The 241,963-nt window shown below is 41.8% G+C and overlaps 1 protein-coding gene across 1 annotated transcript; it reads right to left on the bottom strand.

Moving 5' to 3' along the window:
- Window positions 1–9,568: 9,568 nt before the first annotated feature.
- Window positions 9,569–184,493, bottom strand: nhsb (Nance-Horan syndrome b (congenital cataracts and dental anomalies)). The gene is made up of 12 exons (XM_060911783.1): window positions 184,214–184,493; window positions 35,839–35,999; window positions 27,969–28,100; window positions 27,748–27,783; window positions 27,521–27,574; window positions 26,277–26,279; window positions 22,812–22,859; window positions 16,290–16,485; window positions 15,232–15,363; window positions 10,605–13,592; window positions 10,346–10,469; window positions 9,569–10,166 (listed from the first exon to the last, which is right to left on the bottom strand). Exons 1-12 carry the CDS (start codon window positions 184,491–184,493, stop codon window positions 9,569–9,571), a joined length of 4,752 nt encoding a protein of 1,583 aa, XP_060767766.1.
- Between the last annotated feature and the right edge of the window lie 57,470 nt (window positions 184,494–241,963).

The following is a 241,963-nucleotide window of genomic DNA, read 5'->3' on the forward strand; positions in this document are numbered from 1 at the left end:
CCAACCAACCAACCACCCACTCAGCCAATCATTCAACCAGCCAACCACCCATCCAGGCAACCATTCAACCAACCAACCACCCATCCAGCCAATTGTTCAACCAACCAACCAACCAACCAACCAACCAACCAACCACCCATCCAGCCAATCATTCAACCAACCAACCAACCAACCAACCAACCAACCAACCATTCAGCCAACCAACTATCCAGCCAATCATTCAACCAACCAACCAACCAACCAACCAACCAACCACCCATTCAGCCAATCATTCAACCAACCACCCATCCAACCAACCACCCAATCATTCACCCAACCAACCACCCATCCAGCCAATCATTCAACTAACCAACCAACCAAACAACCATCCAGCCAATCATTCAACCAGCCAACCAACCAACCAACCAACCAACCAACCAACCATTCAGCCAATCATTCAGCCAACCAACCACCCAACCAGCCAATCATTCAACCAACCACCCATCCAGCCAATCATTCAACCAACCACCCATCCAGCCAATCATTCAACCAACCAACCAACCACCCATTCAGCCAATAATTCAACCAGCCAACCATTCAACCAACCAACCAACCATTCAGCCAATCATTCAACCAACAAACCACCCATCCAGCCAAACATTCAACCAACCAAACATCACCCCATTCAACCAATCATTCAACCAGCCAACCATTCAACCAACCACCCATTCAGCCAATCATTCAACCAACCACCCATTCAGCCAATCATTCAACCAACCATCCAGCCAACCATTCAACCAACCAACCATCCAGCCAACCAACCATTCAGCCAATCATTCAGCCAACCAACCACCCATCCAGCCAATCATTCAACCAACCAACCAAACAGCCATTCAACCAACCAACCAACCAACCAACCAACCAACCAACCAACCAACCACCCATTCAGCCAATCATTCAACCAACCACCCATCCAGCCAATCATTCATTCATCCAACCAACCACCCAATCATTCACCCAACCAACCACCCATCCAGCCAATCATTCAACCAGCCAACCATTCAACCAACCACCCATCCAGCCAATCATTCAACCAACCAACCATCCAGCCAATCATTCAACCAGCCAACCATTCATCCAACCAACCAACCAACCAACCAACCAACCAACCAACCAACCAACCAACCAACCAACCAACCAACCAACCATTCAGCCAATCATTGAGCCAACCAACCACCCATCCAGCCAATCATTCAACCAACCAAACACCCATTCAACCAATCATTCAACCAAACAACCAACCAACCAACCAATCATTCATCCAACCAACCACCCATCCAGCCAATCATTCAACCAACCAAACACCCAACAACCCATCCAGCCAAACATTCACCCAACCACTCAACCACCCACCCATCCAGCCAATCATTCACCCAACCAACCAACCAACCAACCAACCAACCAACCAACCACCCACCCAATCATTCAACCAGCCAACCATTCAACCAACCACCCATCCAGCCAACCAACCAACCATCTAACCAACCAATCATTCACCCAACCAACCACCCATCCAGCCAATCATTCAACCAGCCAACCATTCAACCAACCACCCATCCAGCCAATCATTCAACCAACCAACCACCCATCCAGCCAATCGTTCAACCAACCAACCATTCAGCCAACCATTCAGCCAACCAACTATCCAGCCAATCATTCAACCAACCAACCAACCAACCAACCAACCAACCAACCAACCAACCATCCAGCCAATCATTCAACCAACCAACCAACCAACCAACCAACCAACCAACCAACCAACCAACCAACCAACCAACCACCCACTCAGCCAATCATTCAACCAGCCAACCACCCATCCAGGCAACCATTCAACCAACCAACCACCCATCCAGCCAATCGTTCAACCAACCAACCAACCAACCAACCAACCAACCAACCAACCAACCACCCATCCAGCCAATCATTCAACCAACCAACCAACCAACCAACCAACCAACCAACCATTCAGCCAACCAACTATCCAGCCAATCATTCAACCAACCAACCAACCAACCAACCAACCAACCAACCAACCAACCAACCAACCAACCATTCAGCCAATCATTCAACCAACCACCCATCCAACCAACCACCCAATCATTCACCCAACCAACCACCCATCCAGCCAATCATTCAACTAACCAACCAACCAAACAACCATCCAGCCAATCATTCAACCAGCCAACCATTCAACCAACCAACCAACCAACCAACCAACCAACCAACCAACCAACCAACCATTCAGCCAATCATTCAGCCAACCAACCACCCATCCAGCCAATCATTCAACCAACCACCCATCCAGCCAATCATTCAACCAACCAACCACCCATCCAGCCAATCATTCAACCAACCAACCAACCAACCAACCAACCAACCACCCATTCAGCCAATAATTCAACCAGCCAACCATTCAACCAACCAACCAACCAACCAACCAACCAACCAACCAACCAACCAACCAACCAACCATTCAGCCAATCATTCAACCAACAAACCACCCATCCAGCCAAACATTCAACCAACCAAACATCACCCCATTCAACCAATCATTCAACCAGCCAACCATTCAACCAACCACCCATTCAGCCAATCATTCAACCAACCACCCATTCAGCCAATCATTCAACCAACCATCCAGCCAACCATTCAACCAACCAACCATCCAGCCAACCAACCATTCAGCCAATCATTCAGCCAACCAACCACCCATCCAGCCAATCATTCAACCAACCAACCACCCATCCAGGCAACCATTCAACCAACCAACCAACTATCCAGCCAATCATTCAACCAACCAACCAACCAACCAACCAACCAACCAACCAACCAACCAACCACCCATCCAACCAACCAACCAACCAACCAACCAACCAACCAACCAACCAACCACCCACTCAGCCAATCATTCAACCAGCCAACCACCCATCCAGGCAACCATTCAACCAACCAACCAACCATCCAGCCAATCGTTCAACCAACCAACCAACCAACCAACCACCCATCCAGCCAATCATTCAACCAACCAACCAACCAACCAACCAACCAACCAACCAACCAACCATTCAGCCAACCAACTATCCAGCCAATCATTCAACCAACCAACCAACCAACCAACCAACCAACCAGCCAACCAACCAGCCAACCAACCATTCAGCCAATCATTCAACCAACCACCCATCCAACCAACCACCCAATCATTCACCCAACCAACCACCCATCCAGCCAATCATTCAACTAACCAACCAACCAAACAACCATCCAGCCAATCATTCAACCAGCCAACCATTCATTCAACCAACCAACCAACCAACCAACCAACCAACCAACCAACCATTCAGCCAATCATTCAGCCAACCAACCACCCATCCAGCCAATCATTCAACCAACCACCCATCCAGCCAATCATTCAACCAACCAACCACCCATCCAGCCAATCATTCAACCAACCAACCAACCACCCATTCAGCCAATAATTCAACCAGCCAACCATTCAACCAACCAACCAACCAACCAACCAACCAACCAACCAACCAACCAACCAACCATTCAGCCAATCATTCAACCAACAAACCACCCATCCAGCCAAACATTCAACCAACCAAACATCACCCCATTCAACCAATCATTCAACCAGCCAACCATTCAACCAACCACCCATTCAGCCAATCATTCAACCAACCACCCATTCAGCCAATCATTCAACCAACCATCCAACCAACCAACCAACCATCCAGCCAACCAACCATTCAGCCAATCATTTAGCCAACCAACCACCCATCCAGCCAATCATTCAACCAACCAACCAAACAGCCATTCAACCAACCAACCAACCAACCAACCACCCATTCAGCCAATCATTCAACCAACCACCCATCCAGCCAATCATTCATTCATCCAACCAACCACCCAATCATTCACCCAACCAACCACCCATCCAGCCAATCATTCAACCAGCCAACCATTCAACCAACCACCCATCCAGCCAATCATTCAACCAACCAACCATCCAGCCAATCATTCAACCATTCATCCAACCAACCAACCAACCAACCAACCAACCAACCAACCAACCAACCAACCAACCAACCATTCAGCCAATCATTGAGCCAACCAACCACCCATCCAGCCAATCATTCAACCAACCAAACACCCATTCAACCAATCATTCAACCAAACAACCAACCAACCAACCACCCATCCAGCCAATCATTCAACCAACCACCCATCCAGCCAATCATTCAACCAACCAACCAACCAACCAACCAACCAACCAACCAACCAACCAACCATCCAGCCAATCATTCAACCAACTAACCACCCATCCAGCCAATCATTCAACCAACCAACCAACCAACCAACCAACCAACCAACCAACCAACCAACCAACCAACCATTCAGCCAATCATTCAACCAACCAACCATTCATCCAATCATTCAACCAACCAACCAACCAACCAACCAACCAACCAGCCACCCATGCAGCCAATCATTCAACCAAACAACATACCAACCCAATCAAATCAAATGAAACAAACAAACAAACCACTGAGGTTCATTTTTAATGCAGTCACATTTATTGGCCTTTTCTATGCACAGTTACTAAGCAAGCCAGTTGGGCTGGCAATGGTTTAAATTTACAATGGAAACAGTCACAATGTTTACTAAAAAATAAATACAAGGACAGAGAGAGTTGCACAGCTCAAAAATATACAAAGGTGTCTAATTAATGTAAACTTTGAAAACATTATTACAAAAAAGAAACGACTGTGTAACATTTTTTTGTTTGCTTCTTTAAAAAGATCATATGTACATGTTTATACAAAAATACAAAAACAGATGCAATTTGAAGTGAAGAGATGTTGAGTGACATGCTGTCTAGCACAGAAACTTTTGAAGTTTAACTCATGGTCATTCATCCAGTTAATTTCTACTTTTTTAAATTCACTTTCATACTTGTACAACCCTTTGGCAAAAGCATAATGTGCTTCCCCATTTGTGCAGTGTGATATATAATTTCATTAAAGGAAAACAAGTTACAGTGAGATTCAGTGAGGACGTGAAACAGCAGTATGTGTGGTAATTGGATTTCATTTCCTATGAACACCTTACACGTGTGTTTGGACGCTGAGGTACTGACAGTTCAATGACGCTAAACTTAGAAATAAATATTTCTATAGACTTTGCATTTCATTCCCCGTTTCAAATACAGATGTCAATGTAAAGCCTGAACAATTTTTAGGATTCCAAAATCCTAAAATACAGCTACCGTAATCCGAGTTTTGAAATCGGAAGATAACGCGGGCAATTACATGTGCACTGCTACAAAATCTTAAGAGTTGTGATGTCACTAGTGTTGAAGGTATCATCTTATATAAGCCAGTTGATGGGATTTTAAAAAGATGCTTTGAAATGACAAATGACAAGTTTAAAAACAATGGCAACAATAACAGAATATGACCCGGGTATAAAAATCAGTTTCGAGCACCAAAAACAGCTGAATTAAGTTTCATATCATACAGCACATATGTAAATTATGCAAGTTTACAGCTAATTAGAAAGATTATTATTTTTAAATAAGTACAGTATTTTAAGATTGGCTAATACACCCCTGATATGAAATATGTTCAATTATAACCTTTTTAGTTAAATAAAGCTTCATCGTTACTCTTTTCTATATTCGTTAACAAAATAATTCTCTGGATAAAATATCCCTTAATGAAAAATATTTGATTTTTTTCCTATTAAATGTTGTAATCTAATAGAGGATTTTACAGATTTCGTACTTCTATAGGTATGCATATGACCACACACAGATTAAAAGGTACAGTCCATATGTTTTCAGTGTTCTGATTTTTTAAAAAAAATTAAATAAGTAAAAGGAAAGAAAAAAAAGATGATATTGGACTAAAAAAAATAAGGGAAAGCATATGCAACATTTTTCAGTGAATGTTGTTACTGGAGTAATGTAGATATAAAAAATAATACAAAGTATTGTCAGGACATACATAAAGTATTGTCAGGACATACAGTACATGGTAACTGAACAGTCCAGAAAAAAGGCTGACTTATTTTCATACATTTGTTAGTCACACAACCACATATATACAAATAATGGGCAAAGCACACTCCTAGCATTGCAAATCAGCAATTAAGAGATGCAGCTACATAAACGCAAAACAGTAGATCAAAGTTGATCAACTTTCTTTTCCCCAGAACCACCCAAATACAACCCCGATTCCAAAAAAGTTGGGACAAAGTACAAATTGTAAATAAAAACGGAATGCAATGATGTGGAAGTTTCAAAATTCCATATTTTATTCAGAATAGAATAGAACATAGATGACATATCAAATGTTTAAACTGAGAAAATGTATCATTTAAAGAGAAAAATTAGGTGATTTTAAATTTCATAACACATCTCAAAAAAGTTGGGACAAGGCCATGTTTACCACTGTGAGACATCCCCTTTTCTCTTTACAACAGTCTGTAAACGTCTGGGGACTGAGGAGACAAGTTGCTCAAGTTTAGGGATAGGAATGTTAACCCATTCTTGTCTAATGTAGGATTCTAGTTGCTCAACTGCCTTAGGTCTTTTTTGTCGTATCTTCCGTTTTATGATGCGCCAAATGTTTTCTATGGGTGAAAGATCTGGACTGCAGGCTGGCCAGTTCAGTACCCAGACCCTTCTTCTACGCAGCCATGATGCTGTAATTGATGCAGTATGTGGTTTGGCATTGTCATGTTGGAAAATGCAAGGTCTTCCCTGAAAGAGACGTCGTCTGGATGGGAGCATATGTTGCTCTAGAACCTGGATATACCTTTCAGCATTGATGGTGTCTTTCCAGATGTGTAAGCTGCCCATGCCACACGCACTAATGCAACCCCATACCATCAGAGATGCAGGCTTCTGAACTGAGCGCTGATAACAACTCGGGTCGTCCTTCTCCTCTTTAGTCCGAATGACACGGCGTCCCTGATTTCCATAAGGAACTTCAAATTTTGATTCATCTGACCACAGAACAGTTTTCCACTTTGCCACAGTCCATTTTAAATGAGCCTTGGCCCAGAGAAGACGTCTGCGCTTCTGGATCATGTTTAGATACGGCTTCTTCTTTGAACTATAGAGTTTTAGCTGGCAACGGCGGATGGCACGGTGAATTGTGTTCACAGATAATGTTCTCTGGAAATATTCCTGAGCCCATTTTGTGATTTCCAATACAGAAGCATGCCTGTATGTGATGCAGTGCCGTCTAACGGCCCGAAGATCACGGGCACCCAGTATGGTTTTCCGGCCTTGACCCTTACACACAGAGATTCTTCCAGATTCTCTGAATCTTTTGATGATATTATGCACTGTAGATGATGATATGTTCAAACTCTTTGCAATTTTACACTGTCGAACTGCTTTCTGATATTGCTCCACTATTTGTTGGCGCAGAATTAGGGGGATTGGTGATCCTCTTCCCATCTTTACTTCTGAGAGCCGCTGCCACTCCAAGATGCTCTTTTTATACCCAGTCATGTTAATGACCTATTGCCAATTGACCTAATGAGTTGCAATTTGGTCCTCCAGCTGTTCCTTTTTTGTACCTTTAACTTTTCCAGCCTCTTATTGCCCCTGTCCCAACTTTTTTGAGATGTGTTGCTGTCATGAAATTTCAAATGAGCCAATATTTGGCATGAAATTTCAAAATGTCTCACTTTCGACATTTGATATGTTGTCTATGTTCTATTGTGAATACAATATCAGTTTTTGAGATTTGTAAATTACTGCATTCCGTTTTTATTTATAATTTGTACTTTGTCCCAACTTTTTTGGAATCGGGGTTGTACACACAAAGTCTAAACCTGTCCACAGATCTCTTGATTTTTGTATTTTATATACTGTATATATATATTTTCCTTTTATACCAACAGTGCTTTAACAGATTGTCCAGTCCTTCCATATAAGGGATATAAAGCTGAATCTATACATACAACAATTTAAAAAAAAAAGAAAAAGAAAGAAACCGCAACTGTTATCACTTATTGAACATACAAATACTTAATAAATGATCTGAAAATGGATTTTCCCTTTCAGGTAGGTATGTCCCTATGAATTATAGACCCTTATTGCATGCTGTGCAGAAGACAAAAAAAAAGAAAAAGAAAAAAGAGCACCGTAACGGTACTCAACAGAAAAGAATGATCTGAAATGGACTGATTCACAGCTTGTCCATCTTCTACTTTTCGGCACAGTGTAAGCTTGACAAATCTCTTTAATTTCTAACCTCTCTTACTGCATGGAAAAAAAATCACTGCAAACTGAACAGCAAAGCGAACAGCTTGCGCAATTTTAAGGGTATTCATAGAATACAGTTCACAATTCACTGTTGTATTCCTCTTAGACATTAGCCCCTACATCTTCAATACCTACAAAATGTATATATAACTAACTTAACTAAGTGCATTAAAATGTAAAATTCAGTATAACGTAATCTTTTCTGGTAGTGTAAGCTCAAAGCTGGTGTTAAGAGAACTATAGTTAAAAGTGACATGGAAGCCTGTAACTGAAAATATAATCTCTTAATATCACAGGTGACACCATGTGAGAACTAACGCATGGGCTCATTGCTATCACACAAGCATTGCACCATTCCTTTGTATTCAGGATGTTTAAAAGAATTATCTTTGCCATCTCCAAACAAGTGCAAAATATTTGCAGGCTTTTAAAACCAATTCAATTATGCATCAAGAGTTTTCAGCCGTTAAAAATGCTTATAATCCTGGAGACTTGTTCTGTTCTCCTGAATGTACAGACCTTCTGTTAGGAAAGGCCACAGTGTGATTGTCCTGTGTAAGCTGAACTAAAGTCCCAATTAGGAATCATACCAATGGGAAGGTTGGTACTGGATTTGGTACTGCAAAAACAAGTTATGCAATAATAATGCTACAAACCACATGTGCTAGTAGTATGTACTGTGAGTTCACTATAAATACCAACTGATCTTGGGGAACTTTGATACTTCCTGACTGAGACTTTAGCAGGGTTGTCTTTTAATTTTGCACCCTACACAATACTAATCACTTTGTGAATGAAATCTGAAGATAAAGGAACCTGAAAATAAAGTTCTATGTTTTCTACATCTAAACATTGCTAAAATATACACCCTTTCATTTTATGAGTGGGGGAAAAAAAGAAATGATTGACCATTGGTTTGTTTTTCTAGGATTCAATATTCATCAAGCATCCATATAAAAAAAGTACCACTAGACGTTCCAATAGCTTTTGATGGACATGAAAGTTCATCACTGACCAAAACATAAGTTCACTCAACTCATGAAATGCAAAAAGTTCAAAGTGAAGAAAAGGACCTTTTTTCCAATTAATTTTAAGATATAATAGAATTAAGGGAAATATATGCATATGCCCATATATCACATTTATTTTTCTGTGTTTTATAAATTTTTTTTTTTAATTCTGAGGGATTTGTTGTTTTGTCATTGGTAAGAAAACCAAAAATACAAGAAGCGAAGAAAGATACCACTAGGAGGACCGGTCATCATGTGGACTTCCATCAGAATTTTCAGTTTCTCCTTCAGAGATCGCCTGCATTGGGGCAGTGTATAGCCGGCTGCGAGTACTGTACCTGCTGCTGCTGGCTGCAGGTGGTATCCTAGAACGACCTTGCCTGGAGGCAGCAGACATTGTAAGGGGTTTTGTAGAGAAACCCTCGATATTTGCCTTGGGGAAAGTACTGGGGGGTGGCTCTATGCTGGCTGCAGACTCCTGCATTGGTGAAGAGGGTTCGTCTGGTTGTCTGGAAGCCTCTAGTTCACCTAGGGACTTGGGAGTGATGGGGCTCTTGAGGATTTCTGTTGCAGACATGCGATAACTAGAGTCGGTGCGACTGCCCTTCTTCAGCAGCAGTAGCTTAAACTCCTCATTGGAGGTACTGGATTTTTTGGCACTCCTGTAAATGGGTCCTGGTGCTCTCTGAGAAGCAGATGCAAGAGCTGGGACAGTTGGAGTGATTGGACACATGACAGGATGATTGACTGGACCACTGACAGGAGCAACACCAAGTCGACTCTTCCCATTGAGCTCCCCTGAGTCTTTCCGCCCAAGAACTTTCCTCTTCGATCTGAAATCATTTTGGTAAAGTGGGGTTGAAACATCAGGAGACATATCACATAGGATTAGAAGATGATAGGATTACATATACTTATGAAAAATTATTCTTATGTCCAGTCTTATGAGTTATCATACTTTTAAGTACATCTTATATACAGTATATTAGTTTTTTTTTAGATTTTAGATTACCTGTGTATCATGGCAAACAGATCTTCAGTTGTGCGTAGTTTATTAGGCGAAGGGAATAAACTATCATCATCAAACTTGGAGTCATCAGTCACGGGAGAATTTGAATTGTCACTAGGTGTTGAGTCTGTGAAAAAAATTTTTTTTTACAGTCCTTTGAAATTCCCTTTTTAAGGCAATGCAGAACACTTTTATTCCCCCATATAAAAACAAAACAAATGCATTAATGTATCTTCTATTCACATATTTCAATCTCTGTTACCTTTGCTGAAGTAGTCTTCTGTGTCTGGTGTTGACTCTTCCTCATGTCCATCATGTGAGGCACTTCTGGTAGTGACACATGTCTCGTATGCCTCCTCTTTGCATTTGATATCACCGATTATGTAAGTGTGTGATGAGGCTTCTAAAATTCTGGCAGGCACTTTTTCTGGGCTGCTGCACAGTACAAAGTCACTCTTGCATACTTCGCTGTAAGCAGGAGGAGACTGTGTGCTGCTTAAATTCAAGGACGGTTCTGCCAGAGGTTGTGGCTTGGGTGCTTGACTGTGTTCACATTTAACACTTTCTGCAGACAATGCTTCCTCCTCATCTGTACACCTGCTGCACTCTGCTTCTTGCTGAGCATCACGGGCCTCACAAGCCTGGGCTGCTGGGGTTGAGACGTCTTCTTGTTCACTGGTTGGTTGCACAGGTGTTCTGAATGCAGTCATGGCCCAGTATGTTCCTGGGCCATGCCTTTCCTGCCTGATTTTAATCCCCTCATGTTGTATAATAATGGCTTCTAGAGGTGGGCACTGAGATTCACAGTGCTGCACAGCAGGTGGTTTGTAGGCTGGTGGCTTCCTGTTATGCCTGCTATCAGCAGGCACATGCTCAACTGTTACTGTGGGACACCTGGGTCGAGTTGATTGATCAGCAATAGAGTGCTCAGAACCATGGTTGCCCTCTGCTGGTTTATCCATGGATCGCAGATGAATTGACCTCGGAACAGTTGAAGTGATTGCTGTGTGGGTTGAGCTAGATGCCTCTGCACTTGCAGCAGCACGTGCCTCTGCTAATGCAGCAGCTGCTGCAGCTGCTTTCTGTTTATTCTGGTGAAGGAGGTGTATCTGGTTCCTGTGGGCAAAGGGCTTGGTGTGAAGAGCACTTAGGTCAAGGTGACTAGGAGGTGCCTGGGAATCAGCATCTCTCCTGCAGGAAGAGCCTGCATCTCTAAATGCCAGCTGGTGCTGCTGCTGTTGGAGAGAGGAGAGTGATGATTTTCTTTCTGGCACTTTGGGTTTCCTCTTGCCGCTGGTTGGGGACAGTGGAGCTGGGAAGAATGCAGATGGAAAGGAAGATGTGGGTGTCTCTGACTGACTGGAATATCCACTTGATGGGGATGCCAATGCTGCAAGTTTCTCAGGAGAGCCCAGTTTGAAGTCACCTTCTTGTGGTGGAAGTGTTGGTGAGGTGGGTCTGGACCTGGGGCAACAGGCCTGAGTTTCCAGATTCTCTGGTGACTTGACACATTCAATAACTGTTGTACCCGTAGCAGTGCTGGAGTTGGACAGTGACCTGTAAGGATCACTGGATTTCAAGTCATTATGGAGCCAAAGGTCTGCATAGTCTGACTGCACAGCACCCTCATCCTTAAAGGAATGTGTGTCAGAAGAACTAAATGGTGAGGAGCAGTCTAACATTTCTCTGATATTCTCTACACCCCAGGTGCCAAGCTGCTTGTCACAGAGACCTACAGTGTCAATGTGCCTGTCAGAACCAGCCAACTCCAACTGCAACTTCATGTCCCTGGAAGACAAAGGCAGGGGCAACTCACTAGTAATCTTTGGTTCATTCTGCTCTTGAACATCTGCACCACTGCTTGTTTCCTTTAAAGAAGAACCACGTTTTGGTGGGGGTGGTTTAGCCTTTGGTTTTCTTAAAGAAAAACACCCTCTTCCAAGTGTACTCATTCCCTTGTAGTCTGGTTGAGGGTATTCACCCATTCCGGGTGCAATGCTCCCATTTGGGCCACAGTCGGGGTCGATGGCTGCATAGTTGCAATAGCTTCTGCTACCTTTAAGACCGCAGTCCAAGTGCACAGAGGTGTAGAAGCCTTCAGTGTCAACAGTGTAATGTGTGGAGCTCTCTAATATTTCACCCGATGGTTGTCCACTAAAGCACTCATAAGTTTCGCCACTAGAATAACTGGGACAACTTATGCCACTCTCATCTTCCCTTGAGTGCTTTGGGCTGAAATCTGGAGGACAAGGTTGATCCTGCTGGTCCTGGTTGCAGTTCCACTCCCCATCACTAGCAGTACTAACACCTGCATCATCCATCTGATCTGTAGCTGAAGAAGTGAATGAACTAGACCTGGGTCCCTGACCTTGTGACCTTTCCATGTGATAGGGGTCAATGATGAAGCCAGTAGTATCGTCAATGATATGAGACCCTGTATTGAGAGACAGTTCTGAATCACAGTGTGAAGAACCAGTCAAGGGAGGTGAGGCAGCTGGTGGTAGTGTTTCTGAGGTCTGTGAAGGGCATGTTGAGCTGCTTCCACTCCAGTTCCCACTTGAAGACTGATGGTCTTCTTTGTGGTCAATTTGGCTGCCAAGCACACCTGTGGTTGAGACAGAGTGGATGGGGCTGCTGAAGGTGTCTGAACTGGAGGAGATTTCACAACTTCCCATGTCAGGGTTACGTGGGAGCCGGGACCTACCCCTCTCAATCCAAGCATTTTCAGGACTATCTCCATGCTGTATCCTCTTTAAACTATCCAGCTGGAGCTCTGGCATGGCTTGGTCATCAGTACTCTCCTCCTCATCTTTAAGCATCCTCCGTCCTGGACCTGGCAGGAAGTCCTCGGCCTCATAAGGAGAGAGCTCTTCATCATCTTCCTCATCATCATCATCATCATCATCACTGTCATCTTGATCATTGTCCCGGAGTCGACTTCCTTCTCGGGGCAAACTTCTTGAACGCAGGCGAGTGCCCAAAGCAGTGGTATAGGTTGCATCAGAGCGATCTGGTAATGAAGTGATATTACCAGTGGAGTGGGAGAGGGAAGCTGGAATTCCTTGGCCCCTCTGTGCACGAATACGCCTACGGGATGGAGCAGCAATCAAGAAATCATCGGTCTGGCAGCCGGAGTCCTTGGTGTTTAATGTTCGGCCACTAAGTGACAGCTCTTCCTGGTACAGAGACATGTGTGGGTTGCCATGAGCTACCACAGATCGTTCTCTGGCCACAGGAGATTCATCTGAGTCTGGTGAAAATTAAGAGCATCTTACAAATAGCATTCAAGATTCGATTGAGTAAATTAGATACAAAAAGTAACTATTAAAAAAAATCTAATGATTTGTAACTGATTGTTAAATAATATTGCACGTAAAATCAGTCAGTTTTTGAAGTGTGACGTTTAACAATTCAATGAAGAGTGATTTTTAAATAGTCCTCTAGCCACCAAACAGCTAACAACTTAAGGTGAAAAAGGAAACTTTACTGCATTGCTCTTCTAAATTACAGAAGAAGGAAATTTCAGGTAAACCAACCTTCCTGTTCATGAGCTACTCACAGTTTCAACTTTCAAGGCACCTTTAACAAAATCACTGAAACCTACCATATCTTATCATTAAGTCATGATATTATATTTAAGTCATTAGCATCAGTGTTAATGAAAAGATAATGGGAAGTATTTGCTAAATCATGAAAAATACTGCTTTCTCATCTCATCTCATTATCTCTAGCCGCTTTATCCTGTTCTACAGGGTTGCAGGCAAGCTGGAGCCTATCCCAGCTGACTACGGGCGAGAGGCGGGGTAGACCCTGGGCAAGTCGTCAGGTCATCACAGGGCTGACACATAGACACAGACAACCATTCACACTCAAATTCACACCTACGGTCAATTTAGAGTCACCAGTTAACCTAACCTGCATGTCTTTGGACTGTGGGGGAAACCGGAGCACCCGGAGGAAACCCATGTGGACACGGGGAGAACATGCAATCTCCGCACAGAAAGGCCCTCGTCGGCCACGGGGCTCGAACCCGGACCTTCTTGCTGTGAGGTGACAGCACTAACCACTACACCACCATGCCGCCCCAGTTCAATTATTTATCATAAAATAAAAATACAATGTAATTACTGGAGGCTCTGATAAAACCACGACACTGCGCATGACTGTGTTTAACCCTTTAAATGGTACGTCAAGCAAGATATAATGTACATGTTTCTCCATGTATTTTATGCTAGTTTTTGAGCTAGTAGCTATGGGAAACATTGAACAGGCTTAAAGTTAGCAATTTCTACATGGTGACTATAACAAGAGTGGTCTGAGAGCACAATATCCCCCGCTGGCAACTATGCCATAACTCTGGTAAAATGCGATTGAATTGAACAAAATTACAATATGCGTATTACTGACATATAGCAAAGAATCCTGTCAAGTTTCATGAAATTCCTCCAAAAATTCTGAGAGGAATTGATTTCAGAAGGTGAGTACCCTTCCCGGGACAGACGGACAGATGGACGAACAGAAATCGCCATGACATATCGCCTTCAGGCCTTTCAGCCAGTGGGGGATAAAAATCTGCAGATTCATAATTTATAGATTAGTTTTGTTGTTTGAATTTCGCATTCGCACTGGGTTAAGACCTATTCCATAAAATGATTTTCAATCTCATTTGCAAATTAACAATTCATAGTTAAGTTGATTAATCAACATAATACTCACCTTAAAATCAAATCTAAAGTATTAGTTGGTTGGAGCACTATATGGGATAGTGTGTCAACATAGACGACATTTCAAATGTAAAATCAAAAATGTAATTCTAAAAAAACCCCAACCCCCCAAAAAAAAGCCCACAATAAGACACTGAACGAGCATAGTGCATTGAGTAGTCATACCCATGTCTTGTTGCACTCGTCTGGGAATGCCTGTGATAGTTTTCCGCCTCCTTAGTTTCCTTCGTCGTTGCAATACAGACTGGGAATGAACCAATGAGCAGCGAGCACTAGCTTCTCGGTCAAATCCTGCACCTGCAATCCAAGACACAGCTTCAGAAACAGGTCAAGGTATCCTTAATACAATCATATTTATTTTTATTACAACAGAATCTACTTGAATCACTGAGAAAAAAAAAATGCAGAAGTTTATATGTACAGTGGTGCTTGAAAGTTTGTGAACCCTTTAGAATTTTCTATATTTCTGTATAAATATGACCTAAAACATCATCAGATTTTCACACAAGTTTTAAAAGTAGATAAAGAGAACCCATTTAAACAAATGAGACAATAATATGATACTTGGTCATTTATTTATTGAGGAAAATGATCCAATATTACATATCTGTGAGTGGCAAAAGTATGTGAACCTTTGCTTTCAGTATCTGGTGTGACCCCCTTGTGCAGCAATAACTGCAACTAAACGTTTCCGGTAACTGTTGATCAGTCCTGCACACCGGCTTGGAGGAATTTTAGCCCATTCCTCCGTACAAAACAGCTTCAACTCTGGGATATTGGTGGGTTTCCTCACATGAACTGCTCGCTTCAGGTCCTTCCACAACATATGGGCTAGCCTTTGTGCCCCATGCGAATCATGAACCTTTGACACCCATGACCCTGTCGCCAGTTCACCGGTTGTCCTTCCTCGGACCACTTTTAGTATGTACTAACCACTGCATACCGGGAACACCCCACAAAATGTGCCATTTTGGAGATGCTCAGACCCAGTTGTCTCGCCATCACAATTTGGCCCTTGTCAAATTCACTCAGATCCTTGCACTTGTGCATTTTTCCTGCTTCCAAAACATCAACTTCAAGAACTGACTATTCTCTGGCTGCCTAATATATCCCACCCCTTGACAGGTGCCATTGTAATGAGATCATCAATGTTATTCACTTCACCTGTCAGTGATAATAACAAAATAATATTATGGCTGATTGGTGTATGTATGGAGCTTTACCAGTAACGTTGATAGGGATGATGCAAGATGAGATGACTTGAGACTCATTCTTCATCCTTTCATCTGGCGTGGGGAGTGGCAGGGCTTTTGACCAGTTGGTCTGCTTGTCCAGTGTTGTAGGAACGTTGGGAACGGGACACTTAGGTCTATGTCCCAGAGCCACCGACTCCCCATCAGTATTTGTATTAGTTCCAACCTGAGTCGCAATAATTTTCAAAGAGTTATATGAAATGACCTTGTAAAACTGAAAGCACACACATTCATGGTCTTAAACTGACAAGAAGCAAATTTTCTGCACATAAAGGTTACATATTTTCTTCATCAAGGAAGCAGTAGTAACCATGGGGATAAAAAGGAAAAGACAGAGGGAAATGGAGATAAAAGAAAGACAAAAATAGCTGGAATGGAGAGCTGTCAGGAAAATATCCAGAGTCAGGAATTTGGTCCTTAATTCCATTCATACAAAAGAACACAGGAAAAGATGCCAAAGAATTCAGCAAGGTTGCGCTCTGCCATAGAAGCTTTAAATAAGTTACTAACCTCCTGCCAGATCAACAATAGCTTTAACGAGACATTGTTCCAAATCAAGGACTTTAGACAAATAATATTTCCTCTTACTGTGTTTCATTCTGAGTCTACTGAAATGCTTCTATTGGTAATCCTGGCCCTGATTTACTAAAATAATGAGTTTAGTAGAAGGAGGAAACATGGTGCAAAATGATTTTGATAGGCATTGGGAGCTTGGATACAAAAAATATTCATAATTTAAACTGACATTTAATAGAAGCAGAGTGTGTGTTTTGTTCCATAAGGTTAAATGTAAAGAAAGCCTTTTCACACACTCTCCGAATGCTGTTGGAATCAGTGGTTCAAACACCGAACTGATTCAGTTGAAATTCATAATTTTAGGTCGGAACATCCGAAATTGCATATTTATTAAGGCAAACAAAAAAAATGGACAAGACATGCTTATTGACTCATTTAAAAGACACGCTCCTCCCTGTTAGTGCATTTTTATATGTGAAAAACTAGAGTAAATCAAGGCCTGTAAATAAAAGTTAGTATGAGTGGCCATATGTCGACCATGACAGCATTTCAAGATGAAAGATTTTTTAATATTTGCATAATCATAGGAAAAACAGAACCATGCTCAGTGTTAAAAGCAGTGTCACAAGTCCACTTCAACCCCCCTTAAACGAACTCTTTCATAAAACAAAGGCTTAACTAGCCTAGCTTATTAATCACGAACAATTATCGAGAACGGCAATCATTGACTTAAAAAATCCCTTAAAAGGACTTTATTTTACAAGCTAAAAGCAGTTTTACTCAAGTCTTTACTCTGTAAGTACCGTTGTCATGGCTACTCATAAATACAAGATACTGTCCGTTTGTCAGAAAATGCAGGCAATAGATAACTTGCAACCACGTGATCAAAATGTGCTATGTCATGAGCATCTGCCATGAAGGTGGATATACAAAGCAACTAGGATGGCAGCCACTGAAAGCGTGTCTGTAAACAATGCTGAATTTTCTCAGTATTACCACGATTTGAACGATCGAGCGAAGATTCGATACAAAGAGAAGATAGATATGTGTGGTTTTGACCCATATTATTTTAAAAAGTCAGACTTTTCTGAAGATAAGGCACTTCTACCAACCATCGAGTATGAATACAGGTAATTTCATCCAAAGCCTTTTTCATACGCACTATCAATTATTTTATATTTCAGGTATTTGTTCGAAAAAAGGAGGAATTCTCAATGGAATTTGACCGAAGCAGCTTCAACACTAAAGAGTGTACTAAGGGGGGTAACCATGTAGCCCCGTGCCACTTGCTGACACTAGGATGAGTTAACTCAGGCTGCTCACTTGCATGTCTATGTTTCCAGCTGGATCATATTAAATCTTTAGGCGCGGAGCAGCGTTCTTGCGGGGGCTTCGTTTGCGAATCCTGGGCCGAGGTGTGGTCCTACCAACCTGAGACTGTGCTCTTTCGAAGGGGGAGGCTTAGAGGGAGGTGCCTGTAAAATTTGGCTTCGCTGTGTGTTCTGTGGGCCGAGTTATTTATTTTTAAAGCCGGCTGGATCATATTAAATCTTTAGGCGCGAAGCAGCGCTCTCACAGGGCTTTCATTCACAAATACCAGAATACCTGAAATATAAAATAATTGATAGTGTGTATGAAAAAGGCTTTGAACAAACACTTTGCCATTGGACAAAGTGTCCTGATCCCCTCGTCTCCTCTCCATACTAAGCCTCAGAGTTTCCTCGCCCTCTTTCCAAATCACGGATGGAATTCTAAAAAATCTGAACGTGCCATGGTCACGAGTACTGTTGTGACCACAACCATATACAGCACAAAGATATGGCATAGCTAAAAGAACGCTTACAGCAGTGGAAAAACAAAGAGTTGCACACGCGTGACTATGTTTTATATGGAATGTTGCTTGACCCCGCATTTGTATATCCACCAATATGGCTGACATCCGGGTTTCTATTTTGCTTTGACATCACTTGCAAGTCAAGGATAGATTGATGTAATTGGTGGAAGAGTTTTATTTAAAAACACACTGGCAAACAGATCCAAATCAGTGATAAAATATCAGAGTCGAAAACCAGGCAATAATCACATGAGGCACAGAGAGGATATCAAAAGGCAAAATACAAAATACAAAACAGAGTCGGAAACCAGAATATCAACACAGTGCTACAAAAGGCTTAGTAAAACGAGACACAAGGTACAGCGCATATACTTTGCAAAGTTTGTGTTTAGTGAGAGTTTTTATAAGCGCATGCTGTAATTGCGCTTGAATCTGGAACAGGTGCTGGTAACTAGTCCAAATGGAGCTGTGCACGTGCACTTGAATAGCAGTTTGAGGTGCGTCAGTGCGCATGTGCAGACGTAACACCATTGAAGACAAACTTGGACCGTCTAAAGCATGGTGAACAAGCAACGAATTTGTTTAAAGAATATGGTATCCTGAAAAATTCTATGTCAACCTTTTAAAGCAAAAGAGAAAGAGCTCGGAGACTTCATCCATAAGTGCAATCAACATGAACGGTTGTAAAGAAAGAAGATGAGGCAAGCAAACGACGATGAATGTGACTTATTTCCTTTACTTCATAAATATTTAAGTGAATTCAGCGTAAATATAAATTAAACACAGTTGGTTTGTTTTACGTGAGAGTAAGTGTCTGGTGTGACAAGTGGCTCCATTTCAGTATTATAAACTTTTTGGTACAACAAACTATTTGGACGTCCCCCAAGGAGTTCGTTATAGCGGGGTTGCAGTGTGTTAATGAAATGACACATGGTCAGGCATGACAGCATGAAGCACATCAGACATTTAGAACAGAAGATCTACCAGGGTAGCTGTGCTAAAAGAAGCATCGGAGAAAAGAAAAGGAAGTAAGCCGTTAGAGAAGGTTTCCAGCATGATACAGTGTAAAACTTATTCTAACAATTTGATTTAGTCAGTTTGCATACTTTTAATACACAGAATATAATCTGTCTACTAACTCTAACCCTAAGCCCTTACCCTTAACCCTCTGGGGTCTGAGGGTATTTTCTGGCACTCTAATAATTTTGGAATGCTCTGATTTTGTTGTCAATTCCAACAAATCTAAGCAGTATTTTCAACATCATATGACTTTTGTATTCAGCATAATTTCAGCTACAATAATATCTATGTAATATGTATGTCATGATTGTACTTAAAAAAATAACAGATCAATGAAGATGTTGTAAAAAAGCAGCTTTAGAACTGTGTTTGAATGTGTGAAAAAACATGACCTTACCCATTGTGATGAATTGTTTTGGTCACTTGAGGTGATTCTGTTCAGTCTTAGGAATGTATCAAGCACACAAAATTAAATCTGCTACACTGATTTGGACAATTAACTGGCCATCAAAAATTTATGTCCTATTGTTTGAGGATAAAGGGTTGGCAGTGGGAGGGGTATTCAATGATAAGAGTAAAAAATTCCATTCCATTCAATGAGAAGAGTGAAAACCCCTCCCACTGCCAACTCTTAATCCCATCAGGTCAAGTCAACTCTTGTACTATTTTACTCAGTTCAGAGCCACAACCAACTCTGTTACTCTGTTCCAGATTTACTCTGTAATTTTGCTCCCACTCCCACTCCAACTCCAAATTTTACTTTCTAAACTCAAAATAGAGCAAAATTAGCTATTTTGAGGAAAATACTTTTAACTCTGGAAAAAAATTACTCAGTCATTTTTCCTGTGTATGCACTACAGCGTACGCATATCAACCAATCTGCTCCTAATACACAGAAGAAATATTTACACTTACTCGAGCTGATCTTTGGCTAGATCAAGTCAAAGAAAAAGAAAAAAAAGGCACGACTCATCATCAGTGTCGCAGTTCTTTTTTTTTTTTTAAAGATTTTTTTTGGGCTTTTTGCACCTTTATTGGATAGGACACTGTAGAGACAGGAAATGAGCGGGAGAGAGAGACGGGGAGGGATCGGGAAATGACCTCGGGCCGGAATCGAACCCAGGTCCCCGGATTTATGGTATGCGCCTTATCCACCTGAGCCACGACGCCCCCAGTGTCGCAGTTCTTAGGACTGCACTGAATCGCTGTCCTCATCTCATCTCATTATCTCTAGCCGCTTTATCCTGTTCTACAGGGTCGCAGGCAAGCTGAAGCCTATCTCAGCTGACTACGGGCGAAAGGCGGGGTACACCCTGGACAAGTCGCCAGGTCATCACAGGGCTAACACATAGACACAGACAACCATTCACACTCATACCTACGGTCAATTTAGAGTCACCAGTTAACCTAACCTGCATGTCTTTGGACTGTGGGGGAAACTGGAGCACCCGGAGGAAACCCACACGGACACAGGGAGAACGTGCAAACTCCGCACAGAAAGGCCCTCGTCGGCCACGGGGCTCGAACCTGGACCTTCTTGCTGTGAGGCGACAGCGCTAACCACTACACCACCGTGCCGCCCTGAATTGCTGTCCTATATCATGAAATGAATCATGAATTGAATCACTGTCCTGAATCATCCGACGCGCATAAAATCCGAGTGCCATCTTGCAACAAGTTTTACCTCCAAATAGCCTAAACTATGTCTGACAGAGTTTATCCTGTTTATGGTGGGTGTTCCCACCGCGAAAGAGAAACTAATCAAAACTGAAAGAGTGAAAGTGATAATGATACCGTTACCATGTGAAATGTCTGTTATGAATGTGTAAGTACATGCTCAGCACTCTGACTCTGGTGTGACTGAGGAAGGTGACAAGTTTTAAGTTTCATCTAATTTAGGTCATTAAAAAACTATAATATTTGTCAGTGAGCACATAGGAAAGTGTAAAGTATAAAGTTTCTGTTGATATGTTTATCATGCTTGTATGATAAAAAAAAAAAAAAACTCATGAAGATATTTATCTAAATACATGACCTACTCATTCTAAACCTGCCGAACCTCGCTGGCGAAGCTCTTGACCCCAGAGGGTTAATGTTACCCATTTGAAACTTTTCATACAAATTGGCTCATATGATTTAAAATAAATTTGCATTCGAAGTCAGCTCAGAAACGTCAGCTAAGTACAGTCTGCACGGGGAATACCTTTCGTATCCAGGGGATGAACACGCAACACGTCGTAGGGGAGGTGGGGCGAGAGCGCTCATGCTAAAAAAATAAAAATAAAAATAAAAGGCAAACACATGGCTCAACACTGATGGCTCAAAAGAACAGATATACAGTATGAGTGTACAAAATGCAAACAAAATATCTGGTTAGGAAAGGAAGGTAAAAACAGCTCATATTTTCCGCAGCTATATTGAAAAAAAAAACAGTTAGAATGAGTTACATGGTGAATACGGTTCTGGAACAAAATGATGAAGTTAATGGGACATAAAATGGTTATGTTGTACTTCAGAGTATTCCAGAGCTGAAACCATGAAAGATGGGATAAAGGCTACATTCCTGTACTGGATTTAAACCCTCCTGTTCTTTCTCTTGTCATCTCCTCATGGACTCCTTGTCATGAATTTAAGGGACATTAAAATCGACTCCAGTAACACTGGAAATGGCATGACCCGGTGTAGGCACACGGGACTGAATTAACATACAGTATGTATGGAATAAAACATTGAGGGAGCATGCTGTCATAGAAAAATAATCAACAACGGGGTTCTGTAATGATGCCTGATATGAAGCATAGTATCGTAACATCTCGTCTCAAAACTGATTCTTTTTCTATAACAGCTTATTGCAAATCCTCTTATACCACAGAAATGTGCCTATATTTAATTTACGGATGACGCAGTGCTTGCATGATTTGATGCTGAAAACTGCTTCAGCTGTACACTTTAATGTTATGAAGGGAAGTCCACATGAGCGAGTTATAAACAGTCCTGGAACAAAGAGACACAGGGAAAATACTGGGCTGATATCGGACGTGGTTCATGTCAGCATCCAGCCCATGGCCTGGTTAACACATGAAAACACTTCATATCTTTAAAAAAAAAAAATCATCATTTACCTTTTTCTGTGCTGGCTGAAGCTCCACCTCCCTCGAAGGTCTGTCCTGCTGCATTATTGGAAATAATAACCGTATCAAGAAACCAGACGAGTCTGGTTAGAGACAGCAGTTCCATCATACATCATAATGCTTTGCAAATGAGATAGCAATGTAACGTTTTTTTAGGCATAAAGAAATAAAAACAAAGGTGCTCCACTATAAAAATGTATGTTTGATGATTACGAAGCATGCAGGACAGTTTTACAAACCACATCCAACAAAATAATCAGATCAAAATAACTGAGTGACCAGGTGACCCCCGGGAAAAAAAAAATCAGGACAACCGAAAATGAAAAACTGATTATCTGGGTCATTCCATGCCAAATCAACAAATATCTGACAAATTTATGCTCGACCATCTCAGATTTCAATTAAATTTGCAGGGCTCAGAGATACTATTAAAAGAAGTTAACCCCCAAAACTTGAGCTTCCTATCTCCAGTGGTTTCAGAGATACAGGCATTTTAATTTTTCGATTTTTTTGCATTTTGCTCAAAACATACATATTTCAAAGTGTAATATAATCTTTATTATGCAAAATAGAAACCTAAAATTTTGCACAGAGAGACTCAATGTCTTGTACTACAAGCTTCAACTTAGAATTTCAATGGTCATTGTATATTAGATGATTTTAACAAGGAAATTAAAAAGACAAATTTGCATTTTTAACTCATTCTGGAAGCTTACCTGTGGCAGTAATGCTTAAACTAAGAATGTTATTCAAATCTACACAGAAATATCTACCAATTTCAGTTTTACCAAGTCTCCACTATTCCTAGTTTGTCTGTAATAGGGTTTTGAAATTCGCCAATTTCTAAAACATGCCATTTTCAGTAGCAAGAAATCCAATGTGGGATAGCAGTTAGGAACTTGTAAATTTTTTTTCAGTAATCCCCAAGACCCATATTTTATATTTCCAAATTTTTGTTCTGTGTCTCTCAAGTATTTTTAAACTACAGGGGTTTAAAAAATCCATTTTCACCAAATTCAAATTTTTGATATATTTTCATATAACTGATATTTGAGGGTTAATAAATGCTTCAATAAGGCTCAAGTAGGTTAGGAGACATGTTTCTTCCTCAATTTTAAATAAAATTTCAATTAATGCTCAGTATTAATTATTTGTAAATTGATTTTAATCTAAGACTGTGTAACATTAGCAATCAATGACCAGCTATTGTGTACCAGTCAACAGCCAGCCTTATCAATATCAACACAGCACAATAGGTGACCTTTGATACCAGAACAGGTGGCTCATATCTTATAGTTTTAAAGTCTGTAAACTGCATACTTGTTCAGATAACATTATATTGCTTGGATTATATTAAATACATTGTAATACAGAGCACTGAGAAAATTTACCAATGTTATTAACTGGATGTGTTTTTTTGCAAGGATTGGATATTTTGAATAGTTGACTAGGGAATTTAATTGTAGTTGCTTTCAATTTGAGATCAGTATAAATGAGTTTGTTCTTAGACATCTAGAAATGGCTGAACTTCTTCCCTGTTCTGTAGGAATTGGACTAAAGAAAGATTCTGACTGCCATAAACTAACATACAACAGAAATTGTAAGTTAAATACACTCTCTCAGTATAGTTTGGAGCAAATTTCATTAATTAATAAAATTTCATTTTAGAACAAAGTTTCTTCTACTCGTTGCAGCTTTGGTTTGCCATATGCAGCTTTCTGTTTGTGGCTATACTTGGCAATTTTCAGTGGAGAGCAACCAGTTGACACAAGGCTTTTGTCAAGTGATTCAGCTACCTCACCAGTGTATGTTGGATCCACATCTACACACATGCTCTCTTGTTCTGATTCTGTTGAACCTGCTGAATCTGCTTGGCTTAAATGTTCTTTCACTCTCTGTGAACATTTAGAACACAATTTTTGTCCAGGTTTAATATTTTTATTTATCAGTTTTGAAAGTGAATCTGCTGTTTCAGGAAGAATTGAACGTAATTCTGTTTTAACTTTTTTCTTGTGCCTTTCATATGGATCACAACAACTCTTCTGTAGCTCTTCATATTTCATCAGAAACAGTTTCTCATGATGCAGACATACTGTGTCTGTGCTTGAAATGTTCTCAAGTTCAGTTCTCTGTTTAATTAATGAAATTTGCTCCAAACTATACTGAGAGAGTGTATTTAACTTACAATTTCTGTTGTATGTTAGTTTATGGCAGTCAGAATCTTTCTTTAGTCCAATTCCTATAGAACAGGGAGGAAGTTCAGCCATTTCTAGATGTCTAAGAACAAACTCATTTATACTGATCTCAAATTGAAAGCAACTACAATTAAATTCCCTAGTCAACTATTCAAAATATCCAATCCTTGCAAAGAAACACATCCAGTTAATAACATTGGTAAATTTTCCCAGTGCTCTGTATTACAATGTATTTAATATAATCCAAGCAATATGATGTTATCTGAACAAGTATGCAGTTTACAGACCCTAAAACTATAAGATATGAGCCACCTGTTCTGGTATCAAAGGTCACCTATTGTGCTGTGTTGCTATTGATAAGGCTGGCTGTTGACTGGTACACAATAGCTGGTCATTGATTGCTAATGTTACACAGTCTTAGATTAAAATCAATTTACAAATAATTAATACTGAGCATTAATTGAAATTTTATTTAAAATTGAGGAAGAAACATGCCTCCTAACCTACTTGAGCCTTACTGAAGCATTTATTAACCCTCAAATATCAGTTATATGAAAATATATCAAAAATTTGGATTTGGTGAAAATGGATTTTTTAAACCCCTGTAGTTTAAAAATACTTGAGAAACACAGAACAAAATTTGGAAATATAAAATATGGGTCTTGGGGATTACTGAAAAAAATTTACAAGTTCCTAACTGCTATCCCACATTGGATTTCTTGCTACTGAAAATGGCATGTTTTAGAAATCGGCGAATTTCAAAACCCTATTACAGACAAACTAGGAATAGTGGAGACTTGGTAAAACAAATTGGTAGATATTTCTGTGTAGATTTGAATAACATTCTTAGTTTAAGCATTACTGCCACAGGCAAGCTTCCAGAATGAGTTAAAAAAAATGCAAATAATGCAAATTTGTCTTTTTAATTTCCTTGTTAAAATCACCATCTAATATACAATGACCATTGAATACCAAGTTGTAGCTTGTAGTACAAGACATTGAGTCTCTCTGTGCAAAATTTTAGGTTTCTATCTTGCATAATAAAGATTATATTGCACTTTGAAATATGTATGTTTTGAGCAAAAAACAAAAAAATCGAAAAATTCAAATGCCTGTATCTCTGAAACTATTGGTGATAGGAAGCTCAAGTTTTGGGGATTAACTTCTTTTAATAGTATCTCTGAGCACTCCAAATTTCATTGAAATCTGAGATGGTCGAGCATAACCTCTTGTTGATTTGGCATGGAATGACCCATCTGACTTGCTTTATTATCTTGCCCGCGACGGAGGAGGCGGGGCGAAGTATTGTAATCAGTGCAGTTTGTTTGTCTGTTAACAATATAGCGTCTAGATGGTTGCACCAATTGACTTCAAATTTTCAGGGTAGGTGGGCAATGGTCTGTAGATTACCTGATTAAATTTTGGGGGTAATCACGTGAAGGTCAAGGTGAAGGTCACCGGAAAGGTCAACCTTTCGGTCAAAATAACATATTTTCCATTATAACTCAAAAACGGTTGCTGATAGACAGATGTTTACTATTATGAGCGTATAGGGACTCCCATATTGCCTTTCATTTGGCACCATGATCTTTGACCTTGAAAGTTCAAATAAGGTCACAGATTTTCAGAGGATTGTAACTTGAAAACAGTTGATGGTAGACAGATATTTACCATTATCAACTTATAGGAAGTGCCATGTGGGCTTTCATTTGGCACCATGATCTTTGACCTGGAGTGACCATAAAAGGTCAAACTCAGGGTCATGGATCTTCAGAGGGCTGTAACTTGAAAATGGTTGATGGTAGACAGATATTTACCATTATCAACTTATAGGAAATGCCATGTGGGCTTTCATTTGGCACCATGATTTTTGACCTTGAGTGACCTTGAAAGGTCAAACTGAAGGTCATGGGTTTTCAAAGGGTTATAACTTTAAAATGGTTCATGATAGCCAGATGTTTACCATTATCACCGTATAAGAAGTCCCATATGGGCTTTCAGTTGCTGCCGTGACCTTTGACCTTGAATGACTTTGAAATGTCAAACTCAAGGCCATGGATTTTCATAGGACTATAACCTGACAGCTGATGATTGAGAAATATTACCGTTATCAACATATAGGTATAAAGTAAGTGCTGCCGGGTAAGCTTTTCTTTTTGCCTGGCAACACTTGTTTCACAATTTTCTTGATTAAAAATGTTATATCATTAAATGTTTTCACACATTTAAATAAAAAAAGATGTTTGTTCAAAGTGTTTCTCTGCATCAAACAAAGCCTTTAAGTCAAATTACTGAGACCAAGTGGCATAGTGTGTAAAACTGGGACTGTCCTGATTTAATTTGGGAATGTGGTCTGTTTAGTGATGTTGGAAATTATATAATAAAAAGGAAAAATGCTGGTAAAAATGGAAATTAGTCATTTTTATCACCGTGGATCTAAACAAAAAATAAATAAATGCTCCTTTAGAATAAAAATGACAACGTTCAAAGTAGCAAAAGTAGCACCTGGATAACTTTCCTGGGGAGAGTCTGCATGTCTGACTCTCTGGTGCTTCTTTCCTGCTCCAGGTGTTGGTGGAAAGAGGAAAGAAGGAACCAGAGACAAATGTGTTTTCTTAATATAACTCAGTAAGAAGCTAAGCATCACTAATCAAATTGCACTACGGCCAAAAATCATGAATCAAATGTCACATTGGTGGATTGGACTGGGCATGGACAACGATGTGAATTACCTTCCTCTGTACTGTCTGATATTCAGCTCTGTCCAGCTGTGTCATAAAATACAAGGAAAAGACATACACAAAAAAAAACCCCTGCAGTTTTACTGAAAAACCTTGAAGCTGTATACAAGACGAGTGGTTTAATGATTCTGCAAGTTAGCAGTCAAAACATAGGAAATATAGTTAAATTAGTATTCAATCTAGTATTGGACTACAACTAAAATAAGGCTTACCATACGTGAGTTTCGACTTTTCTGGTCTTGTCTCCTGAGGGAGTGAGGGGAGGGGAACGTGGGCATGGGCGGAGCCACTGAGATGGATATGGTGACCCGACTGCGCTCTCTGCTGGTTGAACGCTGACGCTGCTCTGTATGGGGAACAGTTAGAATTAAGGCTTTAATGATTACTCCACTGTACTCAAAGTTCACATTTATCTGTGGTACTATACAGCATCTGGAAGGTTCTGTCAGGTATTTCTGTCCTTATGGTGGATATTTGACCCCAACCAAGATGTAAAAACACACAAACACACAAATTTGAAATTTAGTCACGCCTGGATGAGTCTGTAAGTGATCAACACCTTCTGCTTGTTCTGGAACACAACATCAACATGTCTATCTATTTGTGTTCTCTCCAGGTCAAACCATCTGTGCTGACTGTTGTTACAGTGTTTTTTTCTTTACTTTTATTAATTAAAAGACTTGTCATGTCAAAGTAATGATGGATGTTGTTTCTCTTAGTTGAGCGGCTCTTGACATAAAATGGATTACTACAGTTGTGGAACAGGATTATTTATTATTATTATTATTATTATTATTATTTACTCTTTGACCTCAGACACAGTAAGAAGGCAAGAAACTACAGCGGCGGCTACAATTATCGACACCTTAACGATCTTTTGGCCGTTGCAAAAGTAGAAAAGATTTTCAGTACATAAATTCAGGGATGTGATTTGGGGCTGGTGAAATTATCTGAAAATTTTAGCCGGGGGTCTGGGGGCCATAGGCCCCCAGCTGGTCCAGGGCAGCGCCCTGGTGGGGGGACAAGGGGGGCGAAGCCCCCCAAAGCTCCTGGGTTCTGGGGTTTTCTGACTTAAAAACTGTACTAAAATGGCAAGCAAACACACAAGAAAAACTTGTCATGATTAACAAATTCAAGCCAATTTAATGGTCAACATGCAACTCTGAGCCCCTATAGTAAATTCAATGATTCTTAACTGACAAAAAGCCAAAACATGAAACCTAAAAATGTCATTCTAAATTAAATCTGCATTAGAATAAATAGAAAATTGTATAAGGAAAAACAAAATTTATACTTTCAATTACTGTAGAAGTTGAACATATCTAAATGTGCCTTTTCAAACAAACATGATGCAACATAAGAATTCATCCACAAGTCTTCAGGAACTCTCAAAGAAATAAAGATGCTAGCATCCATGTCCAGTTCCAGCATATCAGTCACTTTTTTTCTGCAGTTTCTACTCTAGCAATGTCAACTTCATATACATAACTATAGTGTTCACTCACCAAAGGATAATCATAACTCCACAGTGTTCATTCACTTAAGGATATTCAGAACCCCAGTGTTCACTCACTTAAGGATATTCAAAACTACTGTGTTCACTCACTTAGGTTTTGTTTCAGCCCGACTTTGCACGCTCGTAGCTCAGGCAGGGGAGGTCCCAGCATCCCCAAACTTGACAGCCAGAGACCTCTGCCCTCTCCCCAAAGAACAAAATCGCTGAACAAATGCCTCACAGTCTTATGTCCAACGTCTGTAGCAACCTCTTTCTCCAACCATTCCCAGCGGAACTTGTTTTTCACTATTCTGTCGATTTCTTTAACTCGATTTGCATCTTTACGCTCGATCACATGCCATCTTTCAACTCTTTGTTTGAAGCGAGCTTACGTACAGCTATCTAACAAGCGCATTCATTGGTTGTTACAGAGCGATGGGCCAATCACGTACCTCGTTTCATCTCAATGACGGAATTACTGAAAGTCGGAACGAATAGGATACGAATGCGGATTTTTGAGCGAAAAATCAGAAAAAATATTTTTTCAAATTTTGAGGTGAAAAAAGCGGAATTCCGTGAATTCGCGGAAAAATCACATCCCTGTAAATTGTGCATGAATAATTACTCAAACTTCCACTGAAAGAAAAAAAAAAGAGTTGATTCCCGATTACTTAGCATATCAGATCATGGTGACACTGTTCCACAATTACCGACATCCAGATGATTATTTCTAAAAAAAATAATCAGTATATGGTATTAAGTTAACAAAACATAGTTTTTATTTAAAATTTGTTTTACACAGACTTGTATTTAGTCCAAAATATCTTTTATATAAATATATCGATGTCGGCGCTTACGTAAAGACATGCAGGTTAGCTTAATATGGGACGGCCTTGGGCTGAGGTGCCCTTGAGCGAGGCACCAAACTTCCAACTGCTCCCCGGGCGCTGTTAACATGTCTGCCCACTGCTCTGGGTATGTGTGTGTGCTCATTGCTCACGTGTGTGTACATGTGTGTGTTCACTGCTTCAGATGGGTTAAATCCAGAGAGGAAATTTCACAAGTGTGTGATGAATAAAGTTGTGCTTTCTTTTCTTTCTAAATGAGGAAGTAATTCTAACGTTTGTAAACAAATGAACTGATAATGTTGAACCTGTGTCAGAAAATCTTTTTGTTCCACTTTCTACCCACTTTCTAAGTATTTTCGTAGATCACATTTCGTTAATCATTCGTTATTGTCTGTATTCATTTCTAGTTTTGTCAATAAGGAGAACATTTGTTGCCAATAAATGTCAACAGGCAATTGACACTGTAACCACATGAAAATCCAGGTCAAAGGTCGATTTTTTAAATTGAGATTTTAAATTTACATCTAAAAATATAAAATGTCTACTGATATTGTAATATGTGGTAGATATTTACAACAAACTGCAAAAAAATATTTTCTGAACGGAACAGAAAAATCTGAATATTTCAAGTGTGTAATTTTTTACATGCTAGGAATTTAATTCTGGTCTAATTCTATTTATTGCAATAAGATTCCAAATACTCTATAAACATTCCATTCTGTTATGAATAAAAAAAATTATTATAAATCAGCACTTTCGTTTTTTTAAAGTACTTCATCTACCTCAACAATGTTACACAAAGATCGATCCATAACAGTTGTAAATGTCACTTAATTCCACAGGGTGTCGATAATGGTGGACACCGGTGAAAGTGATCACTATTATTGACACCTCATGTGACTTCTCAAACACGCGTTTAGATACAAAATGGCGGCTGCCAAATGAAAGAGTAAGAAACAAAGTAGGTTTCGACAAGGATACCATGAAATATCAGTGAATTTGATCAGTAAAAACATGTCCATGATCTTTCCGCCATGCTTACCTGCGATGATAACGTCCGGGTTTTCCAAAAATTGCTGATCGTGCTAAAAAAAATTCCATCTCAGGTAACAAGCTGTGTCATCAGATGACAAGATCAAAGGGGGAGGCGGGTCTTCCAGTTGATTAATTAACTAATAATGACTGTTGGAACTGAAACTCACCTTTGTAAAACTGTTTTTTATTGGTAAATCTACAAAGGTATCGATTATTATGGACTGTCGATCTAGTCCACTAATTAACTTTTGATGAGGTTAACTGAAAAGTATTCCAGGTGACCACCTCATGAAGCTGGTTAAGGTAATGCCAACAGTGTGCAAAACATCATCAAGGTAAATGATGGTTGTTGTTGTTTTTTTAAACACTTTTTTTTAATTTACCACATGATTCCATATATGTTCCAGATGTTATTTCATAGTTTTGATGTCTTCAGTATTGTTGTACAATGTAGAAAATAGTCAAAATACAGAAAAACCTATGAATGAGTAGGGGTGTACAAACTTTTGCCTGCTACTGTACATTATCTTGCACTTTATTACAAGATAGAGTTGTTCCATCTTGTTTGACAAACTGCTCTGTGATTAGTGTTAGTAGCACTCCTCCACTTGGAGGCCATCTTGGCAGCATTCCTGGACTGTTATTTCCAGGTAGACAAAACTGTTTCTTCATAATAATTGGTACAAAGACTTGACAACAAACAGTTTTTACATCTCTCTCTCTCTCTCTCTCTCTGCGGTGTCTTGAGTGTCAGGTTCTCCAGGCATTGGTCCACCATGATTGATGCATGTCCTCCTGCTCACTATGGATTACGGTGTTCCTGTTGCTCATCAGTGTCGGGGTTGCCCAGCGCTCTGTGCTCAGTTTGTGGCTCCATGGCACGCCGTGTTGCCAAGCACTGTTGCCCATTGCCATTGTGTCTGTACAGGCTGTGTGGGACATACAGTGCCTTGCAAAAGTATTCATCCCCTTTGGTGTTTGTCTTGTTTTGTCGCATTACAAGCTGGAATTAAAATGGATTTTGGGGGGGTTCGAATCATTTGATTTACACAACATGCCTACCACTTTAAAGGTGCACGTGGTTGTTTTATTTTGACACAAACAATAATTAAGATGAAAAAAACAAACAAACAGAAATCTGGAGTGTGCATAAGTATTCACCCCCTTTCGTATGAAACCCCTAAATAGGAGCTGGTCCAACCAATTCACTTCATAAGTCACATAATTAGTTGATTAAGATCCCCTGTGTGCAATCAAAGTGTCACATGATCTGTCACATGATGTCTGTATAAATCAACCTGTTCTGGAAGGACCCTGACTCTGCAACACTACTAAGCAAGCAACATGAAAACCAAGGAGCCTCCAAACAGGTCAGAGACAAAGTTGTGGAAAAGTATAGATCAGGGTTGGGTTATAAAAAAATATCCCAAACTTTGAATATCCAAGGGAGCACCATTAAATCCATTATAGCAAAATGGAAACAGTATGGCAGCACTACAAACTTGACAAGAGAAGGCCGCCCACCAAAACTCACAGACCGGGCAAGGAGGGCATTAATCAGAGATGCAACAAAGACACCAAGATCCACAGTGGAGATGGGAGTATCTGTCCATAGGACCGCTTTAAGCCGTACACTCCACAGAGTGGGGCTTTATGGAAGAGTGGCCAGAAAAAGTCATTGCTTAAAAAATGTGGTAGACTCCCCAAACACATGGAAGAAGATTCTCTGGTCAAATGAGACAAAAATTGAACTTTTGAAAAACTGAACTGAAGGAAAGATGGATGACACTAAATACAGGGCAATTCTGGAGGAAAACCTGTTTGAGTCAGCCAGAGGTTTCAGACTGGGACGAAGGTTCACCTTCCAGTCGGACAATGACCCTAAACATACTGCTAAAGTTACACTGGAGTGGTTTAAAGGGAAACATTTACATGTCTTGGAATGGCCTAGTCAAAGCCCAGACCTCAATCCAATTGAGAATCTGTGGCATAACTTGAAGATTGCTGTACACCAAAGCAACTCGTCTAACTTGAAGGAGTTGGAGCAGTTTTGCTTTGAGGAATGGGCAAAAATCCCAGTGGCTAGATGTGCTAAACTAATAGACACATACCTCAAGAGACTTGCAGCTGTAATTGTCACAAAAGGTGGCTCTATAAAGTATTGACTTGGGGGGGGGGGGTTGAATACTTATGCACACTCCAGATTTCTGTTTTTTCATCTTAATTATTGTTTGTATCACAATGAAAAAAACAATTTGCACCTTTAAAGTGGTAGGCATGTTGTGTTAATCAAATGGTGCTAATCCTCCAAAAATCCATTTTAATTCTAGCTCGTAATGCAACAAAACAGGACAAACACCAAGGGGGATGAATACTTTTGCAAGACACTGTACCTGTATGTGCCTTTCAGTGGGACTGTGAGTTACAACCTGACAGCTTTTGGAGGACTCCATGTCACATCAGCCCAGGGCTGCTTGATGTGCCCTCCCGATCACATGGCGAGGGTCCGGAGGTGGCCCCCTCTGGTCTGGTAATCTACGGTTAGGCATCTTTCATATTAGTTTCATCAGCCTACTCTTCCGTGCTGGCTTAGGGCAAATTGGAAGAGGGTGTTTTTGTGACACCATCACTAGGAGATAGCCCTGCAGGGCTAATGGGTTCTCCAACCCAAGTAGTATTTTCACTGTGTCACTAGGGCTAATGGGCCCTCACTACCCAGATGACATAACAATGCCTGGTTGCCAGAACTACTGCCGAGTTGACAAGTAGAACTGCCAGGTGCCAGAGAAGTTGCCATGTTGATGATACAGGTCCTCTGAAGGATGTACAAACCTGGGCTGTTACCCTGGCATGAGGGGGGCAGGGGTGAACTAACACTTGCCCAAGGTGTACACCCAGGTTGGTGGAGGGAAGGAGGTGCCATACTTCTCCATTCTAGACCGGCTGAAGCAAAGTCTAGCCACTGCCCTATTATTATTATTATTATTATTATTATTATTATCATCATCAATGGCCTTAAAGCTATACATAATAGGAAACTTTGAAAGGTGATTTCTCATATTGGTGCACAATTTGCCGCAGGCAGAGACAGTGTTAGATTATTATTATTATTAAATATACATTTTCAAATGTAGGCGGCATGGTGGTGTAGTGGTTAGCGCTGTCGCCTCACAGCAAGAAGGTCCGGGTTCGAGCCCCGTGGCTGGCAAGGGCCTTTCTGTGCGGAGTTTGCATGTTCTCCCCGTGTCCGTGTGGGTTTCCTCCGGGTGCTCCGGTTTCCCCCACAGTCCAAAGACATGCAGGTTAGGTTAACTGGTGACTCTAAATTGACCGTAGGTGTGAATGTGAGTGTGAATGGTTGTCTGTGTCTATTGCCGCTTTTCCACTACCAACGCGGCTGAGTTGGGCTGAGTCGTGCTGAGTGGGGCTGTTGGGGTTGCATTTCGACTACAACCGCGCTGAACCGTGCTGGCTAGAAGTGGGTGGACACATTGGGTGGAGTTAGCGAAAGTGGGTGGACGTCACGTGATGTCGTTAGGCGGCGCAAACAGTGACATCAGTGACCTTTTAAGCGGTAGTCTCACGACCCGGATAGTAAACAATAAACATGGAGGACATGGAGTCGTTAGTGTTGCTGGTCTTGGTGCTGTGGCTTGTTGTCACCAACAATGCCAACAGATACTGGCAAGAGTGTATAGATGAGGCGAGGCACATAAGGCTTCAGAAATTCTCGTAATTCTTCTTCTTCCGGGTTTACGGTGTTTACAGATCCCAGCGTGCTCGCGGGGCGTGTGTGGGCATGTGAGGACACTCCTCACCAATCAGTGCACAGGGGAGTGTCTCCTCACGCCCCTAGCCCCACTCGGCTCGGTTTGGCTCGCTTCAGCCCCACTCCAAAACTGTGTGAGTTTTGGGTGCTGAGTAGGGCTGAAGCGAGCTGAGTCGTGCTGTTCTGAGGTAGTCGAAACGCGAGCCGTGTCGGGCTGAAGTGAGCTGAAAAAGGGTAGTGGAAAAGGGCCATATGTGTCAGCCCTGTGATGACCTGGTGACTTGTCCAGGGTGTACCCCGCCTTTCGCCCGTAGTCAGCTGGGATAGGCTCCAGCTTGCCTGCGACCCTGTAGAACAGGATAAAGCGGCTAGAGATAATGAGATGAGATTTTCAAATGTAAATATTGCACTATTTGTTTTCATCAGATTACAACATGTTCTCTAACTCTCTAACACCAGGGGGCAGCATGAGCCAGATATTACACACAGATGCTTGCTATTTGTGAAGCTTGTGGAGCTGTATATTTGTATACCAAGGTACATGTGTGTTTCAGTTTATACTTGCACTTTGTCTTGCTTGAAATGAATAGGTTTTTATAAATTGAGAACAAATCAGTCTCAAAAATGTTCCAGTTTTTACCCCCTTCTAGTCTTTTTTGAAGGTGGACCAACACTAAAAGTTATAAGACTCTTCCCCACCCATGTTTCGTTGCTGTCATGAACCCTCAGCATGTGAAGGGATTCCGTGTTTGGATTTTCGGAAAGACTGCATTGCCAGTAATTGAGATAAGTGTGATAATGGATCACTGGAGTATTTTTAAATTTATTTATTAGCCCTATCAATCCAAAATCAAAGACAGAGACTTGGGCTAGTGGGATATCCATTGTCAAGCAGTGAACAGGGGTTAAAAACTGCAGCTGTTGAGAAGCTATGCCAGCTCACCTCTGTGTAGTGCCCGTAGACTGAACTGGGCATGGCGGTGCAGCTCTTCCAGACATGGCAGCCGTGTACTGGGGTGAAACATGTTGTGCTGCTGGTGCCATGGGGCCTGATAGTGGGATGTTAACTTGCTCTCAACATCCAGATTCGACACAGCTGCAGAGAGACACAGAACAACAGAAATAAACTTAAAAATTTGGACAGAGCTCAAGGTCTTCTTCAGATACACTACAATGCCAAAGGTTTGTGGACACCTGACCATCACACCTATATGTGAACCTTCCTAACAAATTGTACAGGATGTCTTTGTATCCCTTCACTGGAACAAAGAGGCCCAAATCTGTTCCAGGATGACAATGCCAAAGCGAGCTCCATAAAGACATGGTTTGCCAAAGACAAAGTGTATGAACTGGAGTGTCCTACACAGAGCCCTGACCTTAACCCTACTGAATATCTTTGGGATGAACTGGAACACTGCATTAAAAGTCTCTTAATCCAACATTAATGCCTGACATCGCAAATGCTTTTGGGGCTGAATCCTCACAGCCACAAATCCTCAGAGCCACACCCCAAAATCTAAGCCAGTGGAGGTTATTATAAGAGCAAAAGGCGACTAAATCTGGACTGGGATCTTTAACAAGGACAGGGTCAGATGTCCACAAACTTTTGTCCAAGTGGTATACTCTGCCAATTGCCAGTAATCATTTATAATTTCACTATCCTGTGTCACCGAGGAGCAAATAGGTTCCCTTTTGAGTCTACTTCCTCTCAAGGGTTCATTTCAGGAGGTTTTCCTTCCCATTGTCACCGTCATCTGGATTACGGTACCACTGACCAGATAACACGTAAGTAGTTGAGCATTCTCAGCCAAGCACCGACACTTTACATGGTAATTTGCATGACTAAGGTTTTCTTTTTTAAACACCTTAGTGTCATTTCTGGGTTAAAAATAATCTTTCAACCAAGCACATTTCAGCCACCAGCAATTCTGTCAACTGAAACTAACCTCTGACAATGAGTTACAGGATTATTTACATTCATTTGCATGGAAGAGACAACTGTAGTCTTGATACATATAACGTGACAAAGATTTTCAGTTTAATGCCCAGGTTTGGCCCAGATTTTGTCTCATTTGACAGTCACTTTGGATTTAACTGTACAAATGTTTTTTGAACCATATCATTCATTCAAACTCATTACAACTCACATATTGACATCAAAAGATGTCCAGAAGTAATGTTTCATCATTTTCCATTTCTGAAAGCTTGAGAGAGAGAGCAAGAGAGAGAGAGAGAGAACATCTTCTCTCTAACCCTCTCTCCTCTCTTTCCTCTTGCTCTATAAAGCAGCATCTGCCCATCAGTATGCACCGTGCGGCTGTGCCCGTGAATAGCCCCGAGTCAGCCGTATCTAAGCAACCCTTCATATCTAATTTACAGTGAATTAGCAGATCCTTATCAGACCACAATTTTCAGCAATAACAGGAGATGCTTTTTTGCCCAACAAACAGAGGGAGAGACAGTATGTGTGTGTGAGAGTGAGAGACAGAGCAAGAGAGAATATATTAGTTGGCCCCCTTTTCTCCTTCTAACATAATGCTTCAAGATGTCTTTACAAATAAGCCGTATAAACTTCAGGAAATTGCAGACCAATTTGTTACGTTCTTCTTAATCAAGATCAAAACATTCCAAATGAATAAGTATTCATACCACTGAATGAACTCATAGTGGATCTGGAGTCTATCCAATAAACACTGAGCCCAAAGTTGGAGAACATCCGGATTAATATAGAGTAACTAACCGACCCAATTACACTAACAATAACCAGAGCTGAAGATCTAGCACCATGTTGTACTAAACATAAATCAAATAATATGAGAAAACTGATTGAATTATATCAGTTGTCTTGCTGTAGTATCTGTACACTTATTAATATTTCCCTTTTTGCAATACAAACATCAGAAATTCCATCCATTCATCTTCACTAACTGCTTTATCCTGGTCAGGGTCACAGTGGATCCAGAGTTTATTCCAGGACGCTGCGCAATTCCTACACGCTGGATGGGATGCTGGTCCGTCACATGGCACCATGCACACACATTCAGCAATTTACAGGAAACCCATTGGGACACAGGGAACAGATGGAAACCTCTGCAAAAAGTGCAATCCAAACTCATTGGGGGATCAAACCAGGGACCCCAGGAGCTGAGCGCTGAGAGTGCTGCCTGTTACACCACCACAAGACAGTCTGGCAATTATTCAACTGTATTTCTAGGCTTGTGGTAACCCAAATTAACACTGATTAATCAACTTGTAATTATTCATTTCTAATAAAAATACGTCAGAGATAATGTTTATATAATACGACTTAGCAGCATTACATGAATATGTGTTCATACAAAAAAAAAAAGGGGATGTAAAAGGGTCTGTACGGTCAATTAGGATCACTTTTTCAGCCTCACTGACAACAGCAGGCCTGTTACTCAACAGAACACACACTTTTCACATACCTAATTGAATTCTTATTGGCAAGTTAGTGATGTATCAAGTGCTAAGCAGGGGTTGGAGGAAGTCCAGGCTAGATTAGTACGCTGCTAATCCCATCCAACAGTAAATCCAGGAAGTACATGAAGAGTATTACTGAACATACTTTGAATCTGTCAAGCATAATCCTGTAGCTACCATTTATTTCTGTTCGAAAATATCTTAACTAAAGAAAGAATAAACCATATGGACGTTGGATAAAATCGGGATGTCGATTTAGGTCTTTAAAAAATGAGTCTGAAGCGACAGCGGTCAGGAAAAAATTCCCTGAGACAATATGGAAAAAAAAAATTGAGAGGAACCAGACTGAAATGTTAACCCAATCTCTTTTGAGTCACTTTGTTTACGTCTGTCTCCATGATGGTAACATCAACACTCAGTTGCTTACAGAGGTGGACAAAGTACCCAACTTCATTACTTAAGTCAAAGTACAGATCCCACTGGTCACATGTTACTCCGATACAAGTGAAAGTTGGACAGTCAAATTTTTACTTAAGTTAAAGTACTGAAGTACTTGCTTTTAAAAATACTTAAGTATTAAAAGTACATTTTCTGTCAACGCATTGTTGTATTATTGCCACAACGCTTACAAAACCTAATGCCGTTACCAAAGACAGAAACGTGAATTCACAAAATGAACGCATGCTGTGCCATCAAGGTGGTTTAACGTTAAGCTAGCTAGTCAGTGAAGCTCCACCTGACATGCTAGCAAACTCTTTTCAAACTTGAAATCACATTGGGTAGCTAATGCTCCTCGAAAAGAAAGATTTCTACATTCTGTTTATTTGGCAAGATTATGCTAAAACCTATTTCTGAAAGGACTTCAGATAAGTTAACATTATTCATGTTAGCGTAACTCCATTTTTACATGCTAACTTAGTGTCCAAGTTAACTAGCTATGTGTAAACATTAGCTGTGGACAAGGCGATGGCAACTTGGCGGGCAAATCCATAGAAAGTCATTTGACTAACCAGACTGCATAGCTATTGCAATGTTATCGCTAGCTCTAAAAGCACAGACAACTTCGTTGCGAGCTTTCTCTTGGAATAAAACATTTACATTCCTCAATATGCTTCCACAGGTCAGACAGCAGGGTTTTTGTAGGCCGTGATGTGGTTTGTTTTCGGCAAACAAAGCAAACATTTAAAATTAAACGAATCTTTAATCCTTTCAGAAAACTGAGACATGGGTTTATGGGCCATGGGTGTGTGTGCGCATTCCCCAGAAGAACCGCCTCCTTCCATTCTGCCATCAACTGATCGTGTTCAAATAATGCTGCTGAGAAATCACTGAACTTGATTTTATACAGTCTATGGACGTGACGTGACCCTAGTGATTACTGACAGGCTGTCTCAGTGTCACCTGCAAAAAAACCAATCATGTTTTAGAAAAGAAAAGAAAAAAAACATCCACTTTTAAAGCTGCTTCATAGTAACGAGGACCTTGACAGAAATGTAGTGGAGTGAAAAGTATTTGTCTTTCAAATGTAGTGAAGTTAAAGTCATACGTTTCCAAAGAAAATGATACTCAAGTAAAGTACAGATACTCAAAAAGTGTACTTAAGTACAGTACTCAAGCAAATGTATTTCATTACTGTCCACCTCTGGTTGTTTACAAGTGGTCGTGGCAACTTTGAGTGCCAGTGTGCATGGCTTGAGCTAAGTCATGGACAAAATGTTGAAACCGATGCCTAATAGTCATTCATTCATCTTCAGTCAACATTTATCATGGTTGTATCTGAGCTGGAACTTCTCCTGGATAGGGAAGCCAGGGCACTATGCAGTATTTCCAATACCATGGTCACTTTTCTCGTAATCATTCTTGACTTCCTTCTCTCTCTCTGAAATTCCTCTCTTCCTTTGTAATGTATAAAATGTACGTCTTTTCTAAGGCTACAATTTCTTCAGTTCAACAATCAACACCCTCATCTTTCCTCCTTCCTTGTATACCTTCACATCTCCCTTTACTTCTTGACATTAGCCCTGCCCCCTGACTTGCATTCACCTCCCTCACTGTGTGGCTTAATGAGCAAATCAGATCTGATGCTGCAGTGTTTTTGAGTGCACACTCTATTACTCAGCATCATCCCTAGCGCTCGGTTTCTGCTTTGCGTCATCAGAAAACGAGTGCGGAGCGTTGATGTGACCTCGTCTGAGCACTGCTTTGAATGCGGATGATTCCAAATCAAATCAAATGGGGCTGGTGATGCACAGAATGGGGCAAAATGGGTGTTTCCATCACTGTAGCTTAGCGTACTATATACATGCAAACAGCAATAAAGAACGCTCATTAAACACATTCAATGTGGCAATTGATATCTTTCACACAGTACATGAGGGTGAGGGTAATTCAGGACAGAAATCGCAAGTTAGCTTTATGTCCATTGAGAAAAAATCTCAAAGGTTGAGGCCTTTAGTTTCTACTCAAGCCCATACCGAATGCGTAGTCACCCTACCTGCAGTGTCCTCGCCCCGTCCTGCATGTTTACTCTTCCTCTTTACCCTCCTCTTCCTCTCCTGTAGGCCTAGAATTGGTGTCTTTCTGTGTGAGTTGCCCATTCCTCCGTGGGCTGGTTAATGTCAGAATGCTAGCGCCGTCCAAATGGAGAGAGGAGAGTGCAGCACCTGCTCCTATTGCCTTCTTTCTTTCTCTCCCCCTCCCTCTTTCTCATCTCTTTTACTCTGTCTCTTTCTCCAGCAGGTGCATGGTCAGCACTATGAGTGGGGAACAGATTCTACTGAACCGTCTCTCAAGATATTAGCCGGGGGGGGGGGAATCCAAATAATCCCAAATTCTTTCACCATCATTTTTTAAAACTGTAGAAACCAACCATATGAAGACATTCACCCTAGTTCAACCCTGAACAACCTTGGGTTACTATCTTTGTAGAGTTTCGCATGTTCTCCTCATGTTCCACTTCCTACAAACATGAAGATGCCATTTGGCAGATTTGCGACTCTGAATTACTCCTAGGTGTGAAAAAGTGTGTGAAAGTGCCTTGGTGCCATGGTGCCTTGTGGTGGACTGTTGTCCCATCCAGGGTGAATTCCTGTCTCATGCCCAGGATAGGCTCTGTATCCATCATGAATGACCAGGATAAATCAGTTTCTCAAAATAAATCAACAAATGCATGTTTAAAATGTATACTATTGGACATTTCAAAATTTTTTACCAGGACTATATCAGTAGCATCTTCAGTCAGTCATAGTGGATACGGAGCCAATCTCAATAACTTTGGCACGAGGCAGAACACCTTGGAAGGGACTCTTGTCCACGACAGGCCACCATGCACACTTGCACACACACACACACACAAAATCATTGCATATTTTCCTTTTTTTTTTTTTTTGGACAACTCAAAGGAAACCCACATGGACAAAGGGAGAACATGTTCACTGAGAGTAACCCAAGCTCCAAGCTCAATATTAAACTGCGCACTGTGGAGCTGCATCGCCATGCAAACACTCTATCTATCACACAACAGCAAATACAATCCTGCGTATAGGTTATAAGATATAATATATAATCTGGCTGTCTGCCCTGTTCTTCAATCATCTGCTCTCAACATTAACAGAGAAATGATATTTTTCTCCTTAATTACAGTCCAACAAAAGCCCCATCAAGAAAGTCTTTATTTTCTTTTAAAGATTCTTTTGGGGCTTTTTTCACCTTTATTGGATAGGACAGTGTAGAGACAGGAAATGAGCTGGAGAGAGAGACAGGGAGGGATCGGGAAATGACCTCGGGTCGGAATCGAACCCAGGTCCTCGGATTTATGGTATGGCACCTTAGTTGACTGAGCCACGGCACCTCCAAGAAAGTCTTTATTTTCATGAATGCATTTTTTAAATGTTGCCTTTGTCCAGAAACACATTTTTACTCTCAACTACGTGAAATATTATTTTGTGAAAACCATTGTGAATAACCATGCATTCAGTTTGAGAGGAAGTCACTTAGGTTAGTCAGTAATCTAGTACTAAGTCAAAAATCTAGTACTAGTTAGTTGGCTATGTTATTTAAAAGTAGTAACATTATGAAGCTGAATCCTAAACAACATTCCTACAAAGGTCACTTATTGCTAAGATGCGGCTTAGCTATAACAGGTCATATGAGTGTCTTGCAGAAGTATTCATCCCCCTTGGTGTTTGTCCTGTTTTGCCGCATTGCAAACTGGAATGAAAAATTAAAGGTGAAAATTGTTGTTTTATTATCACACAAACAATAATTAAGATGAAAAAACAGAAATCTGGAGTGTGCATAGGTATTCACGCCCCCATAGTCAATACTTTATAGAGCCACCTTTTGTGACAATTACAGCTGCAAGTCTCTTGGTGTATGTCTCTATTAGCTTAGCACATCTAGCCACTGGGATTTTTGCCCATTCCTCAAGGCAAAACTGCTCCAACTCCTTCAGTTTAGATGGACTGCATTGGTGTACAGCAATCTTCAAGTTATGCCACAGATTCTCAATTGGATTGAGGTCTGGGTTTTGACTAGACCATTTCAAGACATTTAAATGTTTCCCTTTAAACCACTCCAGTGTAGCTTTAGCAGTATGTTTTGGGTCATTGTCCTACTGGAATGTGAACCTTCGTCCCAGTCTCAAACCTCTGGCTGACTCAAGCAGGTTTTCCTCCAGAATTGCCCTGTATTTAGTGCCATCCATCTTTCCTTCAGTCCTGCCCAGCTTTCCCATCACTGTAGATGAAAAACATCCCCACAGCATGATGCTGCCTCCACCATGCTTCACTGTAGGAATAGTGTTCTCAGGGTGTTGGGTTTGCGCCACACATGGCATTTCCCATGATGGCCAAAAAGATCAATTTTAGTCACATTTGACCAGAGAATGCGCTTTCATGTGTTTGACGAGTCTGCCACATGCTGTTGGGCAAACTTCAAACGTGTTTTCTTAAGCAACGACTTTTCTGACCACTCTTCCATACTCCCATCTCTGCTGTGGATCTTTGCAGTTCCTTCAGTGTTATCTTTGGTGTCTTTGTTGCATCTCTGATTAATGCCCTCCTTGCCCAGTCTGTGAGTTTTGGTGGGCAGCCTTCTCTTGTCAGGTTTGTAGTGGTGCCAGATTCTTTCCATTTTGCTATAATGGATTTAATGGTGCTCCCTGGGATATTCAAACTTTAGGATAATTTTTATAACCCAACCCTGATCCATATTTCTCAACAACTTTGGAGTGCTCCTTGGTTTTCATGTTGCTTGCTTGCTTAGTAGTGTTGTAGAGTCAGGACCCTTCCAGGACAGGTTGATTTATACAGACATCATGTGACAGATCATGTGACACTTTGATTGCACACAGGTGGATCTTCATCAACTAATCATGTGATTTATGAAGTGAATTGGTTGGACCAGCGCTTATTTAGGGGTTTCATACGAAAGGGGGTGAATACTTATGCACACTTCAGATTTCTGTTTTTCATCTTAATTATTGTTTGTCACACAATAAAACAACGGTTTACAACTTTAAAGTTGCAGGCATGTTGTGTAAATCAAATGGTGCTAACCCTCCAAAAATCCATTTTAATTCCAGCTTGTAAAGTGACAAAACAGGACAAACATGAAGAGGGATCAATACTTTTGCAAGACACTGTATATAGGCACTGCCTAAAAGTGGAGCTCCTGATGAGCGTATGAGCAAAATAATATTTGCAAGGGCACAAAATCAATCTGAATAGAATAATAATATTACAGCATATGAACCATCAAATTGTGTAGTGTCATGTATTTCACATCAATAAACGGCTGCATTGTCTTGTGATAGTGATACCATTAATAAGATGTGCATCGCAGTTACGAATACATATTTATTCCTTTCTTTATCATGCTCCAGAAACAACACCATGACATTTATTATGGTGTGACTCTGCTGGGTGTCTGGTGGACAGCAGTGAACCAGCGCTTTCACTTTAAGCTAGAGCTGGGTGATATGGCCTAAAAAAAAATCTTTGATTTTTTCACAAAAAAATCAGATTTTAATCGATTTTTCCCCCCTACTAAAAATCAAACTACAGATGATAAAGAAATGGTTCAAAACAAGTTTTACCTTTATTTTGTTTTTACTTAAATTTCCCCTTTGGGGTTAAAGTGCAACCAGAAACCAAAAAGAAGCCAAAAAACAAGCTTGTAGATGAGATTACAGACCATGCCATTGTAAACAGTGAGAACATACAGTAACTTTTAGAAAGCTTTCTCCAACATAGCTTAGCTTCAAACTGGCACTGACACAATACACCCTCAAACTTAAAAAAAAAAAAAGCGCCCTCAAAAAAAAAGTTATTTACCAGCTGGGAGGTCCGTATCGTGAAATACTGTGACCGAGGTCTTGAAAGTACTGAGCAAGGCCCTCTGGGCCGAGGTCAGTATTCAAGACCGAGGTCACGGTATTTTACCATACGGACCGACCTTAAGCTGGTAAATAATATATTTATTTTTTCTTTACCAAATTCTAACAGAAAACGAGAGCGCCCGAAAGGGAAAATTGAGGCGAGCCGCCATTTTGAATCCTCATTCACAGCTGTAATGCAAATTGCTTTCTCCTCAGTATACAAGTGCACTTCCATGGCAGGAAAAAAACTACATTTTGCCGCCTATGTGTAGTCCCCTATTTATACAAATAGGAGGCATTCAGGATTCAGCCATGTTTTTGCTCGGTGTTAGCAAATTACAGTTTTTAGCTTTCTCCTGAAAAGTTTTCTCTTATTTCTTCTTCCTCAGGGTAGTAAAACTCGCTTTCGCTGTGAGCACTGTCGTTATCGCTATCCATGCTGTAAAATTAATGCTATTCTCCTGAGAAATGCTGGCAAAAATTTATAAGATTTTTGATAATCTTATAAATAAATTTTGTAAAAATAAAAGATAAATGTTTGTTGTTGTGAATGAGCGAGTCGCCAGAGGTCCGTAACTGGGGTCCGTACCGTAGGATACAGACCTGCTCGCCAGCCAATCAGAGCGCAGGATTTGGACCGCGAAAAATAAATAAATAAATAAAATTGTGTCCTTTTCGATAAAACTGACAAACTAGGGGAAAAAATTCCTGACTTTTCTACCATATGTATGGGCACCATGTCTTTTGCAATAAACATTGCGATAGCATCTGTGATTGTCTTCCACCGTGCCCCATTCTTATCATAAGGCACACAGTTCGAAAATGTGTCCGGGACGGTTGCTTGCTTTGCTGTGGATGGTGCTCTCGTGCTGCGGCTGTTTTCATTCCGCTGGGAGCAGCACTTCTCCCACTCCGCTGCATGCTTCTGTTTAAGGTGTTAGAATAAATTCGTCGTGCTGCTTCCTTTGGAAGCAACCATTTTCAAACATACCTTACAATGAGGACTTGTTTGGTCTGCGTCCGACGCCGCAAAACCGAACCCATTCCAGATCACGGAGGAAGTTACTCCTTTCTTGGGCATAAGTTGCGGCTTTCCCCCAATCACTACCATGTTGTTTGTGTGTGTCTATGGCAAGCATGCGGGAGGAGGGTGATAGTGTCAGTGCCCGATCTGTCCCTGCTGCCCAATCCGTTCTGCACATGCGCAGAGGGGAGCGTCGGTGGCGGAGGTTAAAACTAAGAAAAAAACAATTTTCATAAAAAACACATCGTCCTTAACTGTAAATTTGAATTAATCGATAAAATCGATTTATCGCCCAGCTCTACTTTACACCATTACCTTGTAGTTATGATTAAATACCAAACCTGATATGTAAAACAGTTGTCTGGTTACATGTCATATCCATGCATGTTTGTGCGTGTGCAGCGCCATTAGGACTAATTACCATGCACCTGTTCCTGATTAGAGCACAATCACAGCACATACATATAAGGACTCTCAGTAAAACACAGACTTTGCAAAATATACACTCTGTATCCTGCATCTGACATTACCAAGTCTTGTATTTTGTATTGCTTTTCTGGTTTTGACCATTTGTGTTTTTGGATTGTGAGTATTGTATTACCTCTGAGATCCTGTTTGTGCCTTGCTCAACCACTGCCTGTTTTTTCACTATGCCTTACTCTACATTTTGGATCTGTTCATTAGAATGCTTTCAATTAGGGATGCATCGATACATCGGTCAGATATTGGTATCAGCCAATATTCCCCTTGTTGACTACCATTAGCCTGAATAAGACTGAATTCGCCGATGTCAGTCGCCGATGTTCTGGTTATCTGCGGTCAGACAGTAGTTCAACAGTAGTGACATACACAGATAGAACTGTCTGTACATGGTACAAGGCAAAAGGTGCCAAGAGCACCTGTGGCTTGTTTTCAAAGTGAGTGAAAAACATCTGCCGTGTGGGAGCATTTCACCGTCTCAGAGACAAATCCGCGATATGCGGTTTGTACGACATGTTCGAGTGACATTTCAAGAGGAGGTGCTACATCTAAGAATTTTAACACATCAAATCTCATCAACCATCTGAAAAACAGACATGGGGAGAATACAACAATTACCTGAAAGCCGATAAAAAAAACGGAGAGATGAACTGGCCAGGAAGCGGGAACAAACCACCACCAGCAGGACTCAATCCTTGATTAACACAGCATTTGAGAAAGGGAAAAAGTTTCCCACAGACAGCGCCAAAGCTAAAGAGATTACTAAAAAGGTGATAGAATTCATCGCACTACGCCTTTCTATGTAGTGGAAGAGACGGGATTTAGAGGCCTGATGGAGTATATGGAGCCCCACTGCCGCCATTTTGCCAATGTCTGTCTCCGTGAAATGTACAACGCTGTGGCCACACACATTCATGAACTACTGGCTGGCAACATCCCTGCCATCAACTGATATTTGGAGTTCGGATGTTAGCCCAGTGAGCACGCTTAGCCTCACGGCACAGTGGATTGACAAGGATTTTAAACTGATAAAAGTGGTGCTACACTCCCAGGAGTTCACGGGCTCCCACTCTGCCCCTGACATCTCAGAGGTATTTGAGAAAATGTCTGAAATGTGGAAAATAGACAAATCTAAAGTACAACCCCGATTCCAAAAAAGTTGGGACAAAGTACAAATTGTAAATAAAAATGGAATGCAATGATGTGGAAGTTTCAAAATTCCATATTTTATTCAGAATAGAACATAGATGACATATCAAATGTTTAAACTGAGAAAATGTATCATTTAAAGAGAAAAATTAGGTGATTTTAAATTTCATGACAACAACACATCTCAAAGTTGGGACAAGGCCATGTTTACCACTGTGAGACATCCCCTTTTCTCTTGACAACAGTCTGTAAACATCTGGGGACTGAGGAGACAAGTTGCTCAAGTTTAGGGATAGGAATGTTAACCCATTCTTGTCTAATGTAGGATTCTAGTTGCTCAACTGTCTTAGGTCTTTTTTGTTGTATCTTCCGTTGTTTCTGTGGGTGAAAGATTTGGACTGCAGGCTGGCCAGTTCAGTACCCGGACCATTCTTTTACGCAGCCATGATGCTGTAATTGATGCAGTATGTGGTTTGGCATTGTCATGTTGGAAAATGCAAGGTCTTCCCTGAAAGAGACGTCGTCTGGATGGGAGCATATGTTGCTCTAGAACCTGGATATACCATTCAGCATTGATGGTGTCTTTCCAGATGTGTAAGCTGCCCATGCCACATGCACTAATGCAACCCCATACCGTCAGAGATGCAGGCTTCTGAACTGAGCGCCGATAACAACTTGGGTCGTCCTTCTCCTCTTTAGTCCGAATGACACGGCGTCCCTGATTTCCATAAAGAACTTCAAATTTTGATTCGTCTGACCACAAAACAGTTTTCCACTTTGCCACAGTCCATTTTAAATGAGCCTTGGCCCAGAGAAGACGTCTGCGCTTCTGGATCATGTTTAGATACGGCTTCTTCTTTGAACTATAGAGTTTTAACTGGCAACGGCGGATGGCACGGTGAATTGTGTTCACAGATAATGTTCTCTGGAAATATTCCTAAGCCCATTTTGTGATTTCCAATACAGAAGCATGCCTGTATGTGATGCAGTGCCGTCTAAGGGCCCGAAGATCACGGGCACCCAGTATGGTTTTCCGGCCTTGACCCTTACGCACAGAGATTCTTCCAGATTCTCTGAATCTTTTGATGATATTATGCACTGTAGATGATGATGTCTTCAAACTCTTTGCAATTTTACACGGTCAAACTCCTTTCTGATATTGCTCCACTATTTGTCGGTGCAGAATTAGGGGGATTGGTGATCCTCTTCCCATCTTTACTTCTGAGAGCCGCTGCCACTCCAAGATGCTCTTTTTATACCCAGTCATGTTAATGACCTATTGCCAATTGACCTAATGAGTTGCAATTTGGTCCTCCAGGTGTTCCTTTTTTGTATCTTTAACTTTTCCAGCCTCTTATTGCCCCGTCCCAACTTTTTTGAGATGTGTTGCTGTCATAAAATTTCAAATGAGCCAATATTTGGCATGACATTTCAAAATGTCTCACTTTCGACATTTGATATGTTGTCTATGTTCTATTGTGAATACAATATCAGTTTTTGAGATTTGTAAATTATTGCATTCCGTTTTTATTTACAATTTGTACTTTGTCCCAACTTTTTTGGAATCGGGGTTGTACATGCTCTTGTGAGAGATAACGCCAGAAATATGGCAAAAGCTATGATGGACAGCGGTCTGGAATGTTTTGGCTGCATGGCTCACACCCTGCAGCTGGCTATCCAGGATAGGTGTTATGAGCCAGTGCAGCATCTCGGATGTTGTGGCAATAAGCCGAAAGATAGTTGATCACTTTAAACACTCACCCCTTGCTTACTCCTGCCTGCAGGCAGTCCAGATCCAGTTGGGGATGAAACCAAAAAGGCTACAGCAAGATGTGGCAACTCAGTGGAATAGTACATTCTACATGATGTAGAGCCTTCTCGAACAAAAGCATGCATTTGCTACATATGCTGCAGATTATGACCTCCCCGCAATCCTTACTGCACACCAGTGGGGATTAGTTGAAAACTTGATCACTCTTCTCTCTCCATTTGAACAACTGACAAGAGAAGTCAGCTCATCGAAAGCATTGGGTGCTAACGTGATCCCCTCGGTGAGAGCCCTGAGACGTCTTTTGAGCAAGGAGACCGGCACAGACCATGGTGTGAAAACAACAAAAATCACATTATTGGAGGCTGTAAACAAGCAATTCGATCAAATAAGAGTTTGATCCAATTTTCTCTATTGCAACCTCAGATACAAAAAACGCTACTTTGATGACGATGTTAAACAAGGTGCACAAGCAATGCTTGACACACAACTTATGGCTCGGCCTGCTACCGCTGTTGGAGATGGTAAAGAGAGAGCAAGAGGGCGTGCACAGATGGGGCACAGTCCACTCTGCATGATATGTTTGAGGAGATTCTGGAGGAAAATGGACCAGAAGTGCCAAGGACGAAGACATTACAGCAGCTTACTTTCCAGAGTGTCCCATTCCCAGAAATGAAAGTGCACTTGGACATTTGAGAAACAATCACCTGCGTTTTCCAGCACTGGCACAAATGGCACACAAATACCCGAGTGCTCCATGCACCAGTAGTGAGCAGCTGTTCAGCTCTGCATCTCACATCTTGGATGAAAAGAGAAACAGACTGAGCTGCAACAAGGCAGAGATGCTTATTTTTGTACAGAAAAACATGTATCTCACTAAGAAATAAACTATGAGGTAACAGTGATTTTCTTTCCTCTTTAATTATGGGACAATTTTTCCCAAGAGGACAACTTTTGTTTTGTGAAGAGCCACATGTTCCAGCCTGCACATGTTCCAATAGACACAAGAACATTTGTATTCTGTATGAAAAACACAAAATGTAAAAGAGCCCGATTTATCGGACTTATTACTATTTTTAAATTATATTTTATTTTTCTTTTCTAGGCACGTTTATATTTATAGCGGAGCTCCATACTTAAGAAAATATGGTAACCCATCAAGTTGATTTTTCATGGACACACAGGTATCCCAGCCGTGTATGTCCGTCTGTCTGTGTCCCTCGCGATTCTGATTGGCTGTTTGATATTGGCCAGAACTAGAAGCGCGAACGTGCCTACATAACTTTTTTTTTGTCGACAGATAATTTCATATTTATCAGGTTTTTCCACCGAGAACAACTCAAACAGCGCAACAAAATAATAATCACTTTTACAAACTTTAATACAAACTTTAAAAAGATATCAGAACAAGTTAACCAAGGAGAGAAAGATGAAGTCAAAACTGGGAAGAGAAAGAGAGTTTTGACAGAGGAAGAAAAGGAAAGAAGCGGTGAAAGGGCGAGAGAAAGGCGAAGAAATCTTTCACAAGAAAAGCAACAAGCTGAAAGAGAAAGAAAACGTGTAAAAAATGAATGAATAGAAATGATGAGTTGTAGGAATTTAATTCTAAATAGTGATGTTGATTTTGAAATCACTGCGAAATCCTTCGGGATCTGACAAGTTGACCTGAATCCACTCAGTGTTTTCATGAATCGTCTATCTTTTGTTTTCAAAACATTTTGCTAAAAATCCCTAAAGCACACTGTAGTTTATAGTAATAAAAAGAATAATATACATGTGAGTTTGGAGAAATTTATCTTCTCGTGATAAAATTGAAATTGAAACGCATCAAAGTATATCATCTGTTGCATGTTTGTTTTCATTTGAATGGAAGCTCCGCTATTAGGTACTACCTAATTTTATATTATTTAATTCATACTTCACCAAGAGGATGTTTTTGTTGGACTGTGTAAGTACAGAAAATTCTTCTGGTTTCGAAGGCAATTGTATAACAGGCTAAAGGGATTTTGAAGCAGTTTTTCAAAATAATTTCTTGCTCAAGAAGGTTATGAAATACAGTGGTGCTTGAAAATTTGTGAACCCTTTAGAATTTTCTGTTTCTGCATAAATATGACCTAAAACATCATCAGATTTTCACAAGTCCTAAAGAGAACCTAGCTAAACAAATGAGACAAAAATATTATACTTGGTCATCTATTTACTGAGGAAAACGATCCAATATTACATATCTGTGAGTGGCAAAAGTATGTGAATCTTTGCTTTCAGTATCTGGTGTGACTAGTCTGGCTAACGCGACTTCAAAGCTCTGCGAGCATTTGGTCTGGCAAAGCTATTAAGCCCAACCGTTTCCCAAAGCGTGTGGTTGACCCGCCTCCCTGAAATGCCTCAGTTTGCTACTGGTCGAAGCCAGAAAAGGCTGTGATGAAGCTTAAACCAATCACATCACTCTTTCCTCTGACGTATGTGACGCGACGGGGCTAACTGGTAGATTAAACCATAGACATCCTATTATTAAACTCTTACCGAAGCCGGTCGGAAGCAAGGCGAAAACGTCCTTCCTTTCAATAAATACCTCCAGGGCTGCTCTTTGCTCCGTTTTCAATGAGAACTTCCCGTTGAATGCTTTCAATACAGCATTCGTGAATGAAGCGCTTCCGGCATAGATTCTGTAAACAATCTATGGCTTCCGGTCGCAGTTCTACTACGTCAGTGCCTTGAACACGCCTCTACCCAGGGCTGTTGGAGATGCTCAAAGTTGATTGGCTCCCGATTTTTCGGGAGCGTGGAAAAGCTGTAGATAGCTTGCCTTGCCAGACTAAGTTCGCAACAGGTCCTCGTGTTGCGTCACACTTAGGATGGGCGGGCCCAGGCTATGGTGTGACCCCCTTGTGCAGCAATAACTGCAACTAAACATTTCCGGTAACTGTTGATCAGTCCTGCACACCGGCTTGGAGGAATTTTAGCCCATTCCTCCGTACAGAACAGCTTCAACTCTGGGATGTTGGTGGGTTTCCTCACATGAACTGCTCGCTTCAGGTCCTTCCACAACATTTCGATTGGATTACGGTCAGGACATTGACTTGGCCATTCCAAAACATTAACTTTATTCTTCTTTAACCATTCTTTGGTAGAACGACTTGTGTACTTAGGGTCGTTGTCTTGCTGCATGAGCCACCTTCTCTTGAAATTTAGTTCATGGACAGATGTCCTGACATTTTCCTTTAGAATTCAGTGGCATAATTCAGAATTCAATGTTCCATCAATGATGGCAAGCCGTCCTGGCCCAGATGCAGCAAAACAGGCCCAAACCATGATACTACCACTACCATGTTTCACAGATTGGATAAGGTTCTTATGCTGGAATGCAGTGTTTTCCTTTCTCCAAACAACGCTTCTCATTTAAACCAAAAAGTTCTATTTTGGTCTCATCCATCCACAAAACATTTTTCCAATAGCCTTCTGGCTTGTCCATGTGATCTTTAGCAAACTGCAGACGAACAGCAATGTTCTTTTTGGAGAGCAGTGGCTTTCTCCTTGCAACCCTGCCATGCACACCATTATTGTTCAGTTTTCTCCTGATGGTGGACTCATGAACATTAGCCAATGTGAGAGAGGCCTTCAGTTGCTCAGAAGTTATCCTGGGGTCCTTTGTGACCTCGCCGATTATTACACGCCTTGCTCTTGGAGTGATCTTTGTTGGTCGACCACTCCTGGGGAGGGTAACAATGGTCTTGAATTTCCTTCATTTGTACACAGTCTGTCTGACTGTGGATTGGTGGAGTCCAAACTCTTTAGAGATGGGTTTGTAACCTTTTCCAGCCTGATGAGCATCAACAACGCTTTTTCTGAGGTCCTCAGAAATCTCCTTTGTTCATGCCATGATACACTTCCACAAACATGTGTTGTGAAGATCAGATATTGATAGATCCCTGTTCTTTAAATAAAATGGTGCCCACTCCTACCTGATTGTCATCCCATTGATTGAAAACACCGGACTCTAATTTCACCTTCAAATTAACTGCTAATCCTAGAGGTTCACATACTTTTGCCACTCACAGATATGTAATATTGGATCATTTTCCTCAATAAATAAACGACCAAGTATAATGTTTTTGTCTCATTTGTTTAACTGGGTTCTCTTTATCTACTTTTGGGACTTGTGTGAAAATCTGATGATGTTTTAGGTCATATTTATACAGAAATATAGAAAATTCTAAAGGGTTCACAAATTTTCAAGCACCACTGTATTATTTTCATGAATTTATACAAATGAGTAAATGCTTATTCTAAGATAGTGTAATGATGGTCTGAATTGCTTTAAAACAATTAAGTTTTTTTTGAATGATTTCTTTGTTTCCCTATGGAATAAATAACAACAAAACATAATATCACCAAAAAAAAAAATACAAGAGTGCTCTGAGAAGACAATATCCCCCCTTGCAACTATGCCATAACTCTGGTAAAATGCGACTGAATTGAACAAAATTACAATACAGTGCTCAGCGTAAATGAGTCCACCCCCTTTGAAAAGTAACATTTTAATATCTCAGTGAACACAAACAATTTCCAAAATGTTGAAAAGACAAAGTTTAATATAACATCTGTTTAACTTATAACGTGAAAGTAAGGTTAATAATATAAACTTAGATTACACATTTTTCAGTTTTACTCAAATTAGGGTGGTGCAAAAATGAGTACACCCCACAACAAAAACTAATACATCTAGTACTTTGTATAGCCTCCATGATTTTTAATGACAGCACCAAGTCTTCTAGGCATGGAATGAACAAGTTGGTGACAATTTGCAACATCAATCTTTTTCCATTCTTCAACAGTGACGTCATTTAGTGACTGGATGCTGGATGGAGAGTGATGCTCAATTTGTCTCTTCAGAATTCCCCATAGGTGTTCGATTGGGTTCAGATCAGGAGACATACTTGGGCACTGAATCACTTTCACCCTGTTCTTCTTCAGAAATCCAACAGTGGCCTTAGATGTGTGTTTAGTCATGTTGGAAAAATGCACAATGACCAAGGGCATGGAGTGATGGTAGCATTTTCTCTTTCAGTATAGAGCAATACATCTGTGAATTCATGATGCCATCAATGAAATGCAGCTCCCCGACACCAGCAGCACTCATGCAGCCCCACATAAGGACACTGCCACCACCATGTTTCACTGTAGATACCATGCATTTTTCTTTATATTTCTCACCTTTGTGACGCCATACAGTTTTGAAGCCATCAGTTCCAAAAACATTTATCCTGGTCTCATCACTCCAGAGTATAGAGTCCCAGTAGTCTTCATCTTTGTCAGCATGGGCCCTGGCAAACTCTAGGCAGGCTTTTTTGTGCCTGGGCTTTAGGAGAGGCTTCTTTCGTGGGTGGCATCCATGCATGCCATTCCTCTGCAGTGTACGCCATATTGTGTCACGGGAAATAGTCACCCCAGTTTGGTTTTCTACTTCTTTAGATAACTGCAGTGAACTTGCATGCCGATTTTCTTCAGCCCTTCTCATCAGAAGACACTCCTGTCGAGGTGTTAACTTCCGTGGATGACCTGGACGGCTCTAAGAGATGGTTGCAGTTCCATCTTTCTTAAATTTTTGTACCACTTTTGCGACAGTATTCTGACTGATAAGTAAAGCTTTGCTGATCTTCTTGTAGCCTTCACCTTTGTGGTGTAAAGAAATTATTTTCTTTGGGGAATTCTGAAGAGACAAGTTGAGCATCACTCTCCATCCAGCATCCAGTCACTAAAAGAGGTCATTGTTGAAGAATGGAAAAAGATTGATGTTGCAAAATGTCGCCAACTTGTTCATTCCATGCCTAGAAGACTTGGTGCTGTCATTAAAAATCATGGAGGCCATACAAAGTACTAGATGTATTAGTTTTTGTTGTGGGGTGTACTCATTTTTGCACCACCCTAATTTGAGTAAAACTGAAAAATGTGTAATCTAAGTTTATATTATTAACCTTACTTTCACATTATAAGTTAAACAGATATTATATTAAACTTTGTCTTTTCAACATTTTGGAAATTATTTGTGTTCATTGAGATATTGTTTAAAATGTTACTTTTCAAAGGGGGTGTACTCATTTACGCTGAGCACTGTATGTGTATTACCAACATATCACAAAGAATCCTGTCAAGTGTCGTGAAATTCCCCCAAAAATTGTGAGAGGAGTTGATTTGCGCATTTGATCATATATTTCATGACAGACGGACGGATGGACATCGCCACAACATAATCCCCCTTCGGGCCTTACGGCCAGTGGGGAATAAAAATTGTGAGGGAAGCTGATTTCAGAACAACGTACACCCTCATGAAATTGTCAAAGTACAAGTTATTTAATCAAGGGCATAACTCTGGTAACATTTTCACAAACGAAATTAAATCGCAATATGCATATTACCGTCATATAACAAGGCCTTCTGCCAAGCTTCGAGAAATTTGTCCAAAAATTGTGAGAGGAGTTGATGTCAGAAGGCAAGTGCACCTTCATGAAATTGTGAAAAGTACAAGGTTGTTAATCAAGGGCTGTAACTCTGGTAAAATGCGACCGAATTGAACAAAATAACAATATGTGTACTAATGGCATATAACAAGGTCTTTTGCCAAGTTTTGTGAAATTCCTCCACAAATTGTAAGATGAGCTGATTTCAGAAGGAAAACACACTCTCATGAAATTGTCAAAGTATAATTTTGTTAATCAAGGGCTGTAACTCTGGTAAAATGTGACCGAATTTAACGAAATTACAATATGCATACTACTGACATATAACAAAGAATCCTACCAAGTTTCATGATATTTCTCCAAATTCTCCAATTGTGAAAGGAGTTGATTTCAGAAGGTGAGCACCCTTTCCTGGGACGGACGAATGGAAATCGCCGCGACATAATCCCCCTTCAGGCCTTTCGGCCAGCGGGGGACAAAAAGCAAATTAAAAATAAGTGCTGGATAAAAACCCCATCTATTTTATGTAAATAAAAATACAAATTTTGTTGTCTGGTGGTCAAGTGTTTATGAGATATGTTGCCTTGCACTTACAGTTGGGTTCCCTGTGGTGGTACACGTTCATTGTTTGTACATATGTATGCACGTATGGACATTGCATAGTCGCAAAAGCCATCAGAAATCAGGTTGACGCATTACCATATTCTCTAAAGTATGGAGCTCTGCTATAACTATTAAAACCACTGTGGGTTTAATATTAATAACAAATTGTGTGCTTTTATAATAACTTTAAAAAAAGAAAAAAAATCATGACACATCATATATAAGGCCTAAGATTTGACCTAAAGCAAACTCTTCAAATAAAGAGGACCCTGGTCCATATTTGACTCATGGCCTCTGACAAATCAGCCCTAGTGTGATCACTGAGGCACGAACACTGACCATGCCAATGAAAGCAACAAACATCTCATCTCATTATCTCTAGCCGCTTCATCCTGTTCTACAGGATCGCAGGCAAGCTGGAGCCTATCCCAGCTGACTACGGGCGAAAGGCGGGGTACACCCTGGACAAATCGCCAGGTCATCACAGGGCTCACACATAGACACAGACAACCATTCACACCTACGGTCAATTTAGAGTCACCAGTTAACCTAACCTGCATGTCTTTGGACTGTGGGGGAAACCGGAGCACCCGGAGGAAACCCACGCGGACACGGGGAGAAAATGCAAACTCTGCACAGAAAAGCCCTCGTCGGCCACGGGGCTTGAACCCGGACCTTCTTGCTGTGAGGCGACAGCGCTAACCACTACACCACCCAGCAACAGACATGAGGACTTTAAAAAAGAAACTGACAAATAGATAAGGAAAAGAAAGGCTGTGAGACACTAAACACCTGTAAACTTCAGGATTCCTACAGGCAATAATTCTTATGTAGTTCAAGCTTGCCATTAAGCATGGACCCTGGAATTCAAAGCCACCATGACCTCTTTGGTAAACAGCCCAGTGTGTCAGGGTCACCAGTGTACTGTAATTTACCGTGTGATGCCACAGTAATTTACAGCACAGTAGCAGGTCACAGAGACGGACGTAAACCGAGATGGACAGTCTGTATAATAGACATGACGAAACATCATCAACACGACAACTTAGAGGAAGCTGTTGCCTGAAAGCTGTCCTCATTATTAGAAACATCATGAATGATTCCATGCGATTTGTCAGTGGTAACACTAACTTTAAATGAGCAATGTTCTGGGCAGACAAGTCAATTTTACCACTATTGTTTTCATCATCATGGTTCACTGAGTTACCATTCAACTTCAACATGTAATGATACACTCTGGTCACAATTCAATGAATTCATGAATTGATTGTGATTCAATTCTCAGAATATTTTGAACAAGAGTGCTCTGAGAGCACAATATCCCCCACTGGCAACAAGGCCATAACTCTGGTAAAATGCGACTGAACTGAATGAAATTACAATAGGCGTATTATTAACATCTATCAAAGAATCCTGTCAAGTTTCATGAAATTCCTCCAAAAGTTGTGAGAGGAGTTGATTTCAGAAGGTGAGTACCTTTCCCGGGACAGACAGATGGACGGACATCACCACGACATAATCCCCCTTCGGGCCTTATGGTCAGCGGGGAATAAAAATTGTGAGGGAAGTTGATTTCAGAAAGCAAGCACACCTTGATGAAATTGCCAAAGTACAAGGTTGTTCATAATCAAGGGCATAACTCTGGTAAAATTTGCCCAAATTAAACGAAATTTCAATATGTGTATAACTGTCATATAACAAAGCCTTTTGCCAAGTTTGGTGAAATTCCTCCACAAATTGTGAGAGGAGTTGATTTCAGAAGAACATACACCCTTATGAAATTGTCAAAGTACGAGTTATTTGTCGGCAGCATGGTGGTGTAGTGGTTAGCACGGTTGCCTCACAGCAAGAAGGTTCTGGGTTTGAACCCGGCGAGGGCCTTTCTGTGTGGAGTTTGAATGTTCTCCCCACAATCCAAAGACTGATAAGTAAAGCTTTGCTGATCTTCTTGTAGCCTTCACCTTTGTGGTGTAAAGAAATTATTTTCTTTGGGGAATTCTGAAGAGACAAGTTGAGCATCACTCTCCATCCAGCATCCAGTCACTAAAAGGGGTCATTGTTGAAGAATGGAAAAAGATTGATGTTGCAAAATGTCGCCAACTTGTTCATTCCATGCCTAGAAGACTTGGTGCTGTCATTAAAAATCATGGAGGCCATACAAAGTACTAGATGTAGTAGTTTTTGTTGTGGGGTGTACTCATTTTTGCACCACCCTAATTTGAGTAAAACTGAAAAAAAAAATGTGTAATCTAAGTTATATTATTAACCTTACTTTCACGTTATAAGTTAAACAGATGTTATATTAAACTTTGAGCACTGTATATATATATATATATATATATATATATATATATATATATATATATATATAAATAATATACTATTCAAAAAAAGTAGGGGATATTTTATTTTGAGATCCAAATTTTCACATATACAAAGGGATACGAAAGCATGTTGTATAGTTCCTTACTGAGGAAGCATTTCCAAAGAAATTCATCACCCAAACACATCAATGACACTCTCATGATCAGCACGGGATGCTACTGATGATCAAGGGGGTCGTGCCACAAATTTGCATGACTCTGAATTGGAAGGTTAGAGCCACTCCAAAGGAAGATTTTGAAGAGAAAGCATCAGATTATCAGTGGTTGAAGTCGTTAATTAAACAGAGACCATGCGCCGTCTAACACAGGATGAGAGGTTACGTGCCCTTGGCATGCTACAGATTGGCACAAGACAGGTCGTTGTGGCAAGAGCATTGAATGTTTCCCAGTCTGTCATCAGCAGATTATGGTCCAGACATCGTGCTACAGGGTCTGTTCAGGATAGACCACGATCCGGTCGACCATGGGCAACAACTCAGGCCCAGGACAGATTCATCCGCACTATTGCCTTGAGAAATCGTATGGTAACAGCAAATCAGATAAGGTCTCAACTTCGAAGGGATACTGGCTTGGTAGTGAGTGGCCAGACCATCAGCAATCGACTGCACAGATTTCACTTACACGCCCGACGTCCTCGTGTCATTCCCTGTTTGAGGGATCGTCACATTAGGGCCAGACTCCAATGGTGTCGTCATCATCAACGCTGGGATAATCGCCGATGGAACCACATAATGTTCTCAGATGAGTCGAGGTTCACTGTGGACTTCCTGGACAGACGCAGGAGGGTTTGGCGCCGACGTAACGAACGTTTCTATGACGTTAACGTCACTAGACATGATCCGTATGGGGGTGGCTCTGTAATGGTGTGGGGAGGCATCACTGCTGCCGGCAGAACAGACTTGCATGTTGTTGCTGGACGTGTCACAGGGCAGTACTACTGGGACAACATCTTGGCACCCCATGTTGTGCCGTTTGCATGTCGTTATGGACGCCGTTTCATTTTCCAAGATGACAATGCCAGATGTCATAGGGCCAGGATCATTACAGATTACCTCCAGCAGCAGAATATCACCAGATTACCATGGCCAGCACTCAGTCCGGACCTTTCCCCCATCGATCATGTCTGGGACATGCTTGGACAGCGGCTACGCCAACGTCAACAACCTCCTGCCAATGTCCAAGAACTTGCTGCAGCATTGCAACAGGAATGGAATAACATTCCCCAAAATGACCTGGGACGTCTCATTAGGAGTATGCCATGCCGAATTCGAGCTTGTCTAGCCAACCAAGGGGGTTCAAAATGGTGGTAAATTTGCTGTGTGACCCTGTGTTTGTGTTGACCCTTATTCTAGAGAATCTGTCCTTTACTGACTGTACACAGGGTTTCGAATAAATTGACAAATGTTTCCTTAATGTTTTTCTGTCATTTGTTTCCTTCCTGACCTCATGATCTGCATTTCATTCTACTTGTAAATCCAATATCCCCTACTTTTTTTGAATAGTATATATATACAGTGAGAGTAAAAAGTATTTGATCCCTTGCTGATTTTGTTGGTTTGCCCACTAATAAAGACATGATCATTCTATACTTTTAATGGTAAATGTATTCTAACATGGAGAGACAGAATATCAAAAAGAAAATCCAGAAAATAACTTTAAAGAATATATATTAATTGATTTGTATTTCATTGAGGGAAATAAGTATTTGATCCCCTAGTATGCATTAGGAGTTCTGGCTTTCACAGACCAGTTAGACACTTCCAATCAACTTGTTACCTGAATTGAAGACACCTGTTCTAACTAATCACCTGTATGAAAGACACCTGTTCACAGAATCAGACAATCAGACAGATTCCAAACTCTCCAACATGGGTAAGACCAAAGAACTCTCTCAGGACCTCAGAGACAGGATTGTTGACCTGCACAAATCTGGAATGGGCTACAAAAACATTAGCAAGATGCTGGGTATTAAAGTAACAACCATTGGTGCAATTGTGAGAACATTTAAGAAGTATAACATGACCATCAATAGACCTCGGTCTGGTGCTCCACAGAAGATTTCACCTCGTGGGGTGGCAATGATCATGAGAACTGTGAGAAATCGGCCTGCAACCACACAGCGGGAGTTAGTGAATGACCTCAAGGCAGCTGGGACCACAGTCACCAGGAAAACAATTGGCAACACTTTGCGCCACAATGGATTAAAATCCTGCAGTGCCCGAAAGGTACCCCTGCTTAAGAAGGCACATGTGGAGGCCCGCCTAAAGTATGCCAATGATCACCTCAAAGATGTACAAAGTGATTGGGAGAAGGTTCTGTGGTCAGACGAGACCAAAATTGAACTATTTGGCCTAAACTCTACTCGTCATGTGTGGAGGAAGAAAAATGCTGCCTATGACCCCAGGAACACTGTGCCCACCGTCAAGCATGGAGGTGGAAGCATTATGTTTTGGGGGTGTTTCTCTGCCAAGGGCACAGGGCTACTTCACTGCATCAGTGGGAAGATGGATGGAGCCATGTACCGTGCAGTCCTGAGGGACAACCTCCTCCCCTCTGCCAGGAAGTTGAAAATGGGCCGTGGTTGGGTCTTCCAACATGACAACGACCCGAAGCATACAGCAAAGGCAACAAAGGAGTGGCTCAAGAAGAACCACATTAAGGTCATGGAGTGGCCCAGCCAGTCTCCGGACCTCAATCCAATCGAAAATCTATGGAGCGAGCTGAAGGTCCGAGTTGCCAAGTGACAGCCCACCAACCTTAATGATTTAGAGAGGATCTGCAAAGAAGAGTGGGCCAAAATTCCCCCTGATATGTGTGCTAACCTTGTGGTTAACTACAACAAACGTCTGTCCGCTGTGCTTGCAAACAAAGGCTTTGCCACCAAGTATTAAGTGCTTTTGGCTAGAGGGATCAAATACTTATTTCCCTCAATGAAATACAAATCAAAATATATTCTTTAAAGTTATTTTCTGGATTTTTGTTTTGATATTCTGTCTCTCCATGTTAGAATACATCTACCATTAAAAGTATAGAATGATCATGTCTTTATTAGTGGGCAAACCAACAAAATCAGCAAGGGATCAAATACTTTTTACTCTCACTGTATATATATCTGTATATATATTTCTTTTTAATGTCTAGGTCTAATATTTAAAAAAAAGTACTACAGGTCCATAATTTATTAAAGGAGAACTGATGGCAATTTTTTTATTATCAAAATCCTATTTCTCATTTTATTAAATATTGGAATGCATTTTTGATTGCTATTTTGTCCCTGTTATAGCAAGTTATGAGTGTTTGCAATATGCTATGTAATATATCACTCCATATGTCAAAGCAATGGCCATAAACGAGATGCGTTGAGACCTGTGCGAGACATTGTAGGATGGAAGTAAAACATACAGCGGAAATCAAAGTGACCAACATCTGCCAACGTTGTCAAAAGACGCGCACGCCCTCTTATGAATGTTGATGTAATCAAGCTGGAAGTTTTGTTTGTTTTGATAGTAATCTGTAAAGTTTGAAAAAAGTAGACAGTAATCGTCATTTAAACTCGTATTTGTGCAATATTTCGTTTGGATAACAGTTTTCAAAATGGCATCACGGACACCTGGCTGACACTTCACATTTTGAAGTCTCGCACAAGTCTTGTGAAGATCGCACAGATAAGCGACGCCTGCCGTGGACCAAATGAACTAAATTCAACATGGCTAAAAACCAAATAGGCCAATAAGTATCATATTTAATTGCAATTAGTTGCCAGTACGAGTCACGATATAAGGTTACTAAAACCGAAAACATAATTGAATAACACGTTAATTAAGAAATAAAACAAGTTTAAAAATGACTTATCGGTAAATTTATAAATTCTCTCAAAATTTTGACTGAAAAAGGGGACTGACTTGGGGACTTGGAAAACAGTTGAGTGAAACATAAGTTTCATAGCATAAATAGAGCACAAAGTTGGCTAAAATGCCCAGTTTCCACAGCAGTTGGTATTGTTTTTAAAGCTATCTAAGAGCTTATTATAACCTGGTTGTATAAACGTAGAACGTATAATGTGTTTTCGTCATTGCAGTCCATAGCTTTTGGGTTATTGGGCTTCATAAGTGTTGGTGATCTCACAGGCTATTCATAAAAGAAGGCGATCATATGACCAGCATGTTGTTGATATAGTTTACCTGTATGGATTGTGCAGATTTGGGACCGCTGGTGTTCAAACAATGTAAATGCATTACTAATAGACATTCATAAACATTTCCACAATGCACATCATTACATTTTTGCATCGTGATGCATCACGTCACAACGTATCATTACATTAAATTTTATGGCATTTAGCAGACGCTTTTATCCAGAGCAACATACAACATACACAGAGTAGGCTGGGGAGCAATTGGGGGTTAGGTACCTTGCTCAAGGGTACTTCAGCCAGTCCTGCTGGTTCAGGGAATCAAACTGGCAACCTTTTGTTCCCAAAGCTGCTTTTCTAACCATTAGGCCATGGTTCCCCATCATTAAACTCTACCAGCTAAATAAATAAAATAAAATGCTCCTCCATAGCAGAACAGGGTCCATGGTTTCAGAATTTCAGGATTGGACACAAATCATTTTCAGATGCTGAAATTTGCTCCTTTGGGTCAGAACAGTGAGAAAAGATGGTGATCTGATTTCCTACTATGTGTTGATTTGCTTCTCAAGTCTATCTAACTTCTACCTGATAATCAAACAAATTGTTTATGGCAACAAAACAGGTCTGTATACGGTATAAGGTACACACGAGCCAAATTCACCATGGTACATAATGCCATAACAAAGAGATGAGGATTACTGTAATAAAGCAGACTAATCACACAGTTAAAACAGCCGCTAACGCGAGTAGAATGAAGGTGTATAGTACCTTGTGATCTAATCGGAACACAGCAGGTCAGAGTATTCATGCTGGAGAAGAGACTTGTCTGAAGTTTCAGTCACACACAGAAGAATAGTATTTTTATGGCCACATCTTCACACAAACTGCTCAAATGCAACATCTGTAGCCTAAAATCGAACCTTTTCTCCTCATATATATATATATATATATATATATATATATATATATATATATATACGCACACATACACACACTCCCTCTGATGAGTATGTGGCAGATGGTACAGCCCATGAGCGCTAGGTTTGCTCTTAATCCCTTCTCAGGACAGTGAATAAGCTGACTGAGAAGAGGTGGGGTGCTAGGGTAATCCACAATGCAGGACTACACCATCGTGAACGTCGCTACAACCCTCTATAATTCCATTCCCTTCTGATATCCTATAGTGAATATTATTTAACTGAACGGTTGTGCTTCAACAAACCGTTCAGATTTGTCTCCCCTTTCTATGCCACTAGTGGAGCTCATTTGAATTATTCCACCTCCTCTTGACTCATGGCTTGAGAACTGCCTTTAGGAATGAAGATTCATGAGGAAAGTGCTAGCTGATTGGTTGGTGGTAGACGGGGTCGGGATGAGCAGTGGCTCATTATCATTTAAAGGAACAGATGCTCAAATCAGCGGTTTTGAACAAGGCTGTTTAGACAGGGTGAGAATGGAGATGTGGCATTTTATCCTTCTAGTATTTTGACCAAAGCATGTCACAGACATTTCATTAAGACCTTAAGGGACTGTGTCAACTTGTGGAAAAGGGGTATAATATGCCACCTTTAAGGCATACATCTACAGTGTGTACCAGTCAGTGAACTGTATGTGTGTGTGTGTGTGTGTGAGAGAGAGAGAGAGAGAGAGAGAGAGAGATATCATCCTTGCTGTCCTCATTCTTAATCCCTGTTAAGCCCTCATGCCTATGACCTTGGCACCAATGGCTTCTGCGGTAGGTGAGTGTTTAACACAGTTAGAAGTGCCAAGTGCAGTCACATTTTTACCCAGACAAATACAGGCCTGACCACTGTGACTGGCAGCTTGAGGCTCTACACGCAGTCCAATACATGCACATGTTCACAGGCTGAGTCCATGGGCCAAAGCCAAAATCACCATCGTGAACCTTTTCCTGGTCAAGAGTTCAGCTGCAGCTCCTGACCATAGATTTTACTGAGCAGGAGATGATCTTAATAACGACATAGCCTCAAAGAAAACTGACTTGCAAGCCTATCACACAATTTCCAGCCCAACTGTATCTCAAAACACCTGAAATTTGAAAAGGGAGATATATTTTTCTTTTCTTGCCCCTTAGACTTTTACATGTAAAACAAGGTCTCCATGGTGCACACACATTTCTAATATACAGATACACTCACCGGCCATTTTAATAGGAACTTGTTCTTGATTCTAAGATTCCTGTTCTTGGCTGCATGAGTGGAACCCAATGTGGTCTTGCATGTGCTGTTGCATGCTGAGATGCTTTTCTGCTCACTACGGTTGTAAAGAGTGATTATAGGAGTTGCTATGTCCTTCCTGGCAGCTTGAACCAATCTGGCCATTTTCCTCTGACCTCTCTTATCAACAAGGTGTTTCCACCCACAGAACTGTCGCTCACTCACTTGATGTTTTTTTCCCCGCACCATTCTCTGTAAACTCTAGAAACTGTTGTGTGTGAAAACCCCAGGAGATCAGCAGTTTCTGAAATACTCAAACCAGTCCATCTGGCTCAAACCAACACCCATGCCACAGTGCAAGTCACAGAGATCACAATTTTTCCCATGTTTGAAGTGAACATGAACTGAAGCTCTTGATTTGTATCTGCATGATTGTATGCATTGTGCTGCTGTCAAGGGATTGGCTGATGACAGAACTGCATAAAACAGCAGGTGGATGGGTGTACCTAATAAAGTGGCCACTCTATAATCTCCCTTTCCCTCTTTCAAAGTTTGTAATGTATCATACAATAGAAATACAGCATAGACACACGTCTTGCACATACTACACACTTTGCCTTTGTTTGCAGAAAGACGGTTGTAATAGGGTTTAATTGTGAGTATTTACTGTTGAATTTTAGCGGTGTAAAAAAGCACAACCCTGGCAACCCAGAATGAACTGTTCGTTTTTCTCTTCCATCCTTCATCACTGTTTCTCTTTACAGAGGGATTTTTTCCCCATTGTCTCCATCTTATGAAGCAATTCTGATCCTGATATTATGGTCATTAAGATTTGAAATTAATTTCCTATATACTCTGAGTAAACTGAGATCATGCCTTTGAGCCACATTCCCTTTTAGACCAACATACTCATTCACAGCTTAATGTCTACACATGCAAAAGTGTGTGTGTGTGTGTTTGGAGGAAGGAAGAGAGAGATGCCTGTTCCATCATGCTTTGACCTGCTTTATATTGTTTCCTGTTTGGTGGAGTTGTAGCGGCTGCTCCCATTATCTCTGCTCTGCTGGAAGAGTGATGGAAAAAAAAATAAGTGTATGCATTTTTCTGTGATTAAAAGGTAAATCCTAACGTTTTCTGCTATTTATTGGTTTATCAAGGCACATAAATGTTTTTTCTACACTAAACTGATTTGAAACACTGCCTCCTTGTGGCAGGAAGTAGACATGATGACGCCAAGTTCACATTAAAGTTGTAGGACTATGTACGTTAATCAGTGTTACAGTGCGTCTCAATCTTCTTACCTTTACAAGGGCATCTATTTGGAATGCATTATAACAGAAAGATACCAAGTCACTTCACTACCAAATCTTTAAGCTCTGTTTGAATATAATAGTCCCACAACATTTGCTGTATGTCTTTCACTCCTATAGTCCTGGGTATGACTTTCAACTGCAACCGGTGGTGAGTCTCAGGTCCAGGAGGACTTGAGTATTGGGAAAAGTGGAGTTACTCCTTAATCACCATTGCTCCCACGTCAGCTCTGACCCAGAGTAGCACCTGTCTGGGTTCCAGCTATGGGTTAAATAGTGCATCACCAATAAGGTGCTGGCAGCAGGGCACTTTTTGGTGCAATGTGGCAGATGAACCCAACAGGGTCAATGGTACACCACCAGATGGCATACGGAAGAGCCACTCAAATGACCAGCGGATGGCATCACTCAGCAAGTCAGTTGTCACTGCAGGGCAACTTCTATACCCATCAGGTCTGTGGTACTTTTGTGCACCACTTGGCATCAGGTCTGGAGGTCCAGAGAGACAACACAATGGGGGCACAACATTGTTTGTCTTACCTTACTGTACGAGGCGTTTCGTTAGAAGAGGAGAATAGTATGCAGGAGCTTACGAGGCCTGACATTCTGTGGCGGCTCGGCTGGGCCGTTTGTGCCACCGCTGCGGGCGACTCTGTCACTCTGGTGTGGGCCTCGCAGCCCATCTGCATTTCTGCACATCCTAATGAAGTAGTCATCATTGGTTGCGATGGACAACTGCCAACGATGATGTCTTTCACTCTATGTATCACTTATATTACATTCCTATTCAACCCCCTCTTCATTTATAACCAAATCTACTTGTTAACAGAATGATTATTAGTCTGCTTCACATCATGAATAGATGTTCTGATAGCCAGTATCTGATAACAAACTGAATTGATTAGTGTTTCACTACAGCAGGTAGCTATGCAACAACCTGATACACTTAATTAGCAAGCAGACTGACTGTGTTTACCGCTGTGTTTGTTAAACTGGCAGTATATTACTGGCAGACAAACCCAATTTTGGTCAAAAGTCTGAGAGTGCTAGGGTTGTGGCAAGGCTTCACAACAAACCATCCACTTTTATGCTAACTTGCATGCATCCAGGTGTGTGACGGAGTGCCCGTCGCTACAGTTGAGTATGTGCTCTGATGACCACATCAACAAGCCTGGCTCCTTAATGTTGTGGTCAGGGTGCAGGTTTGGCACCCTGTAGACCTGGGTTCAAGGCAGGATTAAGTGACTGCAGTGGCGGCTGGTAGTCTTTCAAACAGGGGAGGCTGGTCGGTTACGATATTTCCAGATTTTAAAAGAAAAAACACATCAATTTTGCCCATACTCTTGCCTCTGATCTGGCTGATTGTTGGCAGGGTCACAAACTGTGAAATAACAGGTTCTTTTGGCCCATTAGCCTACTGTCCAATATACATGGTGGTGGTGTTGGGGGGGGGGGGTATATTTTAACATTTTATATTTTAAAATTGTGGCATGTTGTTTAAAAATTGATCATTATTGAAAGCAGCTCTTTGTCAGGAACCTCAGCAGTAACAGCAGAGTGTTCTGGAATAGGCACAAGCACTGACCTTGGGGAGCCAAACATAGAGCTGGGTGCCACACATTTCATTCAATGACACTTTCCCTATATTTTACTTATTTTGACTGAGAAATGTTTTATTGACAATTTTGATAACCCTTCACTTTTAATCCAGGTCTGTAGTGTGAAATGTTCTCGGCTGTGTTTTTGTTTAAAAATGTTTTCCAAATTGTAGCTGTGTTTAATTCATATCCAGAAAAATATATATTCCAATATAATATACTCAGCATAAACATTTTAAATAGATTCTATATTTTTGGTCCATCCATGACATATTACTAAAGTAGCCTATTTACTGTTGTTGATGTGGGTCACTTGCTGTTAGCCAATTCACTTTCTCGTACCAGGAGAGCTGAAAGGAACGAGTATTATTCCCTACCTTTTTCACCAAGTCAATTTGAGGCGTTGGTCTACCCTGCTCTTTAATTTTGATTTTTTCCTCGAAAGGAAGACTGGCAAATGGCTTCGCCAAAATTAAATCAGCAATGCTTGGCATCCGTGCGCAGCTTTCTTGCTAGCTGACTAGCCCCCTCAAGTTCAAGTTCAGTCACTCAAATAAACGAAATTTCTGGAACTAAGATAGCAAACTTGACAACACTATATTTACACTTTATTTACAATGAAAATATATACAAACCAAAAAAGCTGGTAGAAACCATATGTAATGAATGAAATCGAAATGGAAGCTGATCTCTTACAATACACCACACCACTTGCGAATCCGCATGGGACTGAACTGAAATTCACCACTGCCTGTCTATATTTGAAACGAGCTGTCAATCAAAGAAAATATCCGGCTGCTTTCACCTATCACTAGTCTCCTCGCGGAAAGCTTTGCCATGTCCCTCCCACTGTGAGGCTGGGAGTCCGTGGGCGGGCATTTTCGCAGTATTTGTCCAATAACCGTCTTGCATTTTGATATTGAAAAGTGCAGAGCTCCCAAATGCCATTGAAGTCCACTGAGGCTGGGCTGCATCGCGCTGTCACGAGGGGGAAAAACTCACGCATACATTAGGCGAACTGGGGAAAGTTATAACGGAATTATTTCGCACTGTAGTTGGGTTGAGCACATATATTTCTCTGAGTCTGGATCTGAAATAGCAATGTTATAAGGTCGGCTATAACATAAGCCTAGCGCAATTCATCCTACACGATGTTCGTCATTTTTAGAGGAGGCTTAGCCTCCCTCGTTGTCTTAGAGCAATCGCCAGTGGGTGACTGTTCTCTTGCTTTGCTACAGATGGTGTCAGGAGTGGGATGGCTTGCTGTGAGGCCACTGGAGGTGTGCCCTGTATATGAGCCATATGAGGGACCCCCAGGATAGGTGGCCCCTGTGAGAGACCCCAAAGATGGGTGAAGCATGAGTAGGTGGGGCACTCTGGTATGGGAGAAGTGTAGATGTGTGAGAGATGCCTGTGTGTGTGAAGTGCACAGGTGTGCCCCCTCCTAAAGGGGAGGGCAGTGTGATTGAGTGCCTGTCATTACAGTTGAGTATGTGCTCTGATGGCCATACCAACAAGCCTGGCTCTTTGGTGTTATGGTCAGGGTGCAGGTGTGGCATCCTGTAGACCTGGGTTCAAGGCAGGATAAGGTCACTGTTCTCTTGCTTTGCTACAAGATACACAAACTTTTGACACTGTACAATAAAGTGCTCATAGTTTGGACACACCTATTTCAATGGCATTTCTTTGTTTTTATTAATTAAACGTTACTTCTCAGTGGGATGTGATGAAATTTTGATAAGTGAACATTGTGCTGTGTTGATGGAGTCTTTGTTGTCTTGAGCATGTGAAGTTTTCAGAGAGTTTGAAAGGAAAGGGCTGGATAAGAACAAAGACGTTCACATGAGAGCTTTCTTACCTCTTACAAGCCAGTATTAAGGACACATAGTGAGAACACTATCAGTTGTCTTGATCAGCACATTTATGATCCTTTGTAGGTCGTTTAGAACCCATTTGTGGTGCACAGCCTCTCACACACACCTCATAAACCTTTACACACACTCATGTTCAGACATCACCAAGGCTAGGGTGAGCCATCACTCTGCAAGCATAGGTGCAAATTTGACCAAGGCACAACTTAAAACGAGCACACACACACACACACTCTGACCGCTTTTGTCACAGCTGGTCAATTCTATTTGTGGTCAACTACCTAGCACATAACCTTTGACCTACTAATGGACTCGATCATCTTGAGGAACCTTCAGGCATATTATAGACCAGACGCCATTCAAAAAGAACTCCATGAATAAAGCTAATTGAAGGTGATGGATTTACCCTGTCAGAGTAAATGACCACACCCACCCACACACAAGTTTAATGTAATCCTGACACAATATTCATCCATCATACAGATCCCTGAATTAGTTGTTACTATAGAAACAATAAAGTAATAATTAGAACACAAGAGATATTTGTCAGCAGTATACCTAAAACAGATAATTACTTGGTTTCAATCTTCTATGTACTTTCCGAACATTTCAGACTGTTTGCATCAGAGTGACATGTTTGCGGAGGACTCACTGTTCTAATGCTCTGCCTAGAGCCTAAAAAAATTTTTTTTGTATATTTCTCTGGTCACAAGTTTCAGGATCTCAAAAGCCTTTCTGCAGTGCCACATTCCACACTAAGAGATAAACCTTTGAACGCTGTGAAACAATATAGATGAAGATATGGTTACTGTACTAAGGCTACATCCACACGACAACGGCAACGAGATGTTATTTAAAAATATATCGCGTCCAAATGGGCAACTATCAGTAAAATATCAGGTCCATATGGCAACGCAACGCTTGCTGAAAACGATGCAATACACATGCCACACCTCTAGGGGCGCTGTAAGACGGTCCCTTCGGAGACACCAGAACAATAGAAGAAGTAAGGACGCATGCGCATAAACTATTATGCGCAAGACTTCATATTAGCCACAAAGTCAGGAAAATCTGTTTGTAAAATTACATTATAATGACCAAATACAATGAAAAGTATTTTTCCAGTCTCACCTGTGAAAGGTAATCCCATGTGATCTCGTTTGGACAGAAAACCTGTTGGTACAGTTAAACGCAGCTAATCTTTATTCTCCGCTTTGACCTATCCAAAATGGTGGCGAGGATGACGTATGATTCTACTCGGAAGGCGGCGTCTTTAATGGTCCGGAATAAATTGAATGATACACGTTGATGGATTAATTTGTTGTTTCTCACCTGTGAAAGGTAATCCCATATGATCTCGTTTGGACGGTAAACCTGTTGGTACAGTTAAACGCAGCTAATCTTTATTCTCCGCTTTGACCTCTCCAATATGGCGGCGAGGATGACGTATGATTCTATGCGGAAGGCGGCGTCTTTAATGGTCCGGAATAAATTGGATTAATTTGCTCCTCTACGCCCTTTTTGAGGAATGTATTGTCGGACTTAAATCAACATCTGAAGAGGTGAGATCGCTCCTGTTTTCCCCTATTTTTGCTGGCGGGATTGCACCATTACACAATAAATATTCACAGTGAAAATATTTTGTAAGCGCGTTTCATGAACCAAGTTATAGGATTTGTTGACAACTCGCATCGCAATGAGAAGATCATTGGCACTACTGGTGTTAAGAATCAGACCATTTCATAAATGAATATTTTGCTGTAGAGCTGCAGTGTTTGTACAATTGCATGTTTTTGCTTCACTATTACTGTCACTATTCTGCTTCTTGCATTACTACTGTGAACTAACACTGAACATAATAATAATAATAATAATAATATCCAAGCTCGTGTTTCACTCTCACTAGTGCTCTGTAAGGCTTTTTCCTGGTGATATTCATTACACTTCTACCCGGCGTGAAGCACTCACAGTCATGTGGTTGTGACGTCATCGTAAACAAATCCGTTCTACTCATCCAGACGACTTCACAACGGCAACGTTGCCAGATCTTTCCACTCTGGAACCCGTTCTCAAAAAGATTGCGTTTTGGGCACCCAAAACGCCGGTGCCATGTGGACGCCAGGCCTAAACGATAAGCAATTGTATCGGAGTCACCTGAATCTGTTGCCGTGTGGACAGGGCCTAAGTTACAACATTTTTTAAAGTTAATAGATTGAGCTCATAGTGAGCAAACAAGATGATATTGGTTTGTCAATGGGCGATGGGAAAATAAGGCCATTTGTAATGTCATTCAAACACAGGTGGTTCTTTGACACGTTTAGTGATGAAAATGACAAAATTCTACAGAAGCCTTGAACGATGAGGCTGACATTGACTTAAAAGAACACAATGTACATAATCAAGTTCATCCACGAGTTTGAATCATCATGATAACATAGCCAGAACTGGCTACGCTCTCTGGGTGTGAGTGATAGAATAGTTTATTTCCCCTGACAATTACAGCAACAGACACTAGCCAATCATGAGTGTCTATAAGCTCATGTATGCGGAAGAGGACAGACAGCGCTTTCTTCCAGGTGTGTTACGCTGCAATGTGACACAGCAGCCCGGAAAGATGAAGTGGGCTGGCTTTCACGTGTCTCTGATGAAGCACGTGTTAGAAAGTTGTTTACTGAGATACTGTATATAGGTCAACAAAGACACACATACTATAGTGGTGGTTCTAGCCATTCAGTAATTTAGCAAATAAGTTTCTTAGACACAATGAGTCACAATATTATCCATGATGCACTGTGGCAGTGCTTTACACCTTGTCATCACTTGTGCAAAACTTTAAGCTCACTACACAAAATGTAACTATCACTTCTACATGTTTTATAAATGTGATAAAAGCTACAATGTGAGTAAGGCAAAGTGTGTAAGCAGATGATTTTTGAGGTATTATCGAGTAATGCTGCTTTGCACACATCTCAGTAAATCCAAGAAGAGAAGAGAGTGCACACTCTCACAGCTCTGTGTGTGTGTGGGAGCATGCCACTGCAGCAGGGTGGGGTGCAGCCATATCGTGCAGCAGCACTGCGGAACCCATGGGGTGAACTGAAATCTTCCCTCCGTGTACGTGTGAGAAAAACAGGGAGAGAGGGTGTGTGTGTGTGTGTGTGTGTGTGTATAAAGACAGAAAGACACAGATACAATGTGTGTGTGTGTGTGTGTGTGTGTGTGTGTGTGTGTGTGTGTGTGTGTATGAAAAAGAGAAGAGGGAGAGATAAGACTGATGGCTGTGTTTGTGTGATGTAGCGGGGAGAGAGAGAGAGAGAGAGAGAGACTCCTATTCGTCACTATATGAACTGCCCATTATCACAATTTTTAACGTCAGCACTGCCTCACAGGAGAAGCAACTGTGTGTGTGTGTGTGTGTGTGTGTGTGTGTGTGTGTGTGTGTGTGTGTGAGAGACATTTCACGTCAGGCTTGTTGGCTAATGGTACAAGAAAGCCATCGCCCATGTTATTTTTAACTCTCAGTTTCCATGGAAACCAGCACATATGCTGTGAGCAGTGTGTGCTGCTGCTGCGTGTGTGCGTGCGCGGTGTGTGTGTGTGTGCGCGTGCGTGCGTGTCATTTTTTGCATTTTGTTGACATCAGGCTGGAAGTAACACAAATATCACCTAAACATCTCATTGCATTATAGCTTACTGAAATGAATCAAGTCCAGAAACACACAAGAAAGATGATGATGAAAAACATCACACACCAACTCAGCATCTAACATGAGACGTTATGAGGGAGGAGACGTCCAACTTTAAGAATCCTTAATAGAAATCGATGGGAAAAGTTTGTAACGCCAAAGACGGCAGTTCTATGGACATATCCTTATACTAGAAATATATATAATTTTTTTTCAGTGGAGACCATGAAATGTACTGCACACACACACACACACACACACACACACACACACACACACACCATGTACTGCTAGCATGAACTACAGATTTAAGCTGGGTTCGCTAGCATGAGTTCAGTTAGCATAATTGAGGACTTTTGTGTGTCTATATGAAACAGACATAGCAAAGATTTTTACCTCAAAACAACTTAAGTAACTTGTAATATGTGAGATAGTGAGCATTTATTTTGAGTATGAGGAAGTGCAAATGTCTTCGCCAAAAAAAAAAACAACCCAAAAACAAAAACCAGGACAGCCATTCCTCCCCTCTTTTGTTAGCATGAGTTTAAGGTTTAGCTTACATGAGTTTTGTTAGCATAAATGTCATTTAGCTAGTATGAGTTTTGTTAGCATGAATAGGGTTTAGCTAATAAGAGCTTTGTTAGCATGAATGTGGCTTAAGCCTCAGTCACAACCGGCCGTACGTGCTCCTACGGCCGGTCTATGTGCAAAAAACGCAAGAAACGCACAGAGGGCACGCGTGAAACGCACAGAGGGCGCGCGTGTGACGTGCTGATTTTCGAGCCGTAGACTGGCCTCAGACCGGCCGCAGAGGTTCTTTGTCATGTCAAACAAACTCTATGGGCGCTTACGTTTTTTTCAGGTTGCAAGACAAACTTACGGCCAACGTGCGTCTTTCTCCACGAACAAAAAAACCGCAGCGATTTGGGAAACGCCAAAAATTGCACGGCCAAAAAATCGTACGTCCGGTTGTGACCTAGGCTTTAGCTAGCATGAGTTTTGTTACCAGAAATGTGGTAAAGCTAGCATGAGTTTTGTTGGCATGTATAGGGTTTATATAGCACGAGTTTGATTAAAAAAAAAATGGGGTTTAGTTAGCATGAGTTCATTGAACATAACTGGGATTTTAGAGCTGGGTTGTTGGTTTTTTTTGTATTTTTGCAAATGATATTTAGATTAAGCCACTGAAATATTCCCAGGTCTCCTGATAAATGTGACTCTGCCTAAGTCTATGAAGAGCTATATTAAGCTTGTTGCTCTGAGAAATGTGACCTTTATGTTTCCATATGAGAGACGTATCGTAAAGCTTTTTATCCAAAAGCTCAGTGTTGAGGATTTATTAGCTCTGAATCTATCACTGTGCTGTGAGGTATTTGTTTTCTATGTGAGTAATATATGAGTTAGTGAGTATTTATATTGAGTATATGATGAAATGTGCATTCCATGCCAAAAAAAAAAAATAATCACAGACTGCTATTATAATCTCCTCTTGTAATATAAGGTTACTATGGAAACTGCTTAAAGATCAGGGTCTCATGGTGCTTTCGTATTTGCTTTTATTTCTTAAAAAAAAAAGAGTGCTGAAAGACTTTCTGAATGTATGCTGAATTTGGTGTTCCAAATTCATTCAAGTCCATGATGAGCGCACACGCACACACACACACACACACACACACACACTCTCATTCAACAATCCCTAATGGCAAATGCAGCAGAGAGAGTGGGAGGCCACAGCCAATAGCATGGCACTGTGTGTGTGTCTGTCGGTGATGATGTGAGGCAGTTTTACGCCAGCAGCCGGAGCCTCGCTGCTGAAATGAGGTCATGAGGGAAGAGGAAACACCTACCACCATCGACAAAAAGGACGAGCAAACACAAAGATAAAATGCACACTCTGCTACACACCTGACGAAAGCGACAGTTTCACTGCATATATATATATTTTTAAGTCAGTGGAATTCGCCTCAAAAATAAAGGATAAATTAACTGTCAAATAAACATTCGATTTTCTAGCTTTTGTTATATCCTGCATGTGGATATAATCATTAACAAACCAATTTAGTGCTAATAACATGATTAGACATTATATTATACTTAGTGTCAAGTTAATAACTCCAGCTAATTCCACATGCGTCCCAGGATTCAAAAACTTCAGGAAAATTATCCTTATCTGCATTAAATCCACCGTACCCTGTAAGATCCTATATGTGTGTTGTTAGAACCAGAGGTGCCACAAGGATCCATCATCCCGGGGCCCTGGATGTGTCTTAAGGCAGACTGGTGGGATGTGCTGTGGTCTAATTAAGTAACATCACATGAGCTACTTATACTGAAGATCTTAAGCTGTAGCTAATCATAGCTGTGCTAATGATAGAAGAGTTCAACATTAACTCTTTGATATCGAAGAAATGACATGTGACTACCTAGCTCACACTGATTTGTCTATTCCCTTTAAAGGCTGTTGTCGTTGTCACTGCTGAACCCGATCCGGGCTTGAGGCAAACCATGGCCAGAATGACTTGGCCAGAATTGCAGCAGTCGGGTGGCCAGTTCCTTTGTGCACACTCTCACACACATTCACACTTATGGGCAATTTAGAGTAGCCGGTTAATCCAACTACATGTCTTTGGACTGTGGAGGAAACCAGAGTACCCAGAGGAAACCCACACAGACACGGGGAGAACATGCAAACTTCACATAGAAAGGCCCCCATTGGCCACTGAGCTTGAACTCGGAACCTTCTTGCTGTGAGGTGACAGTGCTAACCACTACACCACCGTGCTGCATTCAAAGGTGCCTCCCTTTAAAGGTGCTTGCAGTAAAATCGACGTCCCTAATTCCTTTTCATCTTTTATCAGAAATGGTTTGCGATGTCCACTAATGATGTCGCTAACTCTACTGTAGTAACCGTTTCTAACTCATCGCATCTCATTATCTCTAGCCACTTTATCCTGTTCTACAGGGTCGCAGGCAAGCTGGAGCCTATCCCAGCTGACTATGGGCGAAAGGCGGGGTACACCCTGGACAAGTCGCCAGGCCATCACAGGGCTGACACACAGACACAGACAACCATTCGCATTCACGGTCAATTTAGAGTCACCAGTTAACCTAACCTGCATGTCTTTGGACTGTGGGGGAAACCGGAGCACCCGGAGGAAACCCACGCAGACACGGGGAGAACATGCAAACTCCACACACAAAGGTCCTCGCCAGCCATGGGGCTCGAACCCGGACCTTCTTGCTGTGAGGCGACAGTGCTAACCACTACACCACCGTGCCACCCCCGTTTCTAACTAGGAAGTGGAATTTTATGTCATGAACCCACATGAGCAGAGTAATAGACACACTGAAAAGTCCTAGTGCAGTTACAGTTAATATAAGAAGTCTTGGACTGCTGCTTGACCAATCAAACAAGAGTGCTCTGAGAGCACAATATCCTCTGCTGGCAACTAGACCATAACTTTGGTAAAATGCGACTGAATTGAATGAAATTGCAATATGTGTATTATTGCCATATAACAAAGAATCCTGTCAAGTTTCGTGAAATTTCTCCAAAAATTGTGAGAGGAGTTGATTTCAGAAGGTGAGTAACCTTCCTGGGATGGACGGACGGATGGACAGACATCGCCACAACATAATCCCCCTTCAGGCCTTACGGCCAGTGGGGGATAATAAAAATTGTGAGGGAAGTTGATTTCAGAAAGCAAGGCCACCTTGATGAAATTGCAAAAGTCCAAGTTTGTTAAGGTATATCAAGGGTATAATTCTGGTAAAATTTGCCCAAATTAAACGAAATTTCAATATGCGTGTAAGTGTCATATAACAAAGCATTTTGCCAAGTTTGGTGAAATTCCTCCATAAACTGTGAGAGGAGTTGATTTTAGAAGAACGTACACCCTCATGAAATTGTCAGAGTACAAGTTATTTCATCAAGGATCAAAACTCTGATAAAGTTTTCACAAATGAAATTAAATCACAATATGCATATTACCGTCATATAACAAGGCCTTCCGCTAAGCTTGGAGAAATTCATCCAAAAATTGTGAGAGGAGTTGATGTCAGAAGGCAAGTGCACCTTCATGAAATTGTGAAAGTACAAGGTTGTTAATCAAGGGTTGTAACTCTGGTAAAATGCGACCGAATTGAACAAAATAACAATATGCATACTAATGGTATATAACAAGGTCTTTTGCCAAGTTTCGTGAAATTCCTACACAGATTGTAAGAGGAGTTGATTTCAGAAGGAAAACACACTCTCATGAAATTGTCAAAGTATAATTTTGCTAATCAAGGGCTGTAACTGGTAAAATGTGACCGAATTTAACAAAACTGCAATATGCATATTACCGACATACAGTGCTCAGCGTAAATGAGTCCACCCCCTTTGAAAAGTAACATTTTAAACAATATCTCAGTGAACACAAACAATTTCCAAAATGTTGACAAGACAAAGTTTAATATAACATCTGTTTAACTTATAACGTGAAAGTAAGGTTAATAATATAACTTAGATTACACATTTTTCAGTTTTACTCAAATTAGGGTGGTGCAAAAATGAGTACACCCCACAACAAAAACTACTACATCTAGTACTTTGTATGGCCTCCATGATTTTTAATGACAGCACCAAGTCTTCTAGGCATGGAATGAACAAGTTGGTGACATTTTGCAACGTCAATCTTTTTCCATTCTTCAACAATGACCTCTTTTAGTGACTGGATGCTGGATGGAGAGTGATGCTCAACTTGTCTCTTCAGAATTTCCCATAGGTGTTCGATTGGGTTCAGATCAGGAGACATACTTGGCCACTGAATCACTTTCACCCTGTTCTTCTTCAGAGTGGCCTTAGATGTGTGTTTAGTCATGTTGGAAAAGTGCACAACGACCAAGGACATAGAGTGATGGTAGCATCTTCTCTTTCAGTATAGAGCAATACATCTGTGAATTCATGATGGCAGCAATGAAATGCAGCTCCCCGACACCAGCAGCACTCATGCAGCCCCACATAAGGACACTGCCACCACCATGTTTCACTGTAGGCACCAGGCATTTTTCTTTGTATTCCTCACCTTTGTGACGCCATACAGTTTTGAAGCCATCAGTTCCAAAAACATTTATCTTGGTCTCATCACTCCAGAGTATAGAGTCCCAGTAGTCTTCATCTTTGTCAGCATGGGTCCTGGCAAACTCTAGGCGGGCTTTTTTGTGCCTGGGCTTTAGGAGAGGCTTTTTTCGTGGACGGCATCCATGCATGCCATTCCTCTGCAGTGTATGCTGTATTGTGTCATGGAAAATAGTCACCCCAGTTTGACTTTCTACTTCTTTAGATAACTGCAGTGAACTTGCATGCCGATTTTCTTCAATCCTTCTCATCAGAAGACGCTCCTGTCGAGGTGTTAACTTCCGCAGACGACCTGGACGTCTCTGTGAGATGGTTGCAGTTCCATCTTTCTTAAATTTTGTACCACTTTTGCTACAGTATTCTGCCTGATAAGTAAAGCTTTGCTGATCTTCTTGTAGCCTTCACCTTTGTGGTGTAAAGAAATTATTTTCTTTGAGGAATTCTGAAGAGACAAGTTGAGCATCACTCTCCATCCAGCATCCAGTCACTAAAGGAGGTCTTTGTTGAAGAATGGAAAAAGATTGATGTTGTAAAATGTCGCCAACTTGTTCATTCCATGCCTAGAAGACTTGGTGCTGTCATTAAAAATCATGGAGGCTATACAAAGTACTAGATGTAGTAGTTTTTGTTGTGGGGTGTACTCATTTTTGCACCACCCTAATTTGAGTAAAACTGAAAAAAATGTGTAATCTAAGTTTATATTATTAACCTTACTTTCACGTTATAAGATAAAAAGATGTTATATTAAAATTTGTCTTGTCAACATTTTGGAAATTGCTTGTGTTCATTGAGATATTGTTTAAAATGTTACTTTTCAAAGGGGGTGTACTCATTTATGCTGAGCACTGTATGACAAAGAATCCTGCCAAGTTTGGTGAAATTCCTCCAAAAATTGTGAGAGGAGTTGATTTCAGAAGGTGAGCACCCTTCCCGGGACGGACCGGATGGACGGACGCAAATCGCCACGACAGAATCCTCCTTTGGGCCTTTTGGCCAGTGGGGGATAATTAGTGGATGAGAACGAACTGTTGTATAAATACGGTATGCATAAATAACTATTCTCACATATAACATATAAAAAAATTTAAGATAAGACATCAAGAGTACTTATTCTAGCAATGCCACAACATTTCTGTGTTGTGTCCAGTAAGGCTTACTCAGTGATGGATATTTTTATGATAGATCTGAGGGATGTACTTCCTGCTCAACACAGATTAACAATGGAATGGAATCCCGTACATGGCACACCGAGTGCCATGAGCCAATACAAACACTGTGTGTGCGCGCGTGTGTGTGTGTTTTCCACCATCTCTAACTCCCACTGCAGTGCATCCTGACCTATATATACTCAGTCTGCCACGCTTGGGTGCTTCACTGCCTCTCGTGAGCCTTAATAATGCGCTAATCTCACCAGCAATATTCAGACAATATTTAAAATGCAAAATAAATTCTTTCACTCATGCTCTTGGTGAGCATTAGTTTTAACATGCTTTGTTCAATCAGAGTGAACATATATCCGTTTTTAACAAAGTTCCTTCTCATTGTTTCTCTAATGGTGCTGTTGATCAAACTTTTGGATTAATATTGAGTCTAAATCATCTAACGGAGCATCATTTCCTCATGACGCTAGCACAGAAGGCGGCTGACTAAATCCGAATCACCTATTCCCAAATTAATATTGATAAAAATATACACATCCCCTGCCTTTTTTGTTTTTTCGTGTCTCACGAATCCTCCTCCGCAGTCATTTAGTCATCAGATCCTTCTGTTCATCTTTCTCTGTTTCTCATCATTATCATCTCAGGCTCCATGCAGAAGAGTTAAAGAACAACATATCCTTTTTTATAATTTGTAGAAGTGTTGTAGTCGAGTCACTAAACCTCGAGTCCGAGTCCAGTCTCGAGTCCCCAGTGTTCAAGTCCAAGTCAAGTCCAAGTCAAGTCCAAGTCATTAAAGAAAAGTTTGAGTTGGGTCCGAGTTGAATCCACTATTGATCTGAGTCGAGTCCAACACTCCAACCGCACTATTTGATGGTGGCTGTTTTAGCGCCATTAACGTTAGTTTGTTCCTGAACATGACATATGAACAGGTGAATGTGCATTCTCTTTGTCAGGGAATGTAAAGTATTCTGTCAGAGATGGTTGGGAGACATAAGTGGTAAGTGCAAAAGGTGTGTTTATTAATACAAGTGAAGACGGTAAACAATCCAGAACGGCAGGCAAAATTGTAAAACGGTGAAACAGGCAATAGGTCGAGCGAAGCACAAACAGGCTATCGTAGACTTGGCAGAATCAAAGATGAGAAACAGGAAATCAGGGATCAGGAAACCAAACAAGGAAATAAGGCTCGGTAATGTGTCGGCAACGCAACTCAATACTTCGCAAAGTAAACGCGTTTTCACAGTTTTTATATAGGCACGCTGTTTGCACTTTAATCTTGTGCAGGTGTGAGTCGTTTACGGTACGTCTGCTTGGTGCGTGTGCTGTGTGGAGCGCACCTGAGAGTCTATCTGATGCACACGCCAAGTCACGCAGGTATGACACTCTTGAGTGAAATTAGTACAAAATTAATGTAGATATAAATATCTCATGCCAAATTTTTATGGCATGTTACAAAAAATAAAGAAAAAATCAGCTTCCTCGTCTCCAATTTATGAGTCCAAATGCAGTTAATGCATGAGTCTGAGTCCAAGTCCGAGTCATCAGTGCTCAATGTTAGGGTTTTGCTGGGATTCGAACCTGGTTCGTTGGTGTGATAATCCAGCAAACCCCCACTAGGCCACCAGGGGGATGACTCAAATGCAGAGGCGTGAGGCGGAAGTAGAAAAAGAATCAAAAGGTTTATTTAAACTATATACACTATATACAGGGCAAAACAAAAGACAAAAAAAACCAAAGAGTATAATCTAAAAGAAAAGCAAAGTGCAAAAATACAAAAGCTAAGAAGATCAAAAAACACAGTACAAAGGAAACTGGAGATAAACATAACAGCACAAAGACTCCGTGACAAGAGGACTGAACTCAGGGGTATAAATAGACAAACTAGTTAAGGACACAGGTGAAGATAATTAGGCAATTAACACAAACTCAAAACACAGGAACAGTGGCGGCCTCTAGAGGCCAAAATGAACACGACATGAAAAGGAAATAACAGCGGCTTCTAGAGGCCAAAACAGTCCTAGTCCTAACAGGACCCCCCCCTCTAGGAGCGTCTCCTGACGTTCCCAGGGCGATCCGGATGGGCCGAATGGAAGTCCCGACATAGTTCTTTATCAAGGACATCCCGAGCAGGAACCCAGCAGCGCTCCTCAGGACCATAGCCCTCCCAGTCCACCAGATATTGCAACCCGCCGCGGACCCGGCGGGAGTCAAGCAGGCGATTCACAGTGAACACAGTCTGCCCCTGGAAGATGCGGGGGGGTGGGGGGTTCCTAGGGGCAGGGGCATACGTAGACGTCAGTACGGGCCGTAACAGGGAAACATGGAAAGTGGGGTTGATCCTCAGAGTCCGGGGCAACTGGAGCCGGTAGGAGACAGGGTTCACCCTGCGCACCACCTTGAAGGGGCCAATGTAGCGAGGAGCAAGCTTGCGGTTCTCCACCCGCAGTGGAAGGTCCTTAGTGGACAGCCAAACACGCTGCCCAGGGCGGAAAGCGTGTGCAGGTCTTCTATGGCGGTTGGCCTGAGTCTGGTTGGTTCTGGAGGTCTGTATGAGGGTCTTCCTGACCTTGCTCCAGGTCTTGCGACACCGTCTCACATATTGGTTGACCGAGGGCACCCCCGCGTCCTCCTCCTGGTCCGGGAACAGAGGTGGCTGGAACCCGAATTGGCACTGGAATGGCGACAGCTTGGTGGCCGATGACTGCAGGGTGTTGTGGGCGTACTCCGCCCATGGCAGCCAGGTGCTCCACGATGTCGGGTTATCCATAGCCAGGCCTCGCAGGGTGGTTTCCAGGTCCTGGTTGAGCCTCTCCGTCTGACCATTGGACTGTGGGTGAAACCCAGAGGAGAGGCTGGCAGTGGCTCCGATGACCTTGCAGAACCCGTGCCACACTCGGGAGGAGAACTGGGGCCCTCGGTCTGAGACGATGTCCTGTGGAAGACCAAAGACTCGGAAGACATGATTAAACAAAAGTTTCGCAGTTTCAAGAGCAGAGGGGAGTTTGCACAGTGGTATGAAGCGGCAGGCCTTGGAGAATCTGTCAACTAAGACCAAAATGACCGTGTTACCTTGTGACTCAGGGAGACCCGTGATAAAGTCGACTGCTACGTGGGACCAGGGACGCCGGGGAATGGTCAGAGGATGCAGGAGACCCTGGGGACGCTGTCGTGGGTTCTTGGTTCTGGTGCAAACCTCACAGGACAGGACAAATGACCTTACTTCCTTCTCCATGTTAGGCCACCAGAAGCGTCTTTTCAGGAAGTCCAGGGTCCTCCGAGCTCCCGGGTGGGCGGTGAGAGGGGAAGAGTGACCCCACTGGAGAACCTTGGCCCGGGCTTGATGTGGGACGTACAAGAGGCCTGGTGGCCCCGTCCCAGGACCGGGGTCCTGGCGTTGGGCTCGTCGGACAGCCTCCTCAATACCCCAGCGGACAGGGGCCACAATCCGGGACACAGGGATAATAGGCCCGACTTCATTCTCCCTGTTAGTGGCAGAGAACAGTCTGGACAGTGCGTCAGGTTTGGTGTTCTTGGAGCCGGGGCGGTATGAGAGGGTGAAGTCAAACCGACTGAAAAACAGGGCCCACCTAGCCTGTCGAGGGTTCAGTCTCTTGGCTTGCTGGAGGTACTCCAGGTTCTTGTGGTCAGTCCAAACCAGGAATGGATGTTGTGCTCCCTCCAGCCAGTGCCTCCACTCCTCAAGGGCCAGTTTGACCGCTAGCAGTTCTCGATCCCCCACATCGTACCGGGACTCAGCAGGACTCAGGCGGTGGGAGAAGTAAGCGCAGGGGTGCAGCTTTCCTTCCGAACATTGAGAGAGCACCGCGCCGACACCACTGTCCGAGGCGTCCACCTCCACGATGAATGGTTGGGAGGTGTCCGGGAGAACCAGAATGGGTGCCGTGCAGAAGCGGTCCTTGAGGTCTTTGAACGCCTTTTCTGCCTGAGGAGACCAGCCATAAGATCCACCTGTCCCTTTGGTGAGGTCTGACATGGGTGCTGCCACAGAACTGAAGTTCCTGATGAACTTGCGGTAGAAGTTAGCGAATCCTAAGAACCGCTGAACCTCCTTAACGGACTTGGGAGTAGGCCAATCCCGGACGGCCAGGGTCTTGGCAGGGTCCATTTGGAGTTGGCCTGTCCGTACAATAAATCCCAGAAAGGAGACCTCGGGAACATGAAATTCGCATTTCTGGGCCTTGGCGAACAGATTGTTCTGTAGCAGCCTCTGGAGAACCTGGCGGACATGGTGGCGGTGCTCCTGCACGGTCTTGGAAAAGATAAGGATGTCGTCGAGGTAGACAAAAACGTATAGGTTAATCATGTCCCTTAAGACGTCGTTGATTAGGGCCTGAAAAACAGCTGGTGCGTTGGTTAGTCCGAAGGGCATCACCTGGTATTCGTAGTGCCCAGACGGGGTGTTAAAGGCAGTCTTCCACTCGTCTCCCTGTCGGATACGGATGAGGTGGTATGCGTTCCGTAGGTCCAACTTGGTGAAGACGGTGGCGCCTTGGAGCAGGTCGAAAGCTGTGGACATCAGCGGAAGGGGATATCGGTTGCGCACAGTGATCTTATTCAGGCCCCTGTAATCAATACATGGTCGGAGCCCCCCATCCTTCTTGCCGACAAAGAAGAAGCCGGCTCCAGCAGGTGAAGTGGAGGGTCGAATAAACCCAGAGACCAGGGCATCTTTGAGGTATTCCTCCATGGCCTTGCGTTCTGGCTGAGATAGTGAAAACAGTCTGCCACGAGGAGGGGTAGTCCCAGGGAGCAAGTCGATGGCACAGTCGTAGGCCCGGTGCGGAGGAAGAACGGCGGCCCTGCTCTTGCTGAATACCTCCTTGAGATCCCAGTACTCTGTGGGAACTTGAGATAACTCGGTGAGATCAGGGGGCTCGGCAGGAGACACAGGAGAGCTAGAGAGCAGACAAGAGGCATGGCATGCAGGGCCCCATTCCACAACCTGGCTTGTTACCCAGTCTATGCGAGGGTTGTGGCGAGTAAGCCAAGGAAGGCCTAGAATAACTGGGAACTCAGGTGAAGGAATCAGGTGCAGGGATATTTCTTCCTTGTGACCTTGAGACTGGAGGAAAACTGGAGAAGTAACTTGGGTGACTCTTCCATCACCTAACGCTTGGCCATCGAGGGCAGACACAGACAGTGGGACTTCAAGAGGTGCAGTCGGAATATTGATGCTTTGGGCGAAGTGAATATCCATAAAGTTCCCAGCCGCCCCTGAGTCTATCAAAGCTTGACAAGAGTGGACAGACTCACCCCAGGAGATGGAGACCGGGATGTAGATTCCTTGGCCAGGGAGTCCGGGAGAGAGGGTAGGCCCCGTCACAACCCTCCCTCGGCTGGACGGGGCGGTCCTTTTCCCAAGAGTTCGGGACATGATGCTCGGAAGTGACCAGGCTTGCCACAGTAGATGCAGCACTTGTCCCTCCTTCTGCGCTCCCTCTCAGATGCGGAGAGGCGAGTACGACCCACTTGCATGGGTTCTGGACAGTCACTGAAGGAGGTAGACGGTCTCCAGGTAGAGGTAGGGAGGCTGGGGGGGCTCAAGGCTTGGTGGCGTTCTCTCATCCTGTTGTCCAGACGAATAGCATGTGAGATGAGGGTTTCGAGGTCACTTGGGCATCCAATAGAGGCCAGACCGTCCTTGATGGGGTCAGACAGACCATGGTGGAAGGCTGACACCAGGGCAGTCTCGTTCCATCCACTTACTGCTGCGAGTGTTTGGAACGAGATGGCGTAATCTGCGACGCTTCCTCCTTGCCGGATGGACATGAGCTTTCGGGCTGCGTCGGTACTGATGTCTGCCTGATCGAAGACCCGAAGCATCTCTTCAGAAAACAGCTGGAAATCAAAGCACTCAGGTCCCTGTCTTTGCCAGATAGCAGTAGCCCAGGCTCGCGCCTTACCAGCTAATAAGGTGATCACAAAGGCAATCTTGCGGCGATCCGTAGTGTAGGTGGTAGGCTGAAGCTCAAAGGTGAGTTGACACTGGGTAAGGAACTCTCGGCACTCACTGTGCTTGCCGTCATACCTCTGTGGTGCAGGAAGGCTGGGTTCGCGAGGTGAAGAAGGCAGCATTGCAGGAGGCACTGGAGCAGGAGTGGGAGCTGGATCAGGAGCAGGAACTGGATCAGGGGCAGGAGATGCAGGCAGAGATGTCAGCTGTGCCAGGGTTTTCCCAATTTGCTGAAGCAGTTCCTCGTGGCGAGCGAGGGCCTCACGTTGGCTGGTGAGCGTACGTCCATGAGCGTCCATGGTCGCTCCGAAGCGTGTCAAAGCTGCCATAATTCCCTGAAGGTTGGCCGGGTAGACAGTTGAAGCAGCCTCTGCTGAGTCGGTCATGACGGAGTCTTTCTGTTAGGGTTTTGCTGGGATTCGAACCTGGTTCGTTGGTGTGATAATCCAGCAAACCCCCACTAGGCCACCAGGGGGATGACTCAAATGCAGAGGCGTGAGGCGGAAGTAGAAAAAGAATCAAAAGGTTTATTTAAACTATATACACTATATACAGGGCAAAACAAAAGACAAAAAAAACCAAAGAGTATAATCTAAAAGAAAAGCAAAGTGCAAAAATACAAAAGCTAAGAAGATCAAAAAACACAGTACAAAGGAAACTGGAGATAAACATAACAGCACAAAGACTCCGTGACAAGAGGACTGAACTCAGGGGTATAAATAGACAAACTAGTTAAGGACACAGGTGAAGATAATTAGGCAATTAACACAAACTCAAAACACAGGAACAGTGGCGGCCTCTAGAGGCCAAAATGAACACGACATGAAAAGGAAATAACAGCGGCTTCTAGAGGCCAAAACAGTCCTAGTCCTAACACTCAAGTCCGAGTTGAGTCACGAGTCCTTAAAATTAGGGCATGAGTCGGACTCGGTGCTACAAGCCTGATTTGTACTTATGTTTGTGGTTTATTGTGGAACATCCAAGTTATGTTACGAAAGTCATTTACATTATATGTTTTTTTCCTGTCTCTCAATGTTAATAAGACAACCTCACCCACGCAAGATTCAAGAATTCATTCATTAAAACACTATGTTTTCAGTAGTTACATTAGTTTCTTTATCAGCTTTGGTACTTTTTCTAAACAGATGAACGCTGTTAAGAATGACCAGATATGGCACGAATTAAATGTGGCAAATCTATGGCCTTTTTAAGATGCCAAGTGCCTAACTTATCTGAGCCAAAAGAGGTCCTGCACACGTAAATGTGTTTTTGAGCTGTAAACTAAATGATATAACTATAAAACCCAGCATTTTATGCTTTGAAAATGGTTCAACGCACCATCTACTGGTTACAGTCATCCTGAACCTTACAAGGACGATACTGATGTAGAGTTGACCATTTTGTTCTATTCTACACCATGAAATTTCTATTAAAAAAAAGAACATTAACACCCTCTGTTCAAAAGTAGGCCTCCAATCCTTCTATCAAATTACCTCCACCAGCCACGCCCTTGAGTGCAAGTCGGTGAAACCAAACTCGTTTTCAGTTACATGTTGATTGAGTCTCATCATTCACAGGAGTTTTTGATGTTCCTTTCAGCCCCTTGGTTACTTTTTGGCATTTTTTTAAATTACGCAGTGGGTGGAGTTAGGCCTGGAGCTAAGGGTGAAGTTACACTTTAAGAATTTACTACTACAGGGCGGCATGGTGGTGTAGTGGTTCGAGCCCATGTTCTCCCTGTGTCTGCGTGGGTTTCCTCCGGGTGCTCCAGTTTCTCCCACAATCCAAAGACATGTAGGATAGGTTAATCGGTGGCTCTAAATTGACTGTAGGTGTGAATGGTTGTGTGTCTCAATGTGTTAGCCCTGCAATGATATGACGACTTGTCCAGGGTGTACCCTGCCTCTTGCCCATAGTCAGCTGGGATAGGCTCCAGCTTGCCCACAACCCTGCACAGGATAAGCGGTTACGGATAATGGATGGATGGAATTTACTAGTACAGTGTCTTGCAAAAGTATTCATCGCCCTTAGTGTTTGTCGTGTTTTGTCACATTACAAGCTGGAATTAAAATGGATTTTTGGGGTGTTAGCACCATTTGATTTACACAACATGCCTACCACTTTAAAGGTGCACTTTTTTCATTGTGATACAAACAATAAGATGAAAAAACAGAAATCTGGAGTATGCACAAGTATTCTCCCCCCCCCAAAAAAAAAAAAAAGTCAACACTTTATGGAGCCACCTTTTGCTACAATTACAACTGCAAGTCTCTTGGGGTATGTCTCTATTAGCTTAGCACATCTAGCCACTGGGATTTCTGCCCATTCCTCAAGGCAAAACTGCTCCAACTCCTTCAAGTTAGATGGGTTGTGTTAGTGTACAGCAATCTTCAAGTTATGCCACAGATTCTCAACTGGATTGAGGTCTGGGCTTTGATGAGGCCATTCCAAGACATTTAAATGTTTCCCTTTAAACCACTCCAGTGTAGCTTTAGCAGTATGTTTAGGGTCATTGTCCTGCTGAAATGTGAACCTTCGTCCCAGTCTCAAACCTCTGGCTGACTCAAACAGGTTTTCCTCCAGAATTGCCCTGTATTTAGTGCCATCCTTTATTCCTTCAGTTCTGACCAGCTTTCCTGCCCCTGCAGATGAAAAACATCCCCACAGCATGATGCTGCCACCACCATGCTTCACTGTAGGAATGGTGTTCTCAGGGTGCTGGTTTTGCGCCACACATGGTGTTTCCCATGATGGCCAAAAAGATCAATTTTAGTCTCATTTGACCAGAGAATCTTCTTCCATGTGTTTGGGGAGTCTGCCACATGCTGTTGGGTAAACTCCAAACGTGATTTTTTTTAAGCAATGACTTTTTCTGTCCACTCTTCCATAAAGCCCCACTCTGTGGAGTGTACGGCTTAAAGTGGTCCTATGGACAGATACTCCCATCTTTGCTGTGAATCTTTGCAGCTCCTTCAGTGTTATTGTTCGTATCTTTGTCGCATCTCTGATTAATGCCCTCCTTGCCCGGTCTGCGAGTTTTGGTGGGCGGCCTTCTCTTGTCAGGGTTGTAGTGGTGCCATATTCTTTCCCTTTTGCTATAATGGATTTAATGGTGCTCCCTGGGATATTCAAAGTTTGGGATATTTTTTATGACCCAACCCTGATCTATACTTCTCCACAACTTTGTCTCTGACCTGTTTGGAGGCTCCTTGGTTTTCATGTTGCTTGCTTAGTAGTGTTGCAGAGTCAGGGTCCTTCCAGAACAGGTTGATTTATACAGACATCATGTGACAGATCATGTGACACTTTGATTGCACACAGGTGGATCTTAATCAACTAATTATGTGACTTATGAAGTGAATTGGTTGGACCAGCTCTTATTTAGGGGTTTCATACGAAAGGGGGCGAATACTTATGCACACTCCAGATTTTTGTTTTTTCATCTTATTGTTTGTGTCACAATAAAACAACAATGTGCACCTTTAAAGTGGTAGGCATGTTGTGTAAATGAAATGGTGCTAACCCCCCAAAAATCCATTTTAATTCCAGCTTGTAATGCGACAAAACAGAAGAAACACCAAGGGGGATGAATACTTTTGCAAGGCACTGTATGTCTCTTAAAATAGGGGCCATTAGATAAGTCATTAAAAGGTAGAATGTTTAGCATTCGAAGATGATTCAATCATCCTAAACAAACAAGCAAGCAAGTTAAAAAAAACCAAACAAACCTCACAACAGCTTTTTGTAAGAATTATACTTAATCATCTCGGTGATAAACGGTTCCACCTGGAAATTTTGGAAGGTTTTCCCTTCATGACAATCTGCCAGGCCACCCTGCTGTCCGCCCTCATGACTGAATCATTTCTTTTTTGTTTTTACAACAATACAACTGTACAATTTCTTTTAAAATACCCAAGATTTTCACTGCGAAGCACTGAATGACAGGGACTGAAATCATCGTTTTGTTTCATATTAACAAAGACTAGCGAATCGTGTCCATTTATTTCATCATCTTTGTCTCAAGTCAGAAGTAAGATCCTAGGAGATAAACATGGTGTTGAAAATCATGACAGAAATGTAATGAGGGATGAACAGCATGCATGAATAGACTGTATACCAGTCCAGTCTGGATGGCACTTGGATCCGGGACGTAACTTACATGCAACTCTCCATCATCATGACACACACACACACACACACACACACAATCTGCCTTGGGCAACAAGCCACAGCTCAGAGCCCATGAGGTTTTTCTGGAGTACCACATTAGTGGGATGGGATTGGATGACTGATGTTGGTGAATTGTATTCAAAACAAAAACCTTGAACGATTTTTCATCATTATTGTTAAAAATGCAGAATATTCTTGGTATCTTCCAAAATGTTCACAAATATCATTTCTAGCAGATAGAGTTATGCAAAATCGTCAACCAAAAAAAACAAAAAAAAAGAAAGCATACACTTGTAATTATGTGAATATCGTTGATATGTAAACAAGTAGTTTCAATATTCAAGATTTTTTTCCATTCAAGATTACGCCGGGCGGCACGGTGGTGTAGTGGTTAGCGCTGTCGCCTCATAGCAAGAAGGTCCGGGTTCGAGCCCCGTGGCCGGCGAGGGCCTTTCTGTGCGGAGTTTGCATGTTCTCCCCGTGTCCGCGTGGGTTTCCTCTGGGTGCTCCGGTTTCCCCCACAGTCCAAAGACATGCAGGTTAGGTTAACTGGTGACTCTAAATTGACCGTAGGTGTGAATGTGAGTGTGAATGGTTGTCTGTGTCTATGTGTCAGCCCTGTGATGACCTGGCGACTTGTCCAGGGTGTACCCCGCCTTTCGCCCATAGTCAGCTGGGATAGGCTCCAGCTTGCCTGCGACCCTGTAGAACAGGATAAAGCGGCTACAGATAATGAGATGAGAATGAGATGAGATTACGCCAGGGCGGCACGGTGGTGTAGTGGTTAGCGCTGTCGCCTCATAGCAAGAAGGTCCGGGTTCGAGCCCCGTGGCCGGCGAGGGCCTTTCTGTGCGGAGTTTGCATGTTCTCCCCGTGTCCGCGTGGGTTTCCTCTGGGTGCTCCGGTTTCCCCCACAGTCCAAAGACATGCAGGTTAGGTTAACTGGTGACTCTAAATTGACCGTAGGTGTGAATGTGAGTGTGAATGGTTGTCTGTGTCTATGTGTCAGCCCTGTGATGACCTGGCGACTTGTCCAGGGTGTACCCCGCCTTTCGCCCATAGTCAGCTGGGATAGGCTCCAGCTTGCCTGCGACCCTGTAGAACAGGATAAAGCGGCTACAGATAATGAGATGAGAATGAGATGAGATTACGCCAGGGCGGCACGGTAGTGTAGTGGTTAGCGCTGTCGCCTCACAGCAAGAAGGTCCGGGTTCGAGCCCCGTGGCCGGCGAGGGCCTTTCTGTGCGGAGTTTGCATGTTCTCCCCGTGTCCGCTTGGGTTTCCCCCACAGTCCAAAGACATACAGGTTAGGTTAACTGGTGACTCTAAATTGACCGTAGGTGTGAATGGTTGTCTATGTGTCAGCCCTGTGATGACCTGGCGACTTGTCCAGGGTATACCCTGCCTTTCGCCTGTAGTCAGCTGGGACAGGCTCCAGCTTGCCTGCAACCCTGTAGAAGGATAAAGCGGCTAGAGATGATGAGATGAGATTACGCCAATTTACGAGAACCAGTCCTAAACAACCTTTTTTTTTTTTTTAATTCGGAGGAATCGAATCTAAGATATGGAACATTACCCAATTTTCTGTTTTACCATGATTAATATCTCTTGAATTCTTGAACCTGACTGGTCAGAAAGTGTAAATTTTTGTCATCCGTTCTGTAAAAAAAAAATCGATTCTGTTATTATCTTTCTTTGGTTTGTTTCAACTTGATGTAATTTATTAATATTGCTGATTTTGTGTATTGTGTAATGTGGAGGTGGGGGCGTGCTGAGGCCAGGGGTGTGGCAAAAGCAATCACACCTGAGTTTGTGTTTGAGGCTGACGAGTGGGTGTGTCCGTGTATAAATTTACAAATCATGTTCTTGCGGGAATGCTGCACAGTGGTATGGCTCCTGGGTACTGCACTGCACAATCCACAAGGCCCTTCAGAGTCTGGGGTTTCGGCACCAGTGTGGCAATTTTCTAAGATATGTTGAGACTGGCGGGATACTTTACCTGTCGGTTTTTATTTTCCACTTTTCAGTCTCTTTTATCGGTTTCCCACTGACACACACACACAGCGTTTTGCTCTGTTGAGACTCTGTCTTCGCTTGTCTCTGTTGTCGCTGAAAAAAGGAAATCCTTGACTTGCAAGTGACGTCAAAGCAAAATAGAAACCCAAATGTCGGCCATGTTGGTGGATATACAAATGCGGGGTCAAGCGACATTCCATACAAAACATAATGACACGTGCACAAATCTCTTTGTTTTTTCACTGCTTTAAGTGTTCTTTTAGCTATGCCATATCTTTGTGCTTTATATGGTTGTGGTCAACAGTACTCATGACTGTGGCACGTTCCGATTTTTTAGAATTCCATCCGTGATTTGGAAAGAGGGTAAGGAACAGTGGTGTGCACAGACTTTTTGAAGGGCAGGGGCGGAAAAAAAAAAAGGGTACATATAGCGCGTCCTCACCACTGTAGAGGGCACTTTAGACACGTTTTATATGTTATACAAATGGCATATTATATAGCCTTAAAACAGACTAACTAGACAGACTACTCAGGTTAGTTTGCTGTTAGGATCAGCATCCATGAGAACTGTGTGGATTTCAACGTTGGACTGTGAAGAACACAGGGCACTTGAGGGCAGTTTAGTACGCGTTTTGGCTCCCAAGGGGGCACTTGAGGGCACTCTAGCACGCGTTTTGGCTCCCAAGGGGGCACTTTAGCACGTGTTTTGGCTCCCAAGAGGACACTTGAGGGCAGTTTAGCACACGTTTTGGCTCCCAAGAGGGCACTCTAGCACGCGTTTTGGCTCCCAAGGGGGCACTTTAGCACGTGTTTTGGCTCCCGAGAGGACACCTGAGGGCAGTTTAGCACACGTTTTGGCTCCCAAGAGGGCACTCTAGCACGTGTTTTGGCTCCCAAGGGGGCACTTTAGCACGTGTTTTGGCTCCCGAGAGGACACTTGAGGGCAGTTTAGCACACGTTTCGGCTCCCAAGAGGGCACTTTAACACGTGTTTTGGCTCCTGAGAGGACACTTGAGGGCAGTTTAGCACACGTTTCGGCTCCCAAGAGGACACTTGAGGGCAGTTTAGCACACGTTTTGGCTCCCAAGAGGGCACTCTAGCACGCGTTTTGGCTCCCAAGGGGGCACTTTAGCACGTGTTTTGGCTCCCAAGAGGACACTTGAAGGGAGTTTAGCACACGTTTTGGCTCCCAAGAGGGCACTTTAACATGTGTTTTGGCTCCCGAGAGGACACTTTAGCATGTGTTTTTCAACAATTGGGCCACGGGGGGGGCGACCCCCCCCATGCACGCCACTGGTAAGGAAACTCTGAGGCTTAGTACGGAGAGGAGACGAGGGGATCAGGATGCTTAGTCCAATGACCCTTTCGTCCAATAGTTAAGACATTTAGTCCAAAGCCTTTTTCTTATGCACTAATCAATTATTTTATATTTCAGGTATTCTGGTGTTCGCTGCTCGGTGCCTAAAGATTTAACATGATCCAGCTGGCTTTAAAAATTAATAATTCGGCCAACGAAGCTCACAGCGAAGCCAAATTTTATGGGCACCTCCCACTAAGCCTCCTGCTTTGAAAGAGCATGGTCTCGGGTCGGTAGGACCGTGTCTTGGCATGGGATTCGTGAACAAAGCTTCCATGAGAGCGCTGCTCCGTGCTTGAAGATTTAATATCATCCAGCCGGAAACATAGACATGCAAGCGAGCAGCCTGCAATGACAAGGGATTTAACTCATCCCAGGGTCAGCAAGTGGCTCAGGTCAATGTGGTACCCCCCGCCAAGTGTTGAAGCTGCTTCGGTCAAATTCCATTAAGAATTCCTCCTTTTTTCGAACAAATACCTGAAATATAAAATAATTGATAGCGCGTACGAAAAAGGTTTTGGACAAAATGTCTTAACTATTGGACAAAATGACCTGTATTTGTACTCGATGGTTGGTAGAAGAATCTTATCTTGAGAAAAGTCTGACTTTTTTAAACAATATGGGTCAAAACCACACATACATTTGTGGTGAGAAGTTTACATACAGTGACATGAATGTCATCTTCAATATGAATGTCATGGCAATATTTGGGTTTTCAGTAATTTCTCTGTTCTTTTTCTGTGGCAGAATGATTGTACAGCATACATATTTAATTAAAAAAACACTAGAATTTGGTGCACGTTTTAATTTTCTTTGGGTTTTCTGACATCAACACAGGGTCAAAATTATACATACATGGTCAAAAATTTACATACGCTCACTTAGATTATTAATTCAGAGGTGCTGAAACTTCCAAAATGTCTCTTATCTTGCCAAGGCCGAGGTCTCTTAACTTCCTGTGAGTGATCATGATTGACTACAGCTGGTAGCTTCTCTGTGCTTTCATAAAAAGGGTTTGTTTACAGCACTCATTGGATTGACCAACAAACAGTAAAATGGGAAAGTCCAAGGAGCTCAGTGTAAACCTGAGAAAGAGGATCGCAGATGTACACAACTCCGGAATGTCTCTTGGAGCCATTTCTAACAACTGCAAATTCCAAGATCAGTTCAAACAATAGTATTCAAGTTATTGTGAGGTGTAGTCACTTTGCCAAGTCAGTTTGCTTCAAGAAAACCCAAACTCTCGCCCTCAGCTGAAAGGAAATTGGTTCGGATGGTCAGGAACAACCTGGGAACCACCATGACACAGCTCTGCCATGAACCGGAAGCTGATGGATCACTGTCTACAGTTCAGATCACCATGGACTAAGACAGGGGTCATCAAACTCCGGCCCGCGGGCTGACTGCGGCCCGCCACCCCCCTTTGGCCGGCCCCCCAGCCCCTCTGCCCCCCACCACTTGAACCGGCCCTGTGAGGCAATCCCCAAAAGTGGTCATGGCCTATTTTTTTAAATTGCTTTTTGGCAAAAAAATAACATGTCTGCATCTTGTATTTTGTTGATTTTATCACTTAAAATTGATATTTAGTTATAAAATGAACTATTCATATTTTCCGAATTTTTGTCATATGCTCACGATCAAGCAGTGACAGGCAGCGCACGCGCAGAGAACTGTCAGTGTTCAGGACAGCAAAATGGCTAGCGGTCAGCGAGAAGCTGACAGAGAGTGCAGAGTTTTTAAAGAACAGTGGACCACTGATTATTTTTTTCGTTCGGTGTAAGGACCGTGCAGTTTGTCTTGTATGTAAAGAAAGTGTGTCAGTTTTCAAAGAATATAATCTGCGTCGTCACTACGAAACCTGCCACAAACAGTATGCTAGTTTGCGAGGGCAAACAAGAGAAGACAGGATTCGGAGGATGAAATGTGGACTGGCTGCACAACAGAATGTATTCCTTCGCCAAACCCAGATCAACCAGGCTGCTGTCCGAGCTAGCTATAAGGTAGCTCACCTACTAGCTACCCATGGAAAGCCGTTTACTGATGGGGACTTTGTTAAAGTATGCATGCTTGCTGTGGCCGAGGAGGTGTGTCCCGACAAGAAGGATGCGCTCAACGCGGTGAGTACTATGACCAGGCGAACCGAAGATTTGGGGGACAACGTGTATGACCAGCTGAATGACAAAGCGTCAGAATTCGAGTTTTTTGCTTTGGCCATGGATGAGAGCAATGACGTGCAGGACACAGCACAACTGCTGTGATCTATTGATCTATTGCTCATATATTATAATTTCACTGTTTTTTTTAAATGTATTTATTTTATAGGCCTATTTATTTGACCTTTATTAAGTGCTGCACACAATTATTATTAATATTATTAATAATATCAACAGGCCTACCTACAATTTATAATTTTCCACTCACCTTTGCCAGTGTCAATCACCTCAATTAGGCAGATGTTTCTTACCTTGACAGCTTTGATGTTATTTTTATTAGAAAATAAATCAATGGAATATCTGTGGTATTTCAAATTAAAACAAAGTGTGATGACTTGATTACTACTTTTGCAAACCACTAGTAAAGATAAACAAATATGTGCCAGGAATCAAGTGTTGATATAGTAGTGTGGATATAGTAGCGGGGATATAGTAGTGTGAATATAGTAGTGGGTATGGCTGTGCCAGGCTAGTAATCTCTACTACACAATGAGGCCTGCTGGTGGTCATATTTGTCTGGGTCATACAATTCTATGTTATATAGCTGACCAGACCCCGGCCCCCCATCACAGTCAGGAACGACAATGTGGCCCCCAGAGAAAAAAGTTTGGTGACCCCTGGACTAAGAGGTTGCTATCCAAGAAATAACCCCTGCTCCAAAATTGACACCTTCAAGCTTAACTAAAGTTTGCAATTGACCACATGGACAAAGAAAAAAGCCTCCTAGAGGAAAGCTGTATGGTCAGATGAGACAAAGATTGAGTTGTTTGGCCACAATGACCACCATGTACAGAGGGACACTGTAGCAGCTGATGGTGGTGGTAGGATCATCATGCTCTGGGGCTGTTTTGCTGCCAGTGGAACTGGTTCATTGCACAAAGTGGATGGAATAATGAAGAAGGAGGAGTACCTCAGAATTCTTCAGCATAAACCATCAGAAACTTGAACACGACTTGGGACTTACAACAGGACAATGAAGCCAAACACACATCAGAGCTGGTTGTGGAGGATAAAGCAGGCTAACATTAAGCTTAAAACAAGTCCTGACTTCAACCCTATTGAAAATATGTGGACCGTGCTTATAAGTCAAGTCCACGCTAAGAAAAAAAATTAATTGAACTCTACCAATTCTACCATGAAGAGTCGTGAAATATCCAACCAGAATTCTGCCAGAAGCTTGTTCAGGGTAAACAAAAATGTTTGATCAAGGTGAATCTTGCGAAGAGACATTTTACCCAAATATTAGGTGTACTGTATGTATATTTTTGACTCAGTATGTATAATTTTGACCCTGTGTTGATTTCAGAAAACCCAAAGAAAATTAAAACTTGTGCACCAAATTCTAGTTGTTGTTTTTTTTAATTAAAGATGTATGCTGTCCATTCTGCCACAGAAAAAGAACAGTTCAAAGAAATTACTGAAAGCCCAAATATTGCCATGACATTCATATCCAAGATGACATTCATGTCACTGTATGTAAACTTCTGACCACAACTGTATCCATTTTCGATCGTTCAAATCATGGTAATACTGAGAAAATTCAGCATTATTTACAGACACGCTTTCAGCGGCTGCCATCCTAGTTGCTTTGCATATCCACCATCAAGGTGGACGCTCATGACGTAGCACATTTTGATCACGTGGTTGCAAGTCATCTATAAACACACACACAAACACACACACACACTCATCAGCCTCAAACACAAACTCTGGTGTGATCGCTTTGCCACTCACCTCCCCTGGCCTCGCTCTCCGTTCACAAACAGATGCTCGACCATGCCCCCACCTCCACACGTAATTATTGCGTAAAAGTATTGCGGCATTGTGTAAATTCTTTTTCTCACAGTAGTCATTCAAAATCACTGGTTTATATGACTGCTCTCATACTAATCCCTATATATATATATATATATATATATATATATATATATATATTTTTTTTTTTTACTTGGACTCAAGACGCTCTATAATGACCTAAGATTAATAATAAACAGACTAAAAAATGTCTCGTTGTTTAACAAAGAAACACATTTACACATATAGTAATAAAATATACCAAAATACTACACTCTTGTCATGTAAAGTTGATGATATTAACTTTGCTCGTCTGCCACAAGGAGGAGAAGTGTTTTGTTTTTTTTCTGTGCACACTCAGTGGTTTGGCTTTCTGTTTTGCTTTTGAGACCAAGGCCAAACCAACAGCCATAAATACTGTGGGAAAGAGTGCAGGATCTACAGTGTGGTTAGTTTAAGTGTAGTGCCTGACAGCGTGATGCAGAGGAAATGTGGAGGAGACAAATGAGATTTTTGTACAAGGTGGAAATCTGACTGTTAGTTTCATGTTCTTTCCTGTTCATGTTTCGCATAAACAAGCCCAGGTTGTAATCTTTGTAAGAAACAGGACATTTATCACAAGTGCCAGGCCTAATGAAAGCTACCAGTATTGGTAGTATGTTTCTTGAATGCCATTCATTTATAATAGAGCGGTGGACAGTCCATAATTATCGACACCTTTTCAGATTTACCAATAAAAGCAATTTTACAAAGGTGAGTTTCAGTTACAACAGTTATTATTAGTTAATTAATCAACCAGAAGACCCGCCTCACACTTTGATCTTGTTGTCTGATGACACAGCTCGTTACCTGAGATGGAATTTTTTTGAGCATGATCAGCAATTTGAGGAAAACCCGGACGTTATCATCGCAGGTAATCATGGTGGAAAGATCATGGGCATGTTTTTACTGATCAAATTCACCGATATTTCACGATATCCTTATCGACAACTACTTTGTTTCTTACTCTTTCATTTGACAGTCGCCATTTTGTATCTAAACGCATGTTTGAGAAGTCACATCCTCATGTTATTATGTCAATAATAGTGATCACTTTCACCAGTGACCACCATTATCGACACCCTGTGGAATTAAGTGACATTTACAACCAGGGCCGCTGACAGCTTTGGCTGGGCCCGGGACAAAATGCTCTGAATGGGCCCCCCCGGGCCAACCCACACACACACACACACACACACACACCTCTCTTATCCCAGTCTCTACTCACACGATTGGGGTGCTCTTGAAGGAGCAGCGATGGACGGGGGATTTCGGGCAGGGCTGGGGGTGAACATAGTATACTGTGCGTGCGTACTGTCCAGTGTGAAAAGCAGAGAAGAACACACCGCTCGAGAAACGGCGGGATATGATTGCGGGCTAATGTGAATATTCTTAGCTTCAATCAGATATATGAAACACAATGTTATTAAGCCGCTGTGGTTATGAAATGATTCAATGCCCTGTGCGTTTGATATGGTGTTCAGTGTGACTTGCTCTCCCCTCGTTTGTAACATGAATTGCGTGCCACGCGTGCCTTGGTTGGGGTTACTTTACGGGGCTGGAAAAAGTTGGCTGTGTCTTACCTGGCTCAGCTGCCCCACTGCCTTTGCTAGTACCTGCTGCATCATCCGAATCTTTTTTAAAATATTTATGCAGTGAGCCCCTGAGTCTCTTGGTTTCTTCCTCTCTTTTTCTCTTTTCTTTTCTTTGCTCCTGACTTGTGCATGTTGGCAAATGGCACGCACGCTGATTGTCGAAGGGCTATGATCGAACGATGTCGTTTTTTCCCCTTAAAGGTGGAGTACGAGATTTTGGAATAACGGTTCCCGCAAGCCATATTTTGAAAAGAAACACGCCCGCCCTCGCCATGCTCCCACGCCCCGCGTCTCCACCCCTCCTCCCCCTTATAAAGCCTGAGAAATTCCGGCTTTATAATGGGTGTCTATTGCGTTACACACCAGTGGAGCTCGTTAAGTTAGAGTGTAGACAGCTTGGAAAAATAGCTCAAACTTTCTCATTTAAACTGTGTTTTCAGCCCCAATTTTCACTCCACACACATAATTTTCTCAAAAGTACCGTATTGGCCCGAATATAAGACGACCCTGAATGTAAGACGACCCCCCCTTTTCCAAGTTCATCTTTGGGGAAAAAGTTTTTTGAAGACCAAATGTTCATTCATATAAAGCGTATTTATTTCAAAATTCTGTTTAAAATTAGAGGCTTTTGTTTTTCACATTTAAATAGAGGTCATTTCAGTCTCATTTCCGTGAACACTTTTCATAGAAGTAAAAAAAGAGGCTAAACTGCAGGCTACTAGACAAGCCAAATTAAAACATTTAAATTGCATTAATTCAACAAATTTGTCAGGTTTAGATTGAAAGTTCATAAACTTCAGAATGTCAATGCATTAACTTCCCATAGCCTATGGGTATATGGAATAAATTTGCAGAACAGTGCAAATGCTTTAAACAATGCATTAAACAATACATTAAGGTTTACAATAATAAACAACTGAAACAATGGAAAGGGTAGTTTGCTAAATTACAGCTACTCAGCACAGAGATCCTCAGCCTCACTTTGCTCACTCTCACTGTCCTCACTTTCACTTTCGTTTTTGGGGGCATTTTGTCTAGTCCGCGAATTTAAGACGACCCCCCTTTTTAAGAACTATTTTTTACAACAAAAACACCGTCTTATATTCGAGCCAATACGGTAGTAGCCACACTTGTCCTGATTCACACAATGTGTCTACCTAAACGATAGGATTTACTGTTTTTGAATGAGAAGCCTGAAAGTGAGGAGAGGACAGGCACGCAGCCCCATAGACTGCCATTATAAACTTGGCAGAAAAGTCACTCGTTTTTAACTCGCTCTAGTGACCTCATTTTTTACACGACAGACAAAAAATTTACATCAGTGTGTTCAGGAGACCCTTGTGGCGCTCACTGTGAAAGAATTATGTGAATATCTCCTTCCGTTTTCGTGTAAATCGCTGTTGTTTGGAGGGAGCGCACTGAGAAAATCCTGTGACACTCTGCTCGCAGCGCGCGGGTTGGGGGAGGGGCTGCTCGCTCTCTCACACACACACAGAAGGGACGGGCTGAAAGAGTCAGACCAAACCATTTTTGCATTAGGGGTCGTAGGGGGTTCTTGACGCCTTTTTCAAAGACAATAAAGGCAAAAGATCTAGAAATCATTTATTGAATGCAAATATAGCACATTTCTCCCCCAAATCAACACATTTTGAAATGAAATAAAATAATCGCAACTTCATGAGAGCCCAGTTCTGGCCCCCCCCCCATTCCTGGGCCCGGGACAACATACCCATTTGTCCCCCCCTGTCGGCGGGCCTGTTTACAACTGTTATGGATCGATCTTTGTGTAACATTGTTGAGGTAGATGAAGTACTTTAAAAAAAAAGTGCTGTGATTTATAATATTTTTTTCTGATTCATAACAGAATGGAATGTTTATAGAGTATTTGGAATCCTATTGCAATACATAGACTTAGACCAGAATTAAATTCCTAGCATATAAAAAAATTACATGCTTGAAATTTTCAGATTTTTCTATTCCATTCAGAATTTTTTTTTTAAAGTTTGTTGTAAATATCTACCACACATTACAATATCAGTAGATGTATATTTTGGTTCGAGGAATGACATGCGACCTTTGACCTGGATTTTCATGTGGTCACAATGTCAATTGCCTGTTGACATTTATTGGTAAACGACGAAACTAGAAATTAATACAAACAACAACAACGAATGTTGAACAAAATGCGATCTATGAAAATACTTAAAGTGGGCAGAAAGTGGAACAAAAATATTTTCTGACAGATTAAACATTATCATTTCATTTGTTTACAAACATTAGATATAACTTCCTCATTTACATAAGCACCAATATCGATATATTTATATAAAAGATATTTTGTACTACAACCCTGATTCCAAAAAAGTTGAGACAAAGTACAAATTGTAAATAAAAACGGAATGCAATGATGTGGAAGTTTCAAAATTCCATATTTTATTCAGAATAGAACATAGATTACATATCAAATGTTTAAACTGTGAAAATGTATCATTTAAAGAGAAAAATTAGGTGATTTTAAATTTCATGACAACACCACATTTCAAAAAAGTTGGGACAAGGCCATGTTTACCACTGTGAGACATCCCCTTTTCTCTTTACAACAGTCTGTAAACGTCTGGGGACTGAGGAGACAAGTTGCTCAAGTTTAGGGATAGGAATGTTAACCCATTCTTGTCTAATGTAGGATTCTAGTTGCTCAACTGTCTTAGGCCTTTTTTGTCGTATCTTCCGTTTTATGATACGCCAAATGTTTTCTATGGGCGAAAGATCTGGACTGCAGGCTGGCCAGTTCAGTACCCGGACCCTTCTTCTACGCAGCCATGATGCTGTAATTGATGCGGTATGTGGTTTGGCATTGTCATGTTGGAAAATGCAAGGTCTTCCCTGAAAGAGACGTCGTCTGGATGGGAGTATATGTTGCTCTAGAACCTGGATATACCTTTCAGCATTGATGGTGTCTTTCCAGATGTGTAAGCTGCCCATGCCACATGCACTAATGCAACCCCATACCATCAGAGATGCAGGTTTCTGAACTGAGCACTGATAACAACTCGGGTCGTCCTTCTCCTCTTTAGTCCGAATGACACGGCATCCCTGATTTCCATAAGGAACTTCAAATTTTGATTCGTCTGACCACAGAACAGTTTTCCACTTTGCCACAGTCCATTTTAAATGAGCCTTGACCCAGAGAAGACGTCTGCGCTTCTGGATCATGTTTAGAGATGGCTTCTTCTTTGAACTATAGAGTTTTAGCTGGCAACGGCGGATGGCACGGTGAATTGTGTTCACAGATAATGTTCTCTGGAAATATTCCTGAGCCCATTTTGTGATTTCCAATACAGAAGCATGCCTGTATGTGATGCAGTGCCGTCTAAGGGCCCGAAGATTACGGGCACCCAGTATGGTTTTCCGGCCTTGACCCTTACGCACAGAGATTCTTCCAGATTCTCTGAATCTTTTGATGATATTATGCACTGTAGATGATGATATGTTCAAACTCTTTGCAATTTTACACTGTCGAACTCCTTTCTGATATTGCTCCACTATTTGTCGGCGCAGAATTAGGGGGATTGGTGATCCTCTTCCCATCTTTACTTCTGACAGCCACTGCCACTCCAAGATGCTCTTTTTATACCCAGTCATGTTAATGACCTATTGCCAATTGACCTAATGAGTTGCAATTTGCTCCTCCAGCTGTTCCTTTTTTGTACCTTTAACTTTTCCAGCCTCTTATTGCCCCTGTCCCAACTTTTTTGAGATGTGTTGCTGTCATGAAATTTCAAATGAGCCAATATTTGGCATGACATTTCAAAATGTCTCACTTTCGACATTTGATATGTTGTCTATGTTCTATTGTGAATACAATATCAGTTTTTGAGATTTGTAAATTATTGCATTCTGTTTTTATTTACAATTTGTACTTTGTCCCAACTTTTTTGGAATCGGGGTTGTAAATATAAGTCTATGTAAAACAAATTTTAAAGAAAAACTATATTTTATTCACTTAATACTACATCCGGCACGGTGGTGTAGTGGTTAGCGCTGTCGCCTCACAGCAAGAAGGTCCGGGTTCGAGCCCCGTGGCCGGCGAGGGCCTTTCTGTGCGGAGTTTGCATGTTCTCCCCGTGTCCGTGTGGGTTTCCTCCGGGTGCTCCGGTTTCCCCCACAGTCCAAAGACATGCAGGTTAGGTTAACTGGTGACTCTAAATTGACCGTAGGTGTGAATGTGAGTGTGAATGGTTGTCTGTGTCTATGTGTCAGCCCTGTGATGACCTGGCGACTTGTCCAGGGTGTACCCCGCCTTTCACCCATAGTCAGCTGGGATAGGCTCCAGCTTGCCTGCGACCCTGTAGAAGGATAAAGCGGCTAGAGATAATGAGATGAGATGAATACTACATCCCGATTTTTTTTTTTTATAAATAATCATCTGGATGTCGATAATTGTGGAACGGTGTCGATAACTGTGGACAAAGGCGTCAATAATTGTGGAATGGTGTCACATGATCTGATATGCTAAGTAATCGGGAATCAACTAATTTTTTTCCCCAGTGGAAGTTTGAGTAATTATTCATGCACAATTTACGTACTGAAAGTCTTTTCTTCTTTTGCAACGGCTAAAAGATCATTAAGGTGTCGATAATTGTAGCTGCCGCTCTAGTAGAATATGAGCAAATGCAAGTCCCAGTCAGTATATTTACATGCACAATAATATTCCATTATTATTCCGAATTTGATATGGGTCATGTAAAAAGGATATTCCGTTTGGATATTCCAAATCCCGAATTTAGCATTTTCCGATTCAGACATGTCGGATATGCTGATATTAGTCAGGATTTAGGAGCATTCTTTGGACATGTATACAGTGAATTCGGTTTTTATGGCAGTTTTTTTTTTTAAAACATGACAGTAATATTAATGTAATATTAATTTCATTAGCCATGTAAACAGTTCATAGGAATATTGGGGGAGGGGGTTCGATCAAGGATAAAAACTGGAATATTTTGTGCATGTGAACATAGTGAATGTTTTACATCAGAAGCCTAAAATATAATTGAAGGCAGGACTAAGAGGAGGAAGGTTAGTTGAGAAATTAGCGCTTGGTAGAGTTTGAGTGATGAAGATGTTTAATGATTAAGAGCAGGCTGGATATAAGAACAGATTTGTGCGTAATCCCTTTCAAACTTGGGAAAATTATGACCACTTTTTATTTTTGTTCATTTTCAGACATCTGTATGGTCATTTCCATTTGTGGATGGAAAGTTAACTAGTTAGAACGAACGAACGAACTAACTAACTAACTAGTTCGTTAGAGCTGAGGCTATGCAAAACATCTGTATATCAGCACTGATTGTTTATGTGAAGCACACGCTTTGCCTACTTGAATTTATTGTCATTATTAAAACATACATCATGCAAGAAAGACTTTTCAGGCATACAGTGGTGCTTGAAAGTTTGTGAACCCTTTAGAATTTTCTATATTTCTGCATAAATATGACCTAAAACATCATCAGATTTTCACACAAGTCCTAAAGAGAACCCAGTTAAACAAATGAGACAAAAATATTATACTTGGTCATTTATTTATTGAGGAAAATGATCCAATATTACATATCTGTGAGTGGCAAAAGTATGTGAACCTTTGCTTTCAGTATCTAGTGTGACCCCCTTGTGCAGCAATAACTGCAACAAAACATTTCTGGTAACTGCTGATCAGTCCTGCACACCGGCTTGGAGGAATTTTAGCCCATTCCTCCATACAGAACAGCTTCAGCTCTGGGATGTTGGTGGGTTTCCTCACATGAACTGCTCGCTTCAGGTCCTTCCACAACATTTCGATTGGATTAAGGTCAGGACTTTGACTTGGCCATTCCAAAACATTAACTTTATTCTTCTTTGACCATTCTTTGGTAGAACAACTTGTGAGCTTAGGGTCGTTGTCTCGCAGCATGACCCACCTTCCCTTGAGATTGAGTTCATGGACAGATGTCCTGACATTTTCCTTTAGAATTTGCTGGTATAATTCAGAATTCATTGTTCCATCAATGATGGCAAGCTATCCTGGCCCAGATGCAGCAAAACAGGCCCAAACCATTATACTGCCACCACCATGTTTCACAGATGGGATAAGGTTCTTATGTTGGAATGCAGTGTTTTCCTTTCGCCAAACATAACGCTTCTCATTTAAACCAAAACATTCTATTTTGGTCTCATCTGTCCACAAAACATTTTTTCCAATAGTCTTCTGGCTTGTCCACATGATCTTTAGCAAACTGCAGACGAGCAACAATGTTCTTTTTGGACAGCAGTGGCTTTCTCCTTGAAACCCTGCCATGCACACCATTGTTGTTCAGTGTTCTCCTGATGGTGGACTCATGAACATTAACATTAGCCAATGTGAGAGAGGCCTTCAGTTGCTTAGAAGTTGCCCTGGGGTCCTTTGTGACCTTGCCGACTATTACATGCTTTGCTCTTGGAGTGATCTTTGTTGGTCGACCATTCCTGGGGAGGGGAACAATGGTCTTGAATTTCCTTCATTTGTACACAATCTGGGCGGCACGGTGGTGTAGTGGTTAGCGCTGTCGCCTCACAGCAAGAAGGTCCGGGTTCGAGCCCCGTGGCCGGCGAGGGCCTTTCTGTGCGGAGTTTGCATGTTCTCCCCGTGTCCGTGTGGGTTTCCTCCGGGAGCTCCGGTTTCCCCCACAGTCCAAAGACATGCAGGTTAGGTTAACTGGTGACTCTAAATTGACCGTAGGTGTGAATGTGAGTGTGAATGGTTGTCTGTGTCTATGAGTCAGCCCTGTGATGACCTGGCGACTTGTCCAGGGTGTACCCCGCCTTTCGCCCATAGTCAGCTGGGATAGGCTCCAGCTTGCCTGCGACCCTGTAGAAGGATAAAGCGGCTAGAGATAATGAGATGAGATGAATACTACATCCCGATTTTTTTTTTTATAAATAATCATCTGGATGTCGATAATTGTGGAACGGTGTCGATAACTGTGGACAAAGGCGTCAATAATTGTGGAATGGTGTCACATGATCTGATATGCTAAGTAATCGGGAATCAACTAATTTTTTTCCCCAGTGGAAGTTTGAGTAATTATTCATGCACAATTTACGTACTGAAAGTCTTTTCTTCTTTTGCAACGGCTAAAAGATCATTAAGGTGTCGATAATTGTAGCTGCCGCTCTAGTAGAATATGAGCAAATGCAAGTCCCAGTCAGTATATTTACATGCACAATAATATTCCATTATTATTCCGAATTTGATATGGGTCATGTAAAAAGGATATTCCGTTTGGATATTCCAAATCCCGAATTTAGCATTTTCCGATTCAGACATGTCGGATATGCTGATATTAGTCAGGATTTAGGAGCATTCTTTGGACATGTATACAGTGAATTCGGTTTTTATGGCAGTTTTTTTTTTTAAAACATGACAGTAATATTAATGTAATATTAATTTCATTAGCCATGTAAACAGTTCATAGGAATATTGGGGGAGGGGGTTCGATCAAGGATAAAAACTGGAATATTTTGTGCATGTGAACATAGTGAATGTTTTACATCAGAAGCCTTAAATATAATTGAAGGCAGGACTAAGAGGAGGAAGGGTAGTTGAGAAATTAGCGCTTGGTAGAGTTTGAGTAATGAAGATGTTTAATGATTAAGAGCAGGCTGGATATAAGAACAGATTTGTGCGTAATCCCTTTCAAACTTGGGAAAATTATGACCACTTTTTATTTTTGTTCATTTTCAGACATCTATATGGTCATTTCCATTTGTGGATGGAAAGTTAACTAGTTAGAACGAACGAATGAACGAACGAACTAACTAACTAACTAGTTCGTTAGAGCTGAGGCTATGCAAAACATCTGTATATCAGCACTGATTGTTTATGTGAAGCACACGCTTTGCCTACTTGAATTTATTGTCATTATTAAAACATACATCATGCAAGAAAGACTTTTCAGGCATACAGTGGTGCTTGAAAGTTTGTGAACCCTTTAGAATTTTCTATATTTCTGCATAAATATGACCTAAAACATCATCAGATTTTCACACAAGTCCTAAAGAGAACCCAGTTAAACAAATGAGACAAAAATATTATACTTGGTCATTTATTTATTGAGGAAAATGATCCAATATTACATATCTGTGAGTGGCAAAAGTATGTGAACCTTTGCTTTCAGTATCTAGTGTGACCCCCTTGTGCAGCAATAACTGCAACAAAACATTTCTGGTAACTGTTGATCAGTCCTGCACACCGGCTTGGAGGAATTTTAGCCCATTCCTCCGTACAGAACAGCTTCAGCTCTGGGATGTTGGTGGGTTTCCTCACATGAACTGCTCGCTTCAGGTCCTTCCACAACATTTCGATTGGATTAAGGTCAGGACTTTGACTTGGCCATTCCAAAACATTAACTTTATTCTTCTTTGACCATTCTTTGGTAGAACAACTTGTGAGCTTAGGGTCGTTGTCTCGCAGCATGACCCACCTTCCCTTGAGATTGAGTTCATGGACAGATGTCCTGACATTTTCCTTTAGAATTTGCTGGTATAATTCAGAATTCATTGTTCCATCAATGATGGCAAGCTATCCTGGCCCAGATGCAGCAAAACAGGCCCAAACCATTATACTGCCACCACCATGTTTCACAGATGGAATAAGGTTCTTATGCTGGAATGCAGTGTTTTCCTTTCTCCAAACATAACGCTTCTCATTTAAACCAAAACGTTCTATTTTGGTCTCATCTGTCCACAAAACATTTTTTCCAATAGTCTTCTGGCTTGTCCACATGATCTTTAGGAAACTGCAGACGAGCAACAATGTTCTTTTTGGACAGCAGTGGCTTTCTCCTTGAAACCCTGCCATGCACACCATTGTTGTTCAGTGTTCTCCTGATGGTGGACTCATGAACATTAACATTAGCCAATGTGAGAGAGGCCTTCAGTTGCTTAGAAGTTACCCTGGGGTCCTTTGTGACCTTGCCGACTATTACATGCTTTGCTCTTGGAGTGATCTTTGTTGGTCGACCACTCCTGGGGAGGGGAACAATGGTCTTGAATTTCCTTCATTTGTACACAATCTGGGCGGCACGGTGGTGTAGTGGTTAGCGCTGTCGCCTCACAGCAAGAAGGTCCTGGGTTCGAGCCCCGGGGCCGGCAAGGGCCTTTCTGTGTGGAGTTTGCATGTTCTCCCCGTGTCCGCGTGGGTTTCCTCCGGGTGCTCCGGTTTCCCCCACAGTCCAAAGACATGCAGGTTAGGTTAACTGGTGACTCTAAATTGACCGTAGGTGTGAATGTGAGTGTGAATGGTTGTCTGTGTCTATGTGTCAGCCCTGTGATGACCTGGCGACTTGTCCAGGGTGTACCCCGCCTTTCGCCCGTAGTCAGCTGGGATAGGCTCCAGCTTGCCTGCGACCCTGTAGAAGGATAAAGCGGCTAGAGATAATGAGATGAGATGTACACAATCTGTCTGACTGTGGATTGGTGGAATCCAAACTCTTTAGAGATGGTTTTGTAACCTTTTCCAGCCTGATGAGCATCAACAACATTTTTTCTGAGGTCCTCAGAAATCTCCTCTGTTCGTGCCATGATACACTTCCACAAACATGTGTTGTGAAGATCAGACTTTGATAGATCCCTGTTCTTTAAATAAAACAGGGTGCCCACTCACACCTGATTGTCATCCCATTGATTGAAAACACCTGACTCTAATTTCACCTTCAAATTAACTGCTAATCCTAGAGGTTCACATACTTTTGCCACTCACAGATATGTAATATTGGATTAATTTCCTCAATAAATAAATGACCACGTATAATATTTTTGTCTCATATGCTCCCACTTGGGCAAATTATCAATAAAAATTCAATTTTGTATCACTGCTATGCAGATGACACCCAAATTTATTTTGCTCTATCACCTAAAGATTATGCCCCCCTTGAATGTCTCTACCAGTGTATCGATCAAATCAATAGCTGGATGTCACAAAATTTTCTTCAGCTGAACACAGATAAAACAGAAGTAATTCTATTTGGAAAAAAAGATGAAAGACTCAGGATTACCACTATTCTTGACACAAAAGGGATTAAAACTAAAGAAATGGTTAAAAATCTTGGTGTTTTCATTGACAGCGAGCTAAACTTTGACAGTCACATGAAAGCAATCACTAAAACGGCATTTTATCACCTAAAAAACATTTCCAAACTAAGAGGACTTATGTCAAAAAATGATCTGGAAAAACTAATACATGCCTTCATCTCTAGTAGGGTTGATTACTGCAATGGCCTTTTCACAGGCCTGCCAAAAAAGACCATCAAACGACTTCAGCTGGTTCAAAATGCAGCGGCTAGGGTTCTCACACGAACAAAAAGAACAGAGCACATTACTCCAATTCTAAGGTCCCTTCACTGGCTTCCAGTAAGCTACAGAATTGACTTTAAAGCATTGCTGCTGGTATACAAATCTCTAAATGGTACAGGGCCCAATTACCTCTCTGATATGTTGCAGCGGCCTAACCCAATCAGATCTACCAGATCGAAACAGAAAAATTTACTATTAAAACCAGTTGTTAAAACAAAGTATGGTGAAGCAGCTTTTAGCTACTATGCAGTACAGCTATGGAACCAACTGCCAGAGGACATTAAAAATGCTCCTGCTATTGGCAGCTTCAAATCTAGGTTAAAGACCAAGCTGTTTTCAGATGCTTTCTGTTAAATAATTAATATTGTCTTCTTTACATTTTTTATAATCTTTACTTTCTCTGCATGTTTTAAATTTACTTTAACTTTAACTTTATTCTATTTTATTCTATTCTGCTGGTTTCTTTTTTCTCCTCCTATTTGAACTACTACTTCATTTTATTATTTTATTTCTACTATTGTTTAATTCTTATTATTTTCTTTTAATTCTTTTAATTAATTGTTTTAGAATAAAAATAAAATTATTTTATGTAATTTTATTTCTCTATTGTTTACTGTTTTTGTTTTTACTTCTGTAAAGCACATTAAACTGCCATTGTGTATGAAATCTCATCTCATCTCATTATCTCTAGCCGCTTCATCCTTCTACAGGGTCGCAGGCAAGCTGGAGCCTATCCCAGCTGACTATGGGCGAAAGGCGGGGTACACCCTGGACAAGTCGCCAGGTCATCACAGGGCTCACACATAGACACAGACAACCATTCACACTCACATTCACACCTACGGTCAATTTAGAGTCACCAGTTAACCTAACCTGCATGTCTTTGGACTGTGGGGGAAACCAGAGCACCCGGAGGAAACCCACGCGGACACGGGGAGAACATGCAAACTCCGCACAGAAAGGCCCTCGCCGGCCCCGGGGCTCGAACCCAGGACCTTCTTGCTGTGAGGCGACCGTGCTAACCACTACACCACCATGCCGCCCTTGTGTATGAAATGTGCTATATAAATAAACTTGCCTTGCCTCATTTGTTTAACTGGGTTCTCTTTATCTACTTTTAGGACTTGTGTGAGGATCTGATGATGTTTTAGGTCATATTTGTGCAGAAATATAGAAAATTCTAAAGGGTTCACAAACTTTCAAGCACCACTGTAAAATCCATGAGACCAACACCAAGTGAGACGGGAGTCACTGAAAAACTTTCAAAAGTTAGCATTGCAGACGACTTGCAGGATGGTTTTGACTGATTGCGTCTGATTGGCTTATTAGTGACACTTATTATTATGCTCATTCTGTGAAAAACCAAAAGACCAGATGCTACTCGGGAGCTCCTTTCATTGTGTTGTGTGTGTGTGTAAGTGTGTTCTCTCAGACCTAACAACTGCAGGTTGACATTTCTTCCCTCCTCCCTTTTTTTTTTGGGTCATCACTCATCCCTCAGTATTTGAGGACAGGTTTGCCATGTGTGGGGTCACTTCCTCACAAGTCCCAGAAAACCAAAACAGTTTCACAAAGGGGGCCAACCACAGCACCACTGAATAGCACCCTCTGTGTTCTGAGAAAGAGCGAAACCAGGTGTCGGATGCACAAGAGAAAAAAGGAGGCGTGAATGATAAATTGAGGGGGGGGGGATCACAAATTGTAATTAACATCACAAAAGCTACTGGTGCTGGACAAAAAGATCTTCGCAAGTGTGACTTTTGCACAGAAAAACAAACTTTTACCGAATATATCGTTATACCTCGTGCCATCTTTGTCTTTCAAAGAGTCTGCTTGTGATTTCACCAGTAATAAAGTCACATGATCAGGGAAACGCTTGAAATAAGCTGTGAATAATTAGCTTGAGACAAAGACCGATCCGTTACTGTAAACACTTAGGACATAATCTGAGCGCAATGAAGTCTAATCTGGAGATGAGCATGGTAAGATCATCCCATGCTAACAGGGATAGCATCAGGGCTGAATAAGTGCTAGTTAAGCAGAGTTAGTTAGAGTTAGAAGTTAGTGGTCAAATGGCACATGCTTATTATTGGGTTTCAGTCACGTGACTTTTCTTAGTGGTTTTACCGGAAGTGAAATAGCTGGTGGTCTAAACGGCTGCCGTAGCGTAAACAACTAGCAGTAACTTATCAAAGTATGCTCGTAATCTAGAATCCACTGCTCACTTTAGATATATTCAGAAGATTGCTATGTGCAATGGAATCGACCCCTACAGTCTGGGAAAGAAGGATTTGTCATCCGATCTCAAAAACTACCCTTCAGTCAATTTCCCCGACATCTCGAACTATCTGGTGTTGCAGACGTCCTTCTACACCGCAAAACAGATGAAAGTGTGGAAGAGCATGGAGGCTTACAACTTTTTTTGCATGTGACTGGGTAAAGGACCTCGATATCAAGTCACTGCCGAATGAATCCTGTATTGTTTTTGCCCGTGTATGTATGTTTTTTTTAAACTTTTCTTTCGCGTCTTTACAATGAAGCGCTGCAAGTTGTAGTGTAAACAAACAACAGTTGGCTTGATTCTCACTTGTGTTGGCTCTTATCTCTCAGGTAAATCATTCACAAAGATCATCAGGAACCCCTTTAAAGACCTGGATCTAAGTTAAACAAGACAGAGAAGTGATTACGGCGCATTGTAACTGTACGGCTGGGGAAGAATTTTGTCGCGACCTTAATGCACATGGACTTTGTGAGGAGTGAGGACTAAACAAAGAAACAGCTGGGGACTTTAGCACTTCGTGACTAAAAAAAAGTACCGTAAAATAGCGACACATAGCAAGAAAAGTACTTGGAAAACAGAGGTGGACAAAGTACCTAACTTCATTACTTAAGTCAAAGTACAGATCCCACTGGTGAAATGTTACTCCGATACAAATGAAAGCTGTACAGTCAAATTTTTTACTTAAGTTAAAAGTACTGAAGTACTTGCTTTTAAAGATATGTAAGTATTAAAAGTACATTTGCTGTCAATGCATTACTGCATTATTGCCACAGTGCTTACAAAACCTAATACCTCTGAAGCAACCGACTGGATTTACTGACTAACTTGTAGAACCTGTAGAATAAACACCTGGTAGAATGTTACAAAATGAAACACAACTCAACTGGAAAAGAGCCACTATCATTTTCTTTTTTTTTTTTTAATTGTAATACTCCTGGGCGGCACGGTGGTGTAGTGGTTAGCGCTGTCGCCTCACAGCAAGAAGGTCCTGGGTTCGAGCCCCGGGGCCGGCGAGGGCCTTTCTGTGCGGAGTTTGCATGTTCTCCCCGTGTCCACGTGGGTTTCCTCCGGGTGCTCCGGTTTCCCCCACAGTCCAAAGACATGCAGGTTAGGTTAACTGGTGACTCTAAATTGACCGTAGGTGTGAATGTGAGTGTGAATGGTTGTCTGTGTCTATGTGTCAGCCCTGTGATGACCTGGCGACTTGTCCAGGGTGTACCCCGCCTTTCGCCCGTAGTCAGCTGGGATAGGCTCCAGCTTGCCTGCGACCCTGTAGAAGGATAAAGCGGCTAGAGATAATGTGATGTGATGTGTAATACTCCTCCCCACCCCCACAAAGCAGCATGGTAGTGTTCTGAAACAGCTCTGGCAGTGTGCACATATGTATGTGTATATTAATCAGGAAGACAGTGGAATAGCTGTAAATGCAGCTTGCTCAGAAAATAAAAATGACAATCCAACCTGCTTAAAGCCCAGGTCCACACCTCAAGCTTAATAACTGCCCAACAGCAACACTGCTTTAAACAAGACAAAAAAAAAAAAAAAGACCATCATCTGACACTGAAACAAAAAATTCCAACAATTTGTTGTGACTGACTAGTACAATACTGTCCATCTCACAGGTCTCTTTTGTGTGTGTGTGTGTGTGTGTGTGTGTGTGTATTCATGCACATATGAATCTGCCTGTGGAATCATTGTGGTTTAACGTTAAGCAAGCTCGTCAGTGAAACTCCACCTGACATGCTAGCAAACTATTTTCAAACTCAAAATCATACTGGGTAGCTAATGCTACTATAAAAGAAAGATTTCTACCTTTTGTTTTTTTGGCAAGATTATGCTAAAACATATTTCTGAAAGGTCTGTGTCTGTCAGCCCTGCGATGACCTGGCAACTTGTCCAGGGTGTACCCCGCCTCTCGCCCATAGTCAGCTGGGATAGGCTCCAGCTTGCCTGCGACCCTGTAGGACAGGATAAGCGGCTACAGATAATGGATGGATGGATATTTCTGAAAGCACTTCAGATAAGTTAACGTTATTCATGTTCGTGTAACTCCGTTTTTGCATGCTAACTAACAGTATCCAATTTAACTAACTGTGTGTTAACATTAGCCATGGACAAGGCGATGGCAACTTGGCAGGCAAATCCATAGAACGTCATTTGACGAACCAGGCTGCATAGCTATTGCAACGTTATCGCTAGCTCTAAAAGCACAGGCAACTTCGTTGCAAGCTTTCTCTTGGAATAAAACGTTTATATGCCTCAATATGCTTCTGCAGGTTGGACGGCGAGTTTTTGTAGGCCGTGATGTGGTTTGTTTTCAGCAAACAAAGCAAACATTTAAAACAAAACAAATCTTTAATCCTTTCAGAAAACTGAAACATGGGTTCTAGCTATAGCCATGAGTGTGTGTGCATTCTCCAGAAGAACCGCCTCCTTTCATTCTGCCATCAGCTGATCGTGTTCAAATAATGCTGCAGAAAAATCACTGAACTTGATTTTATACAGTCTATGGACGTGACGTGACCCTAGTGATTACTGATAGGCTGTCTCAGTGTCACCTGCGAAAAAACTAATCACGTTTTAGAAAAGAAAAGAAAAAAACATCCACTTTTAAAGCTGTTTCATAGTAACGAGTAACGAGGACCTTGATAGAAATGTAGTGGAGTGAAAAGTACGATATTTGTCTTTCAAATGTAGTGAAGTTAAAGTCATAAGTTGCCAAAAAAATACTCACGTAAAATACAGATACTCAAAAAGTGTACTTAAGTATAGTACTCAAGTAAATCTATTTCGTTACTGTTCACCTCTGCTGGAAAACACTAAGGGCATAGCTGAGAGGGAAATACAAACCTTTCACCACGTGATCACTGCAAACTCGAGCATGCTTTGACTCGGCTCCCTCCGATTTCAGTGAGAGGTTCAAAAGCCACCTTTCTCGACGTCTTTTTGTGAAATCCTGTGTTCGTTCACCCTTTTTTATTAGTTCATGGGGAACCCTGAAGAAACTTTTATCAGTTTCATGGTTTGATCAATTCGAACAACCTAAAACAAGGCAAGCGTAAGCCATTTTTCATGCGAGCAAAGCACCTTCTCCGGACATACCCTTTGTCAACTGAGCTTTGGTAGACCACCAGCTTTGGTAGACCACCAGTTTTGAATAACTAATGAGGCAGATGTGACGTCATGTGAAACCCAGCAATTGCAAAAAGAGAGGGTCCTAACTTCTCCAAGACTAAGACTTGCAGATTGGAAAGGTTAGAAAAGGCAACATGTCAGAACAAAAACGATCCAAAAAAGGACAGGACATCGTCCACATTTTTTGTTCTTACTAATGATGCAAACACCTGTAATAGCAAACAGCCGACGGTACACCAAGCAGATGTAATTACGTCTTTCGAATCCAGCTGAGAATCGCACACTCAGACATACGCAATTTACCACAGGGTAGGGTGGGTTGGGGTTGGGGGACCCTTTGAAAATTACAAGGCAAGTTAATTGTAGTTCGGCACAGCTGTAATTATTCAACTGAGTAAAAATAGTCGCCTTCAATTACTTGATCACACGGTGGAGGTGGATTTGTTACTGCTGGATGAACAAAGCTGTACATGCTCCAGATTTCAGACGGACTGAAGACGCCTTTAAAACATGCAACAGATAAATTGTCTAATTGTCGAAAAGAATAACTGAGGAAATCTAAGTTTAGTGAAACCTACAGAAAATCTCGGATAAGGAAAATTAATCATCTTCTGACCAATCAGATTCAAGCATTCAACAGTGCTGTGGTATTAGCTTCTAATAATGAGCTTAGAAACTTGTTTGAAAATTTTCTATGTATAGAACGCTTTAAAACATATATACACACACACCAATCAGCCATAACATTATGACCACTGACAGGCGAAGTGAATAACACTGATTATTTCATTACAGTGGCACCTGTCAAGGGGTGGGATATATCAGGCAGCAAGAGAACAGTCAGTTGTTCTTGAAGTTGTTGTGTTGGAAGCAGGAAAAATGGGCAAGTGTCAGGATCTGAGCGACTCTGAGAAGGGCCAAATTGTGATGGCGAGATGACTGGGTTTGAGCATCTCCAAAATGGCACATCTTGTGGGGTGTTCCTGGTAGGTAGGGCTGTGCGATATATCGAATATACTCGATATATCGCCGAAAATTCTGTGTGCGATACATAAAATTATTATATCGTAACTATCGAGTATTTTATGGTCATCTTCCGACTTGTGTTTGTTGTGTTTGTTTAAAACCTTTCCCGGTGGTTTTCTCTCTGTCCCTCAGGCAGTAACGCGAGAGGCTGCCTAAGGGTAAAAAAAACAATAACGTCACGCACTCGCCAACCAATCCCGGGTGACATCTCGGTGCTGAAAGGAACTTCCGGGAAGATTTTCTAGTTTCGGTTGTGTTGCCAGATTGGGTGGTTTCCCGCCCAATTAGGCGGTTTTAAGTGCATTTTGGCGGGTTTTGAACATATTTTGGGCTGGAAAACGTCAGCAGTATCTGGCAACACTGCCGGCGGGAAGATTTTCTAGTTTCGGTTTACAGCGCTGACTCAGTTCGTGCAATCGCTGGTGTTGCATAGGCTACCGTGTAAGCTCTGTCAATTTCAGCGACAAATTAAAAATGGAAGTGGACGAATTGGTTCCTAAAAGAACTAGTAAGGGGTCAGTCATCCGGCATTTTTTTGATATCGCGAGGAGGATGTGGAACAGCAAATGCCAGTTTGTAAAGTGTGCAAAAAAACCTGTCATCACGAAAGGCAGCAGCACGACAAATATGTTCCATCACCTGAAAACTCACCCGGTACAGTATGAAGAGTCTCTTAAACTCCGAACTACTTGCCCATGAGCTAAAACCCCCCACGAGCTAAACAAATGACCATAGCGGCCTCATTCTCCAAAGCCACCCCATATGAGAAAACGAGTCAGAGAGGGAGAGCTATAACGGATGCAATCATTAACGTCATTGCCGAAGACATGATCCCAGTTAGTATAGTGGAAAAACCAGGCTTCCAAAAATTACTAAACACACCAGGCCCGGCGCCAGGAACAGTTTACTAAGGGGGCAATTAGAAATCGCAAGGGGGCAAATATTTTTCATATAGTGTGTAGTAGTGATGGTGGTCTGACAACGTGTTTCAAACAATTAACTGCGCCAACCACAAAACCACGGCCCCGAAGGTTGCTTTAGTACGGGAAAATCATGTGACATATTACCAGGGCAGTTGCGCTTTATCAACACCTGTGCCCACCTGTTAACCCTCCTCTCCAATTTTCTCACAGACACACGTTACAACCGGAAAGATGCCAAACATAAAACAACACACACAAACCTACAGGCAAGTCCTTTAAATTTAAAATACATACAAATAGCTCCGCGGCATGAAAAAAAAACGTCAATGCAAGTCTAAGGTACTTGGCTTGGCGGCCAAAATCATAATTTAAAAAAATCAACAGACCCAGCGGCTGCACCAGTAATAGCCTTCCTGACTCGCATCGAGTCAACGCTAACCACTTAATCCGCGATCCCAGTTTAGGCGTGTAGGGGACAAAACACTCTGAAGTGATGAATTTTCACTCCTGCTGCATGGGGGGTGACGTGAATGACACATATTCTTACGCTATTTGTGCACAAAGCGGACCATATATGAACACATACACCAACATAAACGGAGATAAACTTAGCCTACAAAGAAAGAAAATGGATTCACAATATTGTGATTGAATTCGTTTAATTCAGTGGGGGAAAGACTACTCCCGTAACCTTGACTGCATATTACAGGATATTGCAGAGGCAGTGCACTTGTAAGTGTCATAACAACCAATCAGATTTGTTCTACCGTGCCAGTTTTAGTAGTGATTTATGTGAAATGTATTTTTGTGCAATGCGCAACCACTTAATATTTCGTATTTGAAAATGCAAATGATTAATACGTCTATAATAGATTATATTTTCATAAGAAAACAATTAAGTGATCTGAGTCTCCGTTGAGGGGGCGGGGCTGTAGCCACAAGGGGGCGACGCCCCCTTTCGACCCCCCCCACGGCGCCGGGTCCGAAACACACTTGATCCCAAACACGAGTTGCCTGGTCGCAGACATTTTACAGAGAAGGCAATACCGGAATTCTACACATCTGAGAGGCAGAGCCAGAAAACATTCAGTTCAAAAGTGTGCAAAGAGAAAAATTATGTTTTGCAGATCTCTCTCTTCTCTCCCTCAATCTCTCTCTCTATTGTGAATGTTCCAGTGGTTCTCAGTAGTCAGGTTAATAGCTTGGAGATCTATTTTTTAAAATAATTTAATGAAAGAGCACTTTTCTTATTTAGGCTAAATGTCTTTCTCAGTGTTGAGCTTGCACTTTATTGATTTGAGCTCTGAGCAGCTCTGTATTGTGTTGCCCCTTTGTTGCAATTTTCAAGATTGTTTTTGCAGTTTGTGCCACATCTTTGTTGAATAAAAATAGTCTTATTTCAATTCAATTGTGATTAATCACCAACATGAAAATTTAAAATGTGTTGTTGAAAACCACCTGTAAAGTTAACCAAGAATGTTATTTAATCTGCAGGGATTGTAGTGAAAACAGTAAAGAGTAAAAGTTAGATTTCATGGGGTCCTTTAGAGGAGATTTAAATATATTGAGATATATATCGTATATCGTGAAATGGAGAAAATGTATCGGGATATTCATTTTTTCCCATATCGCACAGCCCTAGTTCCTGGTATGCAGTGGTTAGTACCTACCAAAAGTGGTCCAAGGATCCAAAGGACAACCAGTGAACCGGTGACAGGGTCATGGGTGTCGAAGGCTCACTGATTTGCGGTACAAAGGCTAACCCGCATGGTTCAATCCCACAGAAGATCTCCTATAGTACAAACTGCTGAAAAAGCTAATGCTAACTAAACAGCATATAAAAATCTATAATTATTTTATCATATTTCTGTTCTGTTTTATTATTTAAAGGACTGTAACATGGTGTTTTGTGGTGAGCTTCTTCTCTTTCTCGCTATATTCATGACTGTGTGGTTAGAACACATTTCCTATGATGTCCACTGGAGCAGCTGCACTCGCCTGCAGGCCTGCAGCACATCTCTGCGCTGTCAGAGTGGCGCATGTCAGTGTGGGCATCAAACCACGCAAAAGTGGACCACCAAGCCAACATCAGAGCTTCTGGAATGCACTCTGGGAATGAACACCAAATAATAATATGGCAACACGTTCTAAACTAGATTTCGTTCATCCAAAATGATTATTTCTGTCTCAGCGTGACCTTGAAATACAGACCTAATATACACAAAATAAATATTATAACCACACAGCTGGACGCTGTGGCTGCAATGTGCCAACCTGTTAGAAACCCCACTGACCAAACCATAATATACGCATGTTTGAAAATTATTCCCCTTACTTCTAGTAAAAATGTATTTGTAAGATTATGTAAGTGCCAGGATTTATCCAAATGTACAGAAACTCTAATACAGAGCATCATCGCGGTGATTAGGATTCTCAGATCTCACAAAAAGTATTATTTGCATATTGTATCCATTTGCAACCTGAGGATTGATATGATACGTTAAAAAATACTAACAATGAATCAGCTTTAACCTTGTTCAATGTAAAAAGGGACGCTCTAATGATTTAAGCCACTTTGATGTCTAAATGGCAAGTTGAAGGAACACTGCCAAGACCTGAAGGACACAACAGAGTGAGAGAAGAGAAACAGAGAGCAGGGACACACTGAGGAGAGAAGACAGAAGAAAGATGGAGGCTCAGTCTTGACATGTACGTTTTTAATGTTTTTTCTAGCCTCGAGTCCAGTCTTGAGTGTTCAAGTCATTAAAGTGCTGATGACACGAACATGACTCCATGCAATTTCTTAAATAAACTATACAACATGGCAAACATGTTAGATTTCTGTTATAATTATGTGAAAAGAAGCTGTTGTTACGCGAATATCCAACTTTGAATTGCACAGCGCAAGAAAACTGGGTCCGTGGCTCGCGGCCATGTTGTGACGTCAGCGGAAGAACACGCTGCGGTTCACTGGCTGTTCTACTCAATGGAAATGGCGCATGAAAACGCCGGTGAACTTTCTAGTGCTAGCTCTTCAACAACCAAATACTGGTACTTTAAGCAGTGATCATGATGGCATGATTTTATCTGATTTTAAATAAATGAGATTGATAATAATGTGAATGTTCACAACTAGTACATACAAACTCTGTAGCTTCTGATTCAGCAGCTGCGTCATACTCCGCAAAAACATCAGCAAGAACCTACAATATAAATGGAAATGCAATACACTAAGCTCAAATGACTTTTGGAAAGTATAATTTCTAAATTTTTTCTACATATTCTTGAAGTCGGTCATCGGGGTACTTGCTACCGTTCCCTAACAACGCATGGCAAAGGGTAAAGTGTAGTGTTGCTACGAGTATTTGCTAAAGCCTCCGGTGGAAGATCCTCGATGTGCTGATAAGACATACAGTTCTATATAACACACAAGTGTCACGATAATCACAAAACAGATGCAAATTGTTAAAATACCTAATTTTTAAGCAATCATATATTGATCTCTTCCGAATAGAATCTATGATAGCCTACCCTCTTTACCCTTTGCCTCTCGTTGCTAGGCGGCAGTTACATGAAAGCCGCAAGCTTTCATAAGCAAATACATGACTGATATCACGCCGACTTTATGATTACATTTATGATTATCATGAATGTGTACTCTATGATGTGTACTCTATGAGCGCTCTGGAGCGAGTCACTTTCAAGATGGCCGCGCAGACCGCATGGTTACTATTTTTAGCATCATGTCAGAGCACTCTATAGCTCTACGTACCTTTATCTTATGTTGTTTCTCAACACATGTTCTGACAGGAGGACTGTCTTTGGAGGAGTCGCCCTGTCCCAGGCGACTGCTGGATCCGGCATAGCTACTAGTCGACCCCCTCCGGAATACTGTAGGCACTGCTGATGGTAGTAACACACGTTTGTGCTGAACTGAACACCCAAGAGATTCTTTTAAGCTGGGAAGGGTGTCAAAACAATCCAAATCGAAGTGTTCAGAGCACAGGACGGATGTTGGTGAGGGCTCCCACTTGTCACGAGTGCGCCTAACTTGCCTCACCCACTTCGCATGCAGCTCGGGATCTCTGGGAAACTTGAATAAACTTACCCCATCCTTGTGGGTTTTGGAGCAAAAGCCAGCAACACAACGCGAAGGCATAATAACTATATATATATATATATATATATATATATATATATATATATATATATATATATATATAATGTCTAATAAAAATACTAATAATGATAAACTGAACACCTGCCGCATCAACAACAAACTGGTAAGTTAGTTGGAAGGTTCTTTCGCTGACGTCATATAGCTCCTCCTCCTCTTTCGTCTCCTGGGTGCTGCAGCCGCGTCAAATTTGCCCAAATAGCCGCGTTTTTTTATCATAACTTGTAAAATAGGCGCCTTCGTGAATTAATATATGGATCATTGGGAATTACTTATGTTATAAAACATCGCCAAAGATGTCAAAAACGTGTCATCAGCACTTTAAAGACAATTTCAAGTTGAATCCGAGTTGAATCCACTATTAATCCAAGTCAAGTCCAAGACTCCAACCGCACCATTTGACGGTGGCTGTTTTAGCGCCATTAACATTAGTTTGTTCTTGAACATAACGTATGAACAGGTGAATGTGCTTCTCTTTGCCAGGGAGTGCGAAGTATTCTGTCAGAGATGGTTGGGAGATGGATGTAAGTGCAGAAGGTGTGTTTATTAATACAAGTGAAGATAGGTAAACAATCCAGAATGGCAGGCAAAATCGTAAAATGGTGAAACAGGCAATAGATCGAGCGAGGCACAAACAGGCTATCGTAGACTCGGCAGAATCAAATACAAGAAACAGGAAATCAGGGATCAGGAACCCAAACAAGGAAATAAGGCTCTGTAATGTGTCAGCAACGCAACTCAATACTTCGCAAAGTAAGTGCATTTTCACAGTTTTTATATCGGTGCGCTGTTTGCGCCTTAATCTTGTGCAGGTGCGAGTCGTTTACAACGCGTGTGCGCGAGAGTCCGCTTGGCTGTCTGGAGCGCGCCTGAGTGTCTATCTGATGCACACGCCAAGGCACGCAGGTGTGACACTCTTGCGTGACATTAGTACAAAATTAATGTAGATATAAATATCCCATGCCAAATTATTATGGCATGTTACAAAAAGTAAAGAAAAATCCAAGTCCTCGTCTCCAGTTTACGAGTCTGAATGCAGTTAACGCACAAGTTCGAGTCCAAGTCTGAGTCATCAGTACTCAAGTCCGAGTCGAGCCACGAGTCCTTAAAATTAGGGCATGAGTCGGACTCGAGTACCACAAGCCTGTTAGGAAGAGCGCACTGACAGGCCATATAGTGGAGTTGAGAACTAAATCTGGGTTTTATCTAGTTTGTTTGTTCTATTCATAGCATAATTCATCTTAAGGGGCACTCTTTAATTCAACTGAAGATAGATCTATTCAGCAATGACCTGGCGACTTGTCCAGGGTGTACCCCGCCTCTCACCCATAGTCAGCTGGGATAGGCGCCAGCTTACCCGCGACCCTGTACAGGATAAGCGGCTACAGATAATGGATGGATGGATCTATTCAGATCTGTCGTGGAACGGAACCCATCCTCCTTTAGGGTGCTGAGACATGGACCCTGACATTCAAATGACAACAGCAAATGGGACTTACACCAACCTTCTACGACGTGTGCAAAATATCCACTGGTCCGCTCATGCCACCCTGGAGGAGCTTGATGGTGACTTACTACCAGTCTCTGTACAACTTAGAGAGAGGAGGCTGCTATTCAAAGGAGAACTTGTATCCCGCCTTCTCCTCTGGAGCCCAAGCCACCATCCAGTGAAATCTTGAAAACTCACCTTCCTTGTGATAACCTCTACTAGAGTTATAGTACTCGAGACCGGTCTCAAGACACTTTTTGAATGTCTCAGTCTCATCTCGGAATCCACTGCATTTTTATTCGGTCTTGTCTCAGTCTCGGGATTTTATTTCAAGACTGGTCGAGACCACAACTGTGGACGATGAATTGTCTGATTTATTTGTTAACATCATTACTGTGATTAGATGTAAAATTTCCTACTTTAAACATGACCAATAATGTGACATTGCTAATTTGAAAATATTTTTCCTGTTAATGGCTGCCACTCCTCCCCACCCTCCTTCACACACACTGGTCTGGTCCTGGTCTTGACTTGTTCTCGCTCTGCCTTGGTTTTGGTCTTGACTTGATCTCAACTCCTCAAAATCTTGGTCTTTTCTCGGTCTCAATACACTTTGGTCTTGGTCATGACTTGATTTCGGTTTAGGTGGTCTTGACTACAACACTAAGCTCTAGGGACACTGGGATTGGGGTACAAGATCTCCATGTGGCCACGGTTGACAGGAAGGTGTGGTAAGATATTTTAAGAGGAATCTCGGCCAAGGCTGAGGGATGATGATGATGATAATTCATGGTGCAGCATGGTTTTGTAAATTTAAAGTTCAATCAGAGCTTTTCATGAGATCATTAGATAAGTGAATGAAAACATGGCTTGAATAAGATGTGGCCATGACTGAATATATTAAATGTATTATCCATCCATCCATTATCTATAATGCTTATCGTTCAGGGTTGCAGGTGAGTTGGAGCCAATCACAGCTGATTTCAAAAGGCCCCAGTTGGCCACAGGGTTCAAACCCAGACCTCCGTGCCATGAGGCACTGCACCACTGTGCCACCCTTAATATATTATATTAAATCAAATATACCATGCACTGAGAGGCATCGGTTATTATGGATTCTCTTCGGTGTAACTGGTGTATAGAGGCATCGGTTATTATGGATTCTCTTCGGTGTAACTGGTGTATTTGATTTATATCCCTCATCAAAAAATTCCAAACGAAAAGTGTTAAGACAGAATCTCGGCATAAACTCACTGGAGGCAGCCATGTTTGTTATTCACGTCAGAGCGACCTTCGACCTGCATATGTGCAGTGTACCATGCTATCGCCTGCTTCGCCAGGCGTGATCATGATACATAGATCTACACACACAGAAATGCTCACGGAGCCACAGCTGTGACTCGAGTCGGCCGTATAGCTTGAAATTGTGATGTCAGTTCATGGTATATCCAGGATATACCATGACTGACTCACACCATATCCATTTTTAAAATTTTTGGCATCACAAGATACATTGCTTAATCAATGGTGGAACTCTTATGTCACGTGAGCCATCCTTGGCCAATCCCTGCATGGGAATTTTTTGATGAGGGATATAAAATATAATATAATAATACATTTCTCAAGATCTTTTTGGTGGCTACAAAGTACCTTGTGGTAACTCTTGTACTTTAAAATGATTGAGACAGAGATACCAATAGAACCAGACTATTATGTGCACAGGAAACTTTAATCAGTGGAACGATGCATGAAGACATACATCAGTAGCGCTGCGACGTACATGTGCCCTTGTCACATTAAGCGAATTCTCAAAGCAAACAGACTTTTTTTCACCCATTCTCACAAAATAATTAAATGGAGATCACACATTAAGTGATCTCCATCAAATATTAACTTGTGGATCAAGTTACACAAGTCGTGGCCTCAAGGTACTTACAGTAACTTGTGACCGTGAACTACCAACTTGTGGTCTCAATATAAATAACTCTGGGTCTGCTTTCAGTTACAGTGCATTTTGAGAGAATTACATCAAGAAAGTCCAACATCTTCATATAAAAGGTGTTTCTGGACACGGTCAGGCACTGGGTGAAACTTTCTCACATCAAAACAAACTGTCAGCATAAATCCATTACATAACTGGCCCACTTTATGGCACTCCTTTAAAAAAAAATTCACATCACATGTGTTTGTCATTAAGCATGTCAAATTAGACACGCAGAATTTTCCTAAAAGCAATTTATGTCTCAGGGATTTTTTTTTCAATGCAGGCTTTATTCACCCTGCTTTATTAAAGCGAAGCACGCAGGGGTCCTGCAAGCACGTCATTTAACAAGATGGTAAAAGATCTGATTCCACATAATACACTGAAACATCAAGGGACACTTTGGTTATGAGGTGAAACATGTGAGCATACATACACACTTCCACACAAACATTCTCTTACTGTGTTTTCGATCCAAGCATGTGCACACACACACACACACAAACACACACACACACACACACAATGATTTAATTACGACAATTCCCTCTGTTGCAGCTCATTCAGCCAAGTCTCTCCTCTCTGTTTTTCCTCACTCTCACACTGTGTGACAGAATCCACTCACACATTTCCACAGCCAAACACCCGCACACACACACGCGCACACACACACACACACACACACACACACACAGATCCCGTCTGTTCCTTTTGCAATAGCAGGTTTTCCCTCTGTTTCTGAAACACAGAGAGGATTCCTAGCTCTCTCTCTTTCATACATACATGTTGTTTGTTAAGTTTATCTGTATAGTGCTTTTAACAACAGACACTGTCGAAAGCAGCTTTACAGAAAATTAAAGACTATAAAAACGAGCTAATTTTATCCCTAATTTGTCCCCAATGAGCAAGTCCGTGGTGACAATGGCAAGGAAAAACTCCCTCAATGTATGTATGTAATGTATGTAAGTCTTCTTCACTGTACCACTGTACTATTATATCATAAGTTTCAGCAATTTGCGGTTTACTTTTATTTATTTGCTCGAACTTTTATCCAAAGGGACCGAGAACTGAGCTGAGCAGGTGGAAAGACAGCTCAAGGTGACGACAGTGACAGCTTGACCATATCAGACTTTTCTCACTCAACAGGAACAACGGCAGAAAATTTTCTATGCTTTACAAATTTTATTATATTTATTTCCATCCACACTCACTGGATATGAGCAACTGTGCGCTCTGATTGGCTACTCTACTACTAGGCTATCAGCTCAAACACCATGAGTCGAGAAAAGCAAAATGGTGGAGCGCATCAAGTCAGATACATCAATTATTTAAAAGAAACAGAAATAGTGAAAAGAATAGTCCATGTCCCCCCCCCAGTATCTCCTGTTCCACACTCCAGCCCAGTCGGTGGCGGTAATGCACCTTTAAGTTGGCTTGCCAACTGCCAAAAAACTCTAAAGAAGAACAACAAAATGGCGGCACGTGTTACTGAACCAACTGACGATGAAGTAAAAAAAAAACTCTACTCAAAAACAAATCCCCCCCAAAATACAAAAAAAAAGCAACAAAATATGGAATAAAAATATTTGATGGTATCCTTTTTTATTTTCAAGAATTATTATAGCATTTTTCACAAATTGCTATTGTCATTTTGCTGGTTTGTTTACATTCTAAGTGGGAATTATTTTATCGGACGTTTTGTATAAAAAGTTTTTATTTTTCAGATTAAAAAAAAAAAAAAGCTCAGTTTCTCAAAATCCAGTGAATGTGGATCGAATAAAACAGTTATTCCATTCAATCTGGTCATACATGGTTTATAGGCAGCGACTCAATTTCGTGGAATAATACATTATATTATAGACGAGAATGCTGACATTGCTGCCAAGAAACACCAGCAGGCAGAGCCAGGGCAACAATAAAGCTGATCTCTTTTCACTAAACAAAATAAACAAATATATAAAGAATAGTATAACCACAAGTGAATAAAGTAGACGACATCTTTGTCATGACACATTCAATAGTCAAAACCAGGAAAAATGGCTTCAAGACTGAGATTAGAGTATAATAACTGAGGTCTACAACCATGGCACACAGTACAGTATATAAATAACTGGAAGGGCACTTGGCGCATACCTCCACCAAGCCACATATGATCAACATCAAAATAAAATCACTTGAACCTGGATAATACTAAAACTGTCCACCAAATTTCATCCAAATCCGTTCACTACTTTTTGAGTTATTTTGGGAACAGACAAAAAGCATCCTGGATCCACATACATATCTGGATTTCTTTCAAAATCTAATCAATTGTTCCTTGGTCCATGGCCCACCTTTCCTCCAAACTTCATCAAAATCCGTTCACTACTTTTTTTGAGTTACAAAGAAACAAATGGAGGCGAAAACACAACCCCCTCCAACACAATATACAATTGGTGTAGTTTTAACCTTTAAATAATTCCTTAAAACACAACTGTAATGAGTTAGGTTTTCTACACATAAAATATCATGTAACGTGAAACATGATAAGTCTGTTGCTGTGACGATATGAGATGCCTCTTATAAAAATTAAGACTAAGCCTAGCTGACCAAAAGAACTGAAGCAAAACAAACACAGCATAAAACGACATCAAACGAATGACATACAAGCACACAAACACTTCATCCAAACCACAAGAAAGCACAAGAGTGCTCTGAGAGCACAATATCCCCCGATGGCAACTATGCCATAAATCTGGTAAAATGCGACTGAATTGAATGAAACCACAACATGCGTACTACCTACATATAACAAAGAATCCTGTCAAGTTTCGTGAAATTCCTCCAAAAATTGTGAGAGGAGTTGATTTCAGAAGGTGAGTACCCTTCCTGGGACGGATGGATGGACGGCTGGGCATCGCCATTACACAATCCCCCTTCGGGCCTTTTGGCCAGTGGAAGAGGATAAAAATTGTGAGGGAAGATGATTTCAGAAAGCAAGCACACTTTGATGAAATTGCCAAAGTACAAGTTTGTTAATAATCAAGGGCATAACTCTGGTAAAAAGCGACCGAATTGAACAAAATAACAATATGCATATTAATGACATATAACGAGGCCTTTTGCCAAGTTTCATGAAATTCCTCCACAAATTTTGAGAAGTTGACTTCAGAAGGAAAACACACTCTCATGAAATTGTCAAAGTATAATTTTGTTCACCAAGGGCTGTAACTCTGGTAAAATGTGACCCAATTTAACAAAATTACAATATGTGTATTACCGACATATAAAAAAGAATTTAACGAAATCAACTCCTCTCACATGGAGGAAGTGCAGGCCAAGTTTCGTGAAGGTTTGTAGCCAAGCTAACAGAGTAACATTATGTAACATCTCATCTCATCTCATTATCTGTAGCCGCTTTATCCTGTTCTACAGGGTCGCAGGCAAGCTGGAGCCTATCCCAGCTGACTACGGGCGAAAGGCGGGGGACACCCTGGACAAGTCGCCAGGTCATCACAGGGCTCACACATAGACACAGACAACCATTCACACTCACATTCACACCTACGGTCAATTTAGAGTCACCAGTTAACCTAACCTGCATGTCTTTGGACTGTGGGGGAAACCGGAGCACCCGAAGGAAACCCACGCGGACACGGGGAGAACATGCAAACTCCGCACAAAAAGGCAGGCCCTCGCCGGGCACGGGGCTCGAACCCGGACCTTCTTGCTGTGAGGCAACAGCGCTAACCACTACACCACCGTGCTGCATTATGTAACATAGCATTTTGAATTATGCATCAATCCAAAAATAACCCCATTTTGCTAGCAAACTTGTTTCTGCATCGTCCCGCTATCTCCTCCCTCCCCTTCCACCTGTCCTGTGCATGAGCACAAATGTCCCGCCCCCTGTTGGTGATTGGCTGGAAGAGTGTTGCGTGGCTCGGTCTGGACCACTTTCTTTGTTTCCCATTGAATTAAAGCATACAGTGGTGCTTGAAAGTTTGTGAACCCTTTAGAATTTTCTATATTTCTGCATAAATATGACCTAAAACATCAACAGATTTTCACACAAGTCCTAAAAGTAGATAAAGAGAACCCAGTTAAACAAATGAGACAAAAATATTATACTTGGCCACTTATTTACCGAGGAAAATGATCCAATATTACATATCTGTGAGTGGCAAAAGTATGTGAACCTCTAGGATTAGCAGTTAATTTGAAGGTGAAATTAGAGACAGGTGTTTTCAATCAACGGGATGACAATCAGGTGTGAGTGGGCGCCCTGTTTTATTTAAAGAATAGGGATCTATCAAAGTCTGATCTTCACAACACATGGTTGTGGAAGTGTATCATGGCACGAACAAAGGAGATTTCTGAGGACCTCAGAATGTTAGGACTAGGACTGTTTTGGCCTCTAGAGGCCGCTGTTATTTCCTTTTCATGTCGTGTTCATTTTGGCCTCTAGAGGCCGCCACTGTTCCTGTGTTTTGAGTTTGTGTTAATTGCCTAATTATCTTCACCTGTGTCCTTAATTAGTTTGTCTATTTATACCCCTTAGTTCTGTCCTCTTGTGACGGAGTCTTTGTGCTGTTATGTTTATCTCCAGTTTCCTTTGTACTGTGTTTTTTGATCTTCTTAGCTTTTGTATTTTTGCACTTTGCTTTTCTTTTGGATTATACTCTTTGGTTTTTTTTTTTGTTTTGCCCTGTATATAGTGTATATAGTTTAAATAAACCTTTTGATTCTTTTTCTACTTCCGCCTCACGCCTCTGCATTTGAGTCATCCCCCTGGTGGCCTAGTGGGGGTTTGCTGGATTATCACACCAACGAACCAGGTTCGAATCCCAGCAAAACCCTAACAGAAAGACTCCGTCATGACCGACTCAGCAGAGGCTGCTTCAACTGTCTACCCGGCCAACCTTCAGGGAATTATGGCAGCTTTGACACGCTTCGGAGCGACCATGGACGCTCATGGACGTACGCTCACCAGCCAACGTGAGGCCCTCGCTCGCCACGAGGAACTGCTTCAGCAAATTGGGAAAACCCTGGCACAGCTGACATCTCTGCCTGCATCTCCTGCTCCTGATCCAGTTCCTGCTCCTGATCCAGCTCCCACTCCTGCTCCAGTGCCTCCTGCAATGCTGCCTTCTTCACCTCGCGAACCCAGCCTTCCTGCACCACAGAGGTATGACGGCAAGCACAGTGAGTGCCGAGAGTTCCTTACCCAGTGTCAACTCACCTTTGAGCTTCAGCCTACCACCTACACTACGGATCGCCGCAAGATTGCCTTTGTGATCACCTTATTAGCTGGTAAGGCGCGAGCCTGGGCTACTGCTATCTGGCAAAGACAGGGACCTGAGTGCTTTGATTTCCAGCTGTTTTCTGAAGAGATGCTTCGGGTCTTCGATCAGGCAGACATCAGTACCGACGCAGCCCGAAAGCTCATGTCCATCCGGCAAGGAGGAAGCGTCGCAGATTACGCCATCTCGTTCCGAACACTCGCAGCAGTAAGTGGATGGAACGAGACTGCCCTGGTGTCAGCCTTCCACCATGGTCTGTCTGACCCCATCAAGGACGGTCTGGCCTCTATTGGATGCCCAAGTGACCTCGAAACCCTCATCTCACATGCTATTCGTCTGGACAACAGGATGAGAGAACGCCACCAAGCCTTGAGCCCCCCCAGCCTCCCTACCTCTACCTGGAAACTGTCTACCTCCTTCAGTGACTGTCCAGAACCCATGCAAGTGGGTCGTACTCGCCTCTCCGCATCTGAAAGGGAGCGCAGAAGGAGGGACAAGTGCTGCATCTACTGTGGCAAGCCTGGTCATTTCCGAGCATCATGTCCTGAACTCTTGGGAAAAGGACCGCCCCGTCCAGCCGAGGGAGGGTTGTGACGGGGCCTACCCTCTCTCCCGGACTCCCTGGCCAAGGAATCTACATCCCGGTCTCCATCTCCTGGGGTGAGTCTGTCCACTCTTGTCAAGCTTTGATAGACTCAGGGGCAGCTGGGAACTTTATGGATATTCACTTCGCCCAAAGCATCAATATTCCGACTGCACCTCTTGAAGTCCCATTGTCTGTGTCTGCCCTCGATGGCCAAGCGTTAGGTGATGGAAGAGTCACCCAAGTTACTTCTCCAGTTTTCCTCCAGTCTCAAGGTCACAAGGAAGAAATATCCCTGCACCTGATTCCTTCACCTGAGTTCCCAGTTATTCTAGGCCTTCCTTGGCTTACTCGCCACAACCCTCGCATAGACTGGGTAACAAGCCAGGTTGTGGAATGGGGCCCTGCATGCCATGCCTCTTGTCTGCTCTCTAGCTCTCCTGTGTCTCCTGCCGAGCCCCCTGATCTCACCGAGTTATCTCAAGTTCCCACAGAGTACTGGGATCTCAAGGAGGTATTCAGCAAGAGCAGGGCCGCCGTTCTTCCTCCGCACCGGGCCTACGACTGTGCCATCGACTTGCTCCCTGGGACTACCCCTCCTCGTGGCAGACTGTTTTCACTCTCTCAGCCAGAACGCAAGGCCATGGAGGAATACCTCAAAGATGCCCTGGTCTCTGGGTTTATTCGACCCTCCACTTCACCTGCTGGAGCCGGCTTCTTCTTTGTCGGCAAGAAGGATGGGGGGCTCCGACCATGTATTGATTACAGGGGCCTGAATAAGATCACTGTGCGCAACCGATATCCCCTTCCGCTGATGTCCACAGCTTTCGACCTGCTCCAAGGCGCCACCGTCTTCACCAAGTTGGACCTACGGAACGCATACCACCTCATCCGTATCCGACAGGGAGACGAGTGGAAGACTGCCTTTAACACCCCGTCTGGGCACTACGAATACCAGGTGATGCCCTTCGGACTCACCAACGCACCAGCTGTTTTTCAGGCCCTAATCAACGACGTCTTAAGGGACATGATTAACCTATACGTTTTTGTCTACCTCGACGACATCCTTATCTTTTCCAAGACCGTGCAGGAGCACCGCCACCATGTCCGCCAGGTTCTCCAGAGGCTGCTACAGAACAATCTGTTCGCCAAGGCCCAGAAATGCGAATTTCATGTTCCCGAGGTCTCCTTTCTGGGATTTATTGTACGGACAGGCCAACTCCAAATGGACCCTGCCAAGACCCTGGCCGTCCGGGATTGGCCTACTCCCAAGTCCGTTAAGGAGGTTCAGCGGTTCTTAGGATTCGCTAACTTCTACCGCAAGTTCATCAGGAACTTCAGTTCTGTGGCAGCACCCATGTCAGACCTCACCAAAGGGACAGGTGGATCTTATGGCTGGTCTCCTCAGGCAGAAAAGGCGTTCAAAGACCTCAAGGACCGCTTCTGCACGGCACCCATTCTGGTTCTCCCGGACACCTCCCAACCATTCATCGTGGAGGTGGACGCCTCGGACAGTGGTGTCGGCGCGGTGCTCTCTCAACGTTCGGAAGGAAAGCTGCACCCCTGCGCTTACTTCTCCCACCGCCTGAGTCCTGCTGAGTCCCGGTACGATGTGGGGGATCGAGAACTGCTAGCGGTCAAACTGGCCCTTGAGGAGTGGAGGCACTGGCTGGAGGGAGCACAACATCCATTCCTGGTTTGGACTGACCACAAGAACCTGGAGTACCTCCAGCAAGCCAAGAGACTGAACCCTCGACAGGCTAGGTGGGCCCTGTTTTTCAGTCGGTTTGACTTCACCCTCTCATACCGCCCCGGCTCCAAGAACACCAAACCTGACGCACTGTCCAGACTGTTCTCTGCCACTAACAGGGAGAATGAAGTCGGGCCTATTATCCCTGTGTCCCGGATTGTGGCCCCTGTCCGCTGGGGTATTGAGGAGGCTGTCCGACGAGCCCAACGCCAGGACCCCGGTCCTGGGACGGGGCCACCAGGCCTCTTGTACGTCCCACATCAAGCCCGGGCCAAGGTTCTCCAGTGGGGTCACTCTTCCCCTCTCACCGCCCACCCGGGAGCTCGGAGGACCCTGGACTTCCTGAAAAGACGCTTCTGGTGGCCTAACATGGAGAAGGAAGTAAGGTCATTTGTCCTGTCCTGTGAGGTTTGCACCAGAACCAAGAACCCACGACAGCGTCCCCAGGGTCTCCTGCATCCTCTGACCATTCCCCGGCGTCCCTGGTCCCACGTGGCAGTCGACTTTATCACGGGTCTCCCTGAGTCACAAGGTAACACGGTCATTTTGGTCTTAGTTGACAGATTCTCCAAGGCCTGCCGCTTCATACCACTGTGCAAACTCCCCTCTGCTCTTGAAACTGCGAAACTTTTGTTTAATCATGTCTTCCGAGTCTTTGGTCTTCCACAGGACATCGTCTCAGACCGAGGGCCCCAGTTCTCCTCCCGAGTGTGGCACGGGTTCTGCAAGGTCATCGGAGCCACTGCCAGCCTCTCCTCTGGGTTTCACCCACAGTCCAATGGTCAGACGGAGAGGCTCAACCAGGACCTGGAAACCACCCTGCGAGGCCTGGCTATGGATAACCCGACATCGTGGAGCACCTGGCTGCCATGGGCGGAGTACGCCCACAACACCCTGCAGTCATCGGCCACCAAGCTGTCGCCATTCCAGTGCCAATTCGGGTTCCAGCCACCTCTGTTCCCGGACCAGGAGGAGGACGCGGGGGTGCCCTCGGTCAACCAATATGTGAGACGGTGTCGCAAGACCTGGAGCAAGGTCAGGAAGACCCTCATACAGACCTCCAGAACCAACCAGACTCAGGCCAACCGCCATAGAAGACCTGCACACGCTTTCCGCCCTGGGCAGCGTGTTTGGCTGTCCACTAAGGACCTTCCACTGCGGGTGGAGAACCGCAAGCTTGCTCCTCGCTACATTGGCCCCTTCAAGGTGGTGCGCAGGGTGAACCCTGTCTCCTACCGGCTCCAGTTGCCCCGGACTCTGAGGATCAACCCCACTTTCCATGTTTCCCTGTTACGGCCCGTACTGACGTCTACGTATGCCCCTGCCCCTAGGAACCCCCCACCCCCCCGCATCTTCCAGGGGCAGACTGTGTTCACTGTGAATCGCCTGCTTGACTCCCGCCGGGTCCGCGGCGGGTTGCAATATCTGGTGGACTGGGAGGGCTATGGTCCTGAGGAGCGCTGCTGGGTTCCTGCTCGGGATGTCCTTGATAAAGAACTATGTCGGGACTTCCATTCGGCCCATCCGGATCGCCCTGGGAACGTCAGGAGACGCTCCTAGAGGGGGGGGGTCCTGTTAGGACTAGGACTGTTTTGGCCTCTAGAGGCCGCTGTTATTTCCTTTTCATGTCGTGTTCATTTTGGCCTCTAGAGGCCGCCACTGTTCCTGTGTTTTGAGTTTGTGTTAATTGCCTAATTATCTTCACCTGTGTCCTTAATTAGTTTGTCTATTTATACCCCTTAGTTCTGTCCTCTTGTGACGGAGTCTTTGTGCTGTTATGTTTATCTCCAGTTTCCTTTGTACTGTGTTTTTTGATCTTCTTAGCTTTTGTATTTTTGCACTTTGCTTTTCTTTTGGATTATACTCTTTGGTTTTTTTTTTTGTTTTGCCCTGTATATAGTGTATATAGTTTAAATAAACCTTTTGATTCTTTTTCTACTTCCGCCTCACGCCTCTGCATTTGAGTCATCCCCCTGGTGGCCTAGTGGGGGTTTGCTGGATTATCACACCAACGAACCAGGTTCGAATCCCAGCAAAACCCTAACACAGAAAAAGCATTGTTGATGCTCATCAGGCTGGAAAAGGTGAAAAAAACATCTCTAAAGAGTTTGGACTCCACCAATCCACAGTCAGACAGATTGTGTACAAATGGAGGAAATTCAAGACCATTGTTACCCTCCCCAGGAGTGGTCGACCAACAAAGATCACTCCAAGAGCAAGGTATCTAATAGTCGCCGAGTTCATAAAGGACCCCAGGGTAACTTCTAAGCAACTGAAGGCCTCTCTCACATTGGCTAATGTTAATGTTCATGAGTCCACCATCAGGAGAACACTGAACAACAATGGTGTGCATGGCAGGGTTGCAAGGAGAAAGCCACTGCTCTCCAAAAAGAATATTGCTGCTCGTCTGCAGTTTGCTAAAGATCACATGAACAATCCAGAAGGCTATTGGAAAAATGTTTTGTGGATGGATGAGACAAAAATAGAATATTTGGTTTAAATGAGAAGTGTTATGTTTGGAGAAAGGAAAACACTGCATTCCAGCATAAGAACCTTATCCCATCTGTGAAACGTGGTGGTGGTAGTATCATGGTTTGGACTTGTTTTGCTGCATCTGGTCCAGGACGGCTTGCCATCGTTGATGGAACAATGAATTCTGAATTATACCAGCGAATTCTAAAGGAAAATGTCAGGACATCTGTCCATGAACTGAATCTCAAAAGAAGGTGGTTCATGCAGCAAGACAACAACCCTAAGCACACAAGTCGTTCTACCAAAGAATGGTTAAAGAAGAATAAAGTTAATGTTTTGAAATGGCCAAGTCAAAGCCCTGATCTTAATCCATTCGAAATGTTGTGGAAGGACCTGAAGCAAGCAGTTCATGTGAGGAAACCCACCAAGATCCCAGAGTTGAAGCTGTTCTGTACGGAGGAATGGGCTAAAATTCCTCCAAGCCGGTGTGCAGGACTGATCAACAGTTACCGCAAACGTTTAGTTGCAGTTATTGCTGCACAAGGGGGTCACACCAGATACTGAAAGCAAAGGTTCACATACTTTTGCCACTCACAGATATGCAATATTGGATCATTTTCTTCAATAAATAAATGACCAAGTACAATATTTTTTGTCTCATTTGTTTAACTGGGTTCTCTTTATCTACTTTTAGGACTCATGTGAAAATCTGATGATGTTTTAGGTCATATTTATGCAGAAATATAGAAAATTCTAAAGGGTTCACAAACTTTCAAGCACCAATGTACATACTGAATAAATATCTCATTTTTTCCTAGCATTAACGGAAGTGTTGCCAGGAATTTGTGACTCGACATGTGTAAGCATTAATTTATCTTCACGCAAGAATAAGTGATCTATTTGTGCCCCATGAACAAACGCAACACAAAAGACTTCCTGTTCACTTCTCATGAGCTCAACTTACACAGTACACTACATGTAGTGTGGATCAGGAGATTCAGCCATAGAAATTACAAACAATGTGGAAAAACAGATTAAAATGCAAAACTCGGAGGAAGTGCATCTGTCGCCCTTACAGAAGGATTTAACATAATTAATTTAACTCAATGTGCAAGTTTCTAAAGGTTTTTTTTCCTTCCACACACCTGAATATTTGCATCACAAATGTTGCCACTTGTTGTTTTATATGCATTCGCCTTTTGAACATGACCGATATGACTAGAAATAAATTTGCCTGCTTATACCAGAATTGCCCCATGCAAGTTCTCCTGTAGACAGTAGGGAGAAAATCATTGTTGGGTTGATCACAATCAGAAAAGCCAGAAGTACTAGATTTGCTTTGCATTCAAGCGCCATGCACTCCACCCCTCTTAAGTTTTTCCACAGACCGCTGTGGTTTTGGGTTGTTGGGTGCTTGAGTAGAGAAAGGAAGTGAGAGAGAGGCTTTAAAAGTATCGGCACACACACACCTCTCGCGTGCCTGTGGAACGTGGACGTACTGAGTCTGGGATGTCTGCCAAGCCACACAGCTTTGGGCATCTGTCTATAGGTTAGGAGCCCTTTCAAGCATCCAGAGATGTTTCAAATACAATACATCTTCTCCAGGGTGCCTTTGAAGAAACAGTCTTATCTTTTTAGTCTTTTTTCCCCCCTCAGTTTATGTGTGCGCGTGTGTGTGTGAGAGTTTTTCTCTACTCAAACACATTTGAGCTGACTCATTAACATTCCCTTCAAGTGGTTAAAGTGGATGTGGGTATTAGAGGCATTCTAGAATGTTCTATGAGCTTCCAGAAATGGGCTCAATCAGTGACCGGAAGACTGAGCTTTAAATATCTTACATTCTCTACACACATACAGTAGCAGGTAAAAGTTTGTACACCCCTACTCATTCATAAGTTTTTCTTTTTTTTTTTGTATTTTAACCATTTTCTACCTTGTAGAACAATAGTGAAGACATCAAAACTATGAAATGACACATGGAACATATATGGAATTATGTGGTTAACAAAAGTGTTAAAAAAAATGCTGGCAACTACACCATAACTCTGGTAAAATGTGACTGAACTGAACTAAATTGCAATAAGCGCATTACCGACATATAACAAAGAATCCCGTCAAGTTTCATGAAATTCCTCCAAAAATTGTGAGAGGAGTTGATTTCAGAAGGTGAGCACCCTTTCCAGGATGGACAGACAGACGGCTGGACAGACAAAAATCGCCACAACATAATCTCCTTTCAGGCCTTTCGGCCAGTGGGGGATAAAAACTTTTTGCCAAATTACATGAAATTCCTCCAAAAATTGTGAGGGAAGTTGATTCCAGAAAGCAAGCACACTTTGATGAAATTGCCAAAGTACAAGTTTGTTAAAGCTCAAGGGCCACAACTCTGGTAAAATGCAACCGTATTGAACAAAATTACAATATGCGTACTATTGACATATAAAGTCGTTTTGCCAAGTTTTGTGAAATTCCTCCACAAATTGTAAGAGGAGTTGACTTCAGAAGGAAAACACTCTCATGAAATTGTCAAAGTATAATTTTGTTAATCAAGGGTTGTAACTCTGGTAAAATGTGACCGAATTTAACAAAATTACAATATGCATAGTACCGACATATAACAAAGAATTCTGCCAAGTTCCGTGAAATTCCTCTAAAGATTGTGAGAGGAGTTGATTTCAGAAGGTGAGCACCCTTTCCAGGATGGACAGACAGACGGCTGGACAGACAAAAATCGCCACAACATAATCTCCTTTCAGGCCTTTCGGCCAGTGGGGGATAAAAACTTTTTGCCAAATTACATGAAATTCCTCCAAAAATTGTGAGGGAAGTTGATTCCAGAAAGCAAGCACACTTTGATGAAATTGCCAAAGTACAAGTTTGTTAAAGCTCAAGGGCCACAACTCTGGTAAAATGCAACCGTATTGAACAAAATTACAATATGCGTACTATTGACATATAAAGGCGTTTTGCCAAGTTTTGTGAAATTCCTCCACAAATTGTAAGAGGAGTTGACTTCAGAAGGAAAACACACTCTCATGAAATTGTCAAAGTATAATTTTGTTAATCAAGGGTTGTAACTCTGGTAAAATGTGACCGAATTTAACAAAATTACAATATGCATAGTACCGACATATAACAAAGAATTCTGCCAAGTTCCGTGAAATTCCTCTAAAAATTGTGAGAGGAGTTGATTTCAGAAGGTGAGCACCCTTTCCAGGATGGACAGACAGACGGCTGGACAGACAAAAATTGCCACAACATAATCTCCTTTCAGGCCTTTCGGCCAGCGGGGGATAAAAACTTTTTGCCAAATTACATGAAATTCCTCCAAAAATTGTGAGTGAAGTTGATTTCAGAAAGCAAGCACACCTTGATGAAATTGCCAAAGTACAAGGTTGTTAATAATCAAGGGCATAACTCTGGTAAAATTTGCCCAAATTAAACAAAATTTCAATATGCGTATAACTGTCATATAACAAAGCCTTTTGCCAAGTTTGGTGAAATTCCTCCACAAATTGTGAGAGGAGTTGATTTCAGAAGAATGTACACCCTCATGAAATTGTCAGAGTACAAGTTATTTCATCAAGGGTCAAAACTCTGGTAAATTTTTCACAAGTGAAATTAAATCGCAATATGTGTATTATGGTCATAAGGTCTTTTGCCAAGCTTCGAGAAATTCATCCAAAAATTGTGAGAAGAGTTGATTTCAGAAGGCAAGCACACCTTCATGAAATTGTGAAAGTACAAGCTTGTCAATCAAGGGCCACAACTCTGGTCAAATGCGACCGAATTGAACAAAATAAGAATATGCGTACTAATGACATATAACAATGCCTTTTGCCAAGTTTCGTGAAATTCCTCCACAAATTGTGAGAGGAGTTGACTTCAGAAGGAAAACACACTGTCATGAAATTGTCAAAGTATAATTTTGTTAATCAAGGGCAATCTGGTAAAATGTGACCGAATTTAACGAAATTACAATATGCATAGTAGCAACATATAACAAAGAATTCTGCCAAGTTTCATGAAATTCCTCCAAAAATTATGAGAGGAGTTGATTTCAGAAGGTGAGTGCCCTTCCCGGGACGGACGGACAGACAGAAATCGCCATGACATAATCCCCCTTCGGGCCTTTCGGCCAGCGGGGGATAAAAACAACCAGTGTTCACCTTGATGACGCTTTGCACACTGTTGTCATTATCTTAACCAACTTTGCACAACCGTATAATAGTCTCTATATACTATTTACATGCAGTGTTCAACCACACCAAACTGAAAACTAGCAAAAGTACCAATCTTGCTCTTGGCAAACATAGGTGTGAAAGCATCCTGATTAATACACAATACTGTCTAACAAACCAAGTAGTCCTAATCCTTTAAGATTTACTGTGTAATAGCAAGCTCACCAAAACAGCTTTCAGACTCTGACAGCATCTGTGTAACCTGTTTCGTCTGCCTCGTGTCATGCTAAAGTGCTTATAACAGATTGGGGCAAAGCTGACTGAAAGTTCTGTTATTTTCATATTTTGTTCATTTTCCCCACAGATTTATGGCCTCATCTCATTCGACAGTCTCTATAATACGAAACCATAAGCTCCGTGAGATAACAGGAAGACTGAGACCAGGAATTTTACTCACGTATTTTTATTTTCGAGACAAAAAGTGCCTCAGATGGAGGAAAGCCGTTATCCTTACCCTAGTGCCGAGTCCCTATGCTTAGAAAAAGTGTCTGACAGCACATCAGCCGATGGCTAATCTCTAGAGGCTTATATTATACAGCGGTTGAACTGTGCTCATCTACAGCCGGGGATGACGACATCATCATCATCATCTTAATTGGCCCAAACCCCTAAGACAAGCAGCCAGGGACAACGTGGGATTTTTAAATGAAAACTCAGCATTCTTCCAAGGAAATGTCAAGCTTTATTTTAGTTCATTTTTCCTTTATTGACCCCAATTTCCATGAAACTACCTGCACTGCAGTGGCAGCTGAAGTCCTCCAGGATGGTGCTCTATTCATTATTTAGGCTTTAGTCCTGCTCTATTCTCACTTCATCCTGAGTGAATAAACAGTCAGGCATGTTTGGAAAGAAAGCACTAACACTACTATCACTATCAATATCCTCACCCTCACTAAAACTAATATACATACCGAAGCTGATGATTTAAGATTTGACTTTGTGCTAAAGCACAACACAAAGCTGCACCTTAATTCCGTTAGTAAACCCAGGTTAACCTAAAACGGCCTTTATATTACAACAAAAGATATTTATGGACACACAAGTCAGAGGCGCTTTTCAGGCAAAAAAACACTATCACATTTTCATGATGTCTACCTCCTCATTCCTGCTCTAAAAGAAAACCAGCCCTAAAACACCAAATATAACAAAGCACTGTATGTGATCAAGACCCTAACCAGAAAAAACAAATAAAACAAAACAAACAAACAAAAAAAAAAAAAACACCACCACAAAACTACTGAGGTCCAGACCTCAATGTCCTCATAGGTATTTATAACTGGGGTTGGGATTAGCTGAATAACCCCATGTTTACACGAGCAAGCTCTCTTGTCTTGAATTGCTTAGCACTGTTAGTGTTAAACTGTCAGTGTTAAAGCGAGACACCCTTTCAATTTCATAAAATCTGTGAAATTTAGTTCCCTCTGAAATTTGGTCATTGTGATACATGTTTATTTCTGTAAAATCTCAAAAAACAGGCCATTCTGTGGCTGGAAAGTTATTTAATTTGAGGGGATTCTTGGGTTTCACGTGACATCACATCCACCTCATTAGTTATTCAAAACTTTAGCTGGTGGTCTACCAAAACTCAGTTGACAAAGCGTTTGTACGGAGAAGGTGCATTGCTCGCATGAAAAATGCCTTACGCTTGTGCTGTTTTAGGTTGTTCGAACCGATCAAACTGTTAAACTGATCAAAATTTCTTCAGGGTTCCCCGTGAACTAATAAAAAAGGGTGAACGAACACAGGATTTCACAAAAAGGCGTCAAGAAAGGTGGCTTTTGAACCTCTGACTGAAATCGAAGGGAGCCGAGTCGAAGCATGCTCGAGTTTGCAGTGATCACTTCGTGAAAGGTTTGTATTTCCCTCTCAGCTATGTCCTTAGTGTTTTCCAAGTACTTTTCTTGCTATATGTCATTATTTTACAGTACTTTTTTTAGTCATGAAGCACTAAAGTCCCCAGCTGTTTCTTTGTTTACTCCTCACTCGATGGCCGCTATATTGGAAACAATGCGTGTCTCGCTTTCTTTAACAGAGTGTCCTAGCGGTCTTTTCAACGAGTCTTTCAGCAAGTGCACATGATCAAAACAACCACAAATAATAAAGTCCATATGCATGAAGGTCGCGACAAAATTCTTACCCAGCCATACAGTTACAATGCGCCGTGATCACTTCTCCGTCTTGTTTTAACTAAGATCCAGGTCTTTAAAGGGGTTTCTGATGATTTTTGTGAATGATTTACCTGAGAGATAAGAGCCAACACAAGTGAGAATCAAGTGAACTGTTGTTTGTTTACACTTCAACTTGCAGCACTTCGTTGTAAAGACACAAACAAAAAGCTTTCATTCGGCAGCGACTTGATATCGAGGTCCTTTACCCAGCCACATACAAAAAAGTTGTAAGCCTCCATACTCTTCCATGCTTTCATCTGTTTTGCGGTGTAGAAGGATGTCTGCAACACCAGATAGTTCGAGATGTCAGGGAACTCGACTGAAGGGTAGTTTTTGAGATCGTATGACAAATCCTTCTTTCCCAGACTGTAGGGGTCAATTCCATTGCACAGAGCAATCTTCTGAATATATCGAAAGCGAGCAGTGGCTTCTAGATTACAAGCGTACTCTGACAAGTTATCGCTAGTCGTTTGCACTACGGCAGCCATTTTGGTTTGCTAAACCACCAGCTGTTTTGCCAGAAGTGAAATCACTAAGAAAAGTCAAGTGACTGAAACCCAAGAAATCCCGAGCAAATAACGTGCATGAGATTGTTCGCTTCGCACAGTCAAGCTGAAAGAGGAAGTCTGTGTGCGCATGTGCAGGTTTACCTTCTTCTTCCTCTTCTTTTAGGTTTTGCAGCAGCTGGCATCCAGTGTTGCATTACTGCCATCTACAGGTTTACTTTGACTGTGCACTGACAGTTACATCATTCTATCGCTAAATGAACAGTTGATCACACCGAGGTGCTCGTCGACTGCCGATATGTATTAGTTTGGTCCTGCGTCTCCTTTCCTTCGCAACATAATGTCTTTTCTTCTCGCTTTCTATTACTGTCATCGGTCTTTCACATTTCATTCGTGTCCTCCATTTTTCTCTTCTGTTTCAAATTTGTATCCTACAATGCCTTGTGCGAACGGGGAAAGCCCACCACGTGATTCATGACGTAGTATCTTGAATTGGGTCATGGTGAAGCAAGAAAAAATGGCGGAGAATTTAGGGCCACGTAGCTCTAAATTCATTAATTGTTCTATTTAAAAACCTAATAAAATTGTTAGTTTGTTTAATTGCATTCAATTAAATTGAATTCAGTAGCTTTCGGTCCACTAAACAAAAATAATTGGGTGTCGGGGAAAATTCTTTTTATGACCTAAACTTGAAAAATCTGAAAGGCAGTCTACCTTTAATGCTTGTGGGCCTGCAATGTTCCAGTAATAACCAAAATGTAAATGATTCTCAAGTTAAGTGCACTGCAACCCCGCTTTTACTATGAACTTTTGCATATAATGAACTAAGTTCATGTCCCCACCTTTAACGACAATGAGTCGGAGTCTTCAAAAAAATACGTCACATAAACATGCTCGGAAACTCTGTCACATAAACGCAGAGCACGCGCTACAGATTACAACCTGCTTGCAGTGCCATTAGGACTAATCACTATGCACCTGTTCTGGATTACAGTGTAATCACAGCGCGCTTATAAGAACTCTCTAAACACGCAGATTTGATCAAGTATATAAGCTATACCTAGTGTCTCACATTACCAAGCCTTGTATCTGTGTATTACCTTTCTGGTTTTGACTTGTGTATTTGGACTGTGCCTTCCGTCTTTGCCTCCGCCATTCTGTTTGTGCCTCACGTGACCATTGCCTGTTTTACAGCTTATGTTTTTGAACTGTTTGCCTGCTTATTTGTAAATGAACAGCTTTCCTGCGATTACATCCGTCATTTGCCTGCTTAACCTGACACTGAGCCATTCCTCTTTCCACCAGAGACAAACAATAAGTCATCAAGTCCACAGTTAATGTATTAACGGCATAAAACAAAGGCTTAACGAGCCTAGCTTAGGTGTCAATCACTAACAATTATCGAGATCAAAGGATGGACAAAAGAACAAAATGACTGCTGATCCCACTAAACTTAACACAGAGTTAAAATGTACTGGCAGTGTTTTTATTCCCCACGCTCCACCCTGCCCTGCCCCGCGGTGTGACATAAATGACACCATCGGTGATTTGCAACACGTGAATAAACTGAATGGTGAAGATTTAGAAAATATGGCGAGTCAGTAGGTGGACAATGTAATGACAATGATACACCGGTAACCTCCATCATTTCCATAACAGGCGAAGAAATCATCACCTCCGTTCATTATCCTTTAAAGGATAGACACATTTTTTATGATCAAAATTCTATTTATCTCATTTTATTAAATATAGGAATGCATTTTTGACAGCTATTTTGTCACTGCTATAGCAAGTTATGAGTGTATGAAATATACTATGTAATATATATCAGTCCATATGTCAAAGCAATGGCCATGAACGAGATTCGTCGAGACCTGCACGAGACATTGTAGGACAGAAGTAAAATGTACAGCAGAAATCAAAGTGACCAACTCTGTGTCCGAAATTGTTCACTACTCCCTACTCCCTATATAGGGAATTACTATATAGAGGACTGTATAGTGAGCTTAGTGGTAAAATAATTAAAAAAAAAAAAGCTTTCGGACACTAGCCCGTCGCGCTGGTATTTACGTCATTACTGTCGCACAATTAAAATGTGCCAGATCAGTTGGCTGGTGGGCTTTCAAAATAATAAACACATGCATGTATTTTTGTGATAAACACATATTATACTGACCGTATTTCCCACATTAATAAATACAAAGTACCTGCATCTTTCAGTTCTTTTTAAATCAAGGCTGAATACTTTCTTCTTTGCTGTTGCCTTTTATTAAATCAAATTTGAGACTTTTGATTTGATTTCTTTCAGCGCAACCGCAATGCATGATGGGATATATTGCTTTGGTTAGTGACCATGGTTGTACACTACTTTTCGTGATGCATTGTGGGATACTTTGAGTGCACTATATAGGGTGTAAATAATCCTCACTAAGGATTCGGACAGCACTACAAAATGGCGTCTCCACTATATAGTGCGCTATGTAGTGAGTAGGGAGCGATTTCGGACACAGGGCAACATCTGCCAACATTGTCAAAAGACTTGCGCGCCCTCTTTCGAATTTTGATGTAATCAAACCGGAAGTTTTGTTTGTTTTGATAGCAATCAGGAAAGTTTGAAAAAAGTAGGCAGTAATCGTCATTTAAACTCAAAATGGCAGCACTGACACATGGCTGACACTTCATGTTTTGAAGTCTCGCACAAGTCTCGTGAAGATCGCATGGATAAGCGGCGCCTGCCATGGGCCAAACAAACTAAATTCAACATGACTAAAAACCTAATAGGTGGATAAATATAATATTTAACTGCAATTAGTTGCCAATACAAGTCATGATATAAGGTTACTAAAACCGAAAACGTAATTGAAGAACACGTTAATTCAGAAATAAAGCAAGTTTAAAAATGACTTCATTTCTCCTTTAACACAGCCAGTGAACTGTGATAGTGACCCGGAAGGAGAAATTTGTGATAAGGGGAATGTGCCTAAAATTTTACACATAACGTGAGAGTTTGATGTGACGAGTGGGTCCGTTTCAGTATTACGAACTTTTCGGTATAACTAACTATTTGGACGTCCCCCAAGAAGTTTGTTATAGCAGGGTTGCAGTGGAATTAAAGACAAATGATATAATGCACTAATCAGTTGAGAATTGGTGGTTTGATTTAGATGTGTACATACACTGTACTAGCAAGCTAACTCTACTTGCTACGTACACTCACCAGAGGCACTAACAATACCTTCCAAGCTTTTTTTTCCTCATAATGTCTCATATGGATAAGATTTTCTATGCCACTTTTTGTACATCAGACAATAAATGGGAACTAACCAGGCCTAGACATTAAGCATTTATCACTGGTGGCCCATTGGGCCAGTGGAATTGAAAAGTTACTGGCCCAAATGGAAAATGTGGTGGCCCGAATGCGCGCTGTACCCGAACCACGGCTGCTACAGGCAGCCACTGCAAGCACCGCAGGTGCTTGTACAAAGAGGGGGGTCCGGGGGCCTTCCCCCGGAAAATTTAGATTTTTCAATTCATATTCGTGCATTCTGGTGAATTTTAAGATGAAATTAATGAAAATAAGATTATTCATATTTTGCTAACATTATTATATCTTTATTGTTTGTTCACATTGATATTTTATTGTTTGCATTTCTTGTTCTATCAAATTCTTAGTTACATTTAAAAATTTCCTTTGTTCTTGTTCTCTGTTCATTTAACACATGCTGTTGATTACTGTTTTACATTAATTGTTTGTATAAGTTTTAGAATAAGCTAAGTTTTGCCTCACCATGCAACTAACTTGTTTATAGAATAAGCTTTGCCTATAACCCACCCTGTGTGATGTAGACATATTTTCCTTTTTTGTCATGGTTTCAACTTTGGCTCATATATTCTCAACATTGTAGATATTGAATTCTCACCACTGTGGATATTCTTATAGAAATAGAGGTACAATGAACTTTTTAAATACACCTTTATATAATAGCCACAAGACACACACAGGCCAGTCCCAAGTCTGGTTGAAAGGTGAGGGTGGCATACTAACCCTCATCATGCTGGATTTAAATGGGCATTTTTATTGCCCATGAAGAAGTTTTATTTCTTAATTAATAAAATATCATGAGAATCATTCACAAACCATACATTTCCTGAAAGGGTGGACTTTGGGGAATAATCTAGTGAGATTTTTGCAAAGCCTTACCTGCTCGGGGGTGATTTATAACCCTAATTACCTGTTAATTAGCTAATTAACAGGTATGCTCAGGTGAGCCAAAAAGGGGTGAAATGTTGTATTTTTTTAATAAGACAAAATATAAACACCAAATTTTCAGGATATGTCCTTGGGGGAACTAGGAGTACATTTTTGCAAATTCAACTCATTTGCATAAACCGTTGCCATGGCAACAGCAGATACCCTAGCAACTGGGGGTATACTGGGTTTAGCATGGTCTGGTTGTACCAGAGAGGGTCAGAATAGTTATTTTTGTTGTAATGAACTAATGTAGACCTAGTTTGGCTATTTTGATAGATTTCATCATCTTTGGATATTTGAATAATATAATATATGGGATCAGATCTAATTTACCACATTATTTTATCTGTTCTTCTATTTCAGTCATATCAACCAACATTTATACTTCATTCTTTAATCACTAAAAGTTGATACACGTGTAGCCATATTTCTTGGCAGTGTATCCTGAAATTTTGATATTAATATACAAAGTCTGAATGATTTTACACCATCTGAAGCTAAAGCGCGTGTGCTGACATGCTGTTTTACAATTTGGCGAGTTGTAAACCGAGCGTGACGTTGCACGCTCTGATTGGCTGCCGAGTTCAAAATGAAGCCATTCGTTAACACCCAATAGTTAATTTATGCACAATCGTATTTAAACTGTTTACCTGGCCTTGGCCAGGTTGGGGAGCGTGGAGTTTGAACACATTTCTATTTAAATTTCACCGTTCTGATGGTCTCCTTGCTGCAACCGTCTTCGTCTACAAAATGCTATTTTCCCGCCAAAATGACGCTTCCGAACAGTGCCGAACATCTCTGAAGATGCACAAAGATGACACACTCCTGCCGCGGGGCGGAGCGGAGCGGGACGAAAACAAAGATGGCGGACCTCGTATCGAAAAGGTGCATTTTACGAACAATTTCTTCACAATTCTGGGTAAAATATGAGTAATAAAATTTGTTAATTTGTATCGAAAACGTACTGGCCCGCCCGGGCCACCGTTTGGCCAAATTTAATGGCCCGAACTGGCCCGAAAGACGTAAAAAACACCACCGGGCCATCGGGCAAGTGCTAATGTCGAGCCCTGACTAACTGCAAGTAGGAACTACAGTAGTGAGTGGGGACCTGAAGAAACGATGGACCACACACACACACACACACACACACGCGCACACACAACATGGTTGGTCAAGGAAATCATTCAAACATCAAGATTTGGATCACGGATACTCTTGTTTGCTAGTGTGAAAGTAGTCTTATAAATATAGCTGAGAAAATGGCTCATGACTTAACAGTCTTGATGCGTTTTAAAAAAGTGACTTCACAGACATCTGTTTTTTTCTCTCTCTCTCCATAACAAGTAACATACAAACTGAAAAACTATTCCTAAAGACACGGAGCTGCTTTATTTACTGTAATTATTCTCAGTGAGTTATATACGCTGCTTTATAAACAGAGCTCAGAACCTTTAACTTTGAGAAATAAAACAGACCACCAACTATTTCCTCTACCCTCTAATTCCAAACCAAAATCCCACGTCTCAGTCAACCACGGGAATTCCTACAGGTATCAACATGCCCAGAGGAAGCAGATCCCACATCCCTGACGGCATGGATAACGGAATTCCTCACATCAGTCACAGAAACCTGTGGTGACACGCAGATGAACATCTTATACGAGAATATTTAGTCTGCATACTTAATGTGTTGGTGCTATGATAACTATGTCATCTTCAATGTGTTTGAAGTCTGAAGTACTGTCGTAAAGCAGGATGCTTTTGGGAAACCATCATAGTCTGGGACCATGCAGGAGGTTTATCTGTACCCAGAAATCGAGACAGAATAAACAAGAAGACAGAGTCATCTGTATCCCCCACCCTATATACCAACTATACACCAAGTTTCAAGATATTATTTGTCACATTTTTCAAGTTCCGCTGCAGGAAACCAACCCTACCTCTTTACACTGACCTCAGCAGCCCATGGCATGAGCCCACCGGACCTTTGGTCCAGGTGTGCTAACAATTAAAATTGCTCACATTTCTTAGTATCAAAAGGCACATATACATTACTTAATCAACACATATACCAACTTTCAAGACCATACCACTCATAGTTTTCAAGTTCAAGTTTTCAAGAACTTGATCTCAATTGCTACCAAATCCGAACTGAAACACAAGCGACAGCATGTGTATCGTTGTATCTATCTGCTGCTATAGACACTTTGCACAGTATTTATTAAGGCAGGTTGTATTGTGACAGCTCGCTATTAGCATTCGGCTAGTTCCTACAAGCAGAGTTAGCTAATATTTGAGAGGTTAGGAATAAAGATATGTACATCGCAGCACAAAGATCATCGTCAAATGGTAGAGAGAGCAACACAATGAACACGCTCTCTCTCCTAGCTAAGATGCTCTTAGCATTAAGAGGCTTTTGGGAAACCAACCCTTGATCAGGGTAAAAAAAAAAAAAGTTATCAGCTCAACAGTGGCATAACAAAAGCGTTCGCGCTATGATCCGAGATTGCTAGTTCGATGATGCCATAGCCATCCATGGACAGGGGCTCAAAAGAGCAAAATGGAGCTCATGTGTATGAAAGTGGGCGGTACGGTAGCGCTTTCCTCCGAGTGTGTTGTGCTGCCCTCTGACATTGCCTGAGCAGCAGTTCAAAAAGATGCGGTCAGCTTCTTGGGCTCTGGCAGAAGCACATGATAGCCTTGGCCCTCCCTGGTTGATAGCTGTTATGTGATGGAGAGACCTGTCTGGTTATACGGGAATTGGCCATGACTAAATTAGGAAGACAACTGGGAAAAAAATCAGGAAAAATAAAAATTAGACATCTTTAGGGTAGACCGATCAAAATGCTGGTTTGTTTGACTCCCTGTGGTTGAAGATATATCTTCTTTTTTCTATGGTGTAAATTTTCCTCTCGTCTCGACCTTCTCTTTCTGGGGCATGTATAAAGCCTTTCCATCATACAAGCAAGCGACTCTATGACAAGCCTTGTTGAGAGCCTTGATGTGTCTCCAGTGCAAATCAAAGGGCATTAAACATTAAAAGTACTGTCAAACCCAGAAGCCGTATGAAAGTAGGGCACTGCTAAGAGGCAGAAAAACTGTTGACGTTACTCGTCTCTCTCTCTCTCTCCTCTTTTTTTCAGGGATGTATTAAATATGTAAATTACTGTACACGCTTGTTCAAAGATTCATGGTTTATGTCCACTATGAAAACAAAGAGAATTTTTATTAAATCTGCACCCTGGCTCGCCTGTATTTGTCCAGACATGCTTTAAGATCAAGGTAATGAGAGATCTCTGTTAAAACGCCAGACAAGGTGATACCTTCAGACACCAAAGAGCCATGAGGCTTCATGGTAAAAGATAAGGTAATGGAAAGTCAGCAAAGCTAGTCATATTCCTCGAGGGTGAGGCAACACCTGCCATTAACCCCTAAATCACACATCATGTCACCAAGTGGGCATGCTGGGAAGTTTTATAGGCATGCTTTTAGGATCAGGGCTTTTAGGGCTTTTAGGGCTTCCCTTGAGCTCTCAAACTGCTAAAGTGATGGAAGATGGGACATCACTTTCAGCTGGATCCACACTGTTGAGTGTTCAGGATATACTTGTTTATCTTTGTCTAGACCCAGTCAAAACAGTCCGGGGGAATCGCTGAGCGTAGCTGTCAGTCAAATAATGAAGACTTTATTTTACCAAACAATTAACTGTCTTACTGTGATTCATTTAAAACACTACAACATGATTATTTTTCCCCCAACATGAAGCTTTTTACTCAATTTTCGAATATTATGTGCGTGCGTGTGCGCATATATGGAATCAATTTTGTGCCAAAATCTTCATACAATACTTTTGAAATATCAAACAAAAACGACAAATCAAAATACAAAAAAAAGTCAATTTTTTTAGACTGGCAAACAAATTATTCGTGTAATTGTGCAAAATCAGTCTATTACTCTTCAGAAACCTTTTATTTTTGTTCCGCGTCTTTCTCAGTTTTGTTTGACGTAATTTATTTTGGTTGCGATTCCAGCCTTCTCATTTGCGCTCCCTGACTTTTTGCTTGCAGTTTTGGCACAAACTTCACGTGTGGGTGGGCTGTCCAGGAATGCATTCCCATTGGCTAACTTGTGTTTGACTGACAGCTACGCTCAGCGATTCCCCGGAGGCTGTTGTGGCCATTTCCTACTCGGATTTTGGCGGACTGTTTGACGAGTGACCGATCCATTGACGGTAAACAAGGATCGAGTGGACTTCAGTGGCGACTATAATATTGAATTAATTCAACAAAGTGTAAGTACGGGACAAATGTGTTGTATGTGTTGCAGTAGTACAACATCCGAGTAGGAAATGGCCGCAACAGCTTCCGGGGGAATCGCTGAGCGTAGCTGTCAGTCAAACACAAGTTACCCAATGGGAATGCATTCCTGGACAGCCCACCCACACGTGAAGTTTGTGCCAAAACTGCAAGCAAAAAGTCAGGGAGCGCAAACGAGAAAGCTGGAATCGCAACCAAAATAAATTACGTCAAACAAAACTGAGAAAAACGCGGAACAAAAATAAAAGGTTTCTGAAGAGTAATAGACTGATATTTTGCACGATTACACGAATAATTTGTTTGCCAGTCTAAAAAAATTGACTTTTTTTTTTTTTGTATTTTGATTTGTCGTTTTTGTTTGATATTTCAAAAGTATTGTATGAACATTTTGCCACAAAATTGATTCCATATGCACACACACAGTACCAGTCAAAAGCAAAAGTTTGGACACACCTTCTAATCCAATGGTTTTTATTTATTTTTATTAAAGGAGAACTGAAGTCATTTTTAAACTTGCTTTATTTCTTAATTAATGTGTTAATCAATTATGTTTTCATTTTAGTAACCTTATATCATGACTCGTATTGGCAACTAACTGCAATTAAATATTATACTTATTGGCCTATTCAGTTTTTAATTGGTTTGGTCCACGGCAGGCGTCACCTATCTGTGCGATCGTCACGAGACTAGTGCAAGACTTTGAAACGTGAAGTGTCAGCCAGATGTCAGTGCCGCCATTTTGAAAACTGTTTTCCAAACGAAATATTGCACAAAAACGAGTTTAACTGACAATTAAACTACTTTTTTCAAACTTTCCTGATTGCTATCAAAACGAACAAAACTTCCGGCTTGATTACATCAGCATTCAAAAGATGGCGTGTGCATCTTTTGACGACGTTGGCAGATGTTGGTCACTTTAATTTCCGCTGTACATTTTACTTCCGTCCTACGATGTCTCGCACAGGTCTCGACGAATCTCGTTTACGGCCATTGCTTTGACATACCGGTATGGACTGATGTATTACATAGCATATTTCAAACATTCATAACTTGCTATAGCAGTGACAAAATAGCCATCAAAAATGCATTCCTATATTTAATAAAATAAGATAAATAGAACTTTGATAATAAAAAAAAATTGTCTTCAGTTCTCCTTTAATTAAAAGCCACTTCATGTCTGAAAGTAATGATGGTTATCGTTTCTCTTTACTTACTTGAGCGGTTATTGACATAATATGGATTCCTATAGTTGCTGAACAGGGCTATTTACAGTATTTTTATTATTTACTATTTACTGGTTGATCTCAAAAGCATTAAGAAGGCAAGAAACTCGTCCACTAATTAACTTTTGATGAGGCACACCTGTTAATTACAAAGCATTCCTGGTGATGACCTCACAAAGCTGGTTAAGATAATGCCAATAGTGTGTAAAGCGTCATTAAGGTAAACGCTGGCTACTCCGAAGAATTTAAATTATGAAACATTTTGTTTGATACATTTTTGTTTACCACATAATTTCTTACATGCTCCAGATGTTATTTCATAGTTTTGAAGTCTTCAGTATTATTCTAAAGGGTCAAAAATAGTCAAAGTACAGAAAACAAAAACCTATGAATGAGTAGGGGTGTACAAAATTTTGGCTGGTGATTATATATATATATATATATATACACACACACACACACACACACACACACACACACACTAGTGCATCTCAAAAAATTAGAATATTGTGAAAAAGTTCAATATTTTCCATCAGTTACTTAAGAAAGTGAAAATGTTATATATTATAGACTCATTACACATAAACTAAAATGTTTCAAGCATTTTTCTATTTTAATTTTAATCAGTATGGCATACAGTACAAAAACATAAAAAAAACCATCTCAAAATATTAGAATATTTCATTTCGAGTTTGAGTAAAACAGTATAAACATAGTGTATCTCTCGGTCTAGTTCAGTACACACAACCACAATCATGGGGAAGACTGCTGACTTGACTGTTGTCCAGAAGATGATCACTGATGCCCTCCACAAGGAGGGTAAGCCACAAAAGGTCATTGCTGAAAAGGGTGGCTGGAAAAGGTGCACAAGCAACAGGGATGGCCGCAGTCTTGAGAGGATTGTCAAGAAAAGTTGATTCAAGAACTTGGGAGAGCTTCACAAGGAGTGGACTGAGGCTGGGGTCAGTATATCAAGACCCATCACGAACAGACATCTTCAAGAAAGGGGATACAACTTTCACATTCCTAATATCAAACTACTCCTGAGCCAGAGACAATGTCAGAAGTGTCTTATCTGGGCTAAGGAGAGAAAGAAATGGACTGTTGCTCAGTGGTCCAAAGTCCTCTTTTCAAATGAAAGTACATTTTGCATTTAATTTGGAAATCACGGTTCTAGAGTCTGGAGGAAGAGTGGAGAGGCACAGAATCCAAAGTGTTTGAAACCCAGTGTGAAGTTTCCACAGTCTGTGATGATTTGGGGTGCCATGTCATCTGCTGGTGTTGGTCCACTGTATTTTATCAAGTCCAAAGTCAACACAGCCATCTACCAGGAGATTTTAGAGCACTTCATGCTTCCATCTGCTGACGAGCTTTTTGGAGATGCTGATTTCCTTTTCCAGCAGGACTTACTGTAGCACCTACCCACAGTGCCAAAACTACTACCAAATGGTTTGCTGACCATGATATTACTGTTTGATTGGCCAGCCAACTTGCCTGACCTGAACCCCATAGAGGATCTATGGGGTATTGTCAAGAGGAAGATGAGAAACACCCGACCCAAAAATACAGATACGCTGAAGGCCACTATCAAAGCAACCTGGGCTTCAATAACACCTCAGCAGTGCCACAGACTGATCACCTCCATGCCACACTGCATTGATACAGTAATTCATGGTAAAGGAGCCCCAACCAAGTATTGAGTGTATAAATGAATATACTTTTCAGAAGTTGGACATTTCTGTATTGTAAATCCTTTTTTTGATTGATCTTAGGGAATATTCTAATAATTTGAGATACTGGATTTCTGATTTTCATGAGCTATAAGCCATAATCATCAAAATTAAAACAAAAAAGGCTTTAAATATTTCACTTTACATGTAATGAATATAGAATATATGAAAGTTTACCTTTTTGAATTAAATGATGGAAAAAAAGGAACTTTTTCATGGTATTCTAATTTTTTGAGATGCACTAGTATATATATACACACACATACACACGGCAAAACATTACATTTCGGCTGTTCTAATGAGCAAGTAATAACGTGCATGTCACGTTGGCGCCTGCTTGCACTCAGGACTCCACTTCCCAGAATTCACACTGGCCTTCCAATATGGCGCCACAGACCACAACGGCACTCGTGCACCTCACCATTCACGCCCTGTGCCTGAAATCGCTCACTCGTTCACTACTCCCTCTTCACTATAATAGGGAATTATGAAACAGAGGACTAAATAGTGAGCTCATTAGTAAAATGAAAAAAATGCTTTTGGACACTTGTCCGTTATGCTGGTATTTACGTCATTACTGTCGCACAATTAAAACGTGCCAGATCAGTTACCTGGTGGGTTTTCAAAATAATAAATACATGCGTGTATTTCTGTGATAAATCCATATTATACTGAGCGTATTTCCCCCATTAATAAATACAAAGTATTTTGTGTCTGCTGCATCTTTCAGTTCTTTTAAATCAAGGCTGAATGCGTTCTTCTTTGCCACTGCCTTTTATTAAATCAAATTTGAGATTTTTAATTTGGTTTCTTTCAGCACGGCCGCAATGCATGATGGGATATATTGCTTGGTGAGTGACCATCAGTTGAGCACTACTTTTCGTGATGCATTGTGGGATACTTTTATATAGGGTGTAAATAATCCTCACTAAGGTTTTGGACAGCAGTACAAAATGGCGTCCTCACTACAATGGTGCTTGAAAGTTTGTGAACCCTTTAGAATTTTCTATATTTCTGCATAAATATGACCTAAAACATCATCAGATTTTCACACAAGTCCTAAAAGTAGATAAAGAGTTAAATAAATGAGACAAAAATATTATATTTTTATTTATATTATTATAATATAATATTTTTATAATATTATATTATATTTGATCATTTATTTATTGAAGAAAATGATCCAATATTACATATCTTTGAGTGGCAAAAGTATGTGAACCTCTAGGATTAGCAATTAATTTGAAGGTGAATTTAGAGTCAGGTGTTTTCAATCAATGTGATGACAATCAGGTGTGAGTGGGCACCCTGCTTTATTTAAAGAACAGAGATCTATCAAAGTCTGATCTTCACAACACATGTTTGTGGAAGTGTATCATGGCACGAACAAAGGAAATTTCTGAGGACCTCAGAAAAAGCGTTGTTGATGCTCATCAGGCTGGAAAAGGTGAAAAAACATCTCTAAAGAATTTGGACCCACCAATCCACAGTCAGACAAATTGTGTGCAAATGGAGGAAATTCAAGACCATTGTTACCCTCCCCAGGAGTGGTCAACCAACAAAGATCACTCCAAGAGCAAGGCGTGCAATAGTCGGCGAGATCACAAAGGACCCCAGGGTAACTTCTATGCAACTGAAGGCCTCTCTCACATTGGCTAATGTTAATGTTCATGAGTCCACTATCAGGAGAACACTGAACAACAATGGTTTGCATGGCAGGGTTGCAAGGAGAAAGCCACTGCTCTCCAAAAAGAACATTGCTGCTCGTCTGCAGTTTGCTAAAGATCACGTGGACAACCCAGAAGGCTATTGGAAAAATGTTTTGTGGACAGATGAGACCAAAATAGAACTTTTTGGTTTAAATGAGAAGCGTTATGTTTGGAGAAAGGAAAACACTGCATTCCAGCATAAGAACCTTATCCCATCTGTGAAACATGGTGGTGGTAGTATCATGGTTTGGGCCTGTTTTGCTGCATCTGGGCCAGGACGGCTTGCCATAATTGACAGCAGGTTAAATGACTTAGCCACTTACCTTCCCTGACCCCGCCCTCCATTCACAGACTGCTGCTTGGCCATGCCCCCACTGCTACACATGGTTTGTGCCTGTTTTGCTGCATCTGGGCCAGGATGGCTTGCCATCATTGATGGAACAATGAATTCTGAATTATACCAGCGAATTCTAAAGGAAAATGTCAGGACATCTGTCCATGAACTCAATCTCAAGAGAAGGTGGGTCATGCAGCAAGACAACGACCCTAAGCACACAAGTCGTTCTACCAAAGACTGGTGAAAGAAGAATAAAGTTAATGTTTTGGAATGGCCAAGTCAAAGTCCTGACCTTAATCCAATCGAAATGTTGTGGAAGGACCTGAAGCGAGCAGTTCATGTGAGGAAACCCACCAACATCCCAGAGTTGAAGCTGTTCTGTACGGAGGAATGGGGTAAAATTCCTCCAAGCCAGTGTGCAGGACTGATCAACTGTTACCGGAAATGTTTAGTTGCAGTTATTGCTGCACAAGGGGGTCACACCAGATACTGAAAGCAAAGGTTCACATACTTTTGCCACTCACAGATATGTAATATTGGATCATTTTCCTCAATAAATAGATGACCAAGTATAATATTTTTGTCTCATTTGTTTACCTGGGTTCTCTTTATCTACTTTTAGGACTTGTGTGAAAATCTGATGACGTTTTAGGTCATATTTATGCAGAAATATAGAAAATTCTAAAGGGTTCACAAACTTTCAAGCACCACTGTAGATAGCTATGACAGGCCATTTTTAAATCTAGTTGTGATCAAGGAGTGTGGCATATAAACAGTACAAAGTTCTGAATTCAAAACTGGCTTTATTTTCCCCCGAGGTTAAATAGAACAGAGGTTACAGCTGTTTGAAATTTTAATTTCCCCCCCGTCAGCCTTATTTGGCCGCTTCCAGCAACATACATCCCTCTTGAGAAAGTAAAGTAAAGTACCTTCAGGGGCAATTATTATGCACAAAACATCTATCAATTGCTCAGAGTTTAAAAATAACCTTTTGCTCCAGTATTTTTTTATTTATTTTGAAATTTAATTGCATTATATGCATGGTGAAACAGCATTAACCACTCAAATCGATTTCAACAACTGAACAATGGCGTGACCAGAACTGTTGATTGTAGGTACTTTGCTAGCCATTGTACCGAATTATTCAAACCCAACTAAAGATCATTAAGGATAATAACAATCTACATAATCTGTCCTCTCTGACTGTATTCTCTTCTTTATAACTCGACTAATTGGCAAACAGCTCTAATTGCATGTGATGGCACAACAAGGCAAAAGGTGGCAGCACAGTTCCACACGCTACTTTTCAGAAGGTGGCGCTCAAAAGCACTATGTATTACATGTTTCTCATCAAATGTGACTTCTTCAAAACAATATGACTGACATCCCTGAACCTTCTCTTTTTTTCTCTATCCTCCAGAATCCAATATTGTTATTGTTTTCCGTAGAAGGATTCACATCTATTGACCGTGACTAGAACTTCCGCTGTCTCTGGCTGGCTTCCGGTTTGACCGCAAAAAGGCCCACCAGTGGTCATGATTGTTCCCAACCTCTGGTATGGATTTTGGCTAGTGTCGACCAGTAGAAAGTGAGCTAGAGTCTAACGTCACAGGGGTGGAACATCATATGTAGGCTTTCGACCAAGATCCAACATGGCTGCGCCCAGTGGTACGACAACATTCAGAAAAAGAGCGCCATCTCAAAAGTAATCAGTATCATGCAAATCTGAGTGCATATTCTGAAAACTTAGGTTTTTTTCCTATAAAATACCCAACTCTTGTGAAGCTGAATGTACTTTTTATGTTGGTACACGGCGATCGAAAATTTGCAATTTGCTACGGAAACTGATAGGCGCTTCCCGCACAGCAAGTGCCGTTGGCATTGCTAATATAGAGCTTAAAACATTTTATTTTGTATTTTTATGCTGAAAAGTTTTATATATTTTAAACACAAACTTTCCTAATAACTGAGGTCAAACATATTGAAGTTATGAATACAGTATACTGCATATTCAATTTTACAATAATTCTACTGAACAGAATGTTAGACTTCAACACTCAACAGTGCATTCATGGCTGGATTAAAATGTAACAAAAAGATATTTTTCATGCAAAATAACCGCATTATTGGTGGTTAGTGAAGTTGCTAAGCAGTAAGACGAAGGCCATAGGGATGGTTATCAGCAACCCCCCTCCTTAACTTCAGGTCCAGGAGTCTCCCTTTGTTAATCTCCTCACTTAAGCATCTGGCTGCTAAGAAAACAAAAGAAGGGAATCAGTGACCCTGCTGTCCTCACTAATTATTCATGAGGTTGGACCCTAAACTCTCCATCAGTCAGATGTTTGAGTGACAGTGGGGGCTTCGCCACATTTATTCATCTTATTTCCATGAGACGCATTACTGAAGCTAATATTTGTACAGCGTTTTATTTGTACAGCGCTTTTAACAATAAACATTGTCGCAAAGCAGACAATAATAACTAATATAAACACAAGTGAAGAAAAAGAAAGTACAGAGGTGCATAAAGAGAGACTGTTACTCTTTATATGTAGATATCTGTATTTAATTATTCTTAAGTGGTGTCAAAAGACCCAAAGTGATTTTATTGGATTTCATAACCCCTTTCAAAGCATTTTATATGGAAGTTTAATGGCAATTAATTGGACAGTAGTTTATTGTGACTGGAATGGGATTCATAAAAAAAAGAATTGGGAGGTATTGTGTAAAGATGCTGCCTTACTAAGAAAAAAGTCCCCTTTAGGTGGTTGGTTTGCACAACAGGAGGAGAAGCCTAAAGTCAGGAGTAGGTAATAGGGTGCATCAGTTGGCCTCACTTTCATAAAATCTGATGCATTTTTGTTTGGGTGTTCCTTTTCACCAATAAAGACATCCTGTACATTTTTTTTGACCATATTCAAAAGTCTAATGGTGGCACCATGAGGTTCATTTTTTGCCAAAAAACGCTTATTTTATGTTTTCGCGTAAGGTTTGAATCACAATGTTGGACTCCATTTATTGATTTCTTGTGACCCAGAGATCATGTTATGAACCTTTGCAAGGGATTGAGAAGCATTAATGTGATTCATAATACATTTGTATTGTTTAAAAGTAGTTGAACAATGATTCAATGAACAGCTAAAACTCAAACTGTGCTTGATAATATATTTAGAATATGTACTAAAAATGTGTATCTAAGATATTTGGTATACTCTATAAGGTGCCATAATGTTTCATGAAAAGTGATCGAAATTTTGTCATAAAATAGTGTAATAGTAAAAAAAATTTAAAAAAAAGTGCTGTTAAAAATGCTAAAATGCTTTAAAAACAGTAAGCAAAAGAATGTTTTAATTCATGAAAAGTACATGGTTAAAAACAAAACATCACAAGTAATTATAAAGGTTAAAAAAAGCTGATTAAGGTGAAATTCATTGTGATCTACTGATCGAGTGATCTGTTATCTGCTACTCTAGAGTGAGCTACAAGGGATAATCTGTGTTTAAAACATAATTAATTCCTTATGTTATTTCGGAAAAGCTCTGATTAATGTTTTATATTGTTTCCTAAAGTGCCACTTCTTCTTCTAAGTTATTTCTTGAAAGCTAATCCTCAAATCACCTCTGGTGTTCGGTTTTTGATTGCTTACGTCTGAGCTCAGACGGTAGAGGGGAAAACGGTGTTTTCACTCGTCCGTTACAACACTGGACGTGACTGAAGCAACATCGTGTTTATGTTTCTCATTTATTATTCCCCTTTACAGGTAAGAAAAGTGAACATAAATCAGTTTTGTGATGTGTTTCTATGTTTACTGTGTCTTAAGAGATAAGTAGGAAGCAAGATACTGGAGTTTGCAGTAACTTTGAGAGCTAATAAGTTGTGTTTTACTTGAATGCTACACTCGCCGTAGCTTCCTTGCTAGCTGCGTTGTGTGGCGCGACAACGTTGTTTCAGGGGTGAAGTTGTGCCGTTTGTGTGCAATGTTCGACATTTAATGAGAATACTTGATGATAAATGTTTAGCACTGTTATTCTTTTTATCTGTATGGGTAAAGAGTGATGATGATAATAGCTTCCATTTTGCAAGATACAAGTTCAGTTATGACTACTATACATGACAGATCTCATCTCATCATTATCTCTAGCCGCTTTATCCTTCTACAGGGTCGCAGGCAAGCTGGAGCCTATCCCAGCTGACTACGGGCGAAAGGCGGGGTACACCCTGGACAAGTCGCCAGGTCATCACAGGGCTGACACATAGACACAGACAACCATTCACACTCACATTCACACCTACGGTCAATTTAGAGTCACCAGTTAACCTAACCTGCATGTCTTTGGACTGTGGGGGAAACCAGAGCACCCGGAGGAAACCCACGCGGACACGGGGAGAACATGCAAACTCCGCACAGAAAGGCCCTCGCCGGCCACGGGGCTCGAACCCGGACCTTCTTGCTGTGAGGTGACAGCACTAACCACTACACCACCGTGCCGCCTACATGACAGATGTGGTATATTTTCATTTATATTTCAACTGAAGCAGATGAAAACATGAGTTTATATTACTATACAGTTGCTGTCCATTTAAATGTACAGTTTGACAATTCTGATATAAACCATTGTAAAGATATTTCATGTTTCCAGTACAATACTTTTATTTTTTTCTAACTGAGCAATCTTTTGAGAACAGTTGTTATAACAGTTGCTGATTTGACAGCAATGTAATGTTGAGAAAATTGTGTATTTGTGAAAAAGTACATTACAACACTGGACATGACTGAAGCAACATCATGTCTGTGTTTCTCATTTATTATTCCCCTTTACAGGGGTGTAACATTTTTTTGGAGGCACCGCTGGGATCGAGTGAGTGAGGCTTGACTTCTGCCAGCAACGGACGTCCCCAGTTCTCATTCGGTGCCCTTCAGCTTACCCAGGCAGGCAGCACCCCATGGCTTATACTGTGGTGATTTGAATGTCTACAACAAAGAGCACAAGCAATCTGAGGTGAACTTCAAGTACCAGGAGCGCTATTGCTATTGTTTAGCACACAAACTACGACTGCTACAGAGCACTGAGTTGTTGCCACAAGGACAATGGAGTCAATTGGGATAGAGGCATTGCAGTTGGAAATACTTGAATTTTTGTGTGCACTGCCAGCAGACAATCTGAAAAGGTTATGTGCCTTCCTCACTATTGCTGGAGAAAAATCTGAGCATGTGGCAGGAAAGAACAGGGCATCATTAATCACAATGATAAGTAATCACCTGCAAAGGGATGAGTTACAGGAACTTGAAGATGGGGGAATATCAGAGCTCCTCCTCGTAAAAGACAAGGTAACTGAGCTCCATGCTGAGGTAGCTATGATTGAGCACCCAGCTAAACTTCAGACAACACCAAATGAAGAGAAAAATGGACAAGACAAGGCTCAGGTCACCACAGTCATCCACACAACGCCAGTCTCAGGTCCAGGTCCAGGTCAGACCCCTCCCCTCTGGCACAAAGAATTTAAAATATCAGGACAAATTGGAGAACCAGGACAAAAAGACCGCCTTACATTTTCCAGTTTAGCACGGCAGATTGAGCATGGCCTCCTTAAGGGCTTTCCTGAGACTGAGATTGTTGATGCCATCATAAGAGCCATTGTTCCAGGAATGCAGTTACGCAGTTACTTAGAGGGGAAAGTGGCCTCAAACTACCAACACTCAGAAGGATACTCCGTTGTCATTATCAAGAAAAGAGCGCCACAGAATTATATAAACAACTGTCATCTGAAGTTCAGGGCATAAAGGAGACACCTCAAAACTTCCTCATCCATGCTCTAGATCTAAGGCAGAAGATTCTGTTTGCCTCACAAGAGTCAGACTCAGGCCTAAGATATGATCCAGTGCTAGTACAGAACATGTTTCTTCACTCAGTGATGACTGGCCTGCAGAATGATAATATCAAACAGCCATATCTGGAATAAGCTGGTGTTTCTGATGAACTCCTCATCTCATTCTCATTATCTCTAGCCGCTTTATCCTGTTCTACAGGGTCGCAGGCAAGCTGGAGCCTATCCCAGCTGACTACAGGCGAAAGGCGGGGTACACACTGGACAAGTCGCCAGGTCATCACAGGGCTGACACATAGACACAGACGACCATTCACACTCACATTCACACCTACGGTCAATTTAGAGTCACCAGTTAACCTAACCTGCATGTCTTTGGACTGTGGGGGAAACCGGAGCACCCGGAGGAAACCCACGCGGACACGGGGAGAACATGCAAACTCCGCACAGAAAGGCCCTCACCGGCCACGGGGCTCGAACCCAGGACCTTCTTGCTGTGAGGCGACAGCGTTAACCACTACACCACCGTGCCGCCCGCTGATGAACTCCTGTTTGAAAAATTGAATACAGCATGTGCTTATGAAAATGAGAGGCAAGACAAAAGGAAAATGACAACACCACAGCGACCTGTAGCCATTCACTCTGCTCAGTCTGACCACACTCCTGCTGAAAAGAAGGAGAAAACGAACCAGCCGGGTCACGGTAAAAATCAAACTGATATTCTCTCAGAACTGCAGGAGATGAAAGCTAACATGTCTCTCTTAAAGGACCTTAAAGCTGAAGTGGCTTCCATCAATGAGTTTATGCAGCAGCCCTCTTACCCACCCAGGCAGTACCCAGACCCAGTGTTACCACCAGACTGCACTCCTCACCATCCAGCACCAGTCCACCACAGCGACACTGGTCTGCTCCAGCCCATGCAGCACAACACGGCTATCTTCAATTCAACCAAAGGTTTGCCAACCAATGCCCTTTCCCCACACCTGCACCACGCCGTAGGAGGAGATGTTATGCTTGCGAGCAGGAAAATGTCGAAGACTGCATTCACTGCTTCAGATGCGGCAGTAATGAACACTTCGCAGCCAGTTGCAGAATGGGCAGGTCAAGTCAATCCAGAGGGAGCGCTTTAAACGGGCAAGGGTTACCCCAGCGGGGCAGGGAGTGACCGCTTCATCAACAGCGCCCCAACTTTGTGTACACTGTGGTGCACATGGAAGTAATGTGAGGCTGAGACAATGTGCATCATGTAAAGGTGTGTTATACTGTTCCAAAGCATGTCAACATGAACACTGGGTCGTCCACAGGAATCAATGTTGAACAACCTCATGTAATACAGTCCGAGCCACAGCACGAAAGAGAAAACAAATCAAAGTTGCTCCTCTAGTTGGAAAGAAATATCTTATTGACTGCCATATCCAAGATCATCAGGTTAGAGCCTTATGGGACTCCAGCTCACAAGTGACTGTAGTGAGTGAACACTGGAAAACAGAGCACTTACCACATGTAAAATTGAGGGACATTTCTGAAATCATTGACGCTAATGACACTTTAAACCTCATTGCTGATAATGGGGAAGACATGCCATATGTTGGATGGATAGAGGTGACATTTAGATTAGGTGCAGATGGAGTCCTCACAACAGAGGTCATTGTTCCCACCCTGGTGATCAAAGGTGCCAGTCTTGCACGACCTATTATTGGCTCAAATGTTATTGGACTGATTGTTGATACTGAGCTACAGCAGAACAACGCCACTGATAAACACCAGCTAATTAAAACTGTTCAAGCAGCTTTTCCTGGCTTTGAAATGAATCATGCTAAGGGTTTTGTAGAGCAAGTTACTGCTGAACAGCAATCACATGAATATGTAGTCAAGACGACCAGAGAGCGAGTGCATGTCCCCAAACACACATCTGTAAAAGTAGACTGCTGTGTTCTGACAGCACCTTTACACGATGAGACAACACTGATTTTTGAGCCGAATGTTGCTCCACAGTGGCCAGAGGGCCTTGAATTCACTGATACTCTTGTGACACTGAAAAAAGGGGCAAAACCATTCATAATTGTGGATGTGCAAAATCCAACAGACCATGACATGGTGCTCACTGGCAGGACTGTTGTTGGGACAGTGCAGCAAGTTCATGCAGTTTATCCACCGACAATCTTCGGACGATCCTGCGCCTCTCCTCCAATAACAGTGAGTAATGTGGGAGTAAAGAAAGAACAAACCTCTTGTGGTGGATGGGATCCCCCAGTTGATGTGAGCCATCTCAGCCCATCTGAAATAAAAATGGTTCAACAAATGTTAAGAGAAGAGTCAAGCTCTTTCTCTACTTCTGATGACGACATTGGCTGTATTGAGAATCTGAGGCTCTCCATCTCACTGAAAGACACTGAGCCTGTGGCCAAAACTTACATCTCTGTGCCAAAACCACTCTATCAAGAGATGAAGAACTACTTACATGACCTCATCGCACAAGGTTGGGTGCGCAAATCGAACTCACCCTATGCGTCCCCAGTTGTGTGCGTTCGAAAAAAAGATGGAAGCTTATGTCTGTGTATAGATTACCGTGAGTTAAATCGCAAAACTGTACCAGACCGTCAGCCCATTCCCAGGGTGCAGGACATTATGGATGGCCTGGGTGGCCACTCCTGGTTTTCGCTGTTGGACCAGGGGAAAGCCTACCACCAGGGGTTCATGTCGGAAAAGAGTCAGCCCCTCACTGCTTTCGTAACCCCTGGGGCTTATATGAATGAATCCGAATTCTCTTTGGCCTGATGAATGCACCGGCTGCCTTCCAGTACAATATGGGACCTTTGGCCAGATCCATGTATAGGTTTAAACCTATGCAACAATACAGACCCCATCAACCAGGGACCATGTGGCCAGATTCATTCCAGTACCCCACATACCAACCTGTGCTCCTGCACAGGTAACCACAGACATTGACTGTTACACACATACGCGCACTCTCATGGACTTTTGCAAAAGCTGAGTGCCACCACATACATTCATGGACTGTGCAGAAGCTGAGTGCTGACACGCACACACACCCCATACGCTCATGGACTTTTGAGAAAGCAAAGTGTCAAACACTCATAATGGACTGTTGAAGCAGCTTGGTCTGTCATACACATCACATATTGCACACACTCAAGGACTTCTGGTAGGCCAAGTATCTACATACGAACTATTAGAATATCTTGATTGTATGCTATGCACCTGCCTTAATCATTTTATGTCGAGGACGACGTCTTTGTTGAGGGGGAGTATGTAATAGTAAAAAAAAAGTGCTGTTAAAAATGCTAAAATGCTTTAAAAACAGTAAGCAAAAGAATGTTTTAATTCATGAAAAGTACATGGTTAAAAACAAAACATCACAAGTAATTATAAAGGTTAAAAAAAGCTGATTAAGGTGAAATTCATTGTGATCTACTGATCGAGTGATCTGTTATCTGCTACTCTGGTCTTCTAGACTAACAAGCATAGAGTGAGCTACAAGGGATAATCTGTGTTTAAAACATAATTAATTCCTTATGTTATTTCGGAAAAGCTCTGATTAATGTTTTATATTGTTTCCTAAAGTGCCACTTCTTCTTCTAAGTTATTTCTTGAAAGCTAATCCTCAAATCACCTCTGGTGTTCGGTTTTTGATTGCTTACGTCTGAGCTCAGACGGTAGAGGGGAAAACGGTGTTTTCACTCGTCCGTTACAACACTGGACGTGACTGAAGCAACATCGTGTCTGTGTTTCTCATTTATTATTCCCCTTTACAGGTAAGAAAAGTGAACATAATCGGTTTTGTGATGTGTTTCTATGTTTACTGTGTCTTAAGAGATAAGTAGGAAGCAAGATACTGGAGTTTGCAGTAACTTTGAGAGCTAATAAGTTTTGTTTTACTTGAATGTTACACTCGCCGTAGCTTCCTTGCTAGCTGCGTTGTGTGGCGCAACAACGTTGTTTCAGGGGTGAAGTTGTGCCGTTTGTGTGCAATGTTCGACATTTAATGAGAATACTTGATGATAAATGTTTAGCACTGTTATTCTTTTTATCTGTATGGGTAAAGAGTGATGATGATAATAGCTTCCATTTTGCAAGATACAAGTTTGGTTATGACTACTATACATGACAGATGTGGTATATTTTCATTTATATTTGAACTGAAGCAGATGAAAACGTGAGTTTATATTACCATACAGTTGCTGTCCATTTAAATGTATAGTTTGACAATTCTGATATAAACCATTGTAAAGATATTTTATGTTTCCAGTACAATACTTTTATTTTTTTCTAACTGAGCAATCTTTTGAGAACAGTTGTTATAACAGTTGCTGATTTGACAGCAATGTAATGTTGAGAAAATTGTGTATTTGTGAAAAAGTACATTACAACACTGGATGTGACTGAAGCAACATCGTGTCTGTGTTTCTCATTTATTATTCCCCTTTACAGGGGTGTAACAATGGCAGCTTTTTCCATAACTCTGAGCTCCTGGTGCCACCATTAAACTTTTGAATTTTGTCAAAATATTTCACCCAGTGTGTTTTCTTACCAAAAGGAACATAAAAACAAAAATGCATCATGATCAGAGGAACTTTTCATTTTTAGGGGGCAACTGATGCACCCTAGTAGGTAATGCTTGGAGTGATGTAGCTGTGGATGAAAATAAATTATTCGCCATATTTGTAATATGGCCAAAAGTTTGTGGACGCATCTCGTTCCAGATTTACTGCACACTTTGCTATTATAATACCCTCTACTCTTCTGGGAAGGCTTTCCACTAGATTTTGGAGTGACCCTGTGAGGATTTGTCATTAGTAAGGTCAGGCGCTGAGGAGGTCTAAGGTTAAGTTGGTGTTCTAGTTCATCCCAAAAGGGTTTAGGGATCTGTGCAGGACCCTTGGGTTCTTCCATTCCAACCTTGGCAAACTATGTGTTCATGGAGCTCACTTTGTGCACAGGAGCATTGTCATGCTGGAACAGGTTTAGGCCTCTTGGTTTCAGTGAAAGGAAACTGTAATGCTACAACATGCTAAGACACCTTGTACAATAGACCCCTTCGCATGTTTGTAAACAAACCGACCATTGCCAGGATGCGCGCAGCCTGGACCCAGAAACAATGGCGCTGCCCATAGACCGGCATTATGAGCTGTCAGATTATGCCAAACAATTGTCATTACAAGATTGAGAATGCTACATAAATAAGTTAACTCTAACAAGTGGACATCGCCTACCGGATCCGCATTTAATTAAAGAGTGGACGGACGATGTTAGTAAGTTCCCTGGTATACAATGGCCAGATATACAGTTGAACTCAAAATTATTAGCCCCCCTTAAATTTTGGAACATTTTCCCAAATATCCTCCAAATGTTTAAAGCATTGATAAAAATTGATATACACAAACAATCACCAGTACTATTCAGATGTTTGTGGTGCATTTTGGAATATGAAATTAGTTTTAGGCTGTCTTTATATGAAATATGGTAAAAATGAGTTGGTCAAAAATATTAGCCCCCTTGTGGATTCTTGCTTTTAAAACACAGTTAATTAACCAATCAGCTTTTAAACAACACCTGTGCAATCAATTGGCTTCCTAGCAACACCTGTAGTCAATTGGCTCCATTCAACAGTTTAAAAGGACTCCAAGGAACAGGGCATTTGAATGAATGAGGAGGATTACTATTTGTCACAATGCCGAAGACTAAAGAAATAAGTCTTGAACTCTGACAAAAGATTGTGGAGGCTCATGACAAGGGCCAAGGCTACACTGCCATTTCGAAGAGGTTTACAGTCTCCAGAACTGCAGTTCGGTGCATCATTGCCAAGTACAAGGAGACAAATTCGGTCAAGAACAAACCTGGTCGTGGACGCAAGTGTAAGATCTCAAGAACTCTGGAAAGAAAAATTGTCAGAGATGTCCGTAAAGAGCCCCGTACATCTGCAAAGGAAATTGTTGCTGACCTGGCCTCTTCTGGTGTTTGTGTGTCAAGGCACACTGTTGTGAGGGCTCTTCATCGGAATGGGCTTCGGGGCTATCGTCCCAGAAGAACCCCCTTACTAAAACATCGTCACATCAAAGCCCGACTAAAGTTTGCCCGTGAGTACTTGAAGAAGAAAGATGAGTTTTGGAAGTCTGTGCTTTGGTCAGATGAGACGAAATTGGAGCTGTTTGGGCATATGGACATTGCCTATGTATGGCGAAGAAAGGGAGAGGCCTTCAACCCTGTGAACACAGTTCCCACAGTTAAACATGGTGGTGGCAGCATCATGCTGTGGGGCTGTTTTGCAGCCTCAGGTACAGGCAGTCTGGTTCGGGTGCATGGCACCATGAAAAAGGAAGATTACCTAAAAATACTGAAGGAAAACATGCAGAAGTCTGCTCTCACTTTGCGCTTAGGTCATCGTTGGGTCTTCCAGCAAGATAACGACCCAAAGCATACATCTAAAATAGTCCAGCAATACTTCAAGGATACCAAGACCAACGTCATACAGTGGCCTGCACAGAGCCCAGATCTCAATCCAATAGAAAACCTGTGGCAAGTGCTGAAAAAGAACGTCCATGCACGAAAACCATCCAATTTGGGCCAGTTGGAACAGTTTGCAATGGAGGAATGGGCCAAAATTCCTCAGGAGACCTGTGCCAACCTAGTGAAAAACTATTCCAAGAGGTTGTTGTCAGTTGTGGGTCAAAAAGGGTACACAATTGACTACTAATGGTCAGGGGGCTAATAATTTTGAACATCTCACTTTTGCTGTTTTTGGTTGAAACTCAGTGTGATAATAAGATATCGTAATGAAACTTGTTGGACAATGTCTTCATAGTGCATTTATTTCAAGAATAAAAACATTTGTTGTCAATGGTCATTTTCACGGAGAAATCAAGAATTATGTTCAATTCCACAAGGGGGGCTAATAATTTTGAGTTCAACTGTATACTCGTACCTTATTGACAAGACTTCAGTGTACACCCACGAAAAACTTCGTGCCTACAAGTCTTTAGACGCATAGGATTATGTTATGTGCGGGCATGTACAATTTGATTAACAATGGGACATTCATATTCATTTTGTTTTAATCAAATTATGCCAGTGATGTGATGGCAATGTGGCTTTAGCTACAACAGCAAATACCAACACTAAACAGCAATTTGCAGGAGGTAATGGCATGAAAGGAATGATAGTGTAAAGAGTGCAGCTAAGAGAAATCAGAGCTGAGTAAAAAGCGAGAGGCGGAGAGCAGAAATGAAACCGAACGGGGCGGGAGCTAGGTTAGAGCAGTCAACGTAGGTTGGCATTTAGAGTGAGGGCACACAATTTTACCTTTCCATCCTTGCTTTAAAATTGTGATTTTCGGCATACACAAATAATGATGGCACAAAATCTGGACTGCTTGAGTCAAGCGAGACCTCTCCTACAAACAAAATTGCATGCAAAGCTAAGTTAACATGCTAACAATATTCATTACATTGTGTAACTATGACCCAGCTAATCAGACAAACGTTACCAAAGTATTTTGCTACATCAATAAACGAAGACTAGAAAGAATAAAAAAGAAAGATTTAATAAATAGCCTGATCTTACCTGTGATGGAGTGGGCGCATTTTTGATGGTGCTTTCATCCCAGTCTACACGTTTGATGGCTTGTAGCCATAGACGTTGGCGATTTTTTTTTGGAATGGGTGAGATCCTGCTGGAATTCTGTACATTTTAACCCCATCACTGCTACGATTCTGACACCCGACAACACAACAACTAGGCATTTCTGAGTCTTTTTTGGGTCCAGGCTGCGCGCGCAATTTCCGCTTACGTATGAATGACGTTTACTGCGAAGGGGTCTATTGTCTGGGTCCAGATCTGCGGCAGCAGTTTGGAGAAGAACGAGTGACGGTTGGGGTGCACAAACTTTTAGTCATATAGCGTATGTCACAGGCTGTGTAATGCTCACATTTTATTACAAATGTGCTCACATTATCCTTCAGGTAAAATACTAAAGGATTTTATGGTAGTCAGTGGTGGCCAAGCAAACTATCGAAATCGGTCAACTGCAGTATATTTAACAGTTATTCCATGTAATCGAGTCGTACATGAGCTGATAGCCGACGAGGCGCGTAGCACCGAGCTGGCTATAAGCCATGTACAACAAAATTGAGTGGAGTAACTGTTTTATTATATGCACATTCACTGGATTTTGAGAAACAGAGCATTTTTATTTTTAGCAAATTAGATAAATGAAAACTTTATACAAAATGTCTGACAAAATCATTTCCACTTAGAATGTAAACAAACCAGTGAAATAACAGTACTTACTATCAAATACTTTTATTCTATATTTTGTTGCTTTTCTTGTATTTTTGGGGGGTTTTGTTTTCGAGTAGTTTTTAATTTTGTCCTTGGTTGGTTCAGCAAAACGCTCCACCATTTTGTTTTTCTCTACTCACGGTATACGATCTGATATCCTAGTAGCAGAGTAGCCAATCAGAGCGTGCGATTACTTATATTCAGTGAATGTGGATAGAATAATTACTAATACACGACCATATCGTGATCATGATCAAGATGTAATTAATCGAGCAGCTGTACAAGTTGAAATTTGGAACACTATGAGTTGCCTCTCAGGCCTTCCTGTGATGTCTCATGATGGATGGCTTGAGAGGAAGTTGCTTAACACTCCTTTCCGCTACGCTGTGTTAACCCGGTTGTTAGGGCAAGTACACCTCAGGGCAAACATTGCAGCAAGGATCTCTTCATGACCCCTTGAAATCAATCTATCTGGTGGTATCGGAGACAGGAATTAAAAAGAAAGAAAGAAAAAAAAAGTCTGCCCTAACATCAACAGCATGTCTCAGAGTAGTTCATCACAAGGAGTCTGTAATTACAAGTCTACCAAGCTTTCACGTGAAGCTCAGTCCTGACCATTTCAGCTCTCAACTGTGCTTTTCTGCCATTTTAGTTACTATTTTATTTTGGTAGAATTCCAGGGAAAATGGATTCTAAAAGAGTTCGAAACCGATTAACCAATAAATACAATACAGAACATGACACCACTTCTTACTGGGATATGTAAGGGATAGAACACTGTGTGCTCTTATGCGAAGCAATGCAGACATGAAGCAGAGAAACTGTTCCCGCCCCCAAGGTTGATTATTTTCCAATAACAGTACCTCCTGAAATGTTTTATTCCTCTTACTGTATACCACAGCATTTTACCAACGATTACAATTTCTTTACATTCACATCTTATTTTTTGTTTGTTTAGAGCTAGGTTTAATGTTGCGGAACATCCACAAAACAAGTTCACTTATACACGTTATTCTTGGGTTTCACAGGACGTCACATCCGCCTCATTAGTTATTCAAAACTTTAGCTGGTGGTCTACCAAAGCTCAGTTGACAAAGCGTTTGTACGGAGAAGGTGCATTGCTCGCATGAAAAATGCTTTAGGTTGTTCGAATCGATCAAACCGTGAAACTGATAAAAGTTTCTTCAGGGTTTCCCGTGAACTAATAAAAAAGGGTGAATGAAGACAGGATTTCACAAAAAGACATCAAGAAAGGTGGCTTTTGAACCTCTGACTGAAATCGAAGGGAGTCGAGTCAAAGCATGTTCGAGTTTGCAGTGATCACTTCAGGAAAGGTTTGTATATCCCTCTCAGCTATGTCGTCAGTGTTTTCCAAGTACTTTTCTTGCCATGTGTCGTTATTTTATGGTACTTTTTTTTAGTCATGAAGCGCTAAAGTCCCCAGCTGTTTCTTTGTTTCCTCCTCACAAATCCATATGCATGAAGGTTATGACAAAATTCTTACCCAGCCGTACAGTTACAATGCGCCGTGATCACTTCTCCGTCTTGTTTAACTAAGATCCAGGTCTTTAAAGGGGTTTCTGATTATTTTTGTGAATGATTTACCTGAGAGATAAGAGCCAACACAAGTGAGAATCAAGTGAACTGTTGTTTGTTTACACTTCAACTTGCAGCGCTTCGTTGTAAAGACATGAATGAAAAGCTTAAAAAAAAAAAAACTTACACAGGCAAAAACAATACAGGATTCATTCGGCAGCGACTTGATACAGAGGTCCTTTACCCAGCCACATAAAAAAAGTTGTAAGCCTCTGTATTCTTCCACATGTTCATCTGTTTTGCAGTGTAGAAGGACATCTACAACACCAGATAGTTCGAGATGTCGGGGAACTCGACTGAAGGGTAGTTTTCGAGATCGTATGACAAACCCTTCTTTCCCAGACTATAGGGTTCGAGTCCATTGTACATAGCAATCTTCTGAATATATCTAAAGCGAGCAGTGGCTTCTAGATTACGAGCATCCTCTAATAAGTTATCGCTAGTTGTTTGCACTACGGCAGCCGTTTAGAGCACCAGCTATTTATTTCACTTCTGGTAAAACCGCGAAGTAAAGTCATGTGACTGAAATCCAGCAATTACCAATAAATTTGTGTGGTAGCTCCCTTAAGCAGTGCATTTTGTAGCTTAGATTTTTGGAAAAAAACAAAAAAACAGCAACAACCCAGTAGTCTGTAGAAGATGCCTTCAATCAAAAGTCTGGTCGCTGTTCAAGTCCTAGTGAATGAGTTGCAATCAATCAATCAATCAATCAATCAATCAATCAATCAATCAATCAATCAATCAATCAACACCTGCTGACCAATCAGAATCAGGAATTCTGCAACCGGATGGTATAAATCAGACATGAATTCATCCATCATTCCCAAACACATTTCAGTCCTGCTGATGCTCCTGTACAGAAGGGAGGTAATTGCACAGGTGTGTAAGTGTTCAGGATGTGTGGTTTAGCCTGAGGCTACTGTGTGTTTGAAGCTAAGATGATTATGGTACTTTGGGAATGGATGACGAAGCAGATAGCTAGGCTCGCACCGTCATCAAAGTACCTTTCCGGAGGTACTTTTTCTATCTCGGTATCTTTGACTAGCTACAATTGTTGCTGACGTTGCACTCCAAGGCAAAAGAAAAGGAAAGATTCAGATTTGCCTATTCTAATTATTGGCAAATATTAGACTGGCTATTTACAGAGTTGCTATACTGGACTTGCTAAGACATCGAAAGATACCTCCATTACTGATGGTGTCATGATGACACGGATAATTGTTTTGGATTCTGATGTGCTTGATGGGAAATGGAGTCCATCCTAGTTCAGGTTTCAGTTCCTTTGAATTTAAGCTGAACATTAGGAAAGACAGCTAATTAGTTTGCGTTCACATTTTTGATAATGGTTCATAGTCAGTTTTCACACCGTATCGAAAGAATTACCACTGACTTGTTACACTTAGCACCAATGGAAATGCTTACACCTATTAATGAACTCCTGTTTTGGAAATAAGATTCGAGCCTATTCATTTATTGGAGTAACACTGCAGTAGAAGGCATCCAGGTGCTTCTGAATATTCAGAGATCATGTGTTGGCTGTAAAACTCAAGTATGGATTTGGTACTGTAGATTCAGGATTCCAGCATAAGAGCAGGGATTCCACATTGAGGGATCGGCTCAGGAACCAGCTTGTGTGCTGCTTTTTCCATGTAAAGGCCACGAGGCAGCCATATCCTCAACACTGGGTCTGCTTAGTAACAGAAACCTGAGGGAGATGTGGCCAAACCTTTTACCAGCACTCACTGCTACTGCAAATATCCCCCCCCGAGTGGCCCTGCAGCCAAATTCATTGTCCTTTTGGTTTATTAGGGCAGCGAATATCAAGGCACACGCTAGTGCTTGTGGAAAGACAAACAGCCCTGAATGCACACATCACGCTTCTTATTCGAGTAACAGCTAACAGAAAAGCAGCGTGCCATTCTGATGATGATGATCATCACCACCCCCCACAGGCCTCCAGTGACCTGGAAGTGAAGAAGCTATGGATAAAACATCATCCTTTCTGCTTTGCACAGCATCACAGAGAGCTGAGCTCTGATTGGTCAGCCTCTGGTGTTACAGCAGAAGTACTTTTAGAGTCTCTCTCCCTCACACACACACACACACACACACACACACACACACACAGAGAGCACACAAAAATAGTGTAGCGTAGCACACTTCTCAATTAGTTCCACAACAAGATCCATTGTTGTGGATGTGTGTTGTGCATTGCTGTAGTACATTTAGATGTTGGTCAATAAAAGGGTTTTTTTCTTCTTGTTGTTATCAAGATTGAATCCTTCATAGACCTTTCCAAAGTCTGGACCGAACAAATGTATTAAAGGGGAACTGAAGTCATTTTTAAACTTGCTTTATTTCTGAATTAACGTGTTATTCAATTATATTTTCGGTTTTAGTAACCTTATATAGTGACTCGTATTGGCAACTACAACCCCGATTCCAAAAAAGTTGGGACAAAGTACAAATTGTAAATAAAAACAGAATGCAATAATTTACAAATCTCAAAAACTGATATTGTATTCACAATAGAACATAGACAACATATCATATGTCGAAAGTGAGACATTTTGAAATTTCATGCCAAATATTGGCTCATTTGAAATTTCATGACAGCAACACATCTCAAAAAAGTTGGGACAGGGGCAATAAGAGGCTGGAAAAGTTAAAAGGTACAAAAAAGGAACAGCTGGAGGACCAAATTGCAACTCATTAGGTCAATTGGCAATAGGTCATTAACATGACTGGGTATAAAAAGAGCATCTTGGAGTGGCAGCGGCTCTCAGAAGTAAAGATGGGAAGAGGATCACCAATCCCCCTAATTCTGCGCCGACAAATAGTGGAGCAATATCAGAAAGGAGATCACAGTGTAAAATTGCAAAGAGTTTGAACAGATCATCGTCTACAGTGCATAATATCATCAAAAGATTCAGAGAATCTGGAAGAATCTCTGTGCGTAAGGGTCAAGGCCAGAAAACCATATTGGGTGCCCGTGATCTTCGGGCCCTTAGACGGCACTGCATCACATACAGGCATGCTTCTGTATTGAAAATCACAAAATGGGCTCAGGAATATTTCCAGAGAACATTATCTGTGAACACAATTCATCGTGCCATCTGCCATTGCCAGCTAAAACTCTATAGTTCAAAGAAGAAGCCGTATCTAAACACGATCCAGAAGCGCAGACGTCTTCTCTGGGCCAAGGCTCATTTAAAATGGACTGTGGCAAAGTGGAAAACTGTTCTGTGGTCAGACAAATCAAAATGTGAAGTTCTTTATGGAACTCAGGGACGCCGTGTCATTCGGACTAAAGAGGAGAAGGACGACCCGAGTTGTTATCAGCGATCAGTTCAGAAGCCTGCATCTCTGATGGGATGGGGCTGCATTAGTGCGTGTGGCATGGGCAGCTTACACATCTGGAAAGACACCATCAATGCTGAATGGTATATCCAGGTTCTACAGCAACATATGCTCCCATCCAGACGACGTCTCTTTCAGGGAAGACCTTGCATTTTCCAACATGACAATGCCAAACCACATACTGCATCAATTACAGCATCATGGCTGCGTAGAAGAAGGGTCCAGGTACTGAACTGGCCAGCCTGCAGTCCAGATCTTTCACCCACAGAAAACATTTGGCGCATCATAAAACGGAAGATACCGGTACGACAAAAAAAGACCGAAGACAGGTGAGCAACTAGAATCCTAGATTAGACAAGAATGGGTTAACATTCCTATCCCTAAACTTGAGCAACTTGTCTCCTCAGTCCCCAGACGTTTACAGACTGTTATAAAGAGAAAAGGGGATGTCTCACAGTGGTAAACATGGCCTTGTCCCAACTTTTTTGAGATGTGTTGTTGTCATGAAATTTAAAATCACCTAATTTTTCTCTTTAAATGATACATTTTCTCAGTTTAAACATTTAATATGTCATCTATGTTCTATTCTGAATAAAATATGGAATTTTGAAACTTCCACATCATTGCAATCCGTTTTTATTTACAATTTGTACTTTGTTCCAACTTTTTTGGAATCGGGGTTGTAATTGCAATTAAATATTATACTTATCGGCCTATTCGATTTTTAGCCATGTTGAATTTAGTTCGTTTGGTCCACGGCAGGAGTCACTTATCCGCGCGATCTTCACGAGACTTGTGCGAGACTTTGAAACGAGAAGTGTCAGCCAGGTGTCAGCGCCGCCATTTTGAAAACTGTTTTCCAAATGAAATATTGCACAAAAACAAGTTTAAATGACGATTACTGCCTACTTTTTTTCAAACTTTCCTGATTGCTATCAAAACAAACAAAACTTCCGGCTTGATTACATCAGCATTCGAAAGAGGGCGCACACATCTTTTGACAACATTGGCAGATGTTGGTCACTTTGATTTCCGCTGTACATTTTACTTCCGTCCTATGATGTCTCGCACAGGTCTCGACGAATCTCGTTTACGGCCATTGCTTTGACATATGGACCGATGTATTACATAGCATATTTCAAACACTCATAACTTGCTATAGCAGTGACAAAATAGCTATCAAAAATGCATTCCTATATTTAATAAAATGAGAAAAATAGAATTGTGATAAAAAATTTGCCTTCAGTTCTCCTTTAATAGTAATTTGAACCTTCAAGGTTTCGTCATGCATACAAATAAAGTTACTATAACATGGCAGTTCTTTATAATTAAAATGTACTTAACTTCTACAACAGTGCTGTTGAATTCTCCAGTCTGATTGGCGTTCATTAATTTTCTTTAACACAGTAGTGCCGGTTCTGATACTCTATCATTTCTATAGACCTGAATCTTCATAAATTAATGAAAAACATGTTATGCAGCAAAGAAAGATGTACGTGTTGATGTAGTAAGGATGTATATTTAACATTTGTTAAATAAACGCCCAGTGTCAGCACTTTGTAACAGTTAAGAGGGTTTTCCACCATGGGCAGGGGCGTACGTAGCCATCATTTTAGAAGTGAGGGGGACAAATTGTTCAGAGGTCTATTGAGTGATTTATCATCCTCTCGCATTCAATTGCACCTCTCCTTAGCAGCTAAAGAACCACATAACCACAAACAGCACAGTGCCAGGGAACCGACTTTAGTTCTTTAAAATGATATACTATCAAAATCTAAAGTCAAAGTCTATAAATCTATAAAGTAAAATTTATAAATAGAATTAAGAATAGTAGTAGTGACATAGCTAGTTATATTCTCTTCTCACCTGTGACCCTGCATAATCATCCCTGTTGGCCTCTGGTCCACTGTCTCCTCTCTCACCCTGCTCTTTCTATTGTGGCAATAAAGATTAAAAAATATGTGGAAAGCAACATTTTGAAATAGAATTAGGAATACAGTAATAATAATCAGCAAATTCATGTACTTTAAACTTTAACTACCACAAAAATAAATTAAATCTTTACAAAAATAACAGTCAAAGGAACACAAATACATTTATATTCTTATACCCAGAAGTGAGTAATCTTAGAGTAGCCAAAATAGTAACGTTACTCAAGTAAGAGTATTGTTACTTTAGAATAATATTACTCAAGTACAAGTAAAACGAATTTTGCAACAAAACAACTCTTAAGAGTACAATTTATCCAAAAAGTTACTCAAGTAAATGTAACGGAGTAAATATAACTAGTTACTACGGCCTCTAAGTTAGCTAGCTAGCTTTAACTAAATTGACATCTATTTGTCATCTTTTCGCTAAACATTATCTACATTCAACAGCATTACTCAACTTACACGGTTTGTTTGGAAAAAAACTGTCTAAAGTCTTTAGCCTCTTGGCTACAGACGCACTGATACAGAAGCACTGCCCAGATCTGAATCACACCAAAGATAATCACACAATATTTTCTAAAGCGTCTCTGATCACACACGACAGCGGGGTTTGTTTGCCACCTTAGCTCTGCCTGCTCATGATGCATTTAGAGGTGGCTCGGAAAAACGCATTTCCACATGTTAAACATGAATTGAGTGGTTGTAATGGCTGTAAAAAGTGCAGGGGACAGAGGGCACAAATACGGAAAGTGTGGGGGACATGACCCCCGCGTCCGCTACGCCCATGACCATGTGAAAGTCTTAGAAATGCTTTTCCACCGTGCTGTTTCTGAACAATGGACAAGCTCCATTTTTATGTCTTAACTTCAAAAAAGGAAAAAAAAAAAGAAGGAAGAATGACCATTTATAGCTACTATTCTTGGGTATCAGTCACGTGACTTTAGCGATTTCACTTCAGGTAAAACAGCTGGTGGTTTAGCAAACCAAAATGGCTGCCGTAGCGCAAACAACTAGCGATAACTTATCAGAGTACGCTCATAATCTAGAAGCCACTGCTCACTTTAGATATATTCAGAAGATTGCTCTGTGCAACGGAATCGACCCCTACAGTCTGGGAAAGAAGGATTTGTCATATGATCTCGAAAACTACCCTTCAGTCAATTTCCCCGACATCTCGAACTATCTGGTGTTGCAGACGTCCTTCTACACCGCAAAACAGATGAAAGTGTGGAAGAGTATGGAGGCTTACAACTTCTGTATGTGGCTGGGTAAAGGACCTCGCTATCAGGTTGCTGCTGAATGAATCCTGGATTGCTTTTGCCCATGTAAGTATGTTTTTTTTAAGGTTTTTGTTCGCGTCTTTACAACAAAGCGCTACAAGTTGAAGTGTAAAAAAACAACAGTTCGCTTGATTCTCACTTGTGTTGGCTCTTACCTCTCAGGGAAATCGTTCACAAAAATAATCAGAAACCCCTTTAAAGACCTGGATCTTAGTTAAACAAGACGGAGAAGTGATCACAGTGTACTGTAACTGTACGGCTGGGTAAGAATTTTGTCGCGACCTTCATGCATATGGACTTTGTGAGGAGTGAGGAGGAAACAAAGAAACAGCTGGGGACTTTAGCGCTTTGTGACTAAAAAGAAATACCATAAAATAACGACACATAGCAAGAAAAGTACTTGGAAAAAACACTAAGGCCATAGCTGAGAGGGATATACAAACCTTTCACCAAGTGATCACTGCAAACTCGAGCACGCTTCGACTCGGCTCCCTTCGATTTCAGTCAGGAGTTCAAAAGCCGCCTTTCTTGACGTCTTTTTATGAAAGCCTGTCTTCGTTCAACCTTTTTTATTAGTTCACGGGAAACCCTGAAGAAACTTTTATCAGTTTCACGGTTTGATCGATTCGAACAACCTAAAACAACGCAAGCGTGAGGCATTTTTCATGCGAGCAATGTACCTTCTCCGTACAAACGCTTTGTCAACTGAGCTTTGGTAGACCACCAGCTAAAGTTTTGAATAACTAATGAGGCAGATGTGATATCACGTGAAACCTAGCAATAGGCAGCATCTACTATATGATGCATCAATGCTGCTATCAACTGGGGGCAGTTTGACGGCATCTTAAAAGACAGGAAACAGTCTGCACAGTTCTGAAAGATCCTTGATGCTTAAGTGTCTTGTAAACCTCACTGATGAAGCCATTTCCACTTTGACAAAATCAGTTTCTTATCAGGTGATAAGAAAAAGGGAAAAATAAACCGTGCTGATTACCAGCTTTGTAGGTCGGCAGTTTACTTTGTTTTGTTTAGGCCCAAACTCCATGTAGAGTATTACGCTGTGAGTGTATCAAATTTAAAAACAAACAAACAAATAAATAAATAAATAATTTATGAGAAACACAAACACATTGTTTCAATAGAAATTAGAAGTGTTTGCACCAACAAATACTGATTGTAGCATTAACCTAATTTCCATGTTTAGAATTTGACTGGGAATAATATGTCTGCCAGAGAAATTACAGCCTTCCAAAACCAAGCCTTTTTTAACCTCAGCCTCAGACTGGAGACCATACACTTTACTGTGTTTATTTTGACTGCACAACGCAGCAGGCTCACAAACGCCTAGTCTGTCTCCTCTTATTAGATGTTCACATGGGATATTATCCGCCAACCCACATAAAAACAAACACGCACTTCCTGGGACCACACACTCACTTTTTTTTGTTGCATTTTTGCACAAGATTATGTTGGACTTTCGTTAGCAATTAATCAAACGACTGTCAGATCGACCCCACACCTTGAACATGTCAACACACTCATCATGTCAACACGTAGCTCAATGGTCTCCATTATGGAGATTTCAAATTGGGTTAAGTAAGGAATCAATTACAATGGCGTGGTGTGACAAAGTATATTTTCCAAGAACGGCACAACAGCACATCCAAGTGTTGCATTCATCTTATACCAAAGTAATTTGCCAACTATTTCAATGAAACGTCGATGAAATAAGTTAGCTTCTGTTATCATTTACATCACAGCAGCTCTAAACCATCGTTCTCTTGAACTTAACAATACAAATAAACTTGCACTCTGTTTGATCCTGTGCAAGTTCAGGAAGATAGCATTATTTTTAAATTCATGTCAAGTTTGAAGTCACTTCTTTCACTCAAGCTTCTCAGCTGTGACTTTCAGCAATCTTAATCTTCCTGAGATTAAACTAATGGTGGTTCTGGAAATGTAATTAGAAACTAGGAGGTCGTTGGTGGCTGGTTGGCTACCTAACCCAAGAACAACCTTTAGACCAAAGCTCATGGCTGACATGACCTTTGCCCTTGTGGAGAGACACTCAGACTCTCACCAGCCCAAGGGGGCTTGCTCGGGGAGAGGTGGAACGACAAGGCCACCCAATCTGCTGGTGTTATCTCAGTCCTACCAAAGCTCTCCAGGGAACTTTTGATAAAGAGATCCCATGCTGTGCTCTCTGGTACATAAAAGCAGACACACTCTCTAAATGAAGATGGTAAGCACGGTTAGGATATGCATAACAATCCTGTAAAAAGTACATGGATGGCTCAGAGCGATATTGCTGGGTTTCATGTGACATCACATCCGCCTCATTAGTTATTCAAAACTTTAGCTGGTGATCTACCAAAGCTCAGTTGACAAAACGTTTGTACGGAGAAGGTGCATTGCTCGCATGAAAAATGCCTTGCATTATTTTAGGTTGTTTGAATCGATCAAACCGTCAAACTGAAAAGTTTCTTCAGGGTTCCCTGTGAACTAATAAAAAAAAAGGTGAACAAACAGAGGATTTCACAAAAAGACCACCTTTCAAGAAAGGTGGCTTTTGAACCTCTGACTGAAATTGAAGGGAGCCGAGTCGAAGCATGTTCGAGTTTGCAGTGATCACTTGGTGAAAGGTTTGTATATCCCTCTCAGCTATGGCCTTAGTGTTTTCGAAGTACTTTTCTTGCTATGTGTCATTATTTTACGGTACTTTTTTTAGTCACGAAGTGCTAAAGTCCCCAGCTGTTTCTTTGTTTCCTCCTCACAAAGTCCATATGCATGAAGGTCGCGACAAAATTCTTACCCAGCCATACAGTTACAATGTGCCGTGATCACTTCTCCGTCTTGTTTAACTAAGATCCAGGTCTTTAAAGGGGTTTCTGATGATCTTTGTGAATGATTTACCTGAGAGATAAGAGCCAACACAAGTGAGAATCAAGTGAACTGTTCTTTGTTTTCACTGCAACTTGCAGCACTTTGTTGTAAAGACGTGAATGAAAAGCTATTAAAAAAAAATACATACATACACCGGCAAAAACGATACAGGATTCATTTGGCAGCGACTTGATACCGAGGTCCTTTACCCAGCCACATACAAAAAAAGTTGTAAGCCTCCATACTCTTCCATGTTTTCATCTGTTTTGCGGTGTAGAAGGACGTCTGCAACACCAGATAGTTCGAGATGTCAGAGAACTCGACTGAAGGGTAGTTTTCGAGATCGTATGACAAATCCTTCTTTCCCAGACTGTAGGGGTCGATTCCATTGCGTATAGCAATCTTCTGAACATATCTAAAGCGAGCAGTGTCTTCCAGATTACGAGCATACTCTGCTAAGTTATCACTTGTTGTATGCAGCTGTTTAGACCACCAGCTATTTCACTTCCGGTAAAACCGCTAAGAAAAGTCATGTGACTGAAACCCAGTGATTTAATCTGCAGGGGATGAGGGGTCAGCCTCAGAGAAGGAAAAAAAATAAATAAATTCTCCCTTGGATCAAACCCTACAGTACATAGGAAAGAAAAAGAGATCATTCTCTCGTTTGACCTACATGGCTTAATCTTTTCTTTTCCAAATCAGTTTGCTCATGCCGCTTTGGGAACGTGACATGGGGCTTCTTCCGAACACATGAATGAAAACGAAAAGCCAGGCTCACATCAGCACCTAGTGCATTTGATTTCGCTGCAACTGCACCGCACCTTCTTGCAGAAATACAGCAGTCTTTCAAAGAGATGTTAAGGAAAGAACAGCATGGATTACAATTACAATGATGCGCTTCAACGTCATCATCTTGCATACAGAGCAGATTATTATCTGAAGACCACATCCAATTCGGAAGAGAAAGGAATGAAGCCTTGCATCATGTGCATTAGGGTGCATCAGTTGCCCCCTAAAAATGAAAAGTTCCTCCGATCATGATGCATTTTTGTTTTTATGTTCCTTTTGGTAAGAAAACACACTGGGTGAAATCTCATCTCATCTCATTATCTCTAGCCACTTTATCCTTCTACAGGGTCGCAGGCAAGCTGGAGCCTATCCCAGCTGACTACGGGCGAAAGGCGGGGTACACCCTGGACAAGTCGCCAGGTCATCACAGGGCTGACACATAGACACAGACAACCATTCACACTCACACCTACGGTCAATTTAGAGTCACCAGTTAGCCTAACCTGCATGTCTTTGGACTGTGGGGGAAACCGGAGCACCCGGAGGAAACCCACGCGGACACGGGGAGAACATGCAAACTCCACACAGAAAGGCCCTCGCCGGCCCCGGGGCTCGAACCCAGGACCTTCTTGTTGTGAGGCGACAGCGCTAACCACTACACCACCGTGCCGCCACTGGGTGAAATATTTTGACAAAATTCAAAAGTTTAATGGTGGCACCAGGAGCTCAAAGTTATGGAAAAAGCTGCTATTTTATGACTTTTATGACAAAAATTCGATCACTTTTCATGAAACATTATGGCACCTTATAGAGTATACCAAATATCTTAGATACACATTTTTAGTACATATTCTAAATATATTATCAAGCACAGTTTGAGTTTTAGCTGTTCATTGAATCATTGTTCAACTACTTTTAAACAAAACAAATGTATTATGAATCACATTAATGCTTCTCAATCCCTTGCAAAGGTTCTTAACATGATCTCCGGGTCACAAGAAATCAATAAATGGAGTCCAACATTGTGATTCAAACCTTACGCGAAAACATAAAATAAGCGTTTTTTGGCAAAAAAAAAAAAAAAAAAAGAACCTCATGGTGCCACCATTAGACTTTGAATATGGTCAAAAAATTTTACAGGATGTCTTTATTGGTGAAAAGGAACACCCAAACAAAAATGCATCAGATTTTATGAAAGTGAGGGCAACTGATCCACCCTAATGTGCATGCAGTTTAGAGAGAGAGAGAGAGAGAGGCCATGGTGCACCTTCTTTACACACAGAATGATGAGCACCACAGAGGCAAGGGTGCAGATGGCACTGGGGACAGGGGGGACGTGTCCCCCCCAGATTTATAGTGACCCCTATCTGTCCCCCCCCCGCCCACCGTCCCTACGTAAGGCGCCAAACATAGGTAGAAAAAGTGAGGATTAATGTTCCATTAGTTAGGCTAACTTACATTGCAGCACAAAGTTGAAATGGCAGTAGCCTTGTCTGTGATCAATCCACATTACACCAATTTAAGAAGGGGAAAGGCTGGAGCAGATCCTTGCAGAGTTGGGAAAGCAAGGTGTTCAATTTTCCACATAATTCTCGGTTAATAACACTGCACAGCTGATCCATTTGATAGCAACAGTGTTTCTGCGACGACTAATGGTGCGTTCAGTTGTACTCGTAAGTTGGAAGTTTGAAGTCGGAAAAGCATTGAAATCTAGCATCTTCCAGCATAAACGTTGGGGTTTTCGTTTCATTTCATTAACTGTCCATTTTTTTCGAATTCCATGTTGTCCCAGTTTTTAAACTGGGAAGTGGCGGAGAGATGTTTTGGGACCTATTGAGTCTGCTTCTAGACGGTAAATTTGTTTGGCTGCAGAGGGAATTTTTTTTTTTTCGATCAATTTTGTTTATTGGAAAAAAATACTTTTCATTTTTATTTGTGTGAATCTGTTGTTCAAGTGTTTGTACTTCTGTTTTCATACACATTTTATGTTTCTAATCATTTACATGAAGGCACGAGTGTGAATCATTTCAATTTTATTTTGTTATTAATTTTTAGACATTCCCTTTTTGTTAGAAGTTACAGTTAAAGTTTCTGTGATGAGATTCGTCATCCTGCTGAGATCAGCAAATGTTTAAATAAAACATGCAGAAGACATGGAGTTTTGGAGCGTGATTAACATACCAGACAAATAACAATTTGATCATGTATGGCTAGTGTTGACCAGGTAGGCCTTTGTCTACCAATGTTCATTCAGTTAGAAAACTCACAATTCTAATGTATATTGAAGCTTCAGTACACACACACACACACATGCATCAGTTGCCCCCTAAAAATGAAAAGTTCCTCCGATCATGATGCATTTTTGGTTTTATGTTCCTTTTGGTAAGAAAACACACTGGGTGAAATATTTTGACAAAAGTTTAATTAATGGTGGCACCAGGAGCTCAAAGTTATGGAAAAAGCTGCTATTTTATGACTTTTATGACACAATTTCAATCACTTTTCATGAAACATTATGGCACCTTATAGAGTATACCAAATATCTTAGATACACATTTTTAGTACATATTCTAAATATATTATCAAGCACAGTTTGAGTTTTAGCTGTTCATTGAATCATTGTTCAACTACTTTTAAACAAAACAAATGTATTATGAATCGCATTACTGCTTCTCAATCCCTCGCAAAGGTTCTTAACATGATCTCCGGGTCACAAGAAATCAATAAATGGAGTCCAACATTGTGATTCAAACCTTCACTGTAAACCCGAATAAGTTGAGTTTACTTAAAAAAATTGAGGAAAGTGGTTGCCTTAAAAAAAATAAGTAATTATTAATGATTGAATTGAGTACCTTAAACTTACCAGAAGATTGTAAGTTTAAGGTACTCAATTCAATCATTAATAATTACTTATTTTTTTTTAAGGCAACCACTTTCCTCAATTTTTTTAAGTAAACTCAACTTATTCGGGTTTACAGTGTACGCGAAAACATAAAATAAGCGTTTTTTGGCAAAAAAAAAAAAAAAATGAACCTCATGGTGCCACCATTAGACTTTTGAATATGGTCAAAAAATTTCACAGGATGTCTTTATTGGTGAAAAGGAACACCCGAACAAAAATGCATCAGATTTTATGAAAGTGAGGGCAACTGAGGCACCCTAATATATATATATATATATATATATATATATATATATATATATATATATATATGCATCTACACAAAATGGAATCATTTGCTGACAGCTCAATCCCCCCCAGTTGAAAAATCCTATCTGCGCCCCTGCACAGAGGTGACCACCTCAACAAAGCCATCACAGCCCGGCTGTTTGGATCACTGAGGGGGTTTGAACGCGCATGTGGCGCGCGACGCAGGTGCTGGTTACGCATGCAGGCGTGTGATCCATGATAATGTGGAAGGCTACCGAGGGGGCGCGTGCAGGGAGGGGCGCACCGATACCTCAAGGACGGAAGGAAACGATACCGGCGCGAGCTACTTACGCACAGCTTCCAGTTTGGGGTCGAGCGCAGCTGCGCTCTGCTGCATTTGGCCTATTTTGCCTTGCAGCAGGCGCACGCGCTGGCTCGTAGCAACGACGTCGTCCTCGAGCTCCTGGAAGATGGAGCGCGCGTGCCTGGCCAGGTCCGCGAGCTGACGGAGGCTGCGCGCGAGCGCCACGTTGCTGATGGAGCGCAGGTCCTCGAAGAGCAAACCCTCATCACCGGGCACGGCGTGTCTGCACAGCAGCTGCGGCTCCACCATCCGTTTAGAGAACGGCATTTTTTTTTTTTTGCACTCCTTCTTCCCACCTCCTCCTCCTCCTCCTCCTCCTCCAACAACAGCAGCAGCAGCTGCAAACTAATCCGAGAGGGAAATGTTACAAAACAGAGCTGAACATTTACGCCAAACTCCATGAATCCACCATCCAGGCCTCCATGGCTTCTCCCATCTCACTTCATCACATCAGGATGGAGTGCGCTGGAGGCGGCGGCTTCCCCCTAATGCAAGTCTCCTCTCTCTCCTCCTCCTCCTGATTCCTGCACGCCTGAGCTGCTGCTGCCGCCTTTACCTTTTTTTTCTCATCCAGTGCTTTAGAGGGGTTTTAAAGGAGAGGCTGAAAACCCGGGATGGAGCCTCTAAAGCAGGGCTTCTCAACCTTTTCTGCTTCGAGGCCCTTCATACTTCTACAAGGGTCGGGGCCCATTAAAGCAGAACTGAAGGCAAATTTTTTATTATCAAATATCTCATCTCATTATCTCTAGCCACTGCAAGCTGGAGCCTATCCCAGCTGACTACGGGCGAAAGGCGGGGTACTGTACACCCTGGACTAGTCGCCAGGTCATCACAGGGCTGACACTAATACCCTGTCGACACTAGGGATTTTGTACCGATACGATACTACTTTCGTACCGCAACACCTGTCCACACTAGCAACTATACCGGTACTGTAGCGGTATAACTGTATCGGTACAAAACCCACAAATGTATGGTACCGGTACAGTATCGGTACTGTAGCGCTTCGCTGTAGTGTGGACAGATGAAGCGGTTCTGTATCGATACAAATATAATGCGCAAGCGCAATGAACCATTCCTACTTCTTCCGGGTTATTCATACAATACAATACGCACGGGGCGGCACGGTGGTGTAGTGGTTAGCGCTGTCGCCTCACAGCAAGAAGGTCCGGGTTCGAGCCCCGTGGCCGGCGAGGGCCTTTCTGTGTGGAGTTTGCATGTTCTCCCCGTGTCCACGTGGGTTTCTTCCGGGTGCTCCGGTTTCCCCCACAGTCCAAAGACATGCAGGTTAGGTTAACTGGTGACTCTAAATTGACCGTAGGTGTGAGTGTGAATGGTTGTCTGTGTCTATGTGTCAGCCCTGTGATGACCTGGCGACTTGTCCAGGGTGTACCCCGCCTTTCGCCCGTAGTCAGCTGGGATAGGCTCCAGCTTGCCTGCGACCCTGTAGAAGGATAAAGCGGCTAGAGATAATGAGATGAGATTTATTTATTGAGGAAAATGATCCAATATTATATATCTCTGAGTGGCAAAACTACGTGAACCTCTAGGATTAGCAGTTAATTTGAAGGTGAAATGAGAGTGTTTTCAATCAACGGGGTGACAATCAGGTGTGAGTGGGCACCCTGTTTTATTTAAAGAACAGGGATCTATCAAAGTCTGATCTTCACAACACACGTTCGTGGAAGTCAGTCACCAGTCTGCACACTGTCATCAGCAACCAGAGGAGCCTGTTCAGTGACCGAATGCTCCTTCCCAAGTGCAGGACGAACAGACTTAAAAACTCCTTTGTCCCTCACGCCATCAGACTGTACAACTCCTCTCTGGGGGGGAGGAGGGGTAACAGGAGGACAGAGGATGGGAAGGAGCAGTAGCCTAGCCTAACAATAAGCAATACCGGACAATGTGCAATATAATGTGCAATATGTCTCCTGCCGCCGCCCCCTCCCCCCCTTTCCCATATCTTATTCTTTTTATATTTGTATATGTAAATAAGGGGTGGCACGGTGGTGTAGTGGTTAGCGCTGTCGCCTCACAATAAGAAGGTCCGGGTTCGAGCCCCGTGGCCGGCGAGGGCCTTTCTGTGTGGAGTTTGCATGTTCTCCCCGTGTCCGCATGGGTTTCCTCCGGGTGCTCCGGTTTCCCCCACAGTCCAAAGACATGCAGGTTAGGTTAACTGGTGACTCTAAATTGACCGTAGGTGTGAATGTGAGTGTGAATGGTTGTCTGTGTCTGTGTGTCAGCCCTGTGATGACCTGGCGACTTGTCCAGGGTGTACCCCGCCTTTCGCCCGTAGTCAGCTGGGATAGGCTCCAGCTTGCCTGCGACCCTGTAGAAGGATAAAGCGGCTAGAGATAATGAGATGAGATATGTAAATAATTTATTTTAATTTATCTAGAAGTTTTCTCTATTTTCTCTGTTTATCTGTAATGATGCTGCTGGAATCTTAATTTCCCTGAGGGCACCCGCCCAAAGGGATCAATAAAGTTTTATCTAATCTAATCTAATCTAATCTAATCTAATCTAATCTAATCTAATCTAATCTAATCTAAGTGCATCATGGTACGAACAAAGGAGATTTCTGAGGACCTTAGAAAAAGTGTTGTTGATGCTCATCAGGCTGGAAAAGGTTACAAAACCATCTCGAAAGAGTTTGGACTCCACCAATCCACAGTCAGACAAATTGTGTACACACAGAGGAAATTCAAGGCCATTGTTACCCTCCCCAGGAGTGGTCGACTAACAAAGGTCACTCCAAGAGCGAGGCGTGTAATAGTCGGCGAGATCACAAAGGACCCCAGGGTAACTTCTATGCAACTGAAGGCCTCTCTCACATTGGCTAATGTTAATGTTCATGAGTCCACCGTCAGGAGAACACTGAACAACAATGGTGTGCATGGCAGGGTTGCAAGGAGAAAGCCACTGCTCTCCAAAGAGAACATTGCTGCTCGTCTGCAGTTTGCTAAAGATCATGTGGACAAGCCAGAAGGCTATTGGAAAAATGTTTTATGGATGGATGAGACAAAAATAGAACTTTTTGGTTTCAATGAGAACCATTATGTTTGGAGAAAGGAAAACACTGCATTCCAGCATTAGAACCTTATCCCATCTGTGAAACATGGTGGTGGTAGTATCATGGTTTGGGCCTGTTTTGCTGCATCTGGGCCAGGACGGCTTGCCATCATTGATGGAACAATGCATTCTAAATTATACCAGCGAATTCTAAAGGACAATGTCAGGACATCTGTCCATGAACTGAATCTCAAGAGAAGGTGGGTCATGCAGCAAGACAGCGACCCTAAGCACACAAGTCATTCTACCAAAGAATGGTTAAAAAAGAATAAAGTTAATGTTTTGGAATGGCCAAGTCAAAGTCCTGACCTTCATCCAATTGAAATGTTGTGGAAGGACCTGAAGCGAGCAGTTCATGTGAGGAAACCCATTAACATCCCAGAATTGAAGCTGTTATGTACGGAGGAATGGGCTAAAATTCCTCCAAGCCGGTGTGCAGGACTGATCAACAGTTACCGGAAACGTTTAGTTGCAGTTATTGCTGCACAAGGGGGTCACACCAGATACTGAAAGCAAAGGTTCACATACTTTTGCCACTCATAGATATATAATATTGGATCATTTTCCTCAATAAATAAAAATGAGCAAGTATAATATTTTTGTCTCATTTGTTTAACTGGGTTCTCTTTATCTACTTTTAGGACTTGTGTGAAAATCTGATGATGTTTTAGATCATAGTTATGCAGAAATATAGAAAATTCTAAAGGGTTCGCAAACTTTCAAGTACCACTGTATATCAGTCCATATGTCAAAGCAATGGCCGTAAGCGAGATTCGTCGAGACCTGTGCAAGACATTGTAGAATGGAAGTAAAACGTACAGCGGAAAGCAAAGTGACCAACATCTGCCAACGTTGTCAAAAGACACACGCACCCTCTTTCAATTGCTGATGTAATCAAGCCTGAAGTTTTGTTTGTTTTGATAGCAATCAGGAAAGTTTGAAAAAAGTAGGCAGTAATCGTCATTTAAACTCGTTTTTGTGCAATATTTTTTTTGGAAAACAGTTTTCAAAATGGCGGCACTGACAACTGGCTGACACTTCACATTTCGAAGTCTCACACAAGTCTCGTGAAGATCACGCAGATAAGCGACGCCTGACATGGATCAAACGAACTGAATTCCATCCATCCATTATCCATAACCGCTTTATCCTGTTCTACAGGGTCGCAGGCAAGCTGGAGCCTATCCCAGCTGACTATGGGTGAGAGGCGGGGTACACCCTGGACAAGTTGCCAGGTCATTGCAGGGCTGACACAGAAACAAACAACCATTCACATTCACACCTACGGTCAATTTAGGCCCTGTCCACACGGCAACTGATTCAGGTGAATCTGATAAAATTGTTTATCGTTTCGGCCTGGCGTCCACACGGCACCGGCGTTTTGGGTGCCCCAAAACAAAATCTTTTGAGAACGGGTTCCAGAGTGAAAAAATCTGGCAACGGCGCCGTTGCGAAGTTGTCTGGATGAGTAGAACGGATTTGTTTACGATGACGTCACAACCACATGACTGTCAGTGCTTCACGCTGGGTAGAAGTGTAACGAACTCGATGCGAGTTGTCAACAAATCCTATAACTTGGTTCATAAAACGTGCTTACAAAATATTTTCACTGTGAATATTTATTGTGTAATGGTGCAAAGTGAGAGAGAGAGAGAGAGAGAGAGAGAGAGAGTGAGAGAATAGCCCTTAGGGCAGAGTCTTTAGTCCAAACACTGCGGAAGCAGTACCAAACCGTGCACCGCCCGTGCGCTTTCCAAAAACAAAAACAATCCCGCCAGCAAACATAGGAAAAAAAAATGGAGCGATCTCACCTCTTCAGATGTTGGTTTAAGTCCGACAATACATTCCTCAAAAAGGGCGTAGAAGAACAAAGTAATCCATCAATGTGTAGCATTTAATTTATTCTGGACCATTAAAGAATTCTGGAGGATATCATAATGTTGGCGTACAGGCTTCCATCTACCCCCATTCATTCCTCTTTCCGCGTCTTTCGTTTTACGCTACTGATTAATAATCAAAACTTTGTGTGGCTGATGCTACAGAAGAAGGGGTTTATGCGCATGCGTCTACTTCTTCTATTGTTCTGGTGTCTCCGATGGGACTGTCTTACAGCGCACGTAGAGGTGTGGCATGTGTATTGCATCGTTTTCAGCAAGCGTTGCGTTGCCATATGGACCTGAAATTTTACTGATCCGTTGCCCATGTGAACGCGATATTTAAAAGAAAAAAATCTCGTTGCCGTTGTTGTGTGGATGTCAAGCGTGCAAACGGCGCGCTTTTCGGCGCATTCCGCTTTTTCCCCGGCATTTTGGGTGACTTGTGTAATTCGTGCAGATCCGAAGAAGTTTTTTTGGGGGGGGGGGTTGCTCTCCGGTAATCCACTCTGGTAGTAATGATAGACCCGAGTACTGTGCAGACCATACAACGTTTGGTTCCCCCTGGTGGATATATGGAACCACTGACAGCAGAGATAGTAAGATTGACAGTGTAACTGCTGGCTGCTATTATAATATTCAACAGCGTTCCGTTACAAACTGCTAGCTGCTACACTGTCAGTGGATGGAACCGATGGCTGGGCAATCTGGTTGCTAAGGAACGTGACTCCCGGGCTTTTCCTCAGATAGGTTTGCTCATTTATCAACTTGCTGAATTTCATCTACTAGTGTGTATTTCTTTGGCGCCTCGGTGACTGGGAGTAAACGATCAGTGTTGAAGTGGAAGTCATTTACTCGTCTACAATCAAAGCGTAAGTGTTAAAATAATTGTGCATATATTAACTTTGTCTCTCGTAACCTAGCCTCCTTCATCTAACCATATTAGCCATGACCTATCCTTGGGGTAAAAAACGCCTGAAAAACGTAATGTTATTTGAGGAGTTGCATGATGACTGTATATGTTCTCAACGTAGTGTCTACAAGGGTTAATGACTATTGTTTTTTGTTCCTAGATAATATTTAAGTGCCGTAATACCATTCTATACGTGCAAGAATTGGTCTTATTAAAGCTTGTGGCTGTCTGGCTTAGTTAAAATGCTAACCGTTAGCACCCGACTAGCTGCTATTTTAGAACATCGAGTGATCAAATGGTAATGTCAGCGCCGGCGATTGCTATAGGCGACCTAGGCAATTGCCTAGAGCGCAAAGTGTGCCCAGGGGCGCAAAGGGCGACCAAAACCCCACCAAAAAGGAGGGATGGAGTTATTGAATGGAGATGTTACCAAGTGCATCAGTGGTGTACAGTGTTTTCAACCACTGTGCTGCCGAACTCTAGTACCGCGGAACATTAGTGTGCCGTGAGAGATCACCAAGTGTACCGTGGAAAATTATAGAATGGCTGTATATTGTAAATATTGGCAACAGCGTTTTAGTTTCAGTCAACATTTTCTATTGGTGATGTGCCTTGAGATTTTTTCATTGAAAAAAGTGCGCCCTGGCTCATGAAAGGTTGAAAACCTTTTTTACAACACCTCTGATGCGGCTGGGGATGTAGAAATACGCGCTCCTTACCTCTGCTGTTACACTACCTGTGACAGTAGCTTCTGCTGAAAGAAGCTTTTCAAAATTAAAACTGCTGAAGACATACTTAAGGTCAACAATGAGTCAAGAACGTCTGAATGGGCTTGCTCTGATGAGCATCAACCAAGAGGTCTCAAGAGAAATATCATTTGATGATATTAATTTGCCATTAGGAAGACCAGACGAGTCCCATTGTAATGTTACTTCAATAACAAAGTACCCATAATAGCACTTTTGTTTGAAAATACAGCCCATTGATGTCCTAACAGGGTGCTTAAGTTTGCACAATTTAGAATTGTAGAATTTTTTATTCATTTAATTTGTTAATTCTTCAGAGATGACTTAACTTTTAATAGCAAAAAAGAAACTAAAAATAATTTCTTGTTTATTGTCCATGCACTACACTTTGAACAGGGTGCGGAAGAGTTTTTGGCCATTATATGGAGATATGTATTGAATTTGTGTGGTCATTTTACTTTGTGACACTTTATGTGAATAATGATAACAATACTGACAATAATGAAAAAGATAAAAATGACTTCTTGTTTATTGTCCATGCACCGTACATTGTTTAATAGTAATAGAATAGAGTGATTAGATTAAAGTGTTATTTAGATGTTATTAGAGGGTTTTTTTTTCTTGGGGGGGGGGGGGGGGCGCCAAAACTCAATCTCGCCTAGGGCAGCCAAAGACCTAGAGCCGGCCCTGGGTAATGTGTAACCCATGTGTGTGTTATATGAGTTCGTGGTGCATACATCCATCCGTGGTAGCCACAACATTACAGTCACTTAGGCTGTCTAAATTAAGCAAAAACATTGGCGAATTTCGCCTCCTTTCAAAGTCAATGAGAGCGAAGCGAAATTCGTTTGTGTCGGGATGGACCGTAATGAAGTCTTTATTTAAACATAACGTTCCTTGATAAATGTCATTCCGTTTCATGTGTTTGCCGGGTGGGCCGTGAGTGCGGGCTAATGTTAAACTAATTAAGATTTGGCCACCGACTTGGCTATATTTACAGTGTCAGTGTTGGGTAATTTGGCTTCAGTTACAATCCTGCACCCACTGTGTTGCTATGTTGACAACTAGCTTACTTCTAAACTATTAAAAAGCTTGACATGATTCAGAAGAAAAAGGAGTAAAGATGGACTGACTTTGGGGTGGGGAACTGAAGATGGATTGGGAACTGAATTAATAAATAATAGTAATTAGGGCCCGAGCCCTATGGGCGAAGGCCCTATTGTTCTTGTAAGAGTTCACTATTATTATTCTTCCGTCTTCTTTATTTTTCTCCGCTGTTGGGCCATTTTCGGGGCGCTTGCCATGGGCGAAAACGCACGAAATTTGGCACCAGTTCCGAGAATTGCCACCGCTACTCAGACCCAAAAGCCCAAACTTGGCCGGGGCTCAGGGCCTCTATAGCGCCCCCTAAGTCGTTGTGATTTTGGTCTCCCGCATTAAGGTGCCTGGTTGCCATGTAGTTAGTAGTAGTGGCATGCCATTTGGTACGCATATGTATCTCACTAAACCGGACAAAAATGTATTGCCAATGCATTAGCCACGCCCAACAGGAAGTGAGGTAATTTCACTTTTGTGCGAAATGCATGGCCACGAAGACGGCGCAACTCCTCCTAGACCGTTCATAGGAATGTCACCAAAATTGATACACATCATCTACAGACATGGCTGACAAAAGTTACTAAATACGTTTCACGTAGGATAAACCGTTCAGAAGTTATACGTCAATCAATTTTCACTTCAAATTTTTACATGCTTAAAAATTCATAACTAATCTTCTGATTGCTCAAAACTGCTCATACTTCACACGCAAATCACTCATTGGGCTTCTGACATGTTACCCAATATCTGTGATATTTCGCCACTGGGGGCGCTATTTTTGGGCAAAAAATCCAATCTTTCCTCAAATTTGGTCAAACTTCACGGCCACCCTCTTACTACCTCCCATGTCATGTATACCACATTTTGGGAATTTTCGTCCATGGGGGGCGCTGTTTTTGGCCGACGCAATTGCTCCAAAACGGGTTTTTGGTAAATAATTCCATAATGCTTTTCCTTCACATCACTACCTTGTGATAGTACGTTGCTGTTGTAGACGCTTATTTTTCCAACTCATAATCGCTCATGTACAGCATAGCGCCACCTTCTGACATGGGAAAAACCAAAAAATTTATTCTTCAAAAATCTATATCTCATCTTCTATTTACTCAATTGTCATCAAACTTCATACGCAAACTCTTCATAGCTCACCTGACATGTACGCCAAATTTTGTGCACTTTCGCCCCTGGGGGTGCTGGTTATGGCAGAAATGATATTGCAGCTTCTGATTTGTCAAACTTGGCAAGCAAACTCTTTACAAGACCCTTATTGGGGCGCTTGCCATGGTCGACAACGCACGAAATTTGGCTCCTTTTTCTTAGACTGCCACCGCTACTGAGAACCAGAAGCCCAGATCCAGGCGGGCCTCAGGGCCTCTATAGCGCCCCCTAACTCGTTGTGATTTTGGCCTCCCGCATTAAGGTGCCTGGTTGCCGTGTAGTTTGTAGTAGTGGCATGCCATTTGGTACGCATATGTATCTCACTAAGCCGGACAAAAATGTAATGCCAATGCATTAGCCACGCCCAACAGGAAGTGAGGTAATTTCACTTTTGTGCGAAATGCATGGCCACGAAGACGGCGCAACTTCTCCTAGACCGTTCATAGGAATGTCACCAAAATTGATACACATCATCTACAGACATTGCTGCCAAAAGGTACTTAATACCTTTCACGTAGCATAAACCGTTCAGAAGTTATACGTCAATCAATTTTCAATGCAAAATTTTACATGCTTAACAATTCATAACAAATCTTCTAATTGCTCAAAACTGCTCATACTTCACAAGCAAATCCCTCATTGGGCTTCTGACATGTTACCCAATTTCTGTGATATTTCGCCACTGGGGGCGCTATTTTTGGGCAAAAAATCCAATCTTTCCTCTTTTCCGTCACACCACTACCTTGTGATAGTACGTTGCTGTTGTAGACACTTATTTTTCCAACTCATAATCACTCATGTACAGCGTAGCGCCATCTACTGACATGGGAAAAACCAAAATATTTATTCTTGAAAAATCTATATCTCATCTTCTATTTACTCACTTGTCATCAAACTTCATACGCAAACTCTGCATAGCTCACCTGACATATACGCCAAATTTTGTGCACTTTCGCCCCTGGGGGTGCTGGTTATGGCAAAAATGATATTGCAGCTTCTGATTTGTCAAACTTGGCAAGCAAACTCTTTACAAGACCCTTATTGGGGCGCTTGCCATGGTCGACTACGCACGAGATTTGGCTCCTTTTTCTTAGACTGCCACCGCTACTGAGAACCAGAAGCCCAGATCCAGGCGGGCCTCAGGGCCTCTATAGCGCCCCCTAACGTGTTGTGATTTTTGCCTCTCGCATTAAGGTGCCTGCTTGGCATATACTTTCTAGTTATTACTATTATTATTAGGGCCCGAGCACCGTCCAGTGCAAGACCCTATTGTTTTTGAAGGATTATTATTATTATTTTTATTATTAGGCCCCGAGCACCGTACAGTGCGAGACCCTATTGTTGCCATGTGTCCAATTCTGTGCTTTGTCGCCATTGTGGGAGTAATGTCTCTTGCCGAGGAAGCTGTGGAAGGTCTTTCGCGGGGACGCATGCCCCCGCCCCCCTTGGCCGCTGGCGCGAGGGCCCGTCGAGGCCGCTTGCGGCTTTAATTAATAAATGTTCTGTTTTGTTGAAACTGTTGTCTGACTGATATTTTGTGTGTGTGTGTGTGTGTGTGTGGTGGTAGTGGGGGTCCGCGTCTCCGCGCTACCTCACTCTTTTTTGACCATGGTTGTGTTTGCATCCCTGGGATGTAGCCTTAGAGTCACCAATTACCCTCACCTGCATGTCTTTGGACTGTGGGGGAAACCGGAGCACCCAGAGGAAACCCACGCAGACACGGGGAGAACATGCAAACTCCACACAGAAAGGCCCTCGTCAGGCACTGGACTCAAACCCAGGACCTTCTTGCTGTGAAGCAACAGTGCTAACCACTACACCACCGTACTGCCGATAAGTATAATATTTAATTGTAATTAGTTGCCAATACGAGTCACGATATAAGGTTACTAAAACCGAAAACATAATTGAATAACACGTTAATTCAGAAATAAAGCAAGTTTAAAAATGACTTCATTTCTCTTTTAAAAAAGATCCCCAATTATTGTGGTTCATCTATTCTATTAGAATCTAATAATCAGCTGTAAAGTGTATTAATGAAATGCAATAAAAACAAACTTTTTTTTTTTTATAATTGTAGGTATTGTATTTAAAACTGGACGGATGTCCTAGAACATAAAACCATGCCTGTGGGTCATTCTCAGTCAAAAGGGATTAATGATCCAGAAGTGGAGTCTGATCCATTAACACAAGAACTTTGCCATGTTTGTGTACAGCAAACAAGCAAGTTATTAAAACCAAGAAGTATATTCAAAAGATATAGAGTGGATATAGAAATCACTCAATGGGATAGACCCTTACACGCTAACAAAAAAAGATTTTTCCTATGAGTTGGAAAATTATCCATCCGTTGAGTTCCCCGACATCTCAAACTACCTGCTGCTGCAGACATTCTACACAACAAACAGATGAAAACCTGGAAGAGCATGGAGGAGTACAACTTTTTATAAGTGGCTGGGTTAAAGATCTGGGGATCAGGACACTATAGGATAGATGGTGGTAGACGGAGCTAAGTGCAGGAAGAGTGTTTGATAGCAGGCATGATAGTTACAAAAACAAAACAGAAAGCAAAATATTTAAACAGCGTTATAAACATGGCTAGAAAGAAATGTGATAGTGATAATGCTTCGCAAAGCCTCTGTAAAAATAGCGTCCGTATCTGCTGATTGTGCTCAAATCAGAACCAGGTGCTTCCCATAATGATTGGGTCCCAAGCACACGCACAACACGCTTAGTGAGTGCGTGCAGCCACTCGAGCTGTGCCAGACTCAAACATGCAAAGGCGCGACTGTCAAGTGTTCACCTACTGTGTGACCACAACTTTTAGCTCACGTGTATATCGTCACCAAAATGGCTAATTTTCATCGATAACCCATCGCAAAGCATCGTGAGCTGCAGTGTGACCATAGCTTAATGAGGCGGATGTGACATCGGAGGCAACCCAGCAATTGTACCCAACTATGAGTAAAAGATTTCGCGGCCCACTAGATTAGGGTGACCAGACGTCCCGGTTTTACCGGGACAGTCCCGATTTGGGGTTGTGTGTCCCGAGTCCCGACAAAAGTCTGTTGGGACACGGATATGTCCCGGTTTTCGCCACTCGCGACATTTGCGACTGAGCAGCGTGGGAATCATTAGCGGAGAAATGTCTGCATTTACTATTTTGATGAATTGACAGGAATCGCAAACTTTCCTGGTTACTGCCCCCTGGCCCTGTGGCATGGGTGTTTATTTAGCCACATTATTCCAGACAACAGAACGTGTTGCCATGCAACAATAAAATAAACATTAACTGGCGCGAATGTTCTTTGTCTAGCAGCTAGCAGCAGTAATGCTGCAGCAATTATGCCGAAAAGAAAATGTACCTTTTCCAAAGATTTACAGGGCACCTACCCCTTCCTCCGAGAGGTGCAGAACAATGCGCACGAAGCCTACTGCACACACTGTAAGTGCTTTGTTCCTGTGCTGAGTTGGGTAGCCTGTGCTGCAAATGCTGTGCACTCCTGTGGGGGCTTTCCTCGGGCTGTTGCCCCTCTCCTCCTTTACTGCTGTTTTGTTTGAGTGTATATTTACGGAAGCCGAGAGAGGCCCTTCATATAATCTTTTTTTATTCACCTTGTTATCCCGAGACAACGATTAATTCAGGATCTCGAGAAAACAACACAACTAATTCGAGATCTCGAGAAAACAAAACCATTATTCCGAGATCTCGAGAAAACAAAACAATTATTTCATGATCTCAGCTGGATCACTGTATCTCCGTCGGTAGAGACGAAGCCGGGCCAGTCTTCTGCGGAGGTGCCGCGGACTAATTTTGAAATTATCCCTTATTAAAAGACTTAATGCAATCTCTCCCTGTGTCAACCCCTGATCAAAATATTGCCTTATTAGGTGATCGATTATTCCAGACATTTTAATGACCAAAGTTGCGTCTATACAGAATGAGAAATAGCCCCAAAGTCAGCATATCACAAGACTCTTGGCGTACCTGAATGAACCATTTCTCAGCTGTTTACTCGAGATCACAGAATAATTGTTTTGTTTTCTCGAGATCTCGGAATAACGGTTTTGTTTTCTCGAGATCTCGGAATAACGGTTTTGTTTTCTCGAGATCTCGAATTAATTATGTCGTTATCTCGGGATAACAAGGTGAATAAAAAAAAGGATGATATGAAGGGCCTCTCTCGGCTTCCGTAGTATATATTCTCAAATCACTTGTCTCTTTTTTGTTTCTGTTTAACATACCATTCTGACAGTTTGGCCATATTGCTGTGTTGAACAGCTTGTTGCACCTTCCATTAAAGTGTTCACTTTTGTACACATCATCTTGCTTTATTCATTCAGTTGTGGGGGATGGTTAGTAAGGTTGATTCTGACCTAGGCTATGTTGAGGTCACATATCTACTTTTTAAGTTCATGCTATAGTGCATACAATTTTAGAGATATAGCCTACATGTGCATATGCATTCTTCTTGGTGTTCTCACAAACAGGTGAAATCTCATTCATTCATCTCATCTCATTATCTCTAGCCGCTTTATCCTTCTACAGGGTCGCAGGCAAGCTGGAGCCTATCCCAGCTGACTACGGGCGAAAGGCGGGGTACACCCTGGACAAGTCGCCAGGTCATCACAGGGCTGACACATAGACACAGACAACCATTCACACTCACACCTACGGTCAATTTAGAGTCACCAGTTAACCTAACCTGCATGTCTTTGGACTGTGGGGGAAACCGGAGCACCTGGAGGAAACCCACGCGGACACGGGGAGAACATGCAAACTCCACACAGAAAGGCCCTCGCCGGCCCCGAACCCAGGACCTTCTTGCTGTGAGGCGACAGCGCTAACCACTACACCACCGTGCCGCCCACAGGTGAAATAAATCAGTTTAAATTTGGCCTATGGCCATAGCCTGGCCTATTCTCAGCCATTACAAAATCTGTTGTCTGACCATAATTTAACTGATCTGTATACCACTATGCTACTAGATAACAAAATGCCTGTTTGTTTTATTTCATGTGAGATGTTGATAAATGTGAGCTTCAACAAAATGATAAGAGCACCTCTCTGAGTGTCACGTTTACGTAAAAAAAAGGTGTGCGTGCATGAGCATGGTCATGCACAAAAGTGTCCCGGTTTCAGACTAGGGAAATCTGGTCACCCTACACTAGATGGTGCTTCGCAGCCCACTAATGGGCCACAGCCCAGTGGTTGAGAAACACTGCATTAAAGTACACAAGCAATCACATCAAACTGAAAACTGTTTCCTCTAAGAGGAAATGGTGAAATGATTTCACACTTAAAGTTGTTCCTGAAAGTCATTCTTTTTTTATTCATTTTCTTTTTAAACTTTCATGCACTAGGGTGACATGAACAACAACAACTAGCCAAGCCTAGTTCTGCAGGAACATCATCGCTGCATAACACGTGTCAATGGCGTTTATGTGGGGTCTAAAAGATGTGTCCTTCTTATTAAAAGTCTTTTTGAGTTTTGGCTCATGCCTTGTGTTTCAAAAGAGGTGCTGTGGCACTGGTAGATACAGTGCCTTGCAAAAGTATTCATCCCCTTTGCGTTTCTCCTGTTTTGTCACATTACAAGCTGGAATTAAAATGGATTTTGGAGGGTTAGCACCATTTGATTTACACAACATGCCTACCACTTTAAATGTGCACATTGCTGTTCTATTGTGACACAAACAATAATTAAGATGAAAAACAAAAACAGAAATCTGGAGTGTGCATACGGACTCATCCCCTTTTGTATGAAACCCCTAAATAAGACCTGGTCCAACCACTTCACTTCATAAGTCACATAAATGGTTGATTAAGATCCACTTGTGTGCAATAAAAGTGTCACATGATGTCTGTAGAAATCAACCTGTTCTGGAAGGACCCTGACTCTGCAACACTACTAAGCAAGCAACATGAAAACCAAGGAGCCTCCAAACAGGTCAGAGACAAAGTTGTGAAGAAGTATAGATCAGGGTTGGGTTATAAAAACAAATCCCAAACTTTGAATATCCCAGGGAGCACCATTAAATCCACCCATCCATTATCTGTAGCCGCTTATCCTGTACAGGGTCGCAGGCAAGCTGGAGCCTATCCCAGCTAACTATGGGCGAGAGTTAGGGTACACCCTGGACAAGTCACCAGGTCATCGCAGGATTGACACATAGAGACAAACAACCATTTACATTCACACCTACAGTCAATTTAGAGTCACCGGTTAACCTAACCTGCATGTCTTTGGACTGTGGGGGAAACCGGAGCACCCGGAGGAAACCCACGCAGACACGGGGAGAACATGCAAACTCCGCACAGAAAGGCCCTCGCCGGCTAAGGGGCTTAAACCCGGACCTTCTTGCTGTGAGGCAACAACCACTACACCACCATGCCGCCCCACCATTAGCTTTATCTTTATTCCGAACATGTAAACAAGCAATGAATAAATAAACAGAAAACAAGAAAAGCAAAACAGCATTTGCAACAAGAACATATAAAAAGCCACTAAATTAGAAAATAAAACATAAATAATATAGGTAATAATAATATAATATCAAAATCAAAACAAAAGAAAATAAAACTAAAATACAAACAAGGACGCACTAAGCACTTTTGAGTTTACATGTCCGAAAAGGAGTGGGCTGAGGTCAAAACTTATTTAATCCCACCCCTCTTCAGAAGTCAATATAAAGTGATTATCTAGCTTCCATATATATATATATATATATATATATATATATATATATATATATATATATATATATATATATATGGCCTTACAAAGCAAGTGATAACGTAAATACAGTTGGTAGAGGCGCAGTTGGCCCCACTACTGACAAGGACAAAAGGCCAAAATTCAGGATCTACTTTATGCAGAAAGAGATTGGATCTGGAAACTAAAAACAGTGCACCTTTCAGGTCTGAATGTTAATAACAGTTTCTGTAGTCAGCTAAAGTGCCACTCTCTCCTAACCCTTTTCTGATTGGCCCTTGGCTTGCCGTTCTTTATTGGTCGGTTTCCCATTGTAAACTTTTAGCTATTTTTGATTGGATGAACTCAACTTTCATAATTATTCACTTAATTAATGTCATTCGTGCCACTTTGTTCATGTTTTGACACCAATGGCTTTCCTGTATGTGTATATAAGTGTGTGTATGTATACAGTTTGTGTGTGTGTGTGTGTGTGTGTGTTGAGTTTTTTAAGTGCCTGCAGAACAAAAGCACTGTGTGCAGGTTGACCCTTTCAAACACAAAATCAGCATGAGTAGAACCAGCGGTTTGAAAGTAGTATAAGTTTAAAAATTCTCTCTAAATCCTGAAGCTTTCATCCATCACTCCAGTGTCTTACCATCTGTAACAATCTATTGGTAATTATACTCATGAAAAAAACAAAAACAAACTATATATATAATATATTAATGTGCTGGTGTGTAGTGGTTAGCGCCGTTGCCTCACAGCAAGAGGGTCCGGGTTCGAGCCCCATGGCCGGCGAGGGCCTTTCTGTGTGGAGTTTGCATGTTCTTCCCATGTCCACATGGGTTTCCTCCGGGTGCTCCGGTTTCCCCCACAGTCCAAATACATGCAGGTTAGGTTAACTGGTGACTCTAAATTGACCGTAGGTGTGAATGTGAGTGTGAATGGTTGTCTGTGTCTATGTGTCAGCCGTGTGATGACCTGGCGACTTGTCCAGGGTGTACCCCGCCTTTCACCCATAGTCAGCTGGGATAGGCTCCAGCTTGCCTGCGACCCTGCACGGGATAAACGGCTACAGACAATGGATGGATGGATGGATGGATGGATACAGAACATGATGGCTGTGTTCGAAATCACTCACTCATTCACTACTCCCTACCTAGGGAATTCTATCTCGAGGACTATATTGAGCTCATTGGTAAAATGAAAAACAAATAAACAAAAAACCAAAAAACTACCCAAAAGCCACTTTTGGACACTACTCCACCATGCTGTTATTTACGTCATTACTGTCGCACAATTAAAATGTGCCAGATCAGTTACCCGGTGGATTTTAAAAATAACAAATACATGCATGTATTTTTGTGATAAATCTATATTCTACTGAGAGTATTTCCTGCATTAATAAATACAAAGCACTTTATGTCTGCTGCATCTTTCAATTCTTTTAATATGATTAATATGGGATGGCCTTGGGCTGAGGTGCCCTTGAGCGAGGCATCTAACTCCCAACTGCTCCCTGGGTGCTGTTAGCATGTCTGCCCACTGCTCTGGGTATGTGTGTGTGCTCATTGCTCACGTGTATATGCATGTGTGTGTTCACTGCTTCAGATGGGTTAAATGCAGAGAGGAATTTCACAAGTGTGTGATGAATAAAGTTGTGCTTTCTTTCTTTTCTTAAATCAAGGCTGAATACTTTCTTTGTCGCTGTCTTTTATTAAATCAAATATGAGGCTTTTGATTAATTCCTCGCTCTGCACTTTAACTTTTATTCTTGTATTTTATTTGTTTTATTCTTTTTAGCTTATTTTCTATTATCTTGCTCTTTTGGGGCGGCACGGTGGTGTAGTGGTTAGCTCTGTCGCCTCACAGCAAGAAGGTCTGGGTTCGAGCCCCGTGGCCGGCGAGGGCCTTTCTGTGTGGAGTTTGCATGTTCTCCCCGTGTCCGCGTGGGTTTCCTCCGGGTGCTCCGGTTTCCCCCACAGTCCAAGGACATGCAGGTTAGGTTAACTGGTGACTCTAAATTGACCGTAGGTGTGAATGTGAGTGTGAATGGTTGTGTGTCTATGTGTCAGCCCTGTGATGACCTGGCGACTTGTCCAGGGTGTACCCCGCCTTTCGCCCGTAGTCAGCTGGGATAGGCTCCAGCTTGCCTGCGACCCTGTAGAACAGGATAAAGCGGCTAGAGATAATGAGATGAGATCTTGCTATTTTTAATTGCACTTGAATGTCTGTTTATAATGTGTTTCTTCCTCCATCCATTCATCCCAACACACTTTTTTTTTCTTTCGGCACGACCGCAATGCATGATGGTTAGCGACCATCGGTTGTACACTACTTTTCACGAGCACTTGTGGGATACTCGGGTACAATAATTCTCACTACACATTCAAACAGCACTACAAAATGGCGAACTCACTATATAGTCAACTAGATAGTGAGTAGTGAGTGATTTCGGACACAGAGCATGTCTCTAAAAAGTTTTTAAACAAGGGTCGCTGACGTGTTGGAAATTTCAGTGACAACACCGCCATCTAGTGGTACTGCAATGCAACTGCAATACAGAAAAAATCCACTTATAAAATTTCGCCAGGCGGGGTACACCCTGGACAAGTCGCCAGGTCATCACAGGGCTGACACATAGACACAGACAACCATTCACACTCACATTCACACCTACGCTCAATTTAGAGTCACCAGTTAACCTAACCTGCATGTCTTTGGACTGTGGGGGAAACCGGAGCACTCGGAGGAAACCCACACAGACATGGGGAGAACATGCAAACTCCGCAAAGAAAGGCCCTTGCCGGCTGCTGGGCTCGAACCCAGGACCTTCTTGCTGTGAGGCGACAGTGCTATCCACTACACCACTGTGCCATCCCAAGAAAAAGCCAAGAAGCCTTTATTTGTCACACGTACACTCAAGCACAGACTTAAGCACACAGTGAAATTTCTCATCTCATCTCATTATCTCTAGCCACTTTATCCTGTTCTACAGGGTCGCAGGCAAGCTGGAGCCTATCCCAGCTGACTACGGGCGAAAGGCGGGGTACACCCTGGACAAGTCGCCAGGTCATCACAGGGCTGACACATAGACACAGACAACCATTCACACTCACATTCACACCTACGGTCAATTTAGAGTCACCAGTTAACCTAACCTGCATGTCTTTGGACTGTGGGGGAAACTGGAGCACCCGGAGGAAACCCACGCAGACACGGGGAGAACATGCAAACTCTGCACAGAAAGGCCCTCGCCGGCCACGGGGCTCGAACCTGGACCTTCTTGCTGTGAGGCGACAGCGCTAACCACTACACCACCGTGCCACCCACAGTGAAATTTAACCTCTGCATTTAACCCATCTGAAGCAGTGAACATGCACATGCACACAAAAGTGAGCAATGAGCACACATAGATACCCAGAGCAGTGGGCAGCTATGCTACAGCGCCCAGGGAGCAGTTGGGAGTTACAATTGTGGTCAGAAGTTTGCATACACACATCATGGGCATGAATGTCATGGTAATTATTGGCTGTTAATGATTTCCTTGAACTATTCGTTTTCCAGGGTGGAATGATTGTACAGCATACATCTTTAATGACTTCAAAAAACAAGAATTGAGTGCATAAGTTTGAATTTATTTTGGATTTTCTCTAATCCACACAGGGTCAAAATTATTCTAACAGGCTCAAATATATACATACATTCACTTAAATCTGTTAAAGGGGAACTGAAGTCATTTTTAAACGTGCTTTATTTCTTAATTAACGTGTTATTCAATTACGTTTTCAGTTTTATTAACCTTATATCGTGACTTGTGTTGGCATATTAGGTTACACTTATCAGCCTTTTTGGTTTCAACCATGTTGAATGTAGTTCGTATGGTCCACGGCAGGCATCGCTTATCCGCATGATCTTCATGAGACTTGTGCAAGACTTCAAACGTTAAGTGTCAGCACGGCCATTTTGAAAACTGTTTACAAAGTGGCCAGATCGCCATATCATTCCAATTTAGATTAATTTTGAGATTTGCCAACTTCATCAGTGATGGAGTGTCAGTCCTGCGCGCTGTGGCACGTGCACCTGAAGGTGCGCCTCGGGCTGCGTGCGCGCCGAGTGGACTCCAGCACGCGCACCGTGAACAAGACACATCTGAGCTCAATTAAGGAACTGTGTTTGCCTTTTTAAGGACTGTGCTGATGCATTTGCATCACAAAGTATTATGATATGCATTACCGAGCCTTTCTACCCATTGTCTTGATTTCCTGTTTCAAGATCCTTGTGCCTGTTTCTTGTTCTTGTCCTCGCTTAGCCTTTGACGTACTGTTTGCACGTCAATTGACCCTTTTGCCTGTATTCTTGTTTTTGATCTAGCCTACTGTTTTGTATTGTTTGCCTGTGTATGTATTATCTCACTGTATATATATATTCTGCACTTTTTTAAACTGTATACTTCTGCACATACATCCACCTCCCTCACGTACGTGACATGGAGATTATTCCATATGACTTCAAACCAACTGAGAAGAGTCGGAAAGACAACAGGATAAGGACTAATCCGTCACACTGGTATTTACATCATTACTGTCGCAAAATTAAAATGTGCCAGATCAGGCAACTGGTGGGTTTTCAAATTAATAAATACATGTATGTATTTTTGTGATAAATACATATTAGCCTATACTGAGCGCATTTCCCGCATAATCCCCATTAAGGTTTTGGACAGCACTACAAAATGGCGTCCCCACTATATAGTGCCTTATATAGTGAGTAGGGCATACCTGTCAACCCTCCCGTTTTTCCCGGGAAATCCCTTATTTTGACTTATTTCCCGCTGTCTTCTCGTTTTTTTTATTTTCCCGAAAACATCCCATATTTTCACATTATATAAAAGTCCCGTATTTTCACAATATAAAAAAGTCGGTAGGTCCAGAATTCATGACCCGCCTCTGACAGGAGTTTACAGCAGGAAGTCGCGCCATGAATTCACGTCCCCCGGAGGCGAGGCTGAACAAGTGATTAGGTCCAGTATTGCCAGATTGGGCGGTTCCCCTCCCAAATTGGGCAGTTTCAAGTGCATTTTGGCGGGTTTTGAACATATTTTGGGCTGGAAAACGTCAGCAGTATCTGGCAACACTGATTAGGTCTGAGGTGAAGATGGCGATGCTAATAGCTAAGAAAAACATTAGCCTCTCTTTCTTTGATGATTTCAACAAGTGCGTGGCTGGAATGTTCCCAGACTCTTCCATCGCAAAGAAATTTTCCATGGGGAAAACGAAAGCCTCCCAAATAATCAAAGGTAAGCTACACATGTTTACATTAAGTATGTCCTGGCTAAGACCTCATAAATAGCCTAGTGTAAACTAATTGGTGTATTAACTGTTTTATCCACTCATTGTCTATTTTATTTTCTATCTGAAACTTACCCTTTTTAAATCACTCTTGGTTTAATATCTTATATTACTCTTTTTCTCTTTATTACTCTATCTATCTATCTATCTATCTATCTATCTATCTAGTGTTCTGAGGCCATGACTATGGTAAAACCATAATAAATTGCAATGGAATTGAATTTATTGACTGGTTATATAATGACCTTTCTTATTTTAACATAAGATACATATTTTAGCCCTTAATTTGGGAAATAACTGGTACCACTGAAAGCAAATAAAAATAAATGTATGGTTTATTCACAAATGCACTCTATAAACCATAAGCATATTGAGTTTGGGTCTTGGCTATCACCAACATGCACCAGAGTACAGGAAATCACAAATACTAGATAGAAGATTGCCCCCATTCAACTACACACCCACTTTTGGTGAAGGGTATGACTTTCCGAAATTTTCCCTTATTTTGAGTTAAAAATCTGGGAAATATCCCTTTTTTTCAAACCTCAAAGTTGACAGGTATGGAGGAGGGAGCGATTTCAGACACAGGGAAAACTTCCGGCTTGATTACATCAGCATTCGAAGGAGGGCACACGCGTCTTTTGACAACGTTGGCAGATGTTGGTCGCTTTGATTTCCACTGTATGTTTTACTTGCGTCCTACGATGTCTCGCACAGGTCTCAGCCAATCTCATTTACAGCCATTGCTTTGACATATGGACTGATATATTACATAGCGTATGTCAAACACTCATAACTTGCTATAGCAGTGACAAAATAGCTGTCAGAAATGCATTCCTACATTTTATAAAATGAGATAAAAAATAGAATTTTGAGAATAAAAAAAAGTGCCTTCAGTTCCCCTTTAATAAGTGGTGCTGAAGGTTCTACAATGTCTTCTAACTTGACAAGGCCAAGGTCTATTAACTTCTTGATAATGATCATGATTGACTACAACTGGTAGTTTCTCTTTGCCAGCATAAAAGGGATTTGTTTGACAGGACTCATTGGATTGACCAATACTCAGAACCATGGGAAAGTCCAAGGAACTCAGTGACGATACAAGAAGGAGAATTGTAGATTTACACAAGTTGGGAAGGTCTCTTGGAGCCATTTCTAAACAACTGCAGATTCCAAGATCATCAGTTCAAACAACTGTACACAATTACAAGTTATTCGGATGTGTCACCACTTTGACAAGGTCTGGAAGAAGACCCAAACTGTCACCCTTAGATGAGAGGAAATTGGTTAGGATGTTCAGGAACAACCCAGGAACCACCAAGGCTCAAACCTGCCATGAACTCAAAACTGCTGGAACACCAGCATCACTGTCCACAGTGAAGTGAGTTTTATATCACCATGGACTGAGAGAGTGCCAACCAAAAAAGAAGCCCCTTCTCCAAAATCGACTCCTTCAAGCTCAACTGAAATTTGCAACTGCCCACATGGACAAGCCAAATGCCTTCTGGACAAAAGTTTTATGGTCAGACGAGACAAAGATTGAGCTATTTGGCCATGATGAGGTATGTTTGGAGGAGTAAAGGTTAGACTTTTAAACCTAAGAATACTGTATCACTGTCAAGCATGGTGGTGATAGCATCATGCTCTGGGGCTGTTTTGCTGCCAGTGGTACTGGTGCATTGCACAAAGTAGATGGAATAATGAAGGAGGACTACCTCCAAATTCTTCAACTTCACCTCAAATCAACAGCTAGACGGTTGAAACTTGGACACAATGGGGTGTTCCAACAGGTCAATGATCCCAAACACACATCAAAACTGGTTTTGGAATAGATAAAGCAGGCTAATATTAAAGAGTACCCATACAGCTGACTACAGGCAAAAGGTGGGGTACATACTGGACAAGTCGCCAGGTCATCACAGGGCTGACACATAGACACAGGCAACCATTCACACTCACATTCACACCTACGGTCAATTTAGAGTCACCAGTTAACCTAACCTGCATGTCTTTGGACTGTGGGGGAAACCAGAGCACCCGGAGGAAACCCACGCGGACACGGGGAGAACATGCAAACTCCGCACAGAAAGGCCCTCGCCAGCCACAGGGCTCGAACCCAGACCTTCTTGCTGTGAGGCGACAGCGCTAACCACTACACCACCGTGCAGCCCTACACACACACAGATACCGTATATACACACACACACGTGTGTGTATATATATATATATATATACACACACACACACCGTATATATACACACACACACACACACACACACATGTATATCATCTCATTATCTCTAGCCGCTTTATCCTTCTACAGGGTCGCAGGCAAGCTGGAGCCTATCCCAGCTGACTATGGGCGAAAGGCGGGGTACACCCTGGACAAGTCGCCAGGTCATCACAGGGCTGACACATAGACACAGACAACCATTCACACTCACATTCACACCTACGGTCAATTTAGAGTCACCAGTTAACCTAACCTGCATGTCTTTGGACTGTGGGGGAAACCGGAGCACCCGGAGGAAACCCACGCGGACACGGGGAGAACATGCAAAATCCGCACAGAAAGGCCCTCGCCGGCCACAGGGCTCGAACCCAGACCTTCTTGCTGTGAGGCGACAGCGCTAACCACTACACCACCGTGCAGCCCTACACACACACATATACCGTATATACACACACACACACATATATACACACACATATATATATATAAAATGTGTGTATATATATATATAATGTGTATATTGTGTGTATATATATATATATGTGTGTGTATATATATATATATATATATATATATATATATATATATATATATATATATATTATACACACACACAGTGGCATGCAAAAGTTTGGGCAGCCTTACTGAAAATGTCTGTTACTGTGAATAGTTAATCAAATCAAATCAAGTTTATTTGTATAGCGCTTTTAACAATAAACATTGTCGCAAAGCAGCTTTACAGAATTTGAACGACTTAAAACATGAGCTAATTTTATCCCTAATCTATCAAGTGAGCAGAAGATGAACTGATCACCAAAAGGCATAAAGGTAAAGACGACATTTCTTTTCAGCATTTTCTGCAAGATTTGTGTATTATTTTTGTTTTTTACAACTGGAGAGTGAAAAAGGAAAAGGAACACCATGTGAAAGTTTGGGCACGCCAATACATTTGAGTTCTCAGGTAACTTTTACCAAGGTTCCAGACCTTAATTAGTTTATTGAGCTGTGGCTTGTTCAAATTCTTCATTAGGAAAGGTCAGATGATGCAGATTTCAAAGCTGTATAAATTCTCTGACTCCTCAAACTTGTCCCTAAAATCAACAGACATGGGCTCCTCTAAGCAACTCCCTCGCATTCTGAATAATAAAATAATTGATGCTCACAAAGCAGGAGAAGGCTACAAGAACGTAGCAAAGTGTTTTCAGGTAGCCGTTTCCTCAGATTGTAATGTTATTAAGAAATGGCAGTTAACAGAAACAGTGGAGATCAAGGTGAGGTCTGGAAGATGAAGAAAACTTTCTGAAAGAACTGCTCGTTGGATTGATAGAAAGGCAAATAAAAAACCCTGTTTGACTGCAAAGGACCTTCAGAAAGATTTAGCAGACCCTGGAGTGGTGGTGCACTGTTCTACTATGCAGCGACACCTGAACAAATATGACCTTCATGGGAGAGTCATCAGAAGAAAACCTTTCCTGCGTCCAAGTCACAAAATTCAGCATCTGAAGTTTGCAAATGAACATCTAAATAACCCTGATGCATTTTGGAAACAAGTCCTGTGGACTGATGAAATCAAAATAGAACTTTCTGGCCACAATGTGCAAAGGTATGTTTGGAGAAAAAAGGGTGCCAAATTCCAGGAAAAGAACACCTCTCCAACTCTGAAGCATGGGTGTGGATCGATCATGCTTTGGGGTTGTGTTGCAGCCAGTGGCACAGAGCACGTTTCATTGGTCAAGGGAAGCATGGATTCAAATAAATACCAGCAAATTCTGGAAGCAAACATCACACCATCTGTAAAAAAGTTGAAGTTAAAAAGAGGATGGGTCCTACAATAAGACGATGATCCAAAACACACCTCAAAATCTACAATGGAATACCTCAAGAGGCACAAGCTGAAGGTTTTGCCATGGCCCTCACCGTCCCCTGACCTAAACATCATTGAAAATCTGTGGATAGATCTCAAAAGAGCAGTGCATGCAAGACAGCCCAGGAAACTTGTAGAACTGGAAACCTTTTGCAAGGACGAATGTGTGAAAATCCCCCAGGTAAGAACTGAAAGATTATTAGCTGGCTACAAAAAGTGTTTCCAAGCTGTGATACTTGCCAAAGGGGGTGTTACTGGGTACTAACCATGCAGGGTGCCCAAACCTTTGCTTCGGGCCCTTTTCCTTTTTTGTCATTTTGAAAATGTAAAAGATGAAAATAAAAAATTGTTTTTGCTTAAAATATAAAGGGAATGAGTCATCTTTAACTTTATGCCTTTTGGAGATAATTTCATCTTCAACTTGCTTAACTGTTCACAGTAACAGCAATTTTGACCAGGGGTGCCCAAACTTTTGCATACCACTGTATCCATCTTCTCTTTGTATTGAATCTTCGCTCAACCGTTCAAATCGTGGTAATACTGAAAAAATTCAGCATTGTTTACAGACAGACTTTCAGCGGCTGCCATCCTAGTTGCTTTGTATATCCACCATCATCGCGGATGCTCATGACATAGCACATTTTGATCACGTGGTTGCAAGTCATCTATTACAGGGCTTTTCAAAGTGTGGGGTGCGCCTCCCCTAGGGGGCGCCAGAGTTCTTCAGGGGGGGCGCAACATGAGGAAAAATAAACCAGAATAAGTTACTCTTGCGGACATTTAGCGAGCTTCAGCTAGCCTTTGCCAGAGACAAAATGGACCGATTTTTAGTACCTAAAGCTGCAGTGAGTGATAGAGTGTGGATCGGGCCGATTTTTTCTGTCCGAGACCGGCCCGCATCCGACAGAGCGATGCTCGAAACCGACCCGAGTCTGAAAGGAATTGAGATATTTGTGCCCGAGCCCGACCGAAGCCCGAAGCCATTTAAATCACACTATTTTCATTAGCCTACTAAAGACCCATGTATTTTGTGTGGAAAGTTTGTGTGGTTTTATCAACAAACTGAAAAGGGCATTTTGAGTCATCAACACCGGCGAGCGCTTTAAGCGCACGCTTGGAGCAAGTCTGCCAGGCTCATGTAGCCTACTCACTTAACCTAAGCAAACCAAAAATAACGGAACAGCAGAACAAATCCACAACATTCAGACAAAGGGTTCTGTTGACCTAATAAACACTAGGCCATTTAATGAAATTCAACAAATAATTGAAATGAAAATCCCGCTGTCTGTCTGCACACGTCATAAACACACACTCGCGTGTGCACCAAAATAACATAGCCACAATATTGCCGTAAAGCCATCACATAGCCTACAAACCTAACCAAGATATTATATGGGCCTAGGTCTGTAAATTAAATTAACTTCTGCTCCCAGCACGGTAACAATAGCCTATTGGCCAAACATAAATGGTTTAGGGGGATTAACAAAAACACTCACCATTCAAACAGGGAATTATTTACATGAGTCCATCCAAAGATTATGCTAATCCATATGCTTGTGGAGAAAAAGGATTGCATCAACGGTGGATGGCTTCAAGGCTGTCCTCCTCTGCTCAATTGCCCTGACAGCAGCCCTGAAGTTGCACTTACTGCTGCTTCCATTGCACACTCAACTGCGCTGACCACGCTTTGTCGCTACATCAAATCCCGCGCACAGCTATTACGCGTATGAAGCGAAACTGGTTTAGTGTGACTGCTTTTAAATTTACACATTAATTTTACACAAAGTCTTATCGTGAGCATACAGTATGTCCAAGCCCGACCCAAGCCCGAGCATAATTTCTAAATATTTGTTCGAGTCCGACCGAGCCCGTTGGGTTCCGACGGGCTTCGATCGGGTTTCCATGCCTTGGTGAGTGAGGAGACAGAGTCTGGGCCAAGCAAAAAAACAGAGCCTCCAGGATTTCGCGATTTGCAAATTCAACCAATCCCCGCGAATTCAGGGCGGTGTTGCAATTATATCCAATCACCGCAACTTTCCCGCAAATTTGACCAATCGTTGGCGTCGTCTTGAGGTGACGTCGACAAACTACTGTCCGCCTTACTTTCATGTATACGTTCAAGAGAAGCAGCATGCGCGCAGTGTTGGGCGGTTTCAAGTGCATTTTGGCGGGTTTTGAACATATTTTGGGCTGGAAAACGTCAGCAGTATCTGGCAACATTGCATGATGTGCGAGTCAGTGTTTATATAGGCTTAAATTCTGTTACTGAAAGTGTGTTATGTTTACAATGAAGGACTGTGTGCACTTTACGTTATTTTTTTACTTAATACAAGAAATTAATGGATGCCAACATTTTTGCCAAAATGGTATTTTATTTTCCATTGTTTAGGCAGCTTCAGCATCATACTGTGAGATTCTGTTCAAATTGTTTTTTTTCTTCTATGAAGCCTGAGCCATTTATTTTATTAGTTTATAATTATTGTTTAATTTAGTCTTCAGGAGAGACTGCCTGCACACAGTACTAGTATTAATAGGTTTTTTTTTCTTACATGAAAGCTGAGGCATTTATATTATATTTTAAGGTAACTTCATGTTGTGCTGTGAGGTTCTATGCACTTTAACTTTTGAACCAACAGGTGCATTTGGATAATTAAAGCCTATTTTTTTTGCATTTTTGTAGTCCTGGTAATCTTTTATATTGGTAAAGTTGTTTATAGGACCATTTCTCAGTGTCTGTTTTTTTTAATCAATAGTTTTTCAGTAATAACTTAATATTTAACATATCACTCAATTTTAATCACAAAAAGAGAAAATCGCAACAATTTCTCGCAACTTTCACTTCCTCCCGCAATGTAATCGCAACAAAAACCTAAAAAACACCGCGACTTTCATTGCAATTTTTTTGGAAAACCCCCGCAACATCAGACATTTTAGCCCGCAACAATCACAAAAAAGGCCTGCGGAATCCTGGGGGGACTGATAAAAGAAGGAAGTATGACCACGATTATTTAAAGTTTGGATTTTCATGGACTGGATCTGAAGATGCTCCACTGCCACAGTGTGTTGTCTGCCAAGAGGTGCTAGCTAACGATGCTATGAGATGTTTAAAATGTGTAAAACAAGATGTTTTTAAAAAAAGCACAGATGTTTAAAATGTGTAAAAAAAAAAGTTGTTTTAAAAAGCACAGATGTTTAAAATGTGTAAAAGAAAAAATAAAAATGTGTACAACAACCATTTTTTTAAAATACGAATGGAACATTAAGTATAGCAACAACAAAAATTGTAAGGGGGGGGCGCTGTTGTTTATTTGCTCTCTGAGGGGGGGCTGACTCTCCCACACTTTGAAAACCCCTGATCTATTACATAGCTAGGTTTACAGTGGGGGGCTGGTCCTCTGGTAAACATGAGAGTTTGACTCCCTACTTACATCTGTATTGCCTCACCAGATGGCAGTAGGTACCATTTTTATGATCCTTGGTATGATTTGACCATGAGTACGGTAGAACTCAATCTCCCAGTCAAGAGGTGGATACACTAACCACTAGGCCAACCATTTAGCCATTTCCTAGACATTTCTAGGAGGTTGTCATCTGCTTGGTAAAACCAATGGATACAATCTGTTTGTTTTGTGGAAATTAAAAAAAAAAAAGACATGGATGATACACAGATCTCAAAGCACCTACTTTTCCCTTGGAATCTCCTGTGTTTAAAGTCTGGCCTAATTTCCATAAAATGTGTACTTTTTTTCAGACTTAAAATTTGTTCTGATTTTTTTCCTCCAAATTTCAGTGTCATAACCCGTATCAAATCTCACACTGAGAACATTTCAAACAAAGGAAAAACGTAAACAAATTAAAGACACCACAACTGTGAAAAAATTTATTTAATGCATATAATTTAAATATATACGGAATTCATGTTTGAATACGTTTTTCAGCTCCCAAGCTCCATAAGTATCCAGGTGTAACAAAATTACATGTCAATATCTCAGACAATATCTAGATAATTAGGTTATAAAAATGTATATCAGCAATTGTACAACACATACAGACTAAAGTATCATGTTTATAGAGGTGTAATAAATATTGCTCTCTGGATTATTTAAAGTCATACAAAGTGTGTCCTTGCTCATATAAATCCGAAGTTAATGTTTCCCCAAGCTGCCCTATGTTGAAGTTAAAAAAAAAAAAAGGGGCTTCAGGTGTCTTGGAGGAAGAACACGTTGACAATAGCGCTGTGAAACTATAGAGTTTGCACCAAATGGTGTTCAAAACTACACACTTCCACTGAGCGGTAATTGTGCAGGCTTGAAAAAAAATGACTGTGATCAGGGAGAATGGCCAGACAGGGTTGAACTGAACAGATAAATGACTTGTAAGTGAAATATTCACTCGTTACAGCCAAGGTGAGCAGAAAAGCATCTCAGAATACACTGTGTGCACAAGTATTAGGCAAGTGAGTGCTCTGACCCGACCATTATCCATCCATCCATCCATCCATCCATTATCTGTAGTCGCTTATCCTGTACAGGGTCGCAGGCAAGCTGGAGCCTATCCCAGCTGACTTTGGGCGAGAGGTAGGGTACACCCTGGACAAGTCACCAGATCATCGCAGGGTTGACACAGAGACAAACAACCATTCACATTCACACCTACGGTCAATTTAGAGTCACCAGTTAACCTAACCTGCATGTCTTAGGACTGTGGGGGAAACTGGAGCACCCGGAGGAAACCCACGCGGAGAACATGCAAACTCCACACAAAAAGGCCCCCTGTCAGCCATTGGGCTCGAACCCAGAACTTTCTTGCTGTGAGGCGACAGTGCTAACCACTACACCACCATGCTGCCCCCAACCATTATTTCTATGCATATTTTCCAACCCCAAGCCATATACACTTGAATGCTAATTGGATTTAAACATTCTCAGATGGTATTTATTTGTGTAATGAGGGAGGGTGCGGCAGCATGGTGGTGTAGTGGTTAGCACTGTCACCTTGTAGCAAGAAGGTCCTGGGTTCGAGCCCAGCAGCTGACGAGGGCCTTTCTCTGAGTTTGCATGCTCTCCCCTTGTCTGTGTGGGTTTCCTCTGGGTGCTACAGTTTTCCCCACAGTCCAAAGACATGCAGGTTAGGTTAATTGGTGGCTCTAAATTGACCATAGGTGTGAATGTGAGTGTGAATGGTTGTTTGTCTCTATGTGTCAGCCCTGCGATGACCTGGCGACTTGTCCAGGGTGTACCCTGCTTCTTGCCCATAGTCAGCTGGGATAGACTCCAGCTTGCCTGTGACCCTGTACAGGATAAGTGACTACAGATAATGGATGGATGGATGAGGGAGGATGTGGCCTAAAGTCATTAACATCCTATATTAAGGTGTGCATAATTATTAGGCAACTTCTTTATCTCAGGAAAAATGGGCCAAAAAAAGAGAGAGTTAACAGACACTGAAAAGACAAAAATTGCAAAATGCCTATCAGAAGGATGCAGCACTCTTGAAATAGCTACGCTATTGAAACATGACCACAGAACAAACATACATTTTGTTGCAAATAGTCAACAGGGTCACAAAAAAACCATGTGGAGAAGAAAAGATGCAAATTAAAAGCAAAAGACTTGAGAAGGATTAAACATGAAGCTACCAGGAACCCATTATCCTCCAGTGCCACCATATTCCAGAACTGCAACCAACCTGGAGTGTCCAGAGTACAAGGTGTTCGGTGCAGACATGGCCAAGGTAAGGAAGGCTGAAACATGAACACCACTAGACAAGACTCACAAGTTGAAATGTCAAGATTGGGCCAAGAAATGGCTGGAGACAGATTTTTCAAAGGTTTTATAGATGGATGAAATGAGAATGACTCTTGACGGACCAGATGGATGGGCCTGTGACTAGATAACTAATGGACACACAGGACCACTTTGACTCAGATGCCAGCAAGGTAGAGGTAGGGTACTGGTATGCGCTGCTATTATTAAGGATGAGCTAGTTGGACCATTTTTAGTTGAAGATGGACTTAAAATCAACTCCCAAACCTACTGCCAGTTTCTAGAAGATACATTGTTCAAGCAGTGGTACAGGAAGAAGTCTGCATCATTCAAGAAGGCCATGATTTTTATGCAGGACAATGCACTATCACATGCATCCAAGTACTCCAATGCTTGGCGAGCCAGTAAAGGCCTTAAAGATGACAGAGTAATGACATGGCCCCCTTCCTCATCTGACTTAAACCCTACTGAGAACTTGTGGCCCCTTCTTAAACATGAGATTTACAGTGAGGGAAGACAATGCACCACTCTGAACAGCATTTAGGAGGCCGTGGTTGCTGCTGCACAAAAAGTTGATAGTCAACAAATCAAACAAGAGTGCTCCGAGAGCACAATATCCTCCGATGGCAACTAGGCCATAACTCTGGTAAAATACGACTGAATTGAAAGAAACTGCAATATGCATATTACCGACATATAACCAAGAATCCTGTCAAGTTTTGTGAAATTCCTCCAAAAATTGTGAGAGGAGTTGATTTCAGAAGGTGAGTACCCTTCCCGGGACAGACGGACTGATGGACATCGCCACGACATAATCTCCCTTCGGGCCTTTTGGCCAGCGGGGGATAAAAACGAACAGACTCCATGGATGGAAAGCTCATGGCAGTTACTGAAAAGAAGGGTGGCTATATTGGTCACTGAATATATCTGAAATGCCAAAAGTGTTTATTTGTTATTTCTGAGTTGTTTATTTGTTACACTTACTCTAAAAATTAAAATATACAAGTGAGATGGGAAAATTTTAACTTTTTCATTTAGTTGCCTAATAATTGTGCACACATATATATTCCCCTGAGAAAGCCTAAACTCCCTTTTACTTTGTTAAACATTCAGGTTTTAGGTTTATTAACAATTTGGATTGACTGAGAGCACTGTATTTGTTCAATAATAAAATTAATCCTCAGGAATACAACTTACCTAATAATTGTGCACACAGTGTGTATACTATGAGGAACCTTGAGGTGGCCTTGGTTCCATTCTGTCAGTCACGAACAGGAATCTGAGGTTACAGTGGGAACAGGCCACTGATGGGGGGGGAATGCTTTTTTTTTTTCCACTGAGATGACGTTTTTTTTCCAGCCACTGTAACAAAAATGGAAGCTAATGAAAGCAGGCTTATAGTAAATACGCTGTTCCTCTTTGTATAGTTCCAGTCAGGGGAATTCTAAGAAAGACAGTATTATTGTATCATCTTCGTCATCTTTGTGTGGAATGTAGAATGTTAGCAGATTTTATGCCTACATGTTATTTCACAATGCACCATGAAAATACAAAAAAAAAAGAAAAAAGCATTAATAAGACCAATGACTGAGCAAAATGCACTTCAGACACAACATAGTTTTGCAGAGTCATTAAACTTGTTTAGGATTTTGATTTTCTTACCATGGGGCCTTCTTATTTCAACACTTCATATGGTTATTTTATTTTTTTAATGACATTATTACTTCAATCACTTCAATCATATCTTTACAACCAAGGTCATTAGACAGAAAAAAACAAAACAGACCTATCCGAGAGAGAGAAAATAAACTTTAGGACAATTCTTAAAAAGAAGGAATGCAGTGGTGAGGTCAGCAGGTCCAAAAGGCCTGGAAGACCACGGAAGCCAACTAAAATGGATGATTGGCAGAATTCTTTCCTTGATGAAGAAAAGCCACTCTGCAACATCTAGCCAAATCAAAAACACTCTTGAGGAGGTATGTGTCAAAGTCAACAATCAAGAGATGCCTTATTCATGAATGTCAATACAGAGGGCTTATCTCAAGATGTACTGTAAACCACTGAGAACACTCAAAAACAGAAAGGCCAGATTAGACTTTGCTAGAAAACATCTAGAAAGCCTGGGTAGATCTGGAACAAGATTGTTTGGACAGATGAAACCAAGATTAACTCGTACCAGAATGATGGGAAGAGAAGCGTATGGAGAAGGAAAGGAAAGCATTTTATTATAAAAAAAAGCATCATCTATTATACATGGTGGACATGGGCATGTATAATATATGGGCTACCAATGGAACTGAGTTACTGGTGTTTACTGCTGATAGAAGTAGCAGGATGAATTTTGAAGTGTATAGCACTATACTTTCTGCTCAGGTCCAGTCAAATGCTGCAAAACTGATAAGACAGTATCAGCGCTCAACAGTACAGATGGATTACGACCCAAAACGTACTGCTAAAGCAACCCAAGAGCTTCTTAAGGCAAAAAAATGGACTGTTCTTAAATGGTCGAATCGGTCACCTGATCTCAGTCCAACTGAGCAAGATTTTCATTTACTGAAGAGAAAACCAAAGGCAGAAAGATCCACAAACAAGCAGCAGCCGAAGGTGGATGCAGTAAAGGCCTGGATTTGCCTCCAAGTATTAAAAACAAATCCTTATATTTTGAATTACTTTTGAACCTGTGAAAATGGAGGGACTATAGAAAAGGTGAATGCAGTATTTTTGTTAATCCCCATCTTGATTGCTTCATTTTAAATCCATTGTAATGGTATACAGAGGCAAACTTACTGTCCAAATACTTATGGACCCAATTGTGATTGGACTCCACTTTTTTCCCTCATTCATTCACATTTTCATTTTTTTCCTGTTAAAAAGCAGTAAGAGCAACATTTATAGGATACAGTGGTGCTTGAAAGTTTGTGAACCCTTTAGAATTTTCTATATTTTTGCATAAATATGACCTAAAACATAATCATGTTTTCACACAAGTCCTAAAAGTAGATACAGAGAACCCAGTTAAACAAATGAGACAAAAATATTATATTTGGTCATTTATTTATTGAGGAAAATGATCCAATATTACATATCTGTGAGTGGCAAAAGTATGTGAACATCTAGGATTAGCAGTTAATTTGAAGGTGAAATTAGAGTCAGGTGTTTTCAATCAATGGGATGACAATCAGGTGTGAGTGGGCACCCTGTTTTATTTAAAGAACAGGGATCTATCAAAGTCTGATCTTCACATGTTTGTGGAAGTGTATCATGGCACGAACAAAGGAGATTTCTGAGGACCTCAGAAAAAGCGTTGTTGATGCTCCTCAGGCTGGAAAAGGTTACAAAACCATCTCCAAAGAGTTTGGACTCCACCAATCCACAGTCAGACAGATTGTGTACAAATGGAATTCAAGACCATTGTTACCCTCCCCAGGAGTGGTCAACCAACAAAGATCACTCCAAGAGCAAGACGTGTAATAGTCGGCGAGGTCACAAAGAACATTGCCTCTCTCACATTGACTAATGTTAATGTTCATGAGTCCAACATCAGGGGAACACTGAACAACAATGGTGTGCATAGCAGGGTTGCAAGGAGAAAGCCACTGCTCTCCAAAAAGAACATTGCTGCTTGTCTGCAGTTTGCTAAAGATCACGTGGACAAGCCAGAAGGCTATTGGAAAAATGTTTTGTGGACAGATGAGACCAAAATAGAACTTTTTGGTTTAAATGAGAAAGCGTTATGTTTGGAGAAAAGAAAAACACTGCATTCCAGCATCAGAACCTTATGCCATCTGTGAAACATGTATCATGATTTGGGCCTGTTTTGCTGCATCTGGGCCAGGATGGTTTGCCATCATTGATGGAACAATGAATTCTGAATTATACCAGCGAATTCTAAAGGAAACTGTCAGGACATCTGTCCATGAACTGAATCTCAAGAGAAGGTGGGTCATGCAGCAAGACAATGACCCTAAGCACACAAGTCGTTCTACCAAAGAATGGTTAAAGAAGAATAAAGTTAATGTTTTGGAATGGCCAAGTCAAAGTCCTGACCGTAATCCAATCAAAATCTTGTGGAAGGACCTGAAGCGAGCAGTTCATGTGAGGAAACCCACCAACATCCCAGAGTTGAAGCTGTTCTGTACGGAGGAATGGGCTAAAATTCCTCCAAGCCGGTGTGCAGGACTGATCAACAGTTACTGGAAATGTTTAATTGTAGTTATGGCTACACAAAAGGGGGGTGGGGGGGTTCACACCAGATACTGAAAGCAAAGGTTCACATACTTTTGCTACTCACAGATATGTAATATTGGATCATTTTCCTCAATAAATAAATAACCAAGTATAATATTTTTGTCTGATTTGTTTAACTGGGTTCTCTTTATCTACTTTTAGGACTTGTGTGAAAATCTGATCATGTTTTAGGTCATATTTATGCAGAAATATAGAAAATTCTAAAGGGTTCATAAACTTTTAAGCACCACTGTAGATGTCAATATACAACCCATAGACTACAGTGGTATTGTGTACAATTTAATTTTCTTACTGATATTTTCCACAAATATTTCACTGAAATTTCCCAAATGAGTACATAGTAGGTCTTAATATTTCTCATGTCTGCTGATGCATGTACCCAACATGCTCAGTTTCACCACATTTGCAACATGCAGTCTTGGGGGGGACGTCACAAAGAGAAGGAAAAGATGGCTGTGAATGGAAACCACCCTTCTGTTTTCTGATGACTCAAACCTGAAAAAACTCTCTTTAGCTTGATTTACTATTTCCTTACATCTGTGACCCATTTAACTTTGGGTTGTTTTCGGTAAATGGCTAAATGTTATTGTCTCACCCTATATTTGAGTCATTTCAAACATCATGGTTTGTGCTTTGGCCACACAGTGATGTACGCTTGAGCCTCGATCTACTAAAACAGGTATTCGGGCCTGTATTTAGGTTTTAATAATGAGAAAGTTTACCAAGAGTATACCTTGGTATCTCAAAATGATCAGAAAAATTAAAACAATGGCAAAATATTTCTCAAGCTTTGGTTGGTTTCATATTACATATTGTCATACCTTAGAAAGCAATGTCAATCTAACAAAAAATAAAGCCTGTGAAAAGGTGTACATTAGGCTTAAAGACTTTATGTAGCTTATGCAGAGATAGACAGTAATGAAGTACATTTACTTGAGTACTGTACTTACAGTGGTGGGCAAAAAAGTTTACATACCCCAACAGAATGTTTTGTTTCTTGGCTATTTCTAAGAGAAATTGAATGATAATACAACCCCAATTCCAAAAAAAGTTGGGACAAAGTACAAATTGTAAATAAAAACGGAATGCAATAATTTACAAATCTCAAAAACTGATATTGTATTCACAATAGAACATAGACAACATATCAAATGTCGAAAGTGAGACTTTTTGAAATTTCATGCCAAATATTGGCTCATTTGAAATTTCATGACAGCAACACATCTCAAAAAAGTTGGGACAGGGGCAATAGGAGGCTGGAAAAGTTAAAGGTACAAAAAAGGAACAGCTGGAGGACCAAATTGCAACTCATTAGGTCAATTGGCAATAGGTCATTAACATGACTGGGTATAAAAAGAGCATCTTGGAGTGGCAGCAGCTCTCAGAAGTAAAGATGGGAAGAGGATCACCAATCCCCCTAATTCTGCACCGACAAATAGTGGAGCAAGATCAGAAAGGAGTTCGACAGTGTAAAATTACAAAGAATTTGAACATATCATCATCTACAGTGCATAATATCATCAAAAGATTCAGAGAATCTGGAAGAATCTCTGTGCGTAAGGGTCAAGGCCGGAAAACCATACTGGGTGCCCGTGATCTTCGGGCCCTTAGACGGCACTGCATCACATACGGGCATGCTTCTGTACTGGAAATCACAAAATGGGCTCAGGAATATTTCCAGAGAACATTATCTGTGAACACAATTCACCGTGCCATCCGCCGTTGCCAGCTTAAACTCTATAGTTCAAAGAAGAAGCCGTATCTAAACATGATCCAGAAGCGCAGACGTCTTCTCTGGGCCAAGGCTCATTTAAAATGGACTGTGGCAAAGTGGAAAACTGTTCTGTGGTCAGACAAATCAAAATTTGAAGTTCTTTATGGAAATCAGGGACGCCGTGTCATTCGGATTAAAGAGGAGAAGGACGACCCAAGTTGTTATCAGCGCTCAGTTCAGAAGCCTGCATCTCTGATGGTATGGGGTTGCATTAGTGCGTATGGCATGGGCAGGTTACACATCTGGAAAGACACCATCAATGCTGAAAGGTATATCCAGGTTCTAGAGCAACATATGCTCCCATCCAGACGACGTCTCTTTCAGGGAAGACCTTGCATTTTCCAACATGACAATGCCAAACCACATACTGCATCAATTACAGCATCATGGCATGCGTAGAAGAAGGGTCCGGGTACTGAACTGGCCAGCCTGCAGTCCAGATCTTTCACCCATAGAAAACATTTGGCGCATCATAAAACGGAAGATACGACAAAAAAAGACCTAAGACAGTTGAGCAATTAGAATCCTACATTAGACAAGAATGAGTTAACATTCCTATCCCTAAACTTGAGCAACTTGCCTCCTCAGTCCCCAGACATTTACAGACTGTTGTAAAGAGAAAAGGGGATGTCTCACAGTGGTAAACATGGCCTTGTCCCAACTTTTTTGATGTGTTGTTGTCATGAAATTTAAAATCACCTAATTTTTCTCTTTAAATGATACATTTTCTCAGCTTAAACATTAGATATGTCATGTATGTTCTATTCTGAATAAAATATGGAATTTTGAAACTTCCACATCATTGCATTCCATTTTTATTTACAATTTGTACTTTGTCCCAACTTTTTTGGAATTGGCGTTGTACACAAAAACCTTTATTTCACTTGTGGTTAATGGTTGGCTGAAGCCATTTATTGTCAAGAAAATGTCAAGAAAATGTTAACTCTTTTTAAACCATTATGACAACAAAAAAACTACACAAATGACCTTGATCAAAAGTTTACATACCCCAATTATTAATACTGTGTATTTCCCCCTTTAACATCAATAACAGCTTGAAGTCTTTTGTGATAGTTGTCAATGAGTCTCTTTATCTTTTCAGATGGTAAAGCTGCCCATTCTTCTTTGCAAAAAGCCTCTGGTTCCTGTAAAGTCTGGGGCTGTCTTGCATGGACTGCACGTTTGAGGTCTCCCCAGAGTGGCTCAATAATGTTGAGGTCAGGAGACTGAGATGGCCACTCTAAGACCTTCACTTTATGCTGTTGTAGCCACTGACAAGTTGATTTGGCCTTGTGTTTTGGATCATTGTCGTGCTGGAATGTCCAAGTTCGTCCTATGCGCAGCTTCCGGGCTGAGGCGTGTAGATTTTCCTCCAGTATTTTTTGATAAGTGACTGCATTCATCCTGCCATCAACTCTTACCAAATTTCCAGTGCCTTTGTAGTTCACACATCCCCAAAACATCAGAGATCCACCACCATGTTTCACTGTGGGAATGGTGTACTTTTCATCATAGGCCTTGTTCATTCCTCGCCAGATGTAGCATTTAGTGTTGTGCCCAAAAAGTTCAATTTTGGTCTCATCACTCCACACAACTTTTTGCCAGAAGGTTTGGGGTGTGTCTCTGTGCAGTCTGGCATATCGTAGACGGGCTTCTTTGTGGCATTTGCGTAGAAGGGGCTTTCTTCTGGCAACTCTCCCATGCAGCCCATTTCTTCTCAAGAGTCTCCTAATTGTACTCTTTGAAACATCCACATCAACTTGTTTCAGAGAATCTCGAAGTTCACCAGATATTATTTGGGGCTTCTTCTTTACATCATGCACAATTCTTCTAGCAGTGGTGGGTGAAATTTTTTTTGGTCTACCTGAACGGGCTTTGGTGTCTACAGAGCCCCTGATTTTCCACTTCTTGATTATTGTTTGAACAGTGCTGACTGACATTTTTAATTGCTTTGATATTTTCTTATATCCCTTCCCTGATTTATAAAGTTCAACTACCTTTTCACGCAGGTCCTTTGACAATTCCTTTGATTTTCCCATGGCTCAATCTCAAGGATGACACACAGCACTGGATGAGGGATAAAAGGTTCTCTCAAAAGTCCAGCAATTTACTGACTTTTATTTTCACCCACTAATTAGAAGAAAACAGATCACAGGTGAAGGTAGTTGCCTTTAATTGCCATTCAGTCCTGTTTGTCAAATTGTGTACAGGGTTTCAGGCCAATTCACAGGGGTATGTAAACTTTTGATCAGGGTCATTTAGGTAGTTTTTGTTGTTTTCATGGTTTTCAAAGAGTAAACGCAGTAATGAATGCAATAAATAGCTTCAGCCAACCATTAACCACAAGTGAAATAAAGGTTTTTGTGTATTATCATTCAATTTCTCTTAGAAATAGGCAAGAAACGAAACATTCTGTTGGGGTATGTAAACTTTTGCCCACCATTGTAAGTACACTTTTTGAGTATCTGTACTTTACTTGAGTATTAATTTTTTGGCAACTTTTGACTTTAACTTCACTACATTTGAAAGAGGGCGGCACGGTGGTATAGTGGTTAGCGCTGTCGCCTCACAGCAAGAAGGTCCGGGTTCGAGCCCCGTGGCCGGCAAGGGCCTTTCTGTGTGGAGTTTGCATGTTCTCCCCATGTCCGCGTGGGTTTCCTCTGGGTGCTCCGGTTTCCCCCACAGTCCAAAGACATGCAGGTTAGGTTAACTGGTGACTCTAAATTGACTGTAGGTGTGAATGGTTGTCTGTGTCTATGTGTCAGCCCTGTGATGACCTGGCGACTTGTCCAGGGTGTACCCCGCCTTTCGCCTGTAGTCAGCTGGGATAGGCTCCAGCTTGCCTGCGACCCTGTAGAACAGGATAAAGTGGCTAGAGATAATGAGATGAGATGAATACATACACTTGTGCACACACGTGAGACCTGTGAGATGGACAGTATTGTACTAGTCAGTCACAACAAATTGCTGGAATTTTTTGTCCTGATGTCAGGTGATGGTCTTGCACTTTTTTCATCTTGTTTAAAGCAGTGTTGCTGTTGGGTAGTTATGAAGCTCAAGGTGTGGACCTGGGTTTTAAGCAGGTTGGATTGTCATTTTTATGTTCTGAGCAAGCTGCATTTACAGCTATTCCACTGTCTTCCTGATTAAAAATACACACATGTGCGTGCACACACAGCCAGAGCTGTGTCAGAACACTACCATGCTGCTTTGTGGGGGTGGGGAGGAGTGTTACAATAAAAAAAAAAAAACCACACACAACAACAACAATGACTCTCTTCAGTTGTGTTTCATTTTGTAACATTCTACCAGGCGTTTATTCTACAGGTTCTACAAGCTAGTCAGTAAATCCAGTCAGTTGCTTCAGAGGCATTAGGTTTTGTAAGCGTTATGGAAATTATACAATGCATTGACAGAAAATGTACTTTTAATACTTAAGTATTTTTAAAAGCAAGTACTTGAGTACTTTAACTTAAGTAAAAATTTGACTGTACAACTTTCACTTGTATCGGAGTAACATTTGACCAGTGGGATCTGTACTTTGACTTAAGTAATGAAGTTGGGTACTTTGTCCACCTCTGAGCTTATGCACAAAGACTTTTCATTCATTTTTAGGAAACACTATCAACGGCATCTGTGCTCAGCATGGAACCCTGAAGTTGTGAGGAAGCAAGTAATAAACATGAAGGTGCAATAAGTAACAAGGGTCTGTTCAAACAAAATGGTAACAAACATTGATGAAATTTTCAGTATAACTTAAGCAGGACAGCACAAATTGTACCATGTTGGCAGCAGTTGACTCCATTGCTAACGAAAACGGACTCCAGTCAAATTTCTGACAAGATTTGCTTTTCCAAAAAGAGTTTATGCCCAAATCTCACCCTTGCTTCAGTGTATAATGTCACCTCAATTCTGTATACCAAAGAACTGCTGCAATAAAGACTTTCCTGTGCTCATCTCAGGACTCTTATGCCGCTTTTCCACTACAAACGCGGCTGAGTTGGGCTGAGCCGTGCCGTGCTGAGTCGAGCTGAGTGGGGCTGTTGGAGTTGCATTTCGACTACAACCGCGCTGAACCGTGCTGGCTGGAAGTGGGTGGACACATTGGGTGGAGTTAGCGAAAGTGGGTGGACGTCACGTGATGTCGTTAAGCAGCGCAAACAGTGACATCAGTGAGCTTTTAAGCGGTAGTCTCACGACCCGAATAGTAAACAATAAACATGGAGGACATGGAGTCATTAGTGTTGCTGGTCTTGGTGCTGTGGCTTGTTGTCACCGACAACGCCAACAGATACTGGCAAGAGTGTATAGATGAGGCGAGGCGCATAAGGCTTCAGAAATTCTCGTAATTCGTAATTCTTCTTCTTCCGGGTTTACGGTGTTTACAGATCCCAGCGTGCTCGCGGGGCGTGTGTGGGCATGTGAGGACACTCCTCCTCACCAATCAGTGCACAGGGGAGTGTCTGCCCACGCCCCCAGCCTCACTTGGCTCGGTTTGGCTCGCTTCAGCCTCACTCCAAAACCGTGCGAGTTTTAGGGGCTAAGCAGGGCTGAAGCGAGCCGAGTCGTGCTGTTCTTTGGTAGTCGAAACGCGAGCCGTGTCGGGCTGAAGTGAGCTGAAGCGAGCTGAAAAAGGGTAGTGGAAAAGGGCATTTATTCATCGTGTTATAGTACTCGAAACTGGTCACCCATTGGTGGGATTCCTCGAGATTGGTCACTGTAACATGTCCCTGCATTTGGTGGACACTGAATAACAGGCAGGCAGGATCAGGTTCACTTTTGGATTTTTATTGAAAACCAAAACTTTAATGAAACAATACAAAACGCACATGCTTTTCAGCAGATTCAGAATAAAATTTCTGTGTGCTACTGCATGGACGTGATTTCAACTCGGGGAAGACCAACACCTCTCTGCTCCTCTCGCCCATTTATCTTCTCCCTCTCACTGCACACAAACACAGCATATTAATTCACAACAGGTGTTTCCACTTTGCCACTCGCCTTCCCCGGCTTTGCTCTCCATTCTCAAACTGGCCCTTGACCATGTCCCCGAACCACAGTCAGCCATAAATTTACCCAAAAAAATTGGTAATGGCTGTTACCCCTCCCCTTCACATACCTTGGTCTGGTTCTGGTCTTGACTTGGTCTCACCCTGCCCTTGTCTTGGTCTTGACTTACTCTCAACCCCTCAAAGTCTTGGTCTTGTCTCGGTCTCAATGAACTCTAGACATGGTCTCGGTGTAGGTGGTCTTGACTACAGCACTACTTATTCTTTATCTGCTCATCCTGAAATCCATTCAATACACTTCATGTGATTTGACTTTGGAATGATTTATAAATCCACTCTCAAAAGGATTGGTTCCCTTTTGAGTCAAATTCGTCTCAGGGTTTCTTCCTCTTGTAGTCTCAAGGAGCCTTTTGCTACATACTGTATGTAGCCCTCCCACTCAACTCTAATGTGTTACAGAATTGTCATGGCATACCCCTTTACACCTGATAACCCCTTAAGCATGGGAGGCAAATTGGAGGGAGTCTACTAAAATATTAAATTTGTGATGCATCTACTTTAACTAGAGCATATGACTGACTAGGGTGCCGAGAGGCCTAGTTAGCTGATTTTATAGCTATACTGTCACTGTGAGCTTACAACCTCCCATGCATACCTTTCAACACACTATAGCCCAACCCTAACCACATTTATCAGACATAAATAAACACTGCAACTGCAAATATACATTGCAACAACATGAAATGTTTATTAACACACAAACAGGCAATCACCCCTTTAAAATGTCCTGGTGACCCTTGAAATCAATAAAATAAAATACCCTGGGTTTTGTAAAACTCAGTTATGGTACCATGTTGTTGGCGCGCATGTTGGAGCTCATTTGAATCCTCATGAGTATTTTCTTAGTACTCACTGATCCTTGGAAATTCAGAAATAGTTAGCAGCAGTTTTCCTCAAACCCTCTGTTCAGCGAAGACAGATGAGATGAAATGGAGAAACCAGTTCTGAAGACAGGTCCGTGTGCAACAGTAGGTTCCCTAGCGGCAACGCGAAGTCCAGAGCACCCTCTACAGCAGCAGCAGCGGCCTCTGCGGCAGCGGGATGGCAGGCAGGCATGTAGGCTTTGAGGTAGCTTCAAACACAGCTCGCTCATACATTTTGTACCAGGTAACACACATAAAACCTCATCTCATCTCATTATCTCTAGCCGCTTTATCCTTCTACAGGGTCGCAGGCAAGCTGGAGCCTATCCCAGCTGACTATGGGCGAGAGGCGGTATACACCCTGGACAAGTTGCCAGGTCATCACAGGGCTGACACATATGCTGTGTTCACACTTATACTGGTACGAAAGTGGTATAACTGTATCGATACAAAGTATACCGGTACAGTTTAATGCATCTGTCCACACTAGCGAGAAATGTTTGCGGTTTTCTTTCACGGAAGTTGAAATGTGCGTGCGCGAAATGTTTCTGTGGTTACCGAGTAACTTCCTTCCGAGAATATGGCGGATGAAACAACGTGTGTGTGCTTTTTGTTGTCAATGTACAGTCTGTATTTCTGGTGGTCATTTATTCAGTCAAATCGTATAAAACGCGTGAGGCAGTTGAGAAAGAAACAAACGAAACTCCGTTCTTCACTATTTTATTCAGCGAAGACATCGATTGAGGTGTGTGACTTTGTGCATGCGCATTATATTTGTATCGATACAGAGCCGCTTCATCTGTCCACACTACACGAAGTGCTACAGTACCGATACGAAACCCATACATTTGTGGGTTTCGTACCGATACAGTTATACCGCTACAGTACCGGTATAGTTGCTAGTGTGGACAGGTGTTGCGGTATGAAAGTAGTTTCGTATCGGTACAAAATCCCTAGTGTGGACAGGGTAATAGACACAGACAACCATTCACACTCACATTCACACCTACGGTCAATTTAGAGTCACCAGTTAACCTAACCTGCATGTCTTTGGACTGTGGGGGAAACCAGAGCACCCGGAGGAAACCCACGCGGACACGGGGAGAACATGCAAACTCCGCACAGAAAGGCCCTCGCCGGCCACGGGGCTCGAGCTCGGACCTTCTTGCTGTGAGGCGACAGCGCTAACCACTACACCACCGTGCTGCCCACATAAAACCTCCGGTTTTTAATTTCGATAGCAGCAGCAACTTTAAACAGTTTCAAGCTGCTTACAACTAGCTCTTTACGTTGTGTTGCTATTCTTTTCCCTCGTTTTTTCTCCTGTTATTAGCCTGAGCCTTGTCTTTTTCCTTTTTAGTCCCACGCCCTCTCCGAATCCAGTAGGTAGTTGATGCTCATCTCTGACTGGCATTAATTGTCTAATAACAGATTGACACCTGATTACCCAAATAAACAGAGGAAACGGCATGAGACATTCAAAGACCATCAAGACATGGGACATTTCAGCACCTTCCTGAATAAAGCACCAGACACAGACCTCTCCACATCAATGCAACCCCACCTCACAACAGCAGCAATTCAACAAAACATTTCAAGATACACCGCACATTTGCCAACCAAACACATGTCCAAAGAAACAAAACATTTGCAGCAGGGCACTACACATACAATGGGAAAAAAGTTTCTCATTTGACACAGCTTTGTACTTTATTTAGTAATGGAAACATGATTGTGGTTTGTGGTTCAAGCTAACTTTTCTGCTTCAAAGAACCAATTTCTCAGTCATCCTTCAGCGTGGCTGTATGAAGGCAACAAAGGAAGTACAAATCAATCTTTAAAGGTCATAGGCAAAGGTCGGAGATGAAATGTAGAATATCAACTTTATTGTCTAGAAGAACGACCCAAAAAGCGAATTCAATCTTCCTGGTGTCTAATTTGCACCCTAAAATTGAATAAAATGCTTAAAACATACTGTTTTGCCCAATTTCTGAAGGTTTGTTTACATCTCACTAATGCGCCCTTTCACCGCCAGGGGGCCGTCGTCGTGACGTCATTTAAGCCAAACAGACCGGGAGCAGCTCTGTGTTTACTTGCAAACCGAGCACACGTTTAGGAGGTTCATTTATTTAACCACTTTCTAAATATACTTTTTTTTGTTGTTGGAGAGAAACATACAGGGCTAATTTTCAACAATTCAATAATATTTATTTTTTCGCAGTCCAAATCCTGTGCTCTGATTGGCTGGCAAGCGGGTCTGTATCCTATGGTACGGACCTCAGTCACGGACCCCGGTTATGGACCTCTGGCGACTCGCTCGTTCACAACAAACAGTCGCATTTTTTGTCAATATTTATCTTTTTTTTTAATAAGATTTATTTATGAGATTATCAAAAATCTTAAATTTTTGCCAGCATTTCTCAGCAGAACAGCATTAATTTTACAGCATGGATCGCGATAACGACAGTGTTCACAGCGAACGCTAGTTTTACTACCCTGAGGAAGAAGAAATAAAAGAAAACATTTCAGGAGAAAGCTAAAAACCTGTAATTTGCTAACGCCGAGCAAAAACATGGCTGAATCCTGAATGACTCCGATTTTTATAAATAGGAGACTACATAGGCGGCAAAATGTAGGGGTTTTTTTTCCTGCCATGGAAGTGCACTTGTATACTGAGGAGAAAGCAATTTGCATTACAGCCGTGAATGAGGATTCAAAATGGCGTCTCGCCTCGGCTCAGTTTTCCCTTTTGGGTGCTCTCGTTTTGTGTCAGAATTTGGTAAAGGGAAAAAAAAAATTATTTACCAGCTTAAGGTCGGTCCGTATGGTGAAATACCGTAACCTCGGACTTGAATACTGACCTCGGCCCAGAGGGCCTCGCTCAGTACTTTCAAGACCTCAGTCACGGTATTTCACCATATGGACCTCCCAGCTGGTAAATAACTTTTTTTTTTCGCAGTCCAAATCCTGCGCTCTGATTGGCTGGTGAGCAGTACGGACCCCAGTTATGGACCTCTGGCGACTCGCTCGTTCACAACAACTAACATAGTAGCATTTTTTTGTCAACGTTTATCTTTTTTTATAAGATTTATTTATAAGATTATCAAAAATCTTATAAATTTTTGCCAGCATTTCTCAGGAGAATAGCATTAATTTTACAGCATGGATAGCGATAACGACAGTGTTCACAGCGAAAGCGAGTTTTACTACCCTGAGGAAGAAGAAATAAAAGAAAACATTTCAGGAGAAAGCTAAAAACTAATTTGCTAACACCGAGCAAAAACATGGCTGAATCCTGAATGACTCCTATTTGTATAAATAGGGGACTACACATAGGCGGCAAAATGTAGTTTTTTTCCTGCCATGGAAGGGCACTTGTATACTGAGGAGGAAGCCATTTGCATTACAGCCGTGAATGAGGCTTCAAAATAGCATTAATTTTACAACATGGATAGCGATAACTACAGTGTTCACAGCGAAAGCTAGTTTTACTACCCTGAGGAAGACAAAATAAAAGAAAACATTTTGGGAGAAAGCTAAAAACCTCTAACTTGCTAACGCCGAGCAAAAACATGGCTGAATCCTGAATGACTCCTATTTGTATAAATAGGGGACTACATAGGCGGCAAAACGTAGGGTTTTTTAACCTGCCACGGAAGTGCACTTGTATACCGAGGAGAAAGCAATTTGCATTACAGCCATGAATGAGGATTCAAAATGGTGGCTCGGCTTGGTTTTCCCTTTTGGGTACTCTTGTTTTCTATTAGAATTTGGTAAAAAAAAAAAAAGTATATTATTTACCAGCTTAAGGTCATTCCGTATGGTGAAATACTGTGACCTCGGCCTTGAATACTGACCTCGGCCCAGAGGGCCTCGCTCAGTACTTTCAAGACCTCGGTCATGGTATTTCACCATATGGACCTCCCAGCTGGTAAATAACACACACATATATATATAAAATCTCAGGACATTTAATGGGGTTCCCCACTGATGTGCACAGGGGCACACACACAATCCCTATAATAGAGGGCTACCGTGTGACGTCACCGTACCGCGAGATTTTGTTAGGGCGCCATATTGGAAGACCTCAAGTACATACATACATACTCAGTGCAGATTAAATGAAATTTATTTTTAATTTACTACTTATCTGTTTTTATTTATATATCTTTGAATTATTTGGACATGGGGAAAAACTATATTTAAAATCCAAAGAGGGTTGGAGGGAGGAAAATTAAAACGAAAGAAAGAAATGAAATATATAACATAAATGTGATAAAATTAAGGATGTTTTTATTCAGTAAACATTTAAAAAAATGTTCTACAACACTCTAGCCTAGTGACTTACCAGTAACAAAATGGTCTGAACATATTCTGTACTGTTGTAGACTTGAAGTATTCAGATCCGCTCTGCATAAAGCAGCTAAATACTCACACTGTCTCCTGGCAGAAACCTCCTTGGTTTGCTCCCCTTGTGTCTCAATCACAGCTGGTATTCTGTAGAAAGACTTCTTTTCACCTTTCCCATCAGCTTTGTTAGAACACACTAACACAGCACAAAAGTTTACCATTGTAGGTTGTTTGATGAACCAAGTGCATGAAATTCTAACGAAAACACCCTAGTCATTAGACACACTAAATGTGTCAGTGGCTGGCTATAATAAACGCAGCCAAGGGACAAAACCATCAATCAGAGTCAGTTTCTCAACATATCACTTCCTTTCAGCAGGCTTCAGGGTTTTGAAATAATCTGCCATGTCCACAGATCATGCACAGACTTATCCATTACATCCACAGTTTTTTGCCAAGTCTCACACAGGTTTCTTTCAAGTCTACTGTTGGGCCAATAAATCATAAATAAAACAGCTCAGATTTGTTTGTTTAAAGTCGTTTGCCACTCCACTTTATTCTCGTGGGTTCACATACCGCTGCCGTTATTTCCCCCTAATCACGAGTTTGTTGGTCTTCCAATATGGCGCAGGGTTTGTTTACTTCCGGTTTCGGGTGACGTCAGTGCAAGGGGTCAATAGAACGTGGATTCGTTTATATTGCTAATATAATGTATTGCTAATATTAATACAAGCATTATACTATTTATAGCCTACTCTAAACATACACACAATCATGTTAGTCAATAGTATGCTAGCAGGTAGCCATTGCAAATCAACTTCAACTTAGGCTACATCCACACGACAACGGCAACGAGATGTTATTAAAAAAAACATCGCGTCCACATGGGCAACGGATCAGTAAAATATCAGGTACATATGGCAACGCAATGCTTGCTGAAAACGATGCAATACAAATGCCACACCTCTAGGGGCGCTGTAAGACGGTCCCTTCGGAGACACCAGAACAATAGAAGAAGTAAGGACGCATGCGCATAAACTATTATGCGCGAGACTTCATATTAGCCACAAAGTCAGAAAAATCTGTTCGTAAAATTACATTATAATGACCAAATACAATGAAAAGTATTTTTCCAGTCTCACCTGTGAAAGGTAATCCCATGTGATCTCGTTTGGACGGCAAACCTGTTGGTACAGTTAAACGCAGCACATGAATGAGGCATCTTTATTCTCCGCTTTGACCCATCCAATATGGCGGCGAAGATGACGTATGATTCTATGCGGAAGGCGGCGTCTTTAATGGTCCGGAATAAATTGAATGCTACACGTTGATGGATTAATTTGTTCTTCTACGCCCTTTTTGAGGAATGTATTGTAGGACTTAAACCAACATCTGAAGAGGTGAGATCGCTCCTTTTTTTTCCCCTATTTTTGCTGGCGGGATTGACTCTGCCCTAAGGGCTATTTTTTCCTCTCTCTCTCTCTCTCACTTTGCACCATTACACAATAAATATTCACAGTGAAAATATTTTGTAAGCGCGTTTCATGAACCAAGTTATAGGATTTGTTGACAACTCTCATCGAGTCCGTTACACTTCTACCCGGCGTGAAGCACATGTGGTTGTGACGTCATCGTAAACAAATCCGTTCTACTCATCCAGACGACTTCGCAACGGCGCCGTTGCCAGATCTTTCCACTCTGGAACCCGTTCTCAAAAGATTTTGTTTTGGGGCACCCAAAACGCCGGTGCCGTGTGGACGCCAGGCCGAAACGATAAACAATTTTATCGGATTCACCTGAATCCATTGCCGTGTGGACAGGGCCTTAGTGGCCACTTTATTCGGAACACTTGTGTAAAACCATGCACAGACATACATTGAGCATGTCAGCCATTGTCATGTCAGCAGGCTAGCAGTTAGTATGTTAGCTGTGACTAATCAACTTCAACTTAATGGCCACATTATTAGGAACACGTGTGTCTGTATAAACACGCACATACATTTAGCATGCAAATGGCATGTGAACCATTAGCATTTTAGTGGGGACAAATTAACTTAAAGTGCTGATGACACGTTTTTGACATCTTTGGCGATGTTTTATAACATAAAAAGTAATTCCCGATGATCCATATATTAATTCACGAAGGCGCCTATTTTACAAGTTATGATAAACGCGGCTATTTGGGCAAATTTGACGGGGCTGCAGCACCCAGGAGACGAAAGAGGAGCTATATGACGTCAGCAAAAGAACCTTCCTCCTAACTTACCAGTTTGTTGTTGATGCGAGAGGTGTTCAGTTTATCATTAGTATTTTTATTATACATTATTATACATACACATACACATATAGTTATTATGCCTTCGCGTTCTGTTGCCGGCTTTTGCTCCAAAACCCACAAGGATGGGGTAAGTTTATTCAGGTTTCCCAGAGATCCCGAGCTGCATGCGAAGTGGGTGAAGCAAGTCAGGCGCACTCGTGACAAGTGGGAGCCCTCACCAACATCCGTCCTGTGCTCTGAACACTTCGATTTGGATTGTTTTGACACCCTTCCCAGCTTAAAGGAATCTCTTGGGTGTTCAGTTCATCACAAACGTGTGTTACTACCATCAGCAGTGCCTACACAATGTTGCCAGATTGGGAGGTTTCCCACCCAGTTGAGCGGTTTCAAGTGCATTTTGGTGGGTTTTGAACATATTTTGGGCTGGAAAACGTCAGCAGTATCTGTTGCCATATACTGCTGAAGTTTTCCAGCCCAAAATATGTTCAAAACCCACCAAAATGCACTTGAAACCGCCTATTCTGGGCGGGATTCCTCCCAATCTGGCAACACTGCATTCCGGAGGGGGTCTACTAGTAGCTATGCCAGATCCAGAGACAGTCCTCCTGTCAGAACATGTGTTGTGAAACGACATAAGATAAAGGTACGCAGAGCTATAGATTCTACATGATAATCATAAATGTAATCATAAAGTCGGCGTGATATCAGTCATATATTTGCTTGTGAAAGCTTGCGGCTTTCATGTAACTGCCGCCTAGCAACGAGAGGCAAAGGGTAAAGAGGGTAGACTATCATAGATTCTATTTGGAAGAGATCAACACAATTCTAGACTCCCAGAAGAGGAAGAGCTAGCACTAGACAGTTCACCGGCGTTTTCATGCACCATTTCCATTGAGTAGAACCAGAGTAGAACAGCCAGTGAACCGCAGCGTGTTCTCCCGCTGACGTCACAACATGGCCGCGAGCCACGGACCCCGTTTTCTTGCGCTGTGCAATTAAAAGTTGGATATTCGTGTAACAACAGCTTCTTTTCACATAATTATAACAGAACTCTAACATGTTTGCCATGTTGTATAGTTTATTTAAGAAATTGCATAGAGTCATGTTTGTGTCATCAGCCCTTTAAGCTTAGTGGCCACTTCCGTTCGATAGACACATATCATGTTAGTCAATAGCATGCTAGCAGGTAGCCATGAAAAACTGTCCCTTTTGTCTCATTTACACAATGATTGTACAGGATCCCTTACTTGAAAAATTGCAAGCAAAGGTAAAAATGTTTACCTCCAACCTTCTCCTCTTTGCTTGAGCATTGCTGGTCCGTTTCTTCTTTGACTGCTTGCTTTTGTGCTCGAATTTTGTTGGAACAGCATCAGGTTTGAGCTTCTCTGCCCGACACTGACACCGAAACTCTCCAACAGATGGGGATTCTTCAAAAATGAATCCTCCTCGAAGTGATCGGAGCACAGAGCGGCGTGTTTACCCGGCTGCTAACCCTCTCGCTTCACTGATACAATCCACTCCGTCCTCCTCTTTTGGAAAGAAGTAAAAATTTCTTCCTGAACCGGTCCCGTTATTACAGTTCACTGCACAACAATAAGGCATGTTTTTTTTCTTTGGAAATTCCCGAACGCACGTCTGCACTCAAGCCGAACCAAGTAAACGGACCCTTCCCGCATGACGTCATCGCGCCGCGAGATTTCGGTAGTCGCCATATTGGAAGACCAAGTACACGTCGCGCAACCCCCCCCCCCCCCCCCCCCCCAAAAAAAAAACACACCAGTCTAAATCAGGACAACCAGTGTTCGGTTCGAACTACGGGGGTACTCGGGGGATCCGAGATCCCCTGAAACAGACATGAGATCCCTTGAAAACGTGATTTGGGAAATGTTGGGGGGTCTCTAAAATATTGGCAAAATGATGTTTATTGACATAGCAATCGTGTGTAACGGGAAGCATTTGCATATCCGAAGTGTTGTGTTTACATCAAAGATAAAATAAACCGATATGACAACGACTGCTGCTGCCAGGTTGGTTGTTGAGTAGCCTGACTGTTTTTTTTTTTTTGTTCTTGCGTGTGGTATCATTGTTGACGCGAGGTTGTTTTTTGAACATGCCAATGCAGACACGATTTCCCCTGATGAGTTATGACTTCAGACGCGATGCGTGTGTGGAGTCTGCGTGATATGTGCGTAAGATAGGCTTCTCATGTGTTTGGAGATCCGCGCTCCGAGACAAGCGCAAGCACCCCCCAGGGAAAAAAAGGGACCCCACGAAAATATCGGCATAGTTCGAACACTGAGGACAACCATCACATAACTATAACTATAAACATTTTATATCAACTATTTTAACTAAATGGGCTATAATAAATAAGCCTGCAGGCAGCCACGGCGGGCCGCCTCAGAAAAGTAACCATTCAATGACACAACTGAAAGCCTGCAGCCACGGCGGGCTGCCTCAGAAAAGTAACCCTACCTTAACTCGTTTTGCTTTTTCTGCCTCCTTTTTTGTATTTTCGACCCTGCGTTTATTTTCTTTCCTTTTCTGAAAACCCGATTTGTGTCCAGACATTTTGTTCTGCTACCAATGAACTAACTTGTCAGATCTCGTCTCTCGAGTCCGCGATGATTCCCGTGGGAAGGGCAACAATTGATACATTTTTACAAACAGCCAATAGGGAGGTTGCAACGTTCAGGCTCTCCTTTGCTCAGAGACACTCAGTAATGCACTTATTCTCTGTCTCCTGGCAGAAAGCTCCTTGGTTTGCTTGTGTCTCAATCACAGCTGGTATTCTGTAGGAAGACTTCTTTTCACCTTTCCCATCAGCTTTGTTGGAACACCCTAACACAGCACAAAAGTTTACCATTGTAGGTTTATGATGAATCAAGTGCCTCGTGGGTTTAAATTCCACGCGCTGCCGTTATTTCCCCCAATCACGAGTTTGTTGGTCTTCCAATATGGCGCAGGGTTTGTTTACTTCCGGTTTCCGGTCACGTCAGTGGGAAGGGTCTATAACAGTAATTACAACAATGACACTGACACAAATAACTAGGCATAGACAAACAGACAGCAACAAAGGAAAAACAATAAATAATAATATAAGGGGAAAAATAAATAGAATAAATTAAAGACAATAAGTAATACATATACATACTACAACCCCGATTCCAAAAAAGTTGGGACAAAGTACAAAAATGGAATGCAATGATGTGGAAGTTTCAAAATTCTATATTTTATTCAGAATAGAACACAGATGACATATCAAATGTTTAAACTGAGACAATATATCATTTAAAGAGAAAAATTAGGTGATTTTAAATTTCATGACAACAACACATCTCAAAAAAGTTGGGACAAGGCCATGTTTACCACTGTGAGACATCCCCTTTTCTCTTTACAACAGTCTGTAAACGTCTGGGGACTGAGGAGACAAGTTGCTCAAGTTTAGGGATAGGAATGTTAACCCATTCTTGTCTAATGTAGGATTCTAGTTGCTCAACTGTTCTCTGGAATGTTCTCTGGAAATATTCCTGAGCCCATTTTGTGATTTCCAATACAGAAGCATGCCTGTATGTGATGCAGTGCTGTCTAAGGGCCCGAAGATCACGGGCACCCAGTATGGTTTTCCGGCCTTGACCCTTACGCACAGAGATTCTTCCAGATTCTGTGAATCTTTTGATGATATTATGCACTGTAGATGATGATATGTTCAAACTCTTTGCAATTTTACATTGTCAAACTCCTTTCTGATATTGCTCCACTATTTATCGGTGCAGAATTAGGGGGATTGGTGATCCTCTTCCCATCTTTATTTCTGACAGCCGCTGCCACTCCAATGGCCCTTTTCCACTACCCTTTTTCAGCTCACTTCAGCCCGACACGGCTCGCGTTTCGACTACCTCAGAGCAGCACGACTCAGCTCGCTTCAGCCCTACTCAGCACCCAAAACTCGCACGGTTTTGGAGTGGGGCTGAAGCGAGCCAAACCGAGCCGAGTGGGGCTAGGGGCATGAGGAGACACTCCCCTGTGCACTGATTGGTGAGGAGGAGTGTCCTCACATGCCCACACACGCCCCGCGAGCACGCTGGGATCTGTAAACACCGTAAACCCGGAAGAAGAAGAATTACGAGAATTTCTGAAGCCTTATGCGCCTCGCCTCATCTGTACGCTCTTGCCAGTATCTGTCCGCGTTGTCGGTGACAACAAGCCACAGCACCAAGACCAGCAACACTAACGACTCCATGTCCTCCATGTTTATTGTTTACTATCCGGGTCGTGAGACTACCGCTTAAAAGGTCACTGATGTCACTGTTTGCGCCGCCTAACGACATCATGTGACGTCCACCCACTTTCGCTAACTCCACCCAATGTGTCCACCCACTTCCAGCCAGCACGGTTCAGCGCGGTTGTAGTCGAAATGCAACTCCAGCAGCCCCACTCAGCTCGACTCAGCCCAACTCAGCACGGCACGGCTCAGCCCAACTCAGCCGCGTTGGTAGTGGAAAAGCGGCACAAGATGCTCTTTTTATACCCAGTCATGTTAATGATCTATTGCCAATTGACCTAATGAGTTACAATTTGGTCCTCCAGCTGTTCCTTTTTTGTGCCTTTAACTTTTCCAGCCTCTTATTGCCCCTGTCCCAACTTTTTGAGATGTGTTGCTGTCATGAAATTTCAAATGAGCCAATATCTGGCATGAAATTTCAAAATGTCTCACTTTCGACATTTGATATGTTGTCTATGTTCTATTGTGAATACAATATCAGTTTTTGAGATTTGTAAATTATTGCATTCCGTTTTTATTTACAATTTGTACTTTGTCCCAACTTTTTTTGGAATCGGGGATGTATATCACATTATATAATACTGCACAATACAGTGAGAGGAAGGGAACAATTCCATACTGTGTGAAGGACACATAAAAGTCTGTCATTCTTTTGATTGTCTTTAACCACTCGAAGAGAACTGAGGAGCGAGTCTATTTCTGCCTTGAAGGCACAGAAGGAAGGTTGTACCTTTTGCCATTTTTGTTTATGGAGAAAAAACTTAGAATGCAAAATTAAAGAAGTTTACAACATATTCCAATGAGCTATTATTGGGGTTTTCATAATTAAACAAAAAATATTTTATAGTAAGGGAGTAGGAAGAGTCAAAGAGATGCCTGTTTAAGTCATTGATAAACAATGTGGTCTCCTGACAGTCAAAAAAGAGGTGTTGCAATGTTTCATCCTCATCACCACAAAATGAACAAATAGCGCTGACATTTGCATATTTAGCTATGCTAACATTTACTGGATATATCTTATGAAGAATTCTGAAGTGAACTTCCTTAATTTTATTTGTGATACAGTATTTACTAGGGGGTGGCACGGTGGTGTAGTGGTTAGCGCTGTCGCCTCACAGCAAGAAGGTCCTGGGTTCGAGCCCCGGGGCTGGCGAGGGCCTTTCTGTGTGGAGTTTGTGGGTTTTCTCCGGGTGCTCCGGTTTCCCCCAAAGACATGCAGGTTAAATTGACATCTATTTGTCATCTTTTAGCTAAACATTATCTACATTCAACAGCATTACTCAACTTACACGGTTTGTTTGGAAAAAAAACTGTCTAAAGTCTTTAGCCTCTTGGCTGGTTTGCTGAACATACAGAAGCACTGCCCAGATCTGAATCACACCAAAGATACTCATACAATATTTTCTAAAGCGTCTCTGATCACACACGACAGCGGTGTTTGTTTGCCGCCTTAGCTCCGCCTGCTCATGATGCATTTAGAGGTGGCTCGGAAAAACACGTTTCCACATGTTAAAAATGAATTGAGTGGTTGTAATGGCTGTAAAAAGTGCGGGGGACAGAGGGCACAAATACGGGAAGTGCGGGGGACATGTCCCCCACGTACCCCGCGTCCGCTACGCCCATGCTTTAAACCCTTGAAGCAAAGTGTCCCTTGTATTCTACAACCCCGATTCCAAAAAAGTTGGGACAAAGTACAAATTATAAATAAAAACGGAATGCAATGATGTGGAAGTTTCAAAATTCCATATTTTATTCAGAATAGAACATAGATGACATATCAAATGTTTAAACTGAGAAAATGTATCATTTAAAGAGAAAAATTAGGTGATTTTAAATTTCATGACAACAACACATCTCAAAAAAGTTGGGACAAGGCCATGTTTCCCACTGTGAGACATCCCCTTTTCTCTTTACAACAGTCTGTAAACGTCTGGGGACTGAGGAGACAAGTTGCTCAAGTTTAGGGATAGGAATGTTAACCCATTCTTGTCTAATGTAGGATTCTAGTTGCTCAACTGTCTTAGGTCTTTTTTGTCGTACCTTCTCCTCTTTAGTCCGAATGACACGGCGTCCCTGATTTCCATAAAGAACTTCAAATTTTGATTCGTCTGACCACAGAACAGTTTTCCACTTTGCCACAGTCCATTTTAAATGAGCCTTGGCCCAGAGAAGACGTCTGCACTTCTGGATCGTGTTTAGATACGGCTTCTTCTTTGAACTATAGAGTTTTAGCTGGCAACGGCGGATGGCACGGTGAATTGTGTTCACAGATAATGTTCTCTGGAAATATTCCTGAGCCCATTTTGTGATTTCCAATACAGAAGCATGCCTGTATGTGATGCAGTGCCATCTAAGGGCCCGAAGATCACGGGCACCCAGTATGGTTTTCCGGCCTTGACCCTTACGCACAGAGATTCTTCCAGATTCTCTGAATCTTTTGATGATATTATGCACTGTAGATGATGATATGTTCTAACTCTTTGCAATTTTACACTGTCGAACTCCTTTCTGATATTGCTCCACTATTTGTCGGCGCAGAATTAGGGGGATTGGTGATCCTCTTCCCATCTTTACTTCTGAGAGCCACTGCCACTCCAAGATGCTCTTTTTATACCCAGTCATGTTAATGACCTATTGCCAATTGACCTAATGAGTTGCAATTTGGTCCTCCAGCTGTTCCTTTTTTGTACCTTTAACTTTTCCAGCCTCTTATTGCCCCTGTCCCAACTTTTTTGAGATGTGTTGCTGTCATGAAATTTCAAATGAGCCAATATTTGGCATGAAATTTCAAAATGTCTCACTTTCGACATTTGATATGTTGTCTATGTTCTATTGTGAATACAATATCAGTTTTTGAGATTTGTAAATTATTGCATTCCGTTTTTATTTACAATTTATTCTTTGTCCCAACTTTTTTGGAATCGGGGTTGTACATTAAAACAAATCCATGCCATTTATCTTCACCATTACAAACTGATCGAATAAAATCACCTTGTTCTAGTTTTCTGTGATTATATTATCTGTAATGTACTGTTCCCTTAATCTTCCATCGCTGATAAGAAGAAGAAGAAACCTTTATTTGTCACATGCACACTTCAAGCACAGTGAAATTCATCCTCTGCATTTAGGCCAAGTTTACATTAGACCGTATCTGTCTCGTTTTCTTCGCGGATGCACTGTCCGTTTACATTAAAACGCCTGGAAACGCCGGGAAACGGGAATCCGCCAGGGTCCACGTATTCAATCCAGATCGTGTCTGGTCCGGTGCTGTGTAAACATTGAGGATACGCTGTGCTGAGCTCTAGCTGGCGTCGTCATTGGACAACGTCACTGTGACATCCACCTTCCTGATTCGCTGGTGTTGGTCATGTGACGCGACTGCTGAAAAACGGCGCGGACTTCCGCCTTGTATCACTTTTCATTAAAGAGTATAAAAGTATGAAAATACTGCAAATACTGCCCATTGTGTAGTTATGATTGTCTTTAGGCTTGCCATCCTTCCACTTGCAAGTGGTAAGTGACTTGCGCACAGCGGCTCAGTCCCGAATCACTGCTCGTGCGCTTCACTCGCGCGCTCTGTGAGCTGCGCAGGGCCGGAGTGCGCACCCTCCAGAGGGCACTCGCTGTTCAGGGCGGAGTGATTTGGAGCGCAGCCGCTGAGGAGGAAGCGATGAGCCGCACTGACACACTTCAACTTACGTGCCGAATTAGTCATGTGATTAGCGTATCCGTGTATTGGCGTTGCTGTGTGCACGCGAATCGTGTATTGGCGTTGCTGTGTGCACGCTAATCGTCTTTAAAAACGTTAATCTGATGATCCGCTGATACGGTCTAATGTAAACCCCACCTTAACCCATCTGAAGCAGTGAACACACGCACACGCACACACCCAGAGCAGTGGGCAGCCACACACAGCGCCCGGGGAGCAGTCAGGAGTTAGGTACCTTGCTCAAGGGCACCTCAGCCCAAGGCCGCCCCACGTCAACCTAACTGCATGTCTTTGGACTGTGGGGGAAACCGGAGCACCCGGAGGAAACCCACGCAGACACGGGGAGAACATGCAAACTCCACACAGAGAGGCCCTCGCCGGCCGCTGG

This window comes from Neoarius graeffei, chromosome 27, assembly GCF_027579695.1.
Source record: "Neoarius graeffei isolate fNeoGra1 chromosome 27, fNeoGra1.pri, whole genome shotgun sequence".
NCBI classification, from domain to species: Eukaryota; Metazoa; Chordata; class Actinopteri; order Siluriformes; family Ariidae; genus Neoarius; species Neoarius graeffei.

What these genes read in the sequence shown, in the direction of transcription:
- nhsb (XM_060911783.1), bottom strand. Translation starts at nt 184,493, where the DNA reads ATGCCGTTCTCTAAACGGATGGTGGAGCCGCAGCTGCTGTGCAGACAC. An exon ending in CACTACACAGAGGTGAGCTG is followed by an intron (nt 28,101 to 35,838) that starts GCATAGCTTCTC and finishes CCCCATACAGAG; the next exon opens with CAGCGTCAGCGTTCAACCAG. An exon ending in ATCAGACAGTACAGAGGAAG is followed by an intron (nt 27,575 to 27,747) that starts GTAATTCACATC and finishes CACCTGGAGCAG; the next exon opens with GAAAGAAGCACCAGAGAGTC.